The sequence below is a fragment of the Sabethes cyaneus genome, chromosome 3 (genome assembly GCF_943734655.1).
Source record: "Sabethes cyaneus chromosome 3, idSabCyanKW18_F2, whole genome shotgun sequence".
In the NCBI taxonomy this organism is placed as follows: domain Eukaryota; kingdom Metazoa; phylum Arthropoda; class Insecta; order Diptera; family Culicidae; genus Sabethes; species Sabethes cyaneus.
Genome location: NC_071355.1, coordinates 102,765,422 through 103,053,779, shown reverse-complemented (window position 1 = coordinate 103,053,779; position 288,358 = coordinate 102,765,422). Strand labels below are relative to the sequence as shown.

General features: G+C 39.2%; 13 protein-coding genes and 1 pseudogene across 20 annotated transcripts; 6 read left to right on the top strand and 8 right to left on the bottom strand.

The window, feature by feature from the left end:
- Window positions 1–14,758: 14,758 nt before the first annotated feature.
- On the bottom strand, window positions 14,759–20,863 carry LOC128739964 (uncharacterized). Its single transcript, XM_053835472.1, has one exon. It carries the CDS (start codon window positions 20,861–20,863, stop codon window positions 14,759–14,761), a length of 6,105 nt encoding a protein of 2,034 aa, XP_053691447.1.
- Window positions 20,864–34,761: 13,898 nt separating this feature from the next.
- Window positions 34,762–36,473, bottom strand: LOC128742894 (mitochondrial outer membrane protein SLC25A46). The gene is made up of 6 exons (XM_053839387.1): window positions 36,350–36,473; window positions 36,128–36,297; window positions 35,789–36,071; window positions 35,670–35,726; window positions 35,403–35,618; window positions 34,762–35,343 (listed from the first exon to the last, which is right to left on the bottom strand). Exons 1-6 carry the CDS (start codon window positions 36,385–36,387, stop codon window positions 34,806–34,808), a joined length of 1,302 nt encoding a protein of 433 aa, XP_053695362.1. The 5' UTR covers window positions 36,388–36,473; the 3' UTR covers window positions 34,762–34,805.
- A 1,207-nt stretch (window positions 36,474–37,680) lies between these two features.
- LOC128742104 (probable small nuclear ribonucleoprotein G) lies at window positions 37,681–59,149 on the top strand. The gene is made up of 3 exons (XM_053838321.1): window positions 37,681–37,828; window positions 37,939–38,086; window positions 59,040–59,149. The coding sequence occupies exons 1-3, from the start codon at window positions 37,797–37,799 to the stop codon at window positions 59,088–59,090; spliced, it is 231 nt and encodes a 76-aa protein (XP_053694296.1). The 5' UTR covers window positions 37,681–37,796; the 3' UTR covers window positions 59,091–59,149.
- Window positions 59,021–67,019, bottom strand: LOC128742103 (zinc finger protein 436-like). The gene is made up of 6 exons (XM_053838319.1): window positions 66,852–67,019; window positions 66,535–66,803; window positions 66,082–66,481; window positions 65,649–66,029; window positions 65,079–65,576; window positions 59,021–59,376 (listed from the first exon to the last, which is right to left on the bottom strand). Exons 1-6 carry the CDS (start codon window positions 66,987–66,989, stop codon window positions 59,188–59,190), a joined length of 1,875 nt encoding a protein of 624 aa, XP_053694294.1. The 5' UTR covers window positions 66,990–67,019; the 3' UTR covers window positions 59,021–59,187.
- A 19,367-nt stretch (window positions 67,020–86,386) lies between these two features.
- On the bottom strand, window positions 86,387–88,564 carry LOC128739963 (uncharacterized). Its single transcript, XM_053835471.1, has one exon. The coding sequence runs from the start codon at window positions 88,562–88,564 to the stop codon at window positions 86,387–86,389; it is 2,178 nt and encodes a 725-aa protein (XP_053691446.1).
- Window positions 88,565–95,802: 7,238 nt separating this feature from the next.
- On the top strand, window positions 95,803–97,706 carry LOC128739962 (putative GTP-binding protein 6; annotated as a pseudogene).
- Window positions 97,707–99,331: 1,625 nt separating this feature from the next.
- LOC128743052 (uncharacterized) lies at window positions 99,332–100,862 on the top strand. The gene is made up of 2 exons (XM_053839566.1): window positions 99,332–100,082; window positions 100,161–100,862. Exons 1-2 carry the CDS (start codon window positions 99,446–99,448, stop codon window positions 100,811–100,813), a joined length of 1,290 nt encoding a protein of 429 aa, XP_053695541.1. The 5' UTR covers window positions 99,332–99,445; the 3' UTR covers window positions 100,814–100,862.
- Window positions 100,863–106,563: 5,701 nt separating this feature from the next.
- On the bottom strand, window positions 106,564–108,531 carry LOC128742805 (replication factor C subunit 4). Its single transcript, XM_053839266.1, has 3 exons — window positions 108,323–108,531; window positions 107,389–108,256; window positions 106,564–107,267 (listed from the first exon to the last, which is right to left on the bottom strand). Exons 1-3 carry the CDS (start codon window positions 108,433–108,435, stop codon window positions 107,175–107,177), a joined length of 1,074 nt encoding a protein of 357 aa, XP_053695241.1. The 5' UTR covers window positions 108,436–108,531; the 3' UTR covers window positions 106,564–107,174.
- A 21,097-nt stretch (window positions 108,532–129,628) lies between these two features.
- On the bottom strand, window positions 129,629–130,477 carry LOC128739957 (uncharacterized). The gene has a single exon (XM_053835461.1). The coding sequence runs from the start codon at window positions 130,475–130,477 to the stop codon at window positions 129,629–129,631; it is 849 nt and encodes a 282-aa protein (XP_053691436.1).
- An 8,672-nt stretch (window positions 130,478–139,149) lies between these two features.
- Window positions 139,150–162,635, top strand: LOC128741896 (ras-like GTP-binding protein RhoL). Of its 8 annotated transcripts, none has more exons than XM_053838003.1 (6): window positions 139,150–139,716; window positions 139,922–140,301; window positions 140,368–140,482; window positions 161,110–161,358; window positions 161,443–161,560; window positions 161,627–162,635. In XM_053838003.1, the coding sequence occupies exons 4-6, from the start codon at window positions 161,122–161,124 to the stop codon at window positions 161,830–161,832; spliced, it is 561 nt and encodes a 186-aa protein (XP_053693978.1). In that variant the 5' UTR covers window positions 139,150–139,716; window positions 139,922–140,301; window positions 140,368–140,482; window positions 161,110–161,121; the 3' UTR covers window positions 161,833–162,635. The 8 variants fall into 8 exon arrangements, with proteins under 8 accessions (XP_053693978.1, XP_053693975.1, XP_053693976.1 ...); XM_053838000.1 differs by having other exon boundaries at window positions 139,852–140,301; XM_053838001.1 differs by having other exon boundaries at window positions 139,150–139,788.
- A 4,969-nt stretch (window positions 162,636–167,604) lies between these two features.
- LOC128739956 (uncharacterized protein K02A2.6-like) lies at window positions 167,605–172,116 on the bottom strand. Its single transcript, XM_053835458.1, has one exon. It carries the CDS (start codon window positions 172,114–172,116, stop codon window positions 167,605–167,607), a length of 4,512 nt encoding a protein of 1,503 aa, XP_053691433.1.
- An 8,839-nt stretch (window positions 172,117–180,955) lies between these two features.
- Window positions 180,956–252,505, top strand: LOC128741611 (TBC1 domain family member 1). The gene is made up of 10 exons (XM_053837552.1): window positions 180,956–181,075; window positions 200,463–200,560; window positions 203,906–204,110; window positions 230,198–230,728; window positions 242,938–243,179; window positions 246,601–247,515; window positions 247,580–247,696; window positions 247,736–248,166; window positions 250,515–250,666; window positions 250,738–252,505. Exons 1-10 carry the CDS (start codon window positions 180,956–180,958, stop codon window positions 252,055–252,057), a joined length of 4,131 nt encoding a protein of 1,376 aa, XP_053693527.1. The 3' UTR covers window positions 252,058–252,505.
- A 12,337-nt stretch (window positions 252,506–264,842) lies between these two features.
- On the top strand, window positions 264,843–272,279 carry LOC128739955 (uncharacterized). Its single transcript, XM_053835457.1, has 3 exons — window positions 264,843–268,729; window positions 268,778–269,133; window positions 271,624–272,279. Exons 1-3 carry the CDS (start codon window positions 264,843–264,845, stop codon window positions 272,277–272,279), a joined length of 4,899 nt encoding a protein of 1,632 aa, XP_053691432.1.
- A 7,454-nt stretch (window positions 272,280–279,733) lies between these two features.
- LOC128741612 (histone-arginine methyltransferase CARMER) lies at window positions 279,734–287,993 on the bottom strand. Its single transcript, XM_053837553.1, has 3 exons — window positions 287,953–287,993; window positions 287,308–287,869; window positions 279,734–281,271 (listed from the first exon to the last, which is right to left on the bottom strand). Exons 2-3 carry the CDS (start codon window positions 287,807–287,809, stop codon window positions 280,001–280,003), a joined length of 1,773 nt encoding a protein of 590 aa, XP_053693528.1. The 5' UTR covers window positions 287,810–287,869; window positions 287,953–287,993; the 3' UTR covers window positions 279,734–280,000.
- Window positions 287,994–288,358: the final 365 nt, after the last annotated feature.

Sequence of the window (288,358 nt, the reverse complement as noted above, 5' to 3'; positions counted from 1 at the left end):
TTAGGACTACTCAGAAAAGTTAATATTTCGGAAAAGTTAATCGACCCATTCCCCAATCGATTAACTTTTCTGAGAGTCTACTGTATTTGAAAGTTGTTATTTTGAGTAAATAGCGGGGTCGCATTCCGGGGTTTGGTTTAAGTTAGAAACTGGCCGTTTTCCTGGATCTATTCGGAGCGGTCCCAGGAAGTGTCCGACTGTGGCCAATGTAATCCTGGACACTTTATATGACGACAAATGAACTACATTTGCAATTTTGAGTACTTTCAGATGTCACATGTTGTATTTCAGTTCAGTTCAAAAACTGATCCCCGATCTGGAACATTGCCGTACGTGTTCAGATGTAGCAGATGATGTCTTGAACATTTTATACGACTACCAATGGTCTAGTTATGCAATTTCGAGTACTTGAAGGTGTCGCATGACGGGTTTATTATGATTCAAGGTGCTTCTATGTTGAAGTTTCATATATTCCGGACCTTGTTCCGGATATATTTTCCGAATCGTACGTCCGATTCAAATTCTGTTCAATAGAATTCTCCTAGACCACAAAACTTTCCGTTTGTTAGTAATTGCAGTCAAATCGGTCCAGGCATTTCCGAAAAGCAGATGTTTATTGTTATATTTTCACTACTGAGACTATTGAGACTGAGACTCAGGCTAAAAGTGTAGAAAAGTCGCATGGGACTGTTATGCGTTTATGAGCAGTAATGGTAGTTATCAACAACACATATGCGTGTGTATGTAATACTAATACTAATCTTATATATAAAAATGGATTTCTGTCTGTCTGTCTGTCTGTCGGGATGTTCCTTATAGAATCGAAAACTACTGAACCAATCGGCGTGAAAATTTGCATGTAGAGGTTTTTGTGGCCAGGGAAGGTTCTTATGATGGTTAGAGACCCCTCCCCTCACTAAGAGGGGGGGGGGCTCCCATACAAATGAAACACAAATTTCTGCATAACTCGAGAACTAATCAAGCAAATGGAACCAAATTAGGCATGTGAAGGTTTTTGGAGGCAAGCATTTTTTTCCATGGTGAATTAGGACCCCTCCCCATTTTAGGAGGGGGGGCTCCTATACAAATAAAATTCAAATTTCCTCATAATTCGAGAACTAATCAAGCAAATGGAACCAAATTTAGCATGTGGGTGTTTTTGCAGGCAAATTTTTTTTCTATGGTGAATTGAGACTCCTTTCCTCTTTTGGAGGGAAATTATGACCCCTCCCCCCTTCAATAGCGGGACGGCGGCTCCTATACAAATGAAATACAAATATACTCATAACTAGAGAACTAATCAATCAAATGGAACCAAATTTGGCATGTGGGGGGTTTTGGAGGCAGCAATTTTTTTATGATGGCTTGAGACCCCTCACTCCTGTGGTAGGGGGATAAGGATTGTCATACAAATAAAACAAATTTTTGCGTAACTCAAAAACTAATCGAACTCGAGAAATTTTAGACTTTTTCATAAAACATTAGTCAATAACAAGACCACCAGAAACTATCAATAGTAACATTAGATGATTCAGACCGAGACGGACACAGGCCGCGAGTGTTGCCGACGACCTGCCGTCGGAAGCGCCGGCCACTGCGGGGGAGGCAGTCTTCCGTAGAGATCACCTCTATCTAGGTTTATTTATTTTCCTAGATCTACTGACCTCTATTATTTTCCTCCAGTTGGGTCACCCCTGCGAAATGGTACTTTCTACGAAAAGATTTTCCGTGAAATAATACATCCCGCGTAAGGTTTTTCGCGAAATGGTATTCTGTGAAACTCTATATTCCGCGTTATGGTCAACCGAGAATTGGTGTTCCGCAAAATGGTATTCGGCGAAATGGTTTTTAATGATGGTAATGTAATGAATATTTAAATGCTATCCGCTTTATTTTATCAGGCTAAGCAATGGGGGCAGTTGTTTTCTATTTTACTGTGAGGAAAATTTGTATATTAAAACACCCATGAACTCCTCAGAAACTTGCAAAACTCGAGATTGTGATAAAGGTCACCCGAGATTCAGGATTTATGTACAACACAGTTTAATTTGTGGCAATACGAAGTTTGTCGGGTCAGCTAGTATACTAATATTTGTAGAATATTTGAAATTAATCACAAAATCGTGTGCAAAGTTTTTGGGCAGGATTGATATTTAAGGGGGACCCTCACTGGAAAGTCGAAAAACTTGTTTGTTTTGCATTTTCAAAAGCCTTTTATCTTCATAAATGTTGAACCCAAAGTATTTTTCGGTACGTGGTCTCGATGAGAATTTACAGTAAAACTGTGGGATCACTTGAAGGAAAGTGCAGTACTGTACAATAGTTTAAGCGCGCTCTCCTCGAGACCGTATGTTTTCAGCAACGGTGTGTGTATCTCAGTATCTAAAGGATCGTTTTGGCTGATTTTTTTTGACGTATAAAAATTAATTATCTAAATTGAAATGTAGCCGCTTTTCGATATCTCAATTTTTCAATTTTCGCTGCATTTTAAAAAAAAATCGCTGCATTTCGCAACAAGTAAGAGGTAAATAGTTACTATGTACACTGGAAAATTAAGCATTTTTGCGCGGAGCACATGATCGCTTTCCTTCTATTCGGTTCATATCAGTTAAGTTTGCTTAAATAATTTCATCAATGTTTTTCAAATAACTTTTGACTGGTAAGGCCAATTCTAATAAGATTTAGCATATATGTTCACAGCGTTAAGACCTCTCGTTTGATACTAAGATAATTGAAATCTGATAAATTATCTGGTCAAAATCGTTATGAATAATTGTAAATTTTATTTTGCTGCTCACGACTGCTCATAACTTTCAAATTAAACATCCAATCAAAAAACAAATCAATAATGATCTATGAGGCTATATTACCTACCAAATGAGACTAATAGCGCATAAATCGGTTTGGCCATCTCTGAGAAACGTTCGACTAATTGACGCCTTGAAATAGCACCTTCTTAAGCATAACTTTTGAACCGCTTGATTGTTTTCGATAAAATTCTCCCAAAAAATTTGCAGTAGCAAGAGCTTTTGTTTGACACTAAAATTGTTGAAATCGGTTGACCGGTTCCGCAGAAAATCATATCACGTAGTTTTTACATTTTTGCTTATAACTTTTAAACAAAATGTCGGACCGCAAAACAATTCAATAGTGATCTACAAGGTGATGACACCTTTCAAATAAGCGTAATTTAATAGCAAACGAATCGGTTTAGCCATCTCCGAGAAACAGGCGACTAAAAACAGCGTTACACACAGCACACACACACACACACACACACACACACACACACACACACACACACACACACACACACACACACACACACACACACACACACACACACATACACACACACATACACACACACACACATACACACACACACATACACACACACACATACACACACACACACATACACACACACACACACACACACACACACACATATTGCTCCGTTCGTCGAACCCTATCGATTGGTAGATTTGACACTCAGCTCACCGGGCCTTGGATCATTTTCGTGTTTTTCGACCAATTTCTAAACCTTTGTTATAGTATAACAAAGGTAAAAATCAGCGCTTATTATAGATAGGGCAAAGCAGTAAGCTCTTACACTGTAAAAAATGCTCTTCGTACATCGGAGAAGGTAATAATTTCCAAGATGGCACAAGCAAATCGATTCATCCTCTGCGTTTTCACATAAAACGCTAAAAGCTGTCTTCAGAGCATAGGAAATGCCTACCAACGAGTGTCTGCGTATAAAAGGAATGATTTTCTTCACTGAAAACATGTCGAACATTTCATTTCAAATCAGTATTTAACAAACACGCAAAGTCGAGTAGATCTAATTATTAGAGAAATACTGCCCTATTGTTACTTTGAAGTGAATTTTTGTTAGCCAAATTTTTCTGAAGCTGGATGCTGATTTAGCAATGATTATTTGATGAAAACATGCCTTTCAAATATAGGAAACACATTGTGTGTACTGTAAGCACACCTTTTTCTGCGCCAGGTTCCTAATTCTGCGTAGGGTCGTTTGGGTTGATTTGGACACCTGGGGTAAAATGAACAGGTACTTTATCTCGGAAAGTAGCAGTTTCTCTGCATTCACATTATTCTCAACTTCTTTCTTATCTTCTTACACCATTATTAACGTAAAAAAATTGGGCTTAACTTTGACAGGTGTTACCAAATGTAAATGTAAACAAAACAACTGCCTAAAACGTGTCGTCAAAATGTAATTTTGATGCTCTAGGTTTAAAGGTTTTTCCAGTGATTTAACAAACTTTTCAAATTATTGTGCAGTGCAGTTCGGTTTGGCTACATAAGAGAAACTGTTTGATAGAAAATTATAGCTAGATTGTATAAAAATAAATCCAATTTTTTAAACTCATATTGTTGTATGCTGTGTGGGGTGAAATGGACAGTTTTTTTGGGGTGAATTGGTCCAGTTGATTTTAAACCATTTTTTCGGTCTCATTAATTCTTAATTCTTAATCATAAAGATGTGCAAGTGAGGAGATGTGCGCTAAAGGGAACATTCACAACAAAAGTTAGGGATTTTAATAATCGGGTTTCGATGTGTCTGAGAACAAACTGAATGAAATATTTCTCTGGTCATTTTCCCTCATACTCAGATTCATATTGAAATTTGTAATTTTTGAGGCACTCGGGGCTACCCTGAATGTCTATGGTCGTGCAAAATGCAATATCACATTCATTTTGTTATCGTAACTATTTTATCCCAATCGATATGTCGAACTGTCATTATATCTTCAGTTTTAGGTTTGACCACCCTCTCTGAGTCACCAGGAACTAATGCGGGAGCACTTGCATGTGACAAATGTCGAATAAGACTTTAAATAAGATCTAGATTCATCAAAGTATGGTTTTGTTTACTTGCGAAAAAACTAAAGTGATATTGGTATAACTTATGAACTGGCTCTTCCACTCAGATGGACGGCATTGAGCTCGAAACACTATGTGTTCCTAAGTTATCTGCTATAAGCCTCAGTATGTTATTTCGTTAAAAATAACAGTTTTTTTACACATTGTCCATTTCACCCCGAACAAAATTTTGATGCCAAAAAATCATTATTTTTATTTTAATCTATTTTAGCAAAACATAGCTAGACACAATTATTAAACTCCGCTGGTAAACAGAAAACAAGTAAATCTCAGTATACGATTCAACTTTATTGAGTTTTGAAGCATAGATTTTATGATAATAGGTGATTTGCTTAGGGTGTCCAAATTCCCCCAAATTCCCCTACTTGATATTTTATTTAAAATTTGAAACAATCTCAAATAAGTACAAGTACATATTTTGCTAGATACGTTAATTAAGATAACAATTTGCAGGAATTTGATAATTTTGAGAGAATGTTAACTGCACAGAATGGAACTATACGCGAAATAGGCGCGCTTTCGATAGAATGAAGTTTCTTAACTCTTTGAGTGTTTCAATGCGGGTAATAAGACATTTTGACGTAGGACTACGTCTTACGGCAAGTTTTGAGATAGGGTGTCATTCCAAAAAATCGAAAAATGCGAGCGTCACGAAAAATGAAAGGTTTTGAGCGCTAATAGCTCAGCAGTTTTCCGATCGATTTTCAATATTCTTACACCAATCGATAGGAAAATCTTCTACGAATTGACCCAAATGAAGAAAGGTATGGATTCTTGATGTTGAACTATTGAAAAATTGAAAATAATGAACCTATGTTTTAACAGAATTCTCGCTTCGTGATTGGTTGGAAGATTCTTTACGATGATCTAAACCTATACCAATTTGATACCTGTGCTTGGGAAGTAAGCCAAAACAAGTGACAAAGTTTCCTAATTTCAACAAGATTTCTTAACACCGCGGTTCAACCTAGACCATTTTGATGTCCTTGCTTGGGAAGTACGCCAGAGAGAGTGACAAAGCTCCCTAGAGCCGACAGATTTCTAACGAACGCGATTAAACCTAGTCCAATTAGATGTCTGTGTTAGGAAAGTGTGCCAGAAAAAATGACACAAGTTCGTTATCCCAACAGATCGCAAATTCTTTACTGCGAGTCGATTAAACCTCGGAGAACTTGATATCTGTGTTGGAAGAATGTGCTACAGCTGTAGTGTTCGGTTATAATACGACTCTGTATGAATACGCATGCTTGCCGTTTCATTAGAAGTGTAGTGGAAAGATGTGCTGTTGATAAAATAGGATTGAATTGGTAAAATCCCTTTAACGTGGGAAACCATGGATAATAAAAACAATCTTTAATTTCAGAAAGATAGCAGGAAAGCAATAGTTTGTGTTCTTGATTTTGTTAAATTGTTTTCAAATGCACAATCTTTTGAGAATTGAACGTATGCAATGTTACTACTTTGATAAATGTTACATACAACGCATGTAGCATGTATATATGTTGCATATAGCATGTATACATGAAGAATCGAATGATTACAAGCATGAATACATGCCACTATCACTACAAAGAGACTTACGTAGTCCTGCGTCACCTATATATGCGGTCGTGTCTTGTACACAACCCCTCTGATTTTTTATAATACCTGAGTAATGCTAAATCTGTCTTAGATATCTATCCGGATTTGAACTCGAAATTGTTGTGCTGCTTAAGTTTATGAAGATATCACCAAGTGTTTTGGTTTTGCAATAGCTAAAACAACTTATTGTTCACGCACGATGCCATTCATAGCAAACAATTCCGCTTCATATCTAGTGTTATCGCCACACGTATTCGTAAGGATTATAGCATCTTTTATCAAGCTACTTGCCCTCAGGTTTTGTTTTTCCCAAATATATAATAAACATACCCCCCCCCCCCCCCCCCCTAAACTTCCAGTTGTGTATAGTCCATTATCACAACCATCTTTCTCATTTCCTTGTCTTCTCCAAAAGTACCATGTACCGATTTCATTTCAGGTACAGGTTATATGCGACGAGCTCGTATGTAAATTACAAATCATATTTACAATTCTTGGTAACGTTGTTGTCCACTTCACGACCGAGTCCTCTGTTACTGTGTGTACCACCCTTAGCTACTCTTTCAACTCCCCAAAACACACTCCCTAGCGTCTCCCCATCCTCCGAAGAAAATTTCGTTCGTTATGCGTATGTTATGCAAAATACACATATCCCTTCAGCACAGGTTGCTCCGCACGTTCAACGTTCTCCTCGACATCGTTTACTTACGGCGGGTAACTTCGACCTTTGCTAAACCACCTAACCACCCACTGCCACCTACCGAATGTGCGTGTGAATAAAGGAATGATAATATATAATAAGTCACCAGTGTCCAGTCAAAGAGTCTAACGTTAGGCTTCTATAGCTAGAGCAGTCGTTATAACCGAAGAGAGTGGAAGCAAATCGATACCATGGAGATTCTCGGTATGCAGAACGACTACCCGGATGACGTATTTGAGATCAAGATGTATCCTCGATGCGGAAATCGAAAATATTTTTAATAAAAATAAATAAAACGAAAGTTGGAAACGACGGAGGCAGAGGTAGGCATCCCATTCACGGAGAAGATGCAGTGAAAAACATCGAATGACAGGTTGCGAGCGCTGGCACATGAAGCTTATAAAATGGGCAAAACTGGCATATGTGAAGCTTCCTACCGGTTGCATTGGGTCAAGCCTATTCCTTATAAATTAATTAGGTAAAATTCAGTAGTACAGCCTTTTATGATATAAGTAAAATATTCAAATTTGGAAATATTTGTTTATTTTTCAAAAACGGTTATATATTTAAGGGACATAGATATAAAACGCCTCAGCATGCCAATACGCCGTTCGTTAACTATACTAACATAAATTAAACTGTAAAATTAATGTGAATCCATTGTATTTGACGGAAACAGCCTATTGCAAGTTTTAGAATTGTCATTTGCTTTAAAACAGAAGAAAAATAGATTTGTTTTCGTACAGCTTTAATTTTTGTATCATTGCCGCTAGTTATTTTCCTTGGTAAAATCTGTAAATAATCGGTTGATGCAATTCGATAGAGTGAGGTGAAGTTTTAACAAGTTAGCTCGGTAAGAAACGTAGACCAACGTTGTGTTTTTTCTTGACGTTTGTTATGAGGTCAGACATTTAATATGTAATTTAATTTATATTTTTTATAACGATATTTTTTGCAATTGATCGAAGGGACGGTAGAAGAGAGTAATGAAACAAAGGTGTTGATAGTACCTCAAAGTGGCGAGACACGAAGGGGAAAGAGCGGAAAATTTGGTAAGAGAGGGTCATTTAAGTAACACTTAAATTATGCGTACCATTCCTCTTTACCCAAGCTAAGGGATCTGCGGATCGAACCAAGCCATAGTAGGAGCCAATTATAACCAAATTCGAACCCACGTCTTCTCCCAGGCCATATCCCTCTAACGAGTAAGACCGTCTATAGACGGCCTTCCCATATGAAATTTGTTTTGAATGGACACCATGAAAAATGCGTTCAGGACAGATTTCTTGACATTTTGATATTAATATCGTATTATTCTGACCATGCGTTCATAAGTTATCGTCTTTCAAAATCAAGAATCTAGTGAAATTCCGAAAAAAATATTGCGCGAATATTCCTTTTTTTAGAGAAAGGACATCTATAACAAATTAATTTGCATGCTTTATTTTAATTTATTTCTTCAACATATAGTTGCACAGATTATTCGCTAACTTAACCTTCCTAGTGCATTGGGGTCGTTTTCGACCCATCGGCATACTTACAAAGCTTGATACTCAGTAACGGTACGAGCTAGAGACTTGAAATTTTCTGACTTTTCCTAACTTTGGAAAATTAGCATTGTGGGGGAGTTTCAGCTTTCAGCGACATCTAGAAGAGCCACAGCAAAAAAAGTTACATATTATGCATTAAGGGTCGAAAACGACCCAAGTTTAGAAATTGCTCTCATTCATCCATTTTCAATCCGAATTTCGTTTTCTTTACCTCGTTTGAAAGATATGGCCAAAAACTAGCACCCAAGGTATGTTGGGGAATATTTGTTGACTGATGGCCACTTCTGCGTCGGTTCCGGAACACTCACTACCAGGTCCCGGGGAACATTTTTATATTTTGAGATAATTCATTTTGCGGCACATCAAATCACATTGGCTTGATAAAATAAGACTAGTGGAAGTACAATGGGGACATTTTGGACCCGAATGGCCACTTCCCCATCGGTTACGGAACATCCGGTACCTGGTTTTTGAGGCCATTTTTGAATTTTAGGATGATTTCGATTGCGGCACGTCAAATTTTATCTCATTGATAACATAAGACTATTGAAAGTATAATAAACACATGTTGAAGGCAAATAGCCACATCAGCATCGGTCCTGGAACATCCGGTACCCGGTTTTTGGGGACATTTTTGTATTTTAGGATAACTCATAATGCGACATATCAAATCACATCGGCTTGATAAAATAAGACTGATGGAAGTAAAACAATGTCATTTAGAAGCCAAATGGCCACTTTACCATCGGTACTGGGTCATCCGGTACCAGTTTCGGGGGACATTTTTGGCTTTTGAGATAATTCACCATGCGGCACCTCAAATCACATCGCGTTGATAAAATAACAACAATGGAAGTATAATGGGGCGTCAGTCGCATATAATCCGGTACCCGGTATTTATAATGAACCGTAAAACGGGGTAACTCGGGGCAGATGAATTACCCTGTAATCCAAAAATGTTCCCAAAACCCGGATACCGGATAGTCCGGAACCGATGGTGAAATGGTAATTTTGGCTCCAAAATTTTTCCATTGTACTTCCATTAGTGTTATTTCATCAAGCCAATGTGATTTGATGTGGCGCATGATGAATTATCCTATCCAAAAATGTTCTCATAAACCGTGCACCCGATGTTCCGGAACCGATGATGAAATGGCCATTTGTCTTCAAATGGTCCCCATAGCTCTTGTAACTGTCTTATTTGATCAAGGCGTTGTGATTTGATGTGCCGTAAGATGAATTATTTCATAATCCAAAAATATTCCGCGGAACCAGGTACCGGATGTTGCGGAACCGATGGTAAAATGACCATTTGGCTTCTAAATGACCTTATTTTATTTTCATCAGTCTTATTTAATCAAGCCGATGTGATTTGATGTGTCGCAAGATGGGTTATCCTAAAATACAAAAATGGCCCCAAAACCCGGGTACCGGATGTTCCGGGACCAATGCTGATGTAGCCATTTGCCTTCAAAATGTCTTTATTATACTTTCAATAGTCTTACGTTATCAAGCTGATGTAATTTGTCGTGTCGCAAGATAAATCATCCTAAAATTTAAAATTGTCCACAAAAACCGGGTACCGGATGTTCCAGAACCAATGAGGAAATGGCCGCTTGGGTCCAAAATGTTCCCATTGTACTTCCATTAATCTTATTTTATCAAGCCAATGTGATTTGATGTGCCGCAAAATGAATTATCTCAAAATATATGGCCATCAGTCAACAAATATTCCCCAACATGCCTTGGGTGCTAGTTTTTGGCCATAGCTTTCAAACGAGGTAAAGAAAACGAAATTCGGATTGAAAATGGATGAATGAGAGCAATTTCAAAACTTGGGTCGTTTTCGACCCTTAATGCATAATATGTAACTTTTTTCTAATGCATTAGGAAGGTTAAGGCCTTAATTTTATGTTTATGGGTACATTTACTGATATTAAAGTCGAACACGCTTGATGTTTCATCAAAAGCACGGCAGCACATAGTCAACGGTTCATTGTGGCCATAGTTAGAACGATGGGAACGATGCCATAGCAGTGTATGGTTACGCAGTTGCCTATGAGGGACATGTATGCATATCAGACTAAGAAGTGGGCTGCAGTCAATATCCCCGTTGATTAGTCCGAAAATAAGCATTCACTAAAGTAGTTTTCTTCTGGCAGCTAACGTATCGATGTCAATGAGCCTGCAACGTTCTACATATGAAGGAAGATTCGTTGTATCGTTCCACGGTATGACACGTAACGCATATCTTATAAAGTTCTTTTGAATGAACTCAATTCTATTCGCATGCACCGCGTAATAGGGTGCCCAAACAACGACCCCACTATTATTTTGAAATCACTGAGGATGCCGGAAGCTGCAGGTGTTGGAATAACTACAGTCTGTGCAGCCCGCAGAGTTACCGACTATCACGCCGAAATAGGTCGCTAGAGCAGCAAAGTTATTTTCATTTTGGATATTTTCTTGCTAGATTATATTACTGAGAAGTTGCCGAATATCTGCCCCAGTATCGCGTTGCGGCTAAATGAAAGTACGAGCCAGCGCTCATTTGTGGAAAATTTCACCAATTTGCTTATGATGAAAAAAATCTGCTGCAAATGGTGGTGCCGTGCAGGTTGTTATCGACTCAAGACAATTGAAAGCACACGTAACCTTGCAGTTTGTCCGCATCGATTCGGGACTCAATCCGCTTCGAACGGACTTGAAACGACACCGGCGGACCCGATTACCATTCAGATAATCAGCCGCTACGTCTGCAGCTGACTACGTAATATTTCCGTACCATTTTTGCAAGAAGAATCCTCAAGTGTGTTCTATCTACCAACGTTGTATGATTATTAGTGATCTGCACAAGTTAAATGTAAACAAGTTTGACGTTTGTAGTACTGTACATAGCAAAACAGAACATAACCTGTAAATGTTTGAGGTTTCGGTTGGACTCTCTACTTGCTCGGTAATACTTGTAGCCTTTCCGAGATGGATTCGCCTTATAGCGGTCAGTATTCAGTTTTTTTCCGCTAAAGCATAATCCATGAATTTGGGACTAGCCTTAATTTTACGAATGACCTTCAGCCACAGTTGACGATCAAGAGCTCCATTCCAACGCTTGGTTGGCGCTTTTCGGGCAGCAATGAGAGTTTCGTTGTACTTTTTATTTACTCGTGCCACAGATCTTTTGGGATAATCTGTCAGTTTTGCCAGCTCCCGAGTTGACGCTGATGAATTTTGCAGGTGACAATTAGTTTTCTTTTATCCTCCTGCATGATAAATATCTCAAAACCACGTTAGCTTTAAACTTTAAAGCTTTAAAAATATGCCGAGCTGTTCAGCTGTTTAATATACAAAGCTATTTACAAACAACACAACGCTTCCAAAAGTTTGCATTTCCGGTCACTGGGAGCGTCGCTAACGCCAAAATCTAGTGCCCCATTTTTAAATGATCTAAGTTTTACAGCAGAACCAATTTTGCAGAACTTAGAGTGATTTGTGTATTTTGGACTAGCGTTACGCCTCCTCTATTTTGGACACATTACATTTGATTTTGCCGTAAAAGTCCAAAATAGAGTACGCGTAACGCCTGTCCAAAATATATAAACCACCCTATATTATAAACATTAAAATTATAAGAACAATATTATACATACATTCCACGCGAAGTGTCCGAGCCCCGTGTAATCGACCTTCACGAATTTGAACCAAATTTCGCCAGTTTGTTCCTCTTCGGTCAGAAAGCAAAAATCGAAAATTTGGTGCCGATCGGACATTCCTTCGATTAATGGGAGCACCCTACCCTTACCCCTACCCAAATACCCGTTTTTGTCAAAACCTCTTATTTTATTTTGCTTATATCTCCGGAAGTATTGGGTTTAGAAAGACACTATTTTCACATTTTTTAAGGAAATTACGCAAGGAATTCGAAAAAAATATTTTTAAGCACCAGTGCTGCCAAATATTTTTAAACTCAATTTGAAAACTAAATTTTCGTTTTTCTCGCAATGAAGACAATTTGATCTCAAAAATTCCAACTTTATCGTATTTTGCAAATTTTTTTACATAAGAATCGCCCTGAGGTATTCTTTTCCAATGCCGAGATACAGCGTTTTAAAGCAAGCGATACCCCATCTTCATGTAAATTTTTTTGACGTAGGACTACGTCTTTGTTTACTATACTGGGACTGGGTAGCACTTTGTAAAAACGAAAAATAGAAGTGTAACATTTGAATGAAATATTTCAAACGCTAATAGCTACTATACTACTGAACGAAACATAACAGTTAATATGTCGTTGGATAGATAAAATGTCCAGCAATTTTATAGTAACATATTAATAATAATTTTTTATACGCTAAATAGTGAAAATGTGTGTAAAGTTTTAAGGTCGAATTTTCCCATACATTTCCCTTGTGATCGCCTAGCTTCACAGGCACGGACGACAATTAGATACACCAAAGGATTTGGATCCAAATGATAACCTTTGAGACCACTTTGTAAGCCACACCCCTTTTCCAATCCAATTGGCAACATCGATGGCTATTGACGGCAACACCGACCCCGAAGACAAGCGGAATCAGCGGGCAATGGCCAACGTGAATCCCACACGATGCACTTTACGTTACATTTTGCATCCCCATCGCAGGATAATCGGATAATCATTCGAGCAGCAGCAGCAGTTGATCTGGTTTCCCCCACCACCTACACTAGCTTACAAGCAGCAGCGGCAGTGCCAGTGATTATAATAAAATGGTACTCTTGGTTCGCCGTCTGCTCATTCATCGCACAATCGCACTGACGGACGGTCAGAATTTACCATCGACGGCTATTGGTGGCGAAAGCAACGGCATTTGGCGGCAACACCAGCAATCGGAGGCAACACCGATAGCAATTGGGAGGTAAAAACGATAGCATTTTGGCGGCAATTGGAGGCAAATCCAAGGACTTTTGGGGCAATTAATGTCATCTTCGATGACAATTCGAGGCAAACCCAATGGCATTTTGGCGGTGATTTTCGCAAACCAACACTGAAGGCAAATGGAAACGGATCGACTGACGGGCAGCAAATTCAGCAGTAGGCCGTTGTGGTCTTAAACAGTTCTTATAAGAACTATAGTAATTGAAGAATGGAAAGATTTTTCTACACTTTCTAAATGATTAACGTTCCATTCGGATAATTATTTGAGCAGCAGCAGCAGCCGATCTGGTTTCTTCCATACCTACACTAGCTTACAAGTAGCAACGGCAGTGCCAGTGGCTATAAAATCGCACACTAGGTTCGCCGTCTGCTCATTTACCGCACGATCGCACTGACGGACGGTCAGTATTTTGATAAAACTAATCCATTTCTACTTTACAGTGATTTGGTATTTCCTATCACTCCTGTTGTTGGGAGAGAAGCTGCGAAGTTCGCCAGAATTTACGAATCTATGAACTATATTTCATCAATATGAGTTACAAATTCCTGTTGGGAATAGTGAAATTAGTTTGCGAATATAACAATATAATTGTAACCATACTTTTAGCAATTCACTTCTCTTCTAACCCTACTTTTGATGACACGTTCCGTACACTTTACGTTCTCGCGTACCTGCACAGAACGAGCAAAATTAAATATACTAATAGTAATTGATTTGCATTTAGTTTTTCACCGTTTTGATAGATAATTTTAATTAATTAGATTAATTGTGTTGCTTCGTAATTCCTTGCATGTAATTTTTCGAGAGAGCATGTGACTTATAGAGCTGGTAAGAATAAACTATGAAATTCACTTGAAATCATCAATTTGTGTCATTAAACTTACATACACTATAGCACTAGATTAAGTAAAGGTTTTAAGCGATAATTTTAAGCACTTTTAGCTGTGGGTAATATTAAATTTTAGGAAATAAGCTCAACGAATAATTTTTAGCTGCACGTAACGTGGTTTCGCTTATCATTCACGATGACAGTTTAAGACTTGCTCCAGATGACAATAATGATGCGATCTAAATCAGCGATGACAGTGGGCGTTGTTCACTTGCTACGTCGTAGCGGTGAAACGAGGGGTTGACTGATCGACGGGTGAGCTTACACTCCCCCCCGAATGCGCAGGAGGTCTTCCGAAGGCGTGTTGATCCCTAACGCCTACGTCGAGCACCGCGAGTTTCACCGCAGGTCGTTCGTAGATGCCTTTGTTGGTTTGCACGGTAGCGCTTCTCACTTGTCCATCCGTTCCTGATTTGGTGGCGATGATGCGTCCCAATGGCCAGCTATTGCGAGGACCATTTGGGTCTACGATGATCACCACGTCTCCTGTTTCGAGTGGTTTCACTTTAGTAAACCACTTGGTACGCCGGGTAATGACGGGAAGATAATCCCTTAGCCACCAACGCCAGAACTCGTTGGTCATACGCTGTGACTGTTTCCAGTTATTTCGCAGCATCGTGGGATCTACGTTGCACGGTACCCATGGTTTGAGCCCATTCGACGATCCCAGCAAGAAATGATTTGGTGTGAGTACCGGTGAGTCGTCGTCTTCGTCCATAGGGATATCTGTCAATGGCCGTGAGTTAATCATGTTTTCGATCTCCAGAAGCGTGCTATGAAGGATCTCATCGGTCGGAAGCCTTCTCCATTGCAGTTTGTAGAGGTTGGACTTCACGCACCGGATGAGGCGTTCCCAAGCGCCGCCCATATGCGGTGACGCCGTTGGGATGAAAGTCCATTCCGTGTCGGAAGTTGTGAACTCTTTTATCAGTTGCTCTTGATTAACATTCTGTAGGGCTTCTCGCAGTTCTTTACTGCCTCCCTGAAAGTTAGTTCCATGGTCGCTGATGATAGTCGCCGGTACGCCTCTCCTAGCCATAATGTTACGTATTGCCAGAATGCAAGAGTCGGTCGTCAGTGAATGAGCTAGTTCAATGTGGATAGCGCGAATAGTAAGGCATGTTGCGAGGACTCCCCACCGTTTTTCGGAGCGTCTTCCTACGCTTACCAACATAGGACCGAAATAGTCCACCCCCATGTGTGTAAAGGGTTGGGCAAATGCAGCAAGCCGTTGTGGCGGCAGGTCAGCCATTAAAGGAGGCTGAGGTGACGCGTGACTATTTTTACACTTTTGGCAGTCCTGGCGGACTCTTTTGTATGTCGCTTTTAGCTTGGAGATACGAAACCGTTGCCGGATTTCGTTCATCGTTGCTTCGTGGTTCTGGTGGTTGAACCGTTTGTGGAAATCGTGCAGGATAAGCCAGGTAATTGGGTGCTCGCGGGGGAGAATAACTGGTTGAGCAGCGTCTTTAGTAATAAACGAACAGGCACGTGTTCGACCTTGAGCTCTGAGTACGTTATAATGATCGAGAAAGGCGCACTGGTGATAAAGAGGACTGTTTTTTGGAAAGCATTTATCTGGATTTTCCGTGTTTAAGTTTTTGGAGAGAATAGCGATTTCATCTGTGTAAGCTGCCGTCTGTGCGATGCGAAACAAGTAGCACTCGGCATTCACGAACTCCTCTCTTTCTAGTGGTCCATATTTACGCTCTTTCTTCTGTTTGTAAGATTTAACATTGTGCACGAATCGAAAAATACGTGCAGTACATCGGAGTATCTTCTGCCAATCGGAAAAACGGCTAACGTCTATTAACGGAGCTTCGGTCTTGGTGTGGTACAGTAGATGAGGACGCAGTTCTTCGGTAGTTTTTCCAACAGGTTTATTCGAAACTGGCCAGTGCTCGGATGGCTTCCACAGAAACTGTGGTCCTCGAAACCAGCGACTAGTGGCGGATAAGTCCGGGTTGCCTTTCCACTTAGTGCCCTCATCGGCAACGTTCTGCTTGCTTGGAATCCAGTTCCATTCTCGTACTTCGGTAGCCTCAAGTATCTCGCTGACCCTGAACGCGACATACTGGTTAAAACGCCGGTGATCAGAATTCAACCAGCAGAGTACGTCCTTGGAATCCGTCCAAAAGAAGCGTCGATGCACATGGACTGATAGTGATTGACATATGGTTTCGGCCAGTCGGACGCCAATAACCGCAGCTTGAAGTTCGGAACGGGGAATAGATAAGAATTTCAGGGGTGAAACCTTTGTTTTAGAACCCACAAGGGCGCACTCGATGGCGCTCCCTTCTTGATATCTTAGATAAGCCACAGAGGCGTAGCCCGTTTCGCTCGCATCAACGAACGTATGAAGCTGAACTACAGTTTCGTTTGCAGTAGACGTCACTATTCGGTAACATCGCGGGATTTTAATAGTCGTTATCCTTGGAAGCGCTGCACACCAAGTTGTCCACTTCTCGAAATGTGTGTTGTCAATCATATCATCCCAACCTATGGAAGTACGCCAGATTTCCTGGAGAAGTGTTTTCAGGATCATCAAGAAGTGTCCAATGAGTCCTAATGGATCAAATATCATCATAAGCGTCCGAAGAACTTCCCTTTTAGTTGGTCGACGGCATCCAGACAACAAGAGCTTGTCAATACGGGTGGAGATCTTGAATGTGAAGTTATCCGTTGAAGTGTTCCACCACATACCGAGAATCTTCTCGACCGTATTCTCACCGCTTAGGTTTTTCTCTCCTATCGTCGGTTCATGCATCGCTTGTAATACCGCCGGTGAATTTGACGCCCAGTTACGGATTTCGAATCCCGCCAACGCATGTATTCTTTTGACTTCTGCAGATAACTGAGCTGCTTGTGACTCCGATTCAACACTCAGCAGCATATCGTCGACGTAGTGATGTTTTACGATCGCTTCAACGGCTGCAGGGTATTCCTGCTCGAATTTTCGTGCGTGAGTATTTTTTACGTACTGTGCGGTACTCGGTGAGCAGCAGGCTCCAAATGTCATAACCTGTACGACGTAAGTACTCGGACCGGAGTCGGTCTCATCGTCTTTCCAGAAAAATCGCTGACTGTGTTGGTCTTCCTCCCGTATACGAACTTGGTGATACATCTCGCGAATGTCACCACACACGGCAGTCCGATATTCGCGAAACTGAATCAGAATCGACAACAAAGAAGTGAGTAGATCTGGACCCTTTAATAGCACGGAGTTTAGCGATACACCATGGACGGCTGCCGCTGCGTCCCAAACGAGCCTTGTCTTCCCTGGTTTATTCTGGTTTACTACCGGGAACATGGGTAAGTACCAGACACGAGAATGCTTCGCCTGTATTTCTTCCTCCGACAGCTTTCGCACATATCCTTTCCGAATATGATCTTCGATTTTATCTTTTACTGCTTTCGCCAACACTGGGTCCTGCTTCATACGACGATCTAGACACTGCCACCGCTTCAGGGCCATAGCTTTGCTGTCTGGAAGACGGATTTCGTCGTACTTCCAGAGAAGTCCAGTCTCGTAGCATTTATTTCTAGGTATCGTTAGCGTTTCGAGCAGTATGTGTGCACGTTGGTTTTCTGGCGACTGTAGGAGTTTCTCGGGCTTGCTGATGCCGAGACTGTCTAGGGAGAAGAAGTTTTTAACGATTTGATGAAGGTCTTCATCCAGGTCCTTGTTGCATCTACAAACACTGACTGAATGGTAGTTGATAGAATGTTTGACATTGCCTTCAGGTGCGCATCTGCCAAATAGTGTCCATCCGATACGCATTTTAACAGCAACTGGCTCGTGATTTCGTCCTTCCCGACATTTCTGGATATTTCCGATGCCAAGGTTGTCTACTCCTATTAAAATGCGGGGGTAGGCATTCTCATACGACTCGATCGGCAGACCCGAGAGGTAAGGATATTTTGTTTGAAGTTCGGAGTACTGAAGTGTTTGCGGCCGTATTCTGAGGCTTTTCACTGTGTGTATGGAGGACAATTCATACTGCTTCGGTTGCTTACTGCAGCTCGAGATTCGCAAATTCACGCACTCTGAGGAGGCCTCCGTTCGGTGTGCACCTCCTGTCCACCCAAGACATAAGGATTTCATTGGCCCAATGACTCCCAGCTCTTCCGCCAATTGCTCTTCCATTAACGAGATGTCAGAGCCGTCGTCTATAAACGCGTAGACTTTTACAGCTTTTTCCGGCCCGTAGAGAATAACCGGAAGTATTCGGAATAAGAGTTGCGATTGACCCTGATGTATATTACAACTCTGTTGCGATGTTCCCGCTGATGTAGGTGCGGTTGGTACCGGTGAAGAAAAACTGTTTAATTGTTGCTTATCGGAATGGAGAAGAGGATGGTGTAAGTAAGTACAACCATTCGTGCCACATGCCTTCTGTTGTCTGCACGATCCGTTGTGTTTCCGTAGACACTTACGGCACAGTTTACATTCTCGCACTGCCGCCCACCTTGAGTCATTGCTAAGTTCTGCGAAACGCTGGCATTTTGTAACGCTTGTGCAACCTTCCATACATATGGGGCAGCGCATGTTCGATTCACTGGAAACGGTTGATTTCGCTTGCGATGGCGTCATGTAAAGTGCGTTATTACTCGACTCGCTTTCAGAATGCACATTCAGACATCCATCCTTTCTACTGGGACGGTACCTTGATTCACCGCTTACCGATGGCATCACCGCACTAGCATCCTCTGCCGTAGAATAAAGCCACGAACTGAAATCGACTAAATTTGGATTGGGTTTGTCTCTAGAATGTTTAGCCCAGTCCAGCTTCAACGTAGAAGGTAGTCGTTCCACCAATTCGTAACGTAATGAAGCGTTGTATACGAAATCATGTACTTCGCATGCTTGGATTGTCGCAACCAAGTTTTCCACCGTGAGTGCGAAGTTGACCACCGTTTCTAGCCTGTCGATGTTTGGCGATGGCAGGGTTCGAACCTTCTTCACGATCGCTTGCACAATTGCTTCCGGCCTTCCGTATAACATTTTTAACGTGGACAGGACGCCTCCGACGTTGGAAGGGTGGAGTAGGCGACACTTAACCGCTTCTAAGGCTCTTCCCCTCAAGCACTTTCGAAGACGAAGCATGTTCTCTTCGTTAGAGAATCCACACATCTGGGTAGAGTTTGTAAAGGCAGAAAAAAAGAGTGGCCAGTCCTCAGGGTTACCATTAAACTCCGGAAGGTCTTTTGAAACCGCTTGTCGTGCGGCTAGTTGAGTTCTGTTGAGAATGCAAACCGTTTCGTCGCCCATAGACGCCATTGCTCGTCCTTGTCCTGTTGGAGTTGACCTCTGCCTCGGGTTGAATTGGCTTGTCCCCATCAGCGCCGCTGCATGTGGATACTGGTTCTGTGAACGTCGCATTGGAAGGCTAGTCGCATTAGGGGGAACTGTAAATCGGATACTATAATCTTCTTGTGGCGCTTGACCGCCTGGGGGAAACGTTGACTGTTGTCCGCTTTGTCTGAGATTCTGAGCGTGGTGCTCTGTAGGCCACATCGAGTTTTTCGCTACGTGCCTCTCCAACTCATCAGCTGCTAGACCTGAATCCGTACCTCCACCACAGTGTTCTGTGTCAGCTACCCATTGCTCCACCTTCGACGCCTGATCGACAAAAGACTCAGTGTCACTCAATACGGTGGAAGCTTCACTACCGTACTCAAGCAATGCCTCATATTTTTTGTCCAGAAACTGCTTTTCAAGTTTCTTTTCTTCCTCAATCTTCTGCAACTGCAGCTTTAACCTTCTCCTCGTCTCGCTTTTACCACTTCTCACACTATTTCTCGATTGCCTAGAAGGGGGCGGACCCGGATGGATCGACTTTTCTACGGGGGGAGCCACTTGCTTGTTACTGACCGCAGCCCAACATCTAGAGCAACTCCAGCTCATATTTTCAATTTCCGATGTCACGTTCACGCATATGAAATGGTACCACAAGTCGCAACTATCACACTGAACCATGTTATCGTTGTCTAGCTCATCACATAACTGACAGTTTGACACCCGAATCGCGCGACCGTTACGCGGCGGATTGCGTCTAACGACGGTGACGACATTACTGGCTTTACTGTTTTTATTCAGTACAGTAGTCTGTTTATTCGGGACCTTTTCCAGGTCGATTCTATTTAACTTATCGGTAATATCTACATTTACCTCGGCATTAGGAGAGGGACCAATATTGGTATTCGGATGACTCGACGGGATCAGCTTCGCGGTGTCTGCGGCTGCTAACTTACTCGAACCGCTCCGTGTGTCCGTTACCTTATCTGATCCACTTTTGGAGTGTTTGGAAGACGACATCGTTTCGATTCGTATAAAAGAATTTGTAAAATGTTGGGAGAGAAGCTGCGAAGTTCGCCAGAATTTACGAATCTATGAACTATATTTCATCAATATGAGTTACAAATTCCTGTTGGGAATAGTGAAATTAGTTTGCGAATATAACAATATAATTGTAACCATACTTTTAGCAATTCACTTCTCTTCTAACCCTACTTTTGATGACACGTTCCGTACACTTTACGTTCTCGCGTACCTGCACAGAACGAGCAAAATTAAATATACTAATAGTAATTGATTTGCATTTAGTTTTTCACCGTTTTGATAGATAATTTTAATTAATTAGATTAATTGTGTTGCTTCGTAATTCCTTGCATGTAATTTTTCGAGAGAGCATGTGACTTATAGAGCTGGTAAGAATAAACTATGAAATTCACTTGAAATCATCAATTTGTGTCATTAAACTTACATACACTATAGCACTAGATTAAGTAAAGGTTTTAAGCGATAATTTTAAGCACTTTTAGCTGTGGGTAATATTAAATTTTAGGAAATAAGCTCAACGAATAATTTTTAGCTGCACGTAACGTGGTTTCGCTTATCATTCACGATGACAGTTTAAGACTTGCTCCAGATGACAATAATGATGCGATCTAAATCAGCGATGACAGTGGGCGTTGTTCACTTGCTACGTCGTAGCGGTGAAACGAGGGGTTGACTGATCGACGGGCGAGCTTACACCTGTATTAGCGGGCAACCATCATCCTAGAGTCTAAAGGACCGAATAGCGACATCCATCTATATATTGGCAACAGTAATTATAGTACTGATTTTTAAGAAGTGCTATCAGCTCAAACATAGTTCTTTTCAGGGCCACCAAACAATTTCAAACGGTTTTTTCAAAACCACCATTGATTCAATGAAGAATTAAATCAGAATATTTCGCTCTTCTTTTACAAATAAACACTCAAACAATGATACTCACAGATACTCAAATATGCATATGCCAGAAATGCAGTTTACATTAGTCTTTGATTTATTGATCAGACATAAAGTTATACTTCATCGATTAAAACATGTCGATGTCATGTCGATTAAAATCGGGTATTTTCCTTAAAAATGGAGGCGCTCCCATTAATCGAGGGAATGTTCGATCCGTACCAAATTTTGGATTTTTACTTTCTGACCGAAAACGAACAATCTGGCAAAATTTGGTTCAAATCCGTGAAGGTCGATTACACGTTTGAACTTTTTCTCGGTCACTTGGCATGGAATGACCCATACGTTTAAGATAATTGAATTAAATTAAAAATGCAAATTATAGAAATACCTGCTTCACAGGAAAATTATAATCGCCCAAATACACGGTGTAACTCATTTACCTTACAGTTTTGGAGGTTATAATCTCGAAAGATTTCCCCCTTTCGGTTATCGCGTACGTAACTGCAAAATGCAAACACAACCTAGTGAGGGTTATATTTTACAGCATCAGCATAGAGAGGCGTCGCTCAGTTTGTTTATATTTTGCAACATTCTTTTGAAAAGTTGGTGACAATTTGCTTTTCAGTTATCAAAATCGACCTCCAAGCAAGAGGAGGAAAGTATCAAAATTCTGCTCGCGCATCGCAAAAATCCAAGCTACTCGCTACAAACTCGTCGAGTTACTAAAATCACGAAAAGTGACTAAATCGATTATCTCCAACGAAATAACAGTTTCCTTAAAATCAATCATATGTTAAATATTTAACAATATGGGTAATTGTGTCCGCTTGTTTCCTTACTGTTTAAAATCTCTATTGTCTCGAAATAGAAATTTATTTTTAATCAAAATTCAGCTATACGATTTTATTGTTGTGGTTTAACTTCCCGTGTTCTTTCAGACTTCAGACTTCAACAATATCTGTTTCCGAAATTCGAAAATTACTGATGAAGCCCGCAAATGCCGTGATAAAAATTAATAGTGGAATTTAATAGAGCAAAAAAGTTTTCATTTATTGAATGCACTATAGAACCAATTTTCTTTTTTATTGTCATCCAATATGTTCCACATTCATCTAGAAATAACTTGATTAGAGGTTTATTGGTGCCCGAAAACATTTTGTGGGATCACTTCGAACCCAACTAGATGGAAAACTATAGTATTATTGAATAAATACCTAATTTTGTTCAAAGCAAGTTTAAAATCAGCTCCTCCACTGATCACATATAAAATTTTAAAAATTCAAATAAGAAGTTTAAAGTCAAATAAAAGGTTTGTCGCCTACGCAAGCACTTAAATAGAAAGTTGAAATGTACAAAAACCTTTCTACTAGTTCATCTCAAAAAATTCCGTAGTTAGACGTTTCTCTCTAAAAATATATGACCACTGTAAGTAGCAACCACAGATGCCCCACAAGCAATATTTTTCGCTCGTAAATACCTCCTTATTTACTATCGTTTTATGAGATCATTATTATCCATTATATAATTATATTGAGTGTTCGTAAACATTTGGATATACGAATAAGTTGCCAACCTACATTACATCGCCATCGATTAGAACAAAACAGAAGCAAGTCCGAAGATTCTAGAAAGGGACGACATTTCATAATCGAAAAAGTACTGATAATAACACATAAATTTCTCGCAGACATACGTGCGTTACAATCGTGTTTTCGTCCTTAGTAGGTATGAACCTATGCAATATAGCAGGTGTTCATTTCATCTCAGGGGTCATTTGGGCAATAGTGAATAAGTACTCTACGGTATGGCCAAATAAAACGTTATTATCAATAAAATTGGCATAAACATTTCAATGAGTAGGTTTAATATGGTTCGTCATGCATAGAACGGCATAAAATTTCGGAAGTAATGAAATTCTTGCACTAGATCCCGCTCGGAATTTTGCAAACCTCGCAAGTCAACTTTTAGCGTACGGGATAATTGCGCTATGGTCTTCTTTATCTTTATCTTTATTTTTATCTTTATCTTTATCTTTATCTTTATCTCTATCTTTATCTTTATCTTTATCTTTATCTTTATCTTTATCTTTATCTTTATCTTTATCTTTATCTTTATCTTTATCTTTATCTTTATCTTTATCTTTATCTTTATCTTTATCTTTATCTTTATCTTTATCTTTATCTTTATCTTTATCTTTATCTTTTTCTTTTTCTTTATCTTTATCTTTATATTTATCTTTATCTTTATCTCTATCTCTATCTTTATCTCTATCTCTATCTTTATCTTTATCTTTATATTTAAATTTATATTTATCTTTATATTTATATTTATCTTTATATTTATATTTATCTTAATATTTATATTTATTTATATTTATTTATATATATTTATATTTATTTATATTTATTTATATTTATTTATATTTATTTATATTTTTATTTAAATTTATTTATATTTATTTCTTACAAATCATTTATCTGAATTTTTAAGGTCTTCACACTTGAAACTGATTCTCGAGCTCGGCAATAAAAAATTCAGCAGAATAAAACCGTTTGCCGAGATTTGGCAAAACAATCTGCTGAAATTTCGTTAAAGAAATACAGTTTAACGAGATTCGTTAGTGAAACTAGCCGAATCCAAACCAATAATTAAACATTGAGCTTGCTGACGTTTATCGTACGCACACATCGACGCGCGATTTGTTGTTGCTGTTGTTAGATTGTACATTGATTTTACACGTTTGTTTTTGTTTTACCCCAGTTATACCCCGGTAAAAAAACTTACGTTTGAGTGATAAACGATAAGTTTTTGTAGCCTTTTGCACTGGGATTAGCAAGCTCTATGGTCGTCGTCGAAGTTAGCGAAAATATATGCAAAAATTTGAAAATGAAGAACCGTTTAGTTGGTTTCGAGGTACGATGCTGACCTAACAACCCAGTCGTCGTATATTCGAATCTCGGCTAGAGTAGGATTGTTGCACTAGCCGCACAGTGGTCCGGTTTCGAAAAAGTGCGGACATTATCAATTGGGTAAAAAATGCGTAATTTTTCAAGGGTGGTGTCTTCGGAGAAGTTTAATAATAAAATATAGTGCATGTTTCTGCACTATTAGGGTGCCTGTGAAGGGTGATACGAACGAAAAAAAAAATTTTCTCCACAAAGTTGCAGAACATACTAAAATAAGAAAATTTGCAAAATATAATGATGTGTTAAAAAAGAGCACTTCAAAATCAATTATGCTTAATAACTTTTTACACGATTTTTTTATTGTTTTCAAATATTCTACAAAGTTATTCAGCAGGGTGATTTATCTATTTTGGGCAAGCGTTACGCCTACTCTATTTTGGACATTTTACATTTGATTTTGCTGTAAAATAGAGTACGCGTAACACCTGCCCAAAATATATAAATCACCCTATCCTAAAATACTCATTTTCTGTGAAAACTGTTTTTCACTAAGATTTTTTTATAAAAAATTTCACAAAAAATAACACATTTTTCAATTGATTTTTTCTGAGATTCCTTTGAAGATCTCCTGATGGAAATATTTTTATATAGACAAAATATAGTACATTCGCCTAATGGTTGTCTGGCTTGCGCGAATTTGACCGAAATTGAAAAAAAAATTAAATAGTGTGAATTTAAATATGCGTTTTAGCGACTTTCATCGTCCAAAACAAAGCATTTTCCGGAAAATTTTTTTATCAACCGGCGACATTGGGATTTCAGCGTCGAAATCTGCCCCTCAGTGTATTCCGGGACTCTTATCTTCTTTCAGCATTTCATTCCAATTGTTTTCAATGCTTTGCAGATGTACTGGTGGAAACAGTTGAACTTTTTTGCGGCATCCCATTGCAGCAAAAAATTCCAAAATTTTAGTTGCCACCCGTTATTGTCAATTTCCCACCCTTTCGTAAGCGATTAATTATAACCGTCGCCAGAATCGTCGCGGGGGCAAATATCGTTTATTTTGTCAAGTAAATCAATAGCTTACATACTAGACAAGCATTATTTATACTTATAATTTACATACAGCCAAGCAGATTCTTTCTGCGACGATTTCAAGCTATCAAAAAAGTGAGCAGCGCGTTTTGTTACAAAGAAACGGGCAATACATGATGTGGTGAATACAATTGAGGTTGCTTTTTCACGAAAGGAATCTTGCTTAGGAACTTTTTTGGATATTGAAAGCGCGTTGGATAACCTATCTTTCGCTTCCATTTTGGAGGCTGCTCCTTACCATAACGTGCCGTCAATAATCATAAAATGGGTAGAACAAATGCTTTGTAGCCGATTGCCTTTTTCGTCGTTGCGGCAAGCAAGAATTCGGAAGCAAAGTTTTTGTGGATGTCCACAAGGTGGCGTGGGAACGGTAAATATATTAAGGTTGAAAATACATTTCCGTAGGGAAAAGTAATATATTTGCAACGGTGTCTCGCCCTCGTGGCGTTCTCTCGCCTCTTTTATGGAACCTTGTGGCGGATGGCCTATTGAGGAACTGAAGTTTTTGGAGCAGCTTAGTAGAATATGAAACCTGAAATTAAATAAAAAGAAAACTATTCCAATTAAATTCTACCATCTATTCATTCGCGACAGATACGTATTTCGCCTACGACTTGCAGGCTTCATCAGTGTCTGTTTTCGAACTGTATGGGGTTAAATTTTACATAAGAAAAAAAATGTCCACGTGGAAACAGGGTGGGGGTGGGGGTTGACTCAAAGTCCACGCTTGTCCATCTGGATGGTCCCAGCGGATTTATTTTTTTATTTATTTATTGGTTCATATCCATCTGACCTGTTAGGTCTCCATGAAAGACTGGTTTGGATGGCAAATAGAGGCCATCCTCTTGTACACTGAGAAAACTTTTCATATAGTTTCTATGTGTTTCACACATAGATTTTTTCCATGTGCCCAGTAAATGAACTTTATGTGCCAAACAGTTACCATTTATGTGTTTTTAAAATTTACCTTTAAAATTTGGACATACTATTCATATGCATATAATTTTCATGTGTACTTCTGGGCGGATTGTGTTTATGTGTGGCACATAATAGTCATAAGGATTTTCATATGGAAATTTTCCATTAGTTATGTGCGGATTATTTTGAGTGTAGGTATAAAATCCCCATTATCTTCTCTTAACTATGTACAATTTCAAATTAAAAATAACATCTTACATATCACATATCAAACAAACATTTTCATGGTCAAATAATAATAATTGAATACTAACTAAATATAGTAAATTGTAGTCATTTATAAAATTCTACTATTAACTACCTTATTATAAAATGTTTTTGGGGATTCACCGAATTCAAACAAGTGTTCCACCAAAGAAAACGCACGGATACAAGCAGCGATAGGTTCGTTGAATATACAGTACGGTGCGACTGACGTTGCAGTAATTCCGCGGAACGAAGAGAACGTTGAGGAGCACGAAAGGCAAGCAACGAAAGAATGTTCGGAGAATCGATTTCTTCGTTAAGCACTTTAGCGAAAAATACAGCCTGCTGGATTTTCCTGCGTCGCTCTAAGGTATCAACACCGATGAGGCGATACCGATCATTATACGACGGAAGGTTCACAGGATTACGCCAAGGAAGATCACGTAGTGCTAAGCGAATGAATCTCTTTTGCACTCGTTCAACTATTAGGGTCCAGGTAAGTTGATAAAGAGACCAAACCAGGCATGCATTTTCCAGTTGCGGTCTCAGCAGAGAGCAATACAGAGCTTTCAAACAGTGTGGATCCTTAAAATCCCGTCCGATTATGTATATAAAACCGAGCTGCCGAGTTGCTTTGGAAATGACAGTCGAGCGAGTCACGTTAAAACAGATCTTAGGGTCAAGAACAACGCCCAGGTCGTTGACGTTATCAGCTCTCCTGAGTACCTGACCATCAATGTTGTACTCGAAAAATATTGGGCTGACAGTTCGGTGGAATGTCATAACCTGACACTTTGCTGTACTTCCGATGAGCCGGTTTTATCGACACCAGGTAACGAAAATATCCAGCAGCTTTTGCAAATTACAGCATCGCCCAAAAGTCACTTTACGTCGTTGAAGTATAACCCGAAGAGCAAAGAGCCCATGTTACTGCGCTGAGGTACACCCGATTTGTTGACGAATGCGGAGTAAAAAATCAGAGGGGTTGTGTACAAGACACGACCGCATATATAGGTGACGCAGGACTACGTAAGTCTCTTTGTAGTGATAGTAGCATGTATTCATGCTTGTAATCATTCGATTCTTCATGTATACATGCTATATGCAACATATATGCATGCTACACACGTTGTATGTAACATTTATCAAAGTAGTAACATTGCATACGTTCAATTCTCAAAAGATTGTGCATTTGAAAACAATTTAACAAAATCAAGAACACAAACTATTGCTTTCCTGCTACCTTACTGAAATTAAAGATTGTTTTTATTATCCATGGTTTCCCACGTTGAAGGGATTTTACCAATTTATCCTATTTTATCAATAGCACATCTTTTCAATACACTTCTAATGAAACGGCAAGCATGCGTATTTATACAGAGTCGTATTATAACCGAACACTACAGCTGTAACACATTTTTCCAACACAGATATCAAATTCGCCGAGGTTTAATCGTCTCGCAGTAAAGAATTTGCGATCTGTTGAGACAACGAACTTGTGTCATTTTTTCTGGTACACTTCCCTAACACAGACATCAAATTGGACTAGGTTTAATCGCGTTCGTTAGAAATCTATTGGCACGAGGGGGCTTTGTTACTCTCTCTGGCGTACTTCCCAAGCAAGGACATCAAAAAGGTCTAGGTTGAACCGCGGAGTTAAGAAATTTTGTTGAAATGAGGGAACTTGGTCACTTGTTTTGGCTTACTTTCCAAGCACAGATATCAAATTGGTATAGGTTTAGATCATCGTAAAGAATCTTCCAACCAATCACGAAGCGAGAATTCTGGTAAAACATAGGTTCATTATTTTCAATTTTTCAATAGTTCAACATCAAGAAACCATACTTTTCTTCATTTGGGTCAATTCTTAGAAGATTTTTCGATCGATTGGTGTAAGAATATTGAAAATCGATCGGAAAACCGCTGAGCTATTAGCGCTCAAAACCTTTCATTTTTCGTGACGCTCGCATTTTTCGATTTTTTGGAATGACACCCTATCTCAAAACTTGCCGTAAGACGTAGTCCTACGTCAAAACATGAGTTAAGCTGAACACGTAGTGTTCGATCGCTTAAGTAGGAACTTAACCATTCGACGAAATGTTGTGATGCACCGATCCGGGAAAGTTTCCGTAAAAGTATTCGATGATCTATGTGGTCAAACGCAGCCTTCAGATCGGTGTAAACTACGTCGATTTGAGATTTCTGCTCCATATGCGAGATGCAGGTCGACGTAAAATGCAAAAAATTAGTGCAAACGGATCGTTCTGGCATAAATCCATGCTGATCGAAGGAATTGTAGCTTTTCGTATAAGCAAGAACAACAGTACTTACAATTATTTCAAAAATTAAGGGGGGTTGTGCACAAGACACGACCGCATAGGTGACGTAGGACCACGTAAGCACAGACGTAAGTCTCTTTGTAGCGATAGTAGGATGTATCCATGTATGTAATAATACGATTCTTCATGTATACAAGCTACATACGTAACGTTTATCAAAATAGAAACATTGTATACATTCAATCCTCAACCGATTTTGGAGTTATATTCATGAATTGATTGAATCTATTTTATTAAAACAAAACCAAGTCAGTACCGTCAACCGGGGCGAGATTGTGCAAAAAAAACATATGTTTTTGTTCTTTAGCTCAGTATACACAAAATTCAGGAAATAAGTTGATTTCAAACCTGTCAATATATACTAAATTGTTCAATTAACAACTACCGTAGAGATGATTTAGTTACAACTGGTGTATACTGACGTATTTTTGTTGTGTATGTGAAATCCACAAATTGGATCGATCACTATGGCTTGGCACAATCCCACCCCCATGAAGCGCGAAAAGTACAAAGTTTCGAAAAATATTATTTCCGTATTCAAAACTCATCCAACGCATAATAACCTTTTAATACATTCTAAATGATTAGTTTATATACCTTCAAAATAGCAAGTTGATGCGATTTATTGTTTGGGTTGGTTTATACGGGACATATTTTACAAGCGTTATTTCCGAGTATTTTTAATCGCGAAATTTGGAACCCTGTTTAGGCTAAATAGTTTGCCAATATTATCTGTGTTCCATTCTAAGTTATGAATAAATATGTTATGTTCATCATCATTTTGAATTTAGGTCACTAGTTTCTATAGATATAAGAAATTTTCACAAATAAATAGTTTTGGTTTTTGGCACAATCTCACCCCCGTGGCACATTCTCACCCCGGATGGCGGTAACTAAACCAAACAGTAAATGAATTTTTATGATATCTATGTTTCTACGTTGAATAGTGCTTTTCCTCTGGTAATCGGTAGACGGTACACGCGAGTTTTCAAAAAGTTGAAAATTTTTCGCAACTTTTCTGGGGCTTACAAAAGAACACAGATAAAGCATTTACAACTGTAGAGGATGTGCCAGATGGTTAATATGACATTAAGAAATTCATGAAATCAGCCATCACGAATGATTTGATTTACAAATTTATTTCAGTGTATTTTATACATAACATAAAGTTGCACCGACTTCTGCTTGACCTTTTCCGAGAATCTCGAGCGAAAATAATGTATAGCGTCTAGAATATGAGGTTTCGTCTTACGTATGCGGAGATTAACCGTCAATATGAGGGCGTGTGCGTGTGTAGTCTGCTTGAAAATATGAGAGAACGAGAGAGTAAGAGAAACAGGTTGCTATGCCACATTGTGCAAACGTGTGCGTACGTGTGATGCAGACACGGTATTACGAGCGAGAGCCAGCGAAGAGCGACAGAGTGAGGTAAGCCAAAATGCTCTGCAAGACAGAACAATCAGTTTTTGGACGGATGTAGAAACGATCGGTTGTGGTCGCGAGTAGGCGGCTTGTGAAAGCGCAAGGTTATTCAGTCAGTCACAACAACAACCTGCAGACGTTTTGGAAGTCGCAGAAAATGTCTTATTATTGTCATTTGTTGGTCGTCCGCAATGGCGAAAAATACAACTTTTCCCTCGTTGCCTGTGTTATTATGGTATTAACTGGGCAAAAAAATATAATAAACTCTTCAATCGTTATGTGGCCCTTGAAAGGTCCGATTGTTTGATTATCATAACTCCAGCTTGCAATAAACTTGCACTAACGCACTTAACGTAATTCTCTGTTCGGTAAATTGGAGTACCGATAACCGCTAACCAGTCCCGGAAAACTTCATCTCAGATTACAGCTTGGTTCGACTCATGCACTTTCCAGCATTGGACAAAAGGTAGGAGTCAAAATGACTACTTGTCAAGCATAGCTACCAATACCCCCCCCCCTTCCTTTTCCGCTCTTCCCCCTCCTTCACCAAAAAATTTTTTCATTTCTTTCCCCTACCGTCCCTTCATCAATTGTAGAACCATCGTTTCAAAAAAATATTAAACTTCAGCAGCTATGCGATTAACGAAGCCGTTCGTGTATAGTCCTGAATCACGATGAAATACCACTCCAAGTGGCCAGCTACAAGTGACGTGGGATGCTTCTGGTCCTTTTGTTGTCGCGTGCAGCATATTTCCCGCCAATTCCAGAACTTCAGCAGCCAGATATTTCATCACGGCAGCGAAACGAGTGCTCCAGCTCCAACACACTGCACTGCACACACACTGCAAACTGGCACGAGTCGAGCGTGAGTTTCGTTTGCCCTGGCAAACAATGTTGGCAGTAGCTCAGCTAGCGTTTGAATAATGCTGTTCGCCGGCTTACTTCGTGTTATGTAGCAGAGCAAGCGACAAGAATCGGCCACACCTATTTTTCATGGTCCTTCATTCTATCATCTACGTTAAATAAAATAGAGCATTTCAATTTCAGTCTGAACAAAAGAGCAAAGTTACCAGTGAGCCGTTCGCCTTTTGCTGCCAAAGAAAAATTACGCTATGTATTATTACTGTAACATTGGTGATGGATAAAATTGTGTTGCTAAAGAAAACCGAGCTCTAAGTTCCAAGTTTCCTAGGTTTCATCAGTTACTGAAAAACGTTCTTTGAAGAACGAACAAATTCTTATATGAAGATGCAAAAGATGTTACTAAAACTCTTTCATTTTATTAAACCTATGGTTTCATTCATTTTGACGCTTGACCGAATACATTTACTTGGAATATTTGTTGGCTGCTTTGGTACCTTCCGAGACGATCAACTTCTTAACCACCAGCAACAAGCGAACAAAATAAAATTATTTGATAAGAAGCGAACAATTAGAATCAATATAAATTAAATAGAATTAAAATCAGTGAGCGAGAATTCCTCAAATCTTCATGAACATTATGTTTTGTCCTTAAAAGAACATTTTGTCGATGATATGTTGAAAATTGAAGCCTTCTTTTCCATCTTGTTGGGCAGCAACAAACAGCTTGGATGTTCGGAAAGACACTTCTCTGAGCAGTGGTGACACCGGACAGCAATTTGTTCAACTCTTCGTTGTTGCGGATGGCCAGCTGCAAGTGACGATAATTCTGATCGTTTCGTTATCGCGAGCAGCATATTTCCAGCTGGAGATCCAGAAGTTCTGGAATTGAACTTCAGCAGCCAGATATTCCTTCACGGCAGCGAAACGAGTGCTCCAGCTCCAACACCTCGCTTGGTGAATTTGCCTATCTTCGTTGCCTTATCCGTGGGAAGCAGCAACATCTGTCATCCGTGCTAGGGAAGCACTGACGAGGGATGGCAAAAATATGAAAATAATTCAATTTTTCAATGACGCGCATTGAAAATCAATAGTTTTCTGTATTTTCAATATTTGCAATCGATTTTTCGATCAATTGGTGTAAATATCTTGGAAATCTATTGAACATTGACTGAATTATAAGTCGAAGCGTGAAAACGCGTTTCTACTTTGATGACGTCATGTCCAACAACCAATCACGAAACGAGAATTCTGGTAAAACATAAGTTTATGATTTTCAATTTTTCAATAGTTCAACATCAATAATCCATACTTTCCTTCATTTGGGTCAATTCTTAGATTTTCCGATCGATTGGTGTAAGAATATTGAAAATCGATCGGAAAACCGCTGATCTATTAGCGCTTAAAACCTATCATTTTTCGTTACGCTCGCATTTTTCGATTTTTTGGAATGACACCCTATCTCAAAACTTGCCGTAAGACGTAGTCCTATGTCAAAAAATAACAACTGAGGAGTTAAACACAGCCATCAGATTCAGCCGAAATATGAAAGCACCAGGTCTGGACGGTATCTTCAACATCGTAATCAAGAACATGGGACCCAAAGCCCTAAACTGCCTGACGAACATCTTTAAGCGTTGCCTTGAGTTAAGCTACTACCCATCCAGTTGGAAGATCTCCAAAGTGGTACCAGTCCTGGTAAGGACCCTACCAACCCTTGCAGTTATCGTCCAATAAGTCTATTGTCATCGCTGAGCAAGCTGTACGAAAAAAACATCTATACTAGGCTGACTGAGTACGCCGAGCCCAACAACATCTTCCTTGAGACCCAGTTCGGTTTCAGAAGAGAACACGCTACTGTTTATCAGTTACAGAGTGGTTAATCGTATAAAAAGGAACAAGGAGCTCTCCAAGTCAACAGCAATGGCCCTGCTAGATGTAGAGAAGGCTTTCGACAACGTCTGACACGATGGCTTAATCCACAAGCTCGAACTTCCCCCTGTACCTCGTAAAGACAGTGGCAAACTATTTAACAGGAATAACTTCGAATGTCTGCGTTGCAGGCTCCTTCTCGGAACTCTACAATGTCTCAGCTGGAATCTCCCAAGGAAGCATCCTTGGGCCGATCCTGTACAATCTTTACACATCTGACATCCCACCGCTTCCTGGAGGAGGCACTCTGTTTCTATTTGCCGACGACTCTGCCATCAGCTACAAGGGCCGAGTTACGAGAGCACTGGTGTCAAAGCTACAAAGGGGGCTTGACACGTATACGAGCTATCTACATACGTGGAGAACAAAAGTGAATGCTGCGAAAATTCAAGCCATACTATTCCGACATCGTTTAAGCCAAAGGCTGATCCCCACAACGAACATCCGAATTTTGAATAATGTCATCGAATGGTCGGACGCCGTATGTTACCTTGGCTCGACAGCAAGCTCACTTTTCGCCTGCACATAGAGGACAGGGTCGCCAGAAGAGTAAAACTGTTGAAATGTCTATACTCGATAATCAACCGCCGTTCCAAAGCTTCAATCCTGAACAAACAAGTTGTGGCTCCTATGCTCGAATACGCGTCACCCATATGGAAGGACTGCGCCAAGACCCACCTGCAGAAACTACAAGTCATCCAAAATAAGTATCTCCGAATGACACTTAACACTCCACCACGTGCTAGGACCTCCGATCTTCATCGACTCGCAAACATGGAATCACCGAAAGAATAAACCCGTACGCAACAAAATCAAGGTTAAAAGCACTAAATTCAAGCTCGCCTACAGTTCGTGCAATTTACTCTCAAAGTTAAAGTAGAAGTTAGATTTAGTTAGGTTAGATCTATTTTAATAATTTCTTAAAATCTCCAGAAGTTAAAGCTTCGTAATGTAAACAAGCCTCTCAGGCAAGCGAATACAAATACTCTTTTTAAATAACCGAAATTTGAAACCAAAGCTGCAAAACACTATAAGTTGAATCACTTGCCTTGTACCAAACTATGTATTCTCCAACATCAAAAACCTATAAATAAAAACAACATGTACTGAGTACATTGATTTCGACACACGTTACCATTATGTATAGTTGATTGAAACCTATAACTTTCTCTACAATCATGTACATGTACAATCATGTAATTTTTTAACATTCTTTATGTGTGATATTTACAGTAGTCAAACAACCTAAATGTAGGGAAACAATATTTTTTGGTGATTAGCGAAACAGAAATTTTAAGATAACTAAGACAGTTCATCACTCAGAGAACTTATTCCACTAATGCTTCTTGAAACACTGACAGAACCAACAGAATTTTTAGCGTCCAGATTATAGAACTCTGCCACTTTCGGTGGAGGTTTGTTTGACATCACTTCGGATATCTGTGTAATTATCCACTTTCCGAGCTTAATTACGGCAACGTGTGCCGCAAACTGCAGTAGCATCGCACCAAAGCCTTTGTACAATCCGGACACACCTTCGGTAGAAACAGTTTGGCGATAACAATCTACAACACCTTCATAACTAGTTAGTATTGGAACAACAGAGTATCCGGTATCCAAATTATCGATGATTGTACGAGTTCCTTGCAGTTGAATTCGATGCAGAATGGTTTCAAATGGGTAGAATATAATCTCTGTCGTCATTAATGAAATCATTGTTGAGTATACCTCAATAACTTGACTTTGGGCTGCAAAATCACGATGTCGTGCGCCTCGCTTCTTATCAAAAAAGATAACTCGACGGCACATGATGCGTGTGGATATACCTCGCACGAATAATCTTAAATATTATATCAATCAATAAACTTGTCTTGCTTATATGCAACAGATCATACTTACTGGCAAATATACTTAGATATCCCTAATGAAATGCTTGGACCAACCAGAGCCCATATGGGTAACATGCGACCTTTTTGCGGCACACTCCACGATAGCAATCGACTAGCACCCTCTCGGAAAACGTCGAAAATTCCTGGTTTTTCACTCGCAATGTCACTTTGCACGGTTTCCACAAGTGATGCCGAATAAAATGGTACAATACTAGCCAAGCTAATGCTACAATTTTAGTTAATTAAAGTGTATAGATAGCATTTTTAACATACATACCATTTAAGTAACAAATGTTGTCCAAATTGTTTAGCAGTGGTTTTAGAGTTAACTTCCCTAACAAAAATGGCACTTGATCAACTAATGAAAAGATATTTTTTATTATTGTGGATGCTTACTTAGGCCACGGTGTAAACTTTGATATTACATCTTCAACAGCCAGTGTCATGCCACGAACTAGCAAAATACTTCCAATGCCTTTCCATAACGTTGTGACACCTTGCCGCTGGTGAAGATGTACGATTACCGGCACCAGCGTCAGCGGTACAATGTGGTATTTTAAAGAACTGTGGTGCACTTGGCATTGGCGCCGAAGTACCAAGAATGGATGACACAGCAGATTTTCAGTAATCAAACTAATCAGATTTACACTAGCTCCAAGGTACTTTTTTAGTGAAATATCTTAAATGGACAACATAAACTATAGTATGTGATAATTTGTAAAATGTAGTTTTTACCATCCTCTGGACTCTCGTATATTGGTTGAGCATTTTTATGCTTTTGAAGTGGTAGTGTGAGGTCTCGCTCAGAATTTATAAACTGGTAGTGTGCTGTTTCAACTGGTGATTTTAGGGTTGGATGGAACCGCGATAAATTATCTAATTGATCTTCATCATCCTCCAAATATCTAAATTGAACAATAATAACCTCAAATGAATAGACTCGCTAAATTTATTTACCTTTCGTATTCCTCCAATCCAGCCATTTCCCTATGCATAGATTATGCTTAATTATACAACAATTTACTAGTTTCTAAGATAATTTTCACTATTTTTACAGTATTTCTGGCGTTTCGTTAGAACAGAAGTGTCAAAGTCAATATTTTTCATGTCTATCGCGTTGACGCATGAATTTAACGTAAGCTACTGGCCACCCTGGCCACCTTCAAAAGTTTATTATACACTGAGAAAACTTTTCGTATAGTTTCTATGTGTCCCACCAAGGGGTTTCCAACAGCAATGATTACTACGCACCTTTGAAAAAAGTTACTTTTGATTCGGGTAACCAACGTATTTTGGACCCCTTCAGCAGCTGTACATAATTTGGACACTTCCATTTGATTTTGCTGTAAGTGTCCAAATTATGTACAGCTGCTGATGGGGTCCAAAATACGTTGGTTACCCTACTTTACTGATTAGGGTAACCAACCTATTTTGGACCCCATCAGCAGCTGTACATAATTTGGACACTTGCATTTGATTTTGCTGTAAGTGTCCAAATTATGTACAGCTGCTGAGGGGGTCCAAAATACGTTGGTTACCCTACCTCTGATTACTACACTCAAAATATTCTGCACATAACTAATGGTAAATTTCCATATGAAATTCCAGATGGTTATCATGTGCCACATATAAGCACAAACCGCCTAGAAATACACATAAAAATTATACGGATATGAATAGCATGTGCAATTATACACATAAAAAATATACGCATATGAATAGTATGTGCAAAAGTTTCGCGTACCCATAAATTATAACTGTTTGACATATAAAGTTCATTGACTGGGCACATTGCAAAAATCTATGTGTGGGACACATAGAAACTATACGAAAAGTTTTCTCAGTGTAGTAATCAATCTCTTGTGATTATTTATTTCTGCACCGTTGAAACGGCGTTCAAAAGTATTTTTTCAGGTTTTGACCAAAAATAATTCTTCCGGGTGTACGCTTAAAGTTTACATGTTTGTTGGAGTGCATTTGCATCAGTGTTTTATAAAAACTGTCATTTTCGGTTCTCAGTTGCGGATTGCGGTTGTCAAAATGAGCGAATGCGCTCAACTGGGTACAGAGATGCCAGAAGTGAAGACAAGTCTTCATTTTGAAGACATTTTTGTTACAAAAAAGTGAAATGTCTTCACTTGAAGACATGTCTTCACCATGCAGTTTAAATGGGCGGAAAGCCGAAGGAAGACAAATGAAGATATTTTTCCTTGATTCGTGAAGACTTTTCAAAAAATCACATGGCATCCCTGACTGGGTATAATAAACTAAAGAAACTAAACTCTATTCAATTTTCAAACGCCATAAAGTAGACGCTGGTGGCTGTGGAGTACGAAAATCGTCGGTTGAAATTTTATCGCTATTTCAAGTTTCAAGAACAAATTTGGCGTACAATTAGTCTAACATGTCTAAAGCACATCCTCCAGAATTAAAAAAGTAAGATTTCAATGTAAAAGCTTAACAATTTCTTCAATTTGTTTGCTGACAAATTTATGGTTATGTTTCACTATACGTGCTGGAAATAAAAATTTACTGGTTTGTTTTAGGTACATGGACAAAAGGTTATCACTTAAACTTAACGGCGGCCGAGTTGTATCTGGCATTCTACGCGGTTTCGATCCCTTCATGAACGTAGTTATTGATGAATCAATTGAGGAATGTAAGGATGGTACTCGGAATAACATTGGAATGGTGGTAAGTTGCCATTGTGGATACATTCTTATTACTGCTAATATATTTCGAACCACTCTAATAATCGCCTCGATTCCACATCCTGATCGGGTCCGTTCCGATTAGAAACGTCCCGATCGACGTGTGTTATAGCATATGTTGTATTCCAATCGAAACACAATTTCTGATCGGATCCGGCTCCGATCGGTATGTAGAATAGAGGCGAATGCTTGTAGAATGGGCTTTAAGGTTTAATCATAAGTGTGGAACAAATCAGATTAATCAATTAATCTAGTGCCACATTTACTAAATTTTCAAATTAACTTGCAGGTTTCCAGTTTCTTAAGTTTACTGATATCACAGAACAGAAGTGGAAGTAGAAATCCAAACACGTACTTGCTACACTGAAACAAGAATCATGGTAATTGTTACCATATTAGAGGGTAAAATTAAGAGTACACACCAGTGAATTTTTGCAGAAAAGATTTCTGTTTAGCTTGAGCAGTGTTCTGGTCAAAATTACTATGCGTTACTTTCGGCGTTACCCCGATACATAACAAAAATAACAGAATCGTAGTCAAAATTACTAGACATGACCATGAAAGGTGGTAAAATTATCTGAGAACATATTACTTGTACAAGAATCATAGTAAATTTGAATAGCTTTTTCATGGTACTTACAAAAAGCATGCGTTTTCTGCAAAATTGTGCGAGATACCATGGTTTTTGTTTCAGAGTACTTTCTACAGATACTAGCGAACCTGGCGGTAGCGAGTCACTTTTTTCCACGAAAACACACGAACGCATACGAATGCACACGAAAGCATGTGAAAGCTGCTATGCGATTGGCAGCGAGCATTCTGCTTATATTGCTGTTATTCGCTTTTATACGAAAACCTTCCCAAAGAAAAATAAAAACAAAAAAGACTGTCACCAGTTTTGATCGCCGAAACGTTTGGACTTCCACTTCTGTTCTGTGCTGATATCCTATTTACAGATTCATACTGACATCAGTTATTTTCAAGATGTTATAAAAATAGATTACAGTAGAGATTTGTATAACGCGGATTTCTATAGCGCGGGTACCGCGATATTTCTATAAGGCGGTTTTCCGCGTATAACAAATACACGTAGCATATGGATATTGAGTTAATTGGGGCTAAACTCGAATTTTGAGCGATTTTGAACGGATACGACCGTGGTGTCTTTTAAGAAGTTGTAGGGCATATAACAGTTGACTTTCTAAGTGATATACGGAAACCACAAAGTTAGGGGTTGACCAGCTGGAAGCTCCGGAATATTCGTTTAAATTTTCTTATTGGTAAAGTTAGTTAAAATTGGTGAAATATTTTTGAAGTAACTAAGGTCGGGTAATTGATACAAATTAAAAAAAAGTAATTGTATCGTGAATATTTTGAGTGTAAATTGACTACACTAGAAGTATATTTCGACTATTTGTGACTCAATTTGGCCATTGGATGGTTTACCGGCAGAATTCAAAGCTTACCTGAAATTGGTCGCTGGAAATGCAAATGTTTTAATTTGTAACAGATCAAAATTAAATGGAGTATCAGCAATCCTCAACTAAATAGGCCGCTCACGACTCGACATGGCTGCCAAAACGTTCACTGGAAAATTAGGATTTGCCGTCAAAGTGAACAATAAATGAAAATTCATGTTGAAGTCCGCGTTACAATTTGAAAAAGGTATATAAAACATTTCGGACTTAGAAACAGAAATACTGCAAATGTTCGCTGACAAATAAACGAGGTTAATTCGCAAGTTTGTTGAAATTGCCAATTTCGCTAGTGTAATTTGATAGATGGGGTATAGTAACATTTGCTATACTTACAAATCTAATAGCAAAGATATCAACTTTTGTATAAGCTCTTCACCAGGCTTTGCTTATTGTGCTTTTCTGGGAAAATTTTAACAGAAATCTAACCATCGTAGTTAGCCATGGCCATTCCGTAATCCGCGTTGACGGTATCTAATATTTTTATTGGGTTTGCCTGAGAAAAAGTGAGAGAGAAGTATTATTGCTTTTGTTTTCACCTTTTCCTGGACAATTCAGAATGAGACTTCTTGTAAAAGCGAACAGGCTACGAAAACTTTGTTGCTTTCGTCAACGCGATAAACAGTTCGATGCCCTTGATCATCAATTTTAATCATTTAATGTCCGATCTTTCAATGCATTTCTTAGTGGCCAGGATGAGTCACAAACCGCTGAATTTATATTCCTATTTCACATTGTTCAATTCGAGATTGAATGAACATAATTCTGAACTCAAAGAACAATTTTCGCTCGTTGACTACTTTTACGTATGTTCCGGATTTGTCAGAGCATAATGGCTTCTCAAAAGCACGGATTGTTTACTTTACTTATATTACGCCAAATAATAAGCCATAGGACTTTAAAAAGAATTTTGAAGCCATGAGAAAACTTCACAGAAATGAAAATTAAGCGGATGTTCCGGAAGCTCTTGAAGACCAAGAGAGGATTTTTCTGTCTCACCAAGCATCTGCAAGATGGAAAAATGTATACTTGACATCTTTCCCAAAGGAACCATGGTCGTGTTGATTCAAAATTTCGTAAAATTCGAGAATAGCCCCAATTAACTCAATTTCCATATGCTACGTGTACTTGTATAACGCGCTTCCTATAACGCGGTCCCAATTACCCGCGTTATACAAATATCGACTGTATTTTCTCTTGAGATGTCGAAAGCGAAATCATTACTATTGTAAAGTAAATATATTGCCAAATATAGACAAGCAGAACGTGATCTGGTGTATGCCTTCAATTAAGCCTATTGGTTTAATTGCCATATTTTACCTAGTGCCTCGAGATAGTGCTTATCGGGATTAAATATACGGCCGAACATTTTATGAAATTTTGTGCGCGGTCATAATTTATTCTTAAACTTATGACAGAAAAGGATATACTCTAAAACATTCAAGGCATATGCTTGTCTAGAAAACCAATGCGAAACTTCTGATTTTCTCGGACATTCATAACTCTTCAACTTTGAAAGTTTTTGTGTTACAGTGGTACCCGATTTTGCCACTCCTCGTGCCACTCCTATTTACCTGATATACATTTGTCGAAATGAACTGATTTTTTACTCGAACTTCGTATGTAAATGCTATTATATGCGGTTGTCCGACTTTCTCTAGAAAACTAAACACCAGAAAATAAAATAACGAAGGATATTCCCCAGATTCTCCAGAAAACCAATGCCCAGAAAGCTATTGACAAGAAAGAACCAATATCCAGACAAATATTTAACGAGTAACCCGTAACGAGTAAGGAGTGAGTAAATTACAGTTCTTTTTTCGCAAATGAGTTACGCTCATTACAAGATGAGGCACCTATTTTAATAGCAAACGTTCCCTAGATGATTCAGGGCGAGACGGCCGTAGGCCGCGAGTGTTTTCCGGCGACCCGCCGTCGGAAGCACCGGCCACTGCGGGGCAGCCCCCTAGCAGAAGTTATCTCTATTTAGGTGCATGGGTTTTTCAAGTTTTTGCTGACTAGTAAAAGTTATCCCTTAGTTGAGTCCGAACGAGCGGTAGCGAGTAAGGACAGCATATAATTACCCAGAAATTTAAATTTAAAGGATCAATAACTGTGCCGGCCACGTCCTTGCAATCAGGTGGGATTGGGGAAGGAATGTTAGTGTATAATCTTTGTTGTTTTAGGGACCGTGTTAACCTCTGCATCCTCACAAAGATTATAGGAAGGAGTTGTCTTGTTAGTAATGTAGGTTTCGTAGGATCGGGATTCACCTTGATAAGTGATGTGATCGTTGTTAATTTATTATTTTAGAATTATTAGAATTTTAGGCACGTATTACTCATTCAACCGACCGACGAAAAATTCCTATTTAAAACGATATACTAACAGTGAAACTAGGTATTGTTTAAACCCGCAATCAAAATTTTGTTGAGTCATCACGATTAATATATTATTTCTATTAATAGCAAATTGAACTCCAGACAGCCGACCGTAAAGAGTGTTGCTATAGCGTATTCTTTTGAGCGCAAAGTACGTTTTTGCATTAATCGTTTATTTAGTTGTACTGTTTACTGCATAAAAAAATCCGATTACAAACGGAAATGAGTACAATCCCGTCGAGAACCAGAACCTAGTTCTCAAGTCACGTGGTCCCTAGAAAAACTCAAAATCTTAATAACTCTCCCGTCTAACTCTTTATACCTATAATGAAAATTATCCTTTCTAATACGCGACATATCCTTCAAATATAAACGCGCGGTCACTTCAGTAACCCGGCCGTTACAAAAGAAATTCGCTTGAAACAAAAATAAAATTTGCAATAGTCTTGCAAATGTATTGTCTGTAATCGATTTATTCTGATACACGCCTCAAGACTATAAGGCCATCCATATCCAGCTTTTTACGAGCCATAATGGCGGGCGTGCTCGTAATATTTAAACAGCATTTTTGACATTTTCCCAATACATCGCACGTTTTCTTTCCGCGTGTTCACGGTAAAACTAAAGGAATGTACGGAAAGAAAACGTGCGATGTATTAGAAAACTGTCAAAAATGCTGTTCAAATATTACGAACACGTCCGCCATTATGGCTCGTAAAAAGCAGGATACCACGCGGACAGCTCAGAGGAGGGTGGTAGGGGGTATAGAAGTGTCCACGATTGTTTCCGAAAGGGGTGGAGGCAGTATAAAAAGAATGGTCACGTATACAAGTGAAAAAAATAGAAATTTTAATTGTGCCTGTTGTATCATTAACGCATAAACCATTGATCATATAATAAATAAAAATTGCGTGGTATCTGAGTGGCCCCCCTGCATCACAGCATCATCTATTTATCGCTATCAAGGTCTTTATGCACCTTGATCGCTACATTAATATTCTTCGAAATACCCCAATGCGCATATCATAAGATCATAAGATGTTTATGTATGGCAGCCATGTCCGAAAACTATCAATTAAAAAAACATTTTATTTCATTTGATATGAATTTAGCATCATAGGGCTTGAAAATAAAAAAATAAAAACTCTTCTTCCAGCACTCATATTTCCCAATTGGAATCTCTTGGCGCATGCTACAAATGCTTCAAAGAGAAAACAAATGAACACCAACACTTACACGTTACACTAATGATACAATGTATAAAAAATTCAGGGATACTGCATACATGGTATGATGCTATCTTTTTCACATGTAGTAGTGAGGAGAATAGACCAAATCATCATACCGTCAATTGACAGATAGTGGCGCCCTTGTTTACATTTTGGAAAATTTTCCTTTTCGTTTATAGCGAATGTAGCGTGTGTTTTAACATTTTAAAGGCATAATGGCGTTTTAAATTTATCCTAATGCTGTTTAAAACAACAAACTTGCCGTTTAACAGCTGAAACTTTTTTGGAGTCTGCGGTCTGTTTGTAAACAAGGGCGCCAGTATCTGCCAGATGACGTCACCTTGATTTGGTCTATAGAGAACATCTTTCAGAAAGTTCATGCAAAACGGTTTCCTGCTGACAACTAGGGGCGCACTCACTTTCAAATTGCGAACATGTAATACAATAATGTGTGGCATAATACAACTTCAAGTAATCAGTGATTGGTATTCAAGAGCATTTAGGATAGAAGATAAACTAAGTAAGATTATAAAATATAAGGCATTAGTGATGGACAAATGATATTTGTTTAAGAGATATTAATATCTTATTGAGCGTATTGCGCAATTACGCAATGGAATGAAATGATACTTATCCCTCGTTGTATCATAGCATTTTTCGCCGGCCTGTCATACTGTCTCCTGTAGGAGAACAGAAATATAACTGAATCTTCTGCTATTTCCTTTCATTTATCTGCGCGTTCTTCACTTCTCTCCGGAAAAACACTTAATATTCTTCACTAATCACAGAAACTAACACTCTACTTCGGTAAAAAACCAGCCAAAACGCCTTTAAAAGCACACAACTCTGATGAACAGCTAGGTCAACTTTCAGTGTTACCAGCCTTCCTAGACCAAAAGTTGTGAATGATTTCTATGACAAAGCAAAGCCTAGGTGCTACATTTCGTTATCGAAACTTGACCTTCTGTTTTTTTTATACGACAGACTTCGCAGCCAGCTGTTAGAGTGCAGGACAATTGCAGGGCCAGCTGCTACGATCTTTTTGACTCTAACAGCCTCTCCCAGTCGAGATTCGAACATACAATGACTGGCTTATTACGCCAGCGTCATTCATCGAAGCCAACAGGGAGGTTTCTATGACATACTGTTTAAATTTTCCAACTGCAACAGTTAAATCCAATACCGTACCAATTACTCTACAGTATACCGCTAGTCAGGCTTGGCATACACTTTTCGATTCGATTTTGCTCTTTTGATTACTGCATCTCAGTCAAGCAAAATTTGAAAAAGTGATGTATGGGGCGTTTGTAGAATTTGTTATTATCTACAATATTGCTGAAGTAAGCGTTACTGTGCGTTTTGTATTTATGACGCTATAAGGCTGCTACCCTCTTGGTAGCAAAAAGAGCGCTCTTTTTGCTACCAACGGCATTGCTGCGCTACAGCGCCGTAAATACTAAAGATAGAACTTCACTTTCTTCAGCAATATTATAGATAATTACTAGCTCTACATATGTCCCATACACCACTTTTTCAAATTCTGCTTGGCTGAGAAGCAGTAATCAAAAGAGCAAAATCAAAGCGAAAAGTGTATGCCAAGCCTGCCGCTAGTTCGACACCCAATAATCCGACGATTCGATAGTTCGGATCTCGCAAATCCGGAAAATTCCGAATTAAAAAGCATTGTACTTTAGCTTCATTCAACCGAACACTGCTTTCATTGGGGGTCTTCATTTGAGTCAAGATGTTACTCATTCCAACTAAATGGAAAAGGCAAATGACGATCCTTATAACTTACAGAGACTATAGATTACAGAGGCGACAAGGCACTCACGAACCGCTAGATTTTGAATCAAAACGGGGAGTACCATCATAAACAAAGGTAACTCTCCGTTATTACTCAAAATTTAACGGATTTTGAGTGCCTTGTCGCCTCTGTAATCTATAGTCTCTGTATTATAACTGCGTTCAATTTTGCCAGGAGCTCCATTTTTCATTACTCTTCGCAAAAGATTAATGTTTTTGCGCTTATTTCTAAGCTAAACAAGAATTTAAAAGTATTTTATAGAATAAATTGAGCATTTCTCAGTACAACACAAATTTATTACGTATTTGCCAAGGTGAGTTAAAATAGGTGATCTAGTTTTCACAGCTTGTAGAACAGAAGTGCGCGGAACGATTGGTTAGCAACTATCGACGTTGTTCATACATTCAATAGTTTCTGCTTTGAAAATTTCGGTGATCGTCAAGGGTAACCCAGCGGGGATGAAAAATAAATTTGAACATCAAAAAACCTCTCTTGACTAACCTTGGTATTTGCGACATTTTTTTCGGAAATTTCCAGAGTTGTTTACGTCTGGATGTAAACAACACGACATTTCAAAACCCCACTGACATTACTTTGACCGCCTGATTTTCGAGTCAAATTTCGTTAATCCGGCCATGAATTTGTCGGATTACCCTAATAGCACATTTAGGCATAAATGAGTTACTGCAACTAAAAATACCAAATGTGTGCTGCTTGGGTAGCGAGGTGGTACTGTATTCCATAACTCAGAAGATACCATAATACTTTATTACTTAACAGATTCTTGGGAATTTGTTAATAGTCATTTATAAAGAAGTTTTATTCGAAAATCAGGTTTTCAGAAAAACTTAGAAGGTTAAAGTCCTTCACCTTGCTCCCAATTGTGCGCATCGCATATTTTAAATAAAAATTGAAATATATCTCTACCGTGCCTGCGGGTAATTCCGCGCAACACATTATTCCGCGCACTCATCCTGAAAATCAATTTTTCAACAGTAAATTTCACTAAAACATCATTAATAAGTATACTATCACAGTATACCATGTTCCTTTATTGTTTTTGTTCAAAACTGACAATTTTGCTTCGTTAGTCTGACCAAACCAAAGGCTATTTCATTGCACGCTGACCAAAACGTGATTTCCGAATGTTTTCTTAACAATTGTTCTAAGCGGAGGTCTAAATTATCGGAAGGTTTTTTTCGCTCTAAAAAGTATTTTTTATGATGAATTTGTGCTACACAGGTACATAGATGTACATTCAACTGTTTTATGGAAATAATTAAGAATAACTCATTTTTCTGTTTGTTTTGTTTAAAGATTTGTTGTGAGCGGAATTAAGAGCAGGTAATTAGTAATGTTTATACACTCAAGTCTTTTTTTACACGGTTTGTTTTTTTCGATTACTCAGGAACCGTACAACTTTGGGACCATTTACAAACTACGTAACGAATGTCGGGCCGCTCTCAAATGTATTAAGAAATAAATAAATGGTCCCTAAGTTGTCCCGTTCTTAATAATCGAAAAAACAAACCGTGTAAAAAAAGTACTTGAGTGTAATTCCGCGCGGATGTAGCAGGATCATATCGGGGAAAAATGGATAACAGAATATGCATTACTCTTCAGAAAACTTTGTAGACACGTTGAAGAAAGTCAAATTAGGTTGTTCAGTACGGAAATCTGCGAAAATATTCAGGATTCCGGTCAATACCTTACGGAATGAAAAGCACCAAATGCACAGTGATCCAAAATTAGTGAACCAAAACGTGCGCACTAGAGTAGTGAGTAGGAAATCTCGGTTGTAGGTTTGTGGAACCTTTGCAAGAGTTTCTTGAGATTAAAAGATCTATTGTTTGGTGGAATTCAACTTTTGATTAATCCCTCTACAAGTGAAATAAAAAACTCATTTTTCTTCAGTTTCAATATAATACATTCATGTGTTCTGCGAAGTTTTAGAGCATATTATAAGAAATTTTGCTGAAAACAGTAATCTTCTATCTATTCAGCGAAGATAGAAAAATCCTATTTCTAATACCGTCATCCGGGGATACTTGCAACACTTTGGCGCATCACACTTTTGACAGCTCTAACGCATTTGTTTGTTAACATAACCATTTGTACCCAATGCCATTTTAAAGAAGGGACGTTTACCTATTGTTTAGTTAAGTTTAATCCATTACATCATTGTTTTGCTTGTTTCTATACGATTGGAAAGTAATACCACTTTCAGAGTAGGTGTTACGACGAGCAATCGAAGCATCCCTGCACGATCGTTACTAAACCAATCGACCGTAACTGTAACGTAAGCGACGTGGCGGTTTCGTGCATTGTCGAACAGTAATATCTGCCTATTCATTGTCACACCGCCAGTAATGACAGTTGAACGTAGCTGAGTCATCAGTATTGAATACAGAGTGCAAATAGTTAAATAGCTCTACATTTATAAAACTAAAGTTATTTTGTTAAAAAGATTAATTTGGTGGTAGTAAACTATAAAGTAGAGTGGCTGAACTACGTGCGTAAAAAGTCTCAGTAAAGCTGGAACTTGCCGATTAGCGGTACCTGAAAATAAAACTAACGTGAGTTAAAACTGTTAAAGATATAAAATTAGAAATGAAAATACTTACTTCGATATTTTTATGAAATTTAGATTAGAAATTCTCAGTTCTCGATCTAGAGCCGTATCCTAACCTTACACATTACGGACACGATTTGGAAAAGGTGGATAAAAGAATATTTGCCGGTCATTAGAAGACGAGGAAAATGGTTAGATGAAGTTCGGGAACTCCGCGAAGGTGACTTGGTGATAATGGTGGATGGCGCGGTTCGAAACCAGTATGTAAGCAAGTAAGATATTAAGTGAGTATCTGGCAGTATCACTGGATACTTAGCTTCGTATGGTGCATACCACGCAGCTCCAATCCTTCCTCGCATTCTGAGCAATCCATCCTCATCTAAGTACGGCCACAACTTATGAATTGGACTTGATTTCAGCACGAGATTATGGCGAGCGTTCGGCCCTCCTTGTGTTTCTAATAATGTTCTTCTTTCCACCTCGAAAACCTCAGTTTGGGCAACTATAGCCGGGAGTTGCTTCTTTATCCATCCTGACGAAGTCAAGATTCTTAAAGATTTGCTAAAAGGACTTGGTCATTCGAACAAATCTTTAAGAATCTTGACTTCGTCAGGATGGATAAAGAAGCAACTCCCGGCTATAGTTGCCGCTCGTGCGACCGACGCGATTCGGCAGAGTCGATGGTGGCGTGTGATGCCTGCAGCCGCTGGCACCATTTTGGATGCGTTGGGGTAGATTCGAGCGTGGAAAAGCGCCATTGGATTTGCCAGCAATGCGAAGCTAAGGGCATACCTCCTGTCCCCAACGTCACAGAAAGTAAAAGCAACCACCAAACCCTGACGGTCGGGGATCCTAAAAATCGATCCAAGAAAGGAACCGCAAGTGCAGCGTCGGCGTCGTCGAGGCGAATAAAGAAGACCGTCGATATTCCCTTACGGTCGCGTCATGGAAGTGCAGCGTCAAGTGTGCATTCCGCTCTGATCGCAGAGCAACTCGATTTGTTGAAAGAGCAGGAACTTCTCCGTGAAGAAGAACTGAAGCAAAAGGAGCAATTGGAGCGTCTCGAATTCGAGGAAAAACAACGGCAAATCGACGAGCAGAGACGACGTCAGGAGGAGGAATCAAAGCTGCGCGAGGCGCAGCTAGCTAAGCAGAAAGCATTGCAGGAGGAAAGATTAAAGCTGAAAAAGGATTCAATGGAGAAGCGGCAAGAGCTGATGAGGCAGCAAGCTCAGTTTAGCACTGCGGGTTCAATGACCTCGGCTATGGAAATGTCGCAATCATTCGACCAAAGTAAGGTGCAAAATTGGTTGAGAAATAACCACAAACCCAAGGATGGCGAGAAAAATGATTCCGCAGAAAAAGGGACTAACCTACAATTGCCACAACCGTTACCGTTACCCACCGCTTCAGTCAGTCGTCAAAATCCACCGCAAGTGCCTTTACCGTCCCAGCCACCAGTCTTAGTTGCCACCGCCGCGGCTGATCAGTTCAATCAATGTACGAGTCGGCTTCAAGGCATTTCGTTAAATGAAGGAAACTATCAACCTCCAGTAAATCCTGCTTATCTACAAATTGCAGCCCGTCAGGTTACGGGCAAGGATCTTCCGATTTTTAATGGAAACCCGGAAGACTGGCCGATGTTCATTCGGATTTTTGAGGAGACGACAGCTGCGTGTGGATTTTCCAATGTGGAGAACCAAGTCCGACTTCAAAAGTGCTTACGAGGTAGTGCCTTAGAAACAGTTCGTAGCCGACTTCTTATGCCGGAAGGAGTACCACACGTTATGAAAACCCTGGAAATGCGTTTTGGCCGACCGGAATTAATTATTCGCTCGATGCTGGACCGTATTCATCGTCTACCCTCCCCCAAACCGGAACGATTGGACACCTTAATTGATTTTGGCCTAACAGTCCAGAACTTGGTCGTTCATATGGAAGCGGCCAAACAGAAAAACCATCTTAATAACCCGACTTTGCTGCAGGAACTCGTAGCAAAACTACCAGTGCAACTAAAATTGGATTGGGCTAAATATAAATTGCTCAACTCGTCGAACACTCTTGGTACTTTCGGAACATTCATGGAACAGTTAATTCAAGCGGCTAGCGAGGTTTGTTTCGACATTCCACTCAATCAGGACGTGAAAACTGAACGGTCAAGGAATAAAGAAAAATACGTGGCTCACTCTTACTCCCATGAGAAGCAATCGAACCGGCACCCTTTGTTGGACTCTGGCAGCAATGAGCAAAAACGGCCCATTAGGCTTTGCCTGTTTTGTAAGCAACCGTCGCATCGTGTTCCAGCATGTGACGAATTTCAGAAAATAAATGTGGTAGACCGTTCGAAGTTTGTGCGGCGAAACAATCTATGCCGGATGTGCCTAAATTTCCACGGAAAATGGCCTTGTAAAACCTGGCAGGGTTGTAATATAGAAGGGTGCCGGGAAAAGCATCATTTTCTTTTGCATGCACCAGTTTCTCGCGGCCCAGTGCATCTATCAAGTAGTCACTCCTCGGTAAACATCGACAATCAGAACCATCCCTATTTCCGCATACTACCGGTAATTTTACACAATGGTAGTATGAAACAGCTCATATTCGCGTTTATTGACGAAGGGTCATCATCCACACTATTGGATCGCTCTGTTGCAGATTATCTAAAAGTCGACGGCCCAGTTGAGCCATTGACATTGCAGTGGACTGGGAATGTCCGACGCGAAGAGCACGGCTCTAAACGTGTTCAATTGTTGATTTCGGGAAAGGACAAGTCGCGTAAACACCAAATCGCTGCTGCGCGCACTGTTGATTATCTTCTGTTACCAAAACAGTCTCTATCGTATCGTGAATTAAGTGAAAAGTATCCGCATCTTCGTGGGTTACCCATTGACGACTATCAGATGGTAGAACCGAAACTGCTCATTGGGTTGGATAACTTACGACTCGGAATACCACTGAAAATTCGAGAAGGTTTTCATGGGAAACGATGGACGTGTCCGTCAGGCGCTAGTACGTACGGCATCGGGTGTGTATAAAAGGCCAGTAGTGAAACTGGCATTGCTCGACGTTGGATCTGATGGTGAAGCCATTGAGGAATCTTTAGAAGCTGCGGACCATCAACGGTCTTCACGGGTGGGGGATTGTTACGACGAGCAATCGAAGCATCCCTGCACGATCGTTACTAAACCAATCGACCGTAACTGTAACGTAAGCGACGTGGCGGTTTCGTGCATTGTCGAACAGTAATATCTGCCTATTCATTGTCACACCGCCAGTAATGACAGTTGAACGTAGCTGAGTCATCAGTATTGAATACAGAGTGCAAATAGTTAAATAGCTCTACATTTATAAAACTAAAGTTATTTTGTTAAAAAGATTAATTTGGTGGTAGTAAACTATAAAATAGAGTGGCTGAACCACGTGCGTAAAAAGTCTCAGTAAAGCTGGAACTTGCCGATTAGCGGTACCTGAAAATAAAACTAACGTGAGTTAAAACTCTTAAAGATATAAAATTAGAAATTAAAATACTTACTTCGATATTTTTATGAAATTTAGATTAGAAATTCTCAGTTCTCGATCGAGAGCCGTATCCTAACCTTACACATTACGGACACGATTTGGAAAAGGTGGATAAAAGAATATTTGCCGGTCATTAGAAGACGAGGAAAATGGTTAGATGAAGTTCGGGAACTCCGCGAAGGCGACTTGGTGATAATGGTGGATGGCGCGGTGCGAAACCAGTATGTAAGCAAGTAAGATATTAAGTGAGTATCTGGCAGTATACACTGGATACTCAGTTTGGGCCTGTTTCCATAACAGTTTTTCGGCATGTTGCAGTTCTTCTTGCGATAGTATTCCGCGGGAGACACTTTTCCCGCTTTTCAAACGTTTCAGATTTTCTATAAACCGTATCACGCAGGCTTGTGACCGTAGAAGCCTCTCCCACTTGCTAAAACGAGACACATCAATGAGCGGTGGCGGTGCCCGCCAGTGCGAATGTTGGGCGCAGGTTAGTTCAGTGGCAGTGGTGAAAGAACGATTCTCCGGCCATGTTTCTTCGGGATCGTATAAAAATGTGGGACCACGAAACCACAGACTTCCTAGATCGAAATTCGGTCCGGTGCCCCATTTCGTAGCTGGATCAGCAGAGTTCTGTCCAGAGCGAACGTACCTCCACTCGTTCATGCGGGTCGACGTTAGTATTTCCCCGATTCGAACACCAACAAACTGGTGATATTTCCGATGATCCGAATTAATCCAGGCGAGTACAGTTTTTGAGTCTGACCAAAAATATTTTCGATCAAATCGAAACGAATGAGATGATTCTAATGAACTCGCGAGACGAGTTCCCAGGACGGCGGCTTTAAGTTCTAATCGCGGTACGGAGAGTACTTTGATTGGCGCTACTTTACTTTTCGCGGCAACCATAGCAACTTCAATGCCATTTGGCCCCATTGCTCTGATATATGCAACGCAGGCATACGCTTCTTTGCTAGCGTCTACAAACACGTGCAGTTGTTTCGGCTCATCCACTTTGTGCGTAAAGTAACTTCGGGGTATCCGAAGGTTATTAAGAGCCGAGAATTGACTCAGCCAGAGGGTCCATTTTCCAAACAATCGTTCGTTAATCGGGGTGTCCCAGCCGAGACCCGCAGCCCACGCGTCTTGAATCAAGATCCGCCCGTGAATGAGAAAGAAAGTTATGAATCCTAGCGGATCAAATAAGCTCATTACGAGTTTGAGCATTTCACGTTTGGTCGGGATGTGAGTAGGGTCCATTATTGCCATAATTTCTTCTTTCGGTGGAAATGCATACGAGAAAACATCATCGTATGGATTCCATCGCATACCCAGCACAGATTCCGTTTTCTCTGCTCTTACTATGCTGAGTTCCTTCGATTCGTTCGGCGATGCATCTTTAATCGCCGACAGTACTTGTTCCGAATTCGATAGGAAATTCCGGATCTCGAATCCGCCCCGAGCATGTATATTCTTTACCTGCTTCACAACCTTGATAGTAGGAAAAATGGATGTGCAAAGTTGCGTCAGTTTATTGACATGGAATTATTTTTTATTGTTTGGTTCCTGTACATAATAAGTGCATCATATTAGCTAACAAATAGCAACTTTGAGCTTTGTTTATATTTTGAACTTGGAGAAGAAACGATGAATTCGTGTTGTTACTTCCAATATGGCGCGGCTTGCAGCACTTGTAAAAATGAAAATTATCATAATAGACAATATGTACAAAGTAAGTTTGCATCTGTACGATGTTATTTTGTCTACCACCATCTCCAGAAAAATTAAAATTGTGAAAAATTTCACGTGCCTTGAAACGGCAATTTGGAGTTCGCCGACATGCTGCATTTCCACCGAATATCTTTAAAAAAGCGATAGACGAAATTGAGAAACAAAAAACGCCTCCAGTATCTCTTGTTTTACTACAAATACATTTAAAATATCTCAAAATAGTCATTCGCGGTTTGAAATCAGATATAAAATCATAAGAAACGCAAAATCAGAAAAGTGTTGCAAGTATCCCCGTTTACTGGGTAACTTGCAACACCCCTATTTTCGGATCATTCTACAGATTCATTTAATTTATATTTTTTCTCATAATCATAAATCAAAAGTACTCACCACTATACACGTTTTGACTACTTACACTTGGACCTAAACGGTATACTTCGAAAGTTATACTAAGTCAAAGTTCAAAAGTGTTGCAAGTATCCCCGGATGACGGTGTATGAATCGTTAAAATCAATTTTTCTATTTTAGCTCTTTTTGTAATTGTTGTATGATTTTTCCATGTTCTATAAAGTTGTACAAATAGTAAAAATACACAACTTTGCTATATATAGTATAACTCTATCTTTGCTTGTTTAGAAACTGTAAAATTTTTAATATTACCCCAATTTTGACCCCGAATTACTCGACTAACGGCAGTCGACCACCAGACACTATATGAAAACTGCTACAAAATCCAGAAGGTTTCATTCGTAACCGTTTGCCGCAATTGGGAGTTTTTTATATTGAAAGTTCGACAGCTCCTAACCAAGCAAAGATAGAGGTATACTATATTTGGCGTAGTTGTGTATTTTGATTATTTGTACAACTTTGTAGAACATGAAAAAGTCGTACAACAACTACAAAAAGAGCGAAAACAGAGTAACTGAGTTGAATAATTTTTTTTCAATATTCGGATTTTTCTATCTTCGCTGAAGAGATAGAAAGTTACTGCCTTCAGCAAAATTTCTTATAATATACTCTAAAACTTTGCAGAACACATCAATGTGTTATATGGAAAATGACGAAAAATAAATTTTTTATTTTGCTTTTAAGGGGATTAATCCAAAGTTGAATTCCACCAAAGGATAGAGCTTTCAATTTTAAGCAACACTTGCAAAGGTTTCACAAACACTTTTCCTACTCAAAATTCAAGTGCGCACGTTTTTTTAGTATTGGACCAATGTGAAATGGCGTAATTTCAGGATCACAAACGAGAATAAAACTCTAAACTATCGAGTTACGCTGAACGCGTTTAATACCTTTTCAACAATTGTAAATATGTGTGACAGAAAAATAAAGAAGCAAATCTTAGTGATCAATCTAATTATTATCACTAAGCTAATTTTAAAATGCAGCGATCGTGTAATGTATCTACTGTCTAGAGGCTATCCAAGTAAATTTGTCCAAACATTTGAGCTTGAGCCATTTCCCGGCTTTTATCTACTAGTCAGTAGCAAAGCCTAGGTGCTACATTCCGTTATCGAAACTTGACCTTCTCTTTTTATACGAGAGACTTCGCAGAGTACAGGACAATTGCATGGCCAGTTGCTACGATCCTACTGACTCTAACAGCCTCTCCCAGCCGAGATTCGAACATACGATGACTGGCTTATTTGGCCAGTATCATATCTCGAAACCAACTGAAACCCTACTAGTCAGTAAGCCTAGGTAAACGCCCGCACCTAAATAGAGGTGGTTTCTGCGGGGGCCTGCCCCCTCGCGGTGGCCGGCGCTTCCAACGGCGGGTCGTCGGCGAACACTCGCGGTCTACGGCCGTCTCGGCCTGAATCATCTAGGCGACGCTTGCTACTAATGCGGTAATAAGCGTGACTCGGGAATCGATTGCATGAAACCCCTGCTTCCCTTGCGCGAGACGGCCGCTGGCCGCTAGTGTTCACCGGCGACCCGCCGTCGGAAACGCCAGCCACTGCGGGGGGCAGCCCCCCAGCAGAAACCACCTCTATTTAGGTGTGGGCGTTTTCCTAGGCTTACTGACTAGTAGGGGTTATCCTTTAGTTAAGCCCGAACGACCGGCAGCGAGTAAGGACAGCATATACTTATAAATTGACGAGGCCGAAACTTAAAAATCTCGTCTAAAATTCGTTTTCCGAGGTTTACTGAATTCTAGTTACAATCCTGTAGCCATACCCCTCGCAATAATTTACAGCTCGAAACTATTAATCGGCAAAGCCGCTGTTATAGAAACTTCAATCCGCTGGTGTTACATTCGGGTATGTGGAGTTCAGGGTATTGGGGACACGGTGAAACATATTCTTCCTTTTTCTAATTTTGCTTCTAGTTGTAAGCCAGCCCTTTTTATTTCTAACTCTATTTCTGGGGAATGACTTTCTAGGGCAGTGGTGCCCAGCCATAAGCGTGGTGCGAGCCAAATCAGGTCGCCCCATGAGTCCGCGGGCCGCAATGACCTCTGGCCATTCTTTCGCATACCAAAATGTAAAATAGGCGGCAGCAAAAGCCGATTTTTAGCAATCACCACAAGATTTAAACCGCAGAGCAATCAGATCTACAATACGCACGAAGTACTACGACTGAACTGAGTGACTCCTGTGTCATCAAAAAAATTATTCATAAGTCTGCCATCCCTCAAATTAGCCCGCGGGCCGCGCTTTGGCCATCACTGTTCTAGGGAATGGTTCGTTCTGGGGAGTGTCTTTCTGGGGAATGGTATATTCCAGAAAAAGGTACATTCGGGGAAATGACTTTCTGGGAATTGGTGCTTTCTGGGGAATGGGATTCTAGGAAACGGGTATCCGGGGAATGGTATACAATCGGAGGAAATGCTTATCAACTTAGGGACTATATTGACTCGTTTCATTTTGCCTGATTTTTATTTTCAGGTATAATCAATTCAAGTTTGTCACGAGGTTTTCGAGCCACCGTAAATCTCGCATGTGCATATTTTTAGATATAAATTAATAAATTATGGTTGATTATGTAGTACCATTACTATTCTATTAAATTTATAAAAAAGGTGTATTTTTGATATTAATTTTCGTAATAACCGGTGCCAACATACACTTAACGACTCAAGTCTCTTACACGTTTTTTACGATTTTTGAATTGACGCGGTTTTTTATGACGATTTTTGAATTACCGCGGTTTTTTATTGATTTTTGACATTCACATTTTGAGCATTTAATTCTCATCATTTTTTGAATTAACATTTTTTCGACGACTTTGGATTAACGCGGTTTTTACGTCGATTTTGGAATTGACACCGTCTATTTTATGACGGTTTTTGAATTAACGCGGTTTTTTTACAACACATTTCGAATTACGGCGGTTTTTTTAATTATAGGACAAGTGTGAAGAGACGACTGAATACGATGACCATGTCAAGACGATTCACCGACATTGATCTCGTGCTTAATTCGGGTAACTTAAGTTCTTTTGGTCCGAGGAACGGCTTTATAGTATATAACCCTCCAGACAATGACTGTTCACCTTTCTTGGAAGATAAAATGACGGATTTCGCCTCACGATACGATAATATTCTCCTGATTGGCGACTTCAATACTGATTTGTCTACACCAAGCCGAAAGTGGATGCTGTTTGAAAACATGCCACGATCTTTTTTGTTGACATCAATGGGTAATGAACCGACTTATTTTCATCGCAATGGATGTTCTCAATTAGACTTATTCATTACTAGCTGTCACCATAAAGTGTTACGCTTTGATCAAGTGAGTTTTCAAGCGCTATCACAACATGATCTCATCTTTAGCTCGTTGGACTTTGATACGACGTTCACGCCAATAGCCAGCACATACCGTGACTATGTGAATTTCGATGCACTTGCTCTAAAAAATGCTATTCTCTTCGTTCCATGGCATTCTTTCTTTGCTGTGTAAGATCCAGACGAATTGGTTTGTTTCTACAATTTGCATGTAACACAAATACACGATCAATTCATCCTACTTCGGACAAGCAAATCTAAACCGACAAATTCCGTTCAATAGAGATCCGTAAATCTATGCTTGAACGCGATTTGGCTTACGACTGGTTTCGTGCTCCGCGAGAATAAAAAGAGTTAGCACGGTGCCGGTATAACACCTTGAGGAATGAAACAAACTCTATGATAGCATCTGCAAAGAAAATCTATATGAACCGTTTGTTAGATAATCGAACCCCGTCGAAACTTTTGTGGAAACGAGTCAGGAATATTGGAGTTGGAAAAGACAAGACTGAACCCGCTTGTGATTTCCACCCCGATGATATTAATCGTATGTTTCTTTCAAGTTGCCAGTCCGTTGAAAGCCGACGCCTACTGTGGAGATCATCAACTGACTTACCACATAGCTTCAAATTTCGAACAGTGCATTACTGGGAGGTGGTCAATGCCATATGGAATATCAAATCTAATGTAACCGGATTTGAAAACCTGCCGATTAAGTTCATCAAGATAATTCTTCCGTTAGTTGTGAATCAAATAACCCATATGTTCTATAGAATTATTGTAACTTCGACATATCGCATGGACTGGAAACACGCAGTTTTGCCACTGAAGAAAAAGTCGCACCTAAATGCGCTGACAAATCTTAGGCCAATCAGCATTTTGTGTGTTTTATCCAAGGCGTTCGAGAAGCTTTGAAAATTAATTGTTCAACGAGTATCAAGCAGGGTTCCGAAAGGGACAGAGCATCCAAACCGCTGGGCTATGTGTATTTGACGACCTCGCAATGGCCATCGATAGAAAGGGCACTGCTGTTTTGTTATTGTTGGATTTCTCAAAAGCGTACGATACGATATCACACCACAAGCTTTATTTGAAACTTAAAACGCAATTATACTCTGCCAACTCGGCTGTTACGCTGATGGAATCTTATTTAGAAGAGCGCACCCAAACTGTTTGTTGTGGAGATCGACATTCCAATACCGGATTTACTACCTCTGGTGAACCACATGGTTCAGTACTCGGTCCTTTACTGTTCTGGTGCCACGTCAACGATTTACCGACTGTTCTCAAATATTGCTCAATTTAGCTCTATGCGGACGATGTTCAGCTGTACATCCATCATTGTGGAATGTCTCCTCGTGAGCTTGTTCGATTAGTTAACGAGGATCTTGACAGAGTTGCGATGTGGTCTCAACGCAATCAAGTTCGTCAACCAATCCAAAAGCAAGGCGGTGTTCGTGAAGAGAAGGCGCAGGACAGAGGTATCAAATTCGTTACCATTAATTAATTTTGATGGATAGATTATCGAATGGGCGGCGAGTGCAAGAAATCTTGGTTTTGTATTTTGAGCTAATCTACAATAGGAAAGTCTGGTCAGTCAACAATGCGGAAAAATATACAGTAGTCTGCGTTCTCTCTACTGCTGTGCCACTTTTGCTCCCGTAGACACGCGTTTGAAATTCTTCACAAGGCTTTAATTCTCCCACACTTCATGTTTGGTGATATAATGCTGGTTGGTGCACGTGGCATCGATTTGAATAGGCTTCGTGTAGCCTTAAATTGTTGTGTGCGCTTTGTGTACGAGCTGACTCGCTACGATCACGTTACGCACTTGCAAAAGAATCTCATCGGATGTCCGTTAATAAACTTTTATGCGTATCGCTCCTGCATGTTTCTGCGAAACCTGATGAAAACACACTCGCCGAATCTACTTTTCCAGAAGTTACTACCGTTCCAGGGGAATCGTTTACGAAATCTGAGAATACCACCTAATACCACAGTTTGCTATGCCAGTTCTCTGTTCGTTCGAGGTGTAGTAAACTGGAACAGTTTACATGATATTGTCAAATGTTCAAAGTCAGAAACAGTTTTTAGAGTGGGCTGTCTCGAGTTTTTCAACAGAAGCTAGCAATTCATTTAGTATGTATGTTGTAATAAAATGTTTGATAGCTTTATAGATTTTAAGTTATATATAAACCGTAGATATTCAAGGATACCAAATAAAAAAGGGCTACCTTTACGCAATCAAGACAGAACAAACAAACAAACAATCGACCAACATAGGTTAGTTCGGCCGGCTTATTTTCCTTGGTTAACTCGTGAGTCGGGCCGAAAACGAACTCGCACACAAAAAAAAGAATATATCAAGTAAATTGTTCGATACTAATTTTCATAATAATTGTCAAAAATCCTCTTATCTATGTTTAACGATTACTGTTTTACTTCCATAAAGCATACTGCTAAAGTATTGTTTTCGTTATATATTTCAGGTGATCAGAGGAAACAGCATTATAATGGTGGAAGCGTTGGATAGGATATAATACATTAAGACAATGTTTTAATCTACAGAAGTAAATAAAATAAATTACTACTAAGCTCAAATGTGTTTTAAGGAACAAATTTAATTTGTTGTCAGTTTTAAAATCGAATTTTTACCGCAGAGTGTTGTTGCTTGTTGCTGCGAATATGCGAGTGTAATAGTTGAGAAATTGAATTTGGGTGATATTCTGCGTTGTCTTCGGTCAGCTCATCCAAATGATTGTTTTGTTCCCGGTCATTTTGTTGACACTCTATTTCATTTTTCAATCGATTTTTTATCTTTTCCAGCTGTAATTAAAACGATTGCATTATTTTTGTTATTTATGTTAATGTTTTATTTAGTCGTTTTTCTAGCCAGTGTAGTCTTCATAAAATAAATGGAAAACCAATAAATCTTAAGCGACGATTCGGTCCGTCATTTTCGAGTATAGAGCTTTACTGCAAAAAGTAACGGGGACGTCAAGGTTAATTATAGTTTTACTGCAGTAAAACTATAATTAACCTTGACGTCCCCGACATCAAAAATGAAGGTACTTTCAGTTACACTGTTTGCTCTATCTCCACTGATTTTCAATCGATTTTTATACAACTACCCAGGTAACCAATAAGCATTAGTATAAGCAGTAAATCAATCGTTTATTAGCATCCCTGGCGTTTTATATTGCAGGTTGCTGTTTGTCAGCCTTTTGACTGCATAACTGTTGTAAATTGGCATCCACAATTCTATTTAAATTCTTCTTGTCGGTAAATAGCTGCAAATAAGCATTGTCAGCACTATAAGAGGGCTAGCCGTAAAGTAGCCGCATATTTTGCCAAAATAGCATCTAAGTAGCATATAAGGCAACTTAAATGCTTATTGGCTTGCATTTAAATTGCATTGGAAATGCTTATTGGTTACCTGGGTAGTCTTAAAACTACCACATTAGATTGGCCTTTAATAAAAAATATGCTGATAAATTATGGTTCCATTTTCCCGAAGATATTCCAGATCGCGGTGGGATTTTTTTGACGTCCTAAGTAGCAGATGAAATAAAACTAGAAATCTGCTCAATTGACTGCGCAAAAGTTAACCATTTTATTTGTAGTAACTAATAATGACTTTTATACTGTCCTGTAAAGCTGTAAAGCTCACGCCCCACACTACGGCACCGTTGTCGGTTCTACCGGAACTCAAAAGTGGTCATTTGGAATTCTTTTCGAAAATATGGCAAATGGGGTATCAAAAGACAGGATTTTTCAACACGAACCTCAGTGGACATTTAGATGTATTTTGAGCCGATCTGGACATTCCGGAACATCCGGTATCGGTTTTACCTAAACTCAAAAGTGGTCATTTGGAATTCTCTTCGAAAATATGGCAAATGGGGTATCAAATGACATTTGATTGTCATTTGTCATTTGATACTTGCTGACCCGACAAAATTCGTATTGTCACAAATTAAACTGGAGTTCACAATCTCGAGTTTTGCAAGTTTCTGAGGTGTTCAACCTTATATGATTCATTCAACTATGAAAGCATCCCAGGTAACCAATAAACATCAATGCTATTCAAATGCAAGCCAATAAGCATTTAAGTCACCTTAAATGCTATTTTCGCAAAATATACAGCTACTTTACTGCTAACCTTCTTATAGTGCTGACAATGCTAATTTACAGCTAATTACCGACACGAAGAATTTGAATAGAATTTTGGATGCCAATTTACAACACCTATTCAGTCAAAAAGCTAATATACAACAACGTGCAGTATACAATGCCTGATATGCTGATTTGCTGCTCATGTTAATGCTTATTGGTTACCTGGATTGGATAGTTTAATATACAAATTCGCAATTTTTCCTCACAGTAAAGTAGAAAACAATTCCCCTCATTGCTTAGCCAGAAAGCGGATAGCAATATTCCCCGTGATTGTACAACATTTCGCCGAATGCCATTTCGCGAAAAACCTCATGCGGAATGTACCATTTCACGGAAAACTTTTTCGTCGAAAGTACCATTTCGCAGAGGCGATCCTCTCCTTACTCGCTGTTGCTCGTTCGGACCCAACTGAAGAAAAGTAATAGAGGTCAGTAGACCTAGGAAAACAAATAAACCTAGACAGTGGTGATTTCTGCGGGGGGTTGCCCCCCCCCCCCTCAAGTGGCCGGCGCTTCCGACGCAACACTCGCTACCGTCTCGCCCTGAATGATCTAGTGTTACTATAGATAGTTTTTGTGGTCTTATTATTGACTAATGTTTTAGTCGAATCGAGTCGAGTCGAATTTCTCGAGTTCGATTAGTTTTTGAGTTACGCACAAATTTCTGTTTTATTTGTATGAGAGTCCTTATCCCCTACCACATGGGTGAGAGGTCTATAATCATCATAAAATAAATTCAACACTCCAAAATCCCCCAGATGCCAAAGTTGGTTCCATTTGCTTGATTAGTTCTCAAGTTATGAGGAAATTTGTAATTCATTTGTATAGGAGCCCCCTCTCCTAAGTGGTCCTAATTCACCATAGAAAAAAATCTTGCCTCCAAAAACCTTCACATGCCAAATTTGGTTCTATTTGCTTGATTAGTTCTCGAGTTATGCAGAAATTTGTGTTTCATTTGTATGGGAGCCCTCTTAGTCGGGAGAGGGAGAACCTTTCCTGGCCCCAAAAACCTTTACATGCAAATTTTCACGCCGATTGGTTCAGTAGTTTTCGATTCTATAAGGAACATCCCGACAGACAGACAGACAGAAATCCATTTTTATAGGTATGTATAGATATTTGATATCTTTCTCGAAGAAGCATGCAAAATTTGGAAATGGAGAAATGAAAACTCTAGAAGTTATGAATTTTCATATTGAAGTGCGCACGTTAATAAAAACGAGCGGACGAACGCGCGCGTTTCAACGACACGTTACACTTAATAGCATCAAAGGCAGCCTCATTATGAAGCTGCCCGTGGGTTAGAACATCGATTGAGCATAACCGCTTGCTTCACATTAACAAACGCGCTGAGACATAAAAACTCACAACTTCCAGAGTTTTCGTTTCTCCATTTCCAAATATTGCATGCTTCTTCGAGAAAGATCAACAAATATTTTAAAATAAAAAAAATCGAGAAAAAAAAGTTCCAACTTTGAAAAAAATGCAATTGTTTATAAATATGCACTATTTAACTTTTGAAAAACAATCGAGAGGAGGTATGGTATACCAATTTTGAAAGCTTGTGAAATAGTGAACAAATCTGGTAGAAAGTTATTTTTTGATATTACAAACTATGTTTGCAATCAGCATTTAAAAAATAGTATTATTTTCGGATTACAATACTTCAAATAATCATGTCTTGCGAATTCCAACAGTAACATTAAAATAAAAAAATGCTTGCCGATTTTTTTTTGAACAAAGAAAAGAAAAAAAATTTTGACTAAATTTCCCGTGGAACGACCCACATAAATTTTACTAGCTGACCCGAAAAACTTCGTATTGCCACAAATTAACCTGTGTTGTACATAAATCATGAATCTCGGATGATCTTTGTCACAATCTCGAGTTTTGCAAGTTTCTGAGGAGTTCAACCTTAGATGATTCATTTTGGCAGTTACGTAACTATGAAAGCATCCCAGGTAACCAATAAACATCACCAATGCTATTCAAATATAGGCCAATAAGCATTTAAGTCGCCTTAAATGCTATTTTGGCAAAATATACAGCTACTTTACTGATAACCTTCTTATAGTGCGTCAGCTAATTTACAGTTAATTACCGACACGAAGAATTTGAATACAATTTTGGATGCCAATTTACAACACCTATGCAGTCAAAAAGCTAACATACAATAACGTGCAGTATAAAATACCAGATACGCTGATTTGCTGCTTACGTTAAAGCTTATTAGTTACCTGGAATGGGTAGTTTAATATACAAATTTGCAATTTTTCCTCACAGTAAAGTAGAAAACAACTCCCCTGTCCCCTTCGCCGAATATCATTGACGCCGAATATCATTTTGCGAAAAACCTTAAGCGGAATGTACCATTTCACGGAAAACTTTTTTGTGGAAAGTACCATTTCGCGATCCTTTCCTTACTCGCTGTTGCTCGTTCCAGGAAACCCAGGTAGACCTAGGAAAACAAATAAACCTAGATAGTAATGATTTCTGCGGAGAGTTGCCTCCCCCCAGTGGGTGGCACTTTCGACGGCGGGTCGCCGGCAACACTCGCGGCCGTCTCGTCCTGAATGATCTAGTGTTACTACATATAGATAGTTTTTGTGGTCTTGTTATTGATTAATGTTTTATGGAAGAGTCTCGAATTTCTCGAGTTCGATCAGTTTTTGAGTTTCGCAAAAATTTCTGTTTTATATGTATGAGAGTCCATATCCCCCTACCATAGGGGTGAGAGGTCTCTAACTATCATAAAATAAATTCAAGACTCAAAAATCTCCTACATGCTAAATTTGGTTCCATTGGCTTGATTAGTACTCAAATTATAAGGAAATTTGTATTTCATTTGCATGGGAGCCCCCTCTCTTAAAAGGGGAAGGGGTCGTAATCCACCATAGAAAAAATTTCTGCCATCTAAAACTCCCACATGTCAAATTTGAGATAAGAGGAAATTTGCATTTCATTTGTATGGAAGCCCACCCTCTTAAAGGGGAGATGGGTCATAACTCGCTTTCTAAAGAGGAGGGGGGTCTCAATTCACCATAGAAAAAAACTTACCTTCAAAACCACTTACATGTCAAATTTGGTTCCATTTGCTAGATTAGTTCTCGAGTTATGAGGAAATTTGTATTTCATTTGTATAGGAGCCCCCCCCCTCCTAAAGTAGGGAGAGGTACTAATTCATTATAGAAAAAATTCTTGCCTCCAAAAACACCTACATGCCAAATTTGGTTCCATTTGCTTGATTAGTTCTCGAGTTATGAGGAAATTTGTATTTCATTTGTGCAGGTGCCCCCCCTCTTAAAGTGGGGAGGGGTCCTAATTCACCATAGAAAATTTTCTTGCCCTCGAAAACCTTCACATGCCAAATTTGGTTCCATTTGCTTGATTAGTTCTCGAGTTATGAGGAAATTTGTATGGAAGCCCCCCCTCTTAAAGGGGAGAGGAGTTATAATTCCCCTTATAAAGAGGTGAGGGGTCTCAATTTACCATAGAATAAATTCTTGTCACCGAAAACACCCACATGCCAAATTTTGTTCTATTTGCTTGATTAGTTCTCGAGTTATGCAGAAATTTGTGCTTCATTTGTATGGGAGCCCCTCCTCTTAGTGGGGGGAGGGGTCTCTAACCATCACTAAAATTTGTCCTGACCCCAAAAATCTACATGTAAATTTTCACGCCGATTGGTTCAGTAGTTTTCGATTCTATAAGGAACATACGGACAGACAGACAGGCAGAAATCCTTTTTTATAGGTATAGATATGTATATCTCGCATTGATATATAGCTGGCAACACTGTTAAGCTTTGTTATATACTGTATAAATGCTTTCCCGATATGCCAAAGTATTTTTACATTGCATAGAGAATCACTATGCTTCAAGAAAAGTTATTTTGCTCTTAGTTTTATATTAGTAAATTTAGTTTCCAAATTGAGTTTCAAAATATTTGGCAACACTCTTGCTTAAAAACATTGTTTTCTCCGAATTCCTTGGGTAATTTCGTTTGAAAATGTGAAAATAGTGTCTTTCTAAACCTAATATTTCCCGAGATTTAAGCAAAAGAAAATATGAGGTTTTGACAAAAAAGGGTATTCTCCTTAAAAATGGTGGTAGCTTCCATTAATCGAGGGAATGTCCGATCGGCATCAAATTTTGGATTTTTACTTCCTGACCGAAAACGAACAATCTAGCAAAATTTGGTTCAAATCCGTGAAGGTCGATTACACGGGTCCCGGACACTTCGCGTGGAATTACCCAAATATAAAAGATAAAACACTAATAAACCATCAGCATTGACGACAACTTACATACATACATCACATACATAACAAAATTGAAGAAATTTTTATATACCTCACGTTCAACATCCAAAATTTTCTCCTTTGTCTCAAGAATTTGTTTGTCAACATGTAAATCCTTGTCGCCTTGTTCAATTTTGCACTCCTGTTTTTCTTCCAACTGTCTCTGTTGTATGATTAGGTGCTTCAATTGTTCATGTTGTTTTTGTAACAGAACTTGTTGCTCTTGAGCAGTCGGAGTAATATACTTCGTAACTCGTCGTCTGGTCGCAACGTCAATGTTATGAACCGATCGCTTATGGTTGTTCAATTGGTAACACTGTATAAACCCTTCGTTGCATATCTCGCATTTATACCGCTCGCCTGTATGACGTCGAACATGAGCTTTTAAGTCATTACCTTGGGCAAAGCTTTTCTGGCAATGTGGGCACTGATACGGTTTTAAACCATTATGGGTCCGACTGTGAACCAACAAATTGTATGCTCTGTGAAAACCTTTCCCACATATTGTGCACAGATGAGCCTTATCATTAGTGTGATATTTTTCATGAACCTAAGCGTAAATCAATAAAGAGAATGAGACTAAAATCTGTAATTGTAACTCTCAGATAATAACGTTACTTACTCTTAGATCAGTAGCTCTGGGAAATGCTTTCGGACAAAATTTACATTTGTAAGGTTTGACTCCATTGTGTCGTCTCATATGCACTAATAAATAATCATTTCGCATAAAACTTTGACCGCATTCAGAGCACAGAAACGTTGTTCCTTTTTGATGTTCACGTTTGATATGTTCTCTATGATCAAGTTTATCAGGAAAACTTTTATCGCAATATTTGCAGTTGTAGATTCTATGCTCATTGTGAATTTTTTTATGGCTCTCTAGATATCTCGCTGATACAAATCCCTTATTGCATATATCACAAAATTCTTGTCTTTTGCTTTTTGTAGAATCAGCGTGTTTTGTCTCAACATGTGTACGCAAATGCTCCACCCGCTTAAAGCACTAGTGTCGTACTCTAAGTTATGAGGAATTAAAACAATTGTATTCTACCTACCTTTTCACACAGATTACACGCAAACGGACGTTCTTGGGAATGAAACGTAGACTCGTGGATTGCCAAATGATCACTTCTTGAAAATGCTTTGGCACATATTTTGCACTTAAAATGCTTCTCCTTCGTATGAGTCAACAGATGGCGTCGGAGGTGGGTTGATCTGCTGAATACTTTTTCGCAGTATTCACACTGCTTATTTTTAAAAAAAATTTCTGCCGGTGTAACTTGAAGATGAAAAGATTTAATATCTGCAAAGGATGTTCCCACGTATACTTCCGATTCCAGACCACAATCCTGTTTTTCCTCTTTTACTAGTTCTTCGATATTTTCCGTCAAAAATTCTATATTTTCAAATACTTCCGGTTTACAGGCCTGGTGTTCAAAAATTGTATCCTTTTTACTAAAACATTAGTTTTGAAAATATGACTTAAAATTAAATTAGTCGTATGATACCCTTTTTCACTATCAGAATTAATAGTTTCTGGTGAGTACTCAACAGCAAACAGCATACTTTTTTCTGCACAAAACCTTTCGCTCTCAACAAGTGAAATAACTTTCACCTCTGATTCTGACGAAGGAGCAATTGAAGAACTATATTGAAGTGCCAAAGATTGAAGCGTTTGATGAGCGATATCGCATTGTTGCTTAAAAGCAAAAGCATTTCTAGCAGAGTTTATACATTTTGAACAGATTTTATCCGGCAAACCATCGTTTATCATTATCTGAAAAAGCTTATTTTTTATTCATTCATATCAAAAATGATTGCTTACCTTCATATTACTACAAGCTATAATCATTGAAAATATTTTACAGTTCTGTTGAAAATCTTCGCTAAAAACACTGGTGATGCTATCTGTTTCACAAAGGCAAGTACGACAAATACGATCCAAACTTGATGGGAGTTCCATATCAGACGTAATTTTCTATTTACTAGTCAATGTTAATATTTTGATTCTGTATACGCAGATTGCATCGAAAACGCGATATGCAAGAATCTTGTACGTTGGTATATTGTGCATTTACTTGACCTAGAGTGACTATATACAGAGTGGCGACAAGTCATCCCAAATGTATGCAATGCGGTTTTTCCAAGGTTTTTCTTTCTCTTTCCTGCATACGCGTTGGATAGGCCGTCTGCTCGATTGGAATGACACTGACAGATAATTATCATTCCAATTTTGACATTGTCGCCACTCTGTATATAGTCACTCTAACTTGACCGATGGATTCCGAGGGGAGTTCAGGTACTGTTTCAAACGTTCCAAAGGTAAAAAAGTGACTAAATTGGCAACACAGTTCGTAATGTTTTATCGCCATAACTGGCAACACAGGCTCATTGCGTTTCTGTCGCAACCTTAATCGTGACTTCGTGTTAATCATACAAAAGCATTAAACAAATTGTTTTCGAATACGAACGTTATTGCTTTGTTATTGCTTGTTTGGATAATGAATAATGATAAACTACGCTTTATTCACTATGAAATTTCGGCAAACCGGCGTTGAAAATACAAATTCATTTCATGCTGAATTTCATTCCGTTTCTTTTGATAGAACGGTAATTCCTAGGTTTGTTTACTTTGCTCGATTGGTTCCAATAATGAAACAGCGATGATGACACAATTTGACATTTTATCTGTCAAAAGCTAAAAACGAGCCTTTTTACGACCGTTCAGAAACACGACTGTTTCAACCACGGGAATGACACTTCCAATACCAACCTATACAAAAAAAACGTAGCCAACATAGAGCGGGCCCAAGCTGACAGCTTCATAGATGGGCTCAAGCTGACAACCGAGTCGGATGTATAAATTGTTAAATTTTGTTAGTTTTAGTTCGATTTTAGTCAAAGTTTTAGCATCACATAGCCAATTTCAGGCAGACAATTAATGCGAAATACATGAAACTGTGAAAATGGTTAGATAAATTCGTTTTGTGAAATCGCTTTGCGTTTGCCGCCTTTTTCATGTGAGCAACGAAAATGTGACGTCATATCAGCCCCCTGGTTTCAACCGTCGTGTCCAGTAAGGGAATGCGCGCACAATACACACTTTATAAGTAAAATTCTAGCAGCGAGCTGTCAAATATTTATGTCAGTTTATTATTATTGCGCTTATTGCGAGTAGAGTGACTATACACAGAGTGGCGACAAGTCATTCCAAATGTATGCAATCACCCCATCGGCAGACAACCATGTTTTCGCCGCCAACATCTCGTGTGTGCGAAAATGAGATAGCATGTCAGCACTGCGTTTCACTCAACTGCCAGCAGTTTGATTTGGGCCCGCTGTCAAATTTTGAGCCCCGGACATGCTGTCGTTGACGTTTACTGCAGTTCGATATAGAGATGTCGATGGGGTGTATGCAATGCAATGCAAGATTTTTCTTTCTCTTTCCTGCATACGCGTTGGATAGGTCGTCTGCTCGATTGGAATGACACTGACAGATAATAATCATTCCAATTTTGACATTGTCGCCACTCTGATAGTCATTCTAAGCGAGCTATCAAGCAGAGATGCCATATTTTCAAAAATAAATGTCTACAACTGCACGAAAACCGAAAAAATTGAGCAGTTTTCCGGCTACTCGAATTTTCTGGTTTAAAAATAATCTGCGAAAATCTGCACACTTTTTAAGAAAGTCTGTGAAAGTTTAAAAGCTTCGAACAAAAAACTGCAATGATCTGCAAGACGATTCCAAAAATCAGGAATTTGCAGACAAATCTGCAAGTCTGGTATCCCTGCTATCAAGCGCAATAAATTCTAGATAGAATTAACAAAAGGGCGAATGTCGCAAATGTAAACAAAACGGGTGAGAGTTACTTTTTGCTGGACCAGCATAGGAAAAGCAACCCTCACTCGGTTTGTTTACGCTTGCGACATTCGCCCTTTTGTTAATTCTATCTTCAATTAACATATTTCTCGCGTCACTTTTGATTTCGTCCAATGTAGAGTGACTATATACAGAGTGGCAACAAGTCATCCCAAATGTATGCAATGCGGCTTTTCCAAGGTTTTTCTTTCTCTTTCCTGCATACGCGTTGGATAGGTCGTCTGCTCGATTGGAATGACACTGACAGATAATTATCATTCCAATTTTGACATTGTCGCCACTCTGTATATAGTCACTCTAGTCCAATGTAACAATTCTCGTGTCACTTTTCATTTCGTCCAATGTAACAATTGTAAACAAATCCGATTTATCACAACAAATTATTGCTCTTTTTAAACTCTATGTTATACAAAAACACCTGCCCAAATAGAATTATTTTGAGGTGAAAAAATTAGCATTATCAAAATGTCCACCCAGGTAACCAATAAGCATTTCCAATGCAATTTAAAAGTAAGTCAATAAGCATTTAAGTTGCCTTAAATGCTACTTAAATGCTATTTTGGCAAAATATGCGGCTACTTTACTGCCAGCCCTCTTATAGTGCTGACAATGCTTATTTGCAGCTAGTTACCAACAAGAAGAATTTAAATAGAATTGTGGATGCCAATTTACAACAGTTATGCAGTCAAAAAGCTGATAAACAACAACATGCAGTATAAAACGCCAGGGATGCTAATAAACGACTGATTTACTGCTTATTTTAATGCTTATTGGTTACCTGGGCAATGTGCACATTCGAATTACGAATGACTGACTGTTACTTCGGTCGTTCTCATCTGATGTCCAAAGTGCAAAAAAAATCAAAACAAACCCAATCTGTACATTGGACGTTTAGCAAGCGAAAGTTTTTTTTCGCATTATTTATGCATTTTAAGTGAAACAAGCGGTCTAATATTGAAAAATAACCTCGAAAATAGCGTAGCACGGCAACGCACGTATTTTACGGTGATCTCGCTTAATTTATGTGCAAGAGCCTGGAAAAATAAAACCGTCCAAAGTACAGCATGAGATGGTAAACAGTCCAATGTAACTTTTTCCATAATAAACCAAAACTGCTTAGTTTAAATTAGATTTTTAAAATCTCCGTTAAATATTGAATGTTATTATTCATCAACCACGTTGAGTGAATGACTGAAAATTATTTCATTTTGAAACAATTTAAAGTTCAATTCGAAGAACTTCGATCTCGTTTTTCTCAATATGGTGGAATTGTTACATTGGACGAAATCAAAAGTGACGCGAGAATTCCACCATATTGAGAAAAACGAGATCGAAGTTCTTCGTATTGAACTTTAAATTGTTTCAAAATGAAATAATTTTCAGTCATTCACTCAACGTGGTTGATGAATAATAACATTCAATATTTAACGGAGATTTTAAAAATCTAATTAAAACTAAGCAGTTTTGGTTTATTATGGAAAAAGTTACATTGGACTGTTTACCATCTCATGCTGTACTTTGGACGGTTTTATTTTTCCAGGCTATTGCACATAAATTAAGCGAGATCACCGTAAAATTCGTGCGTTGCCGTGCTACGCTATTTTCGAGGTTATTTTTCAATATTAGACCGCTTGTTTCACTTAAAATGCATAAACAATGCGAAAAAAACTTTCACTTGCTAAACGTCCAATGTACAGATTGGGTTTGTTTTGATTTTTTTTGCACTTTGGACATCAGATGAGGACGACCGAAGTAACAGTCAGTCATTCGTAATTCAAATGTGCACATTGGACATTTTGATAATGCTAATTTTTTCACCTCAAAATAATTCTATTTGGGCAGGTGTTTTTGTATAACATAGAGTTTAAAAAGAGCAATAATTTGTTGTGATAAACCGGATTTGTTTACATTTGTTAAATTGGACGAAATGAAAAGTGACGCGAGATTTAAACTCTCACCAGTACACTGTTTGCTCCATCGTCAAATTTTCTTCCTGTCAGAATTTGGGTAAATTTTGGTAGGAATTTGACAGACATATTTGTCTAGCCCATCAGTACACTGTTTGTCAAATTTGACGTCAAAAATTCTATCTGAGACGTTACCCGTGTTACAAAACCGAATAAATTTTGACATATTTTGTGGGGCCAGTACACTGTTTGCAAAACAGCATGGAATTCGTGAGACTATCAAGCACATTGGGCCCAAAAATGTTTGCGCCAGCAGATTTCTGTGCAGATCAAATAAATCACATAAACAAAAAAAGTACGCTCAGAAAGTGAGGCTATTCATTAATTGTTTTTAAACACGTTTTAATACGCTCATTATAATTAATTCAAAATAATTGCTGCGGTATGAAAAAAGGAAATTTAATTTCAATTTCTATATTGTTCGAAATTCATAAACAATAGGGGCTACATTTTATGTTGGAAATGAACTTTCAATCGTGCGTGGTATTTCGCAAGATTCAATCTTTTTAAAATGAGAATTTGTCCAACAAGAATTTACGAGAATATACCCAGGCCACTCCATGGTTATTTATAATGAGCCAATGATAATCCAAGTTAAATATGTGATATCTTCGGAACATGTTGCTAAATAAAGTATGATGTGGCATGATTTTACGCACAATTAATTTCAATTTTTTTTAAACAAACGAATTTCTCACAGATAAATAATTCTTTACCACTTGCCAAGAATGGTTGTTCGAATATTCAGTACAAATTGGCCACCCGCATAATCAAAAACTATTGGTAAAACGGTAAGTATTATAAATGTACCATATGACCAATAGTGATTGTTCGTGATATAGTTTCATATTAGTTGCTACTATTCGAAGTCGTGGATGTTAAACCATTCAGGTACGATATTGGATATAGTTAGTACTAAATAAATAATAAGAACGAAATGCTGACTATGCTTTCTATAGTTACTATTTGTGGTATAGTGCATTAAATGCAAAACAGCCATTTTGTTATACAATTTTGAAGCGAGATGTTGTGCGTCCCCAACTCCTCGATAAATTATATGAAAAAGTGCAGGTAAAACATAATGAATATGTTTTCATTTTAAATTCATATCATATGTAGTTTTTCTTTTTTTATTACAGGTATTTTCTAAAAGACGCAGAGTCTAGGCCAGAGTATACATCGCTTCACAAAAAATGTGTATACACGAAGAGGTAATTTGGCTACTTTTTCTGCTTTACGGCCTAGATACGTGCAGGTTTATGCCTTATCAGGAACTCGTCCCCACTTCCTGACCTCGGTCCTGAGCTCGGTCGTCGTCAATCGCCTGGGTGTTTCGACACCTACTGCGGACCGCTTCAATCTTGTCGAGCCATCTCCCGTTGGGACTTTATTCGTGAATTTATTTGGTGAAGCGAACACATATTGCAGGTTGCCGCATGTTGTCCGGCATCCACACAAATAAAACTTTTATTTGTACTATTCATGAGAAAATAAATGAATCATTTAATTACAAAACAATATTTAGATCATTAAATATAATACACCAACGATTCCCGGTACAATCCAGTAACCATATTAGAACCATTAGTGCAATGTTACATACACCATTAGAGACCATATAATTATCATTATCCCTATCATTCAATGTGAATCGTTTGTTTCCGAAAAACCATAATATTGCGCTCTTCACACTCAATTGGACTGCAAAGTTATTAAGTGCAACCTTCAAAACTGTGATGAAAAGTGTGCTACTGATAATATCGCTAGTAATCTTATATCGATAATACCATCAAACTTTATCGTCATGGAAGAATATCGAAAATTGGAGGGTTTAAAGTGAAATCTTCTTCTTGGTTTGTTATTATTTTAACATTTTTGTTCTATTTCTTACGTATTTTTGCTTATATTGCCATATTATCGTTATTAATTATTAAGGATAACAAAACTTTATCAATAATCGTTATAGATTTTGACCGACATTTCCCATCATTACAACTCTCCCATCTGAGCTGACATTTGATTTAGCAGTGGCGCCAGTACCAGTTGTAGGGAAAGCAAATAGTATTTAATTTTTCATTTATTTCATATATGCTGCATATTTATTCAAGTTATGAATTATGCGTGGAATTATGTATTTAGAAACTATTTTTATATTATTCTTTGCGTCGATAACAACTCTACGTAAGCATCAGAATTTAAATAGAAATCAACCAAGATCCATGGTTTTTTCCCACGAAATTTTGGCAACTTTTCTCACCTACAAAATGTGTGACTGGACAAGTGTGTTCAAAATCCAACTTTCAATGAAGTAATTTGCGGTTTCGTCACCAACGAGAATGACATTTGCTGAGGATCGCTTATGTAGGAGTGAGAGGGTAGCAAAGAGTGGAGGAGAGGATCCGGGAGTTTGGAATTTGATGTTGTTGATATTACTCCTACTGCAAACAGCCTCAGCGAGGGCCTCAGCTAATGTCAAAATATCTTTATATGTGTGCGTGGTGGAATACTTCATGCAAAGAGCAATAATACTATATATGTAACAGTTTTAGTACAATTTCACTGACTATATAACCACCATACCAAGTATGGTATCGCCAAAAAATTGTTCGCGAAAATCAGCATTTTTGTATGGTAACCAAACCTAACGACTAGTTCATGCAATGGTTATTTCTCAGTTTACCATTTGGCACATAGTCAAAACCATTGCTGGGTATAGTCTGCATATGGTTATATGATTAAATGGTTAGAAAACTATACGGAAAATCGTTGGCGTTGGCGAAAACTGATCCGGCTTATAACCATGTCCGAGTACATTGATTGCTGCGCGTTGCTCAGTAAGGTCATGAACTATCCCGCATTAATTAATGTGAACCATAAATACTCTAACCATTAATATTATCTATCTTCCACTCTAAAACCATTTGTGAAATGGTTCTGGCTATGGTTTCCAAACTGTTGCCTAGTAAAGTTGATATCAAGTTGATAAGTTGTACCAGTTATGGTATTCGTCAAGCACACATAAAAACAATGGGTCGTTAAGAACCACCCCATCGGCAGGCAACCATGTTTTCGCCGCCAACATCTCGTGTGTGCGAAAATGAGCACTGCGTTTCACTCAACTGCCAGAAGTCTGGTTTAGGCCCGCTGTCAAATTTTGAGCCCAGGACATGCTTTTTTTTGTTTTATTTGGTCGGCCACCAGCACACCGAAAGGCTATTGGGCAACCCCAGGACATGCTGTCGCTGACGTTTACTGCAGCTCGATTTAGAGATGTCGATGGGGTGTTAAGAACGTTCGCCATACAAAAAAGAGTAGCATACGTTCAACATAATGATAATGGTTGATCCGCATACTGTTCGAATATTATCGAACTATTATAACTATATTATACAATTAATTTAATATTATTCATATAGTCAAATCATTACAATTAATAGCGTACTAGCTGGTTGAACTATTTTCTTGATCGTACTCATATGGTCGCTTTCGGTTTTATAAATGGGCGTTTTTGACAAGCTATCGCCCGCTTGGAGGCGCTGCATAAAAAAGTGATGAAAAGTAAAATCACTGTCAAACTCCATACATTTTTGAAAAATGCTGAAATAAAATGCAGTTTTTGATTACCCCTTTCAACTGTCAGAATTTTAGATAGCGAAATATTGGAAGAAATTTGTTTATCTACGTCAAAGTAAGTGAAAATATTCGAATTAATTAACTTTACGGCAGAAAAATGTTAATGTTTGATTTTGTACCGCATGTAACAAAAGTACATAGAGTCAGCTGTAAAGTTTACATATCCTGGATAGAGAATCACCAATTATTTTCTGTCTTCAGTGCATTCCAATGTGTTTTCAAATGCTAACGGATTTATTTCGGTGATTAGCATCACCTGCGCCAAGAGCCAAACATATAACCTATCAGTTCGTAAACATAAATACACTTGCAAAGCTCTAATAATCTCCCGAATCAGAAACAATATATATCAAATGAAAGGAAATGCATTTTCTTACCTTTATTATCCATTTTCATCAATCCCACTGTTGTTAATTCAGTAAAATATTACTTTTAAAGTTGAGCTCCATATAGGTGCCAGCAAGAATTTTGGGAATTGCACTTTTTTTGTAGTTTTAATAATCACAACCAGGTAGCGAACGGTTGCTATTAGTTTTGCTCGAAGGAAGTAATCGATTTTTTGTGTGTAAAATCAGTCGGTAGCACCCTTCAGAAATAGTTTGCCAAACGCATCAAAAAATATCCATGTACCTTTATCAATATTTCTTGGTGCTGGAGTTACATCCCAAGTAACATTTTTGTTGTACAATAGCTTATCAAGCATTTGTTCCACGGGAATCAGCTGCACAATAGTTTAATAAGCTATTATGCAATAAAAATGTTACTTGGGATAGCAGCGATGGCAGCGACATCAAGATTTAGTTTGCCACTTACTGCTCGAAGTGTGCTCTATTGAAGGATTACTCGTAGATTACATAAAAACCTTTTACACACTTTTTGTCAATTACCAGGTAGTCTGTTCTCTGTGGTTTGATTTTGTACCGCATTAGACAAAAGTACATGAAGTATTCCACCACCATGTGAAGTATCGAAATCATTCATGCTGCAAGGAAATGCATAGCAACCTGATGAGTATTTTAGCCTTGTCCACTCAAGGAAACAGCCTTTGGCCTACTTGTTCCAGAGTCTCTGATGTCATCGGTTTATGCTATTATTTATAATTTATAATTTATTCGTATAATTCATAGGACAATTGGGGTCTAAATGAATACTTAAAAGTTACTTAATTGTTAGTATTTACGTTGTCGAGTGCACGAATTCGTTAGCGGTAAATACGTGATGGTTCGTCAAAAATAAAAAGGTCAGCAAAGCAGTTGAATTGTCTGATCATTGAAGCGATGGGAGAGTTGGCAGCATATTGCGTTGAATAGGAGTCTTCCTGTAGAATCATTCTGGGTCGTAAGACTGTTGAAGGTGCGTAGAGTCCGATTTACGATAGGATGTTCGGTGCATCATATTCGCCAGTTAAAAGCTTGCAGCCAAACAACGATTGCGAGACCTCTCTACGTCGACTTAGCGTGCTTAAACCCAACAGACGACAGCGGTCTTCGTACGGTGTTAAGTTTTGCTGATCCCTCCACGGAAGGTGACGAAGTGCATGTCGAACAAATTTTCGCTGTACGTTTTCCAGTCTGTCGGACCAGATAAACTCGTGCGGGTTCCAAACGATGCTCGCAAATTCCAGCGTTGACCGTACAATAGAGCAATAGAGAGCTTTGAAGCAGATCGGGTTATCGAATTCACCAGCAATCTTAAATATGAACCCAAGACTACGATTGGACTTGTCAACGATGGCAGAAATGTGGGACTTCATGGTGAGTTTCTCGTCAAGTAATACTCCAAGGTCCTTCACCTGTTCTACCCTATTCAATTTTGATCCGGAAATTTCGTAATCAAACTCTATTGCGCTTCTAGTGCGATGGAAACTGATGACGCAACATTTCTCCACACTCAGTAACAATTGATTCCTTACGCACCAGTCGCTTAACAAGTCCAGAAGCTTCTGCAACATTCTGCAGTCCTCGATTCTTCTGACTTCAAGATAAATTTTCAGATCATCAGCGAAGAAAAGCCTTCCATCTTCATTGAGTAGTAACGCTGCATCATTTATGTAGATACAGAATACCAATGGTCCCAAATTGCTACCCTGTGGCACACCAGAATCATTTGTAAACGCGGCAGGCCGGCAGTTGCCAAGTTGTACGAAGAGTTGCCTATCCGTAAGGTAAGTTTCCAACCATCTGCACAATCTTGTGGTACACCCAAGTTTCTCCAACTTGCTTACAAGAATAGTATGATTAACGGTATCAAAAGTGACTTTCAAATCAGTATAAACTGTATCCACTTGCGCTTTGGCGCTCATACTATTTATGCAGAACGATGTGAAATTCACCAAATTCGTTTCTACAGATTGCCCGGGATCATTCCAACATATTTCGTTGCAATTTCCTATCTCAATCCCGCAAGGCAGCCGCAATCCCTTATGATATCACGAGAAATATTTTTGTTTAAAAGTAGCTTACACAATTAATGTATAGCTGTACCAATGGAACAAGTGCTTGATAAGCTACTATACAACAAAAATGTTTCTTGGGATATATTGTAGACGCAACGCAGTGCCAATTCCAACATAAGACCATGTCGCGTGTCATCTAGAAGAGGCAAAGAAGTTCTTTGTATACTACTTGACGAGGACACGTTTTCAGACGATTTAGATTGGATCAATGCGAATTAAGTGAACGCTAGTGAGTTTCTGAGCATACACCAACATTTATTGACAACCTCAATGCTGAAATACGTTCTGTTCGTGAGGGGATTAAGGGATTTACAATAGATAATTGATATTATTTGTTTTTTTTATGAATTTGTTTGAACTTGGGTTTTTATGAACTTGTTTGAACTATGTTGACTGTTTCAATATTCTTTCAATGTCTATCTTTTTAAATAAAACTTGAATTTTGATGTTTCAAAAAATCTTACTAAGAATTTGTACGGGGGGAGGGGGGATTGGCCAAAATCTTACAAAATCTTATATAGGGGGGAGGGGGGGTTCAAAAATGAGGAAAAAGGCCTTACGTAATTTTTGCACGGTCCCAAAGTTTACGTATCCTGGATAGAGAATCACCAATAATTTTCAGTCTTTAGTGTATTCTAATGTGTTTTCAAAGGCTAACGGATTTATTTTCGTGATTGGCATCACCTGCGCCAAGAATCAAACATATAACCTATCATTTCGTAAACATAAATACACTTGCGAAGCTCTAATAATTTCCCGAAACAGAAACTATATATATCAAATGAAAGGGTATGCTTTTTCTTATCTTTATTATCCATTTTCATCATTCCCACTGTTGGCAATTGGGTCCTAAAGCCCTATGTCGTTTTTAGCTTGAATCGATGATGTTAGGGTTAGGAACACATATTTTGATATTCAATTTTATATTTTTAGACTATTGCCGTTAAAAACCTTTTTTTGACGTAGGACTACGTCTTACGGCAAGTTTTGAGATAGGGTGTCATTCCAAAAAATCGAAAAATGCAAGCGTCACGAAAAATGAAAGATTTTGAGCGCTAATAGCTCAGCGGTTTTCCGATCGATTTTCAATATTCTTACACCAATCGATCGGAAAATCTTCTAAGAATTGACCCAAATGAGGAAAAGTATGGATTCTTGATGTTGAACTATTGAAAAATTGAAAATAATGAATCTATGTTTTACCAGAATTCTCGCTTCGTGATTGGTTGGAAGATTCTTTACGATGTCTAAACCTATACCAATTTGATATCTGTGCTTGGGAAGTAAGCCAAAACAAGTGACAAAGTTTCCTCATTTTAACAAGATTTCTTAACACCGCGATTAAACCTAGACCATTTTGATGTCTTTGTTTGGGAAGTACGCCAGAAAGAGTGACAAAGCCCCCTCGTGCCAACAGATTTCTTACGAACGCGATTAAACTAGTCCAATTTGATGTCTGTGTTAGGGAAGTGTGCCAGAAAAAATGACAGAAGTACGTTACCCCATCAGATCGCAAATTCTTTACTGCGAGACGAATAAACCTCGGTGAATTTGATATCTGTGTTGGAAAAATGCGCTACAGCTGTAGTCTTCGGTTATAATACGACTCTGTATGAATACGCATGCTTGCCGTTTTATAAGAAGTGTAGTGAAAAGCTGTGCTATTAATAAAATAGGATTGAATTGGTGAAATCCCTTCAACGTGGGGAACCATGGGTAATAAAAACAATCTTTAATTTCAGTAAGGTAGCTGGAAAGCAATAGTTTGTGTTATTAATTTTGTTAAATTGTTTTCAAATGCAATCTTTTGAGAATTAAACGTATGCAATGCTACTACTTTGATAAATTTTACATACAACGCATGTAGCATGTATATATGTTGCATATAGCACGTATATATGAAGAATCGAATGATTACAAGCATGAATACATGCTACTATCACTACAAAGAGACTTATGTAGTCCTGCGTCACCTATATATGCGGTCGTGTCTTGTACACAACCCCTCTGATTTTTTAATTTTGTGAAATTTTGAACAAAATATAAACATTTGGGCAACCTTAAGGTGCGTTTAGACTGGGCAATTTCTTGGCAACATGTGGAATGCAACATGCGGAATGCGACATGTTGCTAGTTGTTGGTAAGCGTTGCTTCTGTCGCCACCTGAATATTTGTTATACGTTGCTATGTTGCTTGGAAACATCGGGCAACAGTTTGGAAAAAGTTGAATGCCACATGTTGCCAATCTAAACGCACCTTTACGAATTATAAAAAGAAACCATAGTAGGTCTTGAAATGTCACGGAAAACTTTTTGTTTACCTTCACGCTCATACGATAGAGTGTCAAAAAGTCAAAAGTTGCAAAGTCAGGAAATGGCTTGGCAATCGCGTCCTAAAACATTTTCTGAGTTTACAGCTCATTTTCCGGTTTCGGTCATCTCAGTTTAATTAAGGCCTTTGTCCACCCCATCGACATCTCTATATCGAGCTGCAGTAAACGTCAGCGACAGCATGTCCGGGGCTCAAAATTTGACAGCGGGCCCAAATCAGACTGCTGGCAGTTGAGTGAAACGCAGTGCTGAATTGCTATCTCACTTTCGCACACACGAGATGTTGGCGGCGAGAACATAGTTGTCTGCCATGGGCTTGCCTTTGTCAAAATCAGCAATAAGCGTAGTGACTGCACTTGGTCACAGTGTGGATGGTTTCAGTTTTTGGATGCAACACCCGCCATCGAGATGCGACCGTGTTTGGTTAGAAACGCACAGAAATTTTTGGTCTGCCGTTCGCCCTACTGCTGATTCACATCGGAGTAGCAGAACATACCAATCTGATTGATAATACGGTGCCAGTTTCGGTTGGCGTTTTTTTTTCATACTGTTCTGCGGGGTCGATTGTACCGAGATTATACTGTTGGCCATCAGTTTGACATCGTTTAGTCATTCTTAGCGCAAACTAGATTTGGACAAAGTCTAGCACCGTGAATCGATGGATTGGAATACATTGCCCGAATCAAAACTTTTATCCGATAACTAGTACAGTGGACCCCCGTTCGTTTGAATGATTCCTCATGCAAACTAACGGGGTTAGTTTTTAATTTGAACAACTAGTAACCCTAAATATGCTGGAACTTGTGTGAACTGGCTGCCCTGCTCTTTGTTATTGTGTTGGTGGTTTGATTCAGTTGGCAGTTGCAAGCAGCGAATATTTCATTTTCCGATCGATTTCTGCTATAATCGTTGGGAAAACGCAATGTGAAACAGATTAAACACGCTACATAAGCACAAACAAATGGTGTTTATGTGCATTCTCTGCATAAGCAAATGATGTCACATTGAGTATGACGTTTGAACCATTTTTAATTTGCACGTCGTGCAAACCAACGGGGTTCAAATTAAAAAGTGTTCAGATTAAAAACGGTCAAACGAACGGGGGTCCACGGTACTAATTTGATGTTCCACTTCCTCACGACCAGCAAAACGCAGACAAGCACAAGAGACAACTGCGAAGCTGTAACTGTCAAAACGATCAGCTGCTCTAATGTCAAACCAGAGTTGCCAGTGAGAAAAAGTTCTCATTGTTGCCAGAAACGTGTTATTTTCGTTATGTCAAGGAAGATCTCTAATGTCAAGGGAGAATAAATTACAATAGGCGTTTTTGACAAGCTATCGCCCGCTTAGAGGCGCTGCATAAAAAAAGTGATGAAAAGTAAAATCGCTGTCAAACTCCATACATTTTTGAAAAAAACTGAAATAAAATGCAGTTTTTGATTAACCCTTTCAATTGTCAGGATTTTAGATAGCGAAATATTGGAAGAAATTTGTTTATCTACGTTAAGGTAAGTGAAAATATTCGAATTAATTAACTTTATGGCAGAAAAATGTTAATGTTTGATTTTGTACCGCATGAAACAAAAGTACATAGAGTCAGCTGTAAAGTTTACATATCCTGGATAGAGAATCACCAATTATTTTCAGTCTTCAGCGTTTTCCAATGTGTTTTCAAATGCTAACGGATTTATTTTCTTGATTAGCATCGTCTGCGCCAAGAACCAAACATATAACCTATCAGTTCGTAAACATAAATACACTTGCGAAGCTCCAATAATCTCCTGAAACAGAAACAATATATATCAAATGAAAGGTAATGCTTTTTCTTACCTTTATTATCCATTTTCATCATTCCCACTTTTGGTAATTCAATAAAATATTACATTTAAAGTCGAGTTCCATATAGGTGCCAGCAAGCATTTTGGGAATTGCACTTTTTTTGTAGTTCCAATAATCACAACCAGGTAGCGAACGGTTGCTCTTAGTTTTGCTCGAATTCGCCTATAGGCGAATTACCAAAAGTGGGAATGATGAAAATGGATAATAGAGGTAAGAAAAAGCATTACCTTTCATTTGATATATATTGTTCCTGCTTCGGGAGATTATTAGAGCTTCGCAAGTGTATTTATGGTTATGAACTGATAGGTTATATGTTTGGTTCTTGGCGCAGATGATGCTAATCAAGAAAATAAATCCGTTAGCACTTGGAAACACATTGGAAAACGCTGAAGACTGAAAATAATTGGTGCTTCTCTATCCAGGATATGTAAACTTTACAGCTGACTATGTACTTTTGTTTCATGCGGTACAAAATCAAACATTAACATTTTTCTGCCATAAAATTAATTAATTCGAATATTTTCACTAACCTTAACGTAGATAAACAAATTTCTTCCAATATTTCGCTATCTAAAATCCTGACAATTGAAAGGGTTAATCAAAAACTGCATTTTATTTCAGTTTTTTTTCAAAAATGTATGGAGTTTGACAGCGATTTTACTTTTCATCACTTTTTTTATGCAGCGCCTCTAAGCGGGCGATAGCTTGTCAAAAACGCCTATATCTTTGTTTTTTAACTTTTTAGTGCTCTGCATCTTTTTAAAAAAGAAAAAATTATACTCTGGTAGTCATAATGGGAAGCTTTATCTTTCCTTCTAAAAAAATCATCTTTTTATCACAAATTTTAAGACCCAATTCAATAAAATATTACATTTAAAGTCGAGTTTCATATAGGTGAACAAAAGCTTCATTCGACAAGTAGTTGGCGCCGCGGTAAAAATGATGATATTTTTATTTCGAGCTGTCAAAACACATAGAAAACTAAAATCATAAGAAGCGAATTTGAATTTTTTTTAAAACTGCGCGCTTTGAAATCAATCAAATGTTATGGTTGGGTTAGAAAATAACATATATACTTACTATAATTTTTATTTGCCTGCATTTTATTTAAAACCATTTATAATTTTATTACATAATAAATACTAAACAATAAGGACATTGATTCAACATGCCTTGTATGAAATATTGTTATAATTTTGCTTAAAATCATTGAAATTACCTTAAACAATATATAGAACACTTTCATGAATATATCTGGATCTAAATTTTTCGGTCTGGAACCTATAAACATAACCACACACACCTAAACTAAATCCGGATCTCAATTTACTTGTCCTAAGTACACATTTCATTTGCAACCACCAGTGCGCTAGCTGGTTAATAAGATTTCTAACCCGCTGCAGAAAATTCAATGTTCGCAATATTCATTTTACTGAGATTTAATTGAAAAATGTTTTGATTTGTATATCCGTCCAGCGAAAATTTGTAACTGATCATCATTTTCCTAGTTCAGACAGCCAAATGTAGGAGTCGCATGGGCTTCATTAGTTTTGCGTTTATTCGCCTATAGGTGCCAGCAAGCATTTTGAGAATTGCACTTTTTTTGTAGTTCCAATAATACAACCAGGTAGCGAACGGTTGCTCTTAGTTTTGCTCGAATTCGCCTATTCTATGTCTGTCATCGTGTACAACGATAGAATCACGCAAGCCAAGTGGTACAACGGTGGTTTCTGTACCTACCTCTTTCACCGTTGTACGAAGCTACAACTACTCGATTTTTACTGCGCGCAGCGCCAATGACTGATAGTCGTGATAACAAAAACTAAACAGAATTTTAAATTAATTATTTTGCAAGGTTTTGGCAAAGATTTAACGCTACACGCTCGGCATCTTGAAAATTGTGTTTACATTTCGTGAATAGGAACAAAAACCGACGCTTAGACTATGCAATTAGAGATTATCGGTGATGAGCACAACCACGTACAACGTACAGCAGTATGTCTGTCACCCTTCCGTTGATATTATACATCATATAATCACAGAGAACAGATTAACAGGCTCGAAGGAAGTAATCGATTTTTGTGTGTAAAATCTGTCGGTAGCGCCCTCCAGAAATAGTTTGCCAAACGCATCAAAAAATATCCATGTACCTTTATCAATATTTCTTTGTGCTGGAGTTAGATAGCAGCGACGGCAGCGCCATCAAGATTTAGTTTGCCACTTACTGCTCGAGGGGTGCTCTATTGAAGGATTTCTCGTAGATTACATAAAAACCTTTTACACACTTTTTGTCAATTACCTGGTAGTCTGTTCTCTGTGATATAATGTTTTTCTGTAGAATGAGCGAAAATACGACAACAGTTTATCCAGTTTTGGTGAAAGCGGAATGAAAATAGATGTTCGTTACGCTGAAATCCTAAGGTGCCACCCCGTTGTGGCAAACTAAATCTTGATGTCGCTGCCGTCACTGCAATGTAACTCCAGCACAAAGAAATATTCATAAAAGCACATGGATATTTTTTGATGCGTATGGCAAACTATTTCTGGAGGGCGCTACCGACAGATTTTACACACGAAAAATCGATTACTTCCTTCCCAGTAAACCATTTGGTCTATATATCTCAATGGGAACTGAGAAATACGACATCATATCTGAACGAAAAAGTTATATTTCAGGTCAGATAAGAGCATATATGTACCAAAGTGGAGGCAATATACGTGCGAAAATTTTGACGATTATTTTTAATTCTATCTTGCATTTTATATAGCGGTTTTTATAACACGCAATTTAATACTCCTGAATATATGATTGAGATATAACTAAATATTGCAATCATCTATACTGCTTTATAATTCACAGTCATGAGTTGTATATAAGGAAAAGCACGATTGCAAAACAACTTATTGTTCACTTTGTTTTGACATACTCTAATCATTATGCAATTCCAATGTTAAATTGACATGAAAACGATTTAATGTGAACTTTCTATTACGATCTTGTGTTATCTGGGTTCGAGCCTGTTAATCTGTTCTCTGTGGTTGTACATGTATATTACAAAACCGCAAGAATATTTAGCAAATTGTACTAAACTGCATAAAGAATCTTAAACTGCCATCATTTGGTACTGCCAGTCACAAGTTTTGTTTATAGTTACTATATATATAGTTCGGCGGATAGAAAACCAGGCGAATTGGCATCCCTGATTTATGAAATTAAATTTGAAATTATGGTGAAATGTGCAGGTTTTTACGAAAAATAATCACTGGCGGGTGTTGAAAATGACTTGTTCTATGAAAATAAAGTGTGTTTTTTTAACATTACTCCTGCATTTTGGATTTTGAAAAGCTTTTGGCTCCGCTTTTGACGTTTATTTGGCTCCCGATTTTCTATCCGCCGAACTATATATATAGTAACTATAGTTTTGTTACCCGATTTAACATTGCTTTAGGGTGAACAGGCCATTTTTCGAGTGCCAGTGATGTCAGTTACGCACTAAATATATGGGAGATGACCACTTTGCCATCCCGTTGGTTTGCCATTTACTGCTCGCGGGGTGCTCTATTGAAGGATTACTCGTAGATTACATAAAAACCTATTACACACTTTTTCTGCTCTCATGGTACAACGCTGTACACGTACAACCAAGGGGTTTCCAACAATAATGATTACTACGCACCTTCGAAAAAAGTTACTTTTGATTACTTTACTGACTTGTGATTACTATAAATTAATCATGATTACCAATGATTACTTAAGATTATTACTGATTACTCTACTGACCATTGATTGCCTTATTTATTCGTAAATGATTACAAAAGTAATCTCTGATTACTACGCACTTTCATGCCTTAAGCCCCAAACACAATGCATATACGGATTTTACAACGTTGCGGCAATTTGACAGTTTTTACATGGGTTTTCTGTCAAATTTCCGCAACGTAGTAAAATCCGTATGCATTGTGTCTGGGCCTTTACTGGAAACCCCTTACGTACAACGCTGGTACTGCTGGTACAATTCGCTTTGTAAGCACAAATCGATCTCTTGTACTCTCATGGAACTGCTGTTGCGGGAGATATATCAGGAGTTCTTCTAGCGATGATCAAACGACGTTATTTGCTTATGATCAGCTTAAAGCTACAAAGAATATTTATTTTAGGCTAAGTTCACTTCTAGATTCATATTATTACTCACATTTCAGTCTCCGTACAGTTTTTTATCTACACACAACAAAGTTCTTTTTAGACTTAAGTTTTAACTTGTTAGCCTATAAATACCATGTAAGTTTTAATCTCGATTTAAGAATATAAATATAGTTTACCTTTAACGTAAGTATAATTCGAAATTAGAAATGTAAGTTTAATTTTAATTAAAGTTCCTTTTACTGCAATCGAATCTCTGCTATCGAAATAATTATGGTTTGTTTACAATTCGTTTATGCTCATTTATGATCCCACTTTGACAGTGTCACCCAGTCAGTTGCGCATAGATGCTGGGTCACGCTTACTCACTAGGGTTGTTCACGTACCAGGGGCTGTTTACAAACAACGGGCTGTTGCGGCAAACATCCTCCCCCCCGTGTCGCCTTAACTTCCGGTTCAGCGTCACCAGATTCTTCTACGTCCAGCACAGCCAACTTTGTAACAGGTCTCTTCAAGATTCCTGCCGACGTCTTCACTTCTGCGCGACGCGTTACCCCATCCTTTCCAGGTACTGTATGGATCACTCGTCCACGCAACCATCGGTTCCGAATGTTCCCGTCCACCACGAGAACGAGATCTCCCACTTTTATCGGTTTGACGTCTCGGAACCACTTCGTACGTCTAACGATAGTTGGCAAGTATTCAACCACCCAGCGCCGCCAAAAGTTATCCAGGGTATGCTTCACCATGTTCCAGCTACTCCTCAACGCTATACCTTCGTCCGTTGGTAGTTTTACTGGATCTCGGACGCCACTGGAGTGTAGCAGCAGAAAGTCTTTAGGGGTTAACGACGCATGGTCGGCCGATTCGAGAGGAATGAATGTCAATGGCCTAGAATTTATCATACTTTCCGCCTCTACCAACACCGTTGCGAACGATTCATCGTCCAGTTTTCTTACTACCGGAACACATCCAAGCGCAGATTTTACAGCTCGAACCATTCTCTCCCAGCACCCTCCCATATGAGGAGCAGCAGGAGGATTAAACCGCCACTGAGTTTGGGCATTCGTGAAGGTACTGCCCAATTCAGAGTGAATCCTCTTAATTTCATCCTACAGATCCCGGCCCGCCCCAACAAAGTTTGTCCCATTGTCGGAGTAGATTTCCTGTGGAGCGCCTCGTCGTGCTACAAACCTCCGGATCGCCTTTTTACAAGCATCGGTAGACAAACTGGACACTACCTCAAGATGGATGGCTCTGATTGTGAGGCAAGTGAAAAGGCACACCCATCGTTTAGCTACGCTTCGTCCGACCTTTATCGAGTACGGTCCAAAGAGATCTACGCCCACGTAGGTGAATGGACGCACACACGGTTCCAATCGCACCGCTGGTAGTGGTCCCATTTTAGGAGCAACTGGCATTGTCTTGTATACACGGCACCACACGCAGCGTTTTCTGGTCAAACGAACTTCCACTCGCAATCGTGGAATGTGGAATCTCTGACGAACCTCGTTGACTACGGTCTCATCGTTGGCATGACCGTACTTCCGATGGTAGAAGTCCAGCAGCAGTTCCGTAATCCGATGGTTTCTCGGCATGATGATAGGAAACTTCGAGTCGTAGGCTAGAATTTGCGCAGCAGCAACTCTACCACCTACCCTTAGCACTCCGTACTCGTCTGCGAATGGTGACATCTTTACTAGGCTACTGGCCACGCCTATTTGCTTCTGTGCCCTACTTCCTTCCGCATTCTGCTTTAATGTCGCCACCTCGTCTGGGAACGCTTCAGACTGCGCGATCAACCACAGCGTTCTTTCCGCTTTCTGAATCTCAGCACTAGTCAACCCAACCGTACCTGTAGATCCAACGTTCTTCGATGCACGCAGGCTATCAACGTAATGATGAACGTACGCTATCGACCGTAACATTCTTTCGAATCGTGAAAATCTTGCAGTCTCCACTACCGATTGCTTTACGAGATGACTGCATACGAATGCCTCGCGTAACTCCCTGTCGCTTTCATCTGTGCCATCTTCCGGAACCGTCGACCAATTTGTACCGCTGCTGTTGTAAAGAAATTCAGGTCCCTGGAACCAACGGCTTTCTGTATTGCACGAAGGGCCCTTTCCCCACTTTGTGGCTTCGTCTGCCACGTTGACCTTTGTCGAAATCCACTGCCATTCCTCGATGCTTGAAAGGCTCAATATTTCGTCAACTCTGAAAGCGACGAACTGGCGATACTGACGGGTGTCCGATTTTATCCAGGAACAAACCGTAGACGAGTCGCTCCAGAAACAGGTCTTTTTAATCTCTAGTGAATGATTTTCTACGATACTTTTCCGCAAACGAGCTCCTAGCAACGCTGCCATCAACTCCAACCGTGGAATCGACACTCCTCGGAGTGGTGCAACTTTCGTCTTCGACGAGACAAGCGAAACTCTGACTTGCCCTCGATCTATTATGCGAAAATACGCCACCGCAGCAAACGCCTGAGCACTCGCGTCTACGAATATGTGCAGCTCGAGACTTTTGAAGCTTTCCGGATCGTAACCTGGAAAATAACACCGAGGTATACGTAGTCCGGTCATGTTCCTCAATACTGCCAACCATTCAAACCAGCGTGTAGCTATCTCCAAGGGAATATTGCTGTCCCAGTCCGTTGCACTTCGCCAAACATCCTGAATTAGGATTTTTCCGTGTACGACAAATGATGCTACCAGCCCTAAGGGATCGTAGATGCTCATGACCAACCGAAGCATTTCTCTCTTTGTCGGAATCGTGTCCCCATCTAGCAGAATCCGCACCTTCTCGCAAAACTTCAGTGAAAATGTGAAGACATCCTTCTCCGGAATCCACGCCATTCCAAGCACTCGTTCGAATCCAATGTCCTGCTCCGGTAACATGGCTTTCGATGACTTCTGGCTTTCTTCACCTAGCTTGTCTAGCACGCTCCTGTCGCTCGACATCCAGTTGCGGATGTGAAACCCCGCTCGCTTATGCACCTCGATTACTTCTTTCGCCACCGCGAATGCTTCCACTGCCGTGTCAAAACTATCTACGTAGTCGTCCACGTAATGCCTTGTTTTTACAGCTGCCGCCCCTCGCGGAAGTTCTGCTTCTTGTTCTATCGCATTTAAATTCTTCACGTACTGTGAATGTGCTGGCGAGCAAGCTGCTCCGAATATCGCGACGTCGGACACCATCGTACTCATAGGAAGCTCTGGGGAATCTCTATACGGGAATAACAAAGCGCTGCGATCCTCTTTCCGAACGAGCATTTGCAGAAACATTTCTTTAACGTCCGCTGATACCGCTACCTCTCGCTCTCGGTATGGGACCGTGCAATAATTACGTAAGGCCTTTTTCCTCATTTTTGAACCCCCCCTCCCCCCTATATAAGATTTTGTAAGATTTTGGCCAATCCCCCCTCCCCCCCGCACAAATTCTTAGTAAGATTTTTTGAAACATCAAAATTCAAGTTTTATTTAAAAAGATAGACATTGAAAGAATATTGAAACAGTCAACATAGTTCAAACAAGTTCATAAAAACCCAAGTTCAAACAAATTCATAAAAAAAACAAATAATATCAATTATCTATTGTAAATCCCTTAATCCCCTCACGAACAGAACGTATTTCAGCATTGAGGTTGTCAATAAATGTTGGTGTATGCTCAGAAACTCACTAGCGTTCACTTAATTCGCATTGATCCAATCTAAATCGTCTGAAAACGTGTCCTCGTCAAGTAGTATACAAAGAACTTCTTTGCCTCTTCTAGATGACACGCGACATGGTCTTATGTTGGAATTGGCACTGCGTTGCGTCTACAATATATCCCAAGAAACATTTTTGTTGTATAGTAGCTTATCAAGCACTTGTTCCATTGGTACAGCTATACATTAATTGTGTAAGCTACTTTTAAACAAAAATATTTCTCGTGATATCATAAGGGATTGCGGCTGCCTTGCGGGATTGAGATAGGAAATTGCAACGAAATATGTTGGAATGATCCCGGGCAATCTGTAGAAACGAATTTGGTGAATTTCACATCGTTCTGCATAAATAGTATGAGCGCCAAAGCGCAAGTGGATACAGTTTATACTGATTTGAAAGTCACTTTTGATACCGTTAATCATACTATTCTTTTAAGCAAGTTGGAGAAACTTGGGTGTACCACAAGATTGTGCAGATGGTTGGAAACTTACCTTACGGATAGGCAACTCTTCGTACAACTTGGCAACTGCCGGCCTGCCGCGTTTACAAATGATTCTGGTGTGCCACAGGGTAGCAATTTGGGACCATTGGTATTCTGTATCTACATAAATGATGCAGCGTTACTACTCAATGAAGATGGAAGGCTTTTCTTCGCTGATGATCTGAAAATTTATCTTGAAGTCAGAAGAATCGAGGACTGCAGAATGTTGCAGAAGCTTCTGGACTTGTTAAGCGACTGGTGCGTAAGGAATCAATTGTTACTGAGTGTGGAGAAATGTTGCGTCATCAGTTTCCATCGCACTAGAAGCGCAATAGAGTTTGATTACGAAATTTCCGGATCAAAATTGAATAGGGTAGAACAGGTGAAGGACCTTGGAGTATTACTTGACGAGAAACTCACCATGAAGTCCCACATTTCTGCCATCGTTGACAAGTCCAATCGTAGTCTTGGGTTCATATTTAAGATTGCTGGTGAATTCGATAACCCGATCTGCTTCAAAGCTCTCTATTGCTCTATTGTACGGTCAACGCTGGAATTTGCGAGCATCGTTTGGAACCCGCACGAGTTTATCTGGTCCGCCAGACTGGAAAACGTACAGCGAAAATTTGTTCGACATGCACTTCGTCACCTTCCGTGGAGGGATCAGCAAAACTTAACACCGTACGAAGACCGCTGTCGTCTGTTGGGTTTAAGCACGCTAAGTCGACGTAGAGAGGTCTCGCAATCGTTGTTTGGCTGCAAGCTTTTAACTGGCGAATATGATGCACCGAACATCCTATCGTAAATCGGACTCTACGCACCTTCAACAGTCTTACGACCCAGAATGATTCTACAGGAAGACTCCTATTCAACGCAATATGCTGCCAACTCTCCCATCGCTTCAATGATCAGACAATTGGGTATTTTAGCGGTATTTAAATTCTCGCATATTATGATAATATATGATGTCACTGTAAAGTCACATGAAGACTTTTTTAAATTTGATGAGTGAAAGTAATAAAAAAAGCATTTTTTTCATTTAAAATTTTTTTTTTGAATAAGACGATAGCTTATAAGTAAACCATTTTTCTTCTCAGCTCGCCTTAGACAACACAGTGGATAGATAAACTATGGTCATCAGCCGATACAGGTTTCATATGGGAGCTGTCAAAAGCTCGGTCAAAATGAAGAGCTCTATTAGAAAGATAGAAGAGAGGAAGAGAACTTCTGACATCATTTCAATCAATCGGCTTGGTGGATATCTGTCAAACAGCAAATCATTCTATTTTTGATTTTTATTAATTTTTTCATCAAATATTCACTTAATTAAAATAAAAAAAGAACTGTTAGATTCAGAAAACGACGGGCTATCAAATGAGTTAAAAAAAGCAACTTTTTTGGGAAAATTAAAATACCCAATTCAACTGCTTTGCTGACCTTTTTATTTTTGACGAACCATCACGCATTTACCGCTAACGAATTCGTGCACTCGACAATGTAAATACTAACAATTAAGTAACTTTTAAGTATTCATTTAGACCCCAATTGTCCTATGAATTATACGAATAAATTATAAATTATAAATAATAGCATAAACCGATGACATCAGAGACTCTGGAACAAGTAGGCCAAAGGCTGTTTCCTTGAGTGGACAAGGCTAAAATACTCATCAGGTTGCTATGCATTTCCTTCCAGCATGAATGATTTCGATACTTCACAACTTACCTCATCAATTTAAAAATTTTTGTAACAAATAACATAAGTTGCTGTTAAAAATGTGACTTTTTCACAATTTTTTCGTGTGTGAAAATCTTACGTAATAAATGATTAAGCCCCCCTCCCCCCCAAATAAGATTTTGTACGATTTCGCGGAACCCCCCCTCCCCCCATGATGCCTTACGTAATTAGTACACGGCCCCTATGGAAAAAGTACGGACAACAACGGAGTCAGAAGATCGGGACCCTTAAGCAACATCGAATTTAATGACACACCTTCAACCTTCGCCGCTGCATCCCAGATGACTCGAACTTTCCCTGGCTTCTTTTCGTTAACGACAACTCCAATCGGCAAAAACCAAGTCCGTCGCAGATCAAACTCCTCCATTTCTTTCGGCGTCGCCTCATGTATATAGCCTTTGGCCTTGAAGTCCGCTATTTGTTGCCGAACGCTATCGTAAAGATCGGGATTCCGTGACAAACGCTTTTCGAGGCATCTGAAGCGTCTTTCCGCCATCGGTCGGCTATCGGGAAACTCTATATAATCGTACCTCCAAAGCAATCCGATCTCAAGCTTTCCACTGCTGGTACGGTGCGTGGTTTCTTCCAGAATCTTATACGCTCGCTGCTCTTCGACTCCTTTCACAGCTGGGACAACGGCAACACCTAGACTTTCGACGTCAAAAAACCGCTGAACGTAGTCGTGGAGATCAACATTGGTAGGTTCAGCATGCACGTGGAGCTGCCTTTGGGAGGTGCTTGCTTGCGCTTTCCGCAAACTCCCACATACTGCCCACCCAATCCTGGTTTTTGTTGCGATCGGCTCGTTCAACTTGCCTTCCCGCAATTTCAAAGTAGCCAGTATATGACAGTTGTTCTGCCCAATCAGGATTCCTGGCACAACGGATGAGAAACTCTTCACCGGAAGCTTGCTTAGATGAGCAAATCGTGTAGCGAGCTCTTCGTAATTCGTGGTCTGTTGCGGTAAACCGAGGTTGTCGACAGTGTATACTTCGGATAACCGATATCGCTTACTACCACTAACTTCCGATATCTCCATCGTTACAACTTCCGCATCAACAATAGTTTTCTTGATACCTCCAGTCCATTCAATACGCAAGGTTTCCTGTTCTCCGTTGACACCGAGTGCATCTGCGATCGACCGCTCAATGAGTGTTACCGACGATCCATCGTCGAGGAACGCGTAGGTGTTAAACTGCCCGCTTTTGCCAAACAAAGTAACCGGGAGGATACGAAAGAGTGTCGATGACGAGAGTTGACGATGAACTGTTACCACCGCACTGGTAGTCTTCGAAGCTGCCGGCGGGTCGAAATGGAGTAAACGGTGATGTCGCTTAAAGCAGTCTCCCCTTTGCAGGGCCACCGTGCGTGCGATGTGAGGCAACGAGCACAGAGCTTATGGACCTTCACTGCCTTCCACTTGGCATCTAAATCCATCCTTTTGAACGAAGAGCAATTTTCGATTCGGTGACTGTCGACGTTGCAAACTGCGCACGATTCGCACCCACTCGTGCTAGCACTAACTTCTTTCTTCTGTTCATAACTATTACCGGTTTCTTCTTCCTGACGACTCGTGTTCGGTTGATCCGTGGACACGTGCGCGTTGACAAACGATCTTTCGCTTGGTCGGTTCCGCTCATCTTTCGCTGATTTCTGGGGAATGGTTGCAAGCTGCGTCACGCCGCTCGCAGCTGAGGATATTTTCGCCATATAGTTACTAAATACCTCCAAGTCGACTACTGGAATTTGTTCCTGATAAAGCGCCCAGTTGAACTTCACCGTTGCTGGTAGCTTATCAACCAGTTCTTGGAGGAGGATTGGATTTGCGAGATGTCGTTCGAGCCCCACTGCTTTCAGGTGTCCACACAAATTTTGAACCACCAGCCCAAAACTGACTAGTGTCTCAAACCGATCTGGTTTCGGAGCAGGGGTTGCCCGTACCTTGGCAATCATATTATTCACGATTTGTTCTGGGCGCCCAAACAACTGCTGCAGAGTAGACAAGACTTGGGGTACTGTCGACGGATGGAGTAAAAAGCTGCTAACGGAGTCCTTTGCACTGCCTTTCAGGCTTCGCTGCAAACGCAAAAGATTTTCTGCGTTACTATACCCGCACGAGTCCGTTGAATGCTGGTAGCTGCTTATAAACAGCGGCCAATCGATCGGATCACCGGAGAAAATCGGAAGCTCCTTGGAAACGACTTGCCTAGCAGCTAGTTGGTAAGGGGATGGGCCACGGTATTCGCTTACATAAGGCGGAACTAAACCCTGAGGTATCAACTGCGGATGAGTGTTTTGCACGTACGATATGGAAGGAATCCCCCCTGCAGACACTCCAGGCAAACCACTAGTCATAGAAATCGGAGCAGGAGGCGGGGGTAAAGGAGGGTTTACATCATTTTCATTAGTTAAATCAAACCATGACGCCGGAGGAGGGGGTAATGCAGGAGAACAACCCACTTCTGATGACTGACCTTCGTTTCGATTGATAAACTGTTGTACCTCGTCATGCAGGTCCCAATACTCCTTCTCCGCTTCATTCTGCAACCGCACGGCTTCGTGTTCTCGCTGACGGCCCGCTTCAATCTGGAGTTGTAGCTGCTGTTCCGTAAGACGCATACCCTGAACTTCGCTTTCTAGTTCTACCAGCTGCAGCCGAAGTGCTTCGCATTCCCGATGACATCGGGTAAGCTGATCCCGCAAATCTGCTTCCGAAGTACGCATCCGCTTCTTTTCCTCGACGAGTGTCTCAACCTGCTTCCTTAGGGCTGCTTGCTCACCGTCTTGTTGTTTGATCTGGTTCTGCAAATCGGATTCACAAATACGCATCCGCTCCGCCTCCTTTACGCGTTGTTCATGAAGAGCTTGAACAGTACCCTTCAGAATTGCGTTCTCTTGATCTCTTTGTTTGAGCTGATTACGCAGACCTGCCTCTAACTCGCAAGCACGTTTCAGCTCATCAGTATGCAGCACTTGCATATCTGTAATCTGGTTCACCAGCTCTGTTTCTCGCTTTCGTCGTGTATCGATATCAATTTTGTGGGTTGCTAGCAGCTCCTGGACACCCCACTGTTTCGTGTTAGCTTGCTGATGTAGCTGCAGAGTATTCCGCTTCCTGAGCTCACCGGTTTCCACGCTCCAACGCTTGCAGGAGCGGGGGCCAAGACCATGACTTTTCGGAATTGCGCCCGTTGACGCTGGTTCATCTATCATCGACCATAGCTCCGCATACGGTTGTAGATCGACGATAGGTAATTCGTCTGATCCTACTTTAGCGGCGCCTTCCTGGTCGTCTTTAACCACCATGTTTCCCACGGTCTGTGGTTTCGAATTTGCCTCTGTTACCATACCATTTTCGTCTACGGGATTAGAAGCTTCGGGGACAGCTGCTTTTAGTGGTGTTGAAGAAGGATGTACTTCCTGCGGGTTTTCCAGAATTGTATCCTCGGGTTGATTAGCGCTCGCAGACGTCGATGCCAGAACGATATTTTCACTCGCTACCGCCTCGGTTTGCTTTACCCAATTTTCTAACCGTTTCGTACTACTCCGAGTGCTCCGCATACTGCGTACACTTCTACCTTCTTCCTCGTCATGCCGACTCAGTAGCTCATGCTTCCGAGCCAGGAACAATTTTTCGCGCTCCATTGTTTCCTGAAGCTCACGTTCGTTTAACGCACGTTCCTTTGCAATCCTCTCGCGGCTTAAATCCTCCAAAAGCTTCTTCTCTTCGTCGAGACGCTGCAGTTCCCGGGCTACTTTTGCTGCACGAGCACTAGATGAGCTGGAGATCCCGCTTACCTGGCTCGAGGCTGGTTTCGCTATACCAGAAACGTCACTCCGCATGCATGGTACACATAAGAAAGTAGCCGAACGTACCGTGTCCGTATTCACGTTCGCACAAGTAAAATGGTACCAGCTACTGCACTTCAAACACTGTACCATATATCGCTCCGAGTTATTTGGCCGATCACAACCGGCACAATCATGCGACTCACCTCCGTCATGGTCTACTATGGATGCGATGAATGAATCTTCCGATGAATGATTCGACACTTTTTCTTCTCCACCACTCGGATTGAGGTTAGCATTCTCCTGCTGAGCCCTCGTTTGCGACCGAGTTTGTCTCACATTTGCCTGTGAATTCATCTTAATCGGATGAAATCCTTAAGAATTGTTGCGGGAGATATATGAGGAGTTCTTCTAGCGATGATCAAACGACGTTATTTGCTTATGATCAGCTTAAAGCTACAAAGAATATTTATTTTAGGCTAAGTTCACTTCTAGATTCATATTATTACTCACATTTCAGTCTCCGTACAGTTTTTTATCTACACACAACAAAGTTCTTTTTAGACTTAAGTTTTAACTTGTTAGCCTATAAATACCATGTAAGTTTTAATCTCGATTTAAGAATATAAATATAGTTTACCTTTAACGTAAGTATAATTCGAAATTAGAAATGTAAGTTTAATTTTAATTAAAGTTCCTTTTACTGCAATCGAATCTCTGCTATCGAAATAATTATGGTTTGTTTACAATTCGTTTATGCTCATTTATGATCCCACTTTGACAGTATCACCCAGTCAGTTGCGCATAGATGCTGGGTCACGCTTACTCACTAGGGTTGTTCACGTACCAGGGGCTGTTTACAAACAACGGGCTGTTGCGGCGAACAACTGCCATATGGAAAGTTTGTGAAGAATTGGTGCAAAGTTTTGTTTATGCTTTTCTTTCTTTAACAAACCTGTGCACAAACTTCACAAATAGAACAAACTTGGGAAGGAGGCCGCACCGCTTCACGTACATAGCGAATTGTATGTCTGTCTCTCTGTCTAGGGTATCCAGCTTTCCACGAACAATAATGGCGGATATTGAGCACAAGTGGGCACAATCTTTCGACATTCATTGGAGGAGCATCAGGTTCGCCCTGAAGGAGTTACTATGGGAACATACATGATTATTTGTTGTTCAAGTGTAAAAATATAAACATTGTTTAGTTTTCGCACATGAAGCGAAACATATTGCTAATTTTCCACCTTTTCGTGTACGATGAATATTGTGCTTTGCAGCTGTACCTGGATTAATCCAGATTATTTTCTCTAATGCCAATGTATATGACAAAACAAAACAGCAACATTGCAGTTGTCACTCTTTCTCTTTCTCACTCACAGCATTCGCATTGTCGCACTTTTTGTGCCAGTCGCACTTTTAGACTGCGGTGTCCAGTAAGGTGCAAAATGCGGGATAATTGAACAGATAAGATGTTTTATGGATTGTGGCTTCGTAGTTTGCGCATACTTCGGGAATAACGTCCAAATACGCAACGGAAAGTTTCATATCAGACCGAGACGCTGGCCAACTTGGCTACGGCTCGACCAATATCCAGCTTTCCACGAGCGATAATGGCGGATATTGAGCACAAGTGGGCACAATCTTTTGACATTCATTGGAGGAGCGTCGAGTTCGCCCTGACGGAGTTACTATGGATACATTCATGATTGTTTGTTGTTCGAGTGTAAAAATGTAAACATTGTTTAATTTTGCAGATCAGCTGAAGTGACTACTACGAGATATAAATACACTGACTCCAGTAAATACAAAGACTATAAAGGGAAATTTAAGAGTACCAACAGAGAGATCGCTGGTTCGACCGATGGAGCAGATTTAGGTGAGTTCAGCTTGGACGATGCCGACTACGACACCATTGCCAACAATGCCATGCGAGTGCAGAAAAGACTGCACAACGAACAAAACGTGTTTATCATTCAACCATACATAAAGTGAGAACCGAAAAAGTCTTCCAGCAAATCAGAACATCAACTTGCGGAGGCGGAAGCGTTGGTTCGTTCGATACCCAAATGGACAGTAGAGTACGCCCTGAAAGTTCCGCTGGAATCGCTAGATAAAAATCTTTTTGGCGTTGGGAAACTGGAAGAAATTAAAATGTGTTTGCAAAACCTGCAAACTTCGTAATGGTAACGTAACGTAATGGACCGTTATTCTGTAGTAATACAGATTCTGCGCTTGCATGCCATAAGCACTGAAGCTAAACTGCAGGTTGCAATGGCCGAAATTCCATACATTTGGAATCAGATGAAGGATCAAGACTCTATCAGTACTAAAAGTCGTATTTATCTTACCGAATCACAAAGGCACATGCTTCGCATCCGCGAGAGAAAGCTGAAAAATGAATTGGCATCTATTCGGTCGCATCGCGATTTGCTCCGCAATAGACGCAAACAGAAAGCCTATCCAATTGTTGCTGCCGTGGGCTACACCAATGCCGGTAAAACCTCTCTGATTAAAGCCTTAACCAAGGAAAAATCTCTCGAACCGCGGAATCAGCTATTTGCCACATTGGATGTAACGGCTCATGCTGGCTGGCTTCCATGCAAGCTGGAAGTACTCTTTATGGACACCGTCGGTTTTATGGCGGATATCCCGACGGGACTGATCGATGCTTGCCGATGTCATCGTCCATGTACAGTTGCAAGAAATTGAGCGGCAAATTCTGGTCGTTACCGGTCGCCAAAAGCTTATTATACGCGTTCCTATGGGCGGCCAAGAGGTGGCTTGACTATACAAGAATGCAGCTGTAACAGAAACGGCTGCCGATCCTCGGGATAGTCAGCGGCTGCTGGTCGGAGCGGTGATTACCGAAGCCAAACTACAACAGTTTCGGCATCTGTTTGTTTAAAGAAGGACTTCGTGAGCCTACGCGTAACTTCATCCATTAAAACACGAGTTGTGCAAAGTAATTAAGTCTAGTTCATGTAAATAAACACACAAGTGGTTGATAGCAAGAGTGAAAAAATATTATCTTATTGAACGAAAAATTCGACTTTTTGTATTCAATAACCAGGTCCATAACGCTTTCAAAGCGCTGGAATATATGAAAGCCTTAAAAGACGATTTTAATGTGCAGCCGATTGCATTTCAACATTAAAATTTACGACCACAAAAAACTTAAATCAATAATTGTTGGCATCTAATTTTAACGAATCTAGCAATGGCTGTCATCCAAGCTGTAACATTAACCGAATTACCCGGCGAGTTGTGTCTTAAAGCTAACAAGTCGTAATTAATTTTATTTATCTATTAATCTCTTTAGCTGATCTGCAAAATTGAACAATGTTTACATTTTACACTCGAACAACAAACAATCATGCATGTATCCATAGTAACTCCGTCAGGGCGAACTCGACGCTCCTCCAATGAATGTCAAAAGATTGTGCCCACTTGTGCTCAATATCCGCCATTATCGCTCGTGGAAAGCTGGATAAAGTTAATGTTTGACTGAGTGCACGCGAGTATTCAATTCGCACAATACCAAAGGGGATTTTTTGAGCCGGTGCTTTCAGGAAATTATGGCCATAAACCACAAAAGTTTGCTTCCGTTCAATTATGTTCTTGTTCCGCTGATCTGCAAACTTAACGATCAAACAATCATGGATGTTTCCATATAGTAACTCCGTCAGGGTGAACTCGACGCTCCTCCAATGAATGTCAAAAGTTTGTGCCCACTTGTGCTCAATCACCGCCATTATCGCTCGTGGACCCTAGACAGACATACAATTGTACCAGCGTTGTACGTGTACAGCGTTGTACATGTACAACGGAAGGGTGACAGACATACTGCTGTACGTTGTACGTGGTTGTGCTCATCACCGATAATCTCTAATTGCATGGTCTAAGCGTTGGTTTTTGTTCCTATTCACGAAATGTTAACACAAATTTCAAGATGCCGAGCATTTAGCGTTAAATCTTTGCCAAAATCTTGCAAAATAATAATTAATTTAAAATTCTGCCTAGTTTTTGTTATCACAACTACCAGTCATTGGCGCTGCGCGCAGTAAAAATCGAGCAGTTGTAGCTTCGTACAACGGTGAAAGAGGTAGGTACAGAAACCACCGTTGTACCACTTTGCTTGCGTGATTCTATCGTTGTACACGGTGACAGACATACAATTGTACAGGTACAACGCTGGTACAATTGTATGTCTGTCTAGGGTATTACTGGAAACCCCTTGTTTGTAACTGAAGCTTATTTTTGTAGAAAAATATGGCATCACTGTAGAGCTGTCAAATTCAATCAAAAATGTGTCAAAATATCCTTAAAATTCTCGTGAAGGGTGAAGAGCATGTGAAATGCAAACAAAGTAAAATTATTAGGACATTATATCGTCAAAAAACACATTCTGAAGCAAATTTCGTTTGAAGTTTTGATGAATTATTGCCAAAATGAGTTCTAATACGTTCACAAAATACACCAAGTATACAATTGCAGAGCTTGAACGGTATGTTGTAAATCCAGCCGCCTGTGTAGAAAAAATAGAATGGATAGACATTATTTCTGTTTTACCCAAATATCTTAACAACATTGCTGATGGTGTAAAAAATTACCTCTCCAAAAAAATTGGAACCTACGACAGAAAAATTGACGGTGTAATTTTGGCTTTTAAGAATACAAAGATTCTGAGTCCATTAATGGCGATTCGTCCCAATAGCGTGCGAATACACATGAAAATTAAGACAGATTTCTATATTTTTAAACCGATCAATGGGTCTGTTGTGGAAGGAACGATACAGTATGTATCTAATAATTACCTTAGTGCAGTTATCTATCGAGTTTTCAACGTTACTATAAAACTGCAGTCGAAAATGCTCCTGAATATTGCTCGTGGGAGTGAAATAAAATTTATCATTAAATCATACGATTTGAAAACAGATTTGCCCTACATTGAAGGAGAACTAATTGATACAGTGAGCAAAAGCGACTATTTCAGGCCAAATGGTATTGAAACCAACAATATTGCATTCAACAGTGGAACGCATATTGCAATAAAGCGAGAAAAAGTTTCTGACGGATCTTTCAGTAGTACGTATCCATGAAATAATATGATTGGTATTATTTTCATTTTTCTTATACGCTGATGGTTATTTCTAATAATTTCAGGTCGACAGGTTGCATGCAAACCTAAAACAAAAGACAAAATACGGAATCACAAGAAAACAAACACTAGTAATTGTGACAATAGCATGCTTACTGATGAAGAAATGGAACATTCTATTGCTGCTATTCTAAAAAGTTATGAGAAGGAAATTAGCGATACGGCTGATTCAGTGCACGATTCACATCCATTAGAACAATCGCAAAAGTTAACTTCCAAGGCAGAAGACAAATCAGGACGTATTGGATTAAAAAAGAAAAAGAAATCTAAACGATGTGATATTGAATCTATGAAAGAAGCTCTTCTCAATGAGTTTGCTTCTAGTCATGATTTTAAGCAAACCCCGGAATTAAAACCAACAATTAATTGCCTAGATTTTGTAACAAAAGAAAAAAAGTCTAAAAAGCGCAAAAAAGATTCAGTTTGTAGTAAATCTGATGATTTCGAGGCATCGATCATGTCTTCTCTGTTAAAAGTCGCTGCTGAAGCAGAAAAAGAAAAGATTACATCAGCACACAAGAAAGAATCGAGGAAATCAGTTCGATTTGATGATACGATAACAGAAGTCTCGTTTAGTGCATTAGACAGTTCGGAACTTATGGAAATATCATATTCAAAAGCACAAGGGATGTCCTCTACATTAAAAAATAGTGTCTAGAAATAGTTATAAAATATTTCGTTTGCATTAAAGTGCTTGCACGGTTATCATAGACCACAAATCAGGAGCGTTTTTATTCATAGCTTGTATTATTAAAAACCCGATTTAATGCACCTGGTAGTGAAAGGAACTTTTGTTATACCATCTTAATTGTTATGTTCCTTCGGAAATGATTTTAATGGGCTGTATTTTGTAATTTTATAAAAAGAACACGTCCGATTTGGTCGGGTATTGCCCGTTTCTTTGGTAACAAAACGCGCTGATCACTTTTTTGATAGCTTGAAATCGTCGCAGAGAGAATCTGCTTGGCTGTATGTAAGTTATAAGTATACTAGCTGAACCGACAAACTTCGTATTGCCACAAATTAACCTGTGTTGTACATAAATCATGAATCTCGGATGATCTTTGTCACAATCTCGAGATTTACCAGTTTCTGAGGAATACAACCTTAGATGATTCATTTTGGCAGTTACGTAACTATGAAAGCATCCCAGGTAACCAATAAGCATCACCAATGCTATTCAAATATAGGCCAATAAGCATTTAAGTCACCTATAATGCTACTTAAATACTATTTTGGCAAAATATACAGCTACTTTACTGATAACCTTCTTATAGTGCTGTCAATGCTAATTTACAGCTAATTACCGATACGAAGAATTTGAATACAATTTTGGATGCCAATTTACAACACCTATGCAGTCAAAAAGGTAATATACAACAACGTGCAGTATAAAATGCCACATACGCTGATTTGGTGCTTATGTTAATGCTTATTAGTAAACAGGAATGGGTAGTTTAATATACAAATTTGCAATTTTTCCTCACAGTAAAGTAGAAAACAACTCCCATGTCCCCTCATTGCATAGCCAGAAAGCGGATAGTAATATTCGCCATGATTGTACAACATTTCGCCGAAGATCATTTTGCGAAAAACCTTAAGCGGAATGTACCATTTCACGGAAAACTTTTTTGTGGAAAGTACCATTTCGCGATCCTCTCCTTAACCGCTGTCGCTCGTTCCAGGAAACCCAGGTAGACCTGGGAAAACAAATAAACCTAGCCAGTAGTGATTTCTGCGGGGAGTTGCCTCCCCCAGTGGGCGGCGCTTCCGACGGCGGGTCGCCGGCAACACTCGCGGCCGTCTCGTCCTGAATGATCTAGAGTTACTATAGATAGTTTTTGTGGTCTTGTTATTAACTAATGTTTTATGGAAGAGTCACGAATTTCTCGAGTTCGATTAGTTTTTGAGTTTCCCAAAAATGTCTGTTTTACTTGTATGAGAGTCCATATCCCCCTACCACAGGGGTGAAAGGTCTCTATCATAAAATAAATTAAAGACTCCAAAATCTCCCACATGCCAAATTTTGTTCCATTTGCTTGATTAGTTCTCAAGTTATAAGGAAATTTGAATTTCATTTGTATGGGAGCCCCCCCCCCCCTTCCTTAACAGGGGAGGGTCATAATTCACCATAGAAAAAATTTCTGCCATCTAAAACTCCCACATGCCAAATTTGGTTCCATTTGCTTGATTAGTTCTCGAGATAACAGGAAATTTGCATTTCATTTGTATGGAAGACCGCCCTCTTATGGGTCATAACTTGCTTTCTAAGGAGGAGAGGGATCTCAATTCACTCACAATTGGTTCCATTTGATTGATTAATTCTCTAGTTATGAGGAAATTTGTATTTCATTTGCGTAGAAGCCCCCCCCCCCCTCTTAAAGTGGGGAGGGGTCCTAATTCACCATAGAAAATATTTTTGCCTCCAAAAACCTCTACAATGCAAATTTAGTTCTATTTGCTTGATTAGTTCTCGAGTTATGAGGAAATTTGTATTTAATTTGTACAGGAGCCCCCCCCCCTCCTAAAGTGGGGAGGGGTCCTAATTCATCATAGAAAAAATTCTTGCCTCCAAAAACACTTACATGCCAAATTTGGTTGCATTTGTTTGAATAGTTCTCGAGTTATGAGGAAATTTGTATTTCATTTGTATGGAAGCCCCCCTGTGCCCCCCTCTTAAAGGGGAGGAGTCATAATTCCCCTTCTAAAGAGGGGAGGGGTCTCAATTTACCATAAAATAAATTCTTGCCACCAAAAACACCCACATTCCAAATTTTGTTCTATTTGCTTGATCAGTTCTCGAGTTATGCAGAAATTTGTCTTTCATTTGTATGGGAGCCCCCCCTCTTAGTGGGGGGAGGGATCTCTAACCGTCACTAAAACCTTTCCTGGCCCCAAAAACCTCTACATGCAAATTTTCACGCCGATTGGTTCAGTAGTTTTTGATTTTATAAGGAACATCCCGACAGACAGACAGAAATCCATTTTTATATATAAGGTATTATGCTTGTCTAGCACGTAAGCCAGAAATTTTTCTTAGGGGGGGTTTTACAAAAAAAATCTGACATAACCTAACCTTAAAGAGATTATTTAGGAAATGGGGAATTATTTTCAATCATCAGAAGCAATTTTGGTTTATATTAAGGGTTCTTTATTTGACAAAAAAAATCGAATTGATATAAAAGAAGGTAAATGTTGAAATTGTGCCTCCCAGTTGGCATCGTGGTACGATGTATATTCAAATCTTGGCTGAGAGAGACTATTAGAGTCAATAGGATTGAGTCCCTTCCAGGCGCGGCAGAAGTCGAGACAAGTTGACAGCTTATCCTGCATGCTTTTCAACATCGCCTTTGAGAAGATGATCCGGCGAGCTAAACCGAAACGAGAGACTCAATTTTCAGTGGAGGTAGCAACCTTCTTAGCCACGGAGATGACTTTGATATTGCAGGCCAAAACTTCGCAACGGCAGAGGCGCTGGACTAAAAGCAAGGACTAGTAGGATTGGGCTAAAAGTAAATGCGTTGCAGACCTCAAAGAGATGAACGTGCACTTTTCGTGGACGGTAATCGTTGACGGTGACGAACCAGAAGCGGAAGATGAGTTTGTGTATTTGGGATCGCTGGTGGCCGTGGATAACACAAATTGCAGCGCATTCAAGCAGAAAATCGAGTCTAGTTTGCTCTTCGCAAAACGCTTCCATCCGCTAGCAAACGATAGCCACCGTGCGATGCGGACAAAGTACACAGCCCTTATTAGACCGGTAGTTTTTATGGATTGGACGATGCTCACGGAGGACATGTCAGCCTTCCGGACGATATTTGACGAAGCAATAGCTGGAAGCGGAGAGCGGCGGTGGTACACTAGAATCTCTTTTTACGTCCATTCATTCTAGGTGATTTCTTTTGTCGACCAACATTTGAAAGGGGCGGATAAGCCAAATGTCAAACAGATCGAGCGAGAGTTATTTTTTGCTGGAGCAGCATAGGAAAATGAACTCTCACTCGTTCTGTTTGACAGTTGGTTTATCCGCCCCTTTCAAATGTTGGTCGACTTTTTGCTTCAATATTTTTACGTCCGAAATTTGAATAAAAGTCGTCTCGTTTTACGGCTAAAATTTGAATAAAGTTTGATATGTCTGTACTAGAAGCCAGTTCGCTATTTGCTTTTATCACCTGGCTACATTTTTATATCATCATAAATATCTTAATTAGATAAATCGTCCCGCTCAAACCGTTGTAGGGGTATGAGGTGGGACCATCATCATCATCATCATCATCATCATCATCATCATCATCATCAATAAACGTCCACTCTTTTTACGACCGATTGTTTTTACGTCTCATAATAGTGGACGTAAAACGAAACTTGAGTGTATGTATATGAATCACGAGCAGCAGACACTGCTACCATCGGACCATCGGACATCTGATGAAAGTCAGTAAGTTACGATGGACCGAACAGTCATAAGGAAAACGGTTCTATCCAACAACCCCACGGGCACCCAGACCCAACGTGCGAGATGGCTCGACTTGGGTCTTGCGCCTTCTGAAACGCCTGGGAAATAGACGACGAGTAACCCAAGATTGAGTTGAATGCTACAGCCGACTAGTTGAAACAGGATGAACCACCCTAGGTCTATGCAACTGACGACGACAACGACGTAAATTTTCCTGTGCAGTTGGTAGCAGAAGTTTAAATATAGAACAAATTTTCTTCTAGGGGGGGTTTTAAAAACCGCCAGACTTCCCCCCCCCCCCGTCACTATGCCCATGACGTAAGCTATTGATTTACTTAACAAAATAAACGATATTTGCCCCCGCGACGATTCTGGCGACGGTGATAATTCATCGCGCACGAAAGGATGGGAAATTGATAATGATTCCATCTCAAACGTACACAAGGTTTGGATTCGACCATCAGCGATTTCAACCAAAAACGGCATAATTGTTCATTCCGACCCCACAACCAATTTCCCGAAGTATAATGCCGACTGATCAATCCCCCTAGCAGTGGCGCTATTTCCTTTTTTAAAGATTTTCAAAAAGTCATTTTTCTGATTTAAATATCTTTGAAACCGTTTGATGTGAAGACATGCCAATATACTTTTTCTATGGGTTTTTGGCCGCGCAATCGAATAATGTTATCAGTTTTTATTATCAATTTCCCACCCTTTCATACGCGACGAATTATAACCGTCGCGGGCGAAACCATCGCCGGAATCGTCGCGGGGGCAAATATCGTTTATTTTGTTAAGTAAATCAATAGCTTACGTGCTAGACAAGCATAATATATACTTATAACTCACATACAGCCAAGCAGATTCTTTCTGCGACGATTTCAAGCTATCAAAAAAGTGAGCAGCGCGTTTGTTACCAAAGAAACGGGCAATATTTAAATTGTTAACATCATTCATTGTTTGCAATTTAAAATGAAAAATGCGAATATCTCAAAACACCCAATTTTATTTTCAAATAAATATGCTCAAAATGTTCGCCAGAAAATTCTACATAAGAATCACTTAACTAGAAAAAACAATATTGGTAGTTTGGGAGATATGACATTTTGAATATCTGGGGCATGCGTAATTCTATCTGAATTGTTGTGAAAGAACATTCAAACACGTCTACCTGAAGCTTCCGGACATTTTCATGACTAAATAATGTATTTTAATGAAAAAGATGCATTTTCAACATAGAATCAGCATAATAAATTTTGATGTTCTGGATACTTTTGTGTATATTTAAATAAAAGTAACAATTTCGAACAAATTTTTATAGTTTTATTAGGCCATTGCAAATTATATTTAAAGTTTTTGTTACCCCGCCCCTTGGAAATTGGCTTGAAAAATCGGGGGGGAAAAAAATAATTTTTAGGATATGGGTCAAATTTCTTTTTATAAAATCAATTGTCTGTGGGCTCTACAGTCTGAAAAACACGAAAAATGAGTCTCCGAGTTGAATTACGTATTGTCAATTTCCCACCCTTTCGTACGCGATGAATTATGACCGTCGCGGGCGAAACCGTCGCCAGAGTCGTCGCGGGGGCAAATATCGTTTATTTTGTCAAGTAAATCAATGGCTTGCTTGCTAGACAAGCATAATATATACTTATAACTTACATACAGCCAAGCAGATTTTTTCTGCGACAATTTCAAGTTATCAAAAAAGGGAGCAGCGCGTTTTGTTACCAAAGAAACGGCCAATATTGTTGTTGCAGTTGAAAACCGTAATAATCGACGCGAATGCGACATTCGATTTTATTCTTGTTCTGTGTGTCGTAACTACGTCGCACTTGGTGTGCTGGGTTCGCACATTGATGCTCTATACAGCGCACCACCTGCGACACACAGAACAAGAATAAATCCAAATGTCGCACGTCGATTATTACGGTTTTCAACTGCAACAACAATATACAGACACACGATGGAAGATCAGTGATTTTGATCAAATCTGTGAGTTATCGCCACACGCACAGATCACGATCCGTACAGATCATAACAGTGAATCTTTAACGTTGATAATAAGATTTTGTTCTTTAAACAATGTCAGCAGTCGATCACGGTGTTACATCTTACCTAGCTGCGAGAAAAAAGGTCACACATGTTGTTTGTATTGTGATTCATATAATGTACACAACTAATCGTCTGTATCTGTTATATTTCTCAACGTAACGTAATCATGCAATGAACAATCTGACACAAGGTTTGTCATAATCTGTACAGATCGCGTCAAAGTGTTTGTCGCTTACAAGTAGTGATGTCAATAAATCTGAATCTGATCGCTTCTATGATCTTGATCGCTAGAAGCGATTTTTTTCCATCCCTGCACACGATAATAGTTACTTTGGCAAGAGCCATCACAATGAGACAAAACACAAAACACAACCAGCTGCGAAATTTCCATGTTTTGCCTGGTTGTACAGGCGACTTTTCTTATATCAAACACCACCATTCTTGGGTGCTGTGTTTTTACCCTGGGGATGTTTTTATTTATATAATTTATTTGAGAAGTATTGACAATCTAAACCATTTGAAGTGCTTGAATGGTTACACATCCAAGGTCCATAATTTGTATGTACTCGGAACCACCTCCCAGTAACCGAAAACAGCAATCCTGTTGATAAAATATATTGGAACATAATTAATTACAATAGCGATGATATCAAAGCTAGCTAATTCTCTGACGCGTTGAATAAAACATGCCAGAGCCATCCCAAAGATTGAAAAACACTTACCCCTAGTTTGTCACATATAATGCTTTTTTGTTTATCCCCAAGTCCATTGTGAGTAACCACAAAATCGGATAATTGTTCGAACAACTGGCCAACGCTATACGCATCGTGGATCAAATTCTTTACATAATCTTCTAGCTTGTTATAGTTGGCAGTTTTACAAACGGAAATGAAATCTTCCAGATATTTACGAGGCACAACACCAGACATTTCCAAAATATCTGCATACTCGATTTTGGCCTCCTTTCCTTTAAGTCGATGGCAAGATTGTAATGTGGTGATTGCTCTCCGTAAGTCCCCACCAGATATGTCGACAATGTGTCTGTAAACTTGTTCATCAACAATGACATTTTCTTGTTCACAAATGGATTGGAGTCGCTCGATTATTTTATCATCTCCTAGAGGTTTAAAGCGAAACTTAGTGCAACGTGAAGTAATTGGTTCGATTATTCTTGACACATAATTGCACACTAAGCAAAATCGGGTAGTTTTTGTTTCTTTTTCCATTGTTCTACGCAAAGCTGCCTGTGCTGCGTGTGTCATTGCATCAGCCTCGTCTAAAATTACAATTTTAAACGGTGGACATAGTTTTCCATCGCTTCTTGTTCCGCTAGCAGTAAGCTGCGCAAACGTTTTAACTTTGTTTCTTATGACCGCAATGCCCCGGTCGTCTGAAGCATTCAACTCAAGGATACGTTCTTTAAACAAATCTCCAAACAACTGACGAGCGGCAGCCAAAATAGTACTCGTTTTACCGGTACCTGGAGGCCCATATAAGAGCAGATTGGGTAAGTCTGCTGTAGACAAACATTCCCTTAATACAGCTACTACTTCACCCTGCTCCACTACATCGTCGACACACTTTGGCCGGCTAAAAAATATATTACATAAATATTTACGAAAGTAACGTGATAGTTAATACAAGGTTAATACTCACTATTTTTCCACCCAAGGCACAGAATGTCCTTTACGTTTCTCGGCTGTCAGTTCTTCATTAGTACCGGCAACCGAATACGAGTCTAATTTTCCTGCTTTAAAAAACGAGTGCATTTTCCTATAACTGAACTGAATTCAAATAAAATAAACTGATTGAAGAGCACAGCAAATATAAATTATGTAGGATTTAAATATATATATATATATCTCTCTGAACAAAATAGCCTTAGTTTCACTGTTTCACAGATGCGGGATGCGGCAAGCGCGCCTTTTAATCCGTGGCCAGAGATGCCAACTATTTTTCTCAGAAGTCAGGATGCATGGATAAAAACACATCAGAGAACAGACTACCAGCACAGAGAACAGATTACCAGGTAATTGACAATAAGTGTGTAAAAGGTTTTCATGTAATCTACGAGTAATCCTTCAATAGAGCACCCCTCGAGCAGTAAGTGGCAAACTAAATCTTGATGTCGCTGCCGTCGCTGCTATGTAACTCCAGCACAAAGAAATATTGATAAAGGTACATGAATATTTTTTGATGCGTTTGGCAAACTATTTCTGGAGGGCGCTACCGACAGATTTTACACACAAAAAATCGATTACTTCCTTCGAGCCTGTTAATCTGTTCTCTGTGCTACCAGGTAATCGCCAAAAAGTGTGTAAAAGGTTTTTATGTAATCTGCGAGTAATCCTTCAATAGAGCACCCCTCGAGCAGTAAGTGGCAAACTAAATCTGGATGTCGCTGCCATCGCTGCTATGTAACTCCAGCACAAAGAAATATTGATGAAGGTACATGGATATTTTTTGGTGCGTTTGGCAAACTATTTCTGGAGGCCGCCACCGACAGATTTTACACACAAAAAATCGATTACTTCCTTCGAGCCTGTTAATCTGTTCTCTGTGCTAATATTTCAATGAATTAGCATCAAATCGGTGACCCCACCCCATCGGCATGCAACCATGTTTTCGCCGCCAACATCTCGTGTGTGTGAAAATGAGATAGCATGTCAGCACTGCGTTTCACTCAACTGCCAGCAGTCTGATTTGAGCCTGCTGTCAAATTTTGAGCCCAGGACATGATGTCGCTGACGTTCACTGCAGCTCGATATAGAGATGTCGATGGGGTGGGTGACCCAAAAATATGGCTTTCGGATGCAGCATGCCGCATAGCCCAAGTTCGAAATAATTAAATGTAGCATTGATTTTAGTATAATTTATTGTTTTCTTGTTCGAAAGTAATCGCTGGCTATCGATATTTGTTCAGTTTTTCCCGCTAACATTGTTAATAATTACATTTTTGATCATTTCCACCGCATTTTAGCTTGTTTGTTGAAAATAGATTTGTTATTTAGTAAACAGATATATTACCACAGAGAACAGATTAACAGGCTCGAAGGAAGTAATCGATTTTTTGTGTGTAAAATCTGTCGGTGGCGCCCTCCAGAAATAGTTTGCCAAACGCATCAAAAAATATCCATGTACCTTTATCAATATTTCTTTGTGCTGGAGTTACATAGCAGTGATGGCAGCGACATCAAGATTTAGTTTGCCACTTACTGCTCGAGGGGTGTGTAGGGATCGAGCGGGGCGATAAGAGAAAAATATTGTTTGTTTGTCTGTGGTTGAGGACTTAGAAGCAGTAGAGATAGGGTCACGTACTCTCCGCACTGAGAGAGTAATACTGGTGTGAATAGGGAGAAAGGAGAAATAAACTCAGTCTTGTGATTGATCGTGTCGCGTAAAGACGTATTTTATTTCGCATTTACAGTTCGCATTTAACAAAATGTCCGTCAATTCGCGAAATCACCACAGGGTGCTCTATTGAAGGATTACTCGTAGCTTACATAAAAACCTTTTACACACTTTTTGTCAATTACCTGGTAGTCTGTTCTCTGTGATATTACCTTACTATACATATAACACAAACAGTAACTTCTGTTTTAAATTAAGAAATTAAATTATTTAAAAAATCTCGCCCTTCCCAGCCCTTATAGTCACAGAGAACAGACATCCAAGCAAAAGGTCCCCACTTGGATAAAACTTATGTCAAATTAGTTGGGAAACTATAGTGTTGATGTCGCTAAAGGCGTATCAAATTCTACACTAAACTCACAACAGCTAGCTTCTGGCGCTAGCATAACGCTTATAATCCATATATACTAGCGCCAGAGGAGCCAAAGGTTGTCAGTGTGCAAATCAAAAGAATCATTTCTCGGGAAATTTTTTCAAATGGCCTTATCTAACATTTGCATCGAACTGAGAAAATCAACATTGAAACTATTTACTCATCATTTTAAATCCTATTTAAAAATCCGGCAATTTTTATTTTAGTGGATACTGCCTAACGGTACTTTTTACTATGGTTTTGCATTATTGTAGTAAGGATTCTAAGTATTTTTAAAAATAACTGAGTTTTGAGCAAAAATAAAGTATACAACGCTTCGGTTCAGTAAAAAACACATACACCCGATCATAAGACATAATGACAGCTAGCGTGTTACTCTCCACTTGGCGTAACGCACGCTATAAACTGGTGCGTTACCTTACGTCAAAATGTGTCAGATTGAAAACCGTTATGTTATATGCGTCAAAATCGTCAATATGTTTACATCGTTCAATGCAATCGAATGTTACTAACGTCGAATTGAGCATATTATGCTGCATTATAGGCTTTTACGTAAACAGTGTTGTGTTTTGGTTCGTTGTTCGTATCATTGTGAGTTAGAAAAACTCGAGGAAAAAGTAAAATAAAGCTATCCGAATAAAAACCACAAGTTCACACAAAATGACGGAAATGACTGTGGTGCATTTCTTTTTTCTTTAGTTACTTCGGCTGATTTTATAAGAGCGTATGTCAAATGACAATTCGTTTCATACATTCGTCCCGAAGCGGTGCAAGTAAAAAATGTAACTGTAGGGATGTTCGGTCATATTGTCAAAATTGTTTAAACTTATTCAAGAGTCGATTTTCGTGAATCTAATCTAATAAGTGCTTTCATAACATGTTATATAGTAACATAGCATAAAAAAACCGTTTGTTGACATTTTGCAACTTAAGTCCCTTTGAAAAATTTCCCGAGATTTAGTTGGGAAACTATAGTGGTGGTGACGCTAGCATATTAGGTGATTTTAATTTGAAATTTTATCCAAGAATTCCCGAAAAATTTGTTCCTGAATGGATGTCTGTTCTCTGTGGTATAGTTTATATGGAGCTGTCACTTTTGCCTGCCCAACAGCTCTCCAATACATATGCACTCTGCAAACACCCTATGGGCTAGATGAGATGTTGGCTACACGACAAATGTATGGGAATGACATTTGTGCAAGTGGGGAGCTGCATACGTTTCACTCCACAATGTTGGCAGCAAATTTTTTTGTCAGGCGGGCGCTTTTTCTGCAATAGGCGAATAAACGCAAAACTAATGAAGCCCATGCGACTCCTACATTTGGCTGTCTGAACTAGGAAAATGATGATCAGTTACAAATTTTCGCTGGACGGATATACAAATCAAAACATTTTTCAATTAAATCTCAGTAAAATGAATATTGCGAACATTGAATTTTCTGCAGCGGGTTAGAAATCTTATTAACCAGCTAGCGCACTGGTGGTTGCAAATGAAATGTGTACTTAGGACAAGTAAATTGAGATCCGGATTTAGTTTAGGTGTGTGTGGTTATGTTTATAGGTTCCAGACCGAAAAATTTAGATCCAGATATATTCATGAAAGTGTTCTATATATTGTTTAAGGTAATTTCAATGATTTTAAGCAAAATTATAACAATATTTCATACAAGGCATGTTGAATCAATGTCCTTATTGTTTAGTATTTATTATGTAATAAAATTATAAATGGTTTTAAATAAAATGCAGGCAAATAAAAATTATAGTAAGTATATATGTTATTTTCTAACCCAACCATAACATTTGATTGATTTCAAAGCGCGCAGTTTTAAAAAAAATTCAAATTCGCTTCTTATGATTTTAGTTTTCTATGTGTTTTGACAGCTCGAAATAAAAATATCATCATTTTTACCGCGGCGCCAACTACTTGTCGAATGAAGCTTTTGTTCACCTATAGCGCCCTTCGTTAAGACGACTGTCAAACACCATTCGTTAATATAGGGATTGCACCCCGCTGGAAAAAACCTACGAGGTGAAGTGGCTGTCAAATTCATACATTTTCGATGTCCCACGCATAGGTACCAAAATGTTAATTTTGTTGAAACATTTGAATGTCACATGACGTAATTTGCGCAAGTCACCCAACTTGCATTATTCTGTAACGTAAATCTTAAGCAGTACATTATTATCTGTCAAATGCAAAAAGTAATAAAACGTGTTATCTTTCGGAAATGATTTCTCAAAAGTTTATTTACGGATATCGCGAAAAACGCCTTGATTGATCCCGGAGTTGTTTTGGACATCAACAGGTTACGGGACCCGCACGATAATGGCAGAAGAAAACACCGAAAGATTCGGAATCAGACAGTTTGGTGGAACCGCCCAGTAAACCATTTGATTTGTATATCTCGATTGCAACTAAGATATACGAAATCATATCTGAACGAAAAAGTTATATTTCACGCCATATAAGAACATATATGTACCAAAGTGGAGGCGATATACGTGCGAAAATTTCGACAATTATTTGTAATTCTATTTTGCGTAGTTTTTATAACACGCAACTAAATACTCCTGAATATATGATTAAGATATAATCAAATAATGCAATCGTCTATACTGCTTTATAATTCACAGTCATGAGTTGTATATGAAGACACGCACGACTGCAAAACAACTTATTGTTCACTTCGATTTGACATACTCTAATCATTATACAATTCCAATGTGAAATTGACATGAAAACGATTTAATGTGAACTTTCTATTACGATTTTGTGTTATCTGGGCGGTTACGCTGAGTGGAGCTACCGGGTAGAAATTGTTCTCGACGAGAAAGGTTTATTTGAGCACGTGAAGGAGGAACAGCCGGCGGAACCGGACGATGTTTGGAAGCGGGATGATAAGAAAGCGAAAGGCCTAATCATACGCTGCATTCATGATGATCTTCTGGATATGACCCGCGACTGTGTCACAGCCTTGGATGTGTGGAATATTTTGAAGAGCACCTTTAATCGATCGAGCATTGCAAAACGTTTGCTGCTGGAAAAGGAACTAATTAACCTCAAACTTCGTGAAACCGAAAGTCTGCAATCATTCTTCACGCGCTACGATAAAAACGTCCGGGAGCTGCGCGATATTGGGAAACAGTCTGACGAAATAGATAAGGTAGTAAGACTGTTGATGCTGATGCCGGAGGAATATCGACCAGTGATAACTGCTATGCAAACCATGGACGAAGATGCCTTGACCTTGACAAAGGCAAAATCACTTTTGTTGGAAGAAGAGCTGCGGCTAAATGGTAGGTCGTCAGAGGAGGTACCGCTTGAGTCAGTAACATCGGCGATGAATACTCAAGTGCGACGGCAAGTACCAGTAAAACCTAAACAAAAGCGAAGATGTTATATTTGTGGATCCGAGCAACATTTACAAGCGGCTTGTCCTAAAAAACTGTACAATGATTCCGATGGACAAGCGACTGTAGTAAGGAGTGATGAAAAAGCTTTTGCTATGACAGCGCAAAACTATTTCTCCACTGAAATGAGTGAAGTTTGGTTTATTCTCGATTCAGGCTGTTCCGAACATCTTGTTAATGACGTTGCTTTGCTTTCGGGCGTTACAAAGTTAAAGTCACCGTTTCAAATTGCCATCGCTATGGACGGTGTGAGAATGTGCGGCACTATGGGTGGATACATATCAGGATATACCATAGCGGATGGAGAGGAGGTTAAAGTGACTTTACACGACGTGATTTACGTGCCAGAATGTAAAGACAATTTACTGTCAGTACGAAAGCTGGTTGAACGTGGTAATACCGTTATTTTCGACAAGCAAGGTGCAAGTATTTCAAGAAATGGAGAAGTTTTTGCACGGGCAGCTGTAAAGAATGGGATCTACTGGCTCAAGGTTGAAACGCAGAAGCAATCGTCTGCTAAAGCTGCTGTAGTAAATGTGGACATCAATGCGGTATGGCACCGACGCCTTGGTCATCTTAACATGAGGGATGTTTATTCGTTGGTTAGAAAAGATATGGTGTCTGGAATTACTGATGCACTATCAACAAACTTGCCTTTTTGTGAAAGCTGTGCACGTTCGAAACAACCAAGAGTGCTACAAAGCCACTTGAGTTGGTGCACAGTGACGTATGTGGTCCAATTACACCCACTACCTATGACGGGTATAAGTATTTTATCACTTTCACGGATGACTGGACACACATGGTTGTCGTGTACTTAATGAAAACGAAAAGTGAAACTTTCTTGAAGCTAAAAGAATTCCATGCAATGGCTACAACAAACTTTGGAACCAGGATGAGGCGACTTCGGTGTGACAACGGAGGTGAATATTGCAGTAGAGAGATGAAAGAATTTTGTACAACCATGGGAATTTCTTTGGAGTTTATACCGCCTTATACCCCTGAACTTAACGGTGTTGCCGAGAGGATAAACCGAACGCTGTGTGAAAAGACTCGTGCAATGTTAATCGATGCTGAATTGGACAAAAGACTGTGGGGTGAGGCACTAAATACTGCTGTTTATCTTACTAATCGGAGCCCGACTAGTGCCATACTTGAAAAGACACCATACGAAGCTTGGTTCGGCCGGAAGCCTGATTTATCGAATCTCAGGATTTTTGGATGTCAGGCGTTTGCGACAATACCAAGAATCAATAGAAAGAAGTTGGACGACCGTGCAGTAGAATGTGTATTCCTTGGGTATGGGGTGAATTGTTGGAGAGTGTGGGATACAATAAAACAGAGGATTATTTGTTCACGTAGCGTCAAATTCAATGAATTGAAAACCGGAATTCTGAAGAAAGCAAATACTTGTGAGGCACCGTCGAATATTATAGTAGAGTTAAATGATATTGAGACAAGTGATGATTATGATGAAGCGGAGGAATTCCTGTCGGTTGGAGGTGTATCGGATAATATAAGCGGTGATTTCCCAGAAGACACTGAGCAACCAGAAGAAGACCCGTTAGAAGTCAGACAAAATCCGGAACGAAGTCATAGACAACCCGCTTGGATGAGAACGGGAGAATATGAACTTTCTGCGAATGTCGCGATGGATCTAGAATGTTTCATGTCGGATGCACCAGAATCGTATCAGGATATTTATGGAAGAGATGATGAAGCTCAGTGGCTTAATGCTGTTAATTCTGAGATGGCAGCACTAGAGCGGAATAAGACGTGGAAGATTGTGATGGATCCGGGAAATGTGAAAGTCATTAGTTCCAAATGGGTGTTTAAGCGTAAGGCGACAGATGATGGGAAACAGGAGCAATTTAATGCACGTCTGGTGGCACGTGGTTTTTTACAGAAACGTGGAGTAGATTTCGTAGAATCTTATGCACCAGTAGCTAGACTTCCCACCATACGATTTGTACTGGCTCTTGGCATCGAAAGAGGTTTTGTATTCCGGCATCTCGATGTTCAAACTGCTTTTCTGAACGGTGTGTTAAAGGAGGACGTATATATGCACCCTCCAGATGGAATGACGCTGAAATCAGGACGTATTTTGAAATTGTGTCGATCTTTGTACGGTTTGAAACAGAGTCCCAAATGTTGGAATGATCGTTTTCATGATTTTATCATCGGCCAAGGTTTCCAGCAATCGACTGCAGATGTTTGTTTGTACTACAGAATTGTCGGAAATCATGTTGTTTATCTGGTAATCTATGTGGACGATATGTTATTGTGCGCTAGCAGCATGGTGGTGATGGAACATGTTCGTGATAGCCTTGCGAGAGAATTCCGTATGACTGACCTCGGAGAGCCGAGAAGCTTCATGGGACTTCGAATTCGTGTGAATCCTAAAAAAAATCAGAGGGGTTGTGTACAAGACACGACCGCATATATAGGTGACGCAGGACTACGTAAGTGTCTTTGTAGTGATAGTAGCATGTATTCATGCTTGTAATCATTCGATTCTTCATGTATACATGCTATATGCAACATATATACATGCTACATGCGTTGTATGTAACATATATCAAAGTAGTAACATTGCATACGTTCAATTCTCAAAAGATTGTACATTTGAAAACAATTTAACAAAATCAAGAACACAAACTATTGCTTTCCTGCTACCTTACTGAAATTAAAGATTGTTTTTATTATCCATGGTTTCCCACGTTGCCACGACGTTACCAATTCAATCCTATTTTATCAACAGCACATCTTTTCACTACACTTCTAATGAAACGGCAAGCTTTCGTATTCATACAGAGCCGTATTATAACCGAACAGTACAGCTGTAGCACATTTTTCCAACACAGATATCAAGTTCGCCGAGGTTTAATCGTCTCGCAGTAAAGAATTTGCGATCTGTTGGGACAATGAACTTGTGTCATTTTTTCTGGCACACTTCCCTAACACAGACATCAAATTGGACTAGGTTTAATCGCGTTCGTAAGAAATCTGTTGGCGCGAGGGGGCTTTGTTACTCTCTCTGGCGTACTTCCCAAACAAGGACATCAAAATGGTCTAGGTTGAACCACGGTGTTAAGAAATCTTGTTGAAATAAGGAAACTTGGTCACTTGTTTTGGCTTACTTCCCAAGCACAGATATCAAATTGGTATAGGTTTAGATCATCGTAAAGAATCTTCCAACCAATCACCAAGCAAGAATTCTGGTAAAACATAGGTTTATTATTTTCAATTTTTCAATAGTTCAACATCAAGAATCCATACTTTTCTTCATTTGGGTCAATTCTTAGAAGATTTTCCGGTCGATTGATGTAAGAATATTGAAAATCGATCGGAAAACCGCTGAGCTATTAGCGCTCAAAACCTTTCATTTTTCGTGACGCTCGCATTTTTCGATTTTTTGGAATGACACCCTATCTCAAAACTTGCCGTAAGACGTAGTCCTACGTCAAAAAGTGTATTACAAATTGACCAAGCAGCTTATACTGAACGTTTGTTGATAAAGTTTGGAATGGTTGGATGTAATCCTGTTACGACCCCAATGGAACAGAACCTGAAACTGCAGCCTGGTAAGAAAGAAGATAACATTAATGTACCGTACCGTGAACTAATAGGAAGTTTAATGTATCTTATGTCTGGTACTCGACCGGACATTTGTTTCGCGTTGACGTATCTAGCTCGCTTTCAGGAGAATCCAACACAAGAGCACTGGCAGTGCCTAAAAAGAATCTTACGATATTTGAGTGGCACTACAAACGTTGGACTTGTATATGGTAATCATGACAGAGCTCCTGTGCTTAGCTGTTATGTTGACGCCGACTGGGCCAATGATCTAATAGACCGGAAATCAACTACTGGGTTCGTTGTCAAGTTGTATGGAAACACTATACAGTGGTGTAGTCGGAAGCAAGCTATAGTAGCTCTCTCTAGTTGCGAAGCTGAATGAATGAATGTAGCAGCTTGTGATGCTGCTAAAGAAGTGTTATGGCTGTTAAAGGTAATGAATGACTTGAACTTGCCAGTCAAGCTGCCGGTGACAATATTTGAGGATAATTCTGGATGTATCAGTATCTCTGAGAATCCTGAAACTCGTCGCTCTAAACACTACGATGTTCGTTATCACTTTTTACGTGAAAAGGTTAAAGAAAAAATTCTAAGGCTAGAACGCATTTCATCCCAATCTCAGGTAGCAGATACACTTACAAAACCACTTGGAAAAACTTTATTCATTAAACATAGAGAAGAATTAGGGTTGGTTGACTTGAGAGGAGGTGTTGAAACATTTGAATGTCACATGACGTAATTTGCGCAAGTCACCCAACTTGCATTATTCTGTAACGTAAATCTTAAGCAGTACATTATTATCTGTCAAATGCAAAAAGTAATAAAACGTGTTATCTTTCGGAAATGATTTCTCAAAAGTTTATTTACGGATATCGCGAAAAACGCCTTGATTGATCCCGGAGTTGTTTTGGACATCAACAAATTTTGACAGGAACCAAAAAATTAGCTGGGAATTCCTCTTTATCGAGGACCATTTGAAAGTTGCTCTCTTCGCTCCTACATGAGAAAGAGATAGCAACACACCATGCCCTTGGAAAAAAATCAGAGGGGTTGCGTACAAGACACGACCACATATATAGGTGACGCAGGACTACGTAAGTCTCTTTGTAGTGATAGCGGCAAGTATTCATGCTTGTAATCATTCGATTCTTCATGTATACATGCTATATGCAACATATATACATGCTACTTGCGGTGTATGTAACATTTATCAAAGTAGTAATATTGCATACGTTCAATTCTCAAAAGATTGTGCATTTGAAAACAATTTAACAAAATCAAGAACACAAGCTATTGCTTTCCTGCTGCCTTACTGAAGCTAGATTGTTTTTATTATCTATGGTTTCCACGTTGAAGGGATTTTACCAATTCAGTCCTATTTTATCAACAGCACATCTTTCCACTACACTTCTAATGAAACGGCAAGCATGCGTATTCATACAGAATCGTATTATAACCGAACACTACAGCTGTAGCACATTTTTCCAACACAGATATCAAGTTCGCCGAGGTTTAGTCGTCTCGCAGTAAAGAATTTGCGATCTATTGGGACAACGAACTTGTGTCGTTTTTTCTGGCACACTTCCCTAACACAGACATCAAATTGGACTAGGTTTAATCGCGTTCGTAAGAAATCTGTTGGCACGAGGGGGCTTTGTTTCTCTCTCTGGCGTACTTCCCAAGCAAGGACATCAAAATGGTCTAGGTTGAACCGCGGTGTTAAGAAATCTTGTTGAAATGAGAAAACTTTGTCACTTGTTTTGGCTTACTTCCCAAGCACAGATATCAAATTGGTATAGGTTTAGATCATCGTAAAGAATCTTCCAACCAACCACGAAGCGAGAATTCTGGTAAAACATAGGTTCATTATTTTCAATTTTTCAATAGTTCAACATCAAGAATCCATACTTTTCTTCATTTGGGCCAATTCTTAGAAGATTTTCCGATCGATTGGTGTAAGAATATTGAAAATCGATCGGAAAACCGCTGAGCTATTAGCGCTCAAAACCTTTCATTTTTCGTGACGCTCGCATTTTTCGATTTTTTGGAATGACACCCTATCTCAAAACTTACCGTAAGACGTAGTCCTACGTCAAAACATTTTCCTATCCACCTCCACAGAGAACAGACTACCAGGTAATCGCCAAAAAGTGTGTAAAAGGTTTTTATGTAATCTGCGAGTAATCCTTCAATAGAGCACTCCTCGAGCAGTAAGTGGCAAACTACATCTGAATGTCGCTGCCATCGCTGCTATGTATAGCTCCAGCACAAAGAAATATTGATAAAGGTACATGGATATTTTTTGATGCGTTTGGCAAACTATTTCTGGAGGCCGCCACCGACAGATTTTACACACAAAATATCGATTACTTCCTTCGAGCTTGTTAATCTGGGGTGACATTGTGATTCTCGTTTCGAGTGGTTTTGGTTCGTTTCGCCCATTTGTTTAACGAAACGAACCAAAATCACTCGAAACGAGAATCGCAATGTCACCCCATTCTGTGTGCCACCTCTTCGCGTGCTTAATAGCGGCTAGTGAGCACAACTTTTGGAAAATATTTAAATGCTGTTGGCGACTTTGCTAACGTACGCTTGACAGTTTTACAAAGACAACAACAATCAAGGGGGAAAATGTCAACTTGACGTGAGCAGAGTTGCCAAAAGCATGTTATTTTTTCAGAAATTTATACCCACTAGCCGTAAAGCACTATAAATGTATATTTTTATCTACCTTTTTGCGCGCTTAATGGCGGCTAGTGGGTACACTTTTCGACAATGTTTATTTGCTTTTGGGAACTCCGGTCACGTATACTTGAAAGTTCTACAACAACAATTAAGGCTGGAAATATCAACTCGACGTGAATAAAGTTGCCAAAGGCATGCTAACGTTTTCCGAAAATTGTACCCACTATCCGCCATTACGCACGCGAAAAGGTGGATAAAGATCCACCAAGGGGAAAATGTCAACTTGCCGTGGGCAAAAGCATGTTATTTTTTCCGATAGGTGTACTGCCCATAAACGCATAACAGTCCCATATGACTTTTCACCATTTTTTAGATAAACCTGGGAATCATCTTTAAATTACCTATTCTTTCAATATTTCAAACAAAAAAGCTATGTTTGTTCCCAAAATGTTGAAAAAAATATTAAACTATGTCAGTCCCATATTACCCAGATAACACAAGATCGTAATAGAAAGTTCACATTAAATCGTTTTCATGTCAATTTAACATTGGAATTGCATAATGATTAGAGTATGTCAAAACAAAGTGAACAATAAGTTGTTTTGCAATCGTGCTTTTCCTTATATACATACTCATGACTGTGAATTATAAAGCAGTATAGATGATTGCAATATTTAGTTATATCTCAATCATATACAGTGGACCCCCGTTCGTTTGAACGATTCCTCATGCAAACTAACGGGGTTAGTTTTTAATTTGAACAACTGGTAACCCTAAATATGCTGGAACTTGTGTGAACTGGCTGCCCTGCTCTTTGTTATTGTTTTGGTGGTTTGATTCAGTTGGCAGTTGCAAGCAGCGAATATTTCATTCTCCGATCGGATTTCTACCATAATCGTTGGGAAAACGCAATGTGAAACAGTTTAAACACGGTAGATCAGCACAAACAAATCGTGTTTATGTGCATTCTCTGCATAAGCAAATGTTGTCATATTGAGAATGACGTTTGAACCATTTTTAATTTGCACGTCGTGCAAACCAACGGGGTTCAAATTAAAAAGTGTTCAGATTAAAAACGGTCAAACGAACGGGGGTCCACGGTATTCAGGAGTATTAAATTGCGTGTTATAAAAACCGCTATATAAAATGCAAGATAGAATTAAAAATAATCGTCAAAATTTTCGCACGTATATTGCCTCCACTTTGGTACATATATGCTCTTATCTGACCTGAAATATAACTTTTTCGTTCAGATATGATGTCGTATTTCTCAGTTCCCATCGAGATATATAGACCAAATGGTTTACTGGGTACAAATAAACGCATAACAGTCACAGTAGTGAAAATATATGAATAAGCATTTGATTTTGGAAATTCCTGAACCGATTTGATTGCAACAACTACCAAACGAAAGATTTTATGGCCTACAAGAACCTATTGAAGAAAATTTGGAGCGGATACACGGTTCCGAAGCTATAGTCGGAACAAGTTCCGGAATATATGGAACTTGAATCACCTTGAATCACAATAATTCCATTATACGACACGTCTAAGTACTCGAATTTGCAAAACTAGACCATTGGTAGTTGTATAAAGTGTTCAAGACGTCATTGACCATATCTAACCACATATCCGGAAATGCTCCGGATACCCCTACAGGGATCAGTTTCTGAATAGAACTAAAATACAACATGTGACATCTCTAAGTAAGCGAAAGTGCAAAACTAGCTCAGAATAGTTCATTTGTCGTCATATAATATGTCCAGGATCACATTGGTCACACTCGGACACGTTCTGGGAGTGTTCCTGACACAGGAAAGCGACCAGTTTCTGAGTTGAACAAAACCCCTTATGCGACCCCACGATAACAAATTAGAAATAAAAGCAGAAAATGCTAGGAACTGGAAGTTTATCTTCAGAGTTATCCTTACTCCCGTAAAATTTCAAATAGTTCAATACAGACATTTGAAACAGTTGAATTAAACGTGCACGTGAATTATCAAAACAACGACACGTGGTTTTGAAAATACTCCATCGGCAGTCACCGGCTCACCGGCAACGCAAGGATCAAGGCATGCTGTGAGTGTGATTGTTATGCGTTTATTCTTGCTTATTCAAGCACAAATAAACGCATATCAGTAACTTCGGTAGTTTTTATAAGTTTTGGAACAAATTGTAGGTCACTTGTGAACAAATTGCTTGTAAAAGTATTCTATAATGTACACTCAAGAAATATTATGATGATTTGGACGATTTGTTTCCGAAATTTACTCAATATTTAAGAAAAAATTGTAGCGGTTTCAAATGCGTTTTTCGCCGCTGCACGTTTTTGCATATGTGACTGTCTTCCATTTATGGGCAGTGTACTCATAAGCCGTAAAGCCGTTAACCATAAAAGCCCTAGTACTAGCGCCAGAAACAAGTAGTTGTCACTCCAAAAGTAGCTACATTCATTGATCCATTATCACAGAGAACAGACTACCAGGTAATTGACAAAAAGTGTGTAAAAGGTTTTTATGTAATCTACGAGTAATCCTTCAATAGAGCACCCCTCGAGCAGTAAGTGGCAAACTAAATCTTGATGTCGCTGCCATCACTGCTATGTAACTCCAGCACAAAGAAATATTGATAAAGGTACATGGATATTTTTTGATGCGTTTGGCAAACTATTTCTGGAGGGCGCTACCGACAGATTTTACACACAAAAAATCGATTACTTCCTTCGAGCCTGTTAATATGTTCTCTGTGGCATCATTTCAGTTGCTGTGATTTCTGGCTCTGCAGTTGTATTTCGCTGGTTGGGCCACCACCTCGGCCCGAATTCGCTATGACGGCACCGCACGATCTCTTTTCCACCTACAGAACTGCCCGTAGCTGAATGCGTGAAAATTATTTCCGACATATTCTGTCTTTTGCACTCTTTAACAAATCGCTATTCTGCTTCACGCAAACTCGAAACTAATGAAGGTGTCTCCACTGCGGCACCGTCATAGCGAATAAAGCATTGCACGCAGATGTCAGTGCGTTTTTTTTTCTCCCAGATTTGACAGTGTTGTGGGGTTTGTTTTGATTACTTATTCGCAAGACCCAGAAGCAAAAAACTGCAAAAATGACAAAAATATATGTTGTACAGAACTGTTATCATTTTCCTGCTTCGGAAAAGTCGGGTATTTCCGGTTTCCGCAAACAAGTGGTACGAATTACAAGTAATAAACCCACTAGCAATAAAATTAGGTTACAAAGGGAATCAAAACAAAACACACAAAAACGTCAAACCAGAGTTGAGGTTAGGCACCGTGCAAAGGTTTATAGTGAAATTGATTCGTTAGTTGGGCCAACTGACAGAAGAGCAAGTTTTCATGAGGGGTGCATGCATCGTTTTTTGTTGGTGTTACAATTTTGTAAAATCTTCTCAGCAGAGCGGGTTGGAAGCGGGTATGCTGGCAGATGGGTAGTATTTTCAAATCTTAAGCGGGGTACGCTGCTGAAAACTAGGGGCTTCCAGTAAGGCGTATAGGTGCGTAGTAATCAGTAATCTTAAGTAATCATTGGCAATCATGATTAATTTATAGTAATCACAAGAGATTGATTACTGATAATCAGAGGTAATCAGTAAAGTAATCAAAAGTAACTTTTTTCAAAGGTGCGTAGTAATCATTGCTGTTGGAAACCCCATGAGCACCACCTATCACCGACATTCCCAAATATCAAATAGCAGCAGGAGTATCCCTCGAACTAGCAAGTATTTTTATGGGGCATTCCCCTTCTTTCGTTAAAAAGCGCCACTTTGATCAAAACGGAGACATTCCCAACTAAGCCCAAATTTGAAATGACGGTTTAATCGGTGCGAGGAATGGAAAACGAGTGTTATATCTGTTTGTCTGCGGCTTTGTAGTTCAGATTGGAACAAGGGGTTTCCAGTAAGGCGTATAAGCGCGCAGTAATCAGAGATTACTTTTGTAATCATTTGCGAAATAATTAGGTAATCAATGGTAATCAGTAAAGTCTGGCTTTAGTTTTCAAAAGGTCGCATAATGCATGTAAAAGAGTTGATTATGCGACCTTTTGAAAACTAAAGCCAGAAGTAATCAATGATAATCTTAAGTAATCATTGGTAATCATGATTAATTTATAGTAATCACAAGAGATTGATTGCTGGTAATCAGAGGTAATCAGCAAAGTAATCAAAAGTAACTTTTTTCAAAGGCGCGTAGTAATCACACAGAGAACAGACTACCAGGTAATTGACAAAAAGTGTGTAAAAGGTTTTTATGTAATCTACGAGTAATCCTTCAATAGAGCACCCCTCGAGCAGTAAGTGGCAAACTAAATCTTGATGTCGCTGCCATCGCTGCTATGTAACTCCAGCACAAAGAAATATTGATAAAGGTACATGGATATTTTAGGATGCGTTTGGCAAACTATTTCTGGAGGGCGCTGCCGACAGATTTTACACACAAAAAATCGATTACTTCCTTCGAGCCTGTTAATCTGTTCTCTGTGGTAATCATTGCTGTTGGAAACCCCTTGGATTGGAATGAAAATTTTATTTATAGTAAGTAGAGTGACTATATACAGAGTGGCGACAATGTCAAAATTGGAATGATAATTATCTGTCAGTGTCATTCCAATCGAGCAGACGACCTAGCCAACGCGTATGCAGGAAAGAGAAAGAAAAACCTTGAAAAAACCGCATTGCATACATTTGGGATGACTTGTCGCCACTCTGTATATAGTCACACTAATAGTAAGTACTAGCTGAGTGCCCGACCTTACTCGGGGAGCCTTTGTCTCACAGCCACTTCCCGCTTAGGCGCTCCCGGCAGAAATCGAACAAAAATTTGGCAGCGAAAAACTTTTTCTGCCAGACATTCTGCCGGATTTCTGGCCACCGTCACCCGTAAAAACTAGCAGAAATGCAACAACCGTTTCGGGCAGAAACGGTTTTGTTTTGATTTTTCTGCCCGAGTTCTGTTCGATTTCTGCCAGTCATATCGAACAGAACCGGTGCAGGAATCGGTTCGGCTGATTTTCCTTTTTTGTATTATTTTTCATTATTAAAGATAGAATGTCATCATACAAATTACGTTGAACCAAATTTATATTTATTTTTTATTTACATTATTATAAGCACACACACAAAGCACATAAATGGCGCACAAAAGAACACCGGTACTGGACACAATTTTCTGAAAAAAAAGGTCTGGTTGTAAATGTATCACACTAAACAAAACAAATATTTTTGTGATTAGTTATAGATGCAGATTGTTTGATTTGTTTAGTGTGGCTATACGAACAAAAACTGAAGTTTGCAGATATGAATTTGTAATTTCCTTAACTAGAATCGGAAACTGCAACGAGCAGCGCGTGTCATCTCTTGTCACTTGTTCTGACATAAAGAGAGTAGAGCGAAAAACGAAGAAGATGAACCGGTTCTGAATGCCAAATTCAGCCGGCGCCATATTCATTCTGTTCGATTTCTGCCAGGCATCCAACTTTTTCGTAAGCGGGTTGTACATCGGTTATTGTAACCGAAATGCTTATAATTAGGGTTGCCAAGTCTGAAAATTACAAAAACCGGCCGGTCGGTCTTGCCTTAAAAAAATGCAGGGGGAGGGGGGGGGGGGTTGTGGCAGCATACTAGAGGATTTGCCTGGAGTAACCAGCACAGAGAGAAAGTGGAAGTCGATTGACAGTTGTAAATGGGATGAGCAGTCAGTTGAGGAGATAGCGAACAGCAGGAGATCGCAGTCGCAAACACAACGAACAATGAATGGATTATTGAAGATAGCTAGTTTTAGAGTGACAACTACTTGCTTCTGGAGCTAGTGGACAATTTAATGTATATTACAGCCAGAAGCAAGGTATTGTCACTGCTAAACTAACAATCTTCAATGATCCACTGCTCAGAATTGCTAATAAATTTATCAGAAAATTTAACAAATCAGGTAAAAAGTACCAATCCGGCTTCACATGTCGGAAAACCGGCCTTTTTGCCGGATTGACCGGTCACCGGCTTTGCAAGTGAAAAACCGGTCGGGCCGGCCAAAAACCGGCCACTTGGCAACCCTACTTATAATGCAAAAATACGTTTGTTCCTCTTTCGGACGTTCCTCCCCATTTGTGAGTTCCCCCTCTTTTGTCTACCCGGCCACCTGCACATGTGTTTTCTTTACGGAAATCCCTATAAAACCCTATAAAGAAAGAAAAACAAAACCATTTTTCCTATTTGCACTTTCCGCTTTTACCAATGGCCACCCCACCCATATGAAATAAATAGTTTTGTTATTGTACTTTTCTAAACACAGCTTTTTGTTTATTTATTCGTTCAGTTCATAATAAAAAAAAGTAAAAGGTGCAACAGTGTTTCTTCCATGGATACAACAGGAACAAACCTGTCATTCCTTTCATCTCACTTCAAGACAAAACTTGTTTGTAAACAATGTTTTCAGTGTCACCAAGTACAGTCAACCAAAAAAGTATTCGGACAACAGCGCATCAAATTTTCTTTAAGTAATTTTGCACAGTATTTTTGCGAAGAATGGTAACACATATTTTTAAAACAATGTTTAACTAAAGCATATTTAGATGCACAACAAAAATTCGGGGAAAAGCTTTCCGTTTTGAAGATAGGATACATATAGTTTGAATTGCTCAAAAACGCAACCAAAAAAGTATTCGGACAGTTAACTATTAGTTGAAACAAATGTCCTTTCTCGCTCAACTACTACCTTGTAGGACCATTTACATTCTTGATGGCCTGTTTTAATCTGTTTGGGATAAAATTAACAATTTTTCAAATATCCCTCTGTGAATTGCTGACCATTTTTTTACAAGAGCTCGGTTTAAGTCATTGTGATAAGAAATCGAATGATTTCTCATTTAGAAATGAAATTATCTAAAAAGATGTTCAAAGGGTGCAACTCTAGACTGAATGCTGATGTTTCGATAGTGCTAGGACATTTGTATGGTGCCTACCGCTTACAATTATCGACAGTATGTTTAGATTCAACATCCCGGTACAATATGTATGTACCACACAATTACAATTTTGCTTTAATTTCACCTAAAATTGTTCAGATAATTGAGTTTACACTTAGTTATATCCAAAAATATATATCTTTGCTGCCTCGGAGCTTTCCATGCACCCCAACAAGGTATGACGTCAACAACCCTTATGCAAGAATAACTAAAAGAGAAGGGTTACAGAGAAAAATCACTCGTCAGCAAGTAAGCAAGCAATGCGGTTAGTGTCATACCTTGTTGGGATGCATGGGAAGCTCCGAGACAGCAAAGATATATATTTTTGGATAGAACTAAGTGTAAACTCAATTATCTGAACAATTTTAGGTGAAATTAAAGCAAAATTGTAATTGTGCGGTACATACATATTGTACCGGGATGTTGAATCTAAGCATACTGTCGATAATTGTAAGCGGTAGGCACCATACAATTGTCCGGATTGTACGGATGCCAAATATAATAATATATATCTATTTGCGAATATTTTTGCTGTGTCCTATTCAAAGTGTGTGAAGCATACTGTAAAGGTCTCTCAGTTCCGTCTGGATATTGATGACTGAGAACCGCACTCACACCGTAGGGTGAAGCATCCGTTGCCAAAACTATTGGCAACTCCGAGTCATAGTGCACTAAGAACCTATCCGACTGCATTTCCCTTTTGACCACATTAAAAAATTTTCGCATTCCTTGCTCCATACAAATGGAACATCGTCTTTTAAAAGATTGTTCAAAGGATAAAGTATTGTACTTCGATTTGGAAAAAATCTTCCGTAGTAGCTAACCAGCCCTACGAACGAACGAATTTGTTCCTTATCTTTTGGAAGCGGCATGTCTTGAATAGCATTTATTTTCTTACTAAGCTTATGTACTCCAAATTTATCCACCATATAACCGCAATAATCTATTTTATCGGAAAAGAAGTCACATTTGTTACGGTTGACTCGCATGCCATGCAAGTCTAAACGTTTTAACACTTCCTCCAAGCGTTGAAGGTGAGTTACATCATCGGGACCCGTAACACGAATATCGTCGATAAATACTGTAACGCCAGGTATGCCCTGGAAAATCCGTTCCATGAGCCGCTGAAATATGGCAGGCGCCGAAGCCACCCCATACATCAGCCGGGTCGGGCGAAAAAGTCCGCGATGTGTACTCAATGTTAGAAGATCTCTATGCTCAGGCCGAACTTCCAACTGTAAGTAAGCTTGTGACAAATCGACAGAGGTTGGAAAACTCGCAAAATGAATAGATACGCCGAGCATCGGCAAACGGTTTTTATCATGATAAAACAGCTACGCGAGTGGTTCAATTCGCCTATAACAATGAGCAATATACACTCACGCTTTGTAGCATCGCTGAATATACGAATATCGTGATCAACGCAAAAGTGCGATTTACCGTCTTCTGCTGCTTGTAAAGCCACTAACACTACTTTAAACTATTCCCTTTTCGTGGTAATATTATTTTGAATACTTTCCGGCGTCCCCGGGCATTCGATATCCGATAAATCGAATACACTCAATGTTCAATATTCAATTTTTGAATGAATTCTGATGTTCACATTGAGGTTCTGTTCGTGATAAAATTCAAAGCTGATGCGCGCATTATCGGCGAGGCAGGCGAATAGTGTCTGTTCATGAGGGATGTTCATCGATTCAAATGATCACTTTTTCGCGAATTCTCCAACCACTGCAAATCGATTTTTGAGAACTTTTCTCCCCCAGTGACGGTAGCAAATAATTCATCTACTGTGGGGAGTGGATGATCATCTATCAGTAAATGAGAATTGACGGTGATCTTGTAGTCTCCGCATAATCTTACCTTACCACCCGTTTTCCTAACTGGAACAACCGGAGTGGCCCACACGGAGTGATCTACCTTCTCCCAGATACCTTCTTTGACGAATTTGTCGATCTCTCTATCGACGGCACTACGTACGGAAAATGCTACTGACCTAGCCTTTATATACACTGGTTGCGAATCGATACGCAAAGTCAAAGAAGCTTGAACCCCAGTTATTTTACCCACATCTTCTCCAAACACTCGATGGTATTTGCCCAGTAGATCCTTCAAAGCACTAAAAGTCGACGGTTGAAAATTTTCTGTATGTGAAACTGAATGATTACCGGGTTTGAAAACGCGATTGAAATCTATATCCAATTCAATTAACCAATCACGACCGATCAATGGGTATCTGTTCGACTCCGCGACGTGTAAGGGCAACGTGAACTCATCACCATTTGAAACATTTACAAATATCTTACCTAAAACGTTAATATCTGTATCGCAATAACTCACCAGCTTAGCACTCGTTGGGTGAACGCTCAAGTTCGAAAAATGACGTCTTTTGTCCGTCACACTGATGAGGGAAACGGGTGATCCAGTATCCACCTCGAAGGTCAACTTCTTCCCATTAACCGGAAGATCCAACAAAAATTTGTCAGTCGATCCACGCATGCTCCGCAGATGGAAAATGTCTTTCACGATAGGCAGGTCCTCGATGTGATGTGCATCCTTTTTTCCTTCTTAGCATTTATTTTCGACTGGCATACTTTTTCAAGATGCCCCTTCTTTCTGCAATGGTTGCACGTAGTGTTTTGATGCTTGCATTTGTTCGCGAAATGATTCCTGTCACCACACCTGTAGCAACTTGGTCCTGACGAATTTGAAGTGTTGCCTTGTTTTTCCGTTGGTGGTCGAAACATTTTCTTTTTCTTCTTCTTCCCGTGTTCAATGTGCTGTACTTGAGGCTGTGAAACGGCACCGTGCATTTCATCGGTACCCCGAAGTGACATCTCCATGCCGAATGCAATTTCTTTTGCTCTTGCCAATGTCAGGTTACGCACTTCCAATAGCCGTGATTGAATTTCTTGCTTTTGGATTCCGAACACAAATTGATTACGAAGAGCTGAATCCAGATGCGCCCCGAAGTTGCAGGTTTGGGCCATCTTTTCCAAATTCATGATGTAATCACTCAACGATTCATTGTCCTTTTGCTTCCGGCTGTTGAATTTAACGTTTTCGAGAATTTCCAGTGGAGCTGGACTGAAATGCGTTTTCAGCAATGCCACTATCTCCTCATACGTTTTCGTGTGCGGGGGGTCGTTCTTCAATTTGTTGCATAGAACGTCATACGTTGCACTTCCCATGTAGTGCAGTAAGTAATCGCGCTTATCCTCCACACTGACCTTGAAAATTCGGAACGAAATATCCAATCGTTTCAACCAGCGATCGAATTTGGCAGTAGCTGCGTTGAACGGTTCGAAAGAAAAAGCAACCGGAATAGCAGCGGGAACACCAGCGGCAACAGCAGGAATTGCATCATCCATTCCGGCGTTTGAGGTTAGATCCCAACGAAGGAATCGATGCAAAAGAATGGTCCATAATTTTCGCTATCCTCGTCGCCAAATTGTTATGTATAAGTAGCAAATTACGTCAGCTTGATAACTATTGAAAGTATAATAAAGAATTACATCACAACGCCTTGATCAAATAAGACAATTACAAGAGGTTTGAGGACAATTTGAAGACAAATGGCCCATTGGCGGAACTAGCGCTCATTTCTAGGGGGGGCTATGGCCCCCGGCCTTTTTTTCGACCATTTAATTTGACCGCCCAGGTCCCTTTTTCTAGGGGGGGTTAAATCTCTCCCAGGGAGGGGCGGCTTAGTCCCCATAGCCCTCCCCCCTAGTGCCGCCAATGAAATGGCCATTTCATCATCGGTTCCGGATGCACGGTTTATGAGAACATTTTTGGATAGAATAATTCATCATGCGGCACATCAAATCACATTGGCTTGATAAAATAACACTAATGGAGATACAAAGGAAACATTTTGGAGTCAAAATTACCATTTCACTATCGGTTCCGGACTATCCCGTATCCGGTTTTTGGGGGCATTTTTGGATTGCAGAGTAATTCATCTGCACCGAGTTACCCCGTTTTACGGTTCATTATAAATACCGGGTATCGGATTATATGTGACTGATGCCCCATTGTACTTCCATCATTGTTATTTTATCAACGTGATGTGATTTGAGGTGCCGCATGGTGAATTATCTCAAAATCCAAAAATGTCCCCCGAAACTGGCACCGGATGGACAGTGAAATCCGGATGCGACTCATCAATAAGCTGAATGATGCAGCTGATTTGACCCTCCAGCAAGTGGTTGAACAATGCAACACCCGATCAGGAGGACCTAACAAAATTATAACAGATCTTGTTATTTTGTTATCAACTTTTCTAACAATAGTTGTTATGAATTTGATATATTTGATCATATTATAACAACCGTTATAATATATATTAGCCTCCGTAAGTGGTTAAAATTTCAAAAATTATAACTAAACTCCCTCTAATTAATACCTGATTCATAACAAACCATGTAATGATTTTATCTTAATTGTAACACATTGTGTTAAAGGTTAATTGTCAACATTTCAAGATATTCGAAAAATAACACAGCTAATAAAGATATATTAGGTAGCAAGTATGAGTAACTGTGAAATGACGTATTATATACTTTTAAAATGATGATGGTAAAATAAATTTTGCAAGTAACATGTTTTGTTATAAAAGTAATTTGCAAGTAACATATTTTGTTATTAAAGCGAAATGTGTCATTCTTATTTATAAAGCTCATTCATAACTCAATGTGCTACTTGTATCTGAATCTGTTACAAACTTGAATTTGCTTCCTAATTAGTTTATTTTCGATTTGTAACAAATCCCCACTGAAGAAAAATCGGGAATTTATCAAATCGAGTGTCAAGATTGCCCGGCGATATATATTGGCCAAACTCGTCGAAAAATTAAAGTCCGAGTGAAAGAACATAAAGCAGCAACCGAAAATAAACGTACTAATGACTCCAGTGTGGCAATATATGCTATTAACAGTGAACGTGCGATAAACTGGAATAGTGCTAAACTTTTGAATGTGAATTCAAAAACATTTGAATGCGTGGGAGTCATTACACATCCTCACAGCTGAGCGGCCACTGATGAACGAGGATGATGCTCCAATAGTATCGCCGCTCTTCGGCTTAACAAAGTTAAGTCTGTAGCTGCTCTCATCAACATAATTATTTGGACTCGGCCCCGTAGATGGGTAACAACTTACCCGAAACCGGTCGGCACGAAGGTAATTTTTATACTTTGTAAGAACAAAAAGCAAAATGTCCAAAGGTATTTAAGAGTCATTCTAGTTCTTACGTTAGCACGACTACGTAATTGTAGTTGTAGCATAATATGTTAAAAATAACACAATGTGTTATAAAACGGATATAATCTTGTTATGGCCTGCTGATGGCCTGCTCTTGTTATGGGCAGCTTATAATGAACCTTAAACAGGCTACAGTACTCGTCGAAAATTCATCGTCCGTAGTGAATGCAGTCACGCATACCACCCGATTCAGGCCGAAACGTTACACACTAAGTTTGGCTGGCAGCAGTACCAGTCAGGAGCAGCGAGCAGCCAAGGACACCCTGCTGAGCATGTGGAGGAATGCATTATCATAAAGATTGTCGTTTTCGTACACACAAATGTCATCAGTGGAAAGCAAGGGCAAAAGGAAGGGTACTGTAAATGTTTTTCGTCATCCAAGCATTCGGAAGAACCTCCTAGCAACAGGGACTACAAATAAAAGAAGCGAACGTCATAAACAAAAACACTTACCGTCTAGAAAATCAGCCAAGGGCGGAAATTTGTCCATCTACAGGTTAACAACATTCCGTTACGCCTGCAACTGGATACCGGTTCCGATATAACGATCATTTCACACCGATCGTGGGTGAAGCTTGGTCGACCGAAGGCGGCAGCAACTGTTTGCGGTACCAAAACAGCATCAGCGGATCCGCTTCAACTGACGGCAGAGCTTCACTTCGACATGTCCCTTAACGGCATATCACAAAAGGGTAAATGCTTTGCCGCCAGCCCCAACGTACAGCTAGACATCTTGGGCATAGATTGGAAGGATTTGTTCGGGTTATGGAACCGGCCGAGCGCATCCTACTGCAACCGTGTCAACAGCTTACAATCTCTCATAGTGTCTACGCTGCAATCTCGTTTTCCTGCAGTGTTTAAGACCAAGATGGGCCTCTGTAACAAAACGCCAGTTTAACTTGTGTTTAAAGGCACTCCCAAGCCTGTCTTCAGACCCAAACATCCGGTCACTTACAGTATGGAAAGTGTAGTGGAGCAAGAACTAGATCCCTTGCAAAGCCTAGGGATCCTCAAAAAGTGTACCAGGTCGTTGCTTGGCATCAAATCAGCGCCAGAGCGATTGCAGGAGTATGGCTGCACAGTTCGTATAAGGACTGTATCGAAAAGTATTTAGAAACTTTTAAAATGATATTACTCAAAAAATGGGTGAAGTTATTTTTATGTTCGTGCAAGCAAAAGTTTTTGTACATATCTAAAGAAAGTTGTGTAATCGATTTGTTTCGATTACTTTTTTGTTTTTCGCTATGCTTCGGATTGATCTTGAAACCAGAAATAAAATTCTGCACACTTGGTGCACTTAAAAGGGTGTTACCTTCAACCAAACCGCAAAACGGTTTAAAGTGCACCACAGCAGGCGTGAAAAATATGTCGATATATATGGAAAAGAGTGCTCCTTGAAGGATCTGTCTAAGTCCGGAAGAAAACCTAGTTCCAGTTAACCCCTGGTGGATTCTGTAGTAGTAACTCATATCAAATGACGCCGATCGGTATCAACGCGTGATTTAGCTATACTGCTTTGAAACAAGCATTGGGATGATTCAGAGAAGCAAGGTCAGGAACTCCTTAAAGATACACAATAAGCGTAAGGTGCCTAAGAAATCCAGAGAGCAATAATCTCGAGCCAAAACAAGGCCACGGAAACTATAAACGGATATTGGGCAACAGCAACAAGTGCATCTTTATGGACGACGAAACTTACGCCAAACAAGATTCAAGAGCGCTTCCAGGGCCAACATTCTACACGAAATAAGCGAAAGAGGAGGTGGACGATACCGACAGTACGATTGCGCTGGAAAAAATTGAACAGAACTAGAATATGGCAAGTTATTTGTACTTGTGGTCTACGTTCACGTATTTTCTTCACAAAAGGTGCAATAAATGCTCAAATTTACAAAGATGAATACTTGGAAAAAAGAGTGTGGCCCTTCTATAAACAGCATCAATCTCCCTGTCTCTTTTGGCCGAATTTAGTATCTGCACATTGCGCTAGGTCTGTACTACAATACCTTTTAGACAATAATATCGAATTCGTCGAGAAAAACATCAATCCACCAAATTGTCCAGAGCTCCGAACCAATTGAACGTTACTGGTCGATTGTGAAGGAACAGGAGGGAAGTAACAGTTTCCCAAAGCATGAAGGAATTCAAGAAAAATTGGACAGCTGCGCCAGGGACATACAAATAAGCAAGTGTGCAGAATTTGCTGAAAGGCATTTCATCAAAAGTGCGCTCATTCTTTAGAACCTAATATTTTGACTAATGCAAGCCATACTATTGTTTCAAGTCGTACTGATCTTCAATAAACCGAAAACACAAATTGGAATAATAATCGTATTTCATTTTTATTCACGGATAGATGTTGCTAAAGACTTTTCGATACAGTCCTTAGATACATGCAATTTCGGAATGAAGGAAACCAAATACCTGGGACATATTATGAAAGCAGAGGGCATCAAATCAGCACCAGGTTCGTTCCCACAGTTAATGGGTACATTGCTAGGTGGACTCGAATGTACTATCGGTTACGTGGACGACATTTTAGTCGGCGCACAGAGGAGTAACTAGGGCAAAAAGCTGGCCAAAATTATTTTCTTATGTATCAAGTAATATTTCGCTCGTATAAGAAGAGAAACGTAAAAATAGTTAATTTTGTAACAAACTGGTGCCATTACTAGCAATGATTAAAATTCTCACTCACATGTAGTCGTAAGGGCCTGCATAGTGTCGTCGTCCTGAAAGTAAAAACAAGTTAGATTAAAACTTCTCGGTCGGTGGTTTCTACAGTTGACGGAGGAAGAGGCACAATCTGTGTGTCTAAAAATAACCCAAAAACCAGATAAGTCGCTACATTAATAAGGGGGTTGTTCAGCGCCTCTATGGTTCAAAGGTACACGGGTACCAGCGAGCCACATGCCCTGGCAGGTGTTGTGGGTTCAAATCCGGTTATAATCTCTGATTATAGCTTGGTTCGACCCATGCACCTTCCAGCATTGGACAAAAGATAGGAGTCACAACGACAACTTGTTAAGCGTAGCTACCTATTACCCCCCTTCCTTTCTACTCCTTACCCAAAAATCAGAAGGGTTGTGTACAAGATACGACCGCATATATAGGTGACGCAGGGCTACATAAGTCTCTTTGTAGTGATAGTAGCATGTATTCATGCTTGTAATCATTTGATTCTTCATATAAACAACTATATGCAACATACAGTCGATATTTGTATAACGCGGGTAATTGGGACCGCGTTATATGAAGCGCGTTATACAAGTACACGTAGCATATGGAAATTGAGTTAATTGGGGTTATACCCGAATTTCACGAAATTTTGAATCAACACGACCATGGTTTCTTTAAGAGAAATGTCAAGTATATATTTTTCCATCTTACAGGTGCTTGGTGAGACAGAAAAAAATCCCCTCTTGGTCTTCCAGAGCTTCCGAAACATCCGTTAAATTTTCATTTCTGTGAAGTCTTCTCATAGCTTCAAAATTCTTTTTGAAGTCCCTATGGCTTATTATTTGGCGTAATATAAGTAAAGTAAACAATCCGTGCTATTGAGAAGCCATCCGGATCCGGACCAAATCCGGAACATCCGTAAAAGTGGTCATCAAGCGAAAATTGTTCTTTGAGTTCGGAATTATGTTCATTCAACCTCGAATTGAACATTGTGAAATAGTAATATAAATTCAGCGGTTTGTGACTCAACCTGGCCACTATAAAATGCATCGAAAGATCCGACATTAAATGATTAAAATTGATGATTAAGGGCATCGAACTGCTTATCACGTTGACGAAGGCAACAAAGTTTTCGTAGCCTGTTCGCTCTTACACGAAGCTCCATTCTGAATTGTCCAGGAAAAGGTGAAAACAAAAGCAATAATACTTTTCTCTCACTTTTTCTCAGGCAAAACCCATAAAAATATTAGATCCCTTCAACGCGGATTACGGAATGGCCATGGCTAAGTACGATGGATAGACTTCTGTTAAAATTTTTCCAAAAAGAGCGCAATACCTGGTAAAGAGCTTATACAAAAGTTGATATATTTGCTATTTGATTTGTAAGTATAGTAAATGTTACCGGTAGTTCAGTTTACTATACCACATCTATCAAATTACACTAGCGAAATTGGTAATTTCAACAAACTTGCGAAATAACCTCGTTTATTTGTCAGCGAACATTTGCAGTATTTACATCATTTCTGTTTCTGAATCCGAAATGTTTTATTTCAAAACTTTTTCAAATTGTAGCGCAGACTTCAACATGAATTTTCACTTATTGTACACTTTGACGGCAAATCCTAATTTTCCAGTGAACGTTTTAGCGGCCATGTCGAGTCGTGAGCGGCCTATTTAGTTGAGGATTGCTGATATTCCATTTCATTTTGAACTGTTACAAATTAAAAACATTTGCATTTCCAGTGACCAATTTTAGGCAAGGTTTGAATTTTCTCCCGGTGAACCATCCAATGGCCAAATTGAGTCACAAATAGTCGAAATATACTTCTAGTAAACTAAACTATAGTCAAATTACACTCAAAATATTCACGATATATTCTGAATTTTCCGGAAGACCACCTTACGGCTTCCTAAGGTCACTTATTTATTACTTTTTTTTACCAATTACCCGACCTTAGTTACTTCAAAAATATTTTACCAATTTTAACCAACTTTACCAATACGAAAATTTCAACGAATATTCCGGAACCACCAGCAGGCCAACCCGTAACTTTGTGGTTTCCGTATATCACTTAGAGAGTCAACTGTTATATGCTCTACAACTTCTTAAAAGACACCATGGTCGTATCCGTTCAAAATCGCTCAAAATTCGAGTTTATTAACTCAATATCCATATGCTACGTGTATTTGTTATACGCGGAAAACCGCGTTATAGAAATATCGTGGTACCCGCGCTATAGAAATCCGCGTTCTACAAATCCGCGTTATACAAATCTCTACTGTATATAAATGCTACATGCGTTGTATGTAACATTTATCAAAGTAGGTAGTAACATTGCATACGTTCAATTCTCAAAAGATTGTACATTTGAAAACAATTTAACAAAATCAAGAACACAAACTATTGCTTTCCTGCTACCTTACTGAAATTAAAGATTGTTTTTATTACCCATGGTTCCCCACGTTGAAGGGATTTCACCAATTCAATCCTATTTTATTAACAGCACATCTTTTCACTACACTTCTAATGAAACGGCAAGCATGCGTATTCATGCAGAGTCATATTTTAACCGAACACTAGAGATGGTCGGGTAGCGGAAAATTTACCCGAAACCCGCACCCGTACCCGGGTTTGGTTTTGAAACCGGGTACGGGTCGGGTCGGGTCTATTGACCTCGTTTAACACTAAAGATTGTCGGGTATCCGGACCCGTACCCGTGCCCGACGGGTTGCGGTCGGGTTCGGGTATCAAAAAAAATAAACTTGCGGGTTCGGGTCGGGTACGGGTTTTTATTTTTTTTCCTAATCGGGTACGGGTCGGGTTCGGGTATCCAAATTTTCATACCCGACCATCTCTACCGAACACTACAGTTGTAGCACATTTTTCCAACACAGATATCAAATTCGCCGAGGTTTAATCGTCTCGCAGTAAAGAATTTGCGATCTGTTGGGGCAACGGACTTCTGTCATTTTTTCTGGCACACTTCCCTAACACAGACATTAAATTAAACTAGGTTTAATCGCGTTCGTAAGAAATCTGTTGGCACGAGGGGGCTTTGTCACTCTTTCTGGCGTACTTCCCAAGCAAGGACATCAAAATGGTCTAGGTTTAATCGCGGTGTTAAGAAATCTTGTTGAAATGAGGGAACTTTGTCACTTGTTTTGGCTCACTTCTCAAGCACAGATATCAAATTGGTATAGGTTTAGACATCGCAAAGAATCTTCCAACCAATCACGAAGCGAGAATTCTGGTAAAACATAGATTCATTACTTTCAATTTTTCAATAGTTCAACATCAAGAATCCATACTTTTCTTCATTTGGGTCTATTCTTAGAATATTTTCCGATCGATTGGTGTAAGAATATTGAAAATCGATCGGAAACCCGCCTATCATTTTTCGTGACGCTCGCATTTTTCGATTTTTTGGAATGACACCCTATATCAAAACTTGCCGTAAGACGTAGTCCTACGTCAAAAAATTTTCATTACTTTCCCCTACCGTACCTCCATCAATTGTAAAAACCATCGTTTCAAAAAAATATTAATATTAATGCCTGGCCGTATTTCAAGGTCAAAGACTAAAACACGAGTTTGGTCAATACCTTGAGTGTCAATTTTTAGTCATATCTTTTAAATGACATAAAGAAAACGAAATTCGAATTGAAAATGGATGAATGAGAGCAAGTTGAAAACTTGGATCGTTTTCGATCCCAATGCATTATACGAAACTTTTTTTGCTGTGCCTCTTCTAGATGTCGCTGAAAGCTGAAACTCCCCCCTCACAATGTTAGTTTTCAAAAGTTAGGAAAAGTCAGAAAATTCCAAGCCTCTACCTCGTTTCGTTATTGAATATCGAGCCTTGTTAGTATGCCGATGCACTAGGAAGGTTAATATGTCCCGCAATCATCCAAAAAAAATCTAGTCATTTTAAATTAGCTAGTTGATTGCGCATAAGTTTGCGCTAAGGTGATGGATTTCACAAAAATATGTTTTCATTAAGGCGTGCAGAGGAAATTGAAAACTGACACACACACTATACCGTTGTCCGTTTGTTGACTGCTTTACGTGGCTTAAATCATAGTCGGTTTCTGTTGTCACTTTGCAGATGCGATGCGCTTTGCCTTTCTCGATCGTGGTCATCATTGTCATACATATATGCTCTCGCACTGTAGAATCGGTGTATCGCGTGCTTCTTTCTACCCAATTAAAGTGTGAGGCCAAAAGGTTCATTTATACATAGTTCGTTGACGATCATCATCACGTTCGCGTTCCTTTCTCGAATTTGTGCGATATCTCATGATTTTTTTTCTACTTTGCTTTGAAAACTGGTGAACGGTGCGGGTTGTTCGTTTGGTGGGGTCAATATATGTAGTGTAGTGTAGTGTGTGCTTTGTTTCAGACACTAGCGCGCTTTATCGTTATCGGTTATTTATTATCGTCTTCCATATCCTGTTACGCTGTTACCGTTTTCTATACACGGGTGTATGCATACAGCATGAATGCTAATCATTTTAGAAAACATGTGACATGTCTGTTTTGCGATCGTGTGGAATGTTTATATTTAATAAATATCCAATGTTTGTTTAGTTAATTGATACAAACTTTAAACATTTTGCTCTCAAGTGCTAGAAATTCCGATTAATTATGTGAGCTGATTCAGCCTGTGGTATGAATAATAATTGATAGATTCATTGCTTATTTTTGTGGTAGTTCCGTGTTTCACCAATATAATTGCAATGTGAGTGAGTTTACCATAAAATTCGCTAACATTCGATTGGCTTTTTACTTGAGTGGTGTTTAGTGTCTTCAATGACGAATATTTCAACTATACGTTCAATAGGACATTTGCTCAGAAATGATTTACGTTTCAGTATCGCGATTTCTACACTATATTTGTGTTGGTAACAATCAACGTTAACGAATAGTAATACTGTTGAGACATGCCCCGGAACACAAGTTTAAGTGGAGAAAGAAAAGAAATATCGCCCATCAAGTGATAAAAGACGTGATATCTTATCAGTGGAAAAATACAAATGATTTCAGTTAGCATTCGCAGTTATTAGTGTTTGTTGCGGCAAACGGACGTTCGCGTTTGTATTATTGCAAAGACGACAAATTGCTAACAGTGCTAAATTTGGAATTCGCAAGAAACAAAGTGAAGAACACACTTCAATTGCGCGCAATGATATAGCAAGATAAGTTTCTGAGTTGAAGATTTCGCAGTTCATGTGTAGTGCCATGGAGTAATGGAGTAATTACATACTTCTTTTATATATAAATATATATAATAAAATTAATATACTACCTATTCGTTTAGATGCCGGTTAACAATTATTATCTTTTAATAAGGCCGCGGAAAAAAGTGGATTACGTCAGATACGACAGATAAAGAAAAGAAGAGACGAATCATCCGAAAAAGGTGAAAAGAAAAGGTGAGTGAAAATGAACGAACGATAATAGTTATACACGGCTTAGTGATTCACTAGTATGTTCGTTATAGTCAATCACCAAATATAGGCCATGTTTACTAGCCGACGATTACATTTTTCTCTGGTCTTGTATGTTTTCAAGGCGTGAACATTAGGTCAATTGAAATATTATCAAGATCTCCCTTCAATTGCAGCAAACAGTGGTACTAATGACGATGCTCGTTGAACATAATTAGTAGATACGCATAGCGCTATGTAGGGTATTACACATCTAAAAGATTTGATTCTTTTTACATTTGGTAAAGCCAGGACCGTAGCCAGAATTTTTTTAGGGGGGCTTTTACAAAAAAAATCTAACATAGCCTAACCTTATTGCTAGCTACGCATAATTATTTGTCGTTGTGACTCCTACCTTTTGTCCAATGCTGGAATGCTGGTTCAACCCATGCACCTTCCAGCATTGGAAAAAAGGTAGGAATCACAACGACTACTTGTTATGTGTAGCTATCAATAACCCCTCCCCGCTCACCTTTCCACTCTTTCTCCTTCTTTTAAAAATTCTTCATTGCTTTCCCCTACCCTTAATCAATTGTAAAACCAAAAAATATTACATCTGGTGAAAGCCGGTAAGCTACGGTGAACCGGAGAGTCTTAAGAAAAACGGTTATATTTAACAACCCCACGGACACCCAAAACATAGGGCCCAACGTGAGAGATTGTTCAACTTGGTTTTGTGACTTGCGCCTTCTGCGATGCCTGGGAAATAGGCGACAAGTAACCCAAGATTGAGTTGAATGCAGCCGATTAGTTGAAATAGGACGAGCCACCCCAGGTCTATGCTATGCTATGTCTATGCTACTAACGACGACAACGAGGATCGTACAACTAGTGCTGTAAATTTCCCTATGCTCTAAGCAGTTTTTTTATTCAGTTTGTTTATTTATACGGCGTAGAGAAATTTACGTGATTTTTCAGTAGCATCAATATATAGGGTACTTGATCCAATAGTTGTGGTAGTACCAATAGTTGCGCTACTATTCATTATTAATGCATATTTTCTTCACCGTAGCATTTTAAAATAAAACAATTACATTCATTATATAAAACAGGTTTTTAGAAGTATTGGTAGTTAGACTACACTATTTAAAATTATTTGCTAAAATGCCAATTTTCCAATATCCAACGCGCAGTTGGAGCGCACAACTATAGGCGCTCATCTATAGTTTTGCTACGATGTTTTTTCACTTAGCAACCTACCCAGGTAACCAATAAGCATTTCCAATGCAACATAAATGCCAGCCAATAAGCATTTAAGTTGCCTTAAATGCCACTTAAATGCTATTTTGGCAAAATATGCGGCTACTTTACTGCTAGCCCTCTTATAGTGCTGACAATACTTATTTGCAGCTAGTTACCGACAAGAATAATTTAAATAGAATTGTGGATGCCAATTTACAACAGTTATGCAGCCAAAAGGCTGATAAACAGCAACCTGCAGTATAAAACGCCAGGGATGCTAATAAACGATTGATTTACTGCTTATATTAATGCTTATTGGTTACCTGGGTAGCAATGTATATGGAATACCACAATTAAAGGAACATCAAACTTAATTAAGGAAACATTAGCGCAACTGTTGGTACAATATAATTGAATCGGAAAATTCATTTTTTCTTATAAAGCTTCTGGTACAACGAAAGCAATTGTCTTGCCTTGTGACAAATACCTTGTATTTGATAAATTTATATCCCACAAGCATTAATTGAAGCATAGGGGTATTAGGGGCATAATGAGCACCCTAACTTGTTGGCTGATTTAAGCACCCAAAATGAATGAATTTTTAAAGTGTCGTCATTGCAAAACATACATTCACTATCGATAATCAAAGGCAGACTGTTAAGAAATTGAAAAATAATTGACATGATGACGAAAATTGCAATTTAAATTCATGCTTCAAAAACTAAAAATCGGTCAGTGTGTGGGGCACAATGAGCACCCCCTGGGGCATAATGAGCACCCTAATAAACACATGCTTGAAGGGTGTATACTGTATATAAGTCATCTACCACACACACATACACACACTCACACACATGCATATACACATACATACACATATACACATACACATACACACCCACACATACACAAAAATAAAACGTGTAAAAACGTCGAAAAACCTGTTGACCGCAAGCCGCTTGAAGCCAATTGACCCCGGGGAGGTTGCCTCTAGAGCACACAAGGAATGTTTCGGATGACGCTTAAGCTAGCTGTGTTTTAGTGTTGAAGACATATGCTTTTCCGTTTCCCTCTGGCAGGTGATATACGAGGGTTCCTATTTCATGGGTAGCAATACTGTAGCATCGAATCTCCATATACAAAATATGGCCCACCAGCTCTTGTTCTGCAGCGGGGACGAAAACAGTTTTGAAGGAATCAATTTGGTCCACCTCCTGTTCCGAGATTGCCCTTTCGTATGGCTCAACATACCGAGCTAACGTCTGCCGCAGAATGCCGTGGTACTTGGCGACTTGTTTTGTGGATATTCCGTCTCGTCTTATAGTGGTCAAGGCCACTTGCAAGACCTTTTTTGACCAATTATGTCTTCCGGATTCCTTTGACATATTCATACCATCACTGTAAACAAGCATTGATGCGATAAACAAAGAAACTGACAGGTTAGTTAATGCGACATAGTGCTCGTTTCACCCCACCTAAGGGTGCTCTTTTCGCCCCCAGTCAAGTAATTAAAGTAAAAATGGGTTTTTACACTAATTACAGTAGAAAATCAAAACTTCAATGAAGGTGAAATTTGAGATACAATGTATACATCGTGTTCCAGTGTGCACTCGATAGGTTAAGATATTTAAATGATCGTAAAAGCTTATTTGGTAGTGCACCAAAATTATAATTTTTTCAGCGTCTGAGAACCTAGTTAAGTTTTTTAATATAACTCCGTGTTTCAAAAGTAGAGATCCCTAATTTTTTGATAAATTGATACTGTAGTACTTACAGCAGTGTTTCGCATGCCGTATGATGCTACAAAATGCATACTTTCGTAGAAAAGAGGGGTGCCCATTTCGCCCCGTGTGCTCATTATGCCCCTAATCCCCCTATACCTCAATAAACAAGCATAATGAAGTTATATTGTGCTTAGTAGCGCAACTAATGGATCATCTACCCTATAGAATGCCAGTGTCGCTGTTTTTCTACAGGACTCATTGATAGTAAACATGATGCTAACAATCTGTATCAAGTCTGTGAATCGGGAACTTCATTGTCAAAGTTGCTCATTGTTATTTATCTGTTCTTTATCTGTGCGCTGGTTGGTGCTGTCATCAGTGCGCTCATCACTGTGTTTTCATGCCAGTGAAATATTTTTAAACGCTCTTTTTCTTTTCGTCTGGATGAATTGAATCTCACAACTGCGTCCTTTTGCACCGATTTTTTCAGAAATTTGAAGACAGCGAAGTTTCCAATCACATTACTTGGCAGCCATATTTGAAATTTTAAACTGGTTGTCAAAGTTTGACAATGAGATTCCCCTTTTGATGAATCTCAGGCACACACACATATGCATATAATGTAAATACATCATCTGAACATGTACCACGCGCACTGCAGCGACACTGGCATTCTATATATATTGATTATACCCAGGTAACCAATAAGCATTTCCATTGCAATTTAAATGCAAGCCAATAAGCATTTAAGTTGCCTTAAACGCTACTTAAATGCTATTTTGGCAAAATAAGCGGCTACTTTACTGCCAGCCCTCATATAGTGCTGGCAATGCTTATTGGCAGCTAGTTACCGACAAGAAGATTTTAAATAGAATTTTGGATGCCAATTTACAACAGTTATGCAGTCAAAAGGCTGATAAACCGCAACCTGCATTATAAAACGCCAGGGATGCTAATAAACGATTGATTTACTGCTTATACTAATGCTTATTGGTTTCCTGGGTACTGATTTTTCACAAGGAAAGGACGTGTGGATTATTTTGAGTGCAGAGACGGTGAATTTGATAATCGACCTTTTTGCGTGCGTAATGGCGGCTAGTGGGTACAGCTTTCGGAAAACGTTAGCATGGCTTTGGCAACTTTGTTCACGTCAGATTGTTATTTCCAGCTTTGATTGTTGTTCTAGAACTTCCAAGCGTACGTGAGCGGGGTTCCCAAAAGCAAATAAACGTTGTCGAAAAGTGTACCCACTAGCCGCCATTAGGCACGCGAAAAGGTGGATACGCCCGTGTCATTTATTTTGTAAAGTTGGAGACCGTTCTGAAAAAAAGTTCCCAGTAACCGCGTTGGTCACTTTAGTGATATTGAACTGGATGCTTGCCAAATCAAGGACTTTTGCGAAGACTCCATAGCTCAAGACTGGGCATAGTAGAAGCAGAGAGAACAGACTACCAGGTAATTGACAAAAAGTGTGTAAAAGGTTTTTATGTAATCTACGAGTAATCCTTCAATAGAGCACCCCTCGAGCACAAAGTGGCAAACTAAATCTTGATGTCGCTGCCATCGCTGCTATATAACTCCAGCACAAAGAAATATTGATAAAGGTACATGGATATTTTTTGATGCGTTTGGCAAACTATTTCTGGAGGGCGCTACCGACAGATTTTACACACAAAAAATCGATTACTTCCTTCGAGCCTGTTAATCTGTTCTCTGTGGTTTTTATGTAATCTACGAGTAAGCCTTCAATAGTGCACCCCTCGAGTAGTAAATGGCAAACTAAATCTTGATGTCGCTGCCATCGCTGCTATGTAACTCCAGCACAAAGAAATATTTGTAAAGGTACATACATATTTTTTGATGCGTTTGGTAAACTATTGATGAGTTTATCATTTCTTACGTAAGATTTTTATACAGAAAAAAGTCATGAAAAATTCAAATTTCTTTATATCAACTCATCCTTCATGTTACAAGAACTTAAATTTATGAGTTAAAATGTGAAGTATCGGAATCCTTCATGTTGCAAGGGAATGTGTAGTAACCTGCTGAATTTTTTACTGGAGAGGTTACTTCCCCCGGCTTGGACACTCAGACAAGCAGCAACCGGCCTACTTGTTCCAAAGCCATCTGATATCAAAAGCAACGATCAGTTCATGCTATTTTTCCAACATATTTCGTTGCAATTACCTATCCCAAACCCGCAAGGTAGTCGCAAGATGCCTTATGACATGTATTACTTTTCTGTTGCCAAAGATCTTGCAAGCCGCGTTTGCCCAGAGTGCGGTTAGTATTTCGCTTTAAAGAAAACCGTGGATGGTCATTACATATCTGTACATTCGACGTGTATCACTTAGACAGGGCAAAAAGTTCTTTTTGTGCTACTTGACCAGGACATACGTTCAGAGGACATGGATTGATGTGAACGATGTGGACGCGAGTGAGTTTCTGAATATTTGCCAATACCTATGGACAAACTCAATGCTGAAATACGTTCTGTTCGTGACCTTCTACGAATTTTCTCACAACAGATTAATGATTTTGTTTGTTTTTTTTTATGAATTGGTTTGAAATTTGTCGACTGTTTTAATGTTCAATCAAGGTTTGACTTTTTTTTAAATAAAACTTGAATTTTGATGTTTTAACGTACCATGACAAAAGTGTGATTTGGTTGAAATTATGGCATCTTTGGCTTGTGAAATTTTGGCGTAGGACTACGTCTTTGTTTATTATCTGGGATTGATACTTTGTGAAAACGAAAATAGAAGTGTAACGTTGGAATGAAAGATTTTAAATGCAAATAACTGCTAATAAACTACTGAACGAAACTGAACAATTTATATGTTTTTGGAAAGATGAAATGAGCAGCAATTTTATGGAGGGGCGAGAGAGCAATTTTATGGGCGGCGTAAGAGGGGGGCTCCTATACAAATGAAACACAAATTTCCTCAAAACTGGAGAACTAATCAAGTAAATGTAACCAATTTTGGCATGTGGGGATTTCAGAAGGTAGGATTTTTTTCTATGGTGTACTGAGACTCCTTCCTCTTCTAAGAGGGGGGGCTCCCATACAAATGAAATACAAATTTCCTCATAAATCTAGAACTAGTCAAGCAAGTGGAACCAAATTTGGCATGTAGGGGTTAATGGAGGCATAAATTTATTTGATGATGGTTTGAGATCCCTGTGGTAGGAGGATAAGGACTCTCATACAAATAAAACAGAAATATTTGCGTATGTGCCATATTTTCTGCTATGTAGCAAGCGGTAAGCTGTGAAATTAAACTAGTAAACCCTTCTCGCAGCAAAAGACAGTGAATCGACGTCTTTAACTTACATGCCTGTTGCCATTCATGTCAAAAGAGGACATTCGAATAGCACGTCATATTTGCGATGAATATCCTTTGCTTTAATGTTATTTGTAATCAATGGCCCTTTTAAAGGTCACAAGCGAGTAAAACTAAGATTATTGAAACATGTCAAGCTACGCATAATCATATTCAATACAATAATCTGGGGGCTGGTCATTCATTACTATTTCAACCTTTATGATGCACACAAGTGATTTTTAAAAGAAATCTATGTCTCAATGGTTGCAGGCGTTGCACTTATGAACCCCCCTCCACGGATTTTCAAAGTCACCATTGCATTCAATGAAGAATTGAATCTGAATATTTCGGTCTCTTTTAAACATTCACTTAAACAATGGCACTCACAGATTCTTATAAACATACATATGCCAGAATTGCAGTTTACATTAGTCTTTGATCTAATTCTCTGATATAGTCCTACGTTACCCATTCGTACAACCCTTAGGGCTGTATACCTTGTAGTTTTTTCTTGGTGGCATACTTTCATATCATTGTAAATTTCAAGCACAACTTATTATATAATTATTATATTAAACAAGCACGTGTGGAAAAATGCAGTCCCTAAAAGTTGACAAGCATTTCCTGTTATCAATGCAAATCTACTGAGACGTAGCACCCAGCACGCTTGATTTAATGTGGTTCAATGTTGTCAGCATTATAGCAAACAAAGTACTAAGTTGCTCTTGGTGAGATATCATCACAGAACAGAAGTGGAAGTCCGAACGATTCGGCGATCAAAACTGGTAACAGAGTCTTTTTTGTTTCTATTTTTCTTTGGGAAGGTTTTTGCATAGAAGCGAATAACAGCAATATAAGCAGAACGCTCGCTGCCAATCGCATAGCAGATTTCACATGCTTTCGTGTGCATTCATATGCGTTTCTGTGTTTTCGTGGGAAAAAGTGACTCGCTACCGCCAGGTTCTCTAGTATCTGTAGAAAGTAGCATGTACGTGTTTGGATTTCTACTTCCACTTCTGTTCTGTGATATCATTACAGTTTCTGGTAAAGTGTTATCTCAGTGCTGGCCTCCTCCTCCTTCTTCTTCTTCTAGCAGCATGGAACCGGGATGGTTCGTGCTGTATCAAGAATTTCTCTTTACTGTACTCAGTACTGAGCTATTCGTTAAGCGTTTTAATCCAAATACAGTAAAGATTTGTATAACACGGAGGGTGGTGCTGTACGCCCATTGCGATATCTCAGGTGTCCATTATACAATAAGGTTGATTTTACTTGTGAGATCCGTTTGGTTTAGTCTATTAAGCAAGAGTGAAAATTTTATTCGAATAAACAACAGTGGTTGCTATGACTATTAGGTACATACATTATATATTCTAACACTCCTCCCTAAGCTATGCAGCCTAATAGATTCTTAAAGTGCTGCTGTTTCTGATTTGCTAATGCTTCAGTGAAACCGTCTGCAGGTTGATCCTTAGTATTAACGTATCCTAGCTTAACTGCACCTCTTTCCAGTACCTCTTTCACAAAGTTATACCGAATGTCTAAATGTTTAGCTCTTGGATTATAACCTTGATTACGCGCAATGCTTATGGCTGATTGGTTATCACACCACACAAGAATAGCTTGAGCACCGAAAATCTGCGTTTGAAGGTAACTCCACCAAAGTGCTTCTTGGATGGTACGAGAGAGTGCCATGTACTCTGCTTCGCACGAGGAAAGCGCAACTGTAGATTGCCTCTTCACATTCCATGATACAGCTCCTCCCATGAATGTGAAGACATATCCGTATCCCGTGGTTGATCTTCTGAAATCTGGGTCTCCTCCCCAGTCAGCATCCGAATAACCAGACAACTCTGCACTGCACTCCTTTGAATATGTAATCCGATTTTCAGCCGTACCGCATAATGCGCTTGACGGCGTTCCAGTGTCCTCGCCCTGGATTACTGCTAAACTGACTGACTTGATTCACCGCGTAGCTGATATCCGGCCGCGTTGCTTGCGCCAGATAAGTAAGACAACCCACTGCTTCCTGGTAGGGTATCTGCTTCATTTCAAGCATCTCGTTTGCTGTAGCGGGTGACATCGATTTAGTTAATTGTACGCTCGCATTTGCTGGTGTGGACATCGGATTACAGTGCACCATGTTGAACCTTCGTAGAGTGCTTTCGATGTAGTGCTTTTGAACCACAAACAGCTTCCCCTGCTCACGGTCTCTTGTGATTCTTAATCCAAGACAAAAAGTTGCTTCACCAAGATCTTTCATCCGTTAGCGATTGCTGAGAAAAAATTTCAATTAGAAAATATCAAAAAATCATCCACATAGATTGTAACGAAAAACATCTTCTGTCCGTCCAGCTTAAAGTATAAACAAGGATCCACTTGTGAACGCTCCAATCTAAACTCTTTCAAGGCTCCATCTAGTTCGCAATTCCACACACGGCTAGACTGTTTTAGCCCATACAAAGCTTTTTGCAACCGACAGACCTGCTTTGAGTTTCCTGCAAATCCCTCCGGCAATTTTTCAATTTTCCTTGGAGGAACGCAGTCACTGCGTCCATTTGGTCGATATCCAAATTATACTTCACAGCAAGCGCCAAAAGATAACAAATCGTGGAATATCGCACCACCGGAGAATAGACTTCGTCGTAATCAATTCCCGGCCGCTGAGAACAACCTTTCACGACCAAGCGCGCCTTATATCGCTCGATCTCACCATTCAGACCTAGCTTTCTTAATAAAACCCATTTATTTCGAATGGATTTCCTATCTTTTGGAGGACTGGTTAACTCCCACGTATTGTTCTCCTCCAAGGCGTCGATTTCCTCTCGCATGGCTGCCATCCACTGGTCGCGATCAGGTCTACCGAGAGCTTCGTCGCAGTTTTAGGGATCATCAGACGGCATTTGCGACTGAATCGATGACAACTGTGGAGAAACAGCTTCACCAGTAAACGAACTATAAGTTACATAATCAGAATACTTGCCTGGACATCGGCGCTCCCGGTCGCTTTGCCTCAACCCTTGCTGCTGTTCAGCTGGTCTGTTAGATTGCGATGGGAGCGTAGGCTCGTTGTCTGCATCTTCGTATTCAATATCACTGGAGTCACTTCCCGATGAAACTGGTGCACTGTCTGCTTCACCCTCAGCTTCATCACAATGAACTAGCGGTTGTTGGATTGTATACAGCTCCATGAACTGGACTTGTCCTGCAGCTTCCGTAATGTCAAGTAAATTTTGCGGCTCTCCTTCCTGCATCACCGCTACGTCACGACTGATAAGGATATTACGCTTAATCGGATCATAAACTCGATAACCCTATAGACTTGAACTTGATATATGCCTCAAATGCCTCGTTGTTCGTTTTGAAAAAACACAAGAACACTTTCCTGCTTGCATCATCAATAAAAGTCATTACAAATCGGCTTTCATCTAGGGAATGAATTTCCACCGGACCGACTAAATCCGAGTGCACCAAATCTAGCAACCCTTCAGCTCGGAAATTACGGGAAGGAAACGAGTTTCGGACATGCTTGCCTTCTACGTAAGTACCCAAGTAACCACGAAGCTTTATATCAATTCAATTGTAATGCTTTATAGTGCGCTACAAAGTATATCATATAATGTATTATTTTCTTACATGTACAATAAATGCAGTAATAAAGTGGAAAGGGCCACACTATTGTTAAATTAAAGCTGCATTATAATAGCAATTGCTAAAGCACCATTACGGCTTGAATTAAACATCGCTTCGCCTGCATTATCGACATATCGTTATTTTTAGCTTGTTTGCGAAAAAAATATAAAAACATCAATTCGGCCGGCGTGTCAAAAGACAAAAATAAATATATATTTTCATATTTATTTTTTAAGTCCGCTGATTCTAGCAGCTTCTCAAGCTATGCGTTACTCCATTATTTACGACGAATGGATTTTTTTTGCATTTCAAATGTTACCTTTAATGAGACTTGAACCTGGGTGCGTGTATCCCTGCATGGTTCATTTGCTGGCACCTTTGATATCTTAACCACAGCTGTTATAGATGAGTGGGTTGTAATTAGTCGTACTTAAATCGTCGTTCGTAGTTCATTTTAGAATTCAATTGGTTGAAAAAAGACAGCAGCAGTTAGGTGAAACAGAGCATGAGTAGTGGCCGTAAATAAGCAAAAACGAAGTCAGGTATAAGCATTTTATTAACATTTACGGTACGTTTTAAAGATTTGTCCTAAAGCTTGTAAGCAACATATTGTAACATTATCTACGCAAATAGTGTTTTTAATAATGCTAATTTACGATAATGCTTAAACGCATTAGCAATGTTTATACAAAAGTTTTATCCATGCGAATGGATCATTGGAAAAGCTAAAAAATTTCACAGATGGCTCCAGCATAGACATATTCTGTCAAATACACTCGACGAACGTCTGTCAAACTGCCTTGCAATCTGATTGGTCCACCTAAAAAGACCGGTTCAAATTAACCGTTATCAACCGTCAACAACAACGGAACGGCAAGAAATTATGACGTGTAATCTGTATCAGCCTTAAAGTTTACTCTAAATATCCCACGTGGGGCTTTAGTGTCCATCTATCGGTAAGCATGAGCAAAAGCTAGCTACAATGATCCGTTGCTGATATACCGCTGTCTGGTATTAGCGATGTCGAGCTACTACCAATATGGGGTTATGCGTTAATGCTTGTGGTTACTTGGGTAATGCATTCCGGAATTTCACAATTCGTCAGTTCGATACCATCCGCCATTCTTGTCAGTTTTCGTAAACTTTGAAAATTGAGATGTCCAAGCCGTCTATGCCAGACTTCAAAACTTGTTGTTAACAGCGAGTCCTCGTGTTCTCGATTTAACATATACAGACCATTCACCTGTTTCCCCGATGCAATAACGTTTCCAGTCTTTTCACGCACTTCACAACCATCTGATGTGAACACCATCGTAAGAATTTTTGGTACATTGTTAGCATGCGGTATAACCTAGTCAACTATCAAAAATCAGCTTTATTGGTCAATGGACAGCTGAGATATCGTGATGGGCGTACAGCACTATCTTTACTGTAATTTCTTTTTATTATACTCTTCAGATGGTTTATACCATCAAGTAATGCAACTGCTAATAAAATTGAGAATTCTCTACAACCTACTGACAGCAGTAATACTATCAAGAGGGGAAAGAGCGGGAAGGTGAGGGGGGAGGGGGGTTATTAGTAGCTAGGACGGGACGTGCCATCTGGCTTCTTACTCTTCTTTTCATTATGACCGCCATCCCGATTAAATATTCTTTGTACACTCTGCGCCACTGTTTCCTGCATATATTATTTTAAGAATAACTTCGTTTGCCGACCAACAGCTGCCGAATACGCCACAGTATATGCGACTAAAACCATGTTTTGTATTTCATTTTGAAAATTAAAATTCGTGTACAAACAAACATTTTAGAACCAAACATAGAACTACACAGAACTACAAAAGAAATCAAAATTCGGAAATAATAACTTATAGTCGTATTTGCACTAGAGATGGTCGGGTATGAAAATTTGAATACCCGAACCCGACCCGTACCCGATCAAGAAAAAAATTAAAAACCCGTACCCGACCCGAACCCGCAAGTTTATTATTTTTGATACCCGAACCCGACCGCAACCCGACGGGTACGGGACGGGCCCGGGTACCCGACCATCTTTAGTGTTAAAAAGGTCAATAGAGATACCCGACCCCACCCGTACCCGGTTTCAAAAACAAAAATTAAGAACCCGTACCCGACCCGAACCCGCAAATTATTTTTTTCCAATACCCGAACCCGGCGGGTACGGGTACGGGTGCGGGTTTCGGGCAAATTTTCCGCTACCCGACCATCTCTAATTCCCACTAATAAGTTTCAGCAACACTGAAAGCGAGACCGCGTTATATTTTCCAGCCAATGGTTGCTCGTCGTTTTTAGTCAATCAGAAATTGGGTCAATTTTGGGTCAACGCCGCGGTTGTCAATTGGCACATTCTGTCCTAAATTAGTAGCTACGCTTAACAAATAGTCGTTGTGACTCCTACCTTTTGTCCAATGCTGGAAGGTGGCTGGGTCGAACCAAGCTAAAATCTCAGATTATAACCGGATCCGAACCCACGGTATGATTTTACGGTATGCTTTGCGTATTCGCATGGCCTGATCCTACCGTCATATATGGAACGTTGCAAGTTGCTTAATCTGGAGATTCTGGAAAGAAGTGCCAATGCTCCTGGCTAGAATGATTGTAAGAGATATTGTGCCTTGCAGCAATTTTACGAGTCCTAGGCAAATTCATATTTTAATAATACTTACTTACTTATTCAGCCGAGAGCCGGGGTGGCTCTTGCCGTATCAAGAACTCCTCTCCATTGTACTCGGTCCTGGGCTACTCGTCGCCAATTCGTTGTGCGTCTCGACACACGCAAGTCAGCTTCAACCTGGTCGAGCCGTCTAGCACGTTGAGCCCCTCTATTCCTGGTGCCGGTTGCGTTCTTGAAGAGAACGGATTTCACTACACAGTCGTCCGGCATCCTTGCGACATGGCCGGCCCACCGTAGTCTCCCAACTTTCGCCAGGTGTACGATGGGAATCTTTTCAAGCAGCGCCTGTAGCTCGTGATTCATACGCCTCCGCCACTCTACGCTTTCCGTTTGTACTCCGCCAAAAATAGTCCGCAACACCTTTCGTTCAAAGACGGCAAGTGCACGTATGTCTTCCGTAAGCAAAGTTACTGTCACAAGTCCGTAGAGGACTACCGGTCTTATTAGCGTTTTGTACATCGTCAGTTTTGTGCGGTGGCGTATGCTCCTGGATCGAAACGTCTTGCGGAGGGAAAAGTAGGCTCGATTTCCAGCTTGAATGCGTCGTTGGATCTCCTTACTCGTATTATTGTCAGCGGTGACTAGAGATCCCAAATATACGAACTCCTCAACCACTTCCAGTTCCATATGTTTGGCTTTCGACGCATTAATTTGTGACCCTATCCTCCTAGCCTCCGTTTTAAGTCTGGCGTAGATTGCCTCCGCCGTCCCACGGTTTCTGGTAATGATGTCGAGGTCGTCTGCAAAGGCTAGGAGTTGGCTACTCTTGGTAAAGGTCGTTCCTCTCGTTTCGATGCCCGCTCGTCGGATCACACCTTCAATAGCGATATTGAATAACATACAGGACAGTCCATCTCCTTGCCGTAACCCTCTGCGCGATTCGAAAGGACTTGAGAGTGTCCCCGAAACGCGCACGTAGCACATCACTCGTTCCAGAGTAGCTTTGATCAGCCGCGTCAGTTTGTCCGGAAAGCCGTAGTCATGCATTATCTTCCATAGCTGTTCGCGTTCAACGGTATCGTGAGCTGCTCTGAAATCCACGAAAATATGATGCGTGGGCACGTTGTACTCTCGACATTTCTGGAGGATTTGTCGGAGAGTAAAAATTTGATCCGTAGTAGCACGGGCCCCCATAAGGCCCGCCTGATACTGTCCTACGAATTCTCTTGCTATTGGTGATAGACGACGCAACAAAATCTGGGAGAGCACCTTGTAGGCGGCGTTGACCAGTGCAGTGCCGCGGTAGTTACAGCAGTCTAGCCGGTCGCCCTTTTTGTAGATGGGACAAACTACGCCTTCCAACCACTCCTAAGGTAGTTTCTTTTCTTCCCAAATCCTCGAAATCAGCCAGTGAAGTGCCGTTGGTAGCGGTTCTTGGCCATTTTTGTAGTGTTCTGCCGGGAGTGGGTCCTTTCAGGCGGCTCTATTATTCTTTAGCAGACCGATTTATCGTCTCTTCGAGATCGGGAGTCGGTACGCTGTTGTTGTTTGTAGGTACTCCGAGGTTAACTTCCATTGCGTCTCCTGCTGCTATATCGCCGTTGACGTGCTCATCGAAGAACTGCTTCCACCACCTCGCGCTTGTTTGTGATTAGATCCCCTCCCTCGTCCCTACACATGTCAGGTTTTGGTGTGTGGACCTTGCGAGTTTGGTTCACTTTCTCGTAAAACTTGCGGGTGTCGTTAGCGCGGAATAGTTGTTCTAGCTCCTCACGATCTCTGTCCTCCTTCTGATGCTTTTTCCTCTTCAGGGTCGTGGTCAACTCATTCCTCGCTCGTCGATATTTGGCCAAGTTCTCTTTCGTGGATATGCTCAGATAGTTTTCCACAAGGTTTTTTTCCTCTCTATCGCTTCTTGGCATTCCCCGTTAAACCAATCGTTTCGTGCACTCGATGTTTCCACACCTAGCACCGCGGTTGCGGCCTCGTTCCTACTCCATCCGTTTTCGAGGTGCGGAGCATCTAGCTCCACAGAGGAAGGCAGACCTTCATCCAGTACGTGCGCGTAGTTTCCAACAGTTCGCGGGTTGTCTAGTTGCCGAATGTTTAGCCGAGGAGGGCGACTTTTTCGCGAGGTATAAACCGTCGATAGTTTTGAGCGCACATGTAGTGGTCCGAGTCAATATCCGCACTCCGTAGGGAGCGTACGTTGGTGATGTTCGAGAAAAACATCATGGGACCTCGATGAGAATATGGTCGATTTGGTTCAAGGTTCGTTGGTCAGGTGATCTCCAGGTGGCCTTGTGGATATCTTTGCGGGGAAAGAAGGTGCTTTTGATCACCAAGCCTCGGGAAGCCGCAAAGTTGATGCGTCGCTAGCCGTTATCGTTCGTGTCGGTGTGCAGTCTATGGGGCTCGATCACCGGTCTATACATTGCTTCCCTGCCGATTTGGGCGTTCATATCCCCGATGACGATCTTGATGTCCCGTGGTGAACAGCTGTCGTACGTTGTCTCCAGCTGCGCATAGAACCCTTCCTTCTCGTCGTCTGGTCTACCTTCGTGTGGACAATGCACGTTTATGATGGTGTAGTTGAAGAAACGGCCTTTTATCCTCAACACGCACATCCTCTCGTTGATCGCTTTCCAGTCCATCCGCGATCCTGCATCTTGCCCAGAGCTACGAAGCCCGTTCCCAGCTCGTTGGTCGCTCCACCGCTCTGGAAAAATTGGGCTTTTCCGCCACGGATCCTCCACACCTTCTCGCCTTTGCGACAGAACTTCTGCAGTGCCACGATGCCAAACTTTCGGGGTTCTAGCTGTTCGAGCAGCACCCTGTCGCCACCGACGAAGTTTAGCGATCTGCAGTTCCAGGTACCAAGTCTCCATTCCATGTCCTTATTTCGTCACCTTGGTCCATGCCGAATATTCTGAGAAGATATTTTTTGATTCTTGTTAGTTTTTTAGGGTTTAGATAGGTAGCCGTACTAGGCTTACGCTATCGAGTCTCGGGATGGGGCTGCTATCTTTCAGTGTCGAGACAACACTGTGCCTCCTCCCCTGTTGGTATACGACCTTAGTTTCCACCGGGGTTGGTTACCCGATCTCCGCTAAGGTTGCTCATATTCCGGCTGGTACCACGTGGAGGTAGGGGTAGGAGTTGCTAGATAAGAAGCTAGGTACCACAATCAGGTCTGTTTTACGCATTATCAAACCATTTACCAACCAATAATAATTATCCTATACTTACCAAATACATTGAAAATATGCTTGTCAAGCAAGGAGGGATACAGTGGGAAGGCAGTAATAAGAAACTGATGGTTCAAATTGCTAAATTGGAAACATGTGTGGGACACGTAGAAAATAACCACGCTAATAATTTTCGTGTGGAAGTCTAAATAGGTGAAATCTCCGCAATATTCAAAGCTTGCTCTACTTTACTCACTCGTTCCTGGCTGCCAGTACTATCCCATGTTATGGCGAGGACTAATTGCCTTTCTCTGTCCAGTACACTTAACTAGAAGAGGGGCTTTTGTGCTGTCATGAGGTTTCATCGAGTATTATAGAATTCACCATGAAGGAAGGTAATTCGGTTCAGTGTATTGAACGTTGATAGCTGTGTTTTTACCAGCCGCTAAGTTTTCGATATTATTGTCAATTGCAAGGAAAATTGTACCATCCAAAGTGCGATATCGCTCATAAAAGTGCTATTTTGCATTAAATCGTTTCGGTATCTTCGGCGCACTTTTTCGTTATCTTCCAAGAATAATAAGTGCGCCGAAGAGACCGAAACGATTTAAGCTAAATTAGCACTTTTATGAGCGATTGCGCACTTATTGATTGGACAATTTTCCTTGCAATTGACAATATTTTACTTGTTTTTCGTTCGTTTTATTGTTTTTTCTTTGTGAAGAGTGCTAACGAAGATTGCCTGTGGCGTTTTTCAATAGTAATTTTAATAATCGAACACAATCGAAGAGACTCTACGAGCTTTTAGGTGAGCTTGTTCGACTGTTTTGTTTACATCTTGTACGAAGCCAGTGCCAGCACACCTGCTACACGGAAATAAATCTGCACGTTGCGTGTACCTGCTGTCAGAATGATCCTAAGGGCATCCATATCGGCGGTCGCATACCGTACACTCTAACAAGAATTGATATTTTTCGAGTCAATATGACCAACTGTTCCGCTTGTGACCGCTGTGCTAAAGCACTGAAAAAAGCAGAGGACCATATTATATGTATGGGTTTTTGCGACCAAGCCTGCCATGTCCGGTGCGCTGGTTTCAACGGCCCGTTCTCGAAGATTCTCCACGAAAACCCCAACCTATTCTGGATGTGTGACGAGTGCGTAAAACTAATGCAGTTTGCGCGCTTCAAAAGTGTGGTTTCGTCTCTCGGAAATGTCATCTCTACCGTCATCGAGGGCCAAATAAATGGAATCTCTGAACTCAAAGACGAAATTGTTAGGAATAACCCCGACCGCCGACAAGGTCAATCCTGCAACCCCGATGCGGATACCTGACCGCGATCGTCCTTCAAAACGTCGCCGAGATGACTCAGTGACACCGAATAAACCGGCCACCGGAACGAGGCCCGTCGAGAACCGTGATAAGCTTATGGTGAGTTCCCCACCCAATTTATTCTCGGTGTACTTGTCGCGTTTACACCCCACCGTGACCACTGACGTCGTCGAAGGACTAGTTCGGGATGGCCTACAGATTCGGGATGCCATACGAGTTGTTCCCTTAGTAAAAAAGGGTACTGACCTCCAGCCGCTAAATTTTGTGTCCTTCAAGGTTAGCATTCCCTTGAAATACAAAACTGCGGCCTTGACCCCCGACTGTTGTCCACAAGGAATCGCTTTTAGGGAATTCGACGACGCTCGTTCGAATCCAGCGGTATGGCTTCCCCCTATCCCCACCGCTCCGCCTGCAACTCCAGCCGTTAGACCACACTGTAACCCTGCTGTCGACACCTTATCCGTGACTCCGATGGCGCTGGACTCTCCAGCCCCTTTAGAGCCGTCGACTTCAGACGCCTAGTTCAGACGATACCGAAATGCATCGAGTACAGCCTCATGGAAGCCCTTAACCCCCCCCCCGCCGCAGTCGAGACATTCCCGCCAGCATCAGTCGTTCCGGTCCTGTGTGTGGGTGCGGGAACCAGGGCTTCCAGACACCTACCCGCGGCAAGTATATCGCGCTGAACCGCTATTTCTCTGCTGATGCAGTTTACGTTTCCAGTTCTTCAACAAACGGCTCCCCGATCCTCGAAGTTCAGCCAACTGATTTCTGCCGGCTCGACACTTCTGCCAGCTTCAGTCAACCACTCAATTCAACTCACACCGGGACAACGGGATGCACTGTTGTTGGTACCATGGACGCCCTCGACCTCCCTGCCGCAGTCGAGTCATTCCAGCCAGCGACCAGCAGCCGTCCCGGTCCTGCGTGCGGGAGCAGCGGACGGGGCGTTCAAAACTCTCTGCCAGGCAAGTCCGTAATTATTGATTCTCGCCCCACTGGTGATCCGTACTCTGCTTTCAGTCCTTCGTTTCGCAACCAGGAATCGTACAACCGCACAGAACTCCAACATATTCACTGCTACTACCAAATTGGGGGTGGCATGAACACGAGTGCTGTCGACTGTCTGCTCGCCTACGCCGATAGTCCGTACGAGATAATCGTATTGACCGAAACCTGGCTTGACAATCGTACGTGCTCTCGGCAGATATTTGGGCCTAATTATGAGGTGTTTCGCTGCGACCGCAGCATACAGAATAGTCGCAAAAGTACAGGAGGTGGCGTCTCGATAACAGTCCATCATCAGTTCAAAGCGTCTATCGTCGAAAATGAGAATTGGCTACCCGTCGAGCAAGTGTGGGTAACGGTAAAGCTTGCAGACCGGAGGCTGTTCTTGTGTGCACTGTGGGCACTATCTGCCTCCGGATCGCATCCGCGACCCCGTTATCTTGAATGCTCATATGAATTCAGTTACTACAATAGTTTCAATGGCGTCTCCAGTAGACGAGATAATCGTTATGGGCGATTTCAACCTGCCTGGGTTAAAGTGGCGCGGACGAGGCAATGGTTTCATGTACGTTGACTCTAGCTCGTCGTCTCTATCTGCACTCACTAACGAGTTACTCGACTGCTACAGCACTGCCACCATGCAACAAGTCAACAACATTGCTAACGAAAACGGTCGCTTTCTCGATTTATGCTTTGCTAGTGTGCAAATTCAGGCTCTCGAAATAGCGATGGCTCCTTCCCCGCTTGTTAAGGACGTTCCACATCATCCACCCTTGCTGGTTACTATCCGTCAACAAATACGTCTTGACGTGACTAGTGCACCACCGATCGTTCACTATGATTTCGCCCATGCGGACTTCAGGGAAATTCAAAGAAACCTGACTAGCATCACTTGGGATGCAGTTTTGGACAAGGATGATGATAATTCTGCCGCAATGACATTCACCAATACCCTGAACTACGCTATCGATCGACATGTCCCAAAAAGAACCATGCCCGCTCTGAAGCAGATACCCTGGGTAAACGCTATGTTACGACATCTGAAATCCGAGAAAAGGCCGCTCTCAAGAAATTTTCAAAATATCGAACGTTGCCACTCCGTAACCACTACTTGTCGATCAACACGCGTTACAAACGATTGAGTCGCTCCTGCTTCCGGAACTACCTGAGCAACATCGAACGTAGACTGAAAAGGAATCCCAAATCCTTTTGGAAGCACGTCAACGAACAGCGGAAGGACAACGGGCTTCCTTGGGTAATGTTCCTGGGTAGTGAAACTGCCAGTGACACAGAACAGATTTCCCAACTATTCGCGCGGAAATTCTCCAGTGTATTTACAGACGAAAGGTTGACAAGAGAAGAAATTTCCGCAGCCATCCAGTGCGTCCCTGTACTTAGCAATTGTTTAACTCACCTTTCCACCGACGACGCGATGGTCATATCAGCCGCCGCGAAGCTAAAATCCTCTCGTTCTTCTGAACAGGATGGTATTCCGTCTCTTCTGTTGGAACAGTGTATCACCGCCTTGGCTGCTCCGATGAACCACCTGTTCGGTTTATCAATCAGTACATGTGTCTTCCCAACAATATGGAAATCGGCATACATGTTTTCTGTTCATAAAAAGGGGAATAGGAGAAATGTGAATAACTATCGCGGCATCTCTGCACTAAACTCAATATCAAAACTGTTTAATATTCGTGAAAAATAGCACAATTAAATTCAAGTCAATTGTAAAAGTATCGTGCCCAAAACAGGAAGAAATATTCACGCCAGGTAAAATAGCAATAAATATGACAACGTAAACAAATGATAGATACCAGTAAGTCAAAACAATACTATATATCTACCCAATTAGAAATCGCAACTAAATTCTGATTAACGTAAATATTATGTAGCAAAACAAATTGTACTAAAATCCAAAACCAGATAACGCTGAAGGCTAAAAGAATGTAGAGTAGACAAAGACGATCAACACTTTGTAAGTAACAAACAAATTATAACTCAGACAACAACAGCTAATAAAAATACACGTTATAGAAGCTTTGATGAAGATCCAAATCCGCGATCGAAACATTGGCGTAAAAAGTGAAATCTAGCGTTTACTATAATTTGATGACTGAACCGCCAAAACCCCAATCATTCGATACACATATAGCAGTCGAAGAACACCAGTTATTAAGCAGAACTTAATTCAGAAAACTTGTTAATGGTAATAAATTTTAAAAGTGTTTTGTTTAATACCTTTAAAAATGTCGCTTCCTCATGGAAGGTACGTAACTAAGTCAAGCTTGCAGAAAAATGATTCATTTGTCCCAAATGCTTTGCTTTGCTAATGATAAATTAATTGCAAGCCGATTACTTAAGTGACCAGATAATCAATAACAAATTGTTATTAACAATACGGCATACAAGACGTATAATCAAGCACTAATTAAATTATTCTTTCAAAACAGGAAGAAATTGTTTATTACTAAACTGAAAAAGAACAACATGTTGTACCAACATTTCAAAGATTTATTATTTTTTCTTTCTCATTTTCTAGACTGACGATAGAATGACGATGGGAAACATGCGACCACTGAAAATTACTACTGTCGGTGACGGAATGGTCGGGAAAACATGTATGCTTATCACGTACACTCAAAACGAATTTCCTAGCGAATATGTACCGACAGTATTCGATAATCATGCTTGTAACATTACATTAGATGAAAAAGAGTATGCTCTTACGCTTTGGGACACAGCAGGACAGGAAGATTATGAACGATTACGGCCACTTAGCTATCCTAACGTAAGTTTTTCTTGAGTACATATGTGAAAAATATGTGCTAATAATCATTTACTGAATTGATGTATCATAGTATTTCTTTTGCAGACGGACTGTTTTCTCATTTGTTACTCCATATCAAGTAAAACATCGTTTGATAACGTTCTTTCGAAGTGGTACCCCGAGATAAGGCACTTTGCACCAAATGTTCCAATCGTGCTAGTTGGTAATGCATGCATAAAATAATACATTTAATATTTCTCAATCTTTTATTTCATACATATATAAATAGGTACCAAGAGCGATCTTCGTGTACATGGATCAGAAAAGTTTGTAACCACGGCTGAAGGTAAAAAGCTGAAACATAAGATAAAAGCTTACTCACTAGTTGAATGTTCTGCGAAAAAAAAACTCAATCTCGGTGATGTATTCGATGAAGCTGTTCGTGCGGTGGAAAAAAAGCCGCACACCAGGCCACGTGTGTGCGTGATACTTTGAAAGTTATATTAGATGTTTATATTATGAATAATTACAATAGATAATAGTTATAATAACTCACAATATATTGTTAGCTTGTAACTCTCAGTTGGTCTCGAGGTACGACACTGGTCTAACAAACTAGTTATCGTATGTTCGAATCTCGACTGGGAGAGACTATTGGAGTCAATAGGATCGTACCACTAGCGCAGGGATTGTCTTATCACTAACAGTTGGCTGCAAAGTCTGTCGAACAAAAATCAGAAAGTTGAATTCCAACATAGCGCCTAGACTTTGCTTTTTATGATTAGTTTATGGCCAGTGATGATAAGTCTTCTACTTAAAGTTAAACACGACGATTTCCTTAGTCCATTTAAAAAATGTATATAATTTACCTTCAGACTAAACAGAATTGTACGTTGACGCATCCGTCAGCACTATTTTAAAAGTTAACACGACGTGCAATTCTGTTCGACCCTTAAACTACGACAGTCGTTGATGCAAGTGCTGTATACGTAGCACTCGTAAATATTTTTTTTACCGATATAGTATTGAATTTTATGAGATTTATATATCGGATATAATAAATTGCTGAACTAGTTTTTAAGATGAGTCACGAAAGAAAGGAATACATTAGCAATGTTGATTCTTTATCGCTTTCACAACGATATGATAGTAGGGAGCCTGTAACTAGTCATTGATTATCCCTGTAATCATTGAATATGTAATTTAAAAAATAAATATAATCTGTTGAGTGTAATATTGTTTTTCTTTGGGACGCAATTTATGTAAAAAATAAATAGTAAAAAAATAAATAAAATACGTCAAAATATGTAAAAGCATTTTAGTGAAGCACCTAACAATTGAAGAAAAATATTTTTTGTTACGTTTCGACTTTTGATAAACTAAATAATTGGATTGGTTTTATCTACTATCATGCGAATCGTCAAGTATAGAAGATTGGGTTTATTTTACCTAAGTTCATTGTTATAATTCAAAAAATTCGGCGATTGGGAGTGGCTTACAATCGACAGTCTAGCTTACGTCAATTCTCAGAAGAACCGTTTGATAGGGGTCAGACCCGGTGTAGTGGTTAGCATTCACGCCTCTCACGCCGAGGACCCGGGTTCAAATCCCAACCCCGCAGAAGTCACGAATGACATAAGCTGTTAAAGTGACTAAAATCTAACAAAAAAAAACAGAACCGTTTGATGGCGATTTCTTTCTTTGTTTGATGGCGAATGATTCAATGCATTAATCAGCATATAATTTTAATATGCCCAGTAGCGCTAGCGGCTAAACGTCCCCTAGGAGAGATTTAGCCCCCCCTAGAAAAATTGACCTGGATTTTTAAATTAAGGAAAAAACTGTAGTTAGATAACTCTAGATAATAAAAACTTTAGAGTAATTTTTAAATGCTTCCTTGTTACAAGGTTCTGTGCATTAATATGCATGTAATTTTAATATGCCGACGAAATAAAATGGTCGTAAGAAATGCCGGGGCTATTCTAAGTTGCGCCAATAGTCAAAAGATTTAGAGCCAATTAACCCTAGAGTGGTCGCGCTAAAAAAAGTTTCGTAAACGGTCGCGTCGTGTACTGAGTATACGGCGAACAATAAGGCTTGTTCGCGACAAAATTTGGACACCCCTAAACACACACAGCTTCGGAAATACATAAACAATAAGTGAAATATTTTGCAGAGTGGTAGACATATGTCTGTTCTTTCTGAAAATATAACACTTGTTTATATTACAAGCGCTCAGCGTAAAATGGCGTCGTAAGAAGAGTAGGTGCGAAAAGCAATTGTGTGCGGTCGCAATGAAAATCCGGATCTCTTGTTAAGAAAACTTGCCAAAAAGCTTGGATTTCCTCCAAGCACTGTTCACAGTGTTTTAAAATCGTTCGATACTCGCTTGACAACAGCTAGGAAGAATGTAAGTGGTACAAAAACGGATCTGAGGAACCACCACAAGGATGCGAAGGTAAAACAAATATTACGGAGGAGACCAGAGCTGTCTGTACGTAACATTGCTCGTAAAATAAAAATGTCGCCAACATTCGTGCACACTTCTAAGCAACGACAAGGCATGAAGTCTTTCAAGGTGAGGACTGTGCCAAACCGTAATGATAAGCAAAATACGACGGCCAAAACACGCGCTCCTAAGCTTTATCGCGAATATTTAAGTTTCCATGCGTTATAATGGACGATGAAACGTATGTCCTAGAAGACTTTAAACAGCTTCCTGGTATATCTTTTTACACTGCCATGAAACGATATGTTTATTGTTGTTTACAGTCTTCAGTACGTTGCAGAGCATTTTAGGACAAAGAAGAAAGCCAAGTTCCCCAAAAAATATTTAGTATGACAGGCCATGTGCAGCTGTGGTCGAGCAAGCAAAAGTTACATCACTACGGGAACGGTTAACAACGAAATATACCGTGAAGAATGCCTGCAGAAGCGATTGTTACCGTTCCTACACAGCCATGATGTACCCTCGCTGTTTTGGCCTGATTTGGCATCCTGTCACTACGCCAAAGATGTTTTGGAATGGTATGATGCTAATGGAGTCCATATTGTACCGAAGGAGGCGAATCCACCTAAATGTCTAGAGTTACGCCCCATCGAGCGGTATTGGGCTTTGGTGAAGAGAGAGTTGTCCCAGCACAAACAACTATAGATATATTTCGAAAATCTTGGACAAACGCAGCTAAATTGGTTGCCAACAAGTCTGCGCTGACCCTCAAGGCAAGGGTAAACTCCAAAGTTCGCCAATTTTTCATGCAGACCAAATAAATAATGTTAATTTGTTTGATAATTATTAACGATACACACATAACTGATATAAAATTGTTAATTGGATTAAACTTCTAGCAAATTTGTTTTATTGCAAAATTGAGGTATCCAGATTTTGTCGCGAACAAGCCTTACTGCATATATCTCAGGACTGACATGAGATAGAGGGTTGCGGTTTTCGACAAAGTTGTTTATCTATTTAAGACGCATCTGCAAACGAACAACAAAGTTTGAGAACTGATTCGCTAGATGGCGCAAATGGCGACCAAAATAAATGATTCTAGAATCTCGATACTAGAATCTCTAATATCTTGGGACTGAGAAGAGATAGAAGGTTGCTGTCTTTGGCAAAGTTGTTTATCTGGACGAATTCAATCTGACTGCGGACAACAAAATTCGGAACTGATACGATAGATGGCGCTTATAACGTGCATATTGATTTTTTGGAATATCTCAGAGTCGTGACGAGATAGAATGTTATTGTGTTCTACAAACTTTTTTGTTCGAACAAGACACATTTGGTAATGCAAAACAAAGTTTGAAACTGTCTCACTAGGTGGCGCACGTGGTCAAATTATAATCTTATGATGATATCATGACCATGATACGATAGAAGGTTGCGGTTTTTGACAAAATTGTGTGTCTAAACAAGACGAATTTGAAAATGATCGAGTTAAAGTTAAATTCGGAACTGTCCCGTTAGATATCGCAGTTGGTAAAATCATGTTTCTTTTTGCGATATATCAACTTATGTCGAATAGACGATAAAATGGCTTATCTGGTCTAGAAAAGAACACCAAAATATTTGCAAATAGTATTCTCTTGGCGATTTTCCCAAAACAGAGTTTGTGAATCATCGACAATGTTGACAAACTGAATAATGCACATATCTCATCTAGAGATACATGATACTTATTCAATTTACCCAAGTAGCACACTTACGATTCTTTTATTTATATCAATTTATTAATGATTCACATTAGCTATATAAACAATCAGGTGCACAGTTTTATAATGAGTATGTTAGTAGGGAAGTTTGCTATGGTACCGTGCCTGCGGGTAATTCCGCGCAGCACATTATTCCGCGCACTCATCTTAAAAATCAATTTTTCAACAGTACATTTCACTAAAATATCATTAATAAGTATACTATCATGGTATACCATGGTCCTTTATTGATTTTGTTAAAAACTGACAACTTTTGCTTCGTTAGTCTGGCCAAAGCAAAGGCTATTTCATTGCACGCTGACCAAAACGTGATTTCCGCATGTTTTCTTAACGATTGTTCTAAGCCGAGGTCTAAATTATCGTAACGTTTTTCTCGCTCCAAAAAGTATTTTTTATGATGAATTTGTGCTACACAGGTACATAGATGTACATTTAACTATTTTATGGAAATAATTATAAATAACTCGTTTTTCTGTTTGTTTTGTTTAAAGATTTGTTGTGAGCGGAATTAAGAGCAGATAAATTAATGTTGCTTATAATTCCGCGTGGATGTAGCAGGATCGTATCGGCAAAAAAACTGATGGCAGAATATGCATTACTCTTCAGAAAACTTTGTAGACACGTTGAAGAAAGTCAAATAAGGTTGTTCAGTACGGAAATCTGCGAAAATGTTCAGGATTTCGGTCAGTACCTTACGGAATGAAAAACACCAAATGCAAGTGATCCAAAATCAGGGAACCAAAACGTGCGCACTAGAGTTTTGAGTAGGAAATCTTGGTTTTAGGTTTGTGGAAACTTTGTAAGAGTTTCTTGAGATTAAAAGATCTATCGTTTGGTGGAATTCAACTTTCGATTAATCCCCCTGCAAGTGAAATAAAAAACTCATTTTTCTTCAGTTTCAATATAATACATTGATGTGTTCTGCGAAGGTTTAGATCATATTATTATAAGAAGTTTTGTTGAAGACAGTAATCTTCTATCTCTACAGTGAAGATAGAAAAATTCTGTTTCTTAAATCGTTAAAATCAATTTTTCTATTTTAGCTCTTTTTGTAGTTGTTGTATGATTTTTCCATGTTCTATAAAATTGTAACAATACACAACTTTGCCAAAAATAGTATAACTCTATCGTTACTTGTTTAGGAACTGTAAAACTTTTAATATAAAAAACACCCCAATTTTGACCCCGAATTACTCGACTATCGGCAGCCGGCAGCTAAGTAATCACATGAACCAAACACTATATGAAAAATGCTACAAAATCTAGAAGGTTTCATTCGTAACCGTCTGCCGATACATAGTATCGAGATAGTAAATCGGGGTCGAAATTGTTTTTCTTTAATATGGAAAATTCTACAACTCCTAAACAAGCAAAGATTGAGGTATACTTTATACTATATTTGGCATAGTTGTGTATTTTTATTATTTGTACAACTTTGTGGAACATGAAAAAGTCATACAACAACTACAAAAAGAGCTAAAACAGAGTAACTGAGTTTAACGACTTTTTCAATCTTCGGATTTGGATATTTTTGCTGAAGAGATAGAAGGTTACTGTCTTTAGCAAAATTTCTTATAATAATATGCTCTAAAACTTAGCAGAACACATCAATGTGTTATATGGAAAATGTCGAAAAATGAACTTTTATTTTACTTTTAGGGGAATCAATCAAAAGTTGAATTCCACCAAAGGATAGAGCTTTCAATTTTAAGCAACACTTGCAAAGGTTTCACAAACACTTTTCTTACTCAAAATTCAAGCGCGCACGTTTTTTTAGTTTTGAGTTCTCGAATTATGTCGAGAGTTGTCGGGGTTGTCTCGGATATAGACATATGAAATAGCGAATAAGTACAGATTAAAACTATTTATTCGTATATATGTAAAACATGTGTGACCGGACTAGCGCTTATACCGGAACTGTGTATCGGTGTTCTTTTTACGGCATCAGCTAGTGACAGCTTCAGCTGCCGCAGTAGAGCCTATTAAAGTGAAGCAGCGAATCCAGTGTTACCATCGCTGCTGCAGAATCGTCTCCAACATCTCTCTCTTTTAATACAGGTGGTACGGATCGAACCACTGAGGTGTTTTACGAATTCTGGAAGATCGACGAGGAAGAGTAGCCATTGGTTCCATCTCGACTGCCGACTCAAACTCGGATGATTTTGCTAACGATGAGGATGCAGATGACATCAGAGCAGGTGACAAATTCGATATTGTATCCGAAGACGGACGGCGTTGCGGAGTTGATGATTTACCCAAAGGAGTTGTTGGTTGTAAGGTCGCCGAAGAGCGCGAACACTGAGTGGAGTCAGCTGCTGGTAGATTTACATGTGTAGCCTCGATTGGTTTAGGTGAAACTGAAGGGGCCAATACAATATCCAGTGGGAAAGGCTGTTGCAACTCCTTTGTTTGCGAACCTTCAAAAATAGTGGACGCTGTGCCATCCAACACACGACATCGAAGCTGATTGATATGCGAACGGATCAGACGGCGGCCTTCTATCCACACGTTGTACATCACATCACCGATTTTCTCCACAACTACACCCGGGGACCATCTCCAACTATTTTTGTTGTATACTTTTGCATAAACAGCTTCGTTTCGATTGAAAGATCTTTGATTATCGATTCTATTGTTGTTATCATTCGTTGCACGCACGGATGGTGGACGAAGTAACTCAAGATCAGTGCGAATTTTACGGCCGAACAAGATTTCAGCTGGTGATTTGTTTTCTGCTACACAACGATTTGGAGTACTCCTGTATGTAAGCAAAAACGTATCTAGTGCTTCTTCCATAGTTTTTCTTCCTTCTCGAATCTTTTTGACGGACCTTTTAAAAGTGTCTACGAACCTTTCAGCCTGGCCATTAGATTGTGGGTGGTATGGGGCGGTTGTAATGTGCTCAATGCCGTTAATGGTACAGAAGTTGGCAAATTCAGCGCTCGTGAACTGAGAACCATTGTTGGTCACGAGGGTCACCGGCATTCCAAGTCTAGCGAAAATTCCCCGTAGTATGCTGATGGTGGCTATTGAAGAGATCCGCCTGGTTTGGATTACTTCAGGCCACTTAGAAAGGGTGTCGACTGCAATGAGGTAATAGTCGCCTTCAATTGGTCCGGCGAAATCAACGTGAACCCGCTGCCAGGGACCGGAAGTTTTCTGCCATGGAACTAGTGCAGCGTGTGGAGGAGAGCGAGCAACCGATGCACAATGCTGACATGCTTTTACGTAACCGATGACATCTTCGTCGATAGAGGGCCAATACACGTAACTTCTGGCGATTGCCTTCATACGCTGTACACCAGGATGGCCTCGGTGGAGCTGATTCAAACATTGTTTCTGATGCTGTTCCGGAATTACGAGTCGGTCAGCAAACAGGATACATCCATCTACCACGGTAAGCGACTCTTTCCTTGCTTGAAAACGTTTGATACCTGCCTGAACGATCTTGGATACAGGCCAACCATCTTTGACATAACGATAAACTTGGCGAAGCAATGGATCAGCTTGAGTGCTCTGAGCCACAACTCTAAAACTGAGAGGTAAAATATTAATCGTATCGGTGACTACTGACCTGACATCTTGTTCGAGATTGATACAGGCGATTATGTAATCCTCTTCTGGTTTAACATGCTGGTTGATCAAACGGGACAGCACGTCGGTGTTGCCAAATTTATCGGTTGGGATGTATTCTATGTCGAAGTCGTAAAGGAGCAGATTGAGAGCAAAACGTTGCAACCGGTTTGCCGTGTAAACCGGTATGCCCTTTTTGGAACCAAAGATCCGGAGTAGTGGTGCGTGATCGGTTTGTAGACGGAAATGCCGACCAAAAATCATCTTGTGGAATTTCGTCACTGCGAAAATAATAGCCAACCCTTCGCGGTCTGGCTGACTGTAATTCTGCTCTGCTTTCGTCAGCGCTCTCGATGCGTATTGAACAACCTTGATGGAACCATCGGGAAATTTGTGGCTCAGGGTTGCACCGAGACCGATCGATGAAGCGTCAGCCGAAACAATTATTTCTTGCTTTGGGTCGTAGTGTGTCAGCAGAAGGTCAGATGACAAAATCTGCTTAAGCCGCTCGAAAGCTTGCTGACATTCCGTGCTCCACTCGAATTTTGACTCATTTTTCGGCAAATTGTCTAATGGATAACGCAGCTGTCGCATATTTGGCACGAACTTGCCGTAAAAGTTGATCGCCCCGAGAAAAGAACGCACTCCTGAAACGTCGGTGGGAGCCGGGAGACTGACAATTGCTTGAATTTTTGCTGGGTCAGGCCGCAGTCCACGGCGATCGATGATGTAGCACAAATAACGAACCTGCTGTTTACCAAAACTACACTTTTCGGCACGGATTGTGAAACCGAATTCCTGGATACGCTGTAAGACTGCCTTCAAATTGCGATCATGATCATCTTGAGTCTCTCCACCTACGATGACGTCATCTAAAGAGCCCGATGCACCGTTCAGACCCGCCAGCATCGTATCTATGAGTTGCTGAAAAGCCCCGGGAGCTACTTTAACACCCGGTGGAAGACGATTGTAATGGTATAGACCGCGGTGTGTGTTAATTGTTAACAGATGACGGAACTGCTCGTCAACTTCCACTTGTAAAAAAGCATCCGAGAGATCAATCCGGCTAAAAATTTTGCGGTTTGCCAGTTTGGCGAAGATATCTTCCGGAAGCGGCAGTGGATACTGCTGCGATCGAAGAGCTGAATTCAATCCTGTTGAGTAATCCCCACAGATTCTTATGTTTCCATTAGCTTTGCGGACTACGACGATGGGGGCGGCCCATTCAGAGTAGTCGACTGGTGTAACAATGTTAAGTTTTTCCAGTCTGTTAAGTTCCTGGTCAACAGCATCCTGCATTGCGTATGCTACCGGACGTTTCGCACAAAAAATTGGTCTTGCCTGTTCTCGCACTTCCAGTTTCAGTTTTGTTTTATTGCACAGTCCGAGTTCCTCGCTAAAAACTTTTGGAAACATTGCCTTGAGTGTTGCACTGGTCGTGGGCGAACCGGTAATCTGAGAACAAAATGTGTCCATGGGTGATGACCACAGACCGAAACTGTCGACTAAATCAGATCCGAGGAGTTGCAGCTGTTTATCCGTGACATACACCACACATACTCTACTGGTTTCGCCGATGGTAACCTCACATCGAAATTCGCCAACTAATGGTAAATAGTTCCCAGAAGCTGTTTTTGCCTTCACACTTGCTGGTGATAGTGCTGGGCCGCCGATATTACTCCAAACCTGCCTGCTAATAACAGTGATGTCAGAAGCCGTGTCGAGCTGAAGCTGAACCTGTGTTCCATTCAATGCAACGGAAACGAATCGACGTCGCTTCTGCACGCTGCAAGCGTTAACGACGACCACTTTAGTTGCTACCGCTGAATTTCCTCGTCCTCTAGGTGATCTCCTTGCACTATCGCAGTACCCTTCACGGTGTCCTATCTTACCGCAATCCGAACATTTATACGTTTTATAGGTACAGTCTCGAACGTAATGGAATGAACCGCAAAACCAACATGGTGTTTCAGGCTGTTTTTTCATCTCCCTTTCCGGAGGCTTTATAGGCAAGCGGTCCTGCTTGTTGAATCGTGAACCACTAAACCTTTGTTTGATGACATTAACTTGATCGGACGATGCGGACTCGATCATGGCGTTGTCATGTTTGAGGTTAAGGATTCGTTGGCATTCATTCGACAGTTGCTCCAGCGTAACATCATTGTTCTCCTCAATTTTCGAAAGCAACCGTGTCCGAGCCTCGGCATCACATTCGGACTTCAGTGCACAGACGAATATTAAGCATTTAAATTGTTCTTCAGAGAGTTTCCCCAGCTCAAATTCGACGCACGATTTATTGATCCGGCAAGCATAAGCAATGTGGTCCTCTGTAGGATGTTTAGCAATTTGGAGTGTCTTATATCGTCGACTAATTACTGACTCCTTCACACCAAACAAGCCTTTCATTTTTGCCACTGTATCGGCGAATGAATGTTCTCGAGGAAGCGTGGGAAGTATAAAGGAAACATATCTTTCATGCTCGGCAGTGCCCAGTTTCCGAGGTAAAAGCCGGACTTTTGCTTCATCGTCCAAGCGAGCAGCATCCTTCTCAAACAGATCGTCGTACCTGGAGTACCACGCAGAGAATGTGACGGCACTGTCGGCCTCGTAACGAAACTCCTTGATGTTGCTGGCCAACGAATCGAGAATCTGCTCGGGATTTGATGGTACTTGCACGTTGATCGACGAAACTACATCACGGAAAAATGCTTGTTGCTGCTCGTCTTTCTGCTGCTGCCGTTGTAAGAACTGAGCCATCAACTGCTGATGCTGTTGTTGCTGCTGTTGCATCATATGCATAAATTGTGCAATTACGGGATCGACCGACGGTGGAACTTGAACTGGTGGTGGTGAAATAAACATCGGCTGGCCGGAACCATCCGGATGGTGCTGAGGTGGTAAAAATCCATGGTTAACTGGTATCCGGGAATGCTGTGCCTGTGGTATCTGTTGCTGGTCAACATCCGGAGGGACATTTTCCCTATCCATATTACTTCTGCGTCGTTTACGCGCGGGTGAAGCAATTGTGGGTTAGATTTTTTTTGACACTATTTCACCCACTAAAAAAACGCGAATTCTCGTCGCCACTTTTGAGTTCTCGAATTATGTCGAGAGTTGTCGGGGTTGTCTCGGATATAGACATATGAAATAGCGAATAAGTACAGATTAAAACTATTTATTCGTATATATGTAAAACATGTGTGACCGGACTAGCGCTTATACCGGAACTGTGTATCGGTGTTCTTTTTACGGCATCAGCTAGTGACAGCTTCAGCTGCCGCAGTAGAGCCTATTAAAGTGAAGCAGCGAATCCAGTGTTACCATCGCTGCTGCAGAATCGTCTCCAACATTTAGTTTTGGACCAATGTGAAATGGCGTAATTTCACGATCACAATCGAGAATAAAACTCTAAACTATCGAGTTACGCTGAACGCGTTTAATACCTTTTCAACAATTGTAAATATGTGTGACAGAAAAATAAAGAAGCAAATCTTAGTGATCAATCTAATTATGGCTCGAGCCAACGATGCTGAAGCTAATTTTAAAATGTAGCGGTCGTGTAATGTATCTACTGGCTAGAGGTGATCCAAGTAAATTTGTCCAAACATTTTAGCTTGGGGTATTTTCCGGCTTTTATGCAGTTTTAATCTATTAACGTTGATGAATGCAGTCCATTTCTTATTTAGTTGTTGCCATGTGTTATTATTAGCACTCTTTCTTATTATGCTCCAAGATGTTATGTACATACATCTGTGTTGCTAACTCTGTTTGTCTATGGTTCCAGTTCCTACCAGACGTCCGGACCTAAAATGTACTCGTTTCAATTTTAGACTAATTTTGCCTACGGGGTTTTTTTAGACTTTGGTCTGTGATTATTACGATAAAAATATAGTGCGCGGAATTATGTACGTGTCTGAGCGGAATTATAATCAAGTCATAAATTAGTGCGCGGAATTATGTGCACTGACACGTAACCGGCTAAAGCATTTTTTCTTGTTTATTGGAACTTTACACCAATTGTCATATTTTTCTCATAAAAAGGACTAAAAATCCTATCCGATGGTGAAGTTATGGTTATTCTAACACACCATTTGAATTTTTTACACAGATCATAACATTGTCTGCGCCTTAAGTGCGCGGAATTACCAGCAGTCGCGGTATGTTGAGGTAATGCTTTAAACATTAGAATGTTAGAATTATGTTGACACTTACCATAAAACAATACAATACGAGCATTTGTGTGTTTTATTTTCTGCTATGATAATGAGAATGAAAAATGTGCATTAGATACCTAACAATCCTATAATATTCTTATTACGGTCATTTATATCATACAGAAAATAACACACACGTAATACAAGGACAGAGTACAGTATTCGAGCCCAAGAAAAAAAGCAAGCAGTATACAAATGAGTATCAAGAGAGTGCACTTCAGTCGTGTTGTCGCATAACCAAAACAAGTAGTTTTGGTTTTATCATCACGCACACGTTAATAATTGCAAGCATCAACGTTGCCATTAAGCCTGCCCGCCAAGTTAGCTTCGGGGTATGATGCTGGCCCAACAAGCCAGTCGTCGTATGTTCGAGTCTCGACTAGGTGGTGCCGCAACAAAGTTAATAGGATCTTTGCACTAGCCCCGTGATTTTCCTGTACTCTAATAACCGACAGCGAAACAAATCGTACGTTGCCTCCAGCTGCGCATAGAACCCTTCCTTCTCGTGGTCGGGTCTACCTTCGTGTGGACAATGCACGTTTATGATGGAGTAGTTGAAAAAACGGCCTTTTATCCTCAACACGCACATCCTCTCGTTGATCGCTTTCCAGTCCATTACGCGATCCTGCATTTTGCCCAATACTACGAAGCCCGTTGGTCACTCCACCGCTCTGGAAAAATTGGGCTTTTCCGCCACGGATCCACCACACTTTCTCGTCTTTGCGACAGTTCTCCTGTAGTGCCACGATGCCAACCTTTTTTCTAACTGATCGAGCAGCACCCTGTCGCCACCAACGAAATTTACCGATACCAGGTACCAAGCCTCCATTCCATGTCCTTATTTCGTCGCCTTTGTCAATGCCGAATGTTCCGAGTAACGGAGAGCTACATAGTTGAGAATTTTCACAGACTATGTGAGATACAAAACAATGTCGGTTATATTGTTATTCAAAGGCGCACTCATCAAAAATATGCTTGTGCTACAGTTTTAGCTTGGTGTATTGTTATTCTGTATTTTTTTAATGCGAGCCAAAATATTTCGGGGGGGCCAAAGCTTCCAGGACCCCCCCTGGCTACGTGGTTGCCTGTATGAAGGGCCAAAAGGAAATCGGTCGGCAAGCAACATCACTTGTACATACGAGCAACTCCAGCTCAACTCGCTGAAAAAAGGTCATTTTTGACTCGACTATTTTTGATTGAAGTGAAATTTTCCTGATGTGTGTGGTACCCAACTCATCGATAGCTCTTCATCAGATTTTTGGGCGTAAAATCTTAAATTTTTTTTATGCAAATCGTAAGGGATGGTTTTGAAATAATTGATATTTTATCATTTATATCATGGTTCTGAAAAGTTTTTTCTTTCAGTGCATTTTTTTTCTAAAAATACATTTAATTTCGAACAACTTTTCCTTTGACGCTATTTTGATCAAATAAGTAGGTTTCAAGATATGATGTTTTGAAAAAAAGTAATCTCAATTCTAAATACCGTTCTGATTCAAACTTAGAACAGTCTCAAACTTCGAACACTTCAAATTAAAATGCCCGTTAGTATCGCTAATTTGATCATATATTGTGCATGTTATACACACCGTGTTCGTTAGAATGTCCTTTATTCGGTGAGGTATGACATTAAACTGTAAGACAGGAGGCTCTGTAGCCGCAAGGTTACCGAGTCTGCTTTGACAAGCGAATGGTCGTGGGTTCGAATCTTAGTAGAATCAGGCCATTCGATGTCAAAGTGACTTTAGCATGGGTTTATTCTCTGGCCCCTCATCACCCTTCCTTCATGCTGAGTTCTACATTATCCCGAAGACGCTTCTTATGGTTAGTATACTGGTATGAGGACCTAATGAGGTAATGGTTTGAACCTCAGGAGGACTCACCAGTGCTAACTATAACGAGGCGAAACAGGTTTGGTATAGTAGGACATGCATCGAAGCATGGGAAAACCCTCAACACATAAGCACGCATAAAAAAATATAAGCTTATCGTTTACTCAATAGCGATAAAGCTCAGAAATGCAGTGCAGAATACAGCATACACCCGGGCAACATTACAATAGATCAATAATGTTGTGGTCAAAGTGATAAGCCCATACAAAAAAAAACTGTAGGACTCCTTATAAGAAATCAGCAGGCGCTGGAAAAAAGTGAGAACTTAGATTTTAACTTGGTTCACTTACTCTTAGCGTTTCGCATAAAAGTAGCTGTTTTTTCGTATGCATTATTTTACCAGTTTTAGAACGTTTACCTTCCCATTTCGCGATTATTAGATAAATGCAAGGTATATATTTACTAAAGCATTGTTGAAAAACAATATTTTATGCATTATTTCAAAGATATTAGATAAATTAAAGTGTTCGAAGTTTGAATCACGTTTTGAGGAGTGATTCAAACTTCGAACAGCCACGAATAATCTTAGGTTTTTCCCGTTTTTCCGTCCGGAATATGAATTGTGTTGATTGTAAAACTGTAACACTATTAGGTGGATTTAAAAAGACAGTGTTTAGAAAAAGTATATAATTTCACTCATTTAAGTTGAGTGGCAATACAAACATTAATATTTATGTTGGGGAAGAATAAATGCTTAATGCGAGAAATGTAGATTCAGGCAAACTGAAAATTCTTGATATTAACCCAAAAATATAGACTTAGCGAAGGTGAGAGCCAAACTCACAGCTCCCAATCTCTAGTTGAGCGTGTTGTTTAACCAACTACACCACTAAGCCGTCTATAAGTGGTGTAATTGGTTAAACAACACGCTCAACTAGAGATTGGGAGCTGTGAGTTCGACTCTCACCTTCGCTAAGTCTATATTTTTGGCCTAATATCAAGAATTTTCAGTTTGCCTGAATCTACATTTCTCGCATTAAGCATTTATTCTTCCCCAACAGAAAAGTAAAGCCGACTGCTATACGTCGTTAGAAAAAAGAAAAAGAAAAAAAAATATTTATCAAAAATTCGAGCATATTTCTTTGAACAAGGGTTCAGCATGGCTTATGTGTTCGAAGTTTGAATCAGAACGGTACGTCCTTTTGAAAAGTCACTCTTGACGAAAAAAAATTAGTGGAAAATGAGTTCTTGCGTGGTATCCAACACGTTAGGAAAATTTCATTCCAATCAAAAATAGTCAAGTCAAATCGTTTTGCTAGTTAACCTGGAATTGCTCATACCAAGGGTTATTAAGAATCTCCTTCCAGAAACTAGATCACCTGAGTCAATCGTTATATAAGCCCTCCCAATGCAGAATGACCCCAACAGGTGGGAAGAAGGGCCCGCTCATTATCCACAATGTGTTGTTAGCCGGGACAAGGTTAACCTTAGGAAGTTGACCATTTCACTCTCCCTTAGCACACTGCTTCAAACAAGTACCCTGATGGACTCTCCCATTCATTGAAGTTATTGTTTTTGTGTATTTTAAAGATATGATTTTTTAAGTGATGTTCTTTAATTACTTCCGTCATTGCACTTATTTATTGTCTCTGGGTTACAGGTCACAGTTGTATGCTTTCTTAGATTGTGGATATATTTAATACAAAATTTTTTAATGTGAGTGCTCTGGTCTGTAGGACCCGTTTTGTTTCATGTACTACTAATTGTTCTTTTTTATGATCTTTTTGTGTTATAATTGTGTATTATTGGATTATAATCATGTATTAATTTTGTTATAAATTTATTATTCTACTCTACTTTCTATTTTCGTTTTTTTTTAATATTTGGAATGGTTTCATCATGCTTTTCAATTTTAAGAAATCAAAATTATTGACAAAAAACTATGAGAAATCAGTTCACCGACACCGAAGATTATGTGCTATTAAACTATTCGATTCATCCGAAATCGCGCGTGCAGTTATTAGATAACGATAGATATTTGTTGCTATGCCCGAAAGCCGTCCTGAGACAAACGTATCGTATTTGGCAATTACATCGTAAACCGCGCAATCATGCGAGATACCTTTTGGCATCCTTATTCATAAAAAATAGTTAGAAACCCTCACTACTTTATCAAATAGCTCTTCAAAAGCTATCAAATTTTTGATATTCGACTATCATGTTATGGTAATTACGCGCGCAATGTTCCTAGGTAACCGATTTCACGAATCTAATCCTTCGTTAAAAACGCTTTAATATACGTCCTGGTTTGTAAACACGTCATTGTTAAGTGTGCCCAAGTTAATTCAATGACCTTCAAAAACAACCGCTGTCGGAAAAATGCAACGAGCGAGGCACAAAAGCGAAAGTTGCTAAATTGCTATATGAAACGACATTCAGTATGTATGTTATATGAGACTAACCTGGATATTCGAAAATTTCCCTAGGTTGATAAGCATTTCCTCTTATCAACGCTATTATGCAGAGATACAGCGCCCTACACGCTTATTTAAAGCCAATTAAATAAGTAAGCATAAACACAAACTAGTGGCGTAAAAGTCTGATTGTCTCAATTAGATGGCGCTTTGATAATTAGGTGTACCTGAAACGGTAGAAAGACAAATAACCGATCTAAGTATTTGACCGAATGAAATATCAATGCAGGAAATCAGGTTAGTACAGGTTGACTGTTTAGATACGAAACCATGCTGTTGGTCGTCAATGCACTAAAGACATTGCAGGTAAGGAATCCCAGACAGAAAGATGAGTTGCAGTGGCGCAAAGTGATGCTGTCGCGATCAAATGAAAATAATAAATTTATAACAAGGTAAGTTCTAAATAACAAGTTTTTCATAACAAAATATTCTTGGCGTTTTGTTATAAACTTGGTCTCGTTAGTAGTTAAAATAACAAAAATTGAAATTCTGCGCTGCTTCATAACCAAAATGTAGCAAACCGTGTTATAAATAGCAGAACGAGATAGATTCTTTGTAATATATTTCCTGTGTCGCAACTTTTGCTATCACATTTATAACACTTTGATAAAAATATCAACTTTTTACCTTTGTTATACTATACAACAAAGATTTAGAAATTGGTCGAAAAACACGAAATTGATCCGAGCCCCGGATGTCTGTGTGTGTGTGTGTGTGTGTGTGTGTGTGTGTGTGTGTGTGTGTGTGTGTGTGTGTGTGTGTGTGTGTGTGTGTGTGTGTGTGTGTGTGTGTGTGTGTGTGTGTGTGTGTGTGTGTGTGTGTGTGTGTGTGTGTGTGTGTGTGTGTGTGTGTGTGTGTGTGTGTGTGTGTGTGTGTGTGTGTGTGTGTGTGTGTGTGTGTGTGTGTGTGTGTGTGTGTGTGTGTGTGTGTGTGTGTGTGTGTGTGTGTGTGTGTGTGTGTGTGTGTGTGTGTGTATGTGTGTGTGTGTATATGTGTGTGTGTGTGTATGTGTGTATGTGTGTGTGTATGTGTGTGTGTATGTGTGTGTGTGTGTGTGTGTGTGTGTGTGTGTGTGTGCAGCTAATTTTCTATCGCTTCCCGGTCAACATTGTTACATAACATTAACCAGATTGTTACGTAACTGTGTGATGATGTGACGTTGAACTTACGTAACCTGAGAGTAACATGATGGTTGAAATTTCCCACTTTTTTACATAACATTGTTACATTCCAATGTAACATTGCGGTAATGTTTATGATGTGAGGTTGTAGTTACGTAACCTGAGAGTAACAGGATGGTTGAAATTTCCCACTTTTTTACATAACATTGTTACATTACAATGTAACATTGCGATAATGTTTATGATGTGAGGTTGTAGTTACGTAACCTGTGAGTAACAGGATGGTTGAAATTTCCCACTTTTTTACATAACATTGTTATATTACAATGTAACATTGCGATAAAGTTTATGTAACATTGCAATAACATTAAAGCAATGTAACGTTACGTTACATTATTGCCATTGTTATGTAACAATCCTATTATTTCTGTTATGTAACAATATAAATGTTTTTGTAACGTCACAAAAAATACTTAACTGTGACACCTCAATAATACCAATTGTCCAAAATATATTCGTTGATATTTGCCGTGTCCAAAATCCATTTTGGACACTGTCTAAAATAAAGTGAGAGGGTCCAAAATATGAAAACTACATAGTAAATAAAAATGTCTATAGCACATTTTTATCGACAAATAGATGACCCAACAACACTTTGCCGTTTAGGTAAGTTGTTTTAAAAGAGAGTCGTGCATGAATTGCATAACAAAAGAAGGTAATAAATATTTTATTCCAATAAATGTTAAATTACTTCCTCTAAGGGTCCAAATTCGGTTGGTTACCCTATTTATGCAGTAAAGAGAATCCGCTATGCAAACATTTAGAATTACATGTCATTACTTTGAATATAGTCACTCTAACTATTTCAAAGTAAACAAACAGTCTAATGGGTGCCAGTGCTAGAGATGTTAGTCGCACAAATAAATAGTAGTACATTGGCGCCATCTCTGATTTTAGGCATGTAATTTTTCATTTTCTCATTCTCTCATTCAAACTATAGTTACTATATATATAGTTCGGCGGATAGAAAACCAGGCGAATTGGCATCCCTGATTTATGAAATTAAATTTGAAATTATGGTGAATTGTGCAGGTTTTTACGAAAAATAATCACTGGCGGGTGTTGAAAATGACTAGTTCTATGCAAATAAAGTGTGTTTTTTTAACATTACTCCTGCTTTTTGGATTTTGAAAAGCTTTTGGCTCCGCTTTTGACGTTTATTTGGCTCCCGATTTTCTATCCGCCGAACTATATATATAGTAACTATAATTCAAACAGGTACTAAACATATATCATATTTATTTAACTGACGTTCCTTTTTCCAAATGCGTACGAGAGAGTGAGCGAATCGAAGTAAAGAGACGACTACAGCATATCTGAGCATAACTCGAATGATTCAGCCCTTCACTGTTTCACTCTAACACCTATGCTAAAATGCGCCTCGTTGAAGAGAATTGGGGTTTCGGTAATTCTTTTCGCATATAACGTTCAAATTGATCCACATAGGTAGAGAGAACCTACAGTAAAACAGATAGACATTTTTGTTTTGAGCATATCTTTATTCTGCGCTGGATAGTTTACATCGTCACAACGCAAGAATAGAAAAATATAAAACAATTTAATATTACACGACTAAATAAAGCAAATGAGCTTTGTTTGGCATACTTTCTTGGAAAACTAGCAACAGTATAATAAAACAGTGCGGAAATAAACAAACTGCCACCGACTGTAGATGTTTTTCTTGCAGAAAAAAAGGATCTAGGCGAATCCATTACGTTCAAGTGAAAATCGATCGAGATGGTTGTGTTTCAGTTCTCATAATAGTTGTTTTTGGAAAATGAAGTGCACAGAAAAAAGAAAATCGATAGTCAAAAGAAGTAATCAAAGCAATTCAAGTCATGCTATTTTAATGTTTTCAGTGTGAAAAGGAGTGTGAGCGCTGAGAAAACTAAGTTTTTATATCAGTTATATCAATTTGCATCAAAGTGAGAGTTAATTGACAAATAAAAGTGCGTTGTATAATATATACCTATCATGAATAATTTATATCAAACGCAAATGTTGTAAGGTTTTGAGTAGTTTCTCAAAAAGATAAATTGGTCATTTTTGATTTCATATGGTACTAGTGGAAATCTTTAAGTAGGAAAATTTCAGCCGTTAAATCTTTCAAGTTGGAACAGTTTACTATGAAAACACGTCTTACTGCATTGACATGGCGAGGTTCTGCATCCGTGGATCCACGGTTCTCGGCTGCAATGCTTCCGTGGTCCATAACGGATATCAGAAATCAGGAAAATTATTTAACTGTAAGTTTGTATCTATTTGAATGCATTTTGGTTATCATGGTAAGAGAATTATTAAACTAAAGGACAACTACTGTTATATGACATGCATTATGAAATATTGATTTTTTTTCAACCACTCGAATTGGGAAATGAAAGCATTACGAATGCTCTAACAATGACAAGATAATTGTAATAACTTATCACAATTTTTTTCTGGTGATAAAATTCTTTTTCGCCATTGGGTATTGCATTGAGCATTGAGCTTCGCGTTAGTTCACATTCAATTATTAAATTTTGCTGTATTTCTGACTCCTCGGCATCGGATGATTCACTAACATGGTCATTTCTTTTCTGTAAAAATTTTTGCCCCTAATTAGAAAATTTTTCCGGAAATAATCAATAAAATGATTTCTTGTTTTAGTTTCATAATTCCTTTAAAAGGATCCTAATCATATGCCATCCTGGAGTTATTTCGATTAGGAGACCGTGAGATTGTTTGACGGATTATTATTTCAAAGAATTTTTTTTTGAAAATGTTGATTTTATTAAACAAGCCATAAACTATGCCCATATCAGTTAGTAAACTGCAATTATAAACCAGACGGCGCGGTCCCTTGGGCTCTTGGGGACACTAGAACTCATAATCTTTCTTGAAAAATTCCATACTATTGAACCACTGAACCGATCTCATCTCAATAACGTTGACGCCAAATATTAAAAGTTGTTTGAAAAATATTCAAGCAAATTACCCGGTAAAAATTTTAGAGTAAAACTATTGTTTTTAGTTTTGTGCACAACCATTATGAACAAAATTATGAATAAAACTAATGAATTTTTTTCGATTTTTGATTCCAAATTAAAAATCTGGAACCCAAAATCAGTTAGTGATATTACTTTAAGTAGACCTAAGATAAGTTTTAACTTTTAGCCGAAATTTGTATGAAGGTGCACCACGGAGTATCGTGTAAGTGCACTAAATATGCTGACGTATAAAATTGAAGTACAAGTCGGACTCGATTATCCGAGTGAAAAAAAGTCTTAAACACGTTTTTAACGTAAGCACATTTCAAAAAACCTGTTTAAAAAATTTTTTTCACCCGGATAATCGAGTCCGACCTGTAATTGAGAGATTTGAATGAATTATATTTATACACTCAAAATAATCCACACGTCCTTTCCACGTGAAAAATCACGTAAATTTCTCCACAGGGATTTACGTGACTTTCAGGTGATTTTTATTGGAAAAAATAATAACATCTATCTGATTTACACGTTAACGCATTAGTATGCGTGCGAACTACCTGAAAATCACGTAAATAGTACAGGAAAAGCTGGGTGGAAAATATTCACATAACTTTTCAGGTAACTTCGACGTGAAATATATTTTGAGTGTATTATTCTAAAAAACCGTAGGAGGCCGTTGATTGTTCGTAACCATTAGATGTCAGAAGATAGCTAAAATAGGCACGGCTCTGAAGGCATTTTGAAGGATTTTAAGCGATTTTTCCTGAGTTCAGTTAAGATTAACCAATTTATAGGTGAAACTATTTAAGAGTCTCGAGAGACTAACTTTACTGGTTTTTGGGGTCGGGGATTGTACTTATGATGGTTCGAAACCCCTCCCCTCCTGAAAAGGACTGACCCTGACATTGATAAGACCCAAGAGAAAACTGGCGATGCTGATACAATCAACCAAATCCCAGGACCCAGTGGTGTCAACGGTGCAGGACTAAACCCAAAACAGCCCAGTCGTACCACAAATAATATAAAACTACATAGAAAAAATATTAAATTTGTCCAAGTGAACCTTCACCATGCAAAGAGAGAAACTGCTGTACTTTGTAGAAGATTCACAGAAAGCAACCTGGATGGACCTATAAAGGTAGGATACAAGGAATTCCTACACAGTCGTGTAAATTGCTTTATGCTGAAGGTGAGCTCACGCCAAGAGCTGCCATTTTGGTAAGTGAAAACATAAAAAAATCCAATTATAGAATTTAATACCCACAGCAATCATGATGGAGGTTCCAACGACCCACGGAAAGAATGAAATTTGCGTAGCATCGGCATATTTTCCAGGAGACGTGGGTGAAGTACCTCCATCAGAAGTTGTAAATTTGGTTTCTTACTGCAAGAAACAAAACAAAGCATTTGTAATTGGATGTGATGCAAACGCACACCATACAACCACCAATACCAATACCAATAACAGAGGTGAACTCCTTTTAGAGTTTATATCACCAAATTATATAGATATATGCAATAAAGGGGAAGAGCCAATTTTTGTAAAAGCAATAAGGCAAGAAGTACTTGACTTAACACTATGCAGTCCAACGATGACTGATAAAATAAAAAATTGGCACGTATCGAATGAAGAATCCATGTCCGATCACAACCAAATCATATTTGATTACGAAGCTAATCAACAACTTAAGGAAATTATAAGAGATCCCAGGAAAACAAACTGGGATCAGCATAATTTGAAACTGAAGGTTGGAGTCACGAACTTGAAACGCTGCTCAAGGACATGTAAAGAACTTGAGGACAACTCAAAACAACTTTCAAATCTGATCCAACAACCTTATCACGAAAGCTGTCCTGCAAAGGAACGCTCTACGAATCAATAGAGATGTACCTTGTGTAGTGCTTTTTGCTTTCGCAGTCGAATACTCAAACCGTGCTCTCAGCCAGATTTCAATTTTCGAGCAGTATAATCCTTCACTCTAATTTATGGTTATTGATATTGCAGCCATAACATCGACTTTATACCAATTCACACCATATCTACTACACCTTGGTGGAACAAATCTTTGGAGAAATTTAGAAAGAAAATTCGAAAATTATTTAACCGGGCAAAACGGACAACATTGTGAACAATGTGAAAACATTGAAAATACTCCAGCTAGATTGCAGAAAATCCTCGCTAAAGATCACTCTAACGGGTTAGGTACTTTGAAAAAAGAGGATTCTTTTACTAACTCAACTAAGGAAACATTAGAGTTAACCCTCTAACGGGCAACATCGTAAAAACGATGCGAACGAGCAAATGATTACTTTATCATGAAAGTACACTCAAAAGAAGCTAGAGCGTTGATTTTCATGGGATAATATTTATCTGGAGGACCGCTAGGTATGAAATAGTTCAATTTCTCTTTTTAGTTTTTCATGCCTAACGCTTTACCTAAATATTTTTTCAGTTAAAATATATCACAAAATTGAAAAAAAAGCATGTAAATTACTCATAGGAAAAATTTGAGATCGAATATTCCCGGCATAGTGGTTAGCATTCACGCCTCTCACGCCGAGGACCCGGGTTCAAATCCCAACCCCGCAGAAGTCACGAATGACCCAAGCTGGTTAAAAAAAAAATACTTCTCATATTGTCAATTCAAGACAAATTTCGTATGTGGCTCTGATGGAGCTCCAAAAGCGAAGACCGTTTACAGACGGGTTAATAATGAGAACACATTTTCCCTGTTCAACCATTAATACATGCGAAGACCAAAGTGCACCGGCATTGAGAACTGTAAATCTTGAAACCAGGACAGACATTCACGAAATAGTGAATGACTGGGTTAGATAGAAACAGGAATGATGCTTGTATTTTGGCCAAAAAAAATTACGAGAAGCAAGGTTGAATGGGCGATTGACACTTTTGAACCCTTTAAATCACGGGGTAGGGATGGAATTTTTCCAGTATTACTAGGACAAGGCGTTTTTAACACCTATTCTGACAAATCTTTTCAATCAAGTCTGATATTTGATCATATACCAGCAGTATGGCGAAGGATAAATCTTCATCAAAATCCTTCGGGCCGATAAGCTTATCGTCTGTTGTATTAAAAACAATGGAAAAAATTATTGATGAGCAGTACAAACTGTTGTAAAAAACTAGAAAAGTCTTTTGAAGCGAAAGAAATTTCACTAGCTGCCTTCCTTGACATAGAAGGCGCGTTTGATAATTCATCTCATAATTCAATGATTACGGCTATGACGAAACGTGGTTTCGATATATCTATTATCCATTGGATTAGCGAAATGTTTTCAAAAAGGGAGATACCAGCAAACCTTGGAAGCTCATCTATAAGCATTAGAGCAGTAAAAGGGTGCCCACAAGGAGGCGTTATATCGCCTCTATTGTGGTCTTTAATAGTTGATGATCTTCTTCAAAACTTGACAGCGCTAGGCTTTGAAATAATTGTTCGAGGAAAATTTGATTCTATTATCGCTGACCAAATGCAAATGGCTTTAAATTTGATTTCATCATGGTGTGATAGGAAGGGCCTCAGCATAAATGCCAATAAAACTTCAACTATACCTTTTACGAGAAAGAAAAAATTTACATTAAACAACATTAGATTAAAGGAACACTTTTAAAACTTTCAGACACAGTCAAATATCTTGGAATATTTTTTGACAAAAACTCAATTGGAACACACATCTAGAGCAAGCAGTGAACAAAGCTACAAATGCTCTACGGATATGTAAAAGAACTTTTGGTAAGCAATGGGGACTGAAACCGAAGATGATCCATTGGATCTATTCGGCTATTGTCAGACCCAGGATTACCTATGCTTCGTTGAACTGGTGGCCAAAAACGAAAGAGAAAGCTACCCAAAAAAGCTGGATAGACTTCAAAGGCTAGCCACTCTCTCAAATTCAGGTGCAATGAGAAGTACACCATCGAAGGCATTGGATGCTTTACTCTATATACTTCTACAGGCCGTACTCGATTATCCGGGAATTCGATTATCCGGGTTTTTAGACTCGATTATCCTGGTAAAAAAAAAAATTTATTTTCGATGATTTATTTTAAACCTTAAAGTTATAGTTTTCATGCTACATGATGATTCTTACTTGACAAGTATTGATTCGCCTCCCTAAAGCTACAAAATTCCCTTCTTATATCCCTTTTATCGGCGTACAAAACAAAAATAAATCCTGTAATAATGAAATCAATTTTTTTAATTAAAAATCATCATCATCATCATCGTAATCATTAATTAAAAAAATTGCAAAAAAGGTTTCTTATGACTTTAGGGGAGATTGATCAATAATAAAAAAAATCATTTATAACACCTAAATATTGATAATCATAACACACAAAAAATAATTGTGTTCCAAAAAAAAAATCATCAGTGGAAAAAATCGTAAGAAAGGAATTTTCTGACTTTTGGGAAGATAGATCAATAATAAATAAAACATTTATGATACCTAAAAGTAAAAAAACTTGATATACCAACAAAAATTTGTTCTTAAAATAATGATTCGATTATCCGGGCTGAAAATAAAAATGAACACCCGGACAATCGAGTCCGGGCTGTATTGCATCAGTTTACACAATTAGAAGCTGAAAAGAGAGCTCTGATGATCAAACGATCAATACACCTCTTTGAATGTGATTTAACAGGTCATCTAAGTATTCTAAAAACTATTAGTATTAATCCTCTTGTAATAATGAAGATTGGATGGAAAAATACAACTTTAATCGAATATTTCGTGTATTTGAGCCTAGACGTGATTCTTGGGAAGATGGTGGTCCCGATCTTCGTCAAGCCTTGACAGTTTTCTATACAGACGGTTCATAAATGGACAATCAAGTGGGAGCAGGAGTTACTGGTCCAGGAATAGACATGTCAATTTCTATGGGCAGATGGCCAACTGTATTCCAAGCTGAAATGCGCAGGAACTATAGACCAGTGCTTAGAAAACTCATATTCAATTTACGCAATACGCCTGAACTGATGCGATATACTGCTCATTCTCAACGTACAGCTCATACAGATGAAATGAACTCAGCATAGCCAACCTGAAACCAACGCTTCGAGCGAATCAGTTGCGATCGTGTTCGTGCTGTTCGCTACATTCAGTCATTCTCGAAAGTAGTGAATGAAATCCAATGTGAATCGTTCATTCAATTTGAACTGCTGACTGCTGAGCCGGATGATAAAATGGTTTTGCTCTACTTCACCCAGGTTTCCACGGAAAAAACAAAGTAAATGGTTTTATTTATACGGCATAAAGACAGGAAAGAATAATCAGTACTCTGCTTTTAGAAGCAAAGAAGTGAGTGCGACAATGCTTGGAATATTTAATTTGAGTCATAAGGCTTATACAAATTTGAAAAAAAGTTTATGTCGCCCCCCCTTCCAAAATTTTCGAAAATTGAAGGGGCAAAAAAATAAAGTGTAATACATATTATGTTGCATTCTATAGTGATAAGCAGATTTTTTACAGTTCACCGAGTTTACATTTCTAAATTACCCAATATGTGTAAAGTTAAAGTAATTATCCGCTTAGTCTCGATCAACTTTCGTTCACCAACTAAGTTTTTTGATTCCTGCTACAGGTCGCAGGCGGGCCCAAAGCCGAAAATTGGATGTGTTTGAAATCAGACTTTTGGCTCCATCTACTTTAAATCTTATTCCATTTTATTTTCACTTGTTTCAAAACACCGAATTAGATTGAGGCATCAATAAACTAAACAATATATTAGTGAAATTTGGTACCGCTTTTGACGGATATATTCCGAATTGCAGTAGGATTATTTTATGCTGTCATAGGTAGCAGATAGATTAAAATAGAAATACAACAAATTAGACACTCCGGAATATCAGCTTTCAGTGTTTTCGGGGCTCCAATTGGTCGTTTTATTCCGTAGTGTCCAAGAACTTACCCTAATTTTGGATGTTGGGGACATAAAGCTTACAATATTACCTTACAAATACAATATTTTACCATGCATTGATTGCATGCAGAAAGGATGTAACTGAATTGTTCGAAACTTTTCGGACTTTGTGACATTAACATCAAATCAAGTCATGTTAAGTTATATTTCTTTTGTACTGTGCATCTTCTTCTGCTTTAAAAATAGAGTTTTAGTATGGATTATGGCAATGTGCGAAACTGGAATTAAATTGGAATAACATTTTCATTGCTAGGCAGTCGTTACGATTTATCTCTCCAAACATTTCAATGACTGGTTCGGTTTGAACTAAAATTTAAGTACTGTACAACATTTTTGTATTAAATATGCATTAATATGGAAAAATAAACACTGGTTTCTACTCTTTTGTTTCGGTTTTGAAGGTTTGATGTTATTATTTTTTTCTTGCCCCCCCCTTGAACAATATTTCGAGACCAGGACATAAACTTTTTTCCAAATTTGTATAAGCCTAATTAATTTGAGTCATTAAGTAATTTTAACATAAACTGAGATTGACATATTTATCATATTCCTTCTTCAGGTGACAGATAATTATTTGTCAGCAAACCAAATTCCAATATATAAACATAAACATTACACCGAAGTTTTAATTTATTTCCTCCAGCCAGGTTTTGCATGATTTCAAAAAGCCGGGAGTTTAAAAACCTAAACTTTGAGATCTAAAATATCAGTCAGGAGCAAGAAAATTGACTGACTTGTTAGTCGAGCAATCATTCAGTACTGCAATTCGTGAATGATTTATTATGAACGATAAAAAGCTGAAAGAGATGAACATTGTAAACAGTTCATGTAGGTATGTGATGGGGGCAGATAAAAGAATACTAGCAGATGTAAAACTATACGCGCTGAATGTATTTTATATTCGCCTTCATGCAGAGCTGTCAATTTTTTCGAGCACTGGTATAGACATTCAAATATATGCATCATGTCCGACAGCCTAGCAGCTCTAAACGCTCTAAAGTCGGCGACATGCACATCAAAACTTGTCTGGGAATGTATTCAATCACTCCAAAAATTGTGTTGTCGTAACCAAGTCAACCTATACTGGGTCCCAGTTCATTGTGGAATCGATGGAAATGAAAGAGCTGATGCGCACTTCATCCGAAGTTCATTACCGGGCTGGACAAATGCTATTAGTCAAACAATGACGATCACTTCTGATAGTGGTGTGATAGTGGTCATCTTGACAACATAGCTATAATAAAACGGGGAATATATCACAATAGATCAAACAAATGGTCGCAGTGATAAAAATACCCAACACGGAAAAGCGCACGTTGAGGCGCTTGGTAGGGGCTTGGGATGATTAGAGCTATGGTGGGCGCTTTTTCCTAGTCCCCATTTCATACCCAACCGTAAGACGTAGTCCTACGTCTAAAAACTAGCTTCAGAACTAACTGCTCCACTGTTTTGGCTTTTTGCTATGTCTCTTTAATCTGGAAATATGTTCAAAAGATCTTTCTTGGTGTCTGTGTTCAAAGAATCTAGTAAGAAATCTGACATTCGTAATTATCGAGGTAATGCAATTATCGCTTGTACATAATCCAAAATTTTTTGAAGCAATTCTTAACCTTCCGTTACTCGCGCCAACTTTTGTAACACAAATACTCGCGCGTTGTATTTTGTACAATACTCTTTATCTAGGAATATCTCGGAATCGTAACTATATAGAAAGTTGCTGTCTTCAGCAAAGTTAATCAGTAGGTTAAGACCTTTCGTATGGGGGATAGAATTTTATAAGTTTGTCACCAGATGGCGCCAAAACCCGCTGTAAATTGTACATCTTACAATTGCGGCAAGTTGCAAGTTGCTGCATTCGGAAAGATCCTTTTATCGTTCCTAAATGATGTAGCATTCTATTTATTAATTTTTTTCTAGCAGTTATCATGTTTTCTTAGATATTTTTCAGATAAAACATCTCATCACATAAAGTATGATAACATTTCTGCTGTTGGCAGAAAGAATCGCCGTTTGCTGAAAAGTTTAAAGCATTGATGTATTGAATAATTATGTCATTTTGTTCATAATAAGTTTATTGAAGAATACATTTTGGTTTGAGATCGATCTGCTACTTTAAAACAAAATGGCATCTAAATATCTACAAATGTTGTACAAAATGCAACGCCGCGAGTAACGGAAGGTTAAAAAGAGGGTATTCTCTCAAATAAAAAATAGAATTACTCATATTTACACAGCATGATTTTGACGTAGGACTACGTCTTACGGCAAGTTTTGAGATAGGGTGTCATTCCAAAAAATCGAAAAATGCGAGCGTCACGAAAAATGATAGGTTTTGAGCGCTAATAGCTCAGCGGTTTTCCGATCGATTTTCAATATTCTTACACCAATCGATCGGAAAATCTTCTAAGAATTGACCCAAATGAAGAAAAGTATAGATTCTTGATGTTGAGCTTTTTAAAAATGGAAAATAATGAACCTATTGTAGAACATATATGATGTTCGCGAAATAGCTTCCCAAGAACTACTCAAAACGGCGCGAAGATGGAAGACTAGGACGTTCGGATTATGGACCAGCTTGTCTCGTATCTATCATTAATTTCGACTGACTATATTTAATAGAATTTATCATTTTATATGAATTGTAATTATATGTGTTGGTAACTTGATCATCACTCTCTTCTCTCAAATAGGACCGGTAGCACCAACTTGTTATCGGTTTACAACCGGACACCCAGTATCACCTTATCTACAATTAGGTGTCCTTTTCATCAAAAATTCAAATATTTAATTGTTTCTTATTTTTACCACTACTCATCTACTGTAAGATAATCTAAAACCTCATCGGTTAATTCAATTCCTTCGATGTCTTCCAGATGCCCCCACCGTTTCATCCGGTCCGCCGAATAGACCGTGGTTTTGATTCTGCCCGACGTCCGCGACACTGGAATCTCCTGCAGCTCATACCGTTCATTTCCCAATATAGTCTTTACGATATATGGGCCTTTGTACTTTGCTTCTAATTTCCGGCTATGGCCCATAGCAGTTAAATCTCGTTCCACCAAAACTAATTCACCCACTTCATAACGATTCGCGCTCCTGCGGCGATCGTCATAGTAACGTTTCTGCAACAGTTGCCTCCTCTCAATTGCTTGGACGGCCTGACGCTTTAGCCCTTCCGAATCTTTCACACCGTTGTCCTTCTCGTCGTGTAGCACCAGAATGATAGCATTGTGATGCACATCTCTCGGCCTGTACGAAAACACCAACAAGCTAGGCGACAAGTTGGTTGTTGCATTCGGCAAATTGTTTATTGCCCACTGGATTTTTGGTAATTGTTCATCCCATCGCGTGCTAGCTTCACCGACCATGCAACGAATAGCATTCAGCACAGTTCGGTTCGATCTTTCCACTTGCCCATTCGCTCTCGGTGTTCCAACTGCCGTCTTCACGTGTTCGATAGCATTTTCGCGACAATATGCTTCGAAAATATTAGCAGTAAACGCCGTGCCTCTATCCGTAATGATTCGCTTTGGTGTTCCAAACGTTCCAGTCACCTCCTCCATAAATGTTAACACTGGTCCTGTTTTAGTTGACCGCACCGCTCGAGCAATCACAAATTTCGAAAACCCGCAAGTGAGAAGCAGCACATACTGATTTCCCCGAGCTGAACGTAGAAAGGGACCCATGTGATCCAAATGAATGGTGCTGAATGGAACTGGATCTTTCTGTATAGGATGTAAAAATCCTTCCGGCTTCCCACCTTTGCTCTTATGAAAAGCACACTGCGGACACGCGTCGATGTAGGACCGCACGTACTTCCGCATCTTCGGAAACCAAAACTTCTCTCGCAAGCGTTGTAGCACTTTTTCTTCCGCGAAATGACCCATCTCATCGTGATACGTATGGACCATTCTCCAACGAACTCTATTCGGCACCACAAAACACATTTCTCCTGCCACTATTCTCATCAAACGGTTTCGATCTAATCGGTAATTCTGCTGCACTTGTCGTTCTTCGTCAGTCTCCGGATCTCGTTGCAACACATCGATGATATCAACTAACCGCGGGTCTTGCCGTTGAAGCGCCACAAGGAAATCACTGTTGCCTATTTGTATCTGCAGCATATCACACAGTACAGGTTCAACTGATCGGCCACTTTCTACCGGATTCCTACTGAGGGCATCGACGTGTTTCATCAATCGTCCCGCTCTATGGTCTAGTCGGAAGTCGTATTCAGTTAACTTTAAAAACCATCGACCGATTCGAGCATTCATCTCCCTTTTCGAGTAGGTATCTTTCACTGCACTACAATCCGTTCGGAGCACAAAAAACTTTCCAATCAGGTAGTGGCGGAACCGTTCTACGCTAGCTACGACAGCCAGCACTTCCAACTCGTAGCTGTGATACTTCCGTTCCGCCTCAGAAGTTTTTTTACTGTAGTAGCTGATCGGCTGCAACCCTTCGTCCATACGCATTAGCAGAATACCAGCTAACCCATCCTGCGATGCATCAGTGTGCAGCTCAATGTCACGCTTTGTGTCAAACAACACTAAAAGAGGGCGATTACTCAACATTTGCTTAAGCTCGACAAAAGCTTCCGTTTGGCTTGCAGCCCAATTAAATTCCGCCTCCTTCTTTAACAATGCAAACAGCGGCGCAGCCACCACACTAAAGTTTGGTATAAACCGGCGAAAAAATCCCGCGAGCCCCAAAAACTGTTGAACTTGTAGCACATTTTGAGGTTCTGGAAACTCCGACACTGCTCGCGTTTTAATTTTTCCCGGACGTATGCCTTGCTTAGACACCTCGAATCCCAAAAAATCGATTGCCAATTTGAAAAAGTGCGATTTCTTTAAGTTTATTGTGAATCCACTTTCCGCGATCACTTTTAGCAGCCGCTCGAATTTCACTAGTAATTCCGCTCTACTTTGCCCACCAATAACGAGATCATCAATATACGCCACTATGCCTTCGCCACGAAGCTTTTTGGTTAGCTCGTTTATCGCACGTTGAAACACTGAGCAACCATTCGCCAATCCAAACGGCATCCGCAAAAAATGATAATGGCCGTCTCGCGTCGAAAAAGCAGTACATTCTTGGCTTTCTTCGGCCATCGGAATTTGGTAGTAGCCAGAATATAAGTCGACGGTAATAAATAATTCAGCACCACTAAGCTTATTTAAACACCATTCGATGTCCGGCATGGGATATCTATCCTTCACTGTTTTAGTATTAAGCATTCTATAATCAACCGCCATGCGAAACGATCCGTCCTTTTTTGGTACTAGCACAACCCGACTGCTATAGGGTGAATTAGACTCCTTCACAATACCGGCTTCGATTAATTCCTCCACTATTGCGCGCAACGCTGTCTCGCGAGCATACTCCATTCGATGTGGTTTCACATACACCGGGTCCTGGTCGGTGAGTACAATTTTCATTTCCGTATTTTTCGCCACTCCTAGCTCACGCATATTTTTAGCAAAACATGACCGGTATTGGTTGATCAGTTTTACTACTTCACTTTTACTTCCCTCCGCATTCACGTCATCTTCACAAATTTTTTCCACTTTTGTACGACAATCGATCGTGAACATCGATTCGTACTTTCTGGGCGGCAGCTCGACCACCATCTGCCTGGCATCGTTTTTAGTAGCACAAAATTCTCTGCTGTCTTCGCGACGAAATTCCACTTTTCCATTACGGTTTAGCATCACTACTCCTTCTTGGTTCAACACGTCTCGTCCCAATATCAACGCCGTACTTTGTGTCCAGTTGGGAACGACATGTAATTTCACCGGCACTTCAATATCGTCGATTTTCACTAATGAAGTTACGTATTTTTCCACATTTACTTTTTTCCCCCCGAAACCAACTAGCGTTGTATTTGCATTTTCACTTCGACCGGCTCTTGGTGCATATCGACTTTGGATCGTCGAAACCTTGCAACCCGAATCCACTAGAGCACTCAACGTCATTTCGCCAACTTCAACTGATTTCACAAAATTATTGTCCTCATCCACCATTTGCATTTTTGATGGCGGTGGTTTGGTGGTCTTAGGGCTCGGACAACTTTTTGCCATGTGGCCATAGATACCGCAATTATAACACATTCGTTCATTAGTAGCCGGTGTTCGATCGACGGTCACTGCACAAGCCACCGCTTTATGCCCTGGCTGGCGGCATTTGTAGCAAACGACTTCTTTCTTTTTCTCGACAGCACGTGGCGCACCTGTATCAGCCGGCGCGTCGATCATCCCCTCCATCCACTTTAATTGTGACATCAATTCTTCTATTGTGTCAATTTTCACTGTTAGTTGCACTCGGGACTTGGAACCGAATTCCCCCAGCCCGCCAATAATATACTTCACCACTACGCGTTCACTAAATCCAGCTCGTTTACCCATCGCGGCTTGAGAGTAGACATACTCGTCGATCGTTTCCTCTCGCATTTTTCTCCGCTTTGTCATTTGGTTATGGTAGTAAATTTCATCTCGGGCGGAAGGGAATGCCCGAACTAATTTTTCACTAAACCGTTGCCATGTAGTAGTGACTTCCTGTACACCTGCCCACCACATTTTTGCAGATCCCTCCAAATTTAATCGAGCGCAATGCAATTTTGTTACTGCATCCCATCCGTAATGTCGGGCCGTTGTCTCGATTTCTTCGATCCATTCAGTGGCAGAAAGGCACGTTGGGTCCTTCGGGTTAAATCTACTAACTAGTTCTTTTAACTCCCGAAAATCAGGTCGTCGCGATTCTACGGTAAGCCGCTGCTCGCTGGCACTGTTTCGGCCACTTATACCAGCTAATTCTCGCCGCAATTGTTCAATTTCTGACACTTTAGTCGCTAGATCGGCTTTAAGCTGCTCCACACTCAGATCTGGATGCGGTAGAGACATTTTTACAATTTTCCGCTTCGTCACAAGCTCTCCAAATGGTCGTGGTGATTCGAATCCGTCGTCGCTACCCCTTTCACCGTCGCTATCCGCACTCCCTTCTTCCTTGCCACTCATAAGATCAATATCTGCACGCGTTCGATTTAGCTGTGACGCTATTCAATACACTGCTATTGTTCCGTGGCACTATTCACCGCCGCGTCTATACCGTCACTTGACCAGAATTACCACGCGCGGTCTCTAATCCTGTCTACAGCTTGTAGAACATATATGATGTTCGCGAAATAGCTTCCCAAGAACTACTCAAAACGGCGCGAAGATGGAAGACTAGGACGTTCGGATTATGGACCAGCTTGTCTCGTATCTATCATTAATTTCGACTGACTATATTTAATAGAATTTATCATTTTATATGAATTGTAATTATATGTGTTGGTAACTTGATCATCACTCTCTTCTCTCAAATAGGACCGGTAGCACCAACTTGTTATCGGTTTACACTATGTTTTACCAGAATTTTTGCTTCGTGATTGGTTGTGGAAATGACGTCATCAAAGTAGAAACACGTTTTCACGCTTCGACTTATAATTCAGTCAATTTTCAGTAGATTTCCAAGATATTTACACCAATTAATCGGAAAATCGATTGAAAATATTGACAATGCAGAAAACTATTGATTTTCAATGCGCGCCATTAAAAAATTGAATTATTTTCATATTTTTGCCTTCCCTCGTCAGTGCTTCCCTAGCACGGATGACAGAAATATATACGATATAAGCTATGGGTTAAGCTTCCTTATGATTGTATTAAATTTACGCCCTATAGAATCCGATCGAAAATTGTTGAGCTTCAACTGTTTCTGCTTCCCACGGCTAAGGCAACGAAGACATGCAAATTCACCAAGCGAGGTGTTGGAGCTGGAGCACTCGTTTCGCTGTCGTAAAGGAATATCTGGCTGCTGAAGTTCTGGAATTGGCAGGACACAACTTTCGTGACAACGAAACGATCAGAGTTATCGTCACTTGCAGCTGGCCATCTGCAACAACGAAGAGTTCAACAAATTGCTGTCCCGTGTCACCACTGCTCAGAGAAGTGTCTTTCCGAACATCCAAACTGTTTTGTTGCTGCCTAAGTAGACGGAAAAGAAGGCTTAAATTTCCAGCATATCACGTCGAAAAACCGTTCTTTTAAGAACGAAACATTTGTTCATGAAGATTTAAGGAATTTTCACTCACTAATTTTAATTCTATTTAATTTAGATTGATCTAATTGTTCGCTTCTTATCAAATAATTTTAACCGATCACCTCACGCGCTTTTGTTCGCTTGTTGCTGGTGGTTAAGAAGTTGGTCGTCTCGGAAGGTACCAAAGCAGCCAACAAATATTCCAGCTCCAAGTAAATGTGTTCGGTCAAGCGTCAAAATGAATGAAACCATGGGTTTAATAAAATGAAAGAGTTTTAGTAACATCTTTTGCATCTTCATATAAGAATTTGTTCGTTCTTCAAAGAACGGTTTTCGGTAATTGATGAAACCTAGGAAACTTGGAACCTAGGGCTTTTCACTCGGTTTTCTTTAGCAACACAAATTTATCCATCATCAATGCTACAGTAATAATACGTACCGTAATTTTTCTTTGGCAGCAAAAGGCGAACGGCTCACTGGTAACTTTGCTCTTTTGTTCAGACTGAAATTGAAATACTCTATTTTATTTAACGTACATGATAGAATGAAGGACAATGAAAAATAGGTGTGGCCGATTCTTGTCGCTTGCTCTGGTACATAACACGAGGTAAGCCGGCGAACAGCATTATTCAAACGCTAGCTGAGCTACTGCCAACATCGTTTGCCAGGGTAAACGAATGTCACGCTCGACTCGTGCACTTTTGCAGTGTGTGTACAGTGCAGTGTGTTGGAGCTGGAGCACTCGTTTCGCTGCCGTGATGAAATATCTGGTTGCTGAAGTTCTGGAATTGGCAGGAAATATGCTGCACGCGACAACAATACGACCAGAGGCATCCCACGTCACTTGCAGCTGGCCACTTGGAGTGGTATTTCATCGTGATTCAGGACCATACACGAACGGCTTCGTAGATCGCATAGCTGCTGAAGCTTTCCGGCTGGTCCGTTGCAACAAGCCGTGCCTGGTTAGCGGTTACCGGTACTCCAATTTACCGAATAGAGAATTACGTTAAGTGCGTTAGTGCAAGTTTATTGCAAGCTGGAGTTATGATAATCAAACAATCGGTCCTTTCAAGGGCCACAAAACGGTTGAAGAGTTTATTATACTTTCTTGCCCTGTTAATACCATAATAACACAGGTAACGCGGGAAAAGTTTAATTGAATTGAATTGACCAACAAATGACGAAAATAAGTTTTCTGGTCACGGGCGACATTGTCTGCGACTTCCAAAACGTCTGCAGGTTGTAAATGCTCTATCAGTGTTCTTTTGTAATCCGCAGAAAAGTTGCGCAAAATTTTCAACTTTTTGAAAACTCGCGCGTACCGTCTACAGATTACCAGAGGAAAAGCACTATTTCACGTAGAAACATCATAAAAATTTATTTACTGTTTGGTTTAGTTACTGACTTGGTTTCGTTTTAATAAAATAGATTCAATCAATTCATGGATATAACTCCAAAATCGGTTGTGGATTGAATGTATACAATGTTTCTACTTTGATAAACGTTACGTATGTAGCTTGTATACATGAAGAATGGTATTATTACATACATGGATACTTCCTACTATCGCTACAAAGAGACTTACGTGGTCCTACGCACCTATGCGGTCGTGTCTTGTGCACAACCCCTCTGATTTTTTAGTCTTGACCTTGAAATGCGGCTATCTACAATAGATGGAGGAAGAGGCACAATTTGTGTCTACAACCCAATCAGACGCGTCGCTATCTTGATAAGTGGGTTTTGCAGTCTCCTTTTGTCCAGCGCCTCTATGGTTCAAAGACGACTACTTGGTAAGCGTAGCTCCCAAAACCCCCCCTCCCTCCTCACCTTTCCGCTCTTTCCCCTGCTTCACCAAAAAAAATTTTCATTTCTTTCCCCTACCGTCTCTTCATATCAATTGTAGAACCACCGTAGAGTGAGTGAGTGAGTGAGTGAGTGAGTGAGTGAGTGAGTGAGTGAGTGAGTGAGTGAGTGAGTGAGTGAGTGAGTGAGTGAGTGAGTGAGTGAGTGAGTGAGTGAGTGAGTGAGTGAGTGAGTGAGTGAGTGAGTGAGTGAGTGAGTGAGTGAGTGAGTGAGTGAGTGAGTGAGTGAGTGAGTGAGTGAGTGAGTGAGTGAGCGAGTGAGTGTATGTGTGTGTGTGAGAGAGAGAGAGATAACTGTTGTTCGGATCTTTATGGGTGTGGGTTTATGGGTTATGGGTAGCATAATTGATAAAAAAAGCAAAGCCTGGGTGCTAATTCCGTTGTCGAAATTTGACCTTCTGTTTTTATACGACAGACTTCGCAACCAGCTGTTAGAATACTTTTTATTAAAATTAGAGATTAGTCACTTTCTTTGTAACTTCCGGAAGCCGTCTCCGGGACAACAGAACGATGGTTCACAAATTCATGCATCTCACCTTTTAGCTTTTGTCCAAATCAACAACTTTGCTGAACATTGTGTTGCGGCAGAAAGCCGCATTCTCGGGTACTTTTTGATATCGACGTAATATCTGCAAATGAGAGATTCTCTTCGTGTCTGTTATCTTCCGCTATCTACGGTGATACTAATGCATTTTGACACATCAGCTTTGGATGAATCTGTTGCCGGAGTCACTAGCTAGCAAAATGTTTTGAAAATTTTCTTTTCAATGCATTAGTGTCGCCGTAAAAAGCGGAAGAGAGGAGACACGACCCAAGCAGCACTTGCAACATCTTCCATGTTGCTATTAAGTCTTGTTTAAATTGCAAAAAACTTCACCGGTTACAGTATTGAAACACGCAACAAATAAGCAACTTCATGTTATTAATATGTTGGATTCAGGTTATCCAATACTTATACTGGCTGTCACAAATATATTAGTCTATATCTAGTAACATGAAACTTCATCGCAACATCGTGTTATTATAATGTCATTGCTAAACAATAATGTCACATGATGTTGCATCATGTTGATTACGGCATATTGTTAAATAAAATGTAACCAAACAAATACAATCAATGTAACATCATATTCCGCCATCTTTTCATGAAAAAATATTTTTCAACGAAGGAATGTTTTTATTTTAACAATAATTACACGAACATTCATCAGGAATCCATGGCATTTACTAAAATATTATTTGATTACAGTATCTAGCTCGATTTTACACCGCATTTTTCCATCGTAAACGAATTCTTAATTTGGCTGGTTTAATTCTTTAAGCTTGATAATTAATAAATTAATAACTTTCACGAGGCGCATCAAATAATACAAAGCAAAATTATATTTTGCACGATAAATTTTGAATGGCATGAAGATTAGCTCTGATAGGCCTAAAAAACTAAAGTTTTGTTTCGCATTATGGATATTAATGTAAATAATTTTCGTCTTGGAGACCAGTGAGGAAATTTGTTTCTCGGTTCCCGCTGAACATAATTCGCATTTTTGTTTTTGTTTTCACGCAAGTTTTGGCAACGCGACATATAGGATTTCGTGTGAGTGCGAACAGGCATAAAATCTCTTTTAGTATCATAGTCGCGAATACCTGCTTATAATTAGATAACGCGCATTGGTTTTTGTGCGAGAAAGAAAGAGAAGGAAGTATTTTTGTTTATGTTCTCACGCAAGTTTTGACAACGCGGCATAGGATTTCGTGGGAGTGCGAACAGGTTTAAAATCTCTTTTAGTATCGTGTCGCGAATGGATAGATAACGCGCATTGATGTTTCATAAAACATCTGTGTAACAATTGGTTGCCTATAGGCTCCACCTCTTGCGCTTTTTCAATCACATAACAGTTCGATAAAGGTAACTGATGCGAACTTTTACCATATTTGAATGTTTCAATTATAGTTGCGTAACCCTTCATGCAACAAATGGTGCTGCTTGGGTCGAAGAGAATCTCTCATTTGCAGATACGTCGAAATGAAAAAATATCCGAGCATTGTAATATTCCCTTGCAGTTAGCTTCTATCGTAGAGCCGAATCTAGTCACAAAAGACTATTGTCCGTTTGAGCGAACGTGATACACAGGAGCTATTGTTCATGTTCTGAACGTGGAAGTAATCTATTTACTACAAGTGTATAAAAGGCGATCAATAAATAGCATTCAGGGTTCAGTGCACTAGCAGCCACCGCCGCAGGCGGATGGTTATTTTCAGACAGCTTGTATTTTATTTTACTGCTAGTGAAGATCACAGTCCCGTTAGGTAAAGTAAAAACGATCACTAACACATTGCTTGGTTCTATCTAGTTGTCTAGTTTAAGCATTATAATAAGAATGGGTACACAGGCACCCCGTCGCGCTTCTACGTAGGTAAAAATCGTCGCTTACACAGGGGTTAAAAAAACTGTTTGTAAAGGTAACATTAATGTGAGGTTAGGTTAACAATGTAGTACGGTCCACACACGATTGACTGTAAATAAATAAATATATTTTCAATTGTGAATTATGACGAAAATGATTCCCTAGCCTACGACGAAAAATTATAAAAAATTTTGAAGCCAATAGGCCGTATGAATAGAACAGTTTACTTTGCTTTTCCCGTTTAAATCGAATGGGAGCATTTGCTCTAACTCTTTTATTCATACAGCCTAATGTTATATAAAATTCCAAATATGTACGATACTTTTAAGATTATTGCATATTTATTTATGACATTTTCTTTCATTTTTCAGCTGTCCGTTGGAATTGACAATGGTTATTTAGAAGCTTATAATACGGATTTCGAGCTTCAATTTGTACATCAACTGAAATATATTCTGGGCTACTGCAGGTAAGTCACCTTATTCGCGGCAACATTGAATTCAATGACTGAATGCTAGCAACTTGAATTCTAAGCACAAGTATTATTCTAAATTCTAAAACCAGAGCTTGTTACTTACTTAATTGGTTTGCCGTCCTTGCCTCATGAACAAAATTTCTCGAGTTCAGTCGGTTGTGGAGTGCCGGACACCTTGTACTCTGCTCCAGATCTCGCTCCACCTCCTCTTACCATCTTGTTCGTACCAGATTTAAAGCAAACAATATTTTGCGGGGTAGTTGCCCGGCATTTTAGCAACATGCCCTGCCACGTATCCGTCCAGCTCTAACCGTATTTTGAATACTGGGTTCGCCGTGGAACTGTACGAGTTCATGGTTCATTCTCCGCCTCCATATTCCGTTCTCATGTGCACCACCGAAGATCGTTCTTAGCACTCGTCTTTCAAAAACTCCGAGCACTCGCAGGTCCACCTCGAGTATTTAGTCACGTTTCATGCTCGTAGAGAACAACCAGTGTAAAGAAACGTCTTGTACAGGGTATATTTTGTACGCGGACTTAGTCTTGCCCGCAATTGCTTGTGAAGCCACACAGTAAACATGACTTCTTGCGATAATACGCCTTCGAATCTTACGCCTGATGTCATTGTCCGCCATTACCAGTGAGCCAAGATAAACAAACTCGTCAATTACATTAAATCGCCGTCGATCATTACACCACCGACGAATCGACATGGCATCCCGTACATTTTCCTTAAAAAACTTGTGTCCGAAAATTTGGATCAAAATACGTTAAACAGTAACACCATCTGCATCTGTCAAAAATGAAACTCCCGTGTCACGTCAGTTCGTCAGTGATTACACTACTGCCCAAGTGGCATCGGTTCCATCGGCCACCACGTACCTAGTTTTAAACGTATTCACCTTTAACACAATTTTTTCTTCGTCACATCTGTGTGATTCAAAAAACTCGACAATCCATGCAAAATACACACCATCCATCGTAGATTGCACAATGTAAATATTTGATCCGTTGTTAACCACCCTTTACCGAAGCAGGCTTGATAAATTCCTACAAATTTCTTCGTAATTGGTGATAACCGGCGGAAAATGATTTAGAACAGTACATGAAGTAATTTGCGGTTTCGTCACTAACGAGAATGCCATTAGCTGGGGCTCGTTTATGTAGGAGTGAGAGGGGAGCAAAGAGTGGAGGAGAGGATCCGGGAGTTTGGAATTTGATATTGTTTGTATTATTCCTACTGCAAGCAGCCTCAGCGAGGGCTCCAGCAAATGTCAAAAAATATTTATATGTGTGCGTGGTGGATACTTCATTGTAGGCGGCATTGAGAACGGTGATCGTACTAGAGTTCTCACAGAAACTTGAGATTCCCATCGCTTACGTTCGTCTTGTTATTGTGTTGGTTTTGATTCAATCACTATTTTTTCATATCCCATTTGAATCTTTTCTCTTTCGAGACTGGTTCGTGCATAGCTAACAGCGAGAGCGAATCAGTAAAGTTCTGGATCACTGCTGAGCGTTAGTGGTAGTAATCTTTACTGAAGTTTTTGGAGCGTCTTAGTAGAATACGAAACCTAAAAATAAAAAATAAGAAAATTTATCCAATTTAATTCTACTATGTGTATTTTATTCACGACAGATACGTATTTCGCCTACGACTTGCAGGCTTCCTCAGTGTCTGTTTTCGAACGGAGTTCCATACGAACGGAGTTCGAAAACAGACACTGAGGAAGGCTGCAAGTCGTAGGCGAAATACGTATCTGTCGTGAATAAAATACACATATTAGAATTAAATTGGATAAGTTTTTTTATTTTTTATTTTTAGTAATCTTTATGCCTTCGACAGCTTATGATAGTAAATCAGCAATGCTCACTTGAGTGAATGACTTTGTCCATCCTTGGTTAGCCGTATGATGTTGTCCCGTACAAAAAACAACATATCTCCAGCTCAGCACGGCTTCATGCCTAGTCGTTCCGTTTGTACGAATTTAATGGAGTTTGCCTCTACCTGTATTTCGCAAAAAGAGAATAAGAAGCAAGTAGACGTAATCTACACGGACTTGAAAGCAGCTTTTGATCAAATTGACCATACAATATTATTGCATAAACTTTTTCGACTCGGTGCGTCTCAACAATTAGTGCAATGGCTCAGCTCGTACTTGCGTGACAGGGTATTGCGCGTGAAGCTTGGCTCGTTTATCTCTGCGCAATTCATCAATACCTCAGGTGTTCCGGAAGGTAGTAATATGGGACCATTGCTTTTTTCACTGTTTTTCAACGGCGTCTCGTTGCTACTGGATATCGAATGCAGACTTGTGTACGCCGACGACTTGAAACTGTGTCTACCTGTTGCAAAAAACTGACGATTGTTGCCGCCTGCAAGCGTTACATGATACATTTTTTGATTTGTGTAAACGAAACTAGCTCACACTAGTGTGGCAAAATGTGAGGTGATAAGTTTCTACCGCATTAAAAACCCGATCGTATTCAACTATCAGATTGATGGGTCTGAGCTGCGCAGATGTGTTGGTGTGTTACTTGATAGTAAACTAACATTCGACATGCACCGTGAACCGATAATTTCGAAGGCAATGCGTCAGCTCGGCTTTATTCCGAAAATTGGTCGGAACACGAACCTCATTGACTAAAACTTATATTGTGCTCTGGTTCGACCGCTGCCTGTAAATTGTATAGTTTGGTGTCCTCAGCAATTAACGTGGATGCTGCGCATCGAACGAGTGCAAGGAAAATTCATCCGGCATGCCTTGCGACATCTACCTTAGCGCAATCCCGAGAACCTCCCGCCCTACTCAGATCGGTACCGTTTACTTGATTTTGACTTATTAGACTACCGCCGATGAACCCAGCATTCTGTATTCGTAGCTACAGTCATCCATGGTGAAATCGATTCTCCCAGGCTTTTGTCACTACTGGATTTTCGTGCTTCACAACGGACTCTACGTTCTATTGGCCTACTACAAGTTCCATTCCATCGTACTGTTTTTGGATATAATGAACCAGTTACCGCATGTATTAGAACCTTTTTGAAAGTAGAAGAGTTATTTGATTTCAATGAGCTATCGCATAAATTTTTACAGAAGATAAAAACCTCTAAGCTTTTATAGTAATTAAACTTCATGTAGACATTAGTCAGATGAATTACAAATAAATAAAAAAATAAATCAATAAAATTGGTCTCAACCTGCAGCTATCTCACCTACCTTTATAGTAAAGGTCAGGTAGCTTTGATTTAGGCAATTCAAGTCGATTTAAAAAATAAAATACAACTGAGCTACTATTCAAAACAAGTCCTGTGATAAATATCTCTTTTATTTACAGGATAATCGTCAAGCAGGAAAAAGGAAAGAAAAATTCTGATTTCTTGATCCCGAAATCCAGCAGTACCCGCGTTCTTCCAATTACGATTGGTAATGATAATGTGGCGGAAATAAGTGGACCAGACTATGGTTTAGTTTATCTATTGAAAAATCCTCAAGATCCGCTACTGCATATCCATCTATACGAGTGTGAAAAATACGAACAGGTGAGTAGCCAAAGCAGCATCTACGTAAAGCTCGAATTGTGTGAAACTTCTACAATAACCCTAAATATATGTAAGATACACTTGGGTAACTGTTTATTGTATTTTTTATACCAGTTCAATTGAACCTAGTAAAATATTGTTTTATTTTTAATATTAGGTCAAAAAATAAAATTGAATGATTTAATAAAAAAAACTTACAAGCGAAGTCTGTCGAAAAAGATGGGTCAAGTCTTAAAGACGTCTACGCGTGGCAACTAGTGATGTTAAAAACTCGAAATCTCAAAACTCATCCAAAATCAACTGTGAAGCATGTCAACTTGATCCTATGCACGGAAATGACACTTCCTATACCAACCTATACAAAAAAAACGTAGCCAGCATAGAACCGGCTCAAGCTGACAGCTTCATAGATGGGCTCAAGCTGACAACCTAGACGGATGTGTTAAATTGTTTAATTTTGTTAGAGGTTTTAGCATCTCATAGCCAATGTCATGCAGGCAATTGATGCGAAATACATAAAATTGTGAAAATGGCTACTTAAATTCGTTTTATGAAATCGTTTTGCGTTTGCCGCGTTTTTCATGTGAGCAACGAAAATATGACGTCATGTCAGCCCCCTGATCCTATGCAGAACTCACGCATGAGGTTTTCTGTTTCCATAGCAAGAAGCACAAAACTCACACATATTTTTTCCCACTTGATCATATTCTGCTTTGCTTCAACCGCTACGCGGAGCTATACACCTATACTAAATGCTAATCTTTGAAATTAAGACACATCTGCGAAATCAAAACTGTTAATTCGAAGCCCGTTCGAATATGGATTTGAGTGGATTTTTTCATACGCTAATTTATAATATTTTTTCAGATAAATAAAAACCATTTTTCCAAAACCAGATATCATACCTTAAACTAATTATAATTTATTATACCTTATTATAATTTATAATAGAAATCCAATCGGAGAATGAAATATTTGCTGTTTGCAACTGCCAACTGAATCAAACCACCAACTTAAAGCTTCGGAACCGATCTACAATTCGTTCTTTGACGAGAAACGCCTATCTCTTTTAACTTCGTCGCAATTTACGACCCTCTTTCAAAAACGCACATTCCCGGAAACGATCGATACTATTAATACAAGATCCAACATAAGTTTGAACAGATAGTGATGCTGTACATTGCCATTTCCGAGAGAGGTATTTCCAAGCCATGGTCCTTTGGTCTGGCTATCAATCAAGATGTGTATCAGAATAAATGTTTGAAGAAATTTGATACCGTTTCTACAAAAACATCATGCAGATGGACAATACGTGTTTTGGCCGGACTAAGCTTTATCGCATTACGCCAAAAAACACAATTGTTCCTGAATACCCATTCGATCCTATTTGTACCCAAAAACCACAGCACGACAAATCTGCCTCAGTGGCGCCGAATCAAAGATTTCTTCAGGATTTTGAGCTCCTTGGTGTACAAAAATAACTGGAGAACCACGAATTGCAAACAGTTGATTGGTAGAATCAAGAGATGTATTCGCAAAGTTGACCTGACGACCGTACAATGCTCCTGTTCCGACATCAAACTGAAGCTTCGCCGAACAGCCAATTACGGACCGTTTGCAAATGTTCATTAATTTTTTTTAACAATGGCAATGTAGACCCAACCCATGTCGCTAGCTTAATAAGGGGGGTTGTGCAGTCTCCTTTAGTCCAGCGCCTCTGTGGTTCAAAGGTACATGGGTACCAGCGAGCCACATGTCCTGGCGAGTGTTGTGGTTTCGAATCCGGTTATAATCTCAGATTATAGCACCTTCCAGCATTGGACAAAAGGTAGCAGTCACAACGACTACTTGTTAGGCGTAGCTACCAATAACCCCCCCCCCCCCCCCTACCTTTCCCCTCCATTCCGTTACAAAAAATATTAATGGCAATGTAGCTTTAATTTCGGTAAATCTGATCTTCTTCAAATATACAGTTTGACAGCTTGAGAAATAGGGTATTTTCAGCCCATTAAGATTCAGTAATTACGCTGAATTACGCTGATTACGCTGATTCAGTAATTACGTTGAGATTTTTATATACCAATTGATAGAACAACATTTACTGAATTTCGGAGTGCATTTTGGTCTTAATGAAACGCTACTGAATTTGAGTTATAACTACTGCGTGTGCGCCCACCATAATTTCTTAGTTACGCAATCTATACCTATAAAGAAGGATTTCTGTCTGTCTGTCTGTCTGTCTGTCCTGTGATCCTTATAGAATCAAAAACTACTGAACCAATCGGCGTGAAAATTTGCATGTAGAGGTTTTTGGGGCCAGGAAAGGTTTTAGTGATGGTTAGAGACCCCTCCCCCCACTAAGAGGGGGGACTCCCATACAAATGAAACACAAATTTCTGCATAACTCGAGAACTAATCAAGCAAATAGAACCAAATTTGGCATGTGGGTGTTTTCGGTGACAAGAATTTATTCTAGGGTAATTTGAGACCCCTCCCCTCTTTATAAGGGGAATTATAACTCCTCTCCCCTTTAAGAGGGGGGGTTTCCATACAAATTTCCTCATAACTCGAGAACTAATCAAGCAAATGGAACCAAATTTGGCATGTGAAGGTTTTCGAGGGCAAGAAAATTTTCTATGTTGAATTAGGACCCCTCCTCACTTTAAGAGGGGGAGGCTCCTGTACAAATGAAATACCAATTTCCTCATAACTCGAGAACTAATCAAGCAAATGGAACCAAATTTGGCATGTGTGTGTTTTTGAAGACAAATTTTTTTTCTATGATGAATTGGGACCCCTCTCCACTTTAGGAGGGGGGGTCCTATACAAACGAAATACAAATTTGCTCATAACTCGAGAACTAATCCAGCAAATGGAACCTAATTTGGCATGTGGGTGTTTTCGGTGACAAGAATTTATTCTATGGTAAATTGAGACCCCTCCCTCTTTATAAGGGGAATTGTAACTCCTCTCCCCTTTAAGAGGGGGGGCTTCCATACAAATTTCCTCATAACTCGAGAACTAATCAAGCAAATGGAACCAACTTTGGCATGTGAAGGTTTTCGAGGGCAAGAAAATTTTCAACGGTGAATTAGGACCCCTCCCCACTCTAAGAGGGGGGGCTCCTGTACAAATGAAATACAAATTTCCTCCTAACTCGAGAACTAATCAAGCAAATAGAACAACATTTGGCATGTGGGTATTTTTTTTGGTGACAAGAATTTATTCTATGGTGAATTGAGACCCCTCCCCTCTTTATAAGAGGAATTATAACTCCTCTCCCCTTTAAGAGGGGGGGCTTCCATACAAATTTCCTCATAACTCGAGAACTAATCAAGCAAATGCAACCAAATTTGGCATGTGAAGGTTTTCGAGAGCAAGAAAATTTTCTATGGTGAATTAGGACCCCTCCCCACTTTAAGAGGAGGGGCTCCTGTACAAATGAAATACAAATTTCCTCATAACTCGAGAACTAATCAAGCGAATTGAACCAAATTTGGCATGTGTGTGTTTTTGGAGACAATTTTTTTTTCAATGATGAATTGGGACCCCTCCCCACTTTAGGAGGGGGGGTCCTATACAAACGAAATACAAATTTGCTCATAACTCGAGAACTAATCCAGCAAATGGAACCAAATTTGGCGTGTAGGTGTTTTTGGAGGCAAGAATTTTTTCTGTGATGAATTAGGACCTTTTCCCACATTAGGAGGGGGGCTCCAATACAAATGAAATACAAATTTCCCCATAGCTCGAGAACTAATCAAGCAAATAGAACCAAATTCGGCATGTGGAGGTTTTTGGAGGCAAAAATATTTTCTACGGTGAATTAGGATCCTTCCACACTTCAAGAGGGGGGGCTTCTACACAAATGAAATACAAATTTCCTCATAATTCGAGAACTAATCAAGCAAATGGAACCATATTTGGCATGTGGGTGTTTTTGGAGGCAACCATTTTTCCCATGATGAATTAGGACTTCTTACCTTTTTAGGAGGGGGGGGGGGGCTCCCATTCAAACGAAATACAAATTTGCTCATAACTTTAGAACTAATCAAGCAAATGGAACCAAATTTGGCATGTGAGAGTTTTAGATGGCAGAATTTTTTTTCTGTGGTGTATTACGACCCCTTTCCCTTTTAAGAGGGTGGGCTCCCATACAAATGAAATACAAATTTCCTTATAATTTGAGTACTAATCAAGCAAATGGAACCAAATTTAGCATGTAGGAGATTTTTGAGTCTTGAATTTATTTTATGATAGTTAGAGACCTCTCACCCCTGTGGTAGGGGGATATGGACTCTCATACAAATAAAACAGAAATTTTTGCGAAACTCAAAAACTAATCCAACTCGAGAAATTCGAGACTCTTCCATAAAACATTAATCATTCTAGATCATTCAGGACGAGCCGGTCGCGAGTGTTGCCGGTGACCCGCCGTCGGAAGCGCCGCCCACTGGGGGGCTTGCAAAACTCGAGAAGTGACAAAGATCATCCGAGATTCATGATTTATGTACAACACAGGTTAGTTTGTGGCAATACGAAGTTTGTCGGGTCAGCTAGTTAACAATAAAACTGACTTTTGGCATATTGTTGGGGCTTTTCAAAGGCTTATCGTCTGCCAAAAACCAGCTGTATCTATTTGAAGAAGCCTGAGAAATTACAATGAGAAAATAGCTCCATTCAAGGGCCTATTCGGTGGATTACTATTTTTCAAAAGCAGATCAAAATAGAGACAGATGGATCGGTTTATATTTTCATATCAAAGGGGAATTTTTGTGTTATTCCGTGATAAAAAGAAATGAAATTGTTCTGTGATACCGTATTCACAGCTGTTTAGTTTCTAGTTTTCGTGATCAAAATTGTGTGTTTTCCAAACCATCATTAAGAGCGGATACGCGTAAGCGATTGCTTCTATTTTTTCAGCCTAATTATGTGCTAGTGGAAAAACAGTGGTTTTGATGCTTATTGAATAAAATTTAGCAAATTATTTACGTAATTGAAGTTAAATTATTTACATTTTTATGAAAATAGTTATAACACATTAAAGCCTATGAGTGCTACATTCGTTTAACCCTCTAGTGCCCAAATTTTTGATTTGCTTGAAAAAAATTTAAAAAGCTCATTTCGTGGCCAGAATAATGGAAAAAATATTCTCTAATTACTAAGTTCAGGAATAGTTTAATTATTTATAAAAATTCGTAACCCGCCAATTGGCGGGGTTGGGCACCTGGGCGCAAAAAAGTTGCGAAATCTAATTTTTCGATTTAATTCGGGACATCAATTTCAGAACATCTATAACAGTGCTAGTATTGATGGAACTAGTTATAATGAGCTTCAGCTGAAATTTTTGTATACATAAGATATTTTTTAAATTAAAAAATAGGACAACACCGTACAGTTGAAGAATACTTGTCTTGAATGATGGAAATCGTAGAGACAGGCATCTATAGTTTTTTTTCAGCGTGTTCTGGGAAATGTTGTACTCCATCAAATTTGATGTCGCACGGTGGAAAATATATACGTTCGGTTATGGCAGCTTGACGTAGGACTACATCTTACTGCAAAGATTCAAAAGGTTTGCGACAGCCCCTGTCGAACATTTTGAACATAAAACCGAACATTTTGAATAAAAACATAAATTTTGAACATAAATCCAATAAATGGTATACTAAGCGATTTCTATGCTTTTTAGTTTTCATTCGAAGTAGATACTGACCAACGAGACCGTTTGCCATATCCACGGTTTCCATATACTTATTGTATACCCGAATCATTGGTGGTACACCGATATATTTTTTGGTGGACTGGACGAACCGAGGCACAGTCGCACATGGATCTATATTGAACTATTACTATTTTTTCTAGCAGCATAGACAGCATAGGGGTGGTTATTACCGTATCAAAAATCTTCTCCATTGTACTCGGTCCTGAGCTACTCGTCGCCAATTTGTTGAGTGTCTCGACACGCGGAAGTTGGCCTCAGCCTGGTCGAGCCTTCTAGCACGGTGGGCCCCTCTGTTCCTGGTGTCGGTGGGGTTCTTGAATAGAACGGATTTCACTGCACAGTCGTCTGGAATCGTTGCGATGTGGTTGGCCTATCGTAGTCTCTTATCTTTCGCCAGGTGTACGATGGGAATCTCTCCAAGTAGTGCCAACAGCTTGTGGTTCATATGAGTTTGTACTCTGCCCAAAATAGTCCGCTACACCTTTCGTTCAAATGCGTGCACGAATTTCTTTCGTAAGCAAAGTTACTGTCTCAAGTTTGTAGAGGACTACCAGTCTGAATAGCGTTTTGTACTTTGTCAGCTTTATGCGGCGATGTATGCTCCTTAATCGAAGCGTCTTGCGGAGGGAAACTAGACTTGACTTCCAGCTTGAATGCATCATTGAATCTCCTTACCCGTAAAATTGTCGGCGGTGACCATAAATTCCAAATATATGAACTCATCAATCACTTTCAGTTCATCGTTGTCTATAGCCACTGTCCGTGGGAAGCGAATCTATCCAAACAGACACAGAAACAGTTGTATTTTCAAATTTGTTAATGAATTCAGCAGAATGACCACGATCTTGCCTACTGATGTCCTTATCAGTAAGCAGTGGGCTTTTGGGGATTCTATAACTCCGAATAGTTCAGTAATGTCGTATAATAATTATCGTAAAATATGATTTTTAAAATCCGGTAAAATTTTAGAAAACAACAATATTAGTAACTGCTCCCAAGTCAGGATTGGCTACACCATAATATGCTTTGAAACTGTAACCATTGAAAAACCATTAGAGTCTGATAGAACATGAAACTTCAATCCTGTGATTTGTTTGATAAATTGGGTTTTTCATTTTTGTTGTACACATCTGTTCACTACAATCTTTTATCGACTGGTAATTCAGTCAATTTGTTCATTAACACAAACTTATTAACCGATATAGATTAAAATTTGCGGTTAAAATGGTCTATGATAGATCCCATTTTGAATAATTGTCTTGCTTATCAAGATTTTGACGTTAAGCATCAAAATTCGCCGGGTTTCATGGAATCTATTTCTTGGTTATAGGGTTATGGTTTTCAAATACCATAAAATGCAAAAATCTTTTGTGATATAGCTATGAAACGCCATATTGCAGCTCGTCAAAAAGGCGCCCTGAAAATTAGGTGATAAGTCCTATAAATTCCCCTTCCATATTAACGCCACTACATGTTTGTATATTTTTCAAGGCATATAAAAGAAGCTAACAAGGCTTATAACAATAATTTTTAGCTTAAACTCGAAAACAATCAATAAATAATACGGAAACAACACGTTGTCAAATTACCAAAAAAAAGTTGGCGTTAATGCCCAACCCCGCCAATTGGCGGGGTCAGTTCCTTGATAACAATCGACCAGTTCCTAAACTTTTTATCGCAAATTTCCTTTTTTACCATGAAGTACAACTTATCAGCTACTCACCAATAATTTTTTTTGTTCATTTATTCCAAGAAATAAGCAATTTACAACAATTTGAATTTCACTCTGCAGAGCAAAATAATTTTTTTCTCAGTTTTCTGGCATTTTTCAAGTTTCGCACGAAATATCTGTCTCAAATTAACGTAACAAAACAAACAAACTACTCGAATAGTTAGATTAGACTATAATGAGAAGGTATGGGTGGATATCAACATAAAACGATTAAGCATAGTAGATTTATAACTATAAGTAGATTACCTGAAGCCCGCCAATTGGCAGGGTTGGGAACTAGAGGGTTCAGTATTGTTATATAGCGGCAAAGTTTTTATTTGAGAAAGCGCAGCAAAAAAGGTAATGTATGCCCAATTTAGTAGAGTGCTGGAAATACCCTCCGGTACACCAAATTCTAAAATTTTAGTTGCCACCCGTTATAACCCAAGGCTTTGCTTTAATTCTATTTAAATTCTTCTTGTCGGTAACCAGGTACCAACAAGCATTGTTAGCATTAAAAGATGGTTAGCAGTGTTAGTTTTTAAGTAGCATGTAAAGTGACTAACACGGCCAAGCAGCTGGAAAGGACGGCATCGCCGCCGAACTTTTGAAAGTCGGGAGCGAACGGCTGTATTGTGCAATCCATCAGGTTATACTAAAGGTATGGACTGAGGAGGAATTACCTACAGACTGGTTGGAAGGTCTCATATGCCCAATTTACAAATAAAGGGCCATCGACTCGAATGCAGCAATTATCGAGGAATTACTCTCCTCAATTCTGCATACAAAATTCTCTCCCGCATCCTGTTTCTCAAACTGAGGCCGTTACAGGAAACCTTTGTTGGCGAATACAAGTGCGGTTTTCGAGAAAGACGCTCCACGACGGACCAAATGTTCACCTTGCAGCAGATCCTCGATAAATTCCGGGAATTCAACTTGCAGACTCATCATCTGTTTATAGACTTCAAGGCGGCATACGATTCAGTTAAACGAAACGAGCTGTGGTAGATTATGCTTGAACATGGTTTTCCAACAAAACTGATTAGGCTGATACGTGCTACCCTTGATGGTTCAAAATCAAGCGTCAGGATAGCGGGTGAGACTTCGGACTCGTTTGTGACGTTAGATGGTTTGAAGCAAGGTGACGGGCTATCGAACTTGCTGTTTAACATTGCATTTGAAGGTGCTATTCGAAGGGCCTGCGTGCAGAGAAGCGGTACCATCATCACGAAATCTCATATGCTCCTAGGGTTCGCGGACGACATCGATATCATCGGTGTTAACCGTAGAGCTGTGGAAGAAGCGTACACGCATCTTAAAGAGGAAGCTGCGAGGTGCTCTACGGGCACGAAGCGTGGACGTTGAAAGAGAGCGACCGACGAGCTCTTGGCGTTTTCGAGCGTAAGATCCTGCGATCAATTCTTGGCGGCATATTAGACGAAGGAGTGTGGCGCATGAATCATGAAATATACCAAGTGTACAAAGATGCGGATATTGTGAAGCGACTAAAATACGGCAGGCTACAGTGGGCTGGCCACAGAAGATGCCGGATGAGAGACCAGCGAAAACAATATTTATCAGCGAACCCGACAGAGGCCGACGGCTTCGAGGCAGACCCCGTACCCGTTGGATGAGCGCTGTTGACGAGGATGCTAGAACAGCGGGTGTTAGGGGCGACTGGAGAGTGGCAGCCCAAGACCGAGTAATGTGGAGACGGCTCCTGAATTCGGCATGGATTCGATAAGCGGATTGTTGCCGAAAAAGGCGAAGGCAAAGTGACTAAAATGCTTGTTGGCTTGCATTTAAATTGCATTGGCAATGCTTATTGGTTACCTGGGTAGAAGAAGACGCTAACGATGCTTCTTAGGGTGGGTCATGCAGTTGATATTCCTTGTCTGGATCTGATAGAGCTGCCTTCTTTAAAGACCATTCACATATTACGTAACTCACTTAGGGGAGCGGGAGTTGTGTAACAATGCATTCACGTCGTATATCCACTATGCAAAATCACGTCACGAATTGGAGCAAGGGAGTTAAAAATCATCACTATCTTGGTTACGTAATATATAAATGATCATTACGTTACGACTGATCGTAATTAGACACTGTCATATTGCTGGTGAGGATATTTTCTTTTTGGTCTCTTCTGTGGCCCTTTTCAGTATATCAAGAGAAAAACTGGCATATTTCCTACTTACCGAAATAATCTTACACTCTTCAGGTGTGCTTTAGTATTGTTTGATGCAAAATTAAATGATAACTTGCCTCGTGAAGTTAACAGAACACAGCTTTTTATATCTACCAGCTGTTACAAGTTACCCCGTTTAAGTACTTATTTTACGAATAATGTGGTAACAAGCAGGATAAACAGAACTAGTGATCATAAATCAATTATTTTGTTTCTTTATTATTCATTTTACTAGAAAAAATGTATGTTAGGCTTCTTTTATTTGAAGTGCTTGTGGGCGACACAAACGTTTTACAGACGAAAAATTGACGATAAATTTGACACCATCTGGTGGGATTTTTTAAAAATCACCAAAACAGCAGAAAATCAACATAACAGTATCTAAGGCTTCTTTGAACTGTTAACAACAAGATTCAGTGACTGATATACATTAAAAATTTAAGTAACAGATCAAAAAGTACAATAATTTTAATTTATTTATGTGTCCATTTCCGCCGGTCCGGCAGAACAAAGGGATGAAATTAGAGATCTCCACTGCTGACGGTTACCCGCCATGGCTTTTACCTGTCGCCAGGACAGGTTCTCGTCTACAGCCCGGATGTCGTTGGCTAAGCTCCGTCTCCATGAGCCTCTGGGTCTGCCCCTTCTACGCTGTCCTTGTGGATTCCAGTCGAGTGCTTCTCTGCAAACCTCGTTCGCTCCTTTCCTCAAGGTGTGTCCGATCCACTTCCACCTACGCTCACGAATTTCTGTGGCTATCGGCCGTTGATGACACCGACGATGGAGTTCCTCATTGGATATCCAATTATCAGGCCACCAGGCACGAATAATATATCGCAGGCACCGGTTAATGAATACCTGCAGTTTTTGCGTTGTCTCCGCTGAGACGCACCACGTTTCGCAGGCATACAGCAGTACGGATTTAACGTTTGAATTAAAGATTCGGGTTTTCGTACGTAGAGTGATCTGGTTTGAGCGCCAAATGTTTCGCAGACCTGCAAAGGCACCCCTGGCCTTCCTGATCCGTGTGGCTATATCAGTCTTGGTACCACCATCGGGCGTTGTTTGGCTACCAAGATATTGAAAGACGGCTACCTGCTCAACTTGTTGTCCCGCTACTGTAAAATTGGTGGAATTGTCAGTGTTCACTACCATAGACTTAGTTTTCGCTACATTGACTGTGAGACCTGCTGCCTGAGAGCTCTCGGAGAGGTCATCTAACTTGCTCTGCATATCGTTTCGGCGTTGTGCGAGCAAGACAATGTCGTCGGCTAGGTCGAGGTCATTTAGCTGCTCCATCGTTAGAGGATTCCAAGGCAATCCTCGATTTGGTCTACTGTCAATTGCTCCAACTAATATCTCATCCATAACGATGAGAAACAGAAGCGGTGATAAAATGCAGCCCTGTCTCACGCCAGCAGTAACCCTGTACTGCCTGTAAAGTACAATAGATTGGATAGATATAGCGTTGTTGCATGTTACCCCGCTGTTGCAAGTTACCCCGTTTGACGGTACACCACTAAATATGGGGTAGGTGGATATACCATCGCTTGCCCTACCTCTACAGATATACCCTTTAATTATTCTGTTAGGGTATGATGCTACTTCGTCGTAATTGCCTATTCCCGTTCTATCCAACACAAACTACTAAAAATATCAACGATTTTTATGACACACAATGCAAAATAAGTTACTCCCTAATATTTTAGTTGGTTGACTATCATACGCGATCAACTAAAGTGAACTGAGTTCTATTTAAGTGCTTTTTTTCATTAAAGAATTTCTAGCAGCCAAATTTCCTACGTTTTTTCGTGCGACGAAGAAGAAAGTGTCGGCTAATCGTTTCAATTTCCGTCATTCATAAAATGAAAATAACTCACGCAACGCATTGTCGTTATTTTGCAGCCAGCAAAACTTGCATGACCAGCAGAAATGTTGCAGAATAACATTTATCATGCCGTCCTACACAAATACATGCGCGCTAGCTTCGTAAACATTATTCTGATTTTTAGTTCGGACGATGAACAATTTTGATGGACGGATTTTAAAACGGTACGACGAATTTTAGAAATAAAGTCAGTTGCGTAATTTCAATAAAATGCTTTACTAATCTCTTTTTAGTGAAATCAAAGTGCACGAATCGGAAGGTAAATGTGTTTGAGTCAAATCAGCACAAGAACTTTTGTGGTATTCATTAAATTCACCTAAGAAATGATGAAAATTAGAGTGGCTTTCCTTACTACGACGGGAATTAGAAATAAACCCTATATGTAATACAAGCTATATTTAATCTAAAGAGACAAAACTCCAAATGCGCTCGCAGCAGAGGCAATTGACTTGTCAACATAAGTCTTGCCATTGACCATGCACGTGTATAGTACTACATGTTTTGTATATATTAACCGGTTGCCGGTGTATGCCGGTTCCATACATAATATCCTAGAAACGCTCTATCATAGTCATATATGACGTGATCGATTGAAAATACTTATCCCGTTTCAGTGTAAGAGATATACTTAACAATATACTTATACAAACGCGTTACTTGATCAGAATTGTGTATGTAGCATAGTGGCCGTCACGATCCCCAAACAGATTTTCCACTCTACCTACGCATGTACAGTTTGTTAGTGTGTTGGACTATTTTACTTAACTGACATGTGTTCTCGCTTGTGATGAAGCCACATTGGTTTTTCACACCGACCAGACAGTCAGTTAAATTTTCCTTTTTGAACGTTTCGGTTGCTGTTGTAAACCACCTGTCCTTGTCTCGGTCAAATTTCCTTAGAGCGGATTGTGCATAATCGGACTAGACGTAATATCTACGATGGAAAACGGATTAGATTTATTTGAAATAGGTCGTGTTTACTAGGGAATGACATTTGCGCGACCTGTTAGTTCCCAGCGCGAAGAATTTAATTGTTTTGACCAAAACTAACGGTCATGAACTAACCTGGATTATATGTACAGATGAGGAAAATTAGCAGCCAATTATTAGTGGTTACGAAATCGGTTGTGTACTTTGTAAAAAACGTGTTATTGAGCACCATAAATGACAAAAAATATGCCGATTTCTAGCAATTCGTAGTGTATCGATACAATATCGCAGTAACGTAACAGTGGTGCAAAAGTGCAAAAGTTGCAAAAAATAAATAGTTCAATACTGCTACTTTCAAGTGAATTTTCCGGTTTATAAGGAAAATAATAAAGGAAATCTAACCTAACAGTTACAAGTAATACTTAGAGATCGCAATCATTTAGCGTTTTCAGACCAGTTTTTTTGTAACATTTAGTGCAATAGAACAATGTTGAAAAGTACTTCTTTCAGTAAACTTTATCTATCAAACTGTATTTACTCTGCACAAAATTCGTAGAACAAACAAATAGATTTGCTCAGAAACGATGGCATTTGAGCACATTGCATGCAAAAAACGGACCAATTAAGAGTTTTTTCTGAATGGTGTTGGTTGTAAACAAACCAATTGTTCAATCTAAATCAATTCAATTGAGTTTATTAGTTTATTATTTGTCAAAGTCCACGGCAAACAGTTATAGAGTGACAGTGGGCATTACTCGAACAATAGTAGTTCATATTTGTAAAAGTGTAAGTTTAACGAGCCATTGGAAACAATGTTTACACTTCCTCTCTACAAGGATAACATTCTGGTCACATCGTGGAGTGATGCATCGACAGGACGACTGAAAAAAAGCGTAAGCTAGAATTCTTTAAAAACGTAAATAGGACATTAGCCCTTTAAATATTCTTCAACTGTTCATATCAATTAAAAAAGATAGGGAATTTAAAAACTTTTGAATTATCATTGAGGTTGACCACCATCAACATGCCGTTCATAGTCTGTTTTCGAACGATGAAAAACAAACGTGGTATGGAAGTACAATGATTAAAAATAGATGACAAATACATAACCAGTCTTCCCTTCCGTCGCGGTTTTAGTTTTGTATGTGCGATTTTTTGTGTTGTATTTCCGATAAATTTTCCGACGTTAATTTAATTTACGCAGTTATTGATATTTGGATCCAAATTATTTAGCATTTAACTAAATTACAAATAATATTGTACATAATGTCAGCATGCTCTATATGAATGCGAATTTTTACAAGTGTAATATTAGCAAAAAATAATCGAGCGGTATATTTTTTACATGCTGTAATAAAACTACACATACCTGGTGTAAGTTATAACATTACGGGGAAAAATGTGGCATCGTATGTTATCAAATATTTTTATCCTCGAAGAATGATACTGGTCTGACATATTAACCTTTGTATTTTCTAATAAGGTATTACCTGTTGTGACTAAAGTAGCACGTACCTCATAATGTGTGGAAAGTTTGTGAATGATACGAAGTTTGTTTGGGGAGACTATTAGAGTTAAAAGGTTGATAGGTACTGGTGCGTGAAACGAGAGCTTGTTATAAAAATCCCGTTGAAAGATGCTTTGGTTGGATCGAAACCAACGTAAACATAATATTTGTGATGTGAACGAATAAATTTAAAATACCTTTCAACAAAATATATTAGAGTAAGGAATTCCGTATTCCTTACTCTTAAGGATATAAGGAATTTCAAATACATTTTGAAACATCTATTTTTGTAAATGGAGCATCGCGGATATCACATTTGGAACAGGGATGTTTCATAAAAAACAAATTTCATCCGTAACTGTCCACACTAAAGAAGATTTCAAGGTAGCCGAAATACACGTATGACTGTGAAGTTTTTTGAAATATCGCGCGCTTTTGATCCCAGAGACGTAATACAAAAGGTTATGCAAATCAAACCACGTGGTTCAGTCAAAACACCTGAGCCCGCGTTTAAAAAATATTTTAGTTTTCCTGTCATAACTACGTTTGTAAACAAAATTCACACTACAGGCTGCCGACCTATTGCCGTACAGTTATTAGAATTAATTATTATTCTTAATCCTTCTTCGCTCTTCCGTGTTAAAGATATTTTACCAACTCGATCTCTTTTACTCAATAGCATATCCTTGCCACAACACCATTTCTTTTCTCTCCACCTGGCCTCGACGTTTGATGCTGGCCTAATAAGCTAGTCGTCGTATGTCCTAATCTCGGCTGGGAGAGGCTGTTAGAGTCAATAGGATCGTGGTAACTGACCCTGCAATTTTCCTGTACTCTAACAGCTGGCTGCGAAGTCTGATGTATAAAAACAGAAGCTCAAGTTTCGATAACGGAATGTAGCACCTAGGCTTTGCTTTATTTTGCTTTGAGTTTAGTGTACTGCGCAATTTCCTTTTTACATGAGAAACAGAAAAGTGGCAAAACATAACGACTAATACAGTGCATAATATGATAGACAAGTGTTAACTAGCGATGTGTGATTGTTTTAGTCACATTCGTGGTATATTCTGTTATAAATTGTATTTAAATTGAAAATGTCCAAAGTAGCCCTACGTATCCAAAAGAAACCCGGCTCGACGGTACCGATAAAATTATATCTTGCAGCAGTTTCACTTTGATTGCATCCCCCCGGTAAATTCGGAGTTCCCAAGTTCTCTATGGTCCTATGTCCATTTATATCGGGCGATAACCATCGGGAAGATCGGCCAGTAGCAAGATTCCCACAGATTGGAAGTAATTATCAGCAGCTGTATCGGTTCCGTCTAGGGCTGTCGGTATTGGGCTCTTTTGGTGAAAACCGGTATTTCGGTATTGGCGTAGAAAATACCGGTAGTACCGGTAAAATACCGGTATTGGCAGATCATTCAGAATCACTAGAAATGTTGATGTTTTTCAGTAAATGTCTTGATTTTCAAACCTTAGCTTCAGTATTGTTGTTTAGAATAGTAGAATTTAAGCAGATATAGTACGCTTAACGATTTATTTCTCTTGCTAGAACGGATTTTGTTGCCAACACTTCCAACAATTGAAAAAACTTCCGCTTTCATCTAGGTCTAACGAACGGCTCTAAGTGCATCAGGAATTTTCCTTTTATTTCTTCAAATTTATAGTAGGGAAACCCGCGCTTAACTATATTTTCAAATATCCCGGGATTGTAGCTTCCACTATAATGAATGCCTCGGTTTCCTACAATCTCTTCACGAATTTTTCCTCCATCCCCAAACCGAAACTCTTGATAGCGTCATCCTCTTAAGCATCATTCACAGGTACATTCTGTTCTCTGTTATCAATCCCACTATTCGCAGATAGTGGCTTGGAGAGTTCATCTGCTTGTTCAATCAAAGTATCACTCGAAAGACTTGCAAAGTATTCCAATTTCAGTCCTGGCAGATTCGTGCCATTTAACACGATTGCTCAAAAAACGCAAAGATCCCTGTGTTCTAATCACGGCCCGGAATCGTCGAAACAAATAAATGAAGCTGACTTTCTCGTACCTTCGCTTCATGCATGAAGTCACTTGTTTCATTCGTTGAACAGAACGTTTCAAGCAAACTTCAGCTGAAGTTAGGGACTGTAACAAATGACGACGACTGGCAGTAGGTTAATTATAATATGCATTAAATTGTAAGAAATATTACTCAAATTCAATTCAATTGCATTCAAAGTTGTTGGCCTTCTAGTGAATATTTGATAGAAGAATACAAATGAAACTTTAAAACCGGTCGTCATGGGTAAGTGAAAATCGTTTCATGGTGCCTGATTGAAGTTTTGAAACGAATCGGCGTTGCTGCAGTTGAAACTGAAGTTTCATTATTTCATTGTTGAGTGACTATTGTATTTACTATTGTTAGCGACGTTGCCGGGCCCTGATCTTGATTCCTAAATTCATTTTTTGAAGTTTCGAATAATTTGGTGGTTTGTAAATATCAAGTTGTTCAAAAATAAATTGAAACGTGACTTCTGGCTTATACAAAGAAACATTTGCATGAAACATTCGGCAAAGATACTGTACTGTGCCTTAAACGGGTTCAAGAGGTATAATTATTTGGTCCACAGTTTCACCCTCTTCATTGCTGGTAATCGAAGAATCTCGTTAGCATTAACACGAAGTTGTTTTTCTATGAGTTTTACAATCTTCTATCCAACTTAGTTCTTCTTTGAATAAGGAAACTAAAAAAAACTAAAATATTACAAAATACCGGAAATACCGGTTTTTTGCCTTCACAAAACCGGTATTTCGGTATCCAAAAATTGGCCGGTATTACCGGTTTCGGTACTACCGGTACTACCGGTTAGACAGCCCTAGTTCCGTCCGTATTCTTTTCCAAATATCCTCTAGCTCCAGATACGTTTGCCTGGCAAATTACATTATCTGCACTGAATAAGCTGGATGTAGTTATGAGTTCCTTCTAGACAAAAGGAGCAGATTATTTCTAGACATATTGGAGGGCAAATAAAAATCGACAGAAAATTTATTTAAAGACTGTGAAATATAAAACTACTTGTATTTTTCACTTAATGTAGTTGTTTTCTAGACATTTTCTTAAAATGTACACTTTTTAGAAAAGTTCTGTCTAATTTTATCGTAAAATAACAAAAGCTAGAATTTCTAAGAAATAACTCATTGGTTTGAAGTTGAACTTCTACTATCGACAATATCAAAGGAATCAAATGATATCAAAATGTAGAGTCAAACCTTTCCTCATCAATTCTTTCTTTTTCTTCAGATATCGCAGCGGCATTTTAATTGAACTAATGCCAAAATTTATGCTATTTTGGTTTTACAAGGGAATCAGTTTTCTATTGTGGCGACAATTCGTCTACAAAACGTAGCTATTTTTAGAATGTTTGCTTTTTCTTTGACCATCAATTGATCAGCATTATATGTGAAAACATTTTTGGGAACATTTTTTGGTAGATATAATTGTTAGACGAGGTTAAAATAAAATAATAAATGTAGGCCTTTTGTAATCGAGCCATACAACAATTATCGAAACTTGACCTTCTGTTTTTTATACGGAAGACTTCGCAGCCGTCTGTTAGAGTACAGGACAATTGCGAGACCAGTGCTACGATCCTATTGACTTTACTAACAGCCTCTCCCAGCCGAGATTCGAACATACGGCGACTGGCTTATTAGACCAGCATCGTACCTCGAGGCCAACTTCCTTTTGTAACCACAAGTCAACATAGCTCAATGGCTTAATAGTTAGACTCGTCGATTGAAAATGTTTAAGATTCCAAAAACTTTGGCAGACGTTTTAAATGAAAATTGAATCAATTTTCATTTTCATCGTGCCATATTGCAATAAAATAGAGATTCGACGTACTTTGCAGGTTTCAGAAATCGTACAGTTTTGTTTCTAGTAAACTTGATTTGTCTTTTGCTTTGTCTTCATATATTATATATGTAATCATTAAGTGAGTTCTACGCTGAGTTCTTCATAACAGAAGATTTAGCCATTAACTGTTCCTATTAAGAACCGATGCTCTCATTGCTAAAATCACGGTATGCTACATGCAGGATTCACAAAAATAGGAAAAACAAAGAATGCCCATTTATCACTAGACACAACTTCATACTATTCGCAAAAAAACATCCGAAAAAACCACAAGAGATGTGCCTGTCGTATAGTTTTTATCAGAAGATTGTATTTAGCAAGTAACTCCTGGAATTTCCACGTAAAGTTGAACAATTTTTATAAATTCACTACAGTTTTCAGCACATTATTTCATTATTAGTTTTCGTTCTTAAGTTTAAAAGGGCCATTGGTTACAAATAACATTAAAGCCAAAGCACGTTCATCGTAAATATGACGTGCCATTCGAATGTCCTCTTTTGACATGAACGGCAACAGGCACGTAAGTTAGCGGCGTCGATTCACTGTCTTTTGAAGTCCGTGAAGGTTTTACTAGTTTACTTTCACACCTTACCGCTTCTTACATAGCAGAAAATATGGCACATACCCAATTTATGTTTTATTTGTATGAGAGTCCTTTATCCTCCTACCCTAGGGGTGAGGGGTCTCAAACCATCATAAAATAAATTCATGCCTCCAAAAACCCCCACATGCCAAATTTGGCTCCTTTTGCTTGATTAGTTCTCGAGTTATGAGGAAATTTGCATTTCATTTGTATGGGAGCCCCCCATCCTAAAAAGGGGAACCCGAGCAACCAAAAGTTCGAATATTACTTGACAAACGAACTCAAAAGTTCACAATTAGTTCAATTTCAGTTCCGTTGCCCTTCCTTGCTGATTAGTAGTGTATATCAAGTGTACGTAGAACTAAATGCTTTAAGAAGTGCTGTGAGTACTTCATGGATACTTCAAAGCTATTAGGATGCTACATGAAGTTCTGAAGTAACCTTAGTTGCTAACAAGGTTCTGCTTGTATGCTTCTGGCCACGAAATGATTATTATTATTTTTATGTTTACGTTTCTGGTGATCAAACCAGCAAACATTTTTATTTCACTCCATCACTCAAATAAATTTAATCATTGCACATTTCTAATCAGTAATAGAATAAATTAGAATGCAATGGTTTTCATTATTTTTCAACTATGCGCATATCAATAACATATGCTGTAGGCTCAGGTGTACGTAAATATATCTCACTATTACTTGATTGCCTGACTCCGAACTTTAATGTTCTATAATTAACTCACGCTGCATAAAGCTGCCTGAATATGACGCAATGGATCGGAATAGGATTACAACGCGGAACGCCCGGGCTCAAACCCAACAACAGACGAATGCAAAGAATATAGAAGTTAGGTAGAAGTATAAAAATAGAACATAAAAGTGCTGCTAAATATTACCTTTTTCTTAATTTTGACAGCTTACTTTGAGCTGCTTAGCGTTCTATGCAGCGAACTCAAGATAACTTGAAAGTTCGGTTAATTGCTTAAAAGTGAAGCTGCTTGACAAGTTATAGATCAATATACAAAAAGCTGCTTAACCCTCCTTAGACACCATTATCCAAACTTTTGGTTACTTGGGAAGGATCTTAATCCACCATAGAAAAAAATCTTGCCTTCTGAAACCTCCACATGCCAAATTTGGTTCCATTTGCTTGATTAGTTCTAGAGTTATGAGGAAATTTGTATTTCATTTGTATGGGAGCCCCCCTCTTAGAAGTGGAAGGGGTTTCAGTATACCATAAAAAAGAATATTTACCTCCAAAAACCCTCACATGCCAAATTTGGTTCCTTTTGCTTGATTTGTATGGGAGCCCCCCCTCTTCCGCCCTCCTTAAAATTGCTCTCTAATTCACCCATAAAATTGCTGGTCATTTTATCTATCCAACGACATATAAATTGTTCAGTTTCATTCAGTAGTTATTGGCATTTGAAATCTTTCATTCAAACGTTACACTTCTATTTTCGTTTTCACAAAGTGCTACCCAGTCGCAGTATAGTAAACAAAGACGTATTCTTACGTCAAAACGAGGGACATTGAAAATTTGTTGAATGAAGCCAAGACTACTTGATCATATCATCTGTTTCTGTTTCTACGTAAATTGCACCAAGCTACCAAGGTTGTTCCCAACTACACTTACTCTAAATTGATGTTTTAGAATAAGCTCTATGAATCATCAGTCAGCCTTTTCAAGGGCAATACGGGACTCCAAATTATTTCATTTTGTCGCTTAGCAAAATAGTTTTTTAACCAGGATCCTTCCTTATTAAATCAACCAGAAACTCTTTCTCACAAATAAAGCAAAAGGTGATGCTATCTACCGGCTGCAGTTTCTTAGGAGTCCGAAACCCAATAAGATTAATTTTTTGTATTTGTACCCATTTCGAAAATCCGGGTTTGTCTGCGAGAACGATTTCGATTTTTTCAACCCAGTAAGCAACCAAACAGGATACTGAAACAGAATCTGGTGGCCAAAGGACGTGCCCGGAAGTTGTTCAATGAGGTTCTTACGAAGTACTCATAGATGACGAAACATACGTAAAGATGGACTATGAGCAGTTTTCTGGTCAGAAGTTCTATAAAGCCACTGGTCGAGGCAATGCCTCTAGCAAGTTGAAATTCGTTTTTGCCGATAAATTTGTAAGAAAGCATATGATCTGGCAAAGTAATTGTAGCTGCGGACAAAAACCACAGGTTTGCGACTATAGATTCCAAAATATTCAGGCGGAAATGCCTGAAAAAAAACGTATTCTTGCGTCATTAAAACTCACAATGGACCTGTAAAGTTTTGGCGTAATTTGACAAGCTGCCATTACAGCGGAGAAGTATTACAGTAGTGGTATCGAGGCAACGGAGAGGATTTCTTCGAAAAGGGCATAAATCCACCCAACTGCCCTCAATTTCAATATTGAAAATTTTTGGGTAATTGTCAAACAGAATTTGAAGGAGAGTGAAAAGGGGGCTAGGTATGCGACAGAGATGAAGCGAGTGACGAACAAAATAGCCGCTCAGGTTAGCCAACAGAGTACCTTATATACGATGAGTGGTATTCAAAATACGAGATTTCTTCAAAACCGAATCGGAATATTTTTTTCGTTATTTTTCCTGTGTAATAAATATATATATTCCTTGTAATAAACATTGTTAATAATATACTGTATACTCTTAAATGGTTCTACCTGTAAATAGGTCGGATTTAGTTAAAGCTAGGTTGAAACTACTCAAAATGCCCTTAAAGTGTACAAACTCAGATTTTGAGTAGTTTTTCAACCAAAAAATTGGTAGTAGGAACTTTAAAGTACGTTATTTGTCATAGAGAATAATTCAATTATCGGTAACAAGTAGCCAAAATTCGTTGAGATTTTTACCCAAAGTTTGAGTTTGTACACTTTAAGGGCATTTTGAGTAGTTTCAACCTAGCTTTAATTAAATCCGACCTATTTACAGGTAGAATCATTTAAGAGTGTATACATGCCTGTATATAGCGCAAAGTATCTTTACTTTATATAGAGACAGCCACGTAGCCGGTTGACGATTTGTATATCTCCTAGTCCTTGAAAATTCTCAACTATGTAGCTCTTCGTTTCATTTGGCATTCGGCATTGACAAAGGCGAGGAAATAAGGACATAGAATGGAGATTGGAACTGCAAATCGCGTTGGTGGCGATAAGATGCTGCTCGATCAGTTAGAACCCCGAAAGTTTGGCATCGTGGCACTGCAGGAGATCTGTCGCAAAGGTGAGAAGGTATGGAGGATCCTTGGCGGCAAAGATCAACTTTTCCAGAGCGGTAGAGCGACCAACGAGCTGGGAACGGACTTCGTATTGTTGGGCAAAATGCAGGATCGTGTAATGCACTGGAAAGCGATCAACGAGAGGATGCGCGTGTTGAGGATAAAAGGCCGTTTCTTCAACTACACCATCATAAACGTATATTGTCCACACGAAGGCAGACCCGACGACGAGAAGGAAGCGTTCTATGCGCAGCTGGAGGCAACGTACGACAGCTGCTCACGACAGGACATCAAGACTGTCATCGGGAATGCAAAGACCGGTGATCGGGCCCCATAGCCTGCACATCGACACGAACGACAACGGCCAGCGATGCAACAACTATGCAGCTTCCCGAGATTTGGTGATCAGAAGCAGTTTCTTTTCCCACAAAGAAACTTCGAACTAAATCGACCATATTCTCATCGGGGGCCGGTTTTTCTCGAACATCAGCAACGTACGCTCCCTAAGGGGTGCGTATATCGACTCGGACCATTATCTAGTAGCAGTACACGTGCGCTTAAAACTATCGACGGTTTATACCTCACGACAAAGTCGCCCTCCTCGGTTAAACATCCGGCAGCTAAACAACCCGCCAGTTGCTGAAAACTACGCGCGCGTGCCGGATGAAGCTCTGCCTTCTTCTGTGGAGCTAGATGCTTCGACCTTCGAAAACGGATGGAGCATGATATGCTCTGCCGTCAACGAGGCCGCAACCGCGGTGCAAGGAGTGGAAACCTCGAGTGCACGAAAAGATTAGTTTGACGGGGAATGCCAACAAGCGATAGAGAGGAAAAAAAGAGCTTAGAAAAACTGTCTAAGCATATCCACGAGAGAGAATTTGGCCAAGTATCGACGAGTGCGGAATGAGTTGACCATGATCCTGAGGAAGAAGCGCCAGAAAGAGGACAGAGAACGCGAGGAGCTGGAACAACTATTCCGGGCTAATGACACGTGCAAGATTTACAAAAAGGTGAACCAAACTCATAAGGACTACACACCTAAACCTGACATGTGTAGGGACGAGGGAGGGGATCTAATCACAAACTAGCGCGAGGTGGTCGACAGGTGGAAGTAGTATTTTGATGAGCACCTCAATATATAGCGATATAGCAATAGGAGACGCAACGGAAGTTAACCTCAGAGTGCCTACAAACGACAGCTGCGTGCCGGCTCCCGATGTCTAAGAGATTCGACGAGAAATTCGTCAGCTGAAGAATAGGACTTGATCAAAGCGTCTTGCGGAGGGAAAAGTAGGCTCGATGCGAGAGTGCCAGAAGCTATGCAGTCCTTAAAAATCCTGCAAAACATTCTTCTCAACAGCAAACTAATTAGCAGAAATCATATTGTATACAAACTTTTGAAAACCATTAGAAAGTTACTTGTGTTACATGAATACTTAGTTAAATAAATAAATCAATGAATTTGAAAGAAAATTCTGTAACATAAGCATTAAATAGGGTAGATGTACCAAATATGGTGGAGATATGTCATCTATTAAGACAAATATACGTATTAAGACAAATTATGACTCAAAACGCATAATACCTATATGTATTCCAGTACTTTGGGATCAGTAGAAAAGAAATCAGGATCCAAATTTGATGATTTTTCGATAAAAGGTATCAAAAAACTAATTTGAAAATATCATTGCAATGTACCCATTATAGTAGTAGTGTTTCTGGCATTTCGTTATATGTGAACCAATTGTGGTAGTATACTGGAACACCGAAGACTAATTAATCAATCAAAATCGATTAATAATTTAAAATAGACGAAAATGAGTAATGAAAAATACATCATTTTAATTTTATTATTAAAAATAATTAGAAACGGTTCATAGGTTACACCGACCGCTCGCTAAGGATACCGCTTCTGGTGTGCGGATAGAAAATCCGGGATTGCGGCGCATAAAACCAGCCATCCATCTGCGTCCTAAAAATGAATAACATATTTAGTATGCTTGTATGATGTTTAGAAACTTTTCGGGATCAGTAGAATGATCATGATGAGAATTTTGATTAATCAGAAGTACGACTGTAATACGCGAGCACCGTTTACCTCAAACAATTTTTCAACGTGCTCTCTCATGATCCTTGCTGGTCCCACATCGAATTAGTTGCTTATTAATGTATTTACCTGTCTGATTATTCCGGAACGGTGTGATCCGCTCATTTGATATTAGGTATTCACTCACGTTGAACAGAAGTGCATGTCGGGAAACAGGGAAACCCCGATCCTGCATACCGTTCAACCAGTTCACAATTTGCTGCTCTTCTTGTTTTGAAAGCACAGGGGATGGTCCCGGATTGCACTTTTGTTTCCAATGTCCACTTCTCCTGTAAACGATAGTGGACATCGGAATCCCAAACTGTTTGCAACCTGCGTAAACCGTCATCCTGGAATCGATGACCTCGATACAACGGGCAATATCTTCTTCGTAGTAATGTTTGCGGGAAATTTTCTTTAGCTATGGAGCCATACTGTAGAATGTAAATCAAATATTGTGATTATAGGAATTTAGGTAATATGCGGCTATTTTTTGTTCATACCTGATATTTTATTGACAGCAAAAGCTAATCAAACAAATTAGTTTTTAATCACACACCGTGAAAAATGCACTATTACCAAAAGTGACAACAATGAGAAAGACAGATTTCGTATGCTACGATGATAGGGCATCGCCTACTACGATGATTGGCGCGCCGTTGTGAAATGTTACCAATCATGGTAATACATAAAATCAACTATTCTTGGTTAAAATCGTGTTAATTTTTCTTTGACTACGTTAAGAAAGTAGTAATTAATTCCCCCATGCGGTTTTATTTTCAGAAAATGTAGTTTATATGTCAAAAATGTCTTAATTACGATTACGTGTACCTTAGCGAATCGCTAAGAAACAAGCATCACAGTGACATGAAATTTTTTAACTTTGTTTTTTCACATAAAGAACAAAAAGTAAAAGTAATCCGATAAATTGGTGCAGGAGAGTTTGTTCATGTCTAAAAATGTATTTAGGAATTAAGAACAGCATGTTATCTATGTTAAAAGATCAATAGGCTCTCTTGTATTACCATGATTGGTGCTATAACTATATTTGGCACTTCTACCCTATATTGCTTAAACAAATGGTTTTCTGCATAACTTGGACTTGCTTCAGAGGCGAGTGAACCTCTTAGCTTTAAAACTTCTCTAATAAAAAAATGGCTTGCTCCCCACCCCCACAAACGAAAATCCTGGCTACGTCACTGTATAGAGACTCAAGAATATGCAAGAATATACAATTTTGCTTTAGGTTTTACTTGGGAAATTTGGGTGTTACCTATTAACTAACTAGTGGCCAGTAGACCAGTAGTAGATGTGATTTCTGCGGCATTCCTGACGGCGAGTCGCGGCTTGTAATTGTCACGCTATTGATCATCTATATCATCTATACGTAGTACTCACGTGTTCTCGAAGTATTTGCATCTATGTATGAAGGTTGCAAAAAATATCAGAGTGAAAAATGAACAGCGATGTTGGGCATCTTAACTCGCGTACCGACCAATCAGAGCTTTTCTCTTCGTTTTTGCTCATTTAACTACAGCATCTCGGAAAAACAGAATTTGAAAAGGTGGTATAGATCAATTGTAGAGTTAATTATTATCTACAATATTATTGGAGAAAGTATAGATTTAACTTTTGTATCATGGTGCTATAAAGCGAAAAAGGGCGCTCATTCTGTTACCAACCGGGTTTGTCGTTCTTCTAAAGTGCGCCCCAAAGACGTCAAAAAATCTTGCTTACTCATATTTGACAGTTTTATAATACGCTCAAAAATAACTTATTATTGATAAACGAAACGTTTGTGTAAAGTTGTGTCTACACAACTTAGGTAATCAATATCATTGTACATTGTAGCAAAATTTGCGTAGCATTTTATGTAAGTAGGAAATGAAGGTCAACGTAGAGCAAAATAACTAGAATGCAAAGTAAAAACAAAAATATATATAACGATGCAACCATAATATTCATTTTCGACAGTGCAAAATTACACGATTTTCAAATTTTAATACGAAGTAACAAATACGGCTGATTTACTCACTCATATAATCGAATCAACATACCTACTGTAACTTATCGCTGGTCTTTTATCACCTCTGTGCATTGCAAGTCAGTATAGCGCATAGAATGGATAAACAGCAACTTGCTGAAAATCATCAATATGCAAACAACTTAATTGTAATCTCCGCATGTAGGGTAATAAGTGTGTTTGCATATGGCAAATGTAAATGTATATACATGATGATATTACACGTGCATTACCCTAACTCGTTAAGTTCTATTAGGCCACGATCTTTAACGTATTCTCACGTGTTAAGTGTTGTATTTTTTTCTGGTTATTTCAGATGGCAGAACTAATGCAACAAATGCGTGAACCTGTCTCATTTGGCAGTACATCAGTTGGTAGTATTCCGCAAAGTATTGTGGCGTCTAGTGGAAACTCTAACGATATACATAAAGCATTGCGTGGCCAAGAAATCCATTCAACTCCGGCATCTAATTTGAAACTTTCGGAACAAATGCGAACCGCACATCACGATAATAGTCCTACGTTATCGCACAGTCAAAATGGCGCTAGTAATTACGGACAGGCCCATCCGTCACAAGGACGTTTATCTACTTCGAAAAGCTTCTCTAGTGGATTAAATCACTCAAGCAGTGGAGGAAATATTCAAAATAGTGCAAGCGTATCTTCGAGCTTGTCATCGCTACCGGATATATCTGCTAATAACTCTCAATTTTTCGAAGTGTTGTACGTTGGAAAAATCAAAGTGTCGCACAAACGTGTGCCCTTCACCTTTATCGATGACGCACTGCCGAAGTTTAAAGCGTATGATGCACAGAAACTCAAGCAACAGTTGGAAACGGTACGGAAGGTGAGTGAGTTTGATTTTTTGTTCTGTTTTACTAATAAAGGCAAACAGCATTTCACGATGATTATAATCACAATTCGTTTTCTAGAATAAAAGACTAAATAGAGAATTAAGCATCAATTTATTCTGATAATTAGAACTTTCAGTTTTAGCGGCAATTTCAGTTTTTTTTAAATTGAAACCCAGATGCGAAAACATAATTTCTAAAAATACAAAAAATATCAAAATCAGTAAATCTAGCTACAAATATTGAGAGATAAACAAGTTACACCCATTTTAGCAAATTTTCGGGTACCGTCATCCGGGGCGAGATTGTGCCAAAAAAGCATAGGTTTTTGTTCTTTAGCTCAGTATACACACAATTTGGGAACTAAGTTGATTTCAAACCTGTCAATATATACTAAATTGTTTAATTAACAAGTACCATAGAGATGGTTTAGTTACAATGAAACCTAATTTTACTGGAAGTGCATGAACTTTGGCACAATCTCACCCCTTCTAGGGGGGGACATTGTGCCAAAAACATAAAGTTAGGCTAAAAACCTAAACAGTGAACATTAGCATGTTTATAAACAATACACATAAATATCAGTATAAAGTAGTTCATATGGGGTCGTCCATGAGCTAAGTGGACTATTAGGGGCAGGGGGTTAGCCAAAAACAACGCATCATACAAAAAGTGTGAACGAAAATAACCCGGGGAGGTCTAAAATAACTAAAAATGAGTTCGTAGTCAATGGACAGCCTTTATATATTCAGTAGTGTTTCCAGGGTTAACAAGGGGGAGATATATGGAGGGCGTGTATCCTAAGGGGGCATATCTATTTGATCATTTAACAAAAGTAAGCATTACTTCGTTCGAGAATCCGCGGTCGCAGAACATATGGCCTATCTCATCCCCCTCTCCCTCCTTAAAACTGGCAGTTTATACACGGTATAATATAATCATCTTATATTAGAGTGTTTATTTAAAGTATCTGAAATTTCTAGAGAAAAAGTAAAAATTAGTTTAAATTATTTAGCAGACCTATGATGCTGTTTGCTCCAAAATGGATGATGCAATCTAATCTGTCAAAATATTGTGCTCAGTAGTAAATAATCGATCATTATGGCTTGGCACAATCTCACCCCCGTGAAGCTCGAAAAGTACAAAGTTTTGAAAAATATTATTTTCGTAATCAAAACTTATCCAACGCATAATAACCTTTCAATACATTGTAAATGATTAGTTTATATACCTTCAAAATAGCAAGTTGATGCGATTTCTTGTTTGGGTTGGTTTATGCGAGACATTTTTTACAAGCATTATTTCCGAGTATTTTTGATCGCGAACTTTGAAACCCTGTTTAAGCTAAATAGCTTGTTAATATTATCTGTGTTCCATTCTAAGTTATGGATAAATATGTTATGTTCATCATCATTTTGAATTTAGGTCACCAGTTTCTATAGTTATAATAAATTTTCACAAATAAACATTTTTGGTTTTTGACACAATCTCATCCCCGTGGCACAATCTCACCCCGGATGGCGGTACTAAAATGATGTAGACCTCAGGGGGGTTAATTTTATTAAACTAATTTTTGAAATATCTAATTTTTAAGAGCATTTTGGTTTAAAATGAAGTGAAAAATGTTATATGTTTTAATTTATAAACCTAATTGCAGATTGGCACTATACCACTGGTTTTTTGTTTAATTTTCTTAACGCTTTGAGTATTTTTAGGACAAAAATTAAAAAAATTGTACCAATGACAAAATCTAAAATTTTATTTTGAGTAGTTTTTTCAATATTTTTGAACAAATAAAACAAAATTACTTTCAGTGTATTTTTTTAATAACGTTAATTAGGCTTATACAAATTTGAAAAAAAGTTTATGTCGCCCCCCCTTCAAAAATTTTCGAAATGTGAAAGGGCAAAAAAATAAAGTGTCATATTATTATATTGCATTCTTTAGTGATAAGCAGATTTTTTGCAGTTCAACTAGTTTACATATCTAAATACCTAATAAGTGCAAAGTTAGAGTAATTATCCCGTTAGTCTCGAACAAATTTCTTTCAATTTCAGTTTAACGCTGTTATTCCTACAATTGCTAAACCGAAGGTTAAAATTGTAGGAATGAGTGATCAATATTCCTCCGATGTTTTCGTTGACTTGCTCAAGAGTCAAAACGAGAACATCGGCATTAGTGAAGTAAAAATAATTGCGCAATACGAAAATCCACGCTTCAAATATAACAAATATAATATAGTAATTGAAGTTGACAAAGACACTTATAACAGCTTGATGAATGCTGGTAAAGTAAGCATTGGGTGGGATAAGTGTCCTGTTAAAGAGGCCGTTAATGTTTTGCGTTGCTTTAAATGTGGAGAATTTGGCCACAAAAGTACGGAGTGTGTTAATACTGAAACATGCTCAAAGTGTAGTAGAAAGCACAAGACATCTGATTGCTCTTCAACTGAGTTCAATTGCGTAAATTGTATAAAATCGAATAAAGAACTAAATATGAATTTGGACGTAAAACATCCAGCATCTAGCTCACAGTGTCCGGTTTATCGGAGGCTGTATGAAAAAAGAGAAAGCAACATATTGTCAAGTAACTAGCAACAAAAGAAATTGCAATACGATAGGAAATTAGATATAGTCTATCTGAACATTGCTGGTTTATCTGCAAATTATGTTGCTTTGCGACATCTTGTAGAAATAAAACGTCCAATGTTGGTAGCACTAGCTGAAACTCATATAGTGGACGCTGATGCCTTTGACCAATATAGTATACCGGGTTACAAAGTTGCTTTTTGCCTTTCGCATTCCAGGCATACTGGTGGTGTTGCTATTTATGCCAGGGAATCAATTAAATTCAACATTCGTTCAAACGAATCTGTTGAGAATAATTGGTTTCTATGGATTTCAGTTGAAAGAGGCATGACGATGGGAAATTACGGAATAATATATCATTCCCCTAGTTCAAGTGACCAGCGCTTTTTAGAAATTTTAGACAACTGGTGGGATAGTTTCATAGACCTAAATAAACTAAATATTATAGCTGGTGACTTTAATATTGATTGGCTTAGTGGACAAAATTCGAATCAATTAAAGCAGTTAGCAGATTTTTACAACTTAAGACAAACAGTTTGCCAATTTACTAGAATTTCCAGACATAGTCGAACGCTAATTGATCACGTGTTTTCTAACTTTGACATGGTGCATTCTATTACAGAGGCCGATTGTAAGATTTCTGATCATGAGACAATTTTTATTTCCATCGAGAATGACCAAACCCGTGACGATAAAGTAAAGATAAAATGCTGGAATAGATATTCGAAGCAGGCAGTGTCTCAGCTTGTTTCGAGAAGCTTGGATTTTCTTCCATTAACTGGTGATGTGGACCATAAAGCAGCTGTTCTTACCAACACGCTGAAAGAGTGTACCAATAAGCTTGTTATTGAAAAATATGTGGAACTACATAATACGAACAACTGGTACTCTTTAGATCTGACACGTTTGAAACGGGAAAGAGATAAAGAATACAAGAAGTTTCGTAGAAGTAATAATAATGATAATTGGAGTAGATACACAGCCGCACGTAACGTATATTCACGTGCCTTGAAAAAGGCTCGATGTGATTATATACAACGGAAGATTGATCACCATCAAAACAACAGCAAAGAGTTATGGAAAATTCTAAAACAGTTAATAAAATGTAAAGATAACTCCCCGCGCTCCATAACTTTTAACGGTATAGAAGAACAATCGTCGCAAGTAATAGCCAATAAATTTAATAGTTATTTCGTTGATAGTGTTCAGCTGATCAATCAAAGTATTGACTTGGTCAGTGAACCTCACGAAATAATACAGCCGATTTCTAATAATATCAGATTTGATGGATTTCGCCCTATTACTTTTGCAGAGTTGAAGGATATTTGTTTTTCTTTAGAGAAATCGGCGGGTATCGACAATGTCAACGCAAAAGATTGCTTTCATGTCATTGGACGCGACTTGCTGGACCTTGTTAATGAATCGTTGCAAACAGGGCACGTGCCTAAGGTTTGGAAAGAATCAATTGTGATTCCTATTCCCAAAGTTAATGGGACGGATAAAGCCGAAGAGTACCGTCCTATTAACATATTGCACACATTAGAGAAAATTCTAGAACTTATTGTTAAAGGCCAGCTAATAAATTACTTAAAGTGTAATCATTTGCTGATTCCAGAGCAATCAGGCTATCGAGAGGGACACTCTTGTGAAACTGCATTAAACCTGGTACTAGCAAAATGGAAAGAAAAAATCGAAGCTAAAGAGACTATTCTTGCTGTATTTTTGGATCTAAAACGCGCTTTCGAAACAATTTCTAGGCCCATATTGTTACAAACTTTGAAGCGATTTGGTATTGCAGGGATAGCATATAAATGGTTTGAAAGCTATTTATGTGGTAGAACTCAGAAGACTCGCTTTGAAAATTTGAATTCTGATTCCCTTGCTAACACACTGGGTGTACCGCAAGGAAGTGTATTAGGGCCTCTTTTGTTTATCATGTATATAAATGACATGAAACGAGTTTTACGGTTCTGTGACATGAATTTATTTGCTGACGACACTGTTCTATTCATTGCGGCTAAGGATCCTAATGAAATTGTACCACATTTAAACCAAGATTTACATTATCTATCGAATTGGCTAAAATTTAAACAACTTAAACTCAACATTAGCAAGACAAAATATTTAATTATTTCAGCCAACTCCAGACCAAACGTAAATGTTGAAATTGATGGTGAGGCAATTGATCGCGTAAACGAAATAAAGTATCTTGGAGTAATCATTGATGACAAGTTAACCTTTAAGCCTCACATTGACAATGTCATCAAAAAAATGGCGAAAAAGTACGGTGTCTTGTGCCGTTTAAGAAATGAATTGACGATTAGTAGTAAAATTCTTTTATATAAGTCAATCATTTCACCACATATAGATTTTTGTTCATCCATCCTGTTCCTCGCAAACGATACACAAATATTGAAGTTGCAGCGCTTGCAAAATAAAGTTATGCGATTGATTTTAAGATGTAATAGATACACTTCCTCATATATTATGCTGGACGCATTGCAATGGCTTTCTGTGAAGCAAAGAGTTTATTTTTTGACAATGGTGTTTCTATATAAAATTCTTAATGGGATGCTGCCTCGATATTTGTGTGATCGAATTGAAAGAGGAAGTGATTTGCATTCGTACAACACTAGAAACGCGAATGATGCAAGAACACCAAATTTTTTGTTTGGAAGATCACAGAACTCTCTGTTCTACAAAGGAATGAACTATTTCAATTCGATGCCTAGACAAATAAAACGTGCAGCAACAATGGCGGAATTCAAAAGGCTTTGTATTTCACACATAAAATCTACTTTATAGTCACAATTCGATTTTTTTGTATTTTTTAAGAAGATTGTATATTTATTTATTTTTTGTATATTTAGTGAATATAGTAAGTTATCATGTTCACTGATGATGATGGATTTGAAATTGTTATTATTATTAATTAAAAAAGTTTAGAGAAGGCTACACATGTTTGAGCCACGCGCGCGAGAACAGACATACACAATCTGGAAATTGAATGATCAGGTTAAAGTCCTGAACAAAGGGTTTGGAGCGGAAGCTGGACAGGCTTGGGTTTGCTTGTGGACTTTGGAACTCGTATACCATCGCTTTGTTGCGGAGTGGTATATCGAGCACCAAAGTTCTGCAGGATCTCCCTCGTAGTTCTAGATCGTTATCTAGAACCAACTCTGACCAGCTTGTGCTCCTAAATATTAGGTTCAATTCCTAATCAAGTCCAGATAATTTTCGGGTTGGAAACGTTTTGGACGAGCCTTGGACATTTTTTGAAAATGTTGATATTCACTTGAAAGTTTGATATGTCTGTATTAGAAGCCAGCTCGTTATTTGCTTTTACCACCTGGCTACATTGTTGTATTATAAATATCTTAAGTAGATAAACCGTCCTGCTCAAACCGTTGTAGGGGTATGAGGTGGGACCATCATCATCATCATCATCAATAACTGAGCTTTCTAATTCCTGCTGCAGGTCACAGGCGACTATTTTGCCTAACCTTTAAGTTCCGGACATCGAAAATTGAGGTGCTTGCAATCAGACTTTTGGATCTATTTGCTTTAAATTTTGTTTCATTTTAAATTAACTTGTTTTAAGAGAACCGAAGAAATACGTCAAATATTCCGAAATATCAGCTATCGGTGCTTTTGGAGCTCTAAATTGGTCGTTTTATACCGTAGTATAGGTACTCGGCTACCCTAATTTTGGATGTTAAGGACGTAAAGTTTAAAGATACAATTTTTACCATGCATTGGATACATGCAGAAAGATGTCACTGAAGTGTTCGAAACTTGAAATTTTCTGACTGTTGGTTGGCATATTATGATTATCATTGGGAACCGGCCATAACATCAAATCAAGTCGTGTTAAATTATATTGCATTTTTAGAAGGAATTAATGATGTCAAAGAGTTGCGAGCTTTTTCGATTGTCAAAGAGTTGTTATCGAAATGGTTTGTATTCTTAATAATAAGATAATTGTTGGAGAACCAACTGTGGAATTCCCTGATATTCATATTAGTTCGTGGTTACCGAGTTCTGAACTAGTAAGTGACACGGACTTTTTTGAAATACACGGTAACTAACCGAGTGACACGCATGTTTTAAGAAAAATTTAAATGAAGGTCAAGTTATACGTTTGTGGATCTCTTAGGTGATCTCTGACACTCCAGTATTATCTAGCTGGTTCATCTCTAACAGGATGCTTACTCTGTGCTTGGGTCAAAAAATATTGAAGTTTGGTTCGGTTTGAACTAAAATTTATGTACTGTACAAAAGTTTTGTATTAGATTTTTAATAATACGGAAAAATAAACACTGGTTTCTTCTCTTATGTTTAGTTCTTGGAGGTTTGAATTATTTTTTTCTTGCCGCCCCCCCCTTCAACAATATTTTGAGACCCGGACATAAACTTTTTTCCAAATTTGTATAAGCCTTATCTACTCTGAAACAAATATCTTGGTAACTGTTATCATATTAGAGGCTGTAATTAAAACACACCAGTGAACTTTGGCAGAAAAGTTTTCTGTTTAGTGCAAGCATCACTTTAGTCAAAATACGTTACTTTCGGCGTTATCCCGATACATAACAAATACAAAAATAATAGAATCATAGTCAAAATTACTAGTAGGGATGCTATAACGGTTTTACCGGTATTACCGGGCTATTTTCCAATACCGAATTACCGGTTTTTCCAAGACCAAAAACCGGTATTTTCGGTATTTTTTTTTGCATAATCAAATAACAACTCAAGAAGCCTGAATCGCTGGTAAAACTTTTAAAGCAAGGAGAAACTTAAATTCATGATTGAAGGTTCTACAAATAATAACTTAATTATGTAGTTCTTCCAAAGGGAAAACCCTGAAATACCTCACCGCTGTCAGCATAGAGCCGGAGTGCCTCATGCTTTTTAAGCAGTCGTCTCCATTCAACTTGTTCCAATCCCTGGGCTACTCGTCGCCAATTTCTCAGTCGTCTCAGAAGTCGCAAATCACTATCGATCTGATCATGCCATCTTGCATGTTGAGCTCTGCTGTTACTGGTGTCGAGGCGGTCGTTGAAGAGAACTGTTTTCGTTGCTGAGAAACAAGGATACGCTTTATTTAAACGATGAGGAATTCATGAAGAAATAAGAAATTGTCGCAGTGCTAAAACCAGCCTTGGCTGCTGTCGAATTACTGTACCGGAAAAATTGCAAACTCTACGAACTACGCACTCTAAAACTACTCTCGGAACACCTTTCAAGTATCGCACAACTGCTGTTCGAGTTACTGTATTGATAGAATTTCCAAGAGAGTTTGTATATTTAAATTTATTCGTTTTATAATTAGTCGCGGTATGTGCAACGACTTTGTAATATTCTTCAAGGCATCAAGGATGTTTTAATAATAAAATTCTGCAAGGTTTTATTATTTTAACCCTTTATAAGGCAGTGGCAACTATATTGCCACCAACAAAAATTTTTTATGTTGCTTCTATAATTATATTGATGTCATTATAGACGCAAAACAAATATTTTTCGTTGGTGGCAATTTTATTGCCACGGCCTTATAAAGGGTTAAAAGTCAATGGAATAAACTCAGAAACCGAGCAGGCAGAGGAACCAAAATCAACTGAACCTTCAGTTATAATTTATCATAAATGTCAGTATCTAAGCAGCTTGCTAAAAGCTCTTGAACAAGGGTTTTCCTACGCTACATTTCTAATTTATCACTAGGAATTATTCTTTTTTCTCTGTGGAGACCGAATGAAGATTCTCTGCCTCCGGAAGTTTTTCATTGAAATTTGTTCTCCTTTAAAAGATGACATGGTAAATTCTCTTCGCATTGTTAAATATTATTTTTTAATGAACTAGTCAATTAACTACGCGACAGAAATTGAGAATCGTTGATTATGGAAGGAACTTCTTCAAATCATATGATTTTTGAATATAGTTTTCAAGAGTTAACTTTTACCAGTTTTTACCGGTTTTACCGGTATTGCATTTATCAATACCGAAAAACCGGTTTTCAAAATACCTCCCGGTATTGGCATCTCTAATTACTAGACATTACCATGAAAGGTGGTAAAATTATCTGAGAACATGTTGTTTTTACAAGAATCATGGTAATTATGAATAGCTTTTTCATGGTACTTACAAAAAGCAAGCGTTTTCTGCAAAATGGTACGAGATACCATGATTCTTGTTTCAGTCTACAAATTTTTTTTGACTTCTTAGAATAGTTATTGAGTTTTTTAAATTTCATATGCGAAAGCACATACGCCCATTTTGTAGTTAGTCTTGAGTCATAAAAGTCAACTGATCTGTGAAAAAGAACGGATTCAAATCGGAGTTGATCGTGCAAGATTTTTCACATTTGTTTATAAAACTTCCAAACCAGAAACCCGACAAAAGTTAAAACGTGCAAGTTTTGAAAAGCCCATCTTCCGTTGTAGCTTTGTTCAAATCGATTAACCGGGTTAAGAAAACTTTGAGTGTATAGAGTTTCTTTTTATCATATTTTTAAACATAACTTTTGGTAGAGCCATCCCTGAATAAGTAAGATTACGAAATATTACAAACCGCACATAATGCAATTCCTATATTATAAAATGCTATAGTAGAAAGGCAAAACATAAACAACACTTAGCCTAATTTATTGTTGGTTGGCACTGTATTGTGTTTCTAAAGATTTTTCTTTGAAATTTATTTAATCTTGTCTTAGTCTAACATATATTTTTAGTACATATATTTTATTCTTAATATGCCAGTTTAATTCATGGTACATGTGCAGTATGCTCGATACCGAATTAAGTTTTTACCTTTGTTATAGTATATCACAAAGGTTTAGAAATTGGTCGAAAAACACGAAGTTGATCCGAGGCCCGGAGGGCCGAGTCACATTTCACATATACCAATCGATAGAGCTCGACGAACTGAGCAATGCCTGTGTGTGTGTGTGTGTGTGTGGGTGTGTGTGTGTGTGTGTGTGTGTGTGTGTGTGTGTGTGTGTGTGTGTGTGTGTGTGTGTGCAGCTCATTTTCTATCGCCTGTTTCTCGGATATGGCTGAACCGACTTATGCGCTATTAGTCTCATTTGAAAGGTATTATTGCCTAGTATATCACTATTGAATTGTTTCGTGGTCCGATGTTTCGTTTAAAAGTTATGAGCAAAAATGTGAAAACTACGTGACACGATTTTCTCCGGAACCACACAACCGATTTCAATGATCTTAGTACCAAATGAAAGCTCTTGCTAAATTATAAAAATTTTCAGGAAGTTTTATTGAAAACAAACATGGAGTTTAAAAGTTATGCTTAAAAACGTGTTTTGACAAGGTAATAATTATCGCCTGTTTGTCAGAGACGGCCAAGCCGATTTATGCGCTATTAGTCTCATTTGAAAGGTAATATAGCCGGATATATCACTATTGAATTGTTTATTGATTGGACTTTTCGTTTGAAAGTTATGAGCAATTGAAGTTACACGTTTAACTTCACGTTAGAATTTACAATACTTTATAGCGATTTTAACCAAGATAATCAATCTAGTTTCAATTGTTTTAGTATTAAACGAGAGGTATTAACACTGCAAATGTATTTGTCAAATTTCATAAGGATTGGTTCTACTGGTCAAAAGATATTTAAAAATGATTGATGAAATTTATTCAAGACAACCTTAATGACCAAACCTTTAATGGGACCAAACCTCAAAAACAGAATAATATAGTAAAAATGTGTAATTTTTCAACGGGTGTTTCTTTGCAGCAGTTAATTAATAAAATATAGCACATTTTCTTACACTTTTAGGGTGACCGTGAATCCGCTTAAAAGGGTGACACAAATTTTTATTTTTTAAACGCGTCCAAAAAATAGCGTCTTCACAAAAATTGTAGAACACACTAAAATAAGCAACTTTGCTGCAAATAGTAAATATTTATCTCTTACTGGTTGCGAAATTTAATGATTTGTTTAAAGAAATCACTTTAAAATCAAGCAAAGCAAAGCCATGGGTGTAAACGTCCTTCAGAATTTGACCTTTCTTTATCGACAGACTTCGCAGCCGGTTATTAGAGTACAGGAAAATTACGGGCTAGGGCAAAGATCCTATTAACTCTGTAACGGCACCGATCAGTCGAGATTCGAACATACGACGATTGGCTTGTTAGGCTAGCATTGTGCCCCGAGGCTAACAGCCACTTTAAAACCAGTTCTGCTCAAAAATTCTGTACACGCTGTTTTCATTGCTTTCATATGTTCTATAAAGTTATTTAGTAGGTTGAAATACACAATGAAGATTATTTATCGCTAGGATGCATATGGATGATAACTAGCACCGCATTAACAAACAGTTGAATTAAGTTCCGAAGACGTGTCGATTTCTGTATGATCATTTCCAGTTCAAAACGCTAAAAAAGTCATTTTTCACTCGACTATTTTCGATTGGAATTGGAATTTGAATGTGAAAATTAATTCTTTTTAAACCTAATATTTGACGAGCAACATTTCAAAAGGTCCAATGTGCAAATGAGAGATTCTCTTTGCATCTCGTCTCTTAGGCTTATTACGGCGGCATAAATGCACTTGAATGCGTCTATTTTGCATGAAACGGTTACTGGTGTTATTGGAAAGCTTATCCTTTAGAATAATTGGGATGAAATGTATTTATGCCGCCGTAATAAGCATAAGAGAGGAAACGCAAAGAGAATCTCTCATTTGCACATCGGACCTTTTGACATGTTGGTCGAGATTTTCATGTTTATCTGTAAGTAAAAAATAAAAAGGTTTGACAAAACGGATCTTTCTTTAAAAAGGGGGTACACCACTAATCGTATCAATCGGCACCAAATTTAAGATTTTTGCTTTCTGACCTAAAATGAACAATCTGACAAAATTTAGTTCAAATCCGATTACACGGTTATCGGATACTTTGCATGTGTTGACTCTAATAGATAATTTTTAGATTTCACATCTGAATAACTTGAGAACGGCTTGGAATAAGAAACAGTTTATATATGAATTTAGTTCAAAGTGATACGTATATAATTTGACTCTGTCAGTTTTATGAAAATTACAAATTCAAATACAAAACAAAAATAATATTTGTGCTAAAATTACAAATTCAAATACAAAACAAAAATAATATTTGTGCTGGAAATGCCCATATCAAGTGACATATAAGATGGTATAACAAAGGTTCCTTTCACCACTAGGTGAATTAAATCGGTTTTTTTTTGTGTAAAAATAAATTAATTTTAAATCTCCCATTTTTAGTTTTGGCGAAGTAAATATTGAAACCATTCTTTGTATCATGATGCAAAATATGTAGAAAGAAGAAAAAATGTTTTGTGTTCTCGACAGTTAATTATAAAAAATATTAGCATGTTTAAATTAAGTTTGAAAAATGTACGAGGAATAAAATTGATTTACAAAATATAGAAAATCAACCAATTTTAAATATAAAACAATTTTAGTTTAGTGCATTATGGATAACGAACCGCCAAATTAGTTGGAGGAAATATATTTTTATCTTCGGTGGCGCTTTTATAATTTTCACTTTGCAATAACTCATAGGCTGGTTGTTTTAATACATTTACTCATTAAAATAAATGCGTATTTATTTTTGCTTTATATAGACTACCTCTAATGGAATGCCAGAAGCAGAAGAAGAGTCATCTTTTACTCAAACTTCACTTGCTCCCTCGGCACAGGTGCTTAAAAACATTAACGAACATGATGAAACTGCAAGTCATGGTAAGCAACAGGATAACTCAATCATCTCAGAAAACAAGGAGAACGCTGAACCACAAATGCCGGATGAGAGTGAAGTCTTCCGAGGTCGTAGAGTTAGTGACTTTGATATACCAACAAAGAAGGTGTAAGTAACGTATTATGCTGATTGATGATATTATTCGTATTGTATCGTAAATCTCTATCACATAAGGATATGCGAAATTTCAAGTTCACTGAATTTCGTAAGTATGTATTAAGTAAGATTGAAATTTCGCATTACCTTCCGAGTATTATTATATCGAGTTTTATATTAAAAAAGTATTCGTATTTTTTAAAATTCATATGTGAATTATGTCTTTAATAAAGACCAGTAAAACATAATCGTGATATGGTTATATTTCGTAATCATTGTTACTATCTGTTATTGTAACCTCACGTGAAATATATATTGTTTCATAATTAGCAATAGTAAACTTGTGACGCAATGCACGGAAGTTAAAGATGGTAACAGGACAAATTCACTGGCTGACAATTCAAAACTATTCAATTATCTGCCAGAATCACTGCCAGCATCGAAATCGTCTTCTGACGCAAAGTAAGTTTGGCTTATATTTGGTGAAATCTATTTAATTGCAAATTGCTTCACATGCTGCTTGTGCAATGTTAAGGTTTAAAACGTACCTAACATAAAATGTTTGCACTAGTTAAACTCATCAGCTCTTAAAAAAATTAACGTATATTTTTGCTTATTAGACGCTTAATTGCAATTTTTAAATAATTATGGCTTTGAGAGTATGTACACTAATTTATGTGCAAATAAGCTGAAACACACAGGAAAAGTTTTAGTCGAGGCATCCTATCACACTTCATATCAAACCAAATCGAAACAAACACCAAGAAATATTTTCATGGACTTAGTTATTACTTTTTAACTCTACGTAAAAGCTGATGAAAAAACTACAAGGTATACAGCTCTAAGGATTGTACGAAAGGGTGACGTAGAACTATATTATCATTAGATCATTAGATCAGAATCAAAGACTAATGTAAACTGCATTTCTGGCATATGTATGTTTATAAGAATCTGTGAGTGCCATCGTTTAAGTAAATGTTTAAAAGAGAGGAGCGAAATATTCAGATTCAATTCTTCATGGAATTCAATGGTGGCTTTGAAAATACGTGGACGGGAGTTCATAAATACAACGCGAGCAACCAATGAGGTACCGAGATTTAAAGATCTTTTAAAAATCACTTGTGTGTGTCATAAAGGTTAAAATAGTAATGAATAATTATTGTATTAAATAAAATTATGCGTAGCTTGACATGTTTCAATAAGCTCATTTTAAATCGATTGTGGCCTTTTAAAGGGCCATTGGTTACCAATAACATTAAAGCCTAAGCACGTTCATCGCAAATATAATGTGCCATTCGAATGTCCTTCTCTTTTGACATGAATAGCAACAGGCACGTATGTAGCGGCGTCGATTCACTGTCTTTTGCTCCGAGAAGGTTTTACTAGTTTACTTTCACAGCTTACCGCTTGTTACATAGCAGAAAATATGCCACAAACGCAAAAATTTCTGTTGAGAATCCTTATCCTCCTACCACAGGGGTAATGGGGCTCAAACCATCATAAAATGAATTAATGCCTCCAAAAACCCCCACATGCCAAATTTTGTTTTATTTGCTTGATTAGTTCTAGAGTTATGAGGAAATTTGTATTTTATATGTATGGGAGCCCACCCTCTTAGAAGGAAGAGGGGTCTCAGAACAGTAGTAGTAGTAGTAGTAGGGGAAAGCCATCATCATTTCAAGGACTTGCCAATGTATGTGGGTAGAATTACAGTAGATCCAAATTTGGTTATCAAATGAGTTTCACACTAATGCTGTTACAGAAGGGCCAAAAGGGATTGGGCGGACCCACAAGCAGAGGCACTTGTGCGCATTCCGGGGATATAAGAGTCGCCTTCCAGCATTAGGATTCTTCCATGTAATAATCAATTTCGCTGTACCAACTTTAACCCACGTGATGATTTGTTTGTTTTAAATTGAGAAGTGCCATATTTGCTTCAGACCTTAAGGATTCAGGTTGGCAATCCACTCCATCATCCAGCCTTCCACATTTATGATTTCAATAATAATACTGTTAATAATATGATATTAAGATGAAATGTGGTAAAAATAGAACAATCTCACCAGCAGTCCTTCGTATGAAATAAAGTAGCGTCCTTTGAGGTTCCATAAGTGCTTCTAATAGTTAATTTAATTTTTCATTCTGGTATCCATGTGCAGTATTAAAATTCGTTTTGGCCAAAGTTTTTACTATATAACAGTAGATGCTTCATAAGCTAAAACGAAAAAAATAATTAAAATAACTCATTAGGCTTACCAATTAGCTAGGCCGTGTGGCTCCGCCGTCTGTCCAAAACCTCGGTTTTGAAGTCAGGCAGCCGGAAACCACCCAGCATCGCACCTCCTAGCTTGGCTACTCAATAGAGCATTACCAGGTATGGCCACGTGGAGGCGCTAGGTAGGGGCTTGGGATGGCTAGAGCTATATTGGACGCTCCTCATTTGCCTTCCCCATTTCATACCCAGAAGGAAGAGGGGTCTCAGAACACCACAGAAACAATTCCTGCCTTCTAAAACCCCCACATGCCAAATTTGGTTCCATTTGCTTGATTAGTTCTAGAGTTTTGAGGAAATTTGTGTTTCATTTCTATGGGCGGGGGGCCCTCTTACACCTTTCATAAAATTGCTCTCTTACCCCCTCAGCCTCCCAGTTGGCTTCAAGGTATGACGCTGGCCTAATGAGCCAGTCGTCTTATGTTCGAATCTCGGTTGGAGTGGCTGTTAAAGTCAATAGGATCGTAGCGTCTGCCCTGCAATTGTCCTGTGCTCTAACAGCTGGTTGCGAAGTCTGTCATATAAAAACAGAAGCTCATGTTTCGATAACGGAATGAAGCACCTAGGCTTTGCTTTTTACCTCCTTCATACATTAGCTGGTCATTTTATCTATCCAATGACATATAAATTGTTCTGTTTCGTTCAGTAGTTTAGTAGTTATTACCACTTGAAATCTTTCATTCAAACGTTACACTTCTATTTTCGTTCTCACAGAATGCTACCCAGTCCCAGTATAGTAAACAAAGATGTAGTCCTACGTCAAAATTTGCAACAAAACTCTGTTTTAATAATTGCTATTATAATTGCAAAAATATATTTCTCCACTAGCACTGGGGCCAGTGTATCCTTACACTGAAAATGTACATGTAAAATATGCCTAATAAGCGATATTGAAATTTTCTTAACTATGAAAATTAGTTGATCGAGACCGCGATCGAGACGGGCGATAACTAATCCATGATCAAAATACAAATAATGTTAGAGCAATGCTGACAATTGAATGTCCCGAATGGCACAAACACAATGTCGTTCCCCATTTTAATACCAAAGCAAAGCATGCATTAATGCACTATTTTTACCTTTCGTGTTGTAGTTTTTTGCTAAACACCATATTATTCAAACTACATTAATTAACAATTCAATCATTCCCTGCAATTTTAGCATTCCAATTCGTCGTGATCGTTCTGCCTCAATTGGCTCGATTCCTATTGTTGAACAAAACCGGACAATGGTTTTTTTAATAGGCCAATCAGATCTAAGATTGATAAGCCCCGATCGTAAACAGGTCCTTCTACACAAAGAGTTTCGTGACGTCGCCAGCTGTGCCCAGGGCCAAAAGAATGCGGACCATTTCGGCATCATCTGTCGCGATGTCAACAATGACGGCTACATTGGATACGTGTTTAAATGTCAATCAGAAAACGTTGCAGATGAGATTATTATTGCAATCTCACAAGCATTCCTTGTGTGCTCAGAACAAAAGCAAAAAAGCAAAGCATCTGCCCAAATATACTCATGCGAACACTGTCCTATGTTGTGGTATCATAAACTATGTACGGATATTGAAGGGTTAAGCGATAAAAAAACACAATACATGTTGTTCAAACGAATTGATACCACACTAACCGAAGAAGAGCAACGTATGCTGATGGAGAAATATCATGGTGCTGAAGAGGCGGCAGGACACAGTATTGGAGAACAGAATCAATTTCTAATGATGCTACTAAGAGCACATTGTGAAGCCAAGCAGCAGAGACATGTACATGACACTGCTGAGAATAGAACTGAATTTTTAAATCAATATTTGGGCGGTACAGGAATTTTTATGAAGGCGAAGCGATCATTAACTAGTTCTTTTGATCACTTATTGAAAAGGAGAACGAGTAAAGATGACTTCAATGGAGGCCTGTCTTCCATAAAAGATTTCAACTCATGCGGTGATCTGAAGGGAGATTTGGAGCCTCAATCTAGAGCACGGGCTTCAACGATAGGCTCCAGTCCCTCTTTGTCCCGAAAAAATTCCGATTTGGCTGTGCCACAAGTAGTACCGCAGCTAAAGTCGCCTATGATGGATATGTAAGCTAATAATTATGACTATTTATAGGTATAAGAGTAAATGACTAATTATATTTCATTTCAGCTTCATGAAAGTAGGGAATAGTCCTAGAGATAATACTGGTCATGCTGGTTCTTGGCGACAAGCTATGTTACACCGTGTTGTTACACCGTCCGAAAAAATAAAAACTTCTGGCGATGAGTATATGTCTCCTTTGCGAACATCTCGTTTGCACCCAAGGAAACGAAATCGTTCTGAGTTGCGAGAATTGTGGCAAGTGGCTATCAAACAAACAATAATTCTCAACAGAATGGAGAAAGAAAATGCTCGTCTGCAGGCAAGACAGAATGCCATTAAGTCGAACGAAATTAAACGCATTAAACTAGAGTACGACGAAATCACAACATGCGAGAGGTATGCAGTTGAAATGTGGGACAATTTTTTGGACACATCGACTACAAAAACGATACAGGATCCCAAAATGTTGTACCAGGCAATAAAAAACGGTGTCCCAAGAGCCCGACGTGGCGAAGTTTGGAAATTTCTTGCACAACAGCACGATTACAACACCGAACCAACGGACGATACAAATTTCCCCAACTTTAATACTCCATATCAGGTGTTATTGAAAAACTTAACTGAACATCAGCATGCTATATTCATCGATTTGGGTAAGTCGATGTGCAAAAACCGCAAAACTCATAATCGTAAAACTACAAGCCTTCTGCTTCCCAGCTCCACCACTGTCATTATATTTCGAAAACATTTTTTCTCATCACAACCAATATTTGAAGCCACCACATTCAGTTATCACTATTCAAGATATTTCGGTTCCGAAATTGGCTACTACTCTGACTGGACTCACTTACGCCACTTGTCCTGTGGTCACCATAGTCTAGTAATTCTCACACTAGAGTAATATATTATATCGGGTATGTAATTCTACTGCTAGTTCAAGCTTTCTGAAAACACTCGAAAACTTCTTTTGCTGATACTGGGCTGCCCAATCGCATCTTTCTTGTGGCTATCGCCATAAACACGGTGGAAGATCGGTCTCGACCTGAGTGTTGCCTTCTAGAAGATACTTATAAAAAGACCAATCTAAGTGGTACCAGTGACCTGAATCAGAACATCAATCTGAGAAAAAGTCTTTTCATTATAGTATTTTCATATATGCTTCCGAATGTTAAAAAAAAATCCAGCTACACATGTATAATATGCATTGTATATGTATGTGTGTATGTTGTATTTCCAATGACCACGAGTAAAATATACAAGGCTTGCTACTCCGCGACCAGCAATTAAAGAATATTTAGGTCGTGCCCGATGACGATCTTTAGTTATGTTACACACCATATCAACGATTGTGTAGTAGATTTCCTTTTTCTCCGGAACCAAAAGTTTGCTATGCGTATTCTTGTAATAAGATTTCTGTGTCTGATATAGCTATAGACACTATTTTATTACTTAACCGACCACTCCTGATCAGGTATTTTACATTGCCGCTAACAACCGCGGTCGATATTTGTTTCATTCTTTGCGATAAAATCTCAGATAAATTGGTTGTTCAATCAAGACACTTTTTTTAATACGGGAAGGATCATCGTTCTTTTGATGTGCATCTAGGGTTGCCAAGTGGCCGGTTTTTGGCCGGCCCGACCGGTTTTTCACCTGCAAAGCCGGTGGCCGGTCAATCCTGCAAAAAGGCCGGTTTTATGACATATCAAGCCGGATTGGTACTTTTTGCCGGATTTGTTAAATTTTCTGATAAATTGGGAAGCAACCCTGATCATTGAAGATAGCCAGTTTTGCAGTGATAATACTTCGCTGACGGTAATACACAATTAATTGTCCACCAGCATCAAAAGCAACTAGTTGTCACTCTGAAAAATGAAATTTCAAAGTGCTTAGATTTAGTTCAAATTTTGCGTAATATCCTTAATTAGTATTAAAAACGTAGAAATTAGTTCAGTGGTTAAAAGTTATGAGTTTTTTAAGGTAGAAGGGTTGACAAAAATGATAAATTTTGTTACCATGACCACCCTAATCCAGAAAGTGGTACCCTATGCACGAAAAAAATGGGTCACAAATTTTGCGAACTGGATAAATACATAAAATTTTCATTCAAATTTCGGAGCACTTTTACATTTCGGTAATACTGTTTTTTTGCAAGAAATTGCTGATATAATGTGTTAATAAGAGAAATGGCGACTTTTCATCATTATTGTCCTTTTCATTCATTGATTGTTTCCTTTGCAAAATTTCCGCAAGTCGAGTGTTTTCGGGACTTTTTTTTCCATGTTGGGTATTTTTATCACTGCGACCATTTGTTTGATCTATTGTGATATATCCCCCATGTTACTATAGCTATGTTGTCAAGATGACGCACCACTATTAGAAGCGACCGTCATTGTTTGACTAATAGCATTTGTTCAGTCCGGTGATACATTTCGGATAAAGTGCACTACCGTACTGGGAATTGTTCTCCAAATATCAAAGGGTTCTAACAGCCCTCTGTCGAAGAACCTTAATCTTTTATTAAAAATTGCCGGACATCGGCATAACAGGTGTTCCGAGTCTTCCTTTTCTATGCCACAGAAGCGACATATATCATCTTGAAGTTTTCCCATTTGCTTCAGATGATAGCGGCTCGGACAATGTCCTGTTATTAGACCAGTATAGATGCTTAGATCTATCTTTGAAAGCTCCAGTATTTTGCGAGTCATAGAAATGTTTGGAGAGATAAATCGTTTCGACTGCCTAGCATTGAAGGTGTTATTCCAATTTGATTCCACTTTCCTACATTCCCATGCCTTCAGCTCCATTTTTAAAACAGAAGCAGATAGGCCGCAAAAGGGCTCAGGTCCTATAAATTGATGAGAAGATCCGAATCTTGCGATTCGGGACTTACTCACAGTCGAGATTTGAATAAGCGACTAACATGCTTATGATACATATTGCATGATCAATTTCAGCACTATATTTTTTCATATCTAGCAAATCTATATTATCTTTGCAGGTCGTACTTTTCCTGATCATAAATTTTATAAGGATGCTCTAGGTGTCGGTCAACTTTCATTATTCAACTTGCTGAAGGCATATTCAATCCTCGATCCTGAACTAGGATACTGCCAAGGATTGGGGTTCATCTGCGCTGTTTTGTTGTTGCACGTAAGTCGATCGTAGTATCAAAAAACTTTTATATTTTTAATTCCTATTTTTTTTTCTTTTTGAACCAACAGCTTGAGGAAGCGGATGCATTCGACTTATTGAAACATCTAATGTTCAAGAGAAAAATGCGAGCCAAATATCTTCCAGACATGAGGCAATTTCAGCTGCAACTTTATCAACTATCGCGATTGTTAAAAGATAACATTCCAGAATTGTATGACTGGTTTGATCAACATGAAATATCTCCGACGTTGTATGCTGCGCCGTGGATTCTAACTGTCTTTAGTTCCCACTTCCCGTTAGGTTTCGTAGCACGTGTATTCGACTTACTCTTTCTTGAATCATTCGATGTCATATTTAGATGTGCAATTAGTCTCCTTGATTTTCACAAAGAACAACTTTTGCAACAAGATAACTTTGAGGATATCATGAATTATTTAAAAACAGTTGTACCAAAAATTAATCCCGAAGTAATGGACAAGGTTTTTCGGAATGTGTTCAAGTGCGATTTCTCTCGGCAGCTGATAGAGTACCAAGTCGAATATAACGTTTTGAAAGAAGAAATCAGCTCTCAGAATCACCATCTGGAAAATCTTAAACGTGTGAAAGATGAGAACCAGCAGCTTGAAAGTCAAGTTCAGTTTGCTCAATCTAGCTTGGCTCAGCTGGATAAAACTCGACAAAATCAGCAAAACCAAATTCAAACACTGCAGATGCATGTACAAACCCTGGAGAATACCGTCCAAACCCTTGTCAAGTATATAGAGCAAACAATGGAATCTAGATCCGATGACGTTTTACCGAACGAAATATGTCGGATCATGCAACAGGTACAGGATCTTCAACATCAACATGTTCTTCAGCAAAAGAAACGATCGCCGATTTTCCTTGATCGAAAGATAGGAAAATCAATATCATTCAATAGCAATTTAGGTCATGCGTTAAATGTTCTGGAAGAAGCAAATGAGCAGGATAATACGATCGGAACTCCTACAAAGAAAAAGCCATTTTTTCAAAGCTCCTTCGAACAAATTCGACTACAAAAAGCAGGACTTCGGCTGAATAAATTAGATGAATGCCATAGTCCAGAGCATATAGTCGAACGAAATACTGCAAGAATGAATACCAGTGACGATAGCGGCATTGCCACTCCGATCAGCCCACAACTACATGCTCCATCGACGACGCCTATGATACCAGATAGCAGACCATTAGTACCCACAATGGATATTCATCCCCTTAGTGGGGATGTAAATGTACAGTTCAACGGTACAACTCAGCTCAAATCTATCAAACCTCGTATACAATCGCGACAAAGTTCGATTTCATCAATCGTGGGAGATATGGGCGACAAGAGTACCTCCTCTACAGACCCAAATAATCAAAGTTAACAATCAGTCTTTGATCGATGAACAGTCACAGTTATAAGAATGGAATATTTCGATACTCTTATCTCATAAAGTAACCGTTTGTGGTCGTCGAGCAGTTCCATGTGACCACTGACGCTCTACATAATGTCAGAAAAATTGACATCGTTCGCTATCTTGCATTCGCTTAATCAAATCACCATTTCAAGCAGAGCTAGACGTAGAATGAATTCTCAAATACATAACGTGGATTCAAGGAATTTCCTATCAAGTTAGTGTAACACGAAATGAAGTTTGAAATTTTGTTACATTTAAACGCAAACTAATATAAAATAATTTTGATATATTTTTTTGTATGATTCTAATCGGGGGATCCTATGCTATGTCAGATCATAGTATGGCGTTAGAGGTCAACGTAAATGAATTCTTTGGTACACCGCCACATTGCATTTTACACAATTACAATGGTAACATGGAGTAGTAGCATAAAGCGTTTATCGCGTTTTAGAAATTATCTTCGTTTACTGCTAGAAAGAGGGAAAGACATATTTTTACAATTGCTTATTTACTCGTACGACTATTTATTGCGGAATTTCGTTTTAGTGAAAAAATGCTTCAGAATTTGTTTTACTGTCGTCAGAGATTAACAACAGGATGCAGGACCATAGCTGTTGTAAATGCGTGAATTGCAATAGGTTGAAGTATACTAGGAACCGTTCTTTTATTTACATTGATAGTTTATTTTCTTGCTTCGAAAGGCAATACTAATTAGAACTTCCAAATTTCGAAAGTTCAATAAAATATCGAAACAGATGCTTCGCAATCAGTAAAATGCTTGCAAACCTAAAACTGTTATTATAAGGTACAAAGAAACCCTATTTTGCTACCGAGCAATGCACCACCCAGAAATAAATTATTTTGTGTACGGAACTGTAAAACAAAAATACTTAAATCTTACTTAAAAAACTACTAATATGAACCGCTAACAGCATAAACAGTGAAATCACAAATATTATCCCAAAAAACAATTTATTTCTGTTAGAATAATTCCATACAGAATCGGGCAGTTGTTCCAACCACTTTGGATTCCGTTAATGGTTGGCATATATGATAGTAGTTCAGAATGTGCAGTTTTCGCTCTCGTGATCAATTCCTTTTGAACTTGAAATTTGTAATTTATTCACTCAACCAATGCACAAAATGGATTCCGCATACAATTTTGCAATAAGGTTATATAAATCATTATCATATATATTTTTTTCTAAATGATGCAAATCTCATTTTGTTTTTCATTATTTATAATGATTTCTGAAAGTTCGTCATTGAGTTTAAACATTTTTATGAGACTTGACCCTTCTTTATTGACAGTCTTCGCAGCCGGCTGTTAGAGTACAGGACAGTTACGAGGCTACAACAATTCCACTGACTCTATCTAGCAACATCACCTAGCCGAGATTCGAACATACGACGACTGGCTTGTTACCAGCATCGTACTTCGAAGGGAACTGGGCGGTTACAAGAATTAATCAATACCTTTTAGAACTTTATTTTAGTTAACAGCACAAAGATACCAACTAAGCTCTTGTTTTAGTATAACATTTTTTAAGTTCTGAAATTCCTTTTACACTTTTTTAGGAATTACTGCAATTTACCAAAATAAAATTTCCAATGATTACTTTCCGATCAGACGAATGATGTTTTAATAAATTAGTATCGAAAAAATGATCATGAGTATGAGTAGGAAAAATGCACCTCATGACTGTAACCAGTGCTTGTAAAATCAAACCGGATGGAACCTGCTGTTCTATGGCTGATTCTGCTTGGAATTGTTTAGTACTCATTAAACCAACGGAAAATAAACCGACACCCAATGAAAATGTTTTTTGGGATAGTACTAGTACTATAGATATTTAGGGATAAAGAATATTTAATCAGAACAGTGTATCAATAACAATCAATATACTTTTTAGTTGAATGGAAGCTCTACCAATCAAATTACATTTCTTGAAAACTAGTAATTTACGTATTGCCTGATCTTTGAGTCTCTAACTCATGGTTGTTGGATATTCGTTCCTTTTTGTTATTTATTATTTTATTGGATTTAGAGTGTGAAAAGATTTATTCGTTATATGCGTTTATTTTGTTTAGAGCTCTATAAAATGATATTAAGTAAATCAGGCAAGTATGTCATTTTGTACGCACCTCTACTGGAATGAAACGACTGCTTTGTGATCAAATAGTTATTTAGTTAAATATTGTTGCGGATTTCTGTATACCTAAGTAAAGTTTGAAACAACGCTGTGTACTTTAACATACGGAGATATAACAGAAAGCCGAATTGTAATAAAATATTAACAAATTAATATTCGTACAGTATAGGTAAACTCGTATGTACCACTGATGAAAGTATTATGAAATAAAATGAAACATTGTATCTATAATTTTTTTTATCGGCTCTCAATGTGTTTTCCTTAACGAGAAAAAAAAACTATTGGCAAGTGTTTAGAGTAATGTGGGGAGGGAGGCAAGTAGGAAGGGAATGACTAAAAGCATTTTTTCTTGCGTTTACCGTACTTTCCTTATCTTATTCTCGATTTCACCATAAAGAAGATTGGGTACGCTGCCGAGATTGTATATGACATTTGCCCGAAAACCACTTGCCAGAAGACTATTTGCCAAAAAAATTTGCCGAAAACCATTTCCCCGAAAATCGTTTGTCCGAATTTACCATTTCCCCGAAAAGTAACGTTTGGTGTTTCGAGGTCACAAATTAGATACATGAGCGTTGAAGCTAAGCACATCAGAGAACATACAATTCTAGATAGAATTAACAAAAGGGCGAATGTCGCAAATGTAAACAAAACGGGTGAGAGTTATTTTTTGCTGGGCCAGCATAGGAAAATCAACCCTCACTCGGTTTGTTTACGCTTGCGACATTCGCCCTTTTGTTAATTCTATCCTCAATTAAGCATTACCGTCAGTCCGTGCGGCTAATTTTGGCTCCTAATTGCGTGCAAATGGTATTAAAAGCAACAATCTCTCACAGCAAAACATACACATTCCTTTCAACAATGTTTAAATGCTTGGGAGTATACGTTCAAATATTTGTTTGGAAAATTTTGTGTATGTTCCGCTAGCAAACTGCTACCTTTAGACCATAGAATTATGGAATTAGGCGTCACACGGAATTAGGGCACCTCACAGACGAACATTTTTGTAATATGATAGTTAATCAAGCGCTGGTTCCATGGAAATTAGCTTTATATGCTACTTCTAAACAAAAATGTTTGTTGAGCAGCCCGCATAAATGAAAACAATTGTAAAAATGGTTATAATCCTGACGCTATTATAATCTTTATAATCACCATAAGATTTAAAGTTACAGTACATTCCGAAAGTAAAATTCTTCAACGGCGTCACCATTTATATTATTACTAGCTGACGCGAAAAACTTCGTATTGCTACAAATTAAACTGTGTTGTACATAAATCATGACTCTCGGATGATCTTTGTCACTATCTCGAGAAACTTGCAATCTGAGGAGTTCAAACTTAGATGATTTATTTTGGTAGTTACGTAACTATGAAAGCATCCCAGGTAACCAATAAGCATCACCAATGCTATTCAAATGCAAGCCAATAAGCATTTAAGTCGCTTTAAATGCTACTTAAATGTTATTTTGGTAAAATATACAGCTACTTCACTGCTAACCTTCTTATAGTGCTGACAATGCTAATTTGCAACTAATTACCGACTGGAAGAATTTGAATAGAATTTTGGATGCCAATTTACAACACCTATGCAGTCAAAAAGCTAATATACAGCAACCCCAACAAACATTTATTTTGAAGAGCAGTTTATTCAACCATTATACAGCTAATATCAAGTAAACAAGCGCTTGATAAGCTGTTATTCAACAAAAATGTTTGTTGGGACGTGCAGTATAAAAAGCCAGATATGCTGATTTGCTGCTTAAGTTAATGCTTATTGGTTACCTGGGATGGGTAGTTTAATATCACCCCATCGACATCTCTATAACGAGCTGCAGTAAACGTCAGCGACAACATGTCGTGGGCTCAAAATTTGACAGCGGGCCCAAATCAGACTGCTGGCAGTAGAGTGAAACGCAGTGCTGAAATGCTATATCATTTTCGCACACACGAGATGTTGGCAGCGAAAACATGGTTGCCTGCCGATGGGGTGTTTAATATACAAATTTGCAATTTTTCCTCACAGTAAAGTAGAAAACAACTCCCCTTCCCGCTTACGAAAAGGTCGGATGCCTGGCAGAAATCGAACAGAACCAGTCTTCATGTTTCGCTCGATTCTCTTTATGTCAAATGTGACACTTTGAGTCAGAAGAAAAGTGGTTCATCAGTTCTGCAGTTTCGGGCAACAGGTAAGAGAATAATATGGAACATGATAAAGCAGGTATAATTTAGTTGTTAATCTGTTTATTTCACGCTTCTTGCTGCTACAGTCCGCTGCTGCTACCCTCCGAAAAAGGTGGGAAAGCTGAATCGGTACAAAACCGGTTTTAATTCGAAACCTCTGGCAGGAATCGAACAGAAATTTGGCAGAAAACCACTAGCGGCCATCTCGCCCTGAGTGACCTCGTGTTACTATAGATAGTTTATGTGGCCTAGTTATTGACTAATATTTTATGGAAGAGTCTTGAATTTCTTGAGTTCGATTAGTTTTTGAGTTACGCAAAAATTTCTGTTTCATTTGTATGAGAGTCCTTATCCCCCTACCAAAGGGGCGGGAGGTCTCTAACCATCATAAAAAAAATTCAAGACTCCAAAATCCATTGGCGGAACTAGCGCTCATTTCTAGGGGGGGCTATAGCCCCCGGCATTTTTTCGACCATTTTATTTCCTTGACATATTAAAATTAAATGTACATTGATGCATGGGAACTTTAAGTTGTGATGCATATAAAAATTACTGTCAAGTTTTTATTATGTAAAGTTATCTAACTATAGTTTTTTCTTAAATTTAAAAATTCAGCTTAATTTTTCTAGGGGGGGCTAAATGTCTCCTAGGGGGGGCTTAGCCTCCCCTAGCCCCCCCCTAGTTACGCCAATGCCAAAATCCCCCACATGCCAAATTTGGTTCCATTTGCTTGATTAGTTCTCGAGTTATGAGGAAATGTGCATTTCATTTGTATGGGAGCCCCCCCCCCCCTCTTAAAAGGGAGAGGGGTCCAAATTCACCATAGAAAAAATTTCTGCCTCCCAAATATCCCACACGCCTCTTATAGCACAGAATAGAAGTAGAACACGTACATGCTACTTTCTACAGATACTAGCGAACCTGGCGGTAGCGAGTCACTTTTTTCCACGAAAACACACGAACGCATACGAATGCACACGAAAGCATGTGAAAGCTGCTATGCGATTGGCAACGAGCGTTCTGCTTATATTGCTTTTATTCGCTTCTATGCGAAAACCTTCCCAAAAAAAATAAAAACAAAAAAGACTGTTACCAGTTTTAATCGCCGAATCGTTCGGACATCCACTTCTGTTCTGTGCTTATAATCCATGTATACTAGCGCCAGATAAGCCAATGGTTGTCAGTGTGCAAATCAAAAGAATCATTTAGTTGGGAAACTAGGGTAGACGCACCATTAGTGGTGGTAGTACCAGTAGTGGTGGAAACTTGAATTATTCCTTTGTTTTTGCAGATTTTGGTACAAGTTTGACAAGTATCGAACCACCAGTAACAGTATTATTTGATAAATATCAAACTTGTACCAAAATCTGCAAAAATAATGGAATATTTCGAGTTTCCACCACTACTGGTACTACCACCACTAATGGTGCGTTTACCCTATAGTGGTGGTGACGCTAGCATATTAGGTGATTTTAATTTGAAATTTTATCCAAGAATTCCTGAAAAATTTGTTCCTGAGTGGATGTCTGTTCTCTGTGGTGGAACAAGTTTAAATGACTTTAAATGCTACTTTGGCAAAGCTTGACTTTACTGCTAACCTTCTTATAGAGCTGACAATGCTTATTTGTACCTGATTACTGACACTAAGAATTTGACTAAAATTTTGGGGTGCCAATCCTATGCAATCAAAAAGCTAATATATAACAACATGGTAACTAATAAGCATTAAAATAAGCAGCAAATCAACTGCCTATTGGCATATCTGGCCTTTTATATAAGCAGCAAATCAACCGCCTATTGGCATATCTGACCTTTTATATAAAAGGCCAGATATGCCAATAGGCGGTTGATTTGCTGCTTATTTTAATGCTTATTAAATATTAGTCACCTGGGTAATATACAGTTAGTCCACAATCGTGGGTCACACACAACTGTGGGTCATTTTAGCTTTAGCTGCTAATTTCCGCTTGAATATTATCAATTTCCCACTTCGTACGGGATGAATTATAACCGTCACGGGCGAAACCGTCGCCAGAATCGTCGCGGGGGCAAATATCGTTTATTTTGTCAAGTAAATCAATAGCTTACGTGCTAGACAAGCATAATATATACTGATAACTTACATACAGTGAAGCAGATTCTTTCTGCGACAATTTCAAGCTATCAAAAAAGTGTGCAGCGCGTTTTGTTACCAAAGAAACGGACAATATCACCTAATGATTGATCAAATTGTTAATGCTACTTATGATTAACAATTTTGTCAATCAATTAGTATTAAATTCATGCATTAATCGGCAGAAAAAGCTCAAATGACCCATAATTGTGTATGACCCATGATTGTGGACTGACTGTACTTGATATTTCAGGGATTTAATGCGGGAGACCAAACGGACGAGTCATAATAAAGCAAAACAAAATCTTAGGTATAAACGTCTTTAAAACTTTACCCTTCTTTAACGTTTGTCGACGGACTTCGCAGCTGGTTTTTCGAGTACAGATCAATTACGGGGCTAGTGTAATAATCATACTAACTCTAGCAGCACCACCCAGCTAAGAATTGAACACGCAACGATTGGCTTGTCAGACCAGCATCGAACATCGACCAGCATTGAAGCTAAAACACTGCACGATGGGTCAAATCGACCGAAAAAACTTTTTATTGCCGCTGTTTTTAAGGGGTAAGAAGTGACGTTTCTTATGTAAAGATTCACGAGAAATCACTTGATGATGGTCTCAACGCGCGGAAATTACGGGAAGTAGCCCATTTTGCCCCATTCATCCCTATTTTCTAACAGTTTTGAAAGAATCATGTACAAGCTTTCTCTAATTTGAGATTCTTTGATTGGAAGAGAAAAAGAGTGTTAGGAAAAAGGTATATGAACAATTTTATTGTAATGCAAGATAATCCAGTAGTCTGTTCTGTTTCGCCCTATTTTACTCAAGGTTTTTGCCACAGGCAAAATGCCAATTCGATACTTTTACCAGAGATTTTCAAGAAGGCATGCTTGTTGGGAAGGTTGAAAACGTCAGAAGATCGAACGATGATCAAACTTTTCACAAAAATGTCGTGTAAGGGAATGTTTTGCCTTGCTTTACCCTACAACTTTTACTGAAATCTGAGAATGTATTTTTAGGAAAAGGAGCAAATGTGAAAGTGCTCCGATTTCGTTCAAATTTGGTGTATTTGTTCCTAGTAGAAAAATTTCAGAGCCATATTTTTTATTGAACGCTTAGGGTACCTCCTTCTGAGTTAGGGTGGCATCAAAAATCATCATGTTTGTCATTCTTTCTTTCTTCAAAGTTTCAAAGTTTTTGTGGTTCAGAATGCTTTGAGCTACAGTTGAATATATTTTCCGAAAAATTGATTGAAATATCTTTTATTTAGATTCCAAAATCATTACAATCGGTTCAGTAGTTCAAAAGTTATAAAGCTTTGAATGAAATAAAATCGGAAAACATGATGATTTTTGTGGCCACCCTAACTCAGAAAGGGGCACCCTAAGCGTTCAATAAAAAATATGGCTCTGAAATGTTTCTACTAGGAACAAGCACCCCAAATTTGAACGAAATCGGAGCACTTTCACATTTGCTTCTTTTCCTATCAATACATTCTCAGATTTCTGAAAAAGTTGTAGGGTAAAACAAGGCAAAACATTCCCTTGTATGACATTTTAGTAAAAAACTTTATTGTCGTTCGATCTTTTAACTTTTTCAACCTTCCCAACAAGCATGCCTTTTTGAAAATCTCTGGTAAAAGTATCGAATTGGCATTTTAGCTGTAGTACAGAAACCTTGAGTAAAATGGGGCAAAACACACTTGTAGATTATGTTGCATTGAAATAAAATTGTTCACAATATTCTTCTTCTTTCCTTACCACAGAATCTCAAATTAGAGAGAGTTTGTAGATAATTCTTTCAAAATTATTAGAAATAGGGGTGAATGGGGCAAAATGGGCAACTTCTTGTTATTTCCGCACGTTGAGACCATCATCAATCGATTTTTCGTGAATTTTTACATAAGAAAAGTCACTTTTTAATCCTTAAAAATAGCGGCAACAAAAAGTTCCGTTTTTTCGGTCGATTCTGCCCACTGTGCACTGGTCTGGAAAACACTGATTTCGAGATGTTCGGGAAAATGACAAATGATTGGGCTGGCAAATGAGTGAACATGTGCAAATATATCACCTCTGTCTTCTAACTCCTATCTCTACCTCCACGAGGTGCCGGCAGGGGTACGGCAGCCAAAGTTGCGCAACCTTGGTTATCGTACGCAGACAGAGAAGGTGGAACACTCGCCGTCTTTATGTCAATTTACTTTGATTTCGCCTGTAAACCACACGAGAAAAGTAAAACAAACTTTCTTTCGATCATACGACCCAATGCGCACCGCTTCGCACTCGTGAGTTGATGGTATACTATTCGTTTGCCTCGCGTGCAGGCTGTGCGGGAAAACGATATGAAGCTGAACACTCGCGTGTGTGCATAGTAGAGATGGTCGGGTAACGGAAAATTTGCCCGAAACCCGCACCTGTACCCGTACCCGCCGGGTTCGGGTCGAGTTCGGATATTGAGATAATTTGCGGGTTCGGATCGGGTACGGGTTCTTAATTTTTGTTTTTGAAACCGGGTACGGGTCGGGTCGGGTATCTCTAATGACCACATTTAACAATAAGATGGTCGGGTACCCGGGCCCGTCCCGTACCCGACGGGTTGCGGTCGGGTTCGGGTATCAAAAATAATAAATTTGCGGGTTCGGGACGGGTACAGGTTTTCAATTTTTTTCTTGATCGGGTACGGGTCGGATCCGGGTATTCAAATTTTCATACCTGGCCATCTCTAGTGCTTAGAACCAAGGAACTGGCAACACTATCCCTACTCTATGTGTTTGACAGTAGCCAACATCTACTGCCGGCGTGGGTATTATTTGCAAAAATCTTGCTAAGATTTTAAAATACTACCCATCTGCCAGCATACCGGCTTTGCAAAGTGAAACGAACAGAACGTATAGCGGTGTCATGCTGTTTCATTTACGCAAATGGTTAGATGTTGACTGCTAAAACATGACTGCTTAGCAGGACCGTGCATAGAACAGAATATATTCACACACAGCACCAAAGTTTGCTTGCCATGCTTTCGAAAGGGGAGTAAGCGATAGACGCTATGCTACTCACACTCGCTCGCGGAAGAGTAGATATCGGTTGCTTCTTGCTCAATTTGCAACATTGGGCAATGTAGTTGAAGCATTGAAAGAATGGTTGGGCAGGCTTTACGTCGTTGTTCAAGAGATTTAATTCCTATCAGGAGGCAAAGGTCAGCATAAGAAGGTAAGCTGTCATGATTTCTCCATGGCAGAGTACGGCAGATTCTAAGAATAAAGTGCTTCTGTACGCGTTCAATCTGCTTTATCCAGTTGTCGTAGAATGGATCCCATACAACACAGGCAGTCTCTAAGACTGAGCGCACTAGCGAGCAATAAAGGGCTCGCAGGCATCTCATGATCAGTCCGAGTTGTCGATTAGGCTTGCTGATAATCATGGAATAGTACTGCCTAAACGTCAGTTGAGTATCCAACACTACACCGAGATCAGTGACTACTTCGCAGCGTTGCAGAGGTATTCCATCAATGCGATAATCGTGAACCAAAGGCTGTTTTTTGCGATGAAAGCTGATTGCGGTGCATTTTGATATACTAAGCGTCATATAATTGCTGGAGCACCAATCTGCGAATAAGTCGATCAACGCTTGAAGTCTATAGCAATCATAGTTAGTTTTGATAAGCTGAAAAATCTTAGTGTCATCTGCGTACAATAATCGTGTGCCAGGTGGTAGTAGCTTGGTTACATCGTTAATAAACAACGAAAAAAGTAAGGGTCCCAGTATACTGCCTTGAGGGACTCCAGAATTGTTACTGAACCAGCCAGATTGAAGTTATAGTAACCTGTCAAGAGGGCTGTTGGAAATACTGCTTGAGAGTGGGATTTCTAGAGGGTGGAGATAAATAAGTGATAGATGACAGAAGAGGAAAAGTAAAAGCTGTCAAACGAAAAAAAGGTTAAGTGAGTCAGCGCATTGAGGAGGTTGAATTGAAAGACAAGAAAGTGATTGAAATAAGTTGAAGGCAAGAAATTGATTAAAAAATGAATAATTTACATACTATTTGAACGCAACAAACTATATTTATATATAAGGTACACGGAACAGATCAAACACGTTAAAATTTACAATATCATAAAAGCAAAGGTTAGGATTGGCTGAAGCGAGAACAAAACTACGGAAACAATTATTGTAAGTGGCAATAAATTAAAATTATATTTATCCTATGCTAATTAAATAAATAAACTCTAGCTTTGATCGGCAAACTAAATACGTCGATTTACAAAGAAGTTTCTGTCCAGTCCGAACAAAATCAAAGAATAATTTCTACGGATTGAGTTGCTCATCGAAGAATGGCCCATCGCAATTCCAAAGACAATGAGATGGATGGCAACGATACTATACCCGCTGTTCATGCACTATGCGTTTATTGTAATAAAGAAGAATCCGAAGATATCAACTGGGTTCAATGCACCAATTGTGAGCAATGGGCCCATTTTTCCTGCGCCGGCGTCGACAATACGATTACCGAAGTGGAATGGTATTGCTTGCGATGTGTTCGACCTGCTAATTAGAGATGGTCGGGTCTCGGGTTTTGAGACCCGAAACCCGAAAAAAACCCGAACCCGTCGGGTTCGGGTCGGGTTCGGGCTTGACACTTTTACCATGTGTCGGGTTCGGGTCGGGTTTGGGTTTGGCCAGAAAAAAATATTCGAGTTCGGGTCGGGTTCGGGCTTAGCGGAAAAAATAAGTCCGGGTTTCGGGCTTGGGTAATGAGACACCGAACCATCTCCACATTCAGTTCTTCTAAAAGTATTATATTAACATAATAAAATAAGCAGTACTTTAATGATATTCAGCATGACTCAGATATCAGCTACACTGGACTGGTTGCATTTTAGACGGTTTAGTGTTTTCAGATTTAGATCGAGTTTAGACCAAAAGTTATATATTCCAGAATTCGCTAGAATTCGTTAGTTGGATCATGTCATAACTGCGCCCAAACTAGTGATAGGGTGGACTGACAGAAGACTAAAATTGCCTCAGAATAGTTGTAAGTTTAGTTGTCTTTAACACTGAACATACCGTGAAGCAGAGCTGCCACAAATACAGATATTTGTGCATGCATAAATTTGGGACCCATAAATAATGTCAGTAGCTGTGATTTCTGGCTCTACTAATGTTCCTGAATTTTAAAGTACTTCATAAACTATTTATGTTTTTTAAAAGATTAGATCGAGAAAACAAATTACTCCGGAGAAAACGGTAGGGTCTCAAATTTATGCATGCACAAATATCTGTATTTATGACAGCTCTACCGTGAAGGGGGATCGCGGGATTTCCGGTCTTCTCGCGAAAAATATTTGTAGAGTGAAGTCGGTATGTTTAGTGTTAAAATCAATTCCTTTCATGTTTGCTACCTTCAAACTAAAGTGCTAGTACTTTAGACTAAAAACTAGCTTTCGGTTATTAAATACCGGTATAACATAATGAAACAAGATCCAAGTATTTCAAAATAATTTTTCATGTAAATTTTTCTTTTCGCTTTTTACAGGTTTCATAGAAAACTTAAGAGATATTCCCGCGAAAAGTAAAAGAAACGATTGTAGTGTATACTTTAATTTTTTAGAATTTTCAATTCAGTTCCAAAAGAAATAGAAGGGTGATAAAAACCTAAAATTTCAAATGAATATTAGAGCTCGAATGTTATAGAGAATACGAAAAGAAAACTTCCGAGATTTAAATCGAGGTGTGTTTTATAGTTTTATAAAAATTAATATAAATTTCAAGTTCAGGGCGGGATTAAATTTAACATAATATAAAAATTCGGGTTCGGATCGGGTTTTGGTTTAGTCAAAAAAAAATTCGGGTTCGGGTCGGGTTCGGGCTTAGCGAAAAAAATTAATCCGGGTTCGGGTCGGGTTCGGGTTTGACCGAACATAAAATTTCGGGTTCGGGTCGGGCTCGGGATGGACAAAAAATAAAAATTCGGGTTCGGGTCGGGTCCGGGTTTGATACAAAAAAAAATTTCGGGCCCGGGTCGGGTTCGGGCTTGGAAAATATGAAACCCGACCATCTCTACTGCTAATCAGCTGACAATTCCTAAGCCAAGTAAGGCAAGATCGAATAAAGGTAGGTCGGCTGCGAAAAGCGACTCGGGACAGTAATATTGCTCCGGATCTAACTGAAGAGCAATTCGAAGAGGCACAACTCGAACGCGAGAGAGCCTTTGCCAGACAGATTGAGATCCGGGAGAAAAGATTGCGCCGGGAAATCGAATGGAATGCCAAATAGCTAGAATTGGAACGAAAAATGCGCACGATGGAGCTCGACGCCCAAAGAACGATGTTGGAAGAAAAACTGAAACAAGAACAGGAAATGTTAAATAGTCAGCTGGCGGCGGAGCAGGAATTCGTAAAACAGCGAGACATTATTCGAAACCAGCTGATCAGCAGTCGTCAGAATGTCCAGTCATTAATGAACGCCGAAGGCATCGTGTTGCAGGAGCAAACCAGCAAAAAGGTGAAAACTTGGTTAGAAAATCAGGAGAAGGTTGTAGCGAAGCCAGGAGGAGACGTTCGCGGAGCATATAAAAAGGGTGGGAAGCCAAAACTCGACGCGACGCTGGAAGATCCAAAAAATAAATTCAACCGTACGCTATTTGAGGATGAACTGTTGCCGGCTAGCGAGGAAGGTACGGACCACGACGGGTACGATGAAACCGCTGACACGGACGGGAGTGACGATGTACAACAGGCTGGTGCCCCTGGGAGTCAAGTTGTGACAGTTGAAAAAATATTCAAGTTGACTCGCGAACAGATTGCCACAAGAAAGGTAATCTCCAAAACGCTCCCTAAATTTAATAGAGATCCAGAGACATGGCCGTTATTCATTAGTAGCTTCGAGCACACTACTAAAGCTTGCGGATATTCCAATATCGAGAACCTGGATCGTTTGCTGAACAGTTTAGAGGGAGAAGCATTTAATGCAGTGAGGAGTATGCTGGTGCTCCCAGAGTCAGTACCTGAAGTGATTCAGGACCTACGTCGATTATTTGGACAACCAGAAAAACTACTGCGTACTTTGCTAAATAAAGTCAGACGTGTTTCGCCGCCGACAACAGACGATCTTCAAACCTTCGTCACATTCGGCATAACGGTCAAACACCTATGCGATCATTTAGAGGCTGCGCATCTTCTGGACCATCTCCGTAACCCGTTGCTAGTGCAACAATTAGTAGAAAAGCTGCCCCCAGAATATCAAATGAAATGGGTAGAGTACAAACGCGCAAAAAAGGGAACGCCGCTACGATTGTTTACAGACTATATCACGTGTATTGGAGATGTCGCATCCGAAGCAGTAGCCTATTCTATGACAGCGAGCGAAGCAGTACGATACCCTAAAACTAAGTTCTCCAAAACGAAAGAGTTCGTATACATTCACGAGTCGGTAGACGAGCAAGTACAAGAAATGCGAAGTGAAAAGGGTACTAAAGCATGTTGGATCTGTAACCGAACGGACCACAGAATCCGATTTTGTGATGATTTCCGGAAGATGAATATTGTAGAACGGCTGGAAGCGGTAGAGAAGCAAAAGTTATGTGGTATCTGCTTGAATAAACACGGCGACAAACCGGGCGGGTTTAAGTCGCGTTGTACTATTACAAACTGTAAGGGTGCACATCATACACTGTTGCATCGGGTACAAGAATCTGTGCAACTTCAGAAAATTGAGTGCAGTATACAGAAGCATGCTCATCGATCAATTATTTTCCGTATGACACCGGTAACGCTATATGTAGCAGATAAGCAGTATGATACTTTAGCGTTCCTCGACGAGGGGTCGTCCACCACATTGGTAGAAGAAACAGTAGCAAAACAGTTAAATGCGACCGGAGTTCAGGAGCCGTTGATCGTCACCTGGACGGGAAACATTAATCGTTTCGAAAACAGTTCCCGTAAGGTGGAATTAATGCTGTCGGCTCGAGGTTCGTGTGAGAAGATTTGTTTGGCGAATGTCAGAACAATATCGGAATTGGTATTACCGAAACAAGGCATGCAATTTGCAAAACTAGAAAAACAGTACCCTCACCTGGCTGGCTTGCCGGTGAGAGATCATCCAGCGGAACGAGCGTCTATCTTAGTGGGTCTCGATAATATACATTTGTTCGCGCCCTTGGAGTCACGTGTGGGGCAACAATATCAACCGATCGCTGTACGTTCAAAATTAGGCTGGACGGTATATGGTCCAGAAAAGCAAAAACATTTAGCAAGTACCTATCTTAACATGCATTCAGTCACGCCAGTGACCAATCAACAGCTACATGATTTGATGCGCACGCAGTACACTTTGGACGATGTTGGGGTTGCAATATTTTGCTTACCAGAACCTAAAGAAGAACAACGAGCCAAATCAATTTTAAAAGCGACAACGAAGCGAATAGGCGAACGATATGAAACCGGGCTGCTGTGGCGAGAGGATATAAGACGATTCCCAGACAACTATCTGATGGCAACACAAAGATTAAGGGCATTAGAACGCAAACTGGATAAGCATCCGGCGTTAAAGGTTAACGTGGTGCAGCAAATAGAGGACTATCAAATCAAAGGCTACGCACATAAGATAACTGAAGCTGAAATTAATAACACGCCAAGTTCTGCGATCTGGTATTTACCGATAAATGTGACTCTAAATCCACACAAGCCCGGCAAGGTAAGGCTCGTCTGGGACGCTGCCGCGTCTGTAAAGGGTATATCGCTGAATTCGGAACTACTAAAGGGCCCAGACATGCTCGCCTCTCTTCCGAAAGTCATATGCCATTTCCGGGAGCGTCCGATAGCGATAGGAGGGGACATCCAAGAGATGTACCACCAGATTCGCATTAGGTCTGAAGACAAACAAGCGCAGCGGTTCTTATTTAGATCAGACCCGATGGAGATACCACAAGTGTATGTCATGGATGTGGCCACATTTGGTGCTACTTGTTCGCCGAGCTCCGCACAATTTGTTAAAAATTTGAATGCGGAGCAGTTTGCGAAAAGGTATCCTGAGGCTGCAGCTGCGATCATAAATAGGCACTATGTGGACGATTATTACGATAGCTTAGATACTGTGGAAGATGCTATCCAAAGGGCTAAGGAAGTGAAATATATCCACGCGAAAGGCGGCTTTCATATCAGAAATTGGCTATCAAATTCAGAAGAGTTTCTTAGGCAACTTGGTGCAGGCAGTAGAATGGAGACAGTTCACTTCAACCATGAAGCTAGCACAGAATGTGAGCGTGTATTGGTAATCGCTTTTGAGCCAGCCTCAGATAGGTTCTGCTTCACAACCACGACCAAAATAGAGGAGATGACGGTTGATTGCGAAAATTATCCGACCAAGCGAATCGTGCTCAGCGTAATAATGGCGCAGTTTGACCCTCTCGGATTCATATCTCCTATAACCGTGCGTGGAAAGATGCTTATTCAGGATCTTTGGAGAACCGGGTGTGAATGGGACGAACCCATCGACACGGTGTCGTTCGCCAAATGGACGCGATGGATAAGAATGATGAAAGGGCTTGAGGTACCGCGTAGCTATTTTGGGGATGCCAAGTCTGGAGAGATCAAAAATATAGAGCTGCACATATTCGCTGACGCTAGCGAATCGGCTTACGGATGCGTTGCATATTTTCGTGCAAGCGTGAGAGGCGAAATTGCATGCGCGCTGGTCATGGGTCGTTCGAAGGTAGCTCCACTCAAACAGATCTCAATACCACGTTTAGAGCTTATGGCCGCAGTCCTTGCTGCTCGAATGTCACGAACGGTGTGCGAAAACCATAGCTTCGCCATTGAGAAAATCGTGTACTGGATTGATGCGAGTGTTGTGCTGTCGTGGATTAGATCCGACCAGCGTAGATACAAACAGTTTGTTGGATTTAGAATAGGCGAAATCCTCAGTTTAACTAAATTGGCTGACTGGCGTTGGGTACCGACTACACTCAATGTAGCGGATCAACTCACGAAATGGGGAACAGATCCAGAACTGCATTCAGATAGTGTTTGGTTAAGGGGGCCGAGGTTCCTATACCAAAGCGAGCACGAGTGGCCTAAGAGAGAGTTACCTCCAGCGAACACGACCGAAGAACTACGCATCCACTTATTGCTGCACGATGTGAAGCTACAAGATAATGTCATCGACGCAACTCGCATTTCAAAATGGGCTGTGTTGGTGCGGACTATGGCATGTGTGTTCAGATTTATTTGCAATTGTAGGTTAAAGGTAAAAGGGCTACCGATCGAGACATTGAAACCAACAGGTTGGCAGCTGAAATTATTAAAGCCAAACAGGATTACACATGCACGAGTACCGCTGCGGCAAGAAGAATATGAAAAGGCAGAGCAGTATTTGCTGAAAGCAGCGCAGGAGGAATGCTTTGCAGACGAAATTAAGGTACTGAAACGAAACGAGAATCGTCCGATAAACCAACGGCTCACAGTTGAAAAGTCTAGCTGCCTGAGCAAACTTACACCTTTAATTGATGAAGCGGGAATCATTCGAATGGAAGGCCGTTGTGCACGTGCAGAGACGCTGCCCTTTGACCTACGCTTTCCGATAATTTTACCGGCAGGTAGTAGAATAACATTTTTTTTTTCCATGTTGGGTATTTTTATCACTGCGACCATTTGTTTGATCTATTGTGATATATCCCCCATTTTACTATAGCTATGTTGTCAAGATGACGCACCACTATTAGAAGCGACCGTCATTGTTTGACTAATAGCATTTGTCCAGTCCGGTGATACATTTCGGATAAAGTGCACTACCGTACTGGGAATTGTTCTCCAAATATCAAAGGGTTCTAACAGCCCTCTGTCGAAGAACCTTAATCTTTTATTAAAAATTGCCGGACATCGGCATAACAGGTGTTCCGAGTCTTCCTTTTCTATGCCACAGAAGCGACATATATCATCTTGAAGTTTTCCCATTTGCTTCAGATGATAGCGGCTCGGACAATGTCCTGTTATTAGACCAGTATAGATGCTTAGATCTTTCTTTGAAAGCTCCAGTATTTTGCGAGTCATAGAAATGTTTGGAGAGATAAATCGTTTCGACTGCCTAGCATTGAAGGTGTTATTCCAATTTGATTCCACTTTCCTACATTCCCATGCCTTCAGCTCCATTTTTAAAACAGAAGCAGATAGGCCGCAAAAGGGCTCAGGTCCTATAAATTGATGGGAAGATCCGAATCTTGCAAGCGCATCAGCCCTTTCATTTCCATCAATTCCACAGTGACCTGGGACCCAATATAAGTTGACTTGGTTACGGCAAGATAATTTTTGGAGTGATTGAATACATTCCCAGACGTGTTTTGATGTGCATGTCGCCGACTTTAAAGCATTTAGGGCTGCTTGACTATCGGACATGATGCATATATTTGAATGTCTATAGTTTCTGCGCAAGCACACAGTAGAACACTCTAGAATTGCTTGAATTTCAGCTTGGAACACAGTTGGCCATCTACCCATAGAAATTGACATGTCTATTCCTGGGCCAGTTACTCCTGCTCCCACTTGGTTGTCCATTTTTGAGCCATCTGTGTAAAAAACCGTCGAGCCTTGGCGAAGATCGGGACCACCGTCTTCCCAGGAATCACGCCTAGGCTCAAATACACGAAAAATTCGGTCAAAGTTGTATTTGTAAGATCACCATCAAAGAGGTTCATAGATCTTTTGATCCTCAGAGCACTCTTTTCAGCTTCTAATTGTATGAACTGATGCAGTGGAAGCATATAAAGTAAAGCATCCAATGCCTTCGACGGTGTACTTCTCATTGCACCTGTTATTGAGAGAGTGGCTAGCCTTTGAAGTCTTTCTAGCTTTTTCTGAGAAGCTTTCTCTTTTGTTTTTGGCCACCAGACCAACGAGGCATAGGTAATCCTGGGTTTCACAATAGCCGAATAGATCCACTGGATCATCTTCGGTTTCAGTCCCCATTGCTTACCAAAAGTTCTTTTACATATCCATAGAGCATTTGTAGCTTTGTTTACTGCTTGCTCTAGATGTGTGTTCCAATTGAGTTTTCTGTCAAGAAATACTCCAAGATATTTGGCAGTGTCTGAAAGTTTCAAGAGTGTTCCTTTCAAACTTATGTTACTCAATGTAACTTTTTTTCTTCTCGTAAATGGTATGATAGTAGTTTTATTGGCATTAATGTTGAGGCCCTGCCTATCACACCATGATGAAATAAAATTCAAAGCAATTTGCATCCGGTCAGCGATGATAGAGTCAAATTTCCCACGAACAATTACGACTATATCATCTGCGTAGCCAATTATTTCAAAGCCTAAGGCTGTCATCTGTTGAAGAAGATCATCAACTATTAAAGACCACAATAGAGGTGATATTACGCCTCCTTGTGGGCACCCTTTCATTGCTCTAACGCTAATGGATGTACTTCCAAGTTTTGCTGATATATCTCGTTTTGATAACATTTCGCCAATCCAGTGGATAACGGATACATCGAAACCACGTTTCATCATAGCCGCAATCATTGAACTATGGGATGAGTTATCAAATGCGCCTTCTATATCTAGTAGAATAACATACATGATCGTCCAGCATTTTCACGAACAATGTGGCCATGGGTATAGGCAGATGGTAAAAAACGAGCTACGGCAGCTATATTATGTGATCCACGCAGACGCTGTCGTAAGAAAAGTATCATCGTCTTGTGTATGGTGCAAGGTTCATCGCAATGGCCCCAATGTACCCCGAGAAGCTCCGTTGCCGTTGCAATGGCTTACCCCTGGGCTTCGCTCTTTCAGTTTTGTCGGCATTGATTATTTGGGTCCCTTCGAAGTAGCTGTTTTACGCCGAAAGGAAAAACGTTGGATTGCACTGTTTACTTGCCTGGCAACACGAGCGGTACACTTGGAGGTGACTCACAGCTTGACGACCCAATCCTGCTTGATGGCAATAAGCCGTTTCGTTGGCCGACGAGACTGGCCGATTGAATTTCTATCGGACAACGGAACTAATTTTCAAGGCGCTAGCAAAGAGCTGAGAGAACTGATGAAAGATATAAATTTCGACTGCGCTGATGCTTATACCAATGCAAGGACGCGGTGGAGTTTCAACCCCCCAGCAGCCCCACATGGGAGGTGTCTGGGAGCGCATGGTCCGCTCGGTCAAGGAAGCCTTGAGAGCCCTAGACGATGGTAAGCAGCTAACGGACGAAATTCTGCAGACAGCCATCGTAGAAGCAGAGGATATGATCAACTCGCGACCACTGACGTATGTGTCTCAGGATGCCCCTGAAGCAGATGCGCTGACCCCGAATCATTTTCTTCGGGGTCCTCCGTCTGATCTGCAAAATGTAGCATTGCCGTCTCCACATCCGTCCCAAGCGCTCAGAGATACACATAAGCGTTCTTGCCAGGTTGCCAGTGGATTATGGCAACGATGGATCAAGGAATATGTTCCGTCGTTGAACAAAAGGAGTAAATGGTTTGGCGAAACAAGACCTCTTAAGGCTGGTGACTTGGTCTACATCGTAGAAGGTGGCAGTAGGAAGTGCTGGGTACGTGGCGTAGTGGAAGAGCCAATACTGTCAAGCGACGGGCGCATTCGGCAGGCGTGGGTGCGCACCAAGACGAAAAGGTATAAACGGGCGACAAGTAATCTGGCAGTGCTTGAAATCGATGGTAACGCCGATCCAGATGTGACTTCCGGATCAGGGTTACGGGCCGGGGAATATGTTGGAAACACTGCTTGAGAGTGGGATTTCTAGAGGGTGGAGATAAATAAGTGATAGATGACAGAAGAGGAAAAGTAAAAGCTGTCAAACGAAAAAAAGGTTAAGTGAGTCAGCGCATTGAGGAGGTTGAATTGAAAGACAAGAAAGTGATTGAAATAAATTGAAGGCAAGAAATTGATTGAGTAGATTATATCGACGATAAGGTGATTAAAAAATGAATAATTTACATACTATTTGAACGCAACAAACTATATTTATATATAAGGTACACGGAACAGATCAAACACGTTAAAATTTACAATATCATAAAAGCAAAGGTTAGGATTGGCTTAAGCGAGAACAAAACTACGGAAACAATTATTGTAAGTGGCAACAAATCAAAATTATATTTATCCTATGCTAATTAAATAAATAAACTCTAGCTTTGATCGGCAAACTAAATACGTCGATTTACAAAGAAGTTTCTGTCCAGTCCGAACAAGGGCCTATGTGCAAATAGAGATTTTCTTCGCTTATCCTCTTTTCCGTTTATCACGGTGATGCAAATGCACTTGAACGGATTAATCGGGCATAAAACAGCTGCCAGCGTTATTAGCTTTTTGTTGTTGCATTCTACAGGGATACCTTGATATAAAACAATTTATCATTTAAAAAGGTTGTCTTATATCGAAATTATCTTATATCGAATCATGATTTTTTGCATCAGCAGTCGCCAATTGTACCGTATGCTGTGTATTCATGTTTTCTGAACTACTCTGGAGTCGCTTTTCACTCGGCTTTTCGCAGTTTTTTAATACACGGTTTTTTACGCGACTATTTTTTATGCGGAATTAACGTCGATGTGCTCAAAACATCTATTTTTACACGTAGGTTTGGAATATACAAGGTTTTTTACGCGAATTTTGGAATTTACGCGTTTTTTACGCGAATTTTGGAATTCACGCGGTTTTGATTTACGCGGAACGTATCCTTCGCGTAAAACGCGACTTGAGTGTATTTATTATTCTTTGTGCTATTATTTTTATATAATTTTTAGGATTATTTTGAAATAATAAAAATCCGAGGTTTGCACGACGGCGTCTTGTCCGACCTCATTAGGGTTCAGATACCAGGTATCAGCTCATGGCTCGAGCAGCACGTAAGGGTTACTGCTGGCGTGAGACAGGGCTGCATTTTATCTTCGCTTCTGTTTCTCATCTTTATGGATGAGATGTTAGTTGGAGCAATTGACAGTAGACCAATTCGAGGATTGCCTTGTAATCCTCTAACGATCGAGCAGCTAAATGACCTCGACCTAGCCGACGACATTGTCTTGCTCGCACAACGTTGAAACTATATGCAGAGCAAGTTAGATGACCTCTCCGAGACCTCCCAGGCAGCAGGTCTCACAGTCAATGTAACAAAAACTAAGTCTATGGTACTGAACACTGACAATTCCACCAACTTCACAGGAGCGGGACAACAAGTTGAGCAGGTAGACACAGATATAGCCACACGGATCAGGAAGGCCAGGGGTGCCTTTGCAGGTCTGCGAAACATTTGGCGCTCAAACCAGATCACTCTACGTACGAAAACCCGAATCTTTAATTCAAACGTTAAATCCGTACTGCTGTATGCCTGCGAAACGTAGTGCGTCTCAGCGGAGACAATGTAAAAACTTCAGGTATTAACCGGTGCCTGCGATTACCATTCGTGCCTGGTGGCCTGACAACTGGATATCCAATGAAGAACTCGTCGGTGTCATCAACGACCAATAGCCACCAAAATTCGTGACCGTAGGTGGAAGTGGATCGGACATACCTTGAGGAAAGGAGCGAACGAGGTCTGCAGAGAAGCACTCGACTGGAATCCACACGGACAGCGTAGAAGGGGCAGACCCAAAGGCTCATGGCGACGCAGCTTAGCCAACAACATCCAGGCTGTAGACGAGAACCTGTCCTGGCGACAGGTAAAAGCCATGGCGGGTAACGCACCCAAGCAACCAAAAGTTCGATTATTACTTGACACGCGAACTCGAAAGTTCATAATTAGTTCAGATTCAGTTCCCTGGAACTTTCTTGCTGATTAGTAGTGTATATCAAGTATACGTGGAACTAAATGCTTTAAGAAGTGCTGCGAGTACTTCATAGATACTTCAAAGCTATTAGGATGCTACATGAAGTTCTGAAGTAACTTTAGTTGCTAACAAGTTCTGCGTGCTGCTGTTTTGTTTATATTTCTGGTGATCAAACCAGCAGAACCTGAAACTATTGGAGATTAATTATTTTTATTTCACTTGAATAAATTTAATCCTCGCACATTTCTAATTACAAATATAAATTAGAATCAAATGCTCTTCATTATTGTGTTGTGTTGTGTTGTGTAGCATATGCTGTCGGTATCTCACTACTATAGTTAATTGCCTGGTTCCAAACTTTATGTTCTATAATTAACTTGCGCTGCATAAAGCTGCTGCAAGTTCTAAAACGAACTTTTACTTAACAACTCATTGGCAAAATTCACATCGCTTGTATACGGCAAAGGTGACGCAGTGGATCGGTATAGGTTTGCAACGCGGAACACCCGGGTTCAAACCCAACAGCAGGCAAATGCAACGAATATAGAAGTTAGGTAGAAATATAAAAATAGAACATAGAAGTGCTGCTAAATTTGTTTTTTCTTAGTTTTTGACAGTTTATTTCGAAGCTGCTTAGCGTTCTATGCAGTGGACCCAAGACAGCTTGAAAGTTCGGTTAATTACTTAAAAGTGACGCTGCTTAGCAAGTTATAGATTGATATACATAAAGCTGTTTAACCCTTGTTAGACACCATTATTCGAACTTTTGGTTACTTGGGCAGCAACAGAAGAGATGTATGCTAAATTTAATAGCATGCTGAAAATACCCTTCGGTACCCTAAATGAATGATGAAGGTGAAATTAGGGATCATTCAATAATGACGTCCATTGCTTGGGGGGGGAGGGGGAGTCAATTTTGTGACAGGGTGTGACAAAGGGGGGGAGGGGTTCTAGGCAAATGTGACATTCGTCTAAAAAAATTGCATTTCCATCAAAAGGCAGCAAAAATATGTTTCTCAGTCATTCATGTGTTGGCTCTCTCTTCTCTTTTTGTCAATGTTTTTTGTTTTGTTTATGCTTGCCCAGTTTTGCTTAAAATGGCGTCGAAACAAGAAGCATGTCGGGAGCGCGTTGTACACTTCTACGAACAGCCACAGAAATCTCAGCAAAAAGTATACGGTACAACATTTAAAAGGCGGCTTCGACTGTTTACCATGTCCTAAGATCCCCGATAACTATTCGCAAGCAAAGTAGTGAAAGACCAGCTAAAATTATGGACGCAGAAGGACATCGTTCTCTTTCTCGTTTCTTCAACGACAAGCCCTCTGGTTTTGCTATCAATAGATGTGCACCAGACGAATGCTTGAAGAAAATTTTGATCACGTTTCTAAGAAAACATCATGCAGATGGACAGTACGTGTTTTGGCCGGATAGAGCATCATCGCATAACGCCATAAAAACATAATCGTTCCTGAATACCCATTCGATCCCATTTGTACTCAAAAACCACGACCCGACAAATCTGTCTCAGTGCGCCTAATCGATGATTTCTTCGGGATATTGAGTTCCTTGGTGTACAAAATTAACTGGAGAGCCACGAATTGCAGACAGTTGATTGGTAGAATCAAGAGATGTATTCGCAAAGTTGACATTACGGCCGTACAACGCTCCTGTTCGGACATCAAACGAAAGCTTCGCCGAACAGCCGGTTACGGATCGTTTTCAAATGTTCACTAATTTTTTTTCAACAATGGATAATGTATCTTTAATTTCGCTAAATCAGATCTTCTTCATGTATCTTTAGTTGCCACCCGTTATTTCGATTTTTGAACTTATTGTTCCAGCTGACGGCGCTTGAAAGTCAGGCACAATTTGTCAATGTTAACTAGATAGATCACGCGTTACACTGAAGGATCCATTTACACATCAATTTCAGTTCATTTGCAATCAAATTTTCTAGCTTTTTACTAAATATTGGATAGAAAAGTACAATAAACTGTAAAAGCTATCGTCACGATGTAGTGAAACCTGCTTCGCCGACGCAGATTGAAGCGGAGCCATGCTACTTCAATTGAAACCAAAGCTTTATTTCTTCATTGATTTGTAGCAATTTGCAATTGAATGTTGTTAGAGCCCTTGTTCGCAGTTATTATTTTTTATTAATTGTTATTGTCTATAGTTTTTTTAATCATACATTAACTCTTAAAAGGTTAAGCTAATTTTATAAACCACTTTTTACTATCAACACGCTTTTCATTTTTATTTTGAGTTTGTGTGACGTCCAACGGGGGGGGGGGGGTGAGGTTGAGTTTTGTGACACAATCGGAAAGAGGAGGAGGGGTCTAAAAAAGCAGAAATTTGGTGGACGTCATATTTGCATCGTCCCTTAGTCGTTATCGATTCTGCCAATTTCAAAAGCAGTGTTTGTTTTTGAAACAAAAATTCTGTTCATGAAAATATATTCGCTGTGTTCTGATTGGCTAGAAGCAGTATTTACATTTTTATAAACAGAATCCCGCTTTTGGGCCCACAAACTGCTTCCGAAATTGGGCTCTTGGACGAAAAGTTAATGACTGTTAATTTCCCGTGACCGGTTTTACTGACGCTGATTGAAGCCAGTTTTGAAGAAAAGCGGGGCTGTTTCCGTTGAAACCGAAGCTTCATTGCTTCAATATTTACTGAAGATTTGTAATTGAAAGTGACGTTGTCGTGCCCTGCACTGGAGTCGCTTTTTACGCAGTTCTTAGGGCATCTTCTACGGTGATCCAAATGCTGATTTTGGTCCAAATTTTTAGACCAAACAGAAAAACGTTTCCGCACCGGTGTTGTAAATCTAATTTTATACCAGAGCGAAGTTGTAAATTTTTTACTATTCGTATAACTTTTGGTCTATTTGTGATTGGATTTGGAACAGCGCGAAGGGTGTTTTAAATCTTACAGGTACGGGGGAGTGGCATATGACACGAAAAAAAAAACAATGAATATGGTGAAGTTTATAAAGCCATCGCCATTTCTTCAGTAGACTGATTGTGAAATACATTAATCAATTCATCTAAACTAAAACTGCTTCGATTTTATCGCTTGGAGTTGCATTTCTCATATCTGGCATAAACTAACGAAAAGGCGAAATCGAACCATCCTTTGGTTTATTTACATCATGCACCCTTTTGTCGATTCGCAACAGGAAATATTTGCATCACCGCTGCGGATTGATCTGAATTGAACCATTTCGCCAGTTCTATTTTCACTCTCGCTGGTCCAAATTTGGTATAACTCTGATCTAAATATAGACCACCGTAGAAGATGCCCTTATGCGAACTAAACTAACTAATCCGCGTGCTGCAACACGGTACCCCCTGTTAAAGGAGCCTGCGTAAAAGTGACCGTCACCGCGTAAAAGGTGACTTTTGAGTGTATACAGGTTATCAAAGATGAATATATAAAAGTAAACAGTAAAATAAAATGATGTATCCAGCTTTTTACGAGCCATAATGGCGGACGTGTTCGTAATATTTGAACAGCATTTTTGACATTTTCCCAATACATCGCACGTTTTCTTTCCGCGCGTTCACGGTAAAATTAAAGGAATTTACGGAAAGAAAACGTGCGATGTATTAGGGAAATGTCAAAAATGCCGTTGAAATATTACGGACACGTCCACCATTATGGCTCGTAAAAAGCTGGATAGTATATGGACAAAAGTAAAACAATCTCACCAGTAATCCTTCGAATGAAATATAATTGAGTCATGTGAGTTTCCATCAGTGTATCTAATATCCAATAATTAATTTAATGTTTTCTTTTGATATCCATGTTTATTATTTAAGGGGGCATAGTACTTTTTACACCATATTTTTTGCCTTATTTCAAAAATTATTTCTCGATAATGCGAAAAGCCAATCGAATCAGGTTTTTTTGCATTCAAAACATTGCATTTTATAAACACTAATATTTACAATTTTGTTTTCATATGGGAACCTCATCCCCTTTCCCCTACGGCTGCTTGAAAATAGTCATTCAAATAAAACATGAATTGCGGTACCATGGATTGGCGCTGGAGGGCTTATCCGAATTGAAAAATTCCAAAACGACATGAAAGTATATTAAATTATCTCATGTTTTGCCCATGCTTTTTTTAAAATTTGAACACATAATAAAATGGCGGACATTCAAACATAAAAGTAAGGTTTTTAGTCGAAAAAATTGACTAAACATTTTTGAAAAATACAAAAATTGCAATTTCGAAAAAAGGATGGGTCAAACACTAGATAATTTGGTTGGCTTTCAAACAAAAAAAGAATCTGCTTGAGCCGTTCTTGAGATATTTATGGTACCGACTTTGAAAACCAGGTTTCGAGAAAAACGGCGTTGAAGTTTTTATTCGCTGTGTAATCGCTCTAGACATGCGTGGTACAAATAGCTGTAACTTTATCAATTTTTGGAATCGATGCAAATGACTTCAAATACATATGGTCAAAATGTTAATCTTTAGAAATAATCAATAAAAAATTTCGATTTTTACAAATTGAAAAAGTACTATGCCCCCTTGAACTTGTTACGGCCAGAGTTTTCACTTTACAGTAGGAGGTGCTTGATGCTGGAGCTAGAACGAAATAAATCATTAGAATAACATCGCAGTTCTGAGATCAGACAACCGGGAACCGCGCAGCTTCGCACCTCCTAGCTTAACTACTCATTGGAGCATTACCGGATATGGCTACGTAGAGGGCGGCTTCGTAGCCGCAAGCCGAGTTTACTTTGATCGTGGGTTCGAATCTTAGTACAAATAGGCCCTTCGATGTCAAGTGACTTTAGCATGGCTTTCTCAGGCATCTGCTTCATGCTGAATTCTATATTACCTCGATGAGGTCTTTTGACAGCGCAAAAGTCACTCTTATAGTTTAAGTGTACTGGAGGCGCTAGGCAGGGGCTTGCAATTGGGTAAAAATGCGTAATTTTCCAAGAGTGGTGTCTTTGGAGAAGTCTATTAATAAAATATAGCGCATGTTTCTGCATTATTGGGGTGACCGTGATTTCTGTGAACCTGTAAAGGTGATAAAAACTTTTTTTTTCTTTAAATTTCGAAAAAAATCCTTCAAAAAGTTGCAAAACATTATCAACATTGCTGTATATCTTGCTGGTTGCGAAATATAATGAAGAGCAGTCGTCGTATGTCCGAACCCCGGCTGAGAGATACTGATACATATGGTCAATAGGATCGTAGCACTAGCAATGCAATTGTCCTGTATTCTAGATAGGTGGCTGCGCAATCGGTCGAATAAAAAGAAAACAGGTCAAGTTTCGAAATCGGAATGTGGCACCTAGATTTTGTTACCCAAATTTAAAAAAAACACATTTTGCATAGTCGTCACAAGAGACAATTTAATTGGAAAGTCTATTCTTAACTAAAGCGACACTAAAAGAGAACAAAACTTTTAAATAATAAAAGCCTGCTACTATCAAACATAATCTAATTCGTCCACAGGACCGTTATAGTTCCTGTTCGGTCAATCTCGATAAAAAGCGATATACAATTAAATAATATTAATAGAATTTTCGCTGTGAACATGAACTGCGATGATGAAGCGTGTATGTATCGTGTGTGTTTTTTATGTTTTAATTGTATGTGTTTGAGTTACGGTGGTTGGATAATATGCTGGCCTGGTGAGTTCATCATACATTCCTAGTAAAATTGACCTCCATGTATCGGTTGCGTATGGTGGCTGTTGATAATCTGCTGAGCTGGCGTTGTGAAAAGTGATGGGGAAATAGCACCGCCAATTAGCTGTTGTTGTGCTACATTTTGAGTAGATGTTGCAGCACATGCAATGGATGGATTCATCGTCAGCTGCTGAGTTGGTGTAACCTGCTGCTGCTGTGATTGTTGTCTTCCGGTGCTAGATATCAAACCCGGATGAATGTTTGGTTGATTGCTCATTGGCAATAAATTGGTATTAATTATAGACATATCAACCTCGCCTAGCCCGTTAACTGTAATGCCATTAACAAGATTTACAGCATTTCGGGCGCCTTGAGCATCTAGCTGTCCCCAATATGCTTCACTTGGTGATGTAGTATTAGATCCCGGTGGTGCTGGAACGGGAGCTCCAGTGTACCGGAAGTAAGGATTTTTAAGATCTAATGTGTTGGAAGAAGTAATCATTGTGCCTTCTAGTTTCAAATCAATCTCGACATCATAGCTCTGCCTCTGATTGGCTAACAAAACAACCTTTCCTGAAAGCACCTGTCCTTGTTTCACGAAAACAGGCGTTTGCAGCAAACATCGCACCTGATACCAGTGAGTAAGCGATTCCGTTGGGGCTGTAGAAAGCCAAATTTGTGAGCATGTTCCAGCGAATTCTACGTCAAACCAAAAAGCCAATCCATGGCAGGTTCCTGTTTCCAGAATATGAAATTCCACATCAATTTGTATACGATGTAAATCTTTTTCGTCTGCCGTTAAAAAATTTGTAGTATGCCTAATCGACTTGGCTATACAAATACGAATATCAAATGTGTCAACAATCGGTTGGCGAAAATATTCTTTCATGGCTGCGTCACGAAGTGCAACTAAATTTACACCATGAAATTCAGTTTGCATCCAGAAATTGGCTTTGTTATACTGCTCCATGTAGAGAGCTTCGTCAGTAAAAGGCGCTACATGAAGATCGCCACGCGAAGGAAACATTTTTCCGTCTGGTTTGAGCCATTTTTTACCATGAAGGTAAGTTTCCAACATGCGTTCATTATACAGCATATAACCCATTGGCTCAGATATAATAACATCCACCTTCTGGGGAAGTTCAATTTCTTCGATTTTTCCAGCAATGACAGTTATTTTTCCTTCGAGATTGTTTGACTGGACCAGCTGCTGCGCATACTGAGCCATGTTACTTGCTTCTACTGCGTATACTTTAGCTGCACCAGCCTGGACGGCAAAAAACGATAGGATTCCTGAAAAAATATTAAAAAGGAGGGTTAATAAGCCTTTTATAAAAAGAAGGTTTCGATTTTCTATTATTAAATTTCCCATTAAAGTTTTTATTAATTGATACTCCGAGATGATGTATAAACCTTGCAAATATGATCAGATAAACGCAGGAATAACATCGATTATTCTAATTATATTCTATGTCCGCACAAGGTGTGGCAGTTAGAGCACAAGTCTGTGAACAGGAAGAAGCTAATGATTATGGCTGAACCGATGTGCAGTATTGTAAATGTGTGGAGGGGCGTTCCGTTGTTTGTATTGGCAGCGAAAATCTATACCTATAAAAAAGGATTTCTGTCTGTCTGTCTGTCTGTCCCTATGTTCCTTATAGAATCGAAAACTTCTGAACCGATCGGCATGAAAATTTGCATATAGGGATTTTTGGGGCCAGGGAAGGTTCTTATGATGGTTAGAGGCCCCTCCCCCCACTAAGAGGGGGTGCCTCAATACAAATGAAACACAAATTTCTGCATAACGCGAGAACAAATCAAGCAAATGGAACAAAATTTTACATGTGGGTGTTTTTGGAGACAAGAACTTTTTCTATGGTAAATTGAAACCTCTCCCCACTTTAGGAGGGGGATTCCTATATAAATGAAATACAAATTTCCTCATAACTCCAGAACTAATCAAGCGAATGGAACCAAATTTAGCATGTGGTTGTTTTTGTAGGCAATTTTTTTTTCTATGGTTAATTGAGATCCCTCCCCTCTATCCAGCTTTTTACTAGCCATAATGGCGGACGTGTTCGTAATATTTGAACAGCATTTTTGACATTTTCCCAATACATCGCACGTTTCCTTTCCGCGCGTTCACGGTAAAATTAAAGGAATTTACGGAAAGAAAACGTGCGATGTATTAGGGAAATGTCAAAAATGCCGTTGAAATATTACGGACACGTCCGCCATTATGGCTCGTAAAAAGCTGGATAGGAGGGGAATAATGACCCCTCTCCCTTTTAAGAGGGGGGGCTTCCACACAAATGAAATACAAATTTCCTCATAATTCGAGAACTAATCAAGCAAATGGAACCAAATTTGACATGTGGGTGTTTTTGGAGACAAGAATTTTTTCTATGGTGAATTGAAACCTCTCTCTACTTTAGGAGGGGGGCTCCTATACAAATGAAATACAAATTTCCTCATAACTCGAGAACTAATTAATCAAATGGAACCATATTTGGCACGTGGGTGTTTTTAGAGGCATGAATTTTTTCTATCATGAATTAGGACCCCTTACCTTTTTAGGAGGGGGCTCCCATACAAATGAAATACAAATTTCCTCATAACTCGAGAACTAATCAAGCAAATGGAACAAAATTTGACATGTGGGTGTTTTTGGAGACAAGAATGTTTTCTATGGTGAATTGATGGTGAATCTCCCTGCCTTAAGAGGGGGGGGCTCCTATACAAATGAAATACAAATTTTCTCATAACTCTAGAAGTTGGGGGAGTTGTTTTCTACTTTACTGTGAGGAAAATTTGTATATTAAAACACCCATGAACTCCTCAGAAACTTGCAAAACTCGAGATTGTGACAAAGGTCAGACCAGAGGTAGACCAACGTCAACCCTCGAGGCCAACTGAAAGGACACGAGTCCGCTACAAGAGTTTAATTTAATCCTAGTTATGATACGACTCTGTGTGAAACTGTGGAAAGGCGACAATAAACCGAAAAATGAGAAATAAAGATAGAAAGTAAACACACGTGTGTGAAGAAACGCTTGAACAACCAATAAATTCAAACTCTTAGAAAAGTTAAGGCAAAAATTAACTTTTTAGAGCGTTGCATGAGAGCTGATATACGCTTAACTTTTCTGAGCAATTAACTTTTCGGAGAATTAACTTTTCCCTGAGGCCACTATATTTGTATATGTATATGTGTATGTATATACACATATTTTTGAATCTTTATAGTCGTAATAGTAATTGAGCGCTCGCTTCGAGCTAATTCATAATACTATCTGATATCGACAATACCAAAAACCTTTACTAAGCCCTCTCGGCACATCAACAGAAAGCATGCTTCATTTGTATAGATCATTATAGTTGCCGCTTAAGGTGATACGGTACTGAATCCCAACATGGCCGAAAAAATGACGTCTGTGAGAGTATATGGGTGCTATCGATTCGGCCATGTTGGCTTCCGTACCGTTTCACCTTAACTTACAGGCAATAGGATTTGCAATAGGTTTTCTCGAAAGTCTGGCAAACACGAATAAAACTGTTTGGCAAAATCAGCCAATACATTTGACGGATGGGAGGATCTTCGGGAAATGTACAACAAGCTTTGCTCAACGCAAATATAAAAATTTCTGACATTAGAATTGGTAAACTTTTTGCAAGACGGAGAAACGGAAATCTGGTACATTACCAAATATCCGAAGTTTGAGCCTTGTCTGTTTGTCTGGCACACTATAAAAACTCTAGCAAAAGATTTATCTGGCATAAACAAAAAACACAAGAAACACAATTTAATATATATCCCTATCCCAATACTAGTATCGACAAGATACGACGTATCGACGTAAGCTAACGCTTCTCTTTTTTCCAACATTTAGGATTGATCTCCTCTGCGGCCTTTGCTGTGAAAAGAATTTGGTGAGTCTGACAATCGAATTTTAATAATAATCAACCACTGCTTGCTATCGACAACGTTAAACCACAGAGAAGTTAAACCACAAAATCATTCCGATAGTTGGGTGTTAGAGGTGTAGTGAAAGTCACATACGATGCCAAATCAAAATTATATTTATTTCAATCTGAAAATGAGTTGACTGATCAGATCATTTTGATTTGGAAGATGGATTAATTCTATATTGATGATACTTGCAAAACTTGCACTTCAAATCCTTCCTAAATAGCGCAACCAATAATTCTCAATTAAAAACGAATCTGACAAAGTTAAACAACGTGAACGTGAGGAAGTGTACAAAGCCATTCTTTCTGCAACACGCGAAAACCATTTGCATAGGATTCAGTCAACTGAAAACCAGTAACAGTGTTTGTTGGACAACTTCGAGGGAACAATTTCTCACTCAAACGTGAAAACGATCTTTAGCAAGAGTAGCCAACTGGAAGTGGTTGATGAGTTCGTATATTTGGGATCTCTGGCCGACCGCTGCCGCGGACAATAATACGAGTAAGGAGATTCAACAACGCATTCGAGTCGGGTACTGATTCTACTTTTCCCTCCGCAGGACGCTTCGATCGAGGAGCGTGCACCGGCACACGAAGCTGACGATGTACATAACGCTAATCAGACCGGTAGTCCTTTACAAACTTGAGGCAGTAACTTTGCTTGTGGAAGAAATACGTGCGCTTGCCATATTGGAACGAAAGGTATTGCGGGCTATTTTTGGTAGAGTACAAACGTTACAGGCACTACTTGGAGAGATTTCCATCGTACACTTGGCGAAAGTTGGGAGACTACGGAGGGCCGGTCACGTCGCAAGGATGCCGGACGACTGTGTAGTGAAATCCGTTCGCTTCAAAAACCCCACCGGTACCAGGAATAGAGGTGCCCAACGGGCTAGATGGCTCGACCAGGTTGAAGCTGACTTGCGTGTGTCGAGACGCTCAACGAATTGGCGATGAGTAGCCCAGGATCGAACATAGTGGAGAAAAATTCTTCATACGGGAAGGTAGGTAGAAGTGTAAAGAAATGTGAAACCAATGTACGATGTCATCCAATGATGTTAAAGGGATGGGTCATATGCAAAATAATATTTACAATGTGTTGTCTAGCCTTGAGTTCTGTAATCTCCGATAATATCCAATAAGTGCAACACGGTTTTCTTGCGTAACGCAGATGCTTGCAATTGATCGTATTCAGAGAAGCTTGCGTCGTCTTGCGTCACCTGCCGTGGAATGATCCAGTCAACCTTTCCAGTTATACAGACTGCTGTCAGTTACGTAATTGCAAATTACTCTTAAAGTTTTTATCGAACCCTCATCTCCCTGCTTCCTTTAAAATTGTCTTAAAAGCAGGGAATTCTAAGGCCTGGTGAACTCGAAAAACTTGTGTACAGAGTATCGGCACTTTCAGTATGAAATAAAAGTGGAAAATTGAATAAACTGACTGATTGAAAAGCAGCGGAAATTTTTTCTTTCGACTCTGTCTCTGTTTTGGTAGGTTTTTTACATGCAAAGCAGCAATGTTTATTTGTAAATAACAATAGATGGGTTAGCAACATAAGGCTGAAAATCATAAGGCTGAAACACGAAAGGCTGAAATTCGAAAGGCTGAAAACTAAGTAACGCCTACATAAGGCTGAATGGACAAAAGGCTGAAATCTCATAAGGCTGAATGTTCGAAAGGCTGAATAACGAATGGCTGAAACTTTGAATAAACAATGTGTATGTAATGCTAAAGGCAGAAATTTCAGAATTTTTCACAATTTTAACTTAAATCGAAGAAAACTTAATTAATTTTTGATAATTTTTTATAAATTATGAAAAATAATTACACTACATTTTATAGTGTCCAACGGGGAAAGCGTATCATTTAAGCTTAACCTGTGCACTGAGAAGGCATTGCATGCTTTTCATCTCGTTTCAATGTGTTCCAGTAAATTTTTACAATGATCCCATGTTTATGTGCCAAACACATTCCTAGATGATTCAGGCGAGACGGCCGCAGGCCGCGAGTGTTCGCCGGCGACCCGCCGTCGGAAGCGCCGGCCACTGCGGGGGGGGGGGGCAGCCCCCCCGCAGAAACCACCTCTATTTAGGTGCAAGCATTTTCCTAGGTTTACTGACTAGTAGGGGTTATCCCTTAGTTGAGTCCGAACGAGCGGTAGCGAGTAAGGACAGCATATAACGAACACTTGAGCAGGCAGAAAGCCGCGAAAGTTTTATGACATACTCGCCCGTATGAATAAAACAGTTCTGTTTGCTTTGCTTTCCCCTGGCAAACCTTATAGACGAAGTCTTATATATTTTTCAGCCTTATGATGTTTCAGCCTTACGTGATATTCAGCCTATCGTAGCTTTCAGCCTTTTGAAATTTCAGCCTTTCGGTTTTCAGCCTTTCGAGATTTCAGCCTTTCGATTTTCAGCCTTTCGTAGGAGACCCCGTCCCTGCCGAGCAAAATTTGACAAAATGATTCACGGGACATTTGTAGAACTAGTTAATATCTACAATTTTGCTGAATAAAGCTTTGCTGTTTCTTTTGTTTTTACGGTGCTACAACGCTAGTACCTCATTAGTAGCTAAATGAACGTTCATTTAGTTACTAATGAGATACTAGCATTGTAGCACTGTAACTACAGAAGATACAGCAAAACTTTATTCAGCAAAATTGTAGATTATAAATATCTAGCTCTACAAATGTCCCATATATAATTTTGTCAAATTTTGCTCGGCTGAAACGATACTGTCAAATAAATCAAAACTGAGTCAAAGTGACCGTACAAAGTTTCGGTATCGTTGGCGCACTTTCTCGTTACATTCCAAGCAATAAGTGCGTCGAAGAGACCGAAACGATTTAAACTAAAATAGCACTTTTATGAGCGATTTCGCACTTATTGATTGGACAATTTTCCTTGCAATTAGCAATATCAATATCAAAATTTAAGTACCTCTTGTCGCCTTACTTATGTTTTTATTATTGCAACGGTTGAACAAATTTGTTTATTTATTATTTTTGCTATATTTATATAACCTAACTTCATTAGCTAATGGCAATAATTGGAATAATTCGAGCTATAATTCAAATTTGAATATACGGTTTACTAGAAGACAAGACGTTTTACTATTTGAATAATTTTTAAACACTGACAAGAAAAACGAAAGTGAAAGCTCAATGTATGCGATTCGCAAGAAATGTGTTTCTAATTTTCCAGCACACACAGGACCATGTTCAAAATTTGGTTCCAGATTAACAGAAATGCGTAATGTGTACTTTAACATTATTGGCACATAATTACATAAAAGTTACCGGCAGTTTTACGGAAATAAGCCATCAATAAGTATGTCACAAATTAGAAAATACCTACCGGATCCTGCACCAACATCTAATATGACTTTGTTGTGAAAATCCTGCGAATTGCTGTAGATCGCTCGTTGATAGGTACTGGTTCGAACGAAATCCTGCATCATATTTTGCTGCTGCGAGAGATAACCATAAAACTGGAAATACTGTGATGCTGAAGAATCCTCCGTACGGAGGTTGAATACTGAATTAACCTTTCCGGATAATTTTTGTAGCAGTTGCCGGAACAACTGACAATCGTTTTTACAGCCAAACTTGACATATATCATTTCACCCCCTGCTACAAAAATATGTGATGTGGGACCATGATTAAGATGGGTCGTTTTCGCGCTAACCGGATATTCTTCTAGCTGATGTTGTGTGCCTGCCTTTAAAATGCGTACACTCATTCCTTGCGGATCGTAGCCACAGACAATCGTTACGGTATGGCCATATTTGTTGATGAGGTTGTCATTGTCACCGATAATGAGTATATTACATCCGTGTAGTCTCGTCATTTCAGACATTTCCTTCGTACGTTTGCCAAACAATTATAAATAAGAGACGAGTTATTGCAAATTTAATACCTAAAATTGCAGACACACTTCAATCGTTTAAACAGAATCTGAATATTTTCGCTGCTCGAGTCCAAGCACAAAACTTCACGCACATAAGTTTCGGCTGTCGTCGCTACGTTTTTTATAGCAATTCTTTCTACCTGAATAATGTCAGCACCCGATCCGATTGAACACGCTTACGAAATTTTGCGCTATATTGAGCTATGTACTACTCAATCACCCCATCGGCAGGCAACCATGTTTTCGCTGCCAACATCTCGTGTGTGCGAAAATGAGATAGCATGTCAGCACTGCGTTTCACTCAACTGCCAGCAGTCTGATTTGGGCCCGCTGTCAAATTTTGAGCCCCGGACATGCTGTCGCTGACGTTTACTGCAGCTCGATATAGAGATGTCAATGGGATGTACTCAATCTCGTCATAAATGTCGATTAACATTTGAAAGGGGCGGATAAGCCAACTGTCAAACAGAACGGGTGAGAGTTATTTTTTACTGGAGC

Bases quoted from the DNA above. Each gene is read 5' to 3' on its own strand.
- LOC128742805 (XM_053839266.1), bottom strand. From the start codon at position 108,435: ATGCACTCGTTTTTTAAAGCAGGAAAATTAGACTCGTATTCGGTTGCC. The intron at 108,257-108,322 runs GTGAGTATTAAC...TATATTTTTTAG, and splicing joins GTGCCTTGGGTGGAAAAATA to CCGGCCAAAGTGTGTCGACG. The intron at 107,268-107,388 runs GTAAGTGTTTTT...TTTTATCAACAG, and splicing joins TTATATGTGACAAACTAGGG to GATTGCTGTTTTCGGTTACT.
- LOC128739957 (XM_053835461.1), bottom strand. From the start codon at position 130,477: ATGGATGATGCAATTCCTGCTGTTGCCGCTGGTGTTCCCGCTGCTATT.
- LOC128741612 (XM_053837553.1), bottom strand. From the start codon at position 287,809: ATGTCTGAAATGACGAGACTACACGGATGTAATATACTCATTATCGGT. The intron at 281,272-287,307 runs GTAGGTATTTTC...ATATTTTTTCAG, and splicing joins AGATGTTGGTGCAGGATCCG to GAATCCTATCGTTTTTTGCC.
- LOC128742104 (XM_053838321.1), top strand. From the start codon at position 37,797: ATGTCTAAAGCACATCCTCCAGAATTAAAAAA. The intron at 37,829-37,938 runs GTAAGATTTCAA...GGTTTGTTTTAG, and splicing joins CATCCTCCAGAATTAAAAAA to GTACATGGACAAAAGGTTAT. The intron at 38,087-59,039 runs GTAAGTTGCCAT...TATATATTTCAG, and splicing joins GGAATAACATTGGAATGGTG to GTGATCAGAGGAAACAGCAT.
- LOC128739964 (XM_053835472.1), bottom strand. From the start codon at position 20,863: ATGTCGTCTTCCAAACACTCCAAAAGTGGATCAGATAAGGTAACGGAC.
- LOC128739955 (XM_053835457.1), top strand. From the start codon at position 264,843: ATGGAGCTCGACGCCCAAAGAACGATGTTGGAAGAAAAACTGAAACAA. The intron at 268,730-268,777 runs GTTGGTGCGGAC...TTGCAATTGTAG, and splicing joins CGCATTTCAAAATGGGCTGT to GTTAAAGGTAAAAGGGCTAC. The intron at 269,134-271,623 runs GTAGTAGAATAA...TACCAATGCAAG, and splicing joins TCCGATAATTTTACCGGCAG to GACGCGGTGGAGTTTCAACC.
- LOC128742894 (XM_053839387.1), bottom strand. From the start codon at position 36,387: ATGCATAGGGAAATGGCTGGATTGGAGGAATACGAAAG. The intron at 36,072-36,127 runs GTAAAAACTACA...TGTCCATTTAAG, and splicing joins ATACGAGAGTCCAGAGGATG to ATATTTCACTAAAAAAGTAC. The intron at 35,344-35,402 runs GTAAGTATGATC...ATAATATTTAAG, and splicing joins ATATCTAAGTATATTTGCCA to ATTATTCGTGCGAGGTATAT.
- LOC128739963 (XM_053835471.1), bottom strand. From the start codon at position 88,564: ATGTTTCTGCAAATGCTCGTTCGGAAAGAGGATCGCAGCGCTTTGTTA.
- LOC128739956 (XM_053835458.1), bottom strand. From the start codon at position 172,116: ATGGATAGGGAAAATGTCCCTCCGGATGTTGACCAGCAACAGATACCA.
- LOC128741896 (XM_053838003.1), top strand. From the start codon at position 161,122: ATGACGATGGGAAACATGCGACCACTGAAAATTACTACTGTCGGTGAC. The intron at 161,359-161,442 runs GTAAGTTTTTCT...TTTCTTTTGCAG, and splicing joins GGCCACTTAGCTATCCTAAC to ACGGACTGTTTTCTCATTTG. The intron at 161,561-161,626 runs GTAATGCATGCA...ATATATAAATAG, and splicing joins TGTTCCAATCGTGCTAGTTG to GTACCAAGAGCGATCTTCGT.
- LOC128743052 (XM_053839566.1), top strand. From the start codon at position 99,446: ATGAGTTCTAATACGTTCACAAAATACACCAAGTATACAATTGCAGAG. The intron at 100,083-100,160 runs GTACGTATCCAT...TAATAATTTCAG, and splicing joins TTCTGACGGATCTTTCAGTA to GTCGACAGGTTGCATGCAAA.
- LOC128742103 (XM_053838319.1), bottom strand. From the start codon at position 66,989: ATGGAACTCCCATCAAGTTTGGATCGTATTTGTCGTACTTGCCTTTGT. The intron at 66,804-66,851 runs GTAAGCAATCAT...AAGCTTTTTCAG, and splicing joins TAGCTTGTAGTAATATGAAG to ATAATGATAAACGATGGTTT. The intron at 65,577-65,648 runs GTAAGTAACGTT...ATTTACGCTTAG, and splicing joins CCAGAGCTACTGATCTAAGA to GTTCATGAAAAATATCACAC.
- LOC128741611 (XM_053837552.1), top strand. From the start codon at position 180,956: ATGAAAACACGTCTTACTGCATTGACATGGCGAGGTTCTGCATCCGTG. The intron at 200,561-203,905 runs GTAAGTCACCTT...TTTTATTTACAG, and splicing joins TATATTCTGGGCTACTGCAG to GATAATCGTCAAGCAGGAAA. The intron at 248,167-250,514 runs GTAAGTCGATGT...TTATCTTTGCAG, and splicing joins TGCTATATTCATCGATTTGG to GTCGTACTTTTCCTGATCAT.